Source organism: Hirundo rustica, chromosome 2 (assembly GCF_015227805.2).
Source record: "Hirundo rustica isolate bHirRus1 chromosome 2, bHirRus1.pri.v3, whole genome shotgun sequence".
NCBI lineage: Eukaryota > Metazoa > Chordata > Aves > Passeriformes > Hirundinidae > Hirundo > Hirundo rustica.
The window spans coordinates 100,807,378-101,095,735 of NC_053451.1; the positions used below are offsets into that span (position 1 = coordinate 100,807,378).

The 288,358-nt window shown below is 40.7% G+C and overlaps 7 protein-coding genes across 22 annotated transcripts; 4 read left to right on the forward strand and 3 right to left on the reverse strand.

The window, feature by feature from the left end:
- The first annotated feature begins 2,577 nt into the window (after positions 1-2,577).
- Positions 2,578-34,704, forward strand: EGFL6 (EGF like domain multiple 6). The gene is made up of 12 exons (XM_040056572.2): positions 2,578-2,645; positions 6,536-6,645; positions 8,859-8,951; positions 12,042-12,161; positions 12,973-13,092; positions 13,778-13,912; positions 15,695-15,817; positions 22,425-22,751; positions 30,468-30,548; positions 31,673-31,759; positions 33,082-33,347; positions 34,506-34,704. The coding sequence occupies exons 1-12, from the start codon at positions 2,578-2,580 to the stop codon at positions 34,599-34,601; spliced, it is 1,626 nt and encodes a 541-aa protein (XP_039912506.1). The 3' UTR covers positions 34,602-34,704.
- An 8,343-nt stretch (positions 34,705-43,047) lies between these two features.
- Positions 43,048-72,607, forward strand: RAB9A (RAB9A, member RAS oncogene family). 3 transcript variants are annotated; one of them, XM_058419541.1, is made up of 3 exons: positions 43,048-43,081; positions 45,134-45,235; positions 71,532-72,607. In XM_058419541.1, the coding sequence occupies exon 3, from the start codon at positions 71,566-71,568 to the stop codon at positions 72,169-72,171; it is 606 nt and encodes a 201-aa protein (XP_058275524.1). In that variant the 5' UTR covers positions 43,048-43,081; positions 45,134-45,235; positions 71,532-71,565; the 3' UTR covers positions 72,172-72,607. The 3 variants fall into 3 exon arrangements, with proteins under 3 accessions (XP_058275524.1, XP_039912520.1, XP_039912519.1); XM_040056586.2 differs by lacking the exons at positions 43,048-43,081; positions 45,134-45,235 and adding an exon at positions 63,370-63,528; XM_040056585.2 differs by lacking the exons at positions 43,048-43,081; positions 45,134-45,235 and adding an exon at positions 63,719-63,870.
- On the forward strand, positions 45,132-56,796 carry TCEANC (transcription elongation factor A N-terminal and central domain containing). 2 transcript variants are annotated; one of them, XM_040056573.2, is made up of 2 exons: positions 45,132-45,235; positions 55,471-56,796. In XM_040056573.2, the coding sequence occupies exons 1-2, from the start codon at positions 45,223-45,225 to the stop codon at positions 56,559-56,561; spliced, it is 1,104 nt and encodes a 367-aa protein (XP_039912507.1). In that variant the 5' UTR covers positions 45,132-45,222; the 3' UTR covers positions 56,562-56,796. The 2 variants fall into 2 exon arrangements, with proteins under 2 accessions (XP_039912507.1, XP_039912510.1); XM_040056576.2 differs by lacking the exon at positions 45,132-45,235 and adding an exon at positions 55,096-55,175.
- Positions 72,608-76,146: 3,539 nt separating the features above from the next.
- On the reverse strand, positions 76,147-82,096 carry TRAPPC2 (trafficking protein particle complex subunit 2). 2 transcript variants are annotated; one of them, XM_058419542.1, is made up of 5 exons: positions 82,049-82,096; positions 81,017-81,126; positions 79,215-79,363; positions 78,432-78,513; positions 76,147-77,572 (listed from the first exon to the last, which is right to left on the reverse strand). In XM_058419542.1, the coding sequence occupies exons 2-5, from the start codon at positions 81,107-81,109 to the stop codon at positions 77,474-77,476; spliced, it is 423 nt and encodes a 140-aa protein (XP_058275525.1). In that variant the 5' UTR covers positions 81,110-81,126; positions 82,049-82,096; the 3' UTR covers positions 76,147-77,473. The 2 variants fall into 2 exon arrangements, with proteins under 2 accessions (XP_058275525.1, XP_058275526.1); XM_058419543.1 differs by lacking the exon at positions 82,049-82,096 and adding an exon at positions 81,296-81,866.
- A 78-nt stretch (positions 82,097-82,174) lies between these two features.
- On the forward strand, positions 82,175-111,782 carry OFD1 (OFD1 centriole and centriolar satellite protein). Of its 3 annotated transcripts, none has more exons than XM_040056570.2 (23): positions 82,175-82,293; positions 82,429-82,530; positions 84,361-84,561; positions 85,322-85,390; positions 85,476-85,503; positions 86,293-86,400; positions 87,118-87,254; positions 89,297-89,470; positions 91,371-91,477; positions 92,357-92,476; positions 94,817-94,890; positions 95,515-95,606; positions 95,758-95,947; positions 96,600-96,730; positions 97,113-97,224; positions 98,595-99,206; positions 101,438-101,573; positions 104,393-104,493; positions 107,878-107,997; positions 109,020-109,171; positions 109,749-109,919; positions 110,526-110,593; positions 111,597-111,782. In XM_040056570.2, exons 2-23 carry the CDS (start codon positions 82,435-82,437, stop codon positions 111,640-111,642), a joined length of 3,045 nt encoding a protein of 1,014 aa, XP_039912504.1. In that variant the 5' UTR covers positions 82,175-82,293; positions 82,429-82,434; the 3' UTR covers positions 111,643-111,782. The 3 variants fall into 3 exon arrangements, 2 of the variants coding, with proteins under 2 accessions (XP_039912504.1, XP_039912505.1); XM_040056571.2 differs by having other exon boundaries at positions 101,441-101,573; XR_009207598.1 differs by lacking the exons at positions 109,749-109,919; positions 110,526-110,593; positions 111,597-111,782 and having other exon boundaries at positions 107,883-107,997; positions 109,020-109,160.
- Positions 111,783-112,216: 434 nt separating this feature from the next.
- Positions 112,217-219,158, reverse strand: GPM6B (glycoprotein M6B). 10 transcript variants are annotated; one of them, XM_040056578.1, is made up of 8 exons: positions 144,392-144,678; positions 137,006-137,125; positions 126,232-126,418; positions 122,694-122,850; positions 119,395-119,566; positions 117,467-117,540; positions 117,097-117,162; positions 112,217-114,740 (listed from the first exon to the last, which is right to left on the reverse strand). In XM_040056578.1, exons 1-8 carry the CDS (start codon positions 144,450-144,452, stop codon positions 114,591-114,593), a joined length of 987 nt encoding a protein of 328 aa, XP_039912512.1. In that variant the 5' UTR covers positions 144,453-144,678; the 3' UTR covers positions 112,217-114,590. The 10 variants fall into 10 exon arrangements, with proteins under 10 accessions (XP_039912512.1, XP_039912513.1, XP_058275519.1 ...); XM_040056579.2 differs by having other exon boundaries at positions 112,217-116,389; positions 144,392-144,671; XM_058419536.1 differs by lacking the exons at positions 137,006-137,125; positions 144,392-144,678 and adding an exon at positions 219,075-219,158.
- A 15,246-nt stretch (positions 219,159-234,404) lies between these two features.
- GEMIN8 (gem nuclear organelle associated protein 8) lies at positions 234,405-262,708 on the reverse strand. The gene is made up of 5 exons (XM_040057238.2): positions 262,596-262,708; positions 261,754-261,803; positions 258,163-258,200; positions 254,863-255,328; positions 234,405-236,467 (listed from the first exon to the last, which is right to left on the reverse strand). Exons 3-5 carry the CDS (start codon positions 258,163-258,165, stop codon positions 236,217-236,219), a joined length of 720 nt encoding a protein of 239 aa, XP_039913172.1. The 5' UTR covers positions 258,166-258,200; positions 261,754-261,803; positions 262,596-262,708; the 3' UTR covers positions 234,405-236,216.
- Between the last annotated feature and the right edge of the window lie 25,650 nt (positions 262,709-288,358).

Sequence of the window (288,358 nt, forward strand, 5' to 3'; positions counted from 1 at the left end):
AAAATCGCATCAAAAGCCAGGAAGCTATATTTATAAAATTTCTCCCTGAAAACCACACAGTGATCTCCTATTACATTCATTCATAAAGCTGCTGGAAATGGCAATCCCTGATGCACACATGGATTGCATAGGTATCAATTAAGATGGGCCAGGTGGGAAAAAAATGGCTCATACGGGGGGCATAATGCATTAGATATTTGTTGTTGGGTTCTTCACAGGGGACTTGCAGCACTTTTCAGAATTCAAGGCTTAATTTGAAAACGTAACCCCTTCCTTTCCATGGGAAGGGACACTCAAAGTGTGGAAAAGAAAGGGGCAAACCTAATTCTCTTCCATAGCCTCGTAGACTATCTTCCATTCCACTCTTCCATCCCTTTGAGTATTAGAGCTACTGCCTCAGATGAAAAAAGCATATTAAATCATGGTACGCTCAGAGCTGTGTCAGGGAATGTACTTCATGTACCTTCAGCATGCTCTGGAGACGGAATCTCCTCTTCTGCATGGAAGCTCCAAGGTCCATGAGTCTACGGAGCTGTTCCACAGTAACTTTCAGAGAGAAACTAGCAAGAGGAACAAGTAGGAAAGACCTAAGCAGAGTATTCCAGGTATGTCCTGACAAGTGATAAAGAGAGAGGGCCAATTATTTCTTCATCTTTGCTTGCTGCTGATGCTCTTGTTGATACCACCCGACATGTCAGGCAAAGGAGGAAATGAGGGGGGAAGAGCAGGACTCCCCCCACCACACACACAAATTCAGCGCTGTTATGTCCATTCACCCCAAATGGGAAGTGCCATCTTCAGTGGGCAAAGCAGTCTCATCGTGGGGCCTCCTGTTGGTCCAGAGATGACAAACTGGAATACAAAACATAGCTAAGACCCAAAAACTAGGGGCAGCATTTCATGAAACAATAACAAGGACTGTGTTCAGTCTAGAAATAGGATTACTAATTGTCATCCCATTGATTTTGCATTTTGAATTCTAGATATCCAGAAAATATATGAACAAGAGCAGCCATGAGGTGTGCTTTGGGATCAGGATTGTATGAAGTACAAAAGAGGTTTTCTTAAAAGCTGAGGGACATTCCTGTAGGACATGTTATATATGACCCTAGAAGCCACAGGCCCCTCGTTATCACCTTGGTATGAAAGAGCTCCTGTGAGAGCAAGACTGGGAGGATAGTCCAGAAACTGCCTGTTTGCTTTCACTTGGGAGACAGCCATGACTACAGCCTCAATAAACATGTTCCTAATAAATCAGAGGGAATGGGGGAGACCCAGGGCCAGTCCCATTCCAGCAGACAATGTGACATACTACCTAGGGACCACCAGTGCAGACAGACCTATCCACAAGTCACTCTGTAAAAAATAAAATCAAAAAATATATATTTTTGAGGAAATAATTATAGCTCATAACAGACTACATTCATCACAGTTCAGAAATTATTTGCTTCTGACCAAAAAAACTTGTCACGAACACCGATGAATATTTGAGTGGCAAACTCAGACTCAAATGATACATTCATATCCATTTGTTGAAATAAATGTGCATAATAAAAACCATGAGTCTTTGAACTCAGTTTTAAGTAACTAGTATGCTTTCTACATGGCGCTGATTTAACTACAATCAAGAGACTACTCCTCCCATACAGGAAGACAAGTCTAATGAAGGGAGTCAGAGAGTCTCAAGGTACTCCTGCATTTCAAAAAGACAGCAGCACAGCTGCAAACCAACAATGGCTTTTGTGTCCAGCATCCAGGACAAAAAAAAGTATTTACCATCCTGTGCAACACCTAGACAATACTGCCAAGTTTGTTTCTTTTAAACAGATTGAATTTTAATTAGATGCCATTTGAATCCTGGAGTTAAATTTGCCATCTTTTGGTACCTCTGGCTTTGCACTGCTCCTCTCTGCAAGGAGACTAAAATGTCCTTTGGAGGACACATCTGTACTTTCAGAAGTCTGAAGAAATCAGCAGTAGATGTCAAAAACTTGGCAGAAGTTTTTTCTAAAGAAGATTTTTCCTAACATCCAACTGATAAGCAGCTTGGAAAAAAAATCGTTCGGGGATGGTCCTGCAAGGCAAAGCCCGGAAAGCTTTCGGCGCAAATGCGGTTTCCCGGTGACGGAAACCCATGGCAGCGCTGCCACGGGGGGCAGCGGGTGCCTGCGGCGGCAGATCCGCGGGACACCCGGCTGTGGCACGGGGTCAAACACCAGCGGCCGCGCTCAGGCCGGGGCCGGGCTTGGTGCCGCCCGACGGAGCCACACGGCTTTCCCGGGAGAGCATCCCCGCCGCTCCGGGACGGCCTGCCCTGCTCCGGCCGGGACCACCCGCCCCTCTCCGCCCCGGTCTCTGCCCGCCCCGGCTCCGGGCGCGGCGGAGCGCTGCCGGAGGCGGCTCCGCCCCGCCCCGCCCGGTTATACGGCCCCGCCGCCCGCCCGCGCTCCGCTGCTGCCGCCGCGCCGCCGAGGGACGGCCCGAGGGACGGCCCGAGGGACGGGCAGAGGGACGGCCCGAGGGACGGGCAGACAGCGCCGGGGCCGGGGCCGGGGCCGGGCCGCCCGCGCCCGGGCGATGGTGGCGGCGCCCGGGAGCGCCCTGCTCGCCGCGCTGCTCGCCGCCGGGCTGGCTGCCGCGGGCAGGTGAGCGGGGAACCGGGCGGGGTCGGGCGGGAGGGGCCCGGGCACCGCAGCCCCGCTCCCGGGCGCCGCCGGCATCGCCCGGGCACGGCCGGCGGCGGGGCGAGCCCGCGGGCGCGGGAGGAACCGGCACACAGCCCGGTACGGAACGGCGTCCGCCCCGTCCGTGCGCTCCCGCCGGAGAGCGAGCCGCCCCCCCAGGTACTCACACCGGAGCTGGGGAGCCGTGCTCCGCGAAAAGCGGCGGCTCAAGTGGCGGTCCGAATGGGGGAACAGCCGCGGCATCTGTGGAAAGGTGTGAGCACCTCCAGTTCTTGGTATGCGGCATAAACGACCCTTCGCCGGCAGCCAGTCATCGCAGATGCTGGGTTCTGTGGAGACAGGTATGCTTTGGAAACAGGAGATTTTGAGAGAGGATCAATAAATCCACTTACTCCAGACCGAGCCATTCCAGTGTTCCCTCTCCCAGTTCTCCAGAAGCTGAAGTGCTGCAGCAAGTGAATAGCTCATAAAGGGAGAATTTGCAGCAACTGCATATGAAGCCTTCAAGATGTTTTGTGGTTTATTTCCTTAATATTCTATCTGTGAATGTGAACATTTATCACCAACAAGTGGCAGTGTGCTGTTCCAGCACATGTGAGGCTGTTGAGTGGTCAGGTCCTCTGGAAGTGGAAGCTCATGAACTCCAGACCTGCTCTTATGTCTTGGAGAAAGCACCTTTGTTATTCTATATCACCTCACACCATTGTCGAGGGCGGAGGGCGGGGAAAGGACTGTCCTCCAGGAAGAAGGGGTTCCTTCCAGTCAACAAAACGTGGTGGGAAGGAGCCTGTCTGGTCTATTATTGGGATATTTTTGTATGAAATAGTTCTTTTCTTCTACCTTCTGTGATTAACATCGTTGCTGTTACTGTTCATTTCCTTATCTCCTTGCTGTTTCCAGTAAATTGTTCTTACCTCAACCTGCGATCTTTGCCTGTTGTGCCTTCAATTCTCAGCTCTACCCTGCTGCCAGGGGAAGGGTGAGGGGAAACTGGGGGAGTAAGAGAGGGTGGCGTGTGGTTGTGGAGAGTGTTGGTGGCGGGACTGATTTGGGGAATACCATTCCTAAACCATAACAACAATTCAGGTTACAGCAGCAGTGAAACTTGGTCCCACTTAGTTTAAAACGGTGCTAATGGCTCACAGCAGTCTTGTGAAAACTGATGCAGCCAGCTCTTCATTTCAGTCACCTCAACTCAGGCGGCCCTGTGTTATTGTGGTTACTATTCATCCTCACTGTTCTTTGCTAAATGCCACATAGTGCTGTCAGCAATACCACAGCCACATAAAATCAATTACTTCGCTGAGCTGCTGAGTAGCCACTTGTTACGATTAGCACCAGTGCTGTCTCTCAGAGCACAGAGTTCTTCAGACAGCACTCTTCCACTGACCTGCTCTGTGATCTGACCTGCACAGTGTGCCTTCTCTCACCTTTCTTTTTCAGTCACATATTTTGGCTGCAGGTTCTTCAAGGCTGGGCATTTTTTGCACACTGAGCAGACTATGATAAGTCCAGCCATCTAACTCAAGTACTTTAGGTAGTCCCTCTGAAATCCTACTGGGATATCAGACAAGGAGGGATCAGAAGTGCCCTGTGCCTTCAGTCTACATTACTTCTTCCCCAATATCCAGGAGAGTTCATGTGACATTCTCCCAGAAAGGGTCTGTCTGCCTGAAAGAATCTCCTCTTTCTAAATTTCTTTTTCAAAAAATGCTGAACTCCTGATAAAAACAGCTAAGCTGATGGGTGTTGATTCTTCATGGGTGAGGGGGACTAGCCTGCCAAAACTGGTTTTCCTCCTAGAGTTTGGGATCTAGTTGATCTTTCCCTCTGCCAAAGGTAAGTCTTATCTTGATGCTTGTGGAAGTCAGAACAAGTCTTTGACCTTGTCCAGGGGAATATCTATAGAGTTCACCTATGTTGATTTAATTTGCAGCTTTATGGATCATTTCCCAGTTTTAAGAAAAGTTTGTTCTGAAATCTTGAGAGACACCGTGTACTTCATAATGACATTATTTTTGTTTTATTTTGAAGTAAATTATTAAATAGAACAGAATCAGTTTTTTCTGTGAAGATGAGCACCTTTTGGAAAAGAATGAGATCCTTCTTCCTCCAGGCTTTAGGCATTTTAACCTTCCAGGGGAGTCATAGCACTATCCAGATGCATTCAAAGGGATTTTCTGGATGCAAACGGAATGTATATTTACTATGCAGGTGAATTCAAGGCCACTTTCTAGTCTGCAAGCAGAACATATGTTCTTTAACTTGTATACTTGAAAGTGATGTAAGCCAGCAGCATGTGAATAACAAAATGGAAAAAGGTTATTTTATTGTCTATAGATGCAGAGGCATGGTGCTGTTTTCTCACAGACACACAGAGGAGTTACAGCTGTTGAACACACTTTTTCACCTGTCTGAAGATGTTCATATACAAGTATATGTACTCCTTAAACTGCATCACTGGGCTGAGGGCAAAGGTTGGGTGGCTTCAGAACAATTTACTCTAGCACTGAAGCTTTTTTACTCACCAGGTGACATGAAGACCATTTCTGTGTTTAGAATATTTCAGATACACGAGTTTATGCCTTTTCTCTGAACTCTCTTCTAGTTCCAATGGTTCAGCTACTAAAGAAAACTCTGGAGTAACATCTTGTGTCTTTGAAATGTATGCATATATTTGTTCTACTAGTTTGCTCCAGTGATGTTTGCAGGAACTGTTTTGATGTGAGTGCAACAGTTACAGATAAGCACAGGAGGATAGATGCAAAGCACTCCTGTAATGTGATCAAATATTACTCTCTTTTTTTGCCTCAGACTAAAAAACATGGAAGTTCATGCCTGATGACTTTTTCCCACCATTTTTTCCTCCCATGATATTTCTGTCGCAGTGTGTTGCCCCACTCAGTACCCCAAATCACTTACTATAAAGCTCTCACAAAAAAGGAATTTTCTGGGTCAAAACCAACACTTTGGGCTCCTTGAAGAAAATGCATTTTAAATTATGGCTTGATAAAGCAATGGGGACAGTGAATTTTGGATAAAGGAAAAGAATTTCGTAAAGGGAACAGGCAGGTGGTGGTGGACAACTTAAGTAACAGCAAGCAGAGGGAGAAGAGGACTTAAGCCAAAGCACTCAGAGAAGCACAGAGGAGATCTAGATGATTTACACATTGGATTTCCACTAGATTTATAATTTTGGCAACTATTATGGCAGATTTTCCAACTCTTGCAGCTGTTGATATGCACAATGACTTTGAACCCCCTGGGCTTATGGGCAGGTGAAATTAACATTCATTTGTATGGTCAGGGAGTCTCATGCACCCAGAATGCTTGGGACCGTCTGCACTTATGCAATCACTTTGCATGTGTGCAGGGACAATGAGCCTGCAAGTCACCAGCTTTTATGGCGCTGACTGATGTTCTCAGCGTGCTTCCCTGTAGAATCAGTCTTTCCTCATCCCAGGCAATAGTGCTGTCAGTCATATTCGATCCAGTCATGTATCGATCCAGTTGTTCATGTGACACAAACTGAGGCAGCCCTGCTGACTTCACTGATGTTAAGATGACTCATTCTAGCAAGGGAGCTGGCTGTATTTTTTGTCTTTGCCCTGCTTCTTATTAGAAAGGGTTTACCTTGCACAGTTAATTTATTGCAGGTGAAAGATTCCTATCATCGCAGTTTCTCTGATCAAATGCAAGTTTGCATTCCTGTCTAGGAACACTGCTCTAGGTTTGGTGAAATGAAAATGCATGACAGTGGATAAAACATAAGAGAATTGTGCAAAGGGTGTGCAGAGGAATGGACGAGAGCTTTTTTCTGCTGGAGCTAGTGTTTGTCCTTCCTTACGCAGCTCGAGGGCTCGTGGGCAGCTGGGGACTGTGAGCCAGCCTGGGGTGTGTCACTACGGATCCAGGCTGGATTGCTGTCCTGGCTGGAGAAAGAACAAGGGCCACTGTGAAGGTAACATTAACTTTTTGTTTGTTTCCTCTCTGCTGCTGCATATTTGGTACTAATAAGGAGGTTTCTAACATGTCTGCCAGAAGTTACAGAAGGAAATCTTCTGAGGAGTGAAATCTCCTAACTCTGTGAGAGAGAGTGAATAAAACGTGCTTGAGACACTATTGCCTCAAAAAAAAAGCAGAGCTTTGGGTAAAATAACACATGATTTGCATGTTCAGAAATTCTTAGATCCAGAAGGCACCATCTGTTCTAACCTCCTGCACAGCCCTGGTCAGTGGCTATGCTGTCACAGTTGTTGAGTATGTGCCATAAATGCAGTGTTTTCTAATGCTATACAAGGACCCCTAAAATTATTTTATATCAGTTGGTATCCTCCTTTATCTTCAGATTACACAGCCTCTGAGAACCAGAAGGCTTTATCTTACTAAAAATATAGACAAAACTCAAGCAGTAAGTGCCCCTGACTTGAGATTGGGTAGCCAGCCAGTGTTCTGGTCTGTGGATCGTTTGCTTAATGAAGAGACTATGACTCTTAACACACTTCTAATTTGTAAAAGGTCTACATATCCCATGAAGAATGCAGTGTGGAATCTCTCTCTCCAATTGTACTTGGGCAAAACACAATAAAATCATAAACCCATAAAATATACGTTTTAGAAACCTTTTTCAGATGTTGCACCTGTTGTCCCAGAGTTTGGCCTTTTATATCTAGTGAATTTGTATAAAGGCTTAATTTAATAACTCATTGCTGAAAATCCATATACTAAAAGGGAAAGGTGTTAAAATGTCTCTGCTCCATATATATTATATGCTATTTTAAAAAAGGAAAAAGGGATTATTTTAGTATTTCTTGCATTGCTTAATTCCCCTTTAGTTTTGATGCAAATTAATACCTGGAGGGATAACTGGCGAATGTAACTTTTGATCATCCAGTGGAGTAGGTTGTCTTGTTTTAAAGCAATAGGTTTTCATGAAATTTGAAGACTGTTCTTTGGCAAATCATTTTAAGCCACCTATGATGTAATTCTGCATTGTAAATCCAGATGTGGTGTTTTTCTCTGCTGCAGTGCTAACACTGCAAGCTGGTCTTTTGCAGTCTTGCATCTCCTCAGTCAGAGAAGAGAAATGTGTCCATCCATGGGAGAACATCCCAGGCAGGGATGCTTTGGATCCCAGGGGAATAAACTGGTCTTAGAGTGTGCCATGTTGCATGCAGGGCTGGAAGAAATGTTGAAAAATGCCTCGATCTGCAGAGTTAGTACCTTCAGTACATCTGACTGTATCTGTTAATGTAGGGGAGATACTTGAATTCAGAAAAAATAATTTTAATATTAATTTTACTCTACAGTAACTAAACTTCCCTACAGTTTGCAGATCAGCTTAACTACATAAGGAATAGAGATTTACATCTGGGTGCACACTCACGCTGTTCCCTCAGAAGTAGTCCTGATATAAATTCACGTTTCGTTTGCTCTTCCTGTACAACCCCCATGCTGACAATTAGAGTGATTTCAGGAGCCTTAAGGCTTATAAAAGTCAGCATTTAATTTCTGATTGATGATCCAGAGGACTTAGGGTTTATTTTAAATGCATCCAGGTTAAATGTAGCCCTCTCAAATTATTGTAAACCTGAAGCAATTATACTTGCTGGGATGTGTGGTAAGGACAGTTTCCTGAAGACAGATGTGCTCTGGATGTTCCACCATGGGATAGACACATTCCTCAGCTGTAACTGAGGAGATCCACCACTGTAAACTGCTATAGAATTATGTGTCTCCTTTGGCTCTAGGAGAGTGCTGTTGCCTCTGTCCTACTCCAGATGCCAAGCATAGCAATTCAAGCTGCTGGCCAGCTGCTCCTCACATAGGCTTCCTAAAAAAAGGAAAAGGCAAGAGTATAAAGCTAAATGTGAGTTGTAAGCATTGCAGTTAAAAAAAAAAAAAAAAAAAAAAAAAAAAAAGGGAGGGGGGTGGGGGGAAGAGAGACCTTTTGTCTTTACAAACCTGGAAATAACCTAATTCTTGTAATTCATGTTAATCCCACTATTCTCAAGCCCAAATGAAGTGCTAATCAATAGTTACTGTGCTCAGACTAGATGGAGGATGCTGAACTTGTACAAAGCCTTTTAGGCAATTAAGCAGGGCAAAAATTCTGAAATATAATATTTCTGACTTTTTATTTTTCTCTCTCCTTTCTCTGCCTGACTCCACCAGCTACCTGTGGACATGGATGCAAGTATGGCGAGTGCATGGGACCAAACAAATGCAAATGTTTCCCTGGATTTACAGGGAAAACCTGTAGTCAAGGTTGGTGCATATGCTCCAGAAAGGAGACTGTTGGTTTTCTGTTTCCTTATCTTGTGCTATGTTTTTTGTCATCTTCAAAGCAGTAAATCAGGATGTTTTCTTGTTTATGTAATAGAACTTAAGAATTTAAGGCTCTTGCCTCTCCAGCATCCCAGGCAAGCTCTAAGCCTCCTCCTTCAGCAGACAAAAGTTTGAACCTCTATTGTGTATCTCCTATGGGCTGATGACAAGGGCAAACGGCCATGTTTATAGTCAGAGGATTACAGCATGGAGAGATTATCACAGAATCACAGAATAATGAGGTTGGAAGAGACCTCTAAGATCATCAAGTCCAACCTATGCCTTAACCCCTCAACTAGACTATAGCACTAAGTGCCATGTCCAGTCTTTTTTTAAACACATCCAGAGATGGTGACTCCACCACCTCCCTGGGAAGACAATTCCAGTGCTTTATTATTCTTTCAGTGAAAAATTTTTTCCTAATATCTAACCTGTACCTTCCCTGACGTAGCTTGAGACTGTGTCCCCTTGTTCTGTCAGTTGCTGCCCGGTGGAAGAGGCATACAGGAAGGCATCAGAAAAGATGGAAGTCAATTCCAGGACCCATGTTATTTTCTTAAATAGCAGCCCATGTTTCTTTTTAAATTAATCCTCTAGTCAGAAAGACATGCAACTGTATGGTAGAGGTGTAATTTATCAATCTGCCTGGGCTGTTTGTATATGCTGATGGTATTTCTGAGAACCACAATTGGGAGTCCTTAGAACTGCATTTTCAGAAACTTTCAATGCACCGTTTTTCCCCCATAAACTTGGAATTCGACATGGAAATATTTCACTTGACACATTGGTAAGAAGTCAGCTTTTTTTTTTTCCTGTTCCAAAATACGAGAACCCTGTCTTGGATCAGATGAAAGCAGCAGGTCACTGTGCATGGAGAGGCAGATGAGTGAACTCTAGGTGCTATGATGGAAGCATGACATAAAGGCCACACAAATGACTAAGTCTGTCCTTGCTACCTTCCTAAGCTCCTGCAGGCTTTGCTTGAAAATATTGCATTGACATGCTAAACACACATTTTTATAGTCAAAGCAGCCCATTTATTACACAGTATCTTTCAAACAATATGCCCTAAAGGTGTGCTATTAGGTATTTTGGAAAAATCCATCTTTTGCTGTTTCTCACATGGAAAGAAGTTAAATCCTCAGTACCACTAGAGAGGAAAGGGAAACAGCAGCTGTGATTATATGTAACAGATACAGAAGTACCTCTTACAACTTCAGTCTCTAAATGCAGTTTTTTAACCTCAAAAATTATTTTTCAGCTTAAATGTTACTAAAAGGCAACAGAGAAGCCCTCAACTTTCAGGTGTTTTCTGTGCACACTCCATGTGCATTTGACATGCTCTCCATGGGCAATCTGATCAGTCCTGTGCACTTCAGTAGGTTCAGAGACTCGGGCTTGGAGGAGGCACTGCACAGACCTAAACATCCAAATTCTCTGTTAGCTCCTGGGCTTTTTCCCTGCTGAAGCATGGCCAGGATTTTTACAGTGAGGTGGTGGCTGGTACAGGCCAGAAGTGTCCAAGAACTGTTTGTTTCAACAGTATAGCTGTATAGGTGGTCATGTTCCATCAGCCAGGAGTGCTAATACCCACTTTTAATTTACTGGCAGATGTAGCCTTGGTCTGTCCTTACAGCAGAATGTCCTGCTGAGCAAGCTCAACATGAGCTAACTAAAATAACAGAGATAAGGGCACTGTATTAGTCTGCCACCCAGTCTGAGTTAAATTAGCCTTATCTCCATATGTTCTTTTCCAGAGCTGTGTATGCTGTCTGTGCATTGTGAGAGATAGGTGCAGATAAGCACTTTTGAAAATGTATGGTCTAAGAGGAATAACTTTTGTTCTCCCGTTTGCTCTCTAGTTTCTTTGTTAAGAGAGCCTTAGTTATTTAGTGGAGTCACAGTAGCACAAAAATCCAGTGTGATTTGCAAGCAGACAGGTTGTCCTTTTTCAAACAGACCCTGTGAGAATAATACAATGCAACCCTCTCTCTTCCCTGGACTGAGCTGTAATGAGCACTTGGGCACCTCCACAAAGTTTATGCTTTGAATGGCCTGGAGGTTTTGTTCCTGTGGTCTGCAGGGTGTGACACAAGAACAGATGCTTCTCCCATTAGAAGTGGAGTTGCACAAGCTCAGTGCTTGACTGGAGAGCTGCATCTTTACTGAAATGATATTATCAGTCATATGTGCTGTTAAACACAAACTGAATGGGCTGCATATGCCGGTGCATTCTAGAAATTACTTTTGTCTATTTACTAATCTCTACAAGAGGTAGAGGAGTCAGGTCATGGAAGTAAAAAACACAGATATTTTCCCCTTGTCATAGGCCAAATACCATTGTCAGCACTGCTCATGCTATACCACACAAATAAACATTTTAGAATTCTCATTTTCTCCCCTGTGAAGGACAGATGTTGGGGAATTTGAAATTGATTTAGTTTCTTGAAAATCCTTTAAATCCTGGATTTTGAGAAGGATTAAGGATGTTTTATTCTCAGGATTTTGAGATTTTTGAGATCTTTTTAAAGTCACATAATTATTATTATATATTGTATTTCATTTCTGCTACTGATAACCTTGGTGCCAGCGTGTAACTCAGAAAAATTAAAGTAAAATTCTTTGTTTCACCTAATCTCAAACTGTTTTGCTGTTCTTAGTCTCATGTTTTTGCCTTTCTCATACAGAGGTCAACTGAAGGGCTAGAATCAGAAAAAAATCCATTAAAAACACTGCCCAAAAAGGATTAGCTACAATTCTCTCCACCCTTCCACTTCTTTCTAACAAGCTGCCAGATGTGGCCAGAGTTTGCATTAGTTTTGCAAGTGTAGAGGTCTGTGTATGTTGGTTTTACTAGCAGTCTTTCAGCCAGATGGTCTGCTAAACTCTCATCTTGCAAGGGGCTGGCTTATTTTCCATCCAGACAACTTCACTCTGGGGAGCTCCACGCATTAGGCAACGTTATCCACCTATATGCATGAATATATGTATAAAAGCGCAGCACTCACTCCGTTCCAATGACTTCTGCAGATCTGAATGAATGTGGACTGAAGCCACGTCCCTGTGAGCACAGATGTATGAACACATATGGCAGCTACAAGTGCTATTGTCCCAACGGGTACATGCTCATGCCAGATGGCACGTGTGCAAGTAAGTTACAGAGCTGATGGAACAGGCACACCAAGATCATCTAATCCATTTAATCCCAGCAGTTTTTCCACTTGTGATGAACAGATTTAGCTTATTCAGGATAGGGTCTTTGCCCACGCTCTATGGTACTGTCACAGCTGAAAGACGCTTCCTATTTGGTAGTTCTTGGGTAAAGTAAACTAGGTCGTACTTATATTTTGGTCTTCAGAGGTGTTTTGGTCCTGAAAGAAGTAAAACTCTGATAGTGTTGCTTCAGGTGAAGAACAGCTAGTATAATCTCAGTGTATAGCCCTGTCAGTTCATCTGTTGAATAAGGATGATGGAATGTATTCAAGCAAAGCACTAATACAGATTACTTTTTACTGTGCTGAATTTCAGACGATTATCCCTTGCTTTATCTTTCTGTGCTCCACAACTGATTTATTTTATCTGTGTTAATTTTCGACAGTTGATGAAAACTGCTCTTGCAAACATCTGCTGTATGATCTAAGGCTTATGTAACCTTGAAATAGGTATTTCTATCTATATTTTTTGTCTTTAAGACAGCATGAAATGGAAAGCATTCTGCTTTTCTAGCCAATCTGATTTGTCTGACCTGGGGAAGCTTCTAGTTTTTTGGTGACAGAGTTTTGTTTGTAGAAGGTATCTCATGGAGTTCTGTATTTTTTATATGTTAATTTATAAACTGCTTTATTTATAATGAATGGATTTTTGTTGTTCTGATTAATTTCTCTGTTCACCCATATCTAACTTAAAATTGTGTGATTCCAGACTAGAATTTTGCTCTTGTTATTTTAAACACTGTTTTCAGGTTCTAGGACATGTGCCATGGTGAATTGCCAATACGGGTGTGAGGAAGTCAAAGGGCAGGTGCAGTGTCTCTGTCCATCAGGTGGCCTTCAGCTGGGACCGAACGGAAGGACATGCATTGGTATGGTTAGAGAGCTCACTCTCATCTTCTTTTCTGCAGGGTCCCCAAAGCCATAAGATTCTGGAGGAAGGTTAGGAAGTAGTTAACCCTCCTCACTGGCTTAAATAATGCTTCTTGTTACTCTCAGTCTGATGTAAAGTTTTCATACTATTTAAAATTTTTTTTTTTTCTTGAACTATTGGCCATATTCTTTGGATAACACTCATCCCCAGTAAATAATTCAATGCTTTGACATGATTTAGAGTCATTAACAGATTCAGTTTCTCCCTATTGGAATTAAGGCCATTAATTACGGTGCTTTGCCTGCAGGAAGCTGCCCTGCTGACATAATGTGTTATAGGATTTGGGCATTTTGTTTGGCTGGGGCTTTCTGTTATTGTGATGACCCACAATACAAACTTCTCAATTTTTCTCCAGAAGCCTCAACATTACCTGTGAGTTTCCCCTGATGAAGAAAGTGTGGCTTGTAATACTTGGTACTGTGTTCTTCCATAAAGTTAGTTCACATTTTACTGCTCCACTCATAAGAATGTGCAAAAGCCATCCCCAAATGCGAAATTATAAGACTTCTTTATTAAGCTTTTTTGTGATAACCAAGACCAAATCATTCCCGTGCAAATCCCAGTGAGTTTTTTCCCATTTTACCTTCTCATGGATCTGACCAGCATCCCTTCTCCTGCTGTAGACATTGATGAATGCTCCACTGGCAAAGCTGTCTGCTCGTACAACCGCAGATGCGTCAACACGTTTGGAAGCTTCTACTGCAAGTGCCAGCTGGGTTATGAACTAAAATACACCAGTGGCCGCTACAACTGTGTAGGTAAGAGCTAGGGCGCGGATGTTCCTTTTTCATTCCTTTTATTCCCACAGAGGTGGGAATCTTCCCTGTTGACTCCAGCACATCGGCCTGTCCCAGGGATGCTGCCTCAGAAGTAAGTAAAAGATGTCACAATAAGAATATTCTTGATGGGACTTTGAGTTTTTCTCTGTGTTTTTTTGTTTGGTTGTTGTTGTTGTTGTTGGTTTTGGGTTTTTTTTCCCTGTAGCCTTATGAAAAACTGCATCACTGGCACTTACAATTTAAATTGCCTTATTGTGCCAAGTCAAGATGTGCTCTAGTTTGTTGAAAGTTGGCAACTGTTGACTAAAAGAAAGGCTACTTCTGGTAAAGGTTTATTTAAAGAACCAATTTTTGATGTCTTGGTTTCAAACTGTGATGAATAAGCAGTCCCACTATATTTCTTTTCTTTTTTTTCATGTCATTATTGAGGAATGTGAAGTGACTTCATGACTCTAAAGATAGTTATTTGAATGGTTTGTACAGAGCTTGTGGGGAAAAAAAAGTCTGAAAATTATAGGTTTCAATTACCTTTCAGGTTTCTGTTGCATGACGAAGTTTCTCCCTAACAAAAATAAATACAGGCAAAAAGTTATCTTGACTGCTCAGGTGTTAAAACAATTGTCAAAACACATTAAACTCCTATTTCAATCCATTAGCTGAATGCTGGAAGGACAGCAAAGTATAAGTTAGTTACTACAGCAGGTGCTGCAGCAGTATTGTTCAAGCTGTTGACTACACAAGGGCCTGGAAGGGTTGGAACTACTATATGTGCATAAAAAAAGAGAATTAATGGGATCTGTTTATATTTAATTGATATTAGAAGTGAGGAGTGGGAGGAAGATAATAAGGCAGGTTTGGAGGCTTAAGTTTGCATTTCATGTCTGCAAACTCTGACAGACTTCAAGTGGAAAAAATATTTTCTTTCCTCATACTATATGTGTGCAGGGGGGGAAAATTGGAAAGGTCTTAGTAGTCAGGATTTTATTTGCAAACCTAAATCTCGCTTTCAGACACACCAGATTTTTGAGTCAGTCTTCCTGCTACTTGTTTGTTTGCTGACTTACATTATGAGAGGACCTGTCAGCTGCTAAAAATTATGCAATCTGGATAAAATGTGAGTGGTATAAACATTTGTGTGTCAACATGACTCCCTCATGTGGGATAAATCAGAAACATCTTTGTAACAGAGCAAAACCAAATATTCTTGGTGCCTGTGCATTTTGCTGTGAGGTAAATGTGGTGTTTTCTACTGAATTTTCCTTATTATACCTTTTTTTCATGCAGCATCATGCATATGCTGGAATGTGAGAGCTAGCTCAAAGATCTTGACACCTTGGCATGCTCAGGGTTACATTCCATTGCATTCTTTCTACAGTGGATGAAAGGATGAGAATGTTTGGGTCAGCTCCTTTTAATTGATGTCACCCATTCTCTTGGTGCCTTGCTCATTTTGTTAATAGAAGAGTGCATACAACCTTGTAGTTGGAATCCTGTTCTCAGTCAGAAAATCACTGCATTCACCTTGTCTTTACTGGGATGCTCCATGTTTTCCATGGATGCATCTGACAGCATCTGTACATTTGGAGCTGACACCAAGCATTCTCTCCTAGTGTGAATTCTTCTGCCTCTGATGGTCACTGCACTGTCTTGGTCTAACATTAGTCCTTACAGTACCTGGAAGGAGATGGGGGGCACAAACAGGCTCTCAAGAGCTTTGGGCTTCAACACAGTTTTCACTGAAGTGTTTGTATCTTCCCCCAGATGTAAACGAATGTGTGACAAATACACACAGGTGCAACCTCCATGCAGAGTGCCTCAACACCCAAGGATCCTTCCAGTGCAGATGTAAACAGGGCTACCGGGGAAGTGGATTGGATTGTGCTGGTGAGTAGCACTGCATGTCGGGAGTAGTGCTGAACTGTTTTTCTCCAATAACTGATCATTACAAGGCATGTTCTCAGAAAAGTCATGCTGAACAGTGCTGCAATACCAACCAAGCAAGACCTCTCCACAAAATAATATATTAACTGCATGGCTCGTAGCATAGTTAATACAAGTATCACTTGTCAAATTAATTTTACCTCTGAGTCTCCAAGTCTCGTAATATCTCTAGGAATTGCAAGTAGAACAGAGAAGCGAATTTGTCTTGAAGAAACAGAGAAAATAATTTTTAAAATCTAGCGTGATTTCTCCATGAATTCCCAAGGTTAGCCCCTTGGAGGGATGTGCAGTCCCTCCCAGAAGAGTTTCAGGCTAACTTAGCAAAAAAATGAGAAAAGGGAGGAAAGCCGCGACTTCTCTGTTAAACTGTTTTCACTTAAAATTTTGCCTTTGTTTGTCTATTGAATATGCAAGGCCTCCTATAAAGATGCCATTTCCCACTTTAACTGAATATGACCCTTCAGGAAGAAAGAAAAAAGGCTGGTTTTGTCTTTACATTTAAAATGAACCTTTTCATTTATACCTTCATTACTCCTGGCAGATGTTTCTACTGCAACATCATTAAAGATGTTTGCCTCAAGAGGACACTTGACTCCCGCTCAAACATTTTAAAAGTTTTTGTCTGTAGCAGATGAAATCTACAAAATATATAAATCTTTTCAAGTAATCCTTGATCAGATATGTCTTATGATTATACTTCATGGTCAGATGTTCTGAGTCCCTCTATTATTCATGTTCCTACTCCCATTATGGTAGCAATTGAAACTTACAATACACATTGATAAATGAATATTTTCAAAAAATATTTTGAGTTGCAAGAGATCCACTAGTCCAACTCTTGGCCCTGCACAGGAGAGCACCGTTTTGTTACGTTTCAACTTCCAGTAAAAAAAAAAAAAAGAAAAAAAGTTGACTTTTAACAAGCAAAAATAAACACACAAAAATCTGACTGTTACTGAAAGGTTTGATACGGACATAGATTACCACAGCAGAGATGTTTAGAACATTCTTCTACTCAAATTCAGTGTTATGAGCCGAGTTCCTTGCTAGACCACATCTCTTGTGATATGACACTGCAGCTCACCGAAATGGAAGGATGCATTTGACTGGATATCAAAGCAAACTGACATGACACATCTTGGTCTGGTTTTGTCAAAACAAAATGTACCACGGGTGAAATGTTAAACAAATACATCTCTGAGAAATATAGTCAGGGGGTGGGGGGTGGTGGAGTTGTTGAGGTTTCTGTTGGTGGGGGGTTTTTTTGTTTGTTTTAATTGTTTTTTTGTTTGGTTTTTTTTCCCATTTATTTGGCTTTTTTTTTTTTAATGAGAAGATTAAAATTTCCAGTGAAATTTTCTTTTTGACTAACTTTATGTATAAAATATTCTTTCATCAAGCAAAAACAATCCAACAAGAATGGTTGCTTAAGTATAAATAACAGAAATATTTTCACTTGTGGAGAGAAATTTTTTGATGTCTAGCCCTGTAAAAAATCAGTTCTGAAGTCAGATGATTCCTATCTTTTCACAGGTGTTTCTCTCACATAGTTTGCCCTCTGCCTACTTCTTCCTGTCATATTTCCAATTACTGAAGTCCATTTGTTGTTTAGCAGAGGAAGCATCCATGCCATCCATAAACTTAATAGAACACACTAAATGGAAAAGAGGTCTATTACCAGAGAGGACAGTAATGAGAGCAATCAGAGCCACAGGCCACAGGTCAAAAGGATGTAAACAACAGAGGAAGATTAAAATACAATCAGTGGTAGGTGCACCCTGAAATGTAGAGATGCTAAATAGAGGCTGGTTTCTCTGCTGGTAATTCCCCCACATATACATTTTCTTTTAAAGGAAAGTGGAGGAGATTCTTTTAGCTCTGAGTGTTTCAATAGTTGACTTTTACTGCAATCCTCAAGAACATCTGACCAGTGTAACTGAGGGGGGCAGGACGTTCTTGCTGTTGGGGAAAATGCTTTTTCCAACGGTGACACAAACAATTGGATGTACCAGACAGCAGTGAAACACTAAATGTTCTCCATGCCACGTGGTAATTGTGGAAAAGATTTGCCTTTACTGCAGCCAAAAGAAATTTTGTGATTGGGTTTAATGGGATGAGGACACCATCTTAGGAATTTAGGGGCTGAAGGCTGTGGCTTCACACATCTTCTGGTGACAATGGCTACAGTTCCTGTGGCCCATTCCAGTTCCCATCAAATAGACCTAGGCTGGTGCTGCAGCTGAACAAAAATCTTCTTAAATAAGTCTCCAGTACTCTACATAATTATTCCCACGGAGCTGGAATCCTGTTTTCACAGGGAAACATTAATTCTTAATTGCAATTGTCTCTAGTATAAAAAAAACCCCTGGCTACAGTGGAAGCAGTGTTTGCTTTTTTAAAAGATGAAAACTATTTTAATATATAACTTAATTTTTGAAATACGAAAGGAGAGCAATTAAGCTCATTGTTTGTAATGAAATTCCTGTGGCTACATCTCATGCCATCAAATAATCTAATAAGTGACAAAATATATAATTCACCTTTGCAAAGAAGGTGGTGGAAATTCTTTCATTCAATTTGTATATCAATACACTAATTTGGAGAAAGCTGCTGAAAGGTCAGGCTGCAAACATTGCTGCTGGTATGGACATGACCTGTGATTATTAATGCACCCTTTTGCATTTAACACTCCTGTGTGTGCGAAAATTGGAGACCGTTTCTGAACTGTTTGTAGCACACATGTTTTTTGAGAATCCGTAGAGATGGATCAATTTGAATGATCCCTAAAAGGGTCCTAGTCATTTCCACATCTGGCCTCTGCCTTGCTGCAATCTGTTGTTCTCAGGTTCATGTGTTTCCTGATTTCCTATTGTGCATTGAAAGCCCACATTTCCCCTGCCACATGCTTCTATGTGTATTTCAGCATTTATTTAAGAATAGTCTCAAAGGCAATTAAGTTTCCTGAGGAAAAAAAAACAAAACAAAACTTTTTTTTATTCACTTTTTTTGGTCCTACAAAATAATAAGAAAAAGGGTTACTATCTTTAGGTCTACAGGTATCATTTTAAGGAGCTCAACAATGACACTCTTGTTATTGCCCAGCTAGAGGCAGAGGTTACTCTGCTTCATTATGCTTTGCTGTGTATCAAAGTGTCAATAAAAATTCATGTTGGCTCTCTCTGCCTCTTGTGCTACTCATTCAATTTTGCTGATAGGGTAACTCTTAGATCCATATATGATTTTGCTTTCTTATTAACTTGCCAATCCTGAAAACAGTTTGATTTGACATAATAAAGTTTCAAAGCTTCAAAAGTTATTGTGGTCATATCACTGATGATATTCTTAAGATTAAATTCAGTATGGAGTCAAATACTTCTGTCATTCTTCAGTGAGTGACACTAAGGCTTCTGTCACCACACATTTCTCACTAGATGCCTTGCTGGCTGGTGTAATCATGTGTTAAGCACAGTCCAGGATGACAAACTTGCTCTGATTTTTCAAAGTATCCTTCCCTAAATAAGGCAGTAAAAATTTTAGAAATTAAATAGGGTAGCAACACGTATTGGTAGATGATGTTCCATGGTGCTTAGAAGGAAATAATAGCCCAGAATCTGTCTTTTAACCTATCTATGAAAGCTTTCAGACTCTCTTAAGAATATCTAGAAGAGGTTGATAACTTTTAGAATGGTTTCTGGAAGCATGTGATGCTGATCTAATCTCTACGCACATCTACAAGACTCCACCTACACGTGGTAAATGGTTGTCTGTCTCCCTCACCATTTCTTCCACTCTTACATAGAGAAGCTATAAAGGGAACTTTGAAAGGATTTGTAGGCCAGTCTCCTAGGCTTGTCTCTCACCAGGTTTTTAAACACTCTGAGGTGTGAAGGTGGAAGCAGTGGGGTGCCTGCTGGAGTACAGAGCAAGCTGTCTCCTTCTGCATCCCCTGGATGGTCAGGGCCAGCACCAGCTGCAGTCACAGGGTGTGTGGGAGGAAAACAGACCATTGTCCCTCTCCTGTACCATCCCCTGAGTACTTCCCTTTACACCATGCAGCACAGAGTCAATGGGTTGACATATGCTCTTTATGTATTTTTTTCAACTCAGCTTTCACAACTTGGTCATTAGACACCCTGCACCAATCCGTTTCTGTGGGTTTATAATTTTGTATAGCAACTGATGACAGAAAAGTTTTACTTTTTAGCCCACAGCTACCATTTTCCTTTGTTTTTCTACTTCTTGCCTTAATTCTCTGTAATTCAAACAAAGAAAATACCTTTGAAAACTGAGATATTTTCATATTAGGGCAATAAGCAGAAACTGCATGAGCAGGAGGCATTAATCTGCATGCTTCCTGATCAAAGGTACATAAGGAAGAGCTGGGGTGGAATGCTCTACATTTCTTTGCACTTTGCAAAATTCTCTGCAGTCACATGGACAGATAAGTGCACAAATGTTTGTGACCAACATGTCTGCATCCATCTACATAGCTTGAGGCAAAGGGTCCTGAAAAATCACTGCCTCAGGTGTAACACCCCAGAGTGCCAGAGAAGGTGAGCTGCTCATTCAGGCAAGTCCATAGGCCATGGACTCAAAAGAACTGACTGAGTTTAAGGTGGTTTATCTCTACATTGCATTAGTCCTGCAATTTATTGCTAGACCTTAAAAAGCCTTAAATCTACACGTCTGGCTACTCTAAAGATGAATGCAGGTTGGAAGGAGACTAGTGTTGTGTCCTAAAATATGCTTAGTGTCTAGAGTGCCTGTCTCCACAAGCATGGAGATTTTCATAGTGCAGCAGCAAATTGGAGTCTGCAATGGGAATTTATAACTTTTCATCTCCCTATTTTTGTCACTCCTGTCGGTTTGAATTTCCACACTGCTAAATTTTGCACATACAAGGAGATTGGTTTTCTGACACTGCAGAGGCTATTATGTTGAGCTGTAAGAATTTTCCATTTCATGAGGAAAACTTCAAAGCAGAAACTAAAAGCAGATGTTCAGGTTTGCTGAGCAGTCAGTCCTGTGGCCTTGAAAATCCCCACAGCCTCTCTATTAAAAGTGTTTCTTGTTACTGATAGTCAAGATGAAACTTGTTTGGAATTAAGCTTTCCTGTTAATTTTTATTGCTGAATTCTGGTTTAGACCCAGGGAACCTTACATCCTTCATTACATCATCCTCCAGGGGATACTTAGTGGAGTTTCAGTAAAGAGTTTATTTGCAAATATTTGACAAGCAAGCCTATAAGCTTTGTCCAAAAGAATGGAAGAACAAATCCTCAAGTTTGACTTTCATTTTATTGGCATCTGTTTACTCCAACAGCAATCTCAAAAACACCTAAATGCTACAGTGAGCACACCAAGAGTCTGACTCTGTTCCTGACGTACCCCAAGGTTCCAAGTCCAGTCCATCTGTTTCAAAGTACTACTATAAAATTTTCATAAATACAAAGTGAGGAGCAAAATAGGAACATATTCTTGCCCTGATAATATAATCATTAGACAGCAGAAGCAGAGGGAAAATAAAAATAGCTGTCTTCCAGCATAATTTTTTAATCCTAAAAGACTCTAGGTATTGCAGCACCAATACCGATGGAGAGTCAAAGGTGGGAAACAGTACATGGGGCTATTTTGATCCACTGATGAAAATAGTCTTTCTTTATGAAAGAGCTTTTTATAGCATACTAGCACTGCTCAGGTTTCATTGTTTCCTAGGTATTTCACATAAAGGACTCAAACTGTCAGTAGTTTATGACATGGTTGTGTGCAACATTTGATAGTAGTATCCAAAAGGATAATTCCAGAACAATTAAAATAACACCACTTTATCCAAAACTATAAGATACTTATAAGTATTTCACCAAGAGGAATCATAAAATGATAAAATCTCAGGAAATGTTACATTTATGTTCTAGTCCATCTTGGGATTGCGAGATGGTAACAATTTGGCATTCTTGGATGCTTCTCTGAATTTTGATGTTTACCCCTTACAATTAAGTAAGAGGTAAAAGAAATACGATGGAGGAGCTTGATATATGTCTTCTCAAAATATCCTCCATTTCAGTAGCTTTCAGCCTGCCATGGAAAGAAAATTAGACCAGAGAAGTTCACAAAAGATAGGCAAGAGAAATGTTCATTATTATTAGGCTGCAGTTGTGGAACAGATCCCAGCTCCATGGACAATTTTAGTCCAAAAATTGAAGAAGGATTTTTGGTGTGTTTTTTTCCCCAAGCTCCAGTGTAAATATGGTTTAAGTAAGGGCATCTAAGGCCTGTGTTACTCCTGAGTTACACAGGAGTCCAAAGAGATCATTACAGAGGATTGCTTTGGTACTTTCACTGTAACTCAAGACAAATCTGTCCATACATCAGAGCTGAACATGTGCGTGTGTGTTCGGTTCTGTGCAGAACTGAACTTATATCTCATAGCAGAGAATTTAATTCTGTGCATCTCTGGACCTTGTAAAGGACACCATGGTCCCATTTGAAAACACTGTCACGGCTGAATGATTCCTTAGATTAATATTTTCTATTTTCTTCTTGGTTCTAGTTATTCCTGAAAAGTCAGTGAAGGAAATTGCAAGAAGCCCTGGAACAGCTAAGGACACAATTAAGAAACTTCTTGCACATAAAAGCAGCGTGAAAAAGGATAAAACAATCAAGAATGCAATCCCAGAAGCAGCAGTGACACCACCTTCTAAGACCCACTTGCAGTTGCTGGACTATGAAGGTGGTATTGGTCTTGGTGGGAGCTACAGGGAGGAAGAGAAAGAAACTGCAGCTGCTGCAGAAGAGGAGGCAGAAGAGTCAGATGAAGAGGAAAAGGAAGATTTTGAAAATCAAATTGATGAGCGAAGCCTTAGAGGGGATGTCTTTTGTAAGTTTCTCTGGTTTTTAAAATGTCTGGCTTGAATGTAAATATGTATAAACTCTAAAAAATCATCACAAAACATTACAGACACTTCATCAGAATTTACTTATAGAAAATGAATCGTAGAATCATAGGATGGTTAGGTTCTCCTTAATGCTTTTGAAAATACATTTGAAGACTTTGAAAAACACAGCAAGAAATTGTACAGTGTATTGGAACTAGATGATCTTTAAGGTCCCTTCCAACACAAAAAATTCTATTATTATAATTGTTTTTTAGTACAATTGTCTCAGTCAAACATTCTTCAAGGAAGCAGCAAAAATAATTACCATGAAAAGCACGCACTGACAATAGTTCATTCATTATATTTTATCTTTCCAAAGTATAGAAAAATAATAAGTACTATCCCACAGATATTAAAATTATAATAATAAAAAATGAAAAAAAATAACATTCAGGTTATTGCTATTTAACCTGGAAAGGGAGATAAGGATATGTTTTTTAAAGGAAAGATAATTTTTAAGTCCTCTGGAAAAAATGGTCTGTAATATTGTAATTCTGTAAGACAGCCAAGAAAAAATGTAAGTATCCACGCAATACATTGGAGAATACAAGTTTCTTTGCCAAAGCATGCTTCAAAAGTTGCCCCCTTTTTTTTTGTTTTCAGTGGTAAATGGCTTGCTTCAGTTTAAGCTAAGGATATAGACTAATATTTCTTACTCAAATTATGCTAGGGAGCTGATAAACAGAACAAAGTCAGGACTCTGCTCACCAATCTCCTCCCTTCCTGCAAATATTAACAGTGAGCGCTAATGGCATGTTTCAAGTTCGCTGACTATACCCACATGGGGAGAATGACCCATTCACTGAAGGGCAGCACTGCTGTTACCGGGATCTGGCCAGGCTGTGGAGGTAGACTGACAGGAACAATAGGAAGTTCAACAAAAACAGATGGGAAGGGAGAGAAAGGCCTCGTGCAACATTTTGGATTTGGGATGACTGCTTAGGAAGATGCTTTGCAGTAAAAGGCAAGTTTTGCACTTCCCATTACAAGATGAATGAGGACACATGGGCATGAGTCTAGCAGTGCTCTGAGATAACTTTTTTTCAGCTCTGGGAGGGGAGGGCTAAGAAGAGATCTGATTGATGTCCTCAGCTATTTAATGGAATGTTTCAGCTAATTTAATGGAACAGGGAAGGAATGGACTACCTTTTATTGAAAATATACAGCAATAGGACAGGAAGTGATAAATATGAGTTGGAAAAAACCAAATTCTCATTAGCTAACCATGAAGGTGGACAAAATTTGGGACGGGTATGCAGAGAGGTTGTGAAATGCCCATCCTTGCAGATAGTCATAATATGACTGAACTGGGCATTGAGCAATATCCTGATCAGGAAGTCAGACCAGGTAACCTAAAAATGGCTCTTCCAGCCTACATGATTCTGTGATTAATTCTGTGTCTTCAATTAAGCATTTCAAAGTAGTTTAGAAAATGATGAGTGTAGAATCGGACTGGATTTCTCTCTGGTACCGTAAACACATAATGACACAATTCAGGAGTCAGTAATATTTCTAAAAAACCAAAACAGCTGCTACCTAGCAGCATACAAAAAGAGATATCTGCTTGTCAGCTTTTAACCAGACAAAATGGTGACAAATTTCTGACTAACGGTGCCCTGCCTCCCAAGTGGAGGATTCTGTACTCAGGATGTCACTCTGCCTCTGGCCAGACGCACCTAAGCCCCAGACTATGTCTTCACTCAGCCTTTCACTCCTGACTAGCATGTGCCACTTTGTCTGAAGAAGTGGCCCTTCCATCTTCTGAGGACCCCTTCATAAATTACTTACCTAAAAGTGGTAGCAGGTGCAGGAGCTGATGCCGAATTGGGGTTGAAGTTTTCACTTATGGCAAACTACCCTTGGGGTTCATCCTTGCCACGCTGGTGCTGCCAAATGCATTTGAGAGTCTCAGGGCAAAGGATTGAGGGAGGTTGCCTCTGTTTTCTCACAAGAAGCAATAAAACACGGGTCTTCTGATGGCCATACTTTTACATTTAGAGAACTGTGCTTCACACACATTTCTGCCAAAATACTATCCTGAAGAAGGACATAACTCTTTGCAGTCATGCTAATTGATCCAAAGCTGGCCATAATTTTACAAAAAAATGTGGAGAAATGAGCAGAGGACAGTTGAAATATTTATGTTGATTTTTGTTAAGATTGGGTTCTCAGACTTCCTCATGAGGGAGGGTAAGCTAATGGGGAGCCTGTGTGTGGTGGCATGGATTGACCAGATATGTTGGGCTGAATGTGATTAGGCTGAGAAGGACTCAAAGAGATTGACTAATTAACAGCAAAATGCTTGTGGAACCTGAAGGGAGGTTTACTCTTGGCAAGAGTGTGTTCCCCTGCAATTGTGATTTCTGTATGGTTAGAAGCTTTTCTTTCTCAACAGGATTGTGGGAATATTGCTGATCTTGTACTTTTAGGGACATAGTATTAATAGGTTCTGTTAATATTTACTGTAAATAATAAATTAAATCTTGTTAGTTATATATATATTTATTCAAAATTTTGTTCCATAAAGGACTATGGCCTTTTTTGCTTCCTCAGTTGTGAGGCAATGCAGCCTGTTAAAAAAAACCCCAACCCAATTCAGTCCTTCAAGGGATGGATGGATGGATGGATGGATGGATGGATGGATGGATGGATGGATGGATGGATGGATGGATGGAACTCAGACATCTCAACAGATGTCTTTTTCAGCCTGCTTTGACAGGTCAGGAAGGATTGTCAGGAATACTGCCCCTAGGGTAGGGCCACCCTGAGTTTTGTTTAAAGGGACAAAGGGGTCTGCTCTTTCTGCCTGGTGATGCAAGGGGAACTTGGTCTCTTGCACTGGGCTACGTGACCTGATGCAATTGCAAAGGGGGGGATTATGCAACCTTCCAGTTGAGTACTCAGTTCTACACTAATTGGAATGCACTGATTTTCAAGACATCAATTTGACTGAGGGCACACAGAGAAAATCCTTTGTCCACAGGAAAATCTAAATAATATATTGTTGTCGTGATAATCAGTGAGATTCTTTTTCAGAGGCATTCCCAACAAAAGCAGGACATTTGAACGCCATATACCTGGGCAAGGCAGAGAGGCAGAATCTACTTGTTTCTACAAAAATTGCCACTACAGCTGACAGCAGTAACAATGAATATTATTGCTTGAAAATATTTAAGCATTGTGGTTCATATGTATTTTTGCCTATACTGCCTTATGCAGTCACATTTGGCTGGAATTTTCCCTTATAGAGCTAAGAGATTTATATGCTGAATTTATTAGAGAGATTTTATTTTGCTAGGGGATTCTGGCAGAAAGTTGGTGTGCTGCTTCATGAAGACATAACAGCAAGATATAGTTTCATTAAGTTTGTGAACTCTGTATTATCCGTAGCTTTCTTGTTTGATACCAACCGTGATTCAAGGACTTAAAGCATTGTGCCATTTTCATTTCAGGATACATTGCTTAACTGCATTTTCTTTCCTTTTAAATTTCCATGTACTGTACTTAATCCTTGTTATCAGAAAAATTCAGTCATGATTCAGGCACTTAATTGCTTGAACATTTGGCTTTAAAAACACTTTCAATTTTAATGATATTGAGTGATCCTTCAGAGAACATCATTAGCTCAAATTTACAGCTCATAAACTTGTACATTTTTTCCTTTCTTTGCTGATGTCTATTCAGCAAATTCCTTTACTACAACATTAAATTCCTCTATATAATCCCCTCAAGTATTCACATAGCATCTGCCGTTTGTATTATTAATATCGGTATTGTTTTGTCTTCTGGGAAGAGTAGTTAATTAGGAAAAATAGAAAAGTCTCTTTAAATTGATGTATTATTTTATCATAGTAGTTTTACTACATAATAAATATATAGGGAGCCATAGAAAAATATTACAGGAAAATGGGGAAATATTATATAGAGACGGAAATTATTGAAATAGGCCCAACTACTAAAATACTAGACCTTCATGAGTATTGCTATTTACCAATTAAAAAAAAAACAAAAAAAAAACAAACAAAAAAAACACACAATAGTTAAAGACAGCAAAGTGGAGCCCGCATCATTTAAGAAATATCAACATTAAGGTCATCAATGAAAACTTGATTTTTTTCTCTTATGTTTTTGTATCTTGTGATACAGTCTGAAATTACTTCAAATTACTGTTTTCCATGGGATTCTTGCCTTCTCCAATGTGAAGGAAGGACCTGTCTTGTTGTGAAAGGGGCAGTTTAATAAATCGGAATATTTATTTATTATTAATCATTAATTATTTATTCATTATTATTAAAGAGTTTAATAAAAATGCGAGTAAACCATAGTATTGAAAAGCTCTTTATTACATGAGAAGTGCCCTTTCTACATGTGGGAGAAGACAGAGAGAGCTGGACCAAAGTACTTGCTTACATAAGCAATGATTGCAGAGATGCTGCACTTGAAATAATTAAGCACAACCTTAATTTTGACAGCTTCTAATATTTTAGTGCTTTTTGGCTACCATTGGTAATTCAGTCTGCTATTTCCAACTGCAATTAAATTCTATATTCTGTACTTCATTAGTTTATGAAATCCACTTTGTGCTTAAAACTCCTGTAGTTTCATGTAGCCAGCCATGTTATTACACAGGGACACTTCCTTTGGTAGCATCAAGAATGACAAAGAGGGATTAGTATCTGTTTAATACAATTTTTTTTAGTGGACTGTTTCCCTTATGGCTTCACAACTCTAGATGCTGAACAAGAGAAATCCCTCAGTTAATAATGATGTTTGCCTTCAATCTTTTTTTTTTCTGGTAATGATACCACTCAGTGAGCTGTTGATGCTCAGACCACAGCTCAGTTCATAGTTATACATGTCAGACATCTGGAAAATGTAATTTTTTCAGAGCAGGATGTGGTAGCAGAGAAATGGGATATTCCTGTGAGTCCAGGATAGTGGTATACCATATATATAGGAAGGTCACCTTAAATTTATTACATCTTACATTCTGCTTGATTTTTAACAGTTTTACAGAAAAACACCCTCTGTTTTTCTGGCTTCTGTTTATATATATATATATTTTTTTTTTTTAATGGGCTTGATGACATAAATGGTTAAGAACATGTGGCACCATGATATGAAGGAGTTTGTATGCAGAGATTACCTATTAGTTATTGCTGCAGATAAGTAGATGGGAGGGCATCTGCAGCAGAGAGGGAAGGAGGGACTGCTGTGCCTAGAGTGGGACATATGTGTGCTTTTGTTGGTGAGAGTTTCTTCTTAGGGAACATGAGATGAGACCTGCCCTTCCACAAGACTACTTGACAGCAGAAGAGCTAAAAAGAGTAATTCTGACTCTTGCCTGTTACGTACGAGGGAGTAAACGTTGGATCCTGGCTATGTGTGAGGATGGCCTGATGTAAAATGTAGGCACTTTTCAGCAGTAAGGTTTCTTTGAAACCTTTCTGTCAGCTGAAGTTTACAGTTTCTCATAATATGCAGCTGATATCTTTCAGTGAGTGCAAAACCTGATTGTAATGCCTGACTGAAAACAAAAATAGATTTGGAAACAAAACTGGACTCTTTTTATATCCATGACAGTTCTTCACATGGCTACACCTGCATGTATCTCTCTCAAATGAATTCCAGTGTAATTCAATAACTTAAAAAATAAATCATTCTGGCAGCTGATGTCTTCTGTTAAATCACTCCACTCTTTCCAGAACTGATCATATTTTAATAGCTATCTTCATTTTGGCAAGGTTTTTCACAGCCTGAGCCTCTTTCACCAAGTACAAGGCCAAGTTTATGGCTTGAGAGTAAACATAACACCTAATCTGGATGTGCCTATTCCTAAATGTGTATAAGGCAACAAAAATTACTTTGGAGAAAGGTGTATATTAATCCTTGTCTTAAGCATGAGTATTATCCAGGTGATCTAAGCAATAGTCTGGGTTAGGGGAAAGCTACAAGCACAACAAGAGAGGACACACTCCTGGAAACTCATCAGAAAGCTCATAAAATTGCATGAGTCTTCTTCCTCAGCTCAATTCAGCACTTCTGGAAGTGCCTCCGGGGCCTCTGTGTTAGTGTGTGTTTTCACTGGTGTACACAGAGCAGTTTTTGACAGTTTTGAAGGAGAAGAAAGGTTAAGTGGATGGCATAGCCTTTATGGTACTAGGAGGCTCTGGACTGCAGTTGCTTTTGAGTGCCTTGTTAAAATTGAGTATGCGTGAGAATGTTGGAGTATTTAAATAGAAAGCTCTGGCTCAGTCAAACTCATGGGAAAAAAAAACCTCCCCTCTGAGCAAATGCATATCTGTGTGAAAGTTATGTCTTTTAAAACATTTGGCATTCGTATACATGATACAATGCCAATTAGGAAAAAGTAATTTCCATAACTCCTATCATCTGGCATTTTTGAAGAAGTCTGAGCTTTTCTTAGCACAGCTGCCCATGGGGTGTGGCTGAAAAGTGAATTTCAGTTGTTTCAGGCTTTCCACCAATACATTCTCTAAGAAGTAATCCAAAGGCTTCTCCCTCACTCCTCTAAAATGGCACTTTTAAGCTCCTGTTTCCATAGGTGGGCATGACTATATCACAGGTAACATCTGCTTATGTGTTTGCAAAGGATAGAATGCCAGTGAAAGCAGATCTTTCCCTTATCTTGTGTAATTAGTTACTTACATAGGGTATGCATAAAGAAGTTGAGACTTATGATTATTTTTTTAGTGAGTGCACTTATCCATTAATCACTTAAAATAATACAAAAAAAAAGCTTAATCATATAAATTTAATTATACTAATTTAGAGATTACTTAGTGTAAACAAGAATATGTAAGCTTCTATCTCACCAAACAGGAGAGGATTTCCCTGGTCCCTGAGGCTGAGAAATAATGCTTCTTGAGTAACCACCTCTTTCAGGCCAGTATCTTAGAGAACGCCCCCAACCTTTCATTGGCTGTGTTGCTTTACCAACTCTTCCAGTTTGGCACAAGACACACCAACCAATTTTTACAAAATAACTTGCTCAGTGATCAAAACATCAGTGTGTGCTTACCAGCTGTAGCAGGGAGGGTGAGGAAGGGGAAGGGCAGTTGCTGGAGCCTTTCTTCCCAGCAGACAGCAGAGCTGATCAGGTATGCAGGAAAGGCGCACTCTAGCAGAGAGCGTGACTTCAGAAAAATAACTTTCTGGGGCTTCTGTTACAGCAGCACCAGCTATCAATGCCCTGAATGCAGACCTGTGGGCCTTTGATGCCCTAATTTTTATGGCTTTTACAAAACCTCTGACATTATCCAGTTTTTGAGACTGCTGTTGGCAAACTGCTGCCGAGTCACTGTCTCTGCTGTCTGGTAGAGCTCGGTTGAATTTGATCATTATAGCAAGAAAGCAGATCAGCCCACTGAAGAAAGATCAACATTTTATGACTCTGTGAATCTGTAATTCAATCGAGCTGTAGTTCCAGTGCTTATAGGTTAGAAGGCTCAGTGCTGTGGAAAACAGCAGTTTAAGCAGATTTTTAAAATTCAGAGTATCTAACTGCGGTTAGATGGGTATGGTGGTGAAGTGGAAAATACATATATTGACTTATTTAAATAAATGATGTCAACTGGTATAAAGTTCCATTTTCTGTTCCTGTGATGACTCAGTACTTGACAAGTTGTTTTCCCTAGTTCCCAAGGTAAAAGAAGCAGCTGCCTTTGGCCCTCACCTGGCACAGAGGAAAATTCCAGTGTCAAGACCAGAGCAAGAAGGTGGCTTATTTTTTATCATACAGTATTTATTTTCCTGTGTATTTTATCTTTTTTTGACAACCTGTGTTAGCCAAGTCAGAACCAGTTTAAAAGCCTTTAACATAAACCAAAGATTTTGTGAATATGTTAAAGACAGTATCTGGTCAAATTATGCTACCAGTTCCAGTGTGCCCTTTTCCAAGCATACTTTTAGTGTTTATAACCCATGCATAGAAAGTTCCCCTCACTTGAAAAATTTCATAGTCATGAAAAAATAAGGTAGCTTATATTGCCTATAAAATGAAAACATGTAGCATAGCACACAATAATCTTAAACAAACAAAATAGACAGATGTGCTGGTTGACATTTTTTCCAATTAAGAAAGCAGTAGTCACAGAAACAGTGGATTTATACAACAAAGCTCTCTAAATGCATGTCTCTGTCTCATGATAAAACACTAAAACATTAAAATAACAAGGAGGACGCTTCTTTCTGAGGAAATTCAGATGGCTGACGTATTACTCTCAATCTGATCTGTCATGCTTGCATTGCACAGTGTTCCTTTGTGTGTGTAATGCTTCCCATCTGCACAGTCATGGAGGCTGTGCTGTGCTCTGGCTGACACCCTTTTCAGTGTGCTCTAAAGGTCAACTGAGCTGGGCTATTCCCAGCTCCATGTAGCTGGAATATCAGGGGCTGAGGTAAGGGATTCTTCTCATGGGAGGCTAGTTTCTCTCAATGGATAGAACTGGAACTTGAGCTGATTGCAACTACAGCAGTGTAACAAATGGAGAATGGAGAACTCCAAAGCTGGCAGATCTCAAACTCTGCTAGAGCGATGCTAGAGTTCAACACTAACAGCTCCACCTATACTTGGGGATTTGCAGGCACTCAATATACAGAAGTTACAGCATATAAACTCATATGCAGATGTGAGATTGGCAGTAAAAAGACACTGAAGAATGAATTACTACATAAATTCTCATATTTTGCTTTTTTGCAGCATCTAGGTCAACACTCTCTGAATTCAGATTATAATTTTAGAATGATCTGTACATTATTAACTGTATGAATAAAGGGCAAAATGTTTTAACAGTACTTAGGATATAGTGCTCCTATTATCTCTGCCAATTTCTTTTTTCAGTTGATTGCAGCTTCAGCCGAGGGGTGTGTGACTGGAAACAAGATGCTGATGATGACTTTGACTGGAATCCTGCTGATCGAGAAAGAGGTATTTAGATATGGGCCATCTAGATAGGCTTTGATTTGGTGTACCCCCTCCAAAAAAAAGGGGTGGGGTGGAAACAGAAGCCAGGATTTTTCTTTCCTATCAGTGAGTTATCTTTATAAAAGAAGAAAGGAGGCAGAGGATGCTAGAAGTGGATATTGTTTCTTTGAAATGTCCAATAGCAAATAGTAATCAGCAACATATTTCAACACAAATCAAAATGTAATAAAAATTATTAGAGCATAACTGTTCAGAATTGCAAATTACGAGGCAATGGAAACCTTATTAGCTATGTGTTGTGTGTCTCCAAGATTGGTAGGATATTTAATCACACATCTGTCATTTGGATGGATGTGGCAATGTGGTCAACCCACATGGCTTAAATATCACTGAGATAACTGCTCAGAAATTTCAAACTCAGCAAGACAAACTCAGTGTAAGCCAAGGGCAAGGGGCCTATCCAAGAACAACCAATACATGAACAGGTACCAATGGGAGCCTGCTAAAACCTGAGAAAGAGCTCCATGAGAGCAATGTGGGGCTGCTGAGTGGGTGTACATAAAAAGGTGGGGCTGGACGAGTTTGTTTGAAAGGATCTCTCTTTCCCTGTGACAGAAATGTTGCAGAAGTTGCTGCAGTGAATCCTACAGATCCTGCAGGCTACTTACTCTGGCTCCCACATGCACATTCTCTCCCTCTTCTCTCAGTCTTTCTATGTTCATCTTTCTTCACTAATCCTTCCTCTCCTGCTCCATATAATTCCCTAAATCCCTTCTCTGTGCTGTAACTTCCAGGAAAACCTTACCCTGGCCTTATTCTGTCTCCCTGAACTTACATCTGCTGATTATGACTTCATTTATGGCTCCAAATGTTTTATTCCTTTAAGACTTTGTGTGTGTGTCTGTCACTTCATTGGTCATCCAAGACTTGGGAAATAAGCTGTCAGTTCCCTTGTGAATTTGTCATTGAGGCAGAGGACAGTGGAGAGAATACTGAGCTAGCTCAAGTACTGATATAATCTGACCACAGAGACATAGCAGCATGTTTCCGACTGTTGCATTTGAAAAACAGATGGTTTTGCCTTCAAAAGATAGTGCAAGGAAGAATGACTGTAATTGCCAATGAAATACGAACTCATCTTCTCTGTAAACTGATCTGACTTCCAACAGCACAAGTTTATTCCTTGCTAAGTACACTCCTTGCTGTTTTTCTCCAGTGAGATTTTAAATTATCCCCTTATTTTCTTAGCAAACGTATTCAAATTGCTGATGAATAACACAAGTGCATTAAAGATGATTTTTAAAAAATTATTTTCTTTTTACAAGGTGATGGCTACTATATGGCAGTTCCAGCTTTTGTGGGGCACAAGAATGATATGGGGCGTCTAAAACTTCTCCTCGCTGACCTCAAACCAAAGAGCAGCTACTGCTTGATTTTCAGTTATCGGCTTGCTGGTGAGAAAGTGGGAAAGCTTCGAGTGTTCCTGGCAAACAAAAAAACTGCTCCTGTCTGGGAAGAGAACAAAGGAAAAGATGAAAAGTGGAGAACTGGAAAAATAGAGATATTTCAGGGGGCTGAAACAACCAACAGTGTAAGTATAACAGTTTATAAGCCAACTACCATAACCAACATGCTGGTTTACTTTCCTAATTCTCAAGTGTTCCACCAACTGTTTTATAGGCATCAGCAATCAAAAGGCTTATTTGAAATGGAAAACAGGAGCCCACATTTTAGGGGGCATAAAAGTTATCACCTGATCGTAATTTCAGACCTGAATCACTCCAATTGGTTAGAATACTGATGCCAGTAATTCTGTCATTTTGTAAAAATACTGCATCACATCAGAAATTAACACAAATAATCAAAATCTGGCCTTAATAGCTCATGCAACAGAAGCATACATGCACGTCTGGAAAAATGAAAATTTTTCATTTCCTAGAAGGGGACGCTCTCAAAGCACACTAAACCAGACCACTGGGGAAAAAAGAGACGTCATGTACAATCAAAGGGAGGCCATCGCCTTAGGAGCAGGGCATACCATCAGGGAACAGTGTGCACAGATGTATGCCTGAAAACTGCCTCAATCAGGACTTCAGCCAGTTTCTCCTCCATATGCTGGGGCCTGATTTCCATTTGTGTGCTGGAATATTTTCAGTGCTCTGTAAAGGCTTCTACTGAATAATTGAATATGGTGAACATAAAGGAACTGCTAGCCCTTTTCAAGGTCCTTTGCACAGCTGGAATGATGTAGAAAAGCTCTTAAATAAATGAGAATCAGTCTAAAATAAAACCCCAGATATCCTATTTATAAAAATAATCCTCTTCTTTATATATAATATACATCCTATACTCAATGCATGTGAGAGTGTAAATATATATAGAATATACTCACAAAACCTGAGGATCCAAATAGATCAGAAATGAACAGTTGTAATGTCTTCTGTAAATGAAATGCATGAGCATTATATGCTGTCATAAAACTACATTATTATAAGAGGATTTCATCAATTTGCATTTTTTGTATAATAACAGTAAATAATCTTATTAAAGTAATCTATCTGGTATTGTAAATCTGCGCAGAGGATTTTAAATCTAGTTCAAATGCACAAAAAATAGCAAAGAATCAAGTCATTAAGTCCTGTCTTGTAATAAAATATTCTTCATTTATAGCATTATAACTACTTAAGTGTTACTAAATGGTTGGATAAACTACATTTTAATCCTTAATACATATCCTTTCTTATGACAGGTCACTTTTGAGTCAGAACGTGGGAAGGGTAAAACTGGAGAAATTGGAGTGGACAATGTTATACTAATTTCTGGTCCATGCCCAGAAGATACCTGATAATGAACATTTGACTATACCACATTTAATCCTATTTTTCACATTTGCCTTATTAGTGGTGTATTTTTGTATTCTTTTCTTTATAAAAAAACCAAAGCAAAACTATAAAATTGTGCCTTGAATCTAATGCAAAAATGCAAACAGAAAAACTGACGTGCAAGATGCAGATTACGCTTTTTAATGAGTTCTTCTAATTTTAATACATGTGTTGGTGTAATACTACTGTATTTTATAATTCAAGGTCAGGGTTTCTGAAGTATTATTTGTCTAGCTTTTTTACAAATTCTACATGCTTTTACTTCTTAAAAATCTTCTTGAGGCTATTCATTAATCTTCTATTTCATTTCTTCTACTCCATAAGAACATAAAGCAGTGTTTAAAAGAATGTTACTACTTCTGGTGACATAATTAACTTCTTAGCAGGTATATTGCTCCAAAAATTGGCATCCATCACCCTGTGTGCAGTAAGGTAATCACACACAGAACCACACAGTGTTTGTTTATTTAAATACTTGTGCAAAGATGAGTGCTAAGGAAATCCACAAAGCCAGTACACTAAGCAGAAATTATGACCACTATTTATATGTTGTTAATCTTGATATATTCCACTTATCTAGCATATATTCAGTGCTTAATACTCTATTATTGCTGAGTTGTGCTGAGCTGGCTTCTTATCTTGAGCAGCCTGGTGGACTTCAGTGCTCACTATTGTATTATTGCTGAGCTGTGCTGAGCTGGCTTTGTTAATTTCTTCTTATTTTGGACATCCTGCAGTAGCACACCCTTCCTCCCAAATTTTGTTACCCCTCTGGGTCTGTGATCTTTGAAGCAAGTCAAGCCCTAAACTTTAATAAAGTAATTCTACTGGCAAATAATTTATCTTAGACATGAGGTAAATATTCAGTCTATTGAACAAGCAGGAAGAAAGTGATCATTTCCTTTTTGATGGAGCTGAGCAAGTTGTAAGTGGATTCATGTCTTTGAGGAGTATTTTCATTACCAATAAAGTATGTAAAATACCTTGGTTGTCATCAGTGTCTTTGAGTCACACAAATCATTCAAGAAATGATCCCTGTACAGTTTTATAAGCATTTAAAGTTCACCATTAACAGATGTTACCAACTGGCAGGGAAAAACAAGAGCAAAAAGAATGACCCATTATTAATGTTTAAGAAGCTTCACATTATGTACTGACCTTCAGGAACAAAAGGCTCCTGCTGGATTGCAGGCCTACTTTCCCCCATTAGAGGTGAGAAAGAATGATTTTCATTGTCCAGGAGACATTATGACCTAGTGGCCACAAAATAAGGCTCCTCTTACACAATTGAAGAAAATAATCTTTGTTGTGAGTTCCTTCATGACCCTTCAAACATCAGCAAAAGGGATGGGGATTATGCACCATCCCCAGGAGCAGGAAGGTGAGCAGAACTCTCTCCCCCAGAGCAGGAGCTGCCATCCACTGCCATGCTTGCCCGTGCTCACAAGTGCACGTTAATGTACACAGATACATTTGAGAAGGGACCAGAATCCAGCTAACATCTTTTCTGAAAGGAAGTCAAATGACAATGCTGTGGAAGAGAAAAACATTGTTTTTGTCTAGTGATCTCTGTGGAATGTACATAATGGTCTGGATTCCAAGAGAACAGAGAAGCCCATGGAAAAGCCCCGGTTCAGGCAATGTTCAGTTAAACACGTGCACATGCCTTTTCCTCTTGGTTAGCTCTGTGTATCCCCTTCCAGGTTGCCTGCTCACTGTTTATCCTTAGTGACTCTCCTATTTCAGTTGTTGTATGAAGAAGGATACATCCAAAATGCCCGAATAGAATTTTGTACTCCAACACTGAAGAATTTTGAGGAATTCAGCCTATATGAACCTAAGTTTTTTAACAAAAACACTACACCAGTTCAAACACCTTGAAGCAAGTCAGGGATACTAGAGGGATTTCTTGTGGAAACACAGTATTTTTGTGCTGTACACACAGCTGAGGAAAGGGTAGGCAAAACTGAAATATCTGTGAAGTTTACAGTAGCTTTGTAACCAGGAAATGCAGCTTTTTTTAGAACTGGTTTGTGTTACAGAACAGATGCTCTGGGAAGTGTACATGGACTTCAGCTTTGACATGGAAATCTGTTTCCTGGTGTCTTTGGATTTGCTGAGGAAATTGCAGAAAAAGGACTTGGGAAAAGCAAACTCTGTTTTAAGGGCAAAGATTCTGGTAGCTTCAAAATGAGGGCAAAGTTCCTTCAGTATCAAATTGAATGCTGATTGTGATTGATCTCAGGATGCTTGAATAAACTGCTCATAATGAGGCAGAAAAGTGAAACTAGTATTTTTCTGGATTCACTCCTCCTTGTCTGTCTCTGAAGCTGAACTATTCTTACTGCACATCAAAAAAAATGAAAGTTCAATTTTACTGAAGCAATTCTGTGTCTAGCTTCAAACAGCAATAATTTATGAAGCACCTCTAAATACTAAGAAGCCAAAGAATTATTACATCTGGAGTGCTGCAGTGTTTGAAGTGCAAATGACGTATATATGTGGAGGAAACTGAGTCCACCTAAAGAAGTGCATTCCTTGAATAGGCAGTTACTGGGCATAGAAAGATAAATACTGCCCATGGAAGGCATAATATCTAAAGGGTATTTGCTCAATACACAAAAAAACAGAGAGTAAACACAATGAATATGGAGCTAATATTTATTTATTGTTGATTGAATCATAGCTCACCATGAATCATCACTGGGACCAATACTTTATTGGTAGAATTCCATCCAAAAATCAAGTCAAAAAGATTTTGTATTTCATGGAATGAGTAAGAAAATGATTCCCACAGATCAGTACCAACTAACTGCAATAGCTGCCATAGGCTTTCTGTAGTAGATGCAGAAGTGGTTTCCCATTTGTTTGCAACGGATTATCATCCACAAGATAGCTTGCATCATAGCAGATCGCAATTCTAGCACAATAAAATCTGAATAGAAAAACGGAAACTTTTTTTAGTTGTGAATAAATTCAAAGACAGCTTCTGCAGAAGCAACAAAATAAATCCATTCTGTATAGACAATCATATAAACCACATCAGTGCATCAGCAAATTAACTGTTATTGTTTGCAACATTCATTCTGAAGGTGGAACGGCTAAGGGCAAAACCTACATTTTTCTCCTTCAGATGAAAACAGTTAAAGGACATATTATGCCTATAGTCATTAATGCCTCAAAATGTTCCTGACAGTTTTCCATTACTGTGAAATCCATTATCTGCTTGATTATTTTAGACAGCAAGGAAAGTGCACTGGGGGTATTTGAGCAAGTTAAAGTTATGCTGTAATCAAGTGGCTTGAACTTTGATAACATAATTTGCAACTCTTAAGTCTGATAACTCACTTTAGAGACTACTCTGCCTGCAAGTTAATGGGGTAAAAAAAGCTTCTAGCTAATTGCCCAAATCTACACTGCATCCTTCAAATGCTACTCAACAGATGTGATCACTTAATCTTGAATGTTGTAACAAAAGGTTTGAATTACTTTTCTTCAGCTGCCAAAAAAACTAACAGAGGCATTTCGTTTTGGCCATAGTGAATACATGGAAATGCTGAGGCGTGTTCCCAAAAGATGGTTATCTTTTAACCTGCAGTTGAAAGGAACTTAAAACATTTTCCAGCTATTAGATGTTATTTTATAAATTAAAAAATTGATTCCCAAGTGCGATTTGCCAGGATCAAAAAGATCAAGATAATGAAGAGAGATTTTCAATGACTGTTGCTCATATTTACTTCATAATTGCTATATTGTTAATGACAGATTCATACAACTGCATGTACTAGAGGTATTGTAACTCATGACAATGTATTGATGAAAAGGTAAATAGCAATGAAGTGTGAGTAATTTACTTGGTCATATGTGCAACTGTTACATTAAAGCTCATCAAAGCGAAAGATATTTATTAGAAAAGAATTTCTAATTTTAATAGTTACTAACCTCTGAAATACCTGACTTTAAAGTTTGATTTCAACCAAATTAGGCATAGAGTCTCTTGGACCCTCCCCAGTTCTTCAGAAAGGGTACATTATAAAACTGTTAAAAGAACTGATTGTTAATTTTTTATTTGGGGAATAAACTGGGGAATATTTAGCTGTCTGTGATTCAATGATTTTGGTTTTTAATAGCCTGATACTCTTAAAACCTCTCAATTTCTTAGTATTTCTGTAATGCCTTATACCAAATTTTATTTCAGATATACTCTTGAGCAGAAACTTCACTTTCAACAGATTTGAGAAATAATTTTAGAAGTGATTTTTTAGGCCCTCAGATAAAAGCTAACTTAAATCACACATTTAGATGTGTAAAATGTGTAAAATGAAAGGGAAATATTTCAAAGCTAAACATTATGTAAAATAATACAATATATGATAAGCAATTAGTGTATTTAATTCTGATAGAAGTAAGGTCTGAGTAAAAGGAAACAGCATGGTGCGTGTTGTTTTTCCTTTAAAAGATGGTGCTTCTCCAACAAGTAGGATGGTTTGCAGGAGCACTAAATAGCTCCTCAGGTATGTTCTGACAGGGCCCAAACCCCAGCTCTCCCTCAAATGATTCTCGTGAAGAGCTTGGGAGTAACCGCCCTGCTCCATCGCTTTCTGCTGCTGTACAGTGCTTAACTTTGATGCCCAAAACCTGTTTGCTGAACTGGACACCTCTGGGGCTCAGTCAGGAAATATGACTTGGGCGAATAAAGAATCAACCAGAGTCTGGCTTTGATTTCAGGTCGATAGCAGTTTAATGTTAAATCCCTGGGGTTTCATTCACTGCAGGTTATTGTATTATTATTGTAATCTCTGTGCTTCGGCTCACTGCAGTATTATATTTTCTTGCTATATTTGATATCTTAATTCATGGTATTTTTGTGTACTGCACAAGGATTTGTCTTCCCACTTGAAAAACAACTCAATTTACAATTATACAATACCACAAAAAACCAGAAGTCACAAACATGATAAAATGGTACAAAATAATGATAAAAGCTTTTAGAAACACATGCCATAAAGTAATCAGAAACAATATATTTCAAAATCACCCACAAAAAAACTATCTCCCTGTCAAACCTTTATTTTATTCTAAACTAAGCAACATTAACAGCTGATTTTAAAAGTGCTAGAACAGATACTGTACTCAAGAAAGCCACATGTTCACTTACAGTGAGTTAAACATCAGCATCACCTTCCTGTCCAGGATGTAAATATATGGGAGACCTAATTTTCTTTGCCTTCTTTGAAATTGCTAGGATTTTAAAAAAAATTTTAAAACTCTTTATAGAGGCAGGGGGCACTTGTAGACTGGCCCAAGTATGTGCACTATCGAAAATGCATGTGAAAGTGTGAATAGCAAGATAATAATGTTTGTCTTTATGGTTCAAGAGAGTTAAACTGAAAGGTGGCTGCAAAGAATCTTGTGATACTGAGTGTTTGTGCAAGTAAACGGGATATGAAAATTAATTGTGGGTCACCACAAGTAATGGAATAAGAATAAATAATCAATCTTCTTTATATCTATATAGTCAGTGGCTCCAAATTAGCTAATACCTCTAAGGAAAATGATCTGAGAATGACTAGTGAGCTTCTTCTGGAAACTCACTAGCACTGAAAAATATCCAATATATTTTTCCCGTATTTCCTGTACTGACATTGCAGTCCACCAAGTTGTGTAGTGGTGGAACACAGGATCAATTTGTGGTTGATCTACTTGTTGTTTCCTTCAGGAGGAGAGTCGATAGACTAACATAATTGTCATTACAGTTTGAGAGGTTTCTTTAACATCCAGTAACTATTTCAAGAGCACTGTGTGTATATAAACAACCCCAGGGCTACTACAACAAATTGATATTTTGCTCACCAACACCAGACTAGTTCACTGCCTATGCATAGTGGAAAAGGAGACAGAGACAGCTACTTATCTCAATTTCCCTCAAGTGAAGTATTCTCAGTGCTTAACTAAGCAAGTTACTCACATGGCTTCATAAAACTCTCCTGACTCCAGCCGAATTTCTTCATAATCCTCCCAGCAATTCAATTTCAGATCTTCCAGGTGGTATGATACCCCCACCATGTACTGGAACTCCTGCCAGGAGGAAGAGCCAGGAAACACATGGGAAATATCTCTCATCAACACGACCCAGTTAACTATGTGCATCATCCTCATAATCCTAAGTTCAGCGCATTCCAGTGTTACAGAAAATGGAGAGGAATCTCAGGACGTGGAAATAAATATGGGCAGCCATATCAGGAGAGCTGAGCAGCATTACTGCCAAGCTCATCCACTGCTTGGTGCTGGAGGCTTTACCTCATCACACAGAGGCAGTGTCAGTTCAATGCCAGCCTAATAAAATCCAGGGCCTCATCCACCTCTCTCTCTGAACTGGATCAGAGCCTAAAAAGCGTGAAAGTGTCTCTTGAAATGAACAGCCACCCAAGAAGTCACTCTTTGTGTGAATCAACACACTTCAAATGCTGTGATTGAAAGTACTCTCATGAAATGAAATCTGAGTCCCAAAGTATAGCCCAATTCTTGGATTTTCAGAGTCTATGAATATGACATTTATATAGGATTCCCTCCCACGTATCATTAAGGATGGAGGGAGATGACTGTTCAAAATACTTTGGTTCCTATTTTATTTCATTTTATTTCAATATAATGCTTTGCTTCATATTTGCAACCCATATCATGGTTTTTTTCCCCTCACTTGCAAGTAGAAAGGTAAGGAGCCTTTTCAAGAACAGAATCACATTTCTAAATTTTGGCTTTTTTTCTGGGAACTCCAAAATTCAGGTAGGTAAAATCAGATTACTGACAGCAGAGGGCAACACAGACCTCATTAGTGAATAAAACCAAAAACATGTATTAAAAAATCATATCAGTGTTTTATTGTATCTGAGTATAAACCCCAGCAGCATCTATAGATTTGCTGTAGAGTCAAAATTCTGGAATTAGTAATCTCTTAAAAAATAATTTTGAATGCCTATGTGAAATACATGTGAAAGAAGAAAGCACTACAACAAAGGCAATGACAAATACCTTTACTTTGACTAAACTACCTTTAGATGTTTACTGCATAATCAGACATGTCCAGCAGACTTCATCATATCCACAAGCTATAACCCTGTGAAATGTTATATTTATTTTCTATAACTCTGTGTATACCAATAGCTCCACTTAGCATCCAAAAGACTCGCCGGTTATACCAAAAGTAATGCAGTACCATGTTGAAAACAAGAAGTTTTAAAATTTTGTTGTTGTTGTCTGCTAGCCTTAGGTCTGATAGTCATTTACCTTGTGTGTCACACTGCTTTTCCAAGCCGGGTTTACCCAAGAAGAACCATATCATTACTAAAGCTAAAGTTTAAAATCACATGAATGTAATTTATTTTTCATTCATCTTAAGGCTGAAAGGAGCATGGTGGGGCTCCCAGCCAAGCAGACAGATACCAAAGGAAGGCCATGTCCTGCACAGGGGCTACAGAACAGCATCATGGTGTCCCTTTCACCCCACAGCCGTGTCATATGCCAGATCCATGCCCAAAATAGCCGGCAGCCTCAGCGGAAACTGTGCGTGCCCTCACACCCGAGCCTGCACGGGAGAGAAGTTATTTCCACGGCTGCTGCCGAGTGCAGGGAGTGCTTTCACCCTGCGGCAGCCGCACAGCAGCCCACAGTGAATACACCTGCCCCGGTCATCCGACAGCACAATCACAGCATCAGCTGGCTTGGGAAAGAGCCCCGAGATCATCAAGTCCTGACCCAACACCACCCTGTCAACCAGACCATGGCACTGGGTGCAATGTCCAGACTGTCCTTAAACACCTCCAGGGACAGTGACTCTGCCACCTGCTTGGGCAGTCCATTCCAGCATCTAATCACTCTCTCTGAAGAAATTCTTCCTAGTGTCCAGTCTAAACCTTTCCTCGCACAACTTGAGTCTATATCCTCTCATCCTGTCACTTGCTGCGTGAGGAGAAGAAGCCGACACACAGCTGGCTACAATCTCCTGTCAGGTGGTTGTAGAGAGTGATAAGCTCACCCCTAAGCCTCCTTTTCTCCCGGCTAAACAACCTCCGCTCCCTCAGCCGCTTCTCGTAGGGCATATGCTCCCAACCCTTCGCCATCTCCGGCGCCCTTCTCTGGACACGCTCCAGCACCTCAGTGTCCTCCCCGGAGGCGCCCAGAAGTGGGCGCAGTAGTCGAGCTGGCCTCAGCGCTGCCGAGTACAGGGGAAGAATCGCTTCCCTGGTCCTGCTGCCCGCACTATTTCTGGTACAACGGGACGCGGTTTCTCCTTCCGGGGACACCCCGCTCCCGCAGCGGGGCTGCCGAGCCGGGTGTCCGGTAGCGGCGGGGCCAGGGCCCAGCGGCCCGGGCCGCAGCCGCGCGGAGATGGCGGCGGAGCCGGGAGCGGGCGGGCGGTGCCGTGTCGGGCCCCGCTGCTGAGGTGAGCGGCCGGCCCGGCTGCGGGGCGGGCGGGAGCAGCGCTGAGTGTTTCGCCGGGGGCAGCAGGAGTGCGGCTTCCCCGCCTCAGCAGTGCCCGGACAGCCGCCGCCTTTGCCTTGGCGCTGGCGGCGAGGTCGGGGGAGAAGTTGCAGGAGGCACGAACCGCCCAGCTGCTCCCCGGCCCTGCTTTGCCCTTCAGCGCGGCGCAGGCCCCGGCTGGCCCTCGGGACCGAGGGCAACGGGGAACAGCGGGAGCAGCGCCCTGAGAAGCGGGGGTTTTGTAGGTAGGGCCGTGTCTTCTTTTCCTCCTGCCCCAGGTGTGCGGCGCAACATTTCGCCCCTGAGCTGGACAGCGGCGGGTCAGAATTAAGCTAGAGAGGCCCAGGGATTTGTTACAGGAACGGTTATGAGGAGCCAGAGGAGGTTTAGGTTGGACATTAGGAAGAATTTCTTCACCGACAGGATTATTAGATGCTGGAATGGACTGCCCGGGGAGATGGTGGAGTCATCGTTCCTGGCGGTGTTTGAGGATGTGGCACTCAGTGCCATGGTCTGGCTGACAGGTGGCGTTCAGTCATAGGCTGGACTCAGCGATCTCAGGGATCTTTTCCAACCTAATTAATTCTGTGATTTTGTGAAGTTTTAATGAAGAATTTGGAGCAAAACACACAGAGTTAGCGTGCCCGTGGCATTCTGGATCGCAGTTAGAGTGTGCGCTGTCACCTGTGGCTGGCTTCGACGCCAAGCGAATGCCAGCTGCTTCCAAATACACACGGCTGGGCTGCTGCTCCCGGCTGCCCTAACTTCCCTTCCGATTTATATCGAAAGGGGCTGTAATTCCACTCACAGGAGAGGCTGACCTTGGAAGCTGCAGGATAGATATCTGTAATGGTGCTATTACGGGAATTCTTTATGTGTTTGTTATATTGGTCTCCATGCAGCATTAATGTCTTGATATAAGACATGTACTGGCATAAATATAGGAAGGTGTTAGAGTTTACGCTTTTAAATGTAGTATTATTTTAGTAGTTAAGTATATAAAAATCCATTTCATTTCAAGTGTATTTCACCCCTTGCTTGAACCAGTACATCGTGGTCTTTGATCAAGACTAAAGTGTTAAGAAATTATGTATTTACACGTTTAAGTGTTCATATTTTAGAATAAGGAATGTCAGCAGACACTAATAATATTTTACAAATACCATTTGTTTAAATCATCCTCTACCCATTCAGGATGGATGGCCTTTTCAGGAGCCTGCATGTATTCTCCTGCATACAAAGAATTTATTTTTAAAGGAAAAAAGTTCTATAATTTTTCAGTGGAAAAACCTTTAAAACATAAACAAAGTGATGTCTAATCCAAGTATGGCCCTGGCAATGGAATGACAAATAGAAATAGTATAGAGCCAAGACTTAACTAAAAAAATGAATGTTAAAGCAATGAAAAGACAGTGTTCATCTGACAAATGATGAAAAGCTTGCAGAAGTTCATAAAGCGTGTTTTTATTACTTATATGTTCCATTTTTATATGAATTCGCCAGCACAATTTTCCATAAAAAGACATTGCAAAGGAAACATTTACCTTTGTTTGTAGTGTGCTAGAATTGAGTTCCTTGCTAGCTGTATATGAATAAGAATATTCTTTAAAGTTATTTTGTCAAGGAAATGTGTTCAAGAGAAAGAATTGCTTATTCCTCTCCAAAACTATTCATATTTTCTTTCTAAAGTGTAAAGTAAAAAGATATGCTTTGGATGATGTGTCTTAAGTACATTTTTACTTTCTGATTAAGGCTTTTGTCTTCAAGACAGTCTATTTTGTTGGATTTCTATGCCAATGCAGAGCTCAGTGAAAGAAGGAAGTGTGATCCACCTCAGAAAATCTTTGTTTAGACTGAGGTTGTCCAGGTTTCAAATAGGTACATCTGCAAGAGGATATAAACAATATTTATAGAGACTGAAAAATAGATGGACACATAAGAAAGTTTGAAAAGATCTCTCACTTAAAAGCCAATGTTAAACCTGCAGCTCACAATATGTTCTTCTTTCCTGTAGGTTTAAAAACTGCTGATTCTCCTTGGGTAAATGAGCAAGAAATTTAAGATGAAATTACAAAATCGTGGAGGAAAGCTGTAAAGCCAAGAATGAACATGCAAGGTAACATCTTTTTGGCTAACCAGGGAAAGAATTTTCAGTCTTTTTTAGTTATAATAGAACACGTGAAAGTTTGAATTTTTTTTCATGTACTGGCTGCTAAAGCCAAGTTGTACATAATAATGTAACCTTTTATTTTCAAAAAGGTATAAACTTCTAATCATTTTGTCTGCAGTGGAGAGATGGGAAGACTAGAGGCTTACAACTTTAAAAGAAATGCAGAACAGTTTCCATTGTTTTTTTACTTCTAAGAGCATTATAGTGTATAAACCAGTCTCAGTGTACTGAGCATTTTGAATTATGATTTCCCAGTCTTTGGAGGGCAATGTTACAAATGCTTCTTGTGCAAAGACATTGAGTAGAGGAAGCAGAGCAGGTGAGTGATACAATCCCAGTGGTGTTGAAAGAGCACGGAAACATTTAATGAACTGAAACTGTCACCTATATAAGGCAATACAGTTAAAGTATGTTGGAGAAACTGACTTCTACTTGGAGATGTCACAGCCTTCCTGAATTTTTTTGGCTGGTTTGCTGTCTAAAGAGATTGGAAATATGAATATGAACGTTTGCATCCATCCACGTGAACAGTTAGGACACTAAACTATATTGCATAAAAGTATTTATTTAATAAACAATGACACAAATCTTCTTAAATCATATTTCTATTGCTAGGTATGTTTCTTGAGTGAGGAAGAATGTTTATAATATCCTCTTGCTGTGGGGAAAATAGTGAAACATTGTTCATGTTTTTGTTCATGTTGTGTGTCAGATTTAACAACAATTCTTTTTTGTTCTAAAATCTGTTATTGTTGGAAAACCATGAATGTTAGGAATTGAGGCAGTAATTTCACAAAGTGCAAATAACTTTTTCACACAGTGAAGTTTTGGTTAAGTACTAAGGCAGATGATATTAAAGTATTGAGATTAGTATTTTCTGCTTGGCTCAGCTTAAGTGTTGCTGTTCATGATAGAGACATATTGTGAAAATGCCAGATGTATTTCTAACAAGTTTGAATTTTTATGCAGATGATAAGCTGTACTCTTTAGCTTGCAGGAGACTCTGTGCAAAACTGTGCAGCTGCACCAAAAGCCTGAATCTCATGATAAACTTTACTGTAGCAGCTCAGCTTAATTAGTGCAAAATACATGTCACAATCTGCATTTCTACCATAGCTAGTCATGTCTGAGTCATATACTGAAGTTCTGTTCAGCACACTTCTTTTCCTTCATAGTCACTTGAGGCCAAAATGGGAGTCCATGTTTAGAAAATGTCCCCTATGTGTCAAAGGCCTGACTTTTGACCTGCTTGGGGCCCCAGCTAGTAACCTCATGCTGACAAGTAGTGGAAAGTGGCTGAGAGAAAAGGGATTCCTCTGCCAGCTTTGACAAGGCTTTGTCACAAAAATTTGCAAAAAGAGCTCCATAGAACATCTCTGTGACCTTATGCCCAAACTAGGAAATGGATTTTAGAATAAAGTTAGTTAATATTGAAAAATAATCTGGATGTACCCTTAGAGAAACCAGACAAGTGTTTCTTTTTGTGAAATGGTGCAGATTTTAAAGCAAATGGACACTCACTTTCTTTATACATAATTACCGCTAAAATGTTTGATGACAAATCTCTCAGAACTATTATATGCATTTTGGTATTGTCTCCTGAATCATAATGTATTAGAATATATTGTGAGTCTGTATATCTGTCCAATTGTGGAAGAAATTAGCTAATATTCCACTTGATACTTGTAATCTGTAACTTGTTAAAAGTAAAGTCTGTAAATTTTGTTAACAAGATCAACAATATCAATAAAAATAAATGTTTTATATCATATGAAATGGAAATGGAATGAAATGGAATATTGCATTACTTGCAATATTTTCAGTGTTTCAAGTAGTTAACTAATTCATTCAGTAGAAAAATTCACATGATTAAGGAAGAGAGGATATAGGAAAAACTAAAATATCTTCCCGTGTGAATCAGTTTTAATTAATTATTAAAAGGAGCCATTAGCAAGGTAATGTCTGCTGGGATGTGCATTCTCTCTAACATCAGCAGAGCATCCTAGAACTCAAAACAGCTTTAGCTGTTCGATTTGTAAAGTATTTTCTCATTTGGTTTTTGCCATGGAAAAAGTCAGGGTTTAATTCATCTGGTGTAGCTGTAATATATTGAACCTTTTCATAAGCTCTAGCTTACATACTGATGTCAAACGAAGCCAGTGGCTAAGCAGTCTGGTAAGGACAACAGCTTTTCCTATCTCATTAAATCCATGCATGTTTGATCTTATTAGAAAAATGTGCTGACAGCTCTGCATTGGGGTTGATCCCCGAGGCTTGAGAATTTCATTATGCGCTCTATTGATTGTTTTATCTTTTTTTTTTTTTTTTTTTTTTTTTTTTTTAAGAATATAAGAATTCAAATTTAATTAAAAATGGAGGGGGGGGCCTAGAAGAAGCAACTCCAAACAAGGAATAAAAATTGGCCTTGTAAAAGAGGATACTCTATGCACCTTCACATGAATGTGATATACTCTGACATCTCTCCTCTTCAAACTTGCTAATTTAGGAAGAAAGCTGTGAGAGAATATTTTCACAGAGAGAAGCACAGGGTTGAGACAGTATAGCTCCGGATGAGGTAAGAGTGCTGTAGTTCAAGCAGTCACTGATGTAAAAGATGCAGAACAAAGCTACTTCTCCATTTTCGTACTGTGTACTGCAGTGCTTCTGGATCTGTGAGTGAGAGGTGACTGTTGGTCAGTGAGGTGTCAGTGGTCATGGACAGCTGGAGACTATACTGTTGTATTGCCTCAGTTCTTATTGTATTCACTTAGCTTTATTCATGGGGCTATTCTTTGAAGATTAACTTCTGTCTACTTCTGAATTTTTTAAGTGTGGGAGACAGTCCTGTGGAGAGGCAGGAAGAGCTCTGATTTTTGCTGAGATGAAATAAAGGCTCCAATAAATGGTTTCTTGGCGACATTGTTGATACCTGTTCTCCCACTGTAGATAGGATGAAGAAATGTTTTTGGGGTTGGAGGCTGGCTGTGAGAATTCTCTGATTTCTGCTTAGGCTTTTGAATTTAAAATAGCATTTGGTAATTTTCATTGTTTATATGGGATTTAGGTTGCTCAAAGTTGATATTTCCAGGACTATGCTGTGCGCCATCTCTGCTATAGCATTAACTTTTTTTAACAGTGTTTGCAGAACATTTATTCCATCATTTATTCCATGGTTTAAACCCAGCCACCATCCAAGCCCCATGGAGCCTCTCATTCACAGCCCCATCAGTGAGACTGGGGAGAGAATTGGAAGGATAGAAAACTCATGGGTTGAGATAAACACAGTTTATTAGGAAAAGTAAAAGCTGCACACATAAGTAAAGCAAGACCAGGAATTCATTCGCTGCTTCCTATTGGCAGACGGGTGTTCAGTCATCTCCAGGAGAGCGGGGCCCTAGCACGTATAACAGTGACTTGGGAAGACAAACCACATCACTCCAAATGTGCCCCCCTTCCTTCTTCCCCCCACTTTATATACTGAGCATGATGTCAGAGGGTCTGGAACATCCCTTTGGTCAGCTGGGGTCACCTGTCCCATCTGTTTGTCCTCCCAGTCTCCCATGCCCCCCCCAGCTTCCTCACCAGCATGGCAGTAGCAAAGGCAGAAAAGGCCTTGGCTCTGTGTAAGCCCTGCTCAGCAAGAACAAAAATATCTCCATATTATCAGCCTGCATTCAGCACAAATCTAGAAAACAGCCCCATACCAGCTACTGTGAAGGAAATTAATTCTACCCCAACTGAAACCAGCACACACTATTAGGGGTTTTTGACTTCTGATCCTTGTCTGGGCTATGGTTGGGATTTTTTTTCAATTACATAGAATTTCTTGGAGAAAAGCTCATCTACAATGGAGGTTGGGATGAGGGAGATGAGGACAGGTGTTCAGCCTTCCAGCACATGCATACACACTTCCTTGGATGCATTCTGAGTTTGTCTTGGTTTTTCAGGGTTAGGACAAAATGAGCTATGGCTTTGTACAAGATAAGGTGTAAAGCAAAGACAAAGCATTTATCCCAAATGCTTTTGGAAAGGCCAGTATTTTTCCTGGGGACTGAATTTGTGTTTAACAGCCAGTGTCTCAGGCTGGTTTGCTGGTTGTTTTTTTCTTACTTAGACATTTTGCCGTTTAAAAATGTTATGATTCAACTTGGCATTATTACAGGATGGCCATATTTTAAACCTGAGGTAGCCTGATGTTTGTGTGTGTGGGGGGGGTTTATTATTTATTTTTGTTTGTTTTTGGTTTTTTGAGAAAACTGGCTTACAAGGTTTTTATTGATTGTCGTTGTTTATTTCTGTACACACAAGTGACTCATTATACTGTACAGTCAGAGTGAGAGCTCATAATGATTTGGCAAAAATGTGCCTCATCAGCACAGCGTTACAGAGTCTCATTGTAAATACGAGCCTTGTAACCTTCAGTGTACACTTGGAATTCAAACAGATGTTCTCATGCATATTTGGAAAATCATGGTGGTCAGGTGAAGTCCCTGGTGACTGGAAAAAGGGAAACATTCCTTCCATTTTTAAAAAGGGGAGAAAGAAAGATCCAGGGAACTATAGACTGGTGAGGCTCACCTCTATGCCTAGGAAGAGCCTCCTAGAAAATGTACTAAAGCACATAAAAGGAGGACAATTCAAGGTAGCCAACATAGCTTTACTAATGGCAAGCCATGCCTGACCAATTCGTGGTATTCTGTGATGGAGTAATAGCAAAGGTTGACAAGGGAAGACTGGCCGATGTCATCTATCTAGACTTCTGTAAGGCCTTTATTATAGTTCCACGTGATATCCTTATCTCCGGATTGGAGAGTCATGGATTTGATGGATGGAGCCATTCATATTCAGTGGATAAGGAGTTTGCTGGATGGATGCAGCCTGAGAGTTATGGTCAGTGGCTCTATGTCTAGGAAGAGGCTGGTGATGAATGGTGTCCCTCAGGACTCTCATGGGACTGGCACCCTTTAATATCTTCATCAGTGACATCAGCAGTGGGATTGGTACACCCTCAGCAAGTTCTCAGGTGACACAACAGCAGGACAGGATGCCACCCAGGTGACCCTGGACAAACCTGAGGAGTGGGCCCATGAGAACCTCATGAACTTCAACAAGTGCAAGTGCAAAGTGCTGCACCTGAGTCAGGGCAATCTCAGACATGAGCACAGACTGGGAGAAGTTGTCATTGAGAGCAGCCCTGCAGAGAAGGACTTGGGAGTTCCTGTGGATGAAAAGCTGGACATGACCCAACAGGGTGCACTTCCAGCCCAGAAAGCCCATGGCACCCTGCATCAGTAGCAGCATAGCCAGCAGGTCGAGGGAGGGGATTCTCCCACTCTTCTTTGCCCTCATGAGACCCCAGCAGGAGTGCTGCATCCAGCTCTGGGGTCCTCAGCACCAGAAAAACGTGGACTTGTTAGAGCAGGTCCAAAGGGGGACCACAAAGATGGTCAGAGAGCTGAGGCACCTCTCCCATGGAGGCACGCTGAGAGAGCTGGATTTGGTCAGCCTGGAGAAGAGGGGGCTCTGGGGAGGCCTTTCTGTGGCCTTCCAGTACCTTAAGGTGCTTATAAAAAAACAGGGAGAGGGACTTTTTATATGGGCAGATAGTACTGGACCAAATGTCAATGGGTTTAGATTGGAAGAGGGAAGATTTATATTAGATGTTAGGACGAAATTCTTTACACAGAGGGTAGTGAGTGACTGGTTGCCCAGAGAAGTTGTGGCTGCCCCATCCATGGGAATATTTAAGGCTGAATTGAATAGGGCTCTGAGCAACCTCGTCTAGTAAATGGCATCCCTGCCCATTGCAGGGGGGTTGGAACTAGGTGTTCTTTAAGGAACTCGGTATTCTTCCAGCCCGAACCATTCTGTGGCTTTGTCATCACTAAACTGAAATGCCCTGTGCAGTTGTGGGAGGGTTGAGGATGTTTGTTTTCTACAGCACAAAGTTACGACACTCTCAGTTTGTTTGTTCTTTTTCTTACGGGTCTACCTTAACAAAGATGCATGATTCATTTCGTAACTTAAGAACAAAACTAGCCTTTCTCAGATTTCTTGTCTCTTAGAATTAGGAGCACAGCAGAACAGTGCTGACTGAGTTCAATTCAGTTAATTTTATAAATACTTGCTCAGCAGCATTTGTCAAATTCCATTAAATCAGGTAGAAAAGCAGTCAAATTCCAAATTAAAAAAGTCAAAGCGCGGTGTACGGACAATAACTGGATAAGGTATATACTCTTCCCCTCCTGTCTGTAGCCCAGCATCTATGGACTGTGCACGATTTGTTTGCCAAAGTTAGGCAAATATGTACCTTAAAAATGTGAAGTCTCCTAAAGTTCATAGAGTAATTGTTTTACTTTTTTCTTCACAGGCTGGGGTTTCTCATGCACGTTTCAAAAGATTCCCTGGGTTTGCTGTGCCACAGCTCCCTCAAGTGGTAGAATAATTTTCCGTTTGGAATTGCAGCTTGATTTCTGTGACATGCATTTTCTTCAAAGGTTTTGGGGCTTCTTCCAGCTTACTGCTCTATCTTATTTATAGCAGAAACATCAGAGTTCAAAGAACAGGAGTCTGAGAAGGGAAGAACTCAGGCTTGCTATACTTGGGTTCCCAGTGAACTTTGGCTAGAAAATACACTGCAGTATTACCACTGCATCAGTAATTTCAAGTCTCTCCCTGTAGAACTGTGAAAAATGTGTTTTCTCCAGTTCTCTGACATAATCATGTTGTACCTTAATTAGGAAAGCAGAAAAGGTGATTGGCATTCAGACTTAATATGAAATGCAGTGCAGGTTCCCTAGTATTAATGAGCTTTGCTTCATCCTTTGAAAGAAGCCATGGTAGTAAAATGAACTGTTGGATTACTTTATATGTTCCTTATAAGTTTAGGAGCCTCTATTTAATTTTTGTTTGTGTAAAACAATGAGGTCTGTGTCAACCTTGGTGATAAATCTGGTCCTTACTTGATTTATAGGGCAACAAATGTACAAACAACTTTTTATTGTTTTCACCACACTTCCTTTGATTTGGAAACCGAGATGAAATTTATGCTTGAGTAGTTAGTGTAGTATTTTAGTAGTTGGTGTAATATTTCAGAAATATATATTGCTTTTTCACCTTGAAAAAATTTAAATTTTTTGTGAACTAAGTGCACACAACAAAGCCACGACCATTTCAGGAACATTTTCCTTGCAGAAACCTCTGATATGTCACTGATTATTACCTTTATTCAGTGGATTTTTTTGTACTGTCTATTTCTTACACTTCTCCTAATTACCAATGAATATCAGTCTCCATTAAAATACTTTTTCTGTTACTTTTACCTATGCTTTTTACATTTGAAGGGAGTCACTTCATTCTACCTCTTGGCTATAATTCGTACATTTTGAGAAAAGCATTTCCTCAGAAGTGATTGTTTTGACTTAAATATTAGTAGTGTATTAGGCAGTTTAATTTCCAAAATTATTTTTAAATAATTGTTTATAATTTGACGTCCATATTGTGATTTCAGTTTGTTTATTTAACTGCTGCCAAAACATTTACGAACTTGAATTTAATGTTGCATGAACTTGAAAAAGTCCATGCAGGACTAAGAAAATTTTAAATTTCTAATAAGTAATTTATTGGCTTAGTCTAAGAGCCTAAGGTAGAGCCTTGCCATGCTGGGGGGCTGTGGAGGGTGAGGTGGATAATGGTGAGCAAGCACCGTTACCATGAAGTAGGTGATAACCCACAGACTCTGCATATGGATCTTGCATATGGATCTGTTATGTACAGATCCTCAGCCTGCAGTATTGGAGAGGAAGTGTAGAAATATGCTTCCTCCTGCTGCTGAGGACTCCAGGACGGTGTAGATGAATGTAGACGAGAGATCTCTGAAGTTAGGTTTTAGAAGATGAGGTTTATTGTGAGGGATGTGGAGGCCTTGCTCTGAGCCGCTAGGCTGCAGCTTGTGGCAAGGCCTAGGAAGATGGGGGAAGGGAGAAGTAGGGAGAGGAAATTCCAAGAGAGGAAAGTCCTCAGGGAAGGGTGCAAGCAAAAAAAGAGCAAAGAGCAAAGAGACCGTCCAGCCCCCTTGGGACCCCTTATCAGGGGTCTTCAAGGTGGGCTGGAACAGGACTTGGGCCAATGGGGTTACAGATACCTGATACTTCAGGGGAGGGGTACATGTGTGGGATGGACCATACATTGGGGGTGAGACAGGACATTCCATTTGACCTCTGGGTCTGGCTGCAGGTAACCTTCAGATGGTCACATAACTGTTTTCCCAGAGATCCAGTATCTAATACATCTCAAACATCAAAACTTACTTTCAATTCTATCTCACCTACAGGTTTCTCATTCTCAGAATATAGGCAATCATATTTATAGGGTTTTTTGGCTTCCTCTTCCCCAACAAGGAAGCTTGCTATGATGCATAGTCCTTAATAAAAGATCCAGGTACCTCACCTTTGCCACAGGTTAGAAGTGACGAATTATCAGCAGAGGTTTGTGTGTGATAATTTCTTTGTGTGTCCATAGTCCTATATGCTAAATACTGAGAGTTCATGATTTCATCTTGCATTTAGATGAGTCTGTTTTATAGTGTGAGCATAATACAACACATAGATAGACACAAGATCTGAAGAAAATGTGGAGTATGCTGGAAGCAGAACTGATTCTAAGGCATAGGGCAGTCATACTGGCTTAACATCTGTCACCAACTCTGCCTTGGATTGCGTGGAAAACAGTACATCAACAAATAATAATTTTCCAATGTCAACTTCCTGGTATTCTGGAGACAGGGAACCGTTCTTGATTTTGTGAGGGCTCTCCTACATGAAAAAGCTCTTCTTTCTATTCATAGCCTCTGTGTAGCCTCTCCTGTAGCAGAACAAAGGAGTGAATGCACTCACATGTTCTTTTTAGTATGATGATGCAGAGAGCTCAACTTAAATATATGAAAACTGCATCCTGTTTCTCTGAGCTTCAAACTTCTTGATCTGTAATCACCATTATTAAAGTTTTGTAAGACAAGAGTGTTTAAATACAGCTTAAGGGAATGCTGAGAACATTTGCTGTGGAGGATGGGTTGGTTCTGTTTCTATAGAAAAAAGTGAAGTCTTACCCTCTCTGTCCTTTTCTTTTGTGGAGCTCTGCGGTCCTTCCTAAAGTTTGAACTTGTTTCTGTCATGCAAGATAAGTTAGCTGGTGGTGGTCATAGAAACAACAGAATGTGCAAATTACCCGGCTCTCCCTTCTCCACCCTTGTTCTCAGGAGTTTTCATCATGGAAACAGTGATGCTGCAAGAAACCAGTTTATGCGTTCCTTCCCATATGGATGTGTGTAGTTAGCTTTGTCTCTGTCAGGCAGATGATTTTTTCTGGAGTAGAATCAGGATGGATACAATTTCAGACAAAACACTGATTTTGTGCATGAGCTTAGAAGACTAACTGCAGAAAAGAACACAACCCTTAAAACACACCATTAATTTCTATATTTATTTCCCCTTTTCAGCAAGAAGAATAATAATGTTAGGAATATAAAAATTTTTTTTGCATGTGATTTTGCTATAACAATGCACTGAACGTTTTTTGGTCAAAGGCCTTGATGAAGAGGAATCAAAAGGAAATACTATTGAAACCATGAGATCCTGCATTCTGAAAGAACCCTTTGATTTTCCTGGATATGTGTCAGAATATATGGCAGCATGCTTTTATAATGCTACAGCTGCAAGAAAATATAGAGGGATCTGTCTTTAACCTTTAATAATTTTCAAAATTTGTAGATGTCAGTGTTTTGAAACTGTTTTGCAGGTGTCACTGTTTTTGAGCTGCCCCATCTTGTTAATCCATCTGTAATATGATGCCGGAGCTAGCGAGGGTAAGGGCAGCAGTGGGACCTCAGGTAAAAGTCACAACTCTGCCTTGCTTCTCTGATAGCTATAAGGAGAAACTTTTGAAAGAGATGTAGCCATGATCTCTTGTATAGCAAGTGAAAAGTTGAGGGTCATGTAGGAACCAGCATGGTGTTTTGGGCTTCTGTACACCATTTCGAGAAAATGGTGCGAAACCCAGTGATATATACAAATTAAATAGTGTAAAATAGCATAAAATGAAAAGAAGACCTTGTGTGAATATACAGAAGATGAATTACTGTCATAACTGCAGGAAAGGTGATGATCTTTTTTTTTTGTTTTCAGGTTTAAAAATGTCTGATCTGAAAAATATTGTACACAGAACCCATTGTATAGAAAAACTGCTGTCTGAGAACAATTTGCAAGATATTGAGGATCATCTTAAAGGACTTGAAGATGTTGATATGACTGTAGAATATCTTCAGGGGACAGAAGTTACCAAGGCTGTATATAGAGTACTCAAGAGCTGCCCTTCAGGAGAGTTGAAAAAGAAAGCAAAGCAGTTATTGTCAAGGTGGAAAGCACTTTACAAGAATAACTGTGCTCAGTCAGTGCAAGTTAAAAAGTCAGTTTCTGTGTATGTGAAAGAAGAAACTGAGTATCTCGGTGTAGTTCCTAAAGAGCAGTCACTGTCTGAAGGTCCATGTCAGCAGGAGGTATTAGATAGTACTAGTTCCAACATTTTGGTCCCATCACAAACTGTTAAAAATGCAGTATGTAACAATGCAGAAGGTGGTATGAATCAGCATCCTTCTTTTGAGGAACAGCACACTGTTCATGAAGATTCTAAATCTGTTGTTAGCGAAGCAAGTCTGCAGCAGGATCTGATGAGAGCTCTGAGGTGTAAATGTGTGGATCTTCTTTATAAAGCTTTGATTAGTTCTGCCAAAGATGAAGAAGAAACTGTTAAATGGCTAGAGTTAGCTAAAGAAATTGAAGAACATGTTTTTGCTCTTAATGCTAAAAACAATAAAAAGTACAAAAATTGCATCAGAAGTAAAATCTCTAACCTTAAGAACCCTAAAAGTTTTCACTTAAAACATAGCCTTTTTTCAGGAACTTTGAGCCCAAAGGCTTTTGCTGAGATGACGGTGATGGAAATGGCCAGCGATGAACTGAAACAACTCAGGGCTCTGTACACAAAATCATCTCTTCAGGAACATCAGCTTCCGCAGGTTATTAATGGCACACAGACAAACAAAATAAAGTGCAGACGCTGTGAAAAATTTGATTGCACTGTCACTATGATTGCCAGAGGAACTCTCTTTCTTCCAGCTTGGGTGCGAAACACAAATCCAGATGAACAAATGTTGACTTACGTTATTTGTAATGAATGTGGAGAACAGTGGTATCACAGCAGATGGATTTGTTTGTAATGCTATCCCTCCTTAATAAGGGACTTGGAAAAGCCTATGAGAACATACCTCTGTTGACACTGTAATTTTAAATTCTGTGCTGATAGTATGTGGGTGCTGCCACTAAAAACTGCTAAATTGGTTTTAAAAAACTGCTAATGTATTTTTAAAGATGGCTCGAATGAATCTTACATGTTTTTGAGTAGTGCGAATATGTGAAGAAATAAAAAGTTAAAGGGGAAAAAATGGTTACACTGTATCTGAGTGGAATATTTGCTAGTAAATCCATTAAAATTATTCCAAGTTCTGAGTTTTTTCCTGAAGGGACTGGATACTTGGAAATTGTTTTTAACTTTAGGAGGAGTTCTTTCACAGAACATAAGTTTCATTTACAGTAAACAAACTGTTTCCAGAACTGCAGTTCACATACTCGCATGTATTGCAGAATGTTCAGCATGGATTCACTCCTTAACTAAATCTAACTAAATCACATTTTGTGAGCAAGTGTTAGATTATTAAGTTGTTTGAGTGGTGATTTCTAATAGGGAAAAAAGAAACTAAAAGTAGAGCATTAAAGGGGGTAGAAAGCCGCTGGCAAATGAAAGCAAGAATGAAATTCTGCTTTAGTGTTTTTAGCTATTAGAAGGAAAGCAGTTGTGACAATCTATCAGTATGCAGGCCAGATTTACAATGTAAGATAGTGTGTCCTGCTTCTGGGAAGAAATTGGTGCAGGATCAGACGATGGATTGTTTCAGAAAATTATGTAAAAATGTATATTATTGGATTTATGTTTATTTAATAAATAAAATTAATAGTAGTTAATAACTTTTTTGAGTAGATGTTCTCTCTTGGACACCTGTCCTGAACTGAGAAAATGAATATTTTTATATAGTGCACATTACCCATAAACAACGAATAAAAGGAAATCCAATAGCCGAAGTTTTTATACATATTTTTGTTCAAAAGTCAATAGCATTCTCACTGATTGTTTACTAGAACTATTTATTAAAAAAAAAAAAAAAAAAAATTGTTCTCACTCAAGTACGAGACCTATATCTTACAAATGCATTTAGCACTTCGAAGTAAAATGTATCAGCAGAACAGGGAAAACTGCTGAGTATTTGCAGGAGGAATTGAGGACAGTTCTGCACCCATCTGACTGTGACACAGCTGAGGCTGGTCAGCTCCTCTGGGCTGAGTTTCATGACCCCTCAGAGAAAGGAGCTGGAGGCAAGAGAGGAGGAAATAGGTATTGGTGAGCTAAATGCCAGCCAAAACTGAAAGACAGGCCTTTATCTGTATGTGGGGAAAAGTATGCATAATGTGATATTGCAAAGAGACACTTAAACTGTTCTACTGAAAAAAAAAAAAAGAAAAATCTTTCCATTCTGTGAGGGGCTAATAATTACATTTCAGCAGCATTACTTAGATTTTTATCATGTAAAATGGGATTTGGGGGAATTGCACTGATGTAAAATACACATTAAAGCTTTAGGCCGGATCCCCAGTGTTCAACTGGGTAACCAAGGAGTTTCTATCTGGCATTCCTTCCCAGCCCTTACTTGTGTGCTGGAATTGATGCTTACCAGTAGTCCTGCTTAAGTGGCAGTACTTTTGTGTAAAGTATTACGGTTAGCTTTCAGTGAAACTACAGGAAAACAAACACTCCTGTTTTAGTGGATCACAGCAAGCACAGGATTGTGTGCAGTCATTTTGAAGGTCATGGTCCTGTTGAGGAGAGCTTTCTGCCAGCATTGTGCTGTGTCAGAACACCATGTAGCAGAAGACTTTATTTTAGCTGTGAACAATGTATAAATAATTTCTGCCTGCAGTTGGTTTTGAAGGCATTCCAGTAATGTAGAGCTCATCCAAGTTTTATCTTGGCAAAGGGAAATATTACAAGGCATGGAGGGTGTTTCTGACAGAATATAGTTCAAGGGTAAAATTTGCATCTTAACACTGACTACATTTGTGACATAATCTGTAAATCATTTTCTTTTGAACTAAATCAAAATCACTAACTGTGTAACTGTGAAGGCTTAAAATATTTGACTGGCTAAGATTATATACTTTGTCTCAAAATGTCTTTAAAAAGCCAGTTTACAACTACATAGTATGTACAGCAGCAGGAGGGTGTAGATCACTGGAGTAAAGGGAGTAGAGTCCAGAAACAAAAGAAAAGCTTTGAAAAGTGAGATTCTTTTATATTGTTGAAATCTTTGTTTGTTGGTTTGGTTTGGTTTGGTTTTGGTTCATTCCAGGTGAGGAAAAAAAAATAAATCTCCAAACTTTTTTAAGCTGAGACAATTAATTTGGGTATAATGTTTAGCATGTCTGTGCTGCTACTCCCACAAGAGTGTGCCATCAGAGGTGATCCCCACACACATAGTACAAATATGTGCTGAACAAGGCTAAAGTCTGTATTTGTCTCCATGGGGTTTTCCAGAGATGCAGTAAATTCAACTCCATCTTGAACCCTGTGATTTAACGGCAGCAATAAGGTGTTAAACATAAATTGCCTTCCAAGATCAAGCAGCCTGTAGCTGCAGAACTTGTGATACATATCTTAAAAAGATAAGAGCTGAACTAACAATTTCACACAATTTTCAATGTAAAAACAAAGAGACTATTCTATATCTGAAGTGCTCTATTAATTGTAGTCAATGTCAATCTCTTAACACCAGTAACAAAACTCCTTCTGGTTCCTGGAGATCCCCTGCCAGATCCAATTCCATCTGTTCTGACGAGTGCCTTTTCTATCATATCCCTCTTACTGTGCACTTTTTAGGGAGGTACTTAGCTGCCATTTGTTGTTTATAACTCTTTCTTATTTTCAAAACCAAAAGGAAATGTATGCTGTTAATTTTTCATTTAAAGTGTGTTCCTTTCCTTCTGCTGTGCTATCTACATTTACTACTATAGCAAAGAACTGCAACTCTTTAAACGAAAAAACAGCTCTTTTTTGTGCCAAGAAGGAATGTTAGCTGGTAACAGGCTGTGGTTAAAGAGCAAATATGTTGAATTACAGTGTTTCAGGGAGTCTTCAGGGTGTAATGGCCCAATTCACTGACTGCCTGGAAGATAAGGATAGAAACAAGAGCACTTTGATAATTTCTTGGATTGCTTGGGAGCTGGCTTGCTTGGGAGCTGGCTTGCTGCATTCTGGTATTAACAGAGCCATAAAGGCAGATGACTTCATATCCCCTTATTTTGTACTCCTGTAATTCAGCCAAGAGGTGACAAAGTCATGTTTTATTGAGGCCATGTCATCACTTGCCAAGATGGAACATAGTCTCCTTGCCAGCTACAGATGGTAAAAAGTATTATTCCTAAGCTCTTATTTATTGTAAGAGAACTTTGCTGATACAGGATTTCCCCCTACTCAACACAAAAAAAGTTGCCCTTTATTTGCCATTGGATGTTTTTTGTGCTGCTCTCTGACATGGCATAACAACCCTTCATGAATACACCTCTGTGAACAAAATCCTTAATGTGCAAAGTCAGCTGTCAGATGAAGGTGCATGTGAGGGAGCAGCAAGGGTGGGTTGCTTCACAGGGGGAGGTGAGCCAGGGATGGATGGTGGGTCACAAGGCATGCAGGGACAGTGGCTTCAGTTGGAAGGGTCACTGGCTGGCAGCACCCAAACAAGAGCAAGGCGGGTCCGGTGACAATAATGTGCCAAAACTCCAGTGAGAAACAGGCAAGTCTGGGGATGTGCTGTTGGATGGAGATTGGTGCACAAGGTGGGGTGCAGGAACAGGGCCACCAGGCTTGTACAGAGCCAAAATGGGGCTCTTGCTGGCAGTGGGAATCTGAAGCAGCTGTCCCCACCAGCACTGTCCCAGCCCTGCTGGCCTCACACTGGGATGGTCAAACAGCAGCCTCAGACAGGGACAGCCCCACAGCAGCCACCATTGGGACTCTGCCTGTCTGCAGAATTTAAACAGAAGTGATTTTGGTGTACTTGTTTCAAACTGTGTCCTAGCTGGGGATGTTCTGTCTGACCTCAGGACTGGCTGGTGTGCTTCATGTGACCAGCCCTATCAGAGGCATTATTTGTTCTACAATTTGTGTTGTTTCATAGCAGCTGATGGGTTTGTTACATATATCGTATGTAACAGAGAGGACACAGGGAAAGGGGCCTTCAGTTTGTGATCCTCAAGCAGTCATGCATGTGTATTAACCATGAGAGTAAAACCTATGATGCTCCATTATACCTATAAAATCATAAGCATAGTAGCCATGGTTACACCATGGTTCTTTTCTGGTTTTTTTATATGTTCCCGTGTGAAGGAAATAAAAATACATCTCATCTGAGAAGTTCAAGAATTTTGTTTCTAAATAGAACTTGAAAAAATGAGATATCTGGACAAGCTGAAGAACTGGGTTGAAGTGGATTCTCATGAGGATCATTGAGGCCAAGTACAAGATGCTGTACTTGGGTCAGGGCAATCCCTGGTGTCAGTACAGGCTGGGAGTTGAATGGATTGAGCCCTGAGGAGAAGGACTTGGGGATGTTGGTGGATGAGAGGCTGGACATGAGCTGGCAATATGAACTTGCAGCCCAGAAAGAATCAAAAGCAGCGCGGGCAGCAGGTTCGGGGAGGTGGCCCTGCTCCTCTAGTTTGTGCTCATGAGACTCCAGCTGCAGTCCTGCATCCAGCTCTGGGGTCTCCAGCACAGGAAGGACATGGACCAGGTCCAGAGGAGGCCACCAAGATGATCAGAGGGCAGGAGCCTCTGATCCTCTTCTATGGGGAAAGGATGAGACAGCTAGGGTGGTTCAGTCCGGAGAAGAGAAGACTGTGAAGACCTCATCGAAGCCTTCCAGGACCTAAAAAAGGGCTTATATGAAAGATGGGGACAGACTTTAACAGGGCCTGTTCCAGTAAGATGAGAAAGGAGCATAGATCCAGACTGGACAGACTGACTATATTCAGGCGAGGAATTTGGCTTTTTACAGCAGGGGTGATGAACCGTACAACAGGTTGCTCAGATTGATGGTGGCAGGGCTCTGAGCAATCTCTAGTTGAGGATGTCGCTGCTCATTGCAGGGTGATTGGACTAGATGACATTTAAAGGTCCCTTCCAAGCCAAACTATCCTGTAATTCTAAATTTCCTCACATGTATCCAATGTGTTTCAAAACAAAATCCAGTGTTGTTTCAAAACAAAAACATGGTAGCTTCTCCCCAAAACGTATTAAGTGCAAAATAGAGTAATTATTTCCTTCACATCTAAATACAGCTTTTTCTTCTTTATAAATCTTAAAATAATGCCATAACTGATCAGAACTTATATACCTTAGAATTACCATGATTTTAAGTGCACTTTCCTACCTCTCCAGCACTTATATTCTATTCTTAAATTGGATTAAAGCAGATTCCAGGAAAAAAAAACACTTAAAAATTTTTGAAGTCCATCTTTGTTAGATAAAAATGGGCCTGGTATCATCAGATTTGCCTCTAGCATGGCCTGCCTTTTAATAATTCTGTTCCTCTCAGTAGGAGACATCTCCTTTTGATGATACAGAGATCTTGTTTTCCATTCCTTGGGCCGTGTTGATGTCTGATCCAAAACAAGACAACTCTACAAGTGGCAATTCCAGTCTGATTGCATCTGCCTTATGATCAGAAGCATGTGATGACTGCTTGAGCAAATGGGTGTACTTAGGCCTGTCATCACCTATTCCTCCTGATTGTGTGGGAACCTCTTTAATTTCTTGGGTTTTTTTCATTTTAATTATACTTTGCCCTCGTGAGGAGGTTTGTAAGAGCACAGGAAAGACTCTTATCACTCTCCTTTGGCTTTTTTTCCCTTTGATCTTGTTTAAACAGTCAAGTTGGCGTTATTCTGAATTACTACAGGAAAAAGAAAAAAACAACAAAAAAACCCCAAGCGCCTGGCTACTTTTTAAAAATAGCGTGCTTTGTATTTTGATGAATTCCTTCATTGACAAAAGCACAGTTTTAAATGTTTCTACTTGCAAAGTGAAGCTGCCTTACAATTGCGAGTTTGCATTGCTTGCAGTGTGGAGCACATTGAGACTACTGCCTTTAATAACTGACCGGCAAATACTTTAAAAAGGCATTTCCGGGCTTAATAATGCAGGGCATTCTAGAGCAAGGAAAAGTCTTATCTTTTCCAGTGGGACGCTCTCAGACGGCGCACGATAGTAACCGATGAGAGATGGCCCTCGATGGCCCTTTCCGGCCCTCGTCTGCCTGTGGGCACAATCGTTCCCGTTGTCCGCTGTCCCCCCGTGTTCCCGTTGTTCCCACTGTTCCCGTTGTTCCCACTGTTCCCGTTGTTCCCATTCCCGCACCTCTCCGCATGTCCGTGCTCAGCAGCTCCCCCCGTTCCCGCTGTTCCCATTCCCGCACCTCTCCGCATGTCCGGGCTGAGCAGCTCCCCCCGTTCCCATTGCTCCCGCACCTCCCCGCAGGTCCGGGTTCAGCAGCTCCCCCCCCGTTCCCGTTATTCCCGCTGTTCCCGCCGGTCCGGGCTGAGCAGCTCCCCCCGTTCCCGTTGTTCCCCCCGTTCCCGTTGTTCCCGCTGTTCCCGCCGGTCCGGGCTGAGCAGCTCCCCCCGTTCCCGTTGTTCCCCCCGTTCCCGTTATTCCCGCTGTTCCCGCCGGTCCGGGCTGAGCAGCTCCCCCCGTTCCCGTTGTTCCCCCCGTTCCCGTTGTTCCCCCCGTTCCCGTTATTCCCGCTGTTCCCGCCGGTCCGGGCTGAGCAGCTCCCCCCGTTCCCGTGGGGCGTGGCCTCTGCCTGGTGGGCGGGGCCAGTGTCACGTGGTGCCCGGTCCCGCCCCCCCGGCCCGTCCGCCATGTTCGTTCCTTCCGCAGGGCCCGGTGGCGGTGGCGCAGCCCGGGACCGGGACTGGCGGCAGGAGCGGCCACAGCCCCTTTCTGCGGGCAGGGATCGGCCTCCCCAGCGCGCCCGGGAGCGGCGGCGGTTCCCTTCCCGCGGTCTGGAGCCGAATCAGGTTGCGTTATTTTCCTTTCCCTTGTTGCCGCGTTCCCCGCTCGCTCCCCCGGCGCTGTCTGGGATCTCCGGTGTTCCCTGGCGCAGCCTCCGGGGAGCGGGAGGGCAGCCCCGGCCGGGCCCGCGGTGGGAGAGGGCCTTGGGCGCTCCCCAGAGCCGGTGCGGGCGGCGGGAAGTGGCGCGATCCGGGATCCCGTGACTCCGGGCAGGCGGTGGCTCCTTTGGGAAGCGGTCGTCGACTCCGCAGCGCTTCCTCACGTCCGAGAGACATCGGCGGTCTGTCAGCGTGAAACTCGGCTTCGTACCTGTGTCCTCAACACGATTCGGATGAGGAGCACAAGAAGTATTAAAGCTGCTTTTTCTGTGTGCTTGAAACGGGCTGCCCAGGGAGGTGGTGGAGTCACCGTCCCTGGAGGTGTTAGGGAAGGACTGGACGTGGCACTCGGTGCCGTGGGCTTGTTCACAGGGTGGTGTTCGACCGTAGGTTGGTCTCGGTGACCTCAGAGGTCTTTTCCCACCTAATGGATTCTGTGCGGGATAGGGGCCGCCTGCTCAGCGGGCCCTTGGATTTCAGTTCTTCTTTTAGGAAGCAGTGACTCGGCTCAGCCGTTCTGCAGGGCCGGGGGAGTTCCCGGTGGCGGCAGGTGGCTCTGCGGACTCAGGTGTGGCCGTGGCTGGGGAGGGCAGGGACAGGGATGGGCCAGGATTGGGAATCGCTTACGTCTGGGTGGTTACCGGGCTGCTCTTGGTGTGAGTCCGTGTTACGTGTAACTTGTGCAAAACTATTGAGCAGATAACAGAATAGTGCAAGAAAAATAGTTTAAGAACCTCTATTAGTGGCCTTTATAGCAAGGTTACATATAACTAGATTATATAGAGAGCATTTAAGTTTAATTAACTTGGGTGGGACAGTCAAATAGGGAACTTCTTAGCAAAGTTTCGTTCAGGAATTGAAATGCTTGTCTGCAGATAACTGTCATGCAGCCTCCCATCCTACATGTTGTTTTCCTTTTTGTCCACAATAATTTACAGCTACACTAAATAAGCATGTGGGTTTTATTTGTCTTTACTTTTAAAGGGTTGTGCAATACTGAAGTTGTCGGAGCTTGCTTTTTTTAGAGCAAGGGTGGCTGTGTGTGCCTGGGGTTTTTTTTGTTTGTTTTTTTCAAAGTGTTTTTCCATGACTTTCAGTAGCTTCGAAGGTAGCCAGCTGTAATGGCAGACTGGAGGGAGAGCAAACATACCCAAAATAAATCCAAAATCTTTTTTTCACTTTTATTTTCAGAGAAACCTAACCAAAGGAGGGTACAGCTATATCTGAGTTTCATACCAACATCAAATTTATAATGAACTTCTACTTTTCTCTGTCTTCATTCAGGTTGTATGGAGCTGTCTTTGCTGTCTTAATTTTAGTAAAGCCTTTTCCATAAAGTTAAAAAGAGAAAGTGTATATTCAAACAAACAAACAACTTCTACTCTAGCAGTCCTTGTTTTGCTTTTGAGTGTTTAAACACTATCAGTTTCCTTAAATTGAAAATATGTGGAAAAAAAGAATTGCAGAGGGTCAAATAAGATATTTAGTTTTCATATTTTGTGTCAATTTGGTAATAAATTATGGGAAACAGATCTTCCAGCTCCTTAGGACTGGAATTTTACAGAAACATTTCACAATGAATAAAAACTTCCCAGCAAAAAGGTTTATTCCTTAGGTGTTGTTTTGGGTGTGGTTTTTTTGTTGTTGTTTTTTTTTAATAGTGTTTATTCTCCTCTGTGCTTTGTTTTTGTTTTCATTCTCAGCAGAGCAGAAAAGTGTGTTGGCCTGGTACAGTGTAACCCACTTAATGCCTTAGGGATGGGCTTTCGTCACAAGAGTTATACTGGGAAGAATATGAATGTACAACGTAGCCTTGTACCAATAGAGGCTGCTATTACTAAAATTCCCTGAAGGAAAAGGGAAACTATTGCAAGGGAGAAAGATGAGCACACTTGGGCAGAAATAATTTCTGAATAAGTTACTGAAAGAGTGGAAGCAGTAATAGAGAAGTAGGTTGCAAGGAGAATGTCAAATAGCTCAGGCATTGTTAGCGATGTTGGACCAGGAGCAGCAGCACCAAAGGGTGTTTTGAAAGTTGGCTGAAAGTAGTAGAATATTTAAGTTGGAAGATGTTTAACTATGAAATGCTGAGAAATGTCAACTCTGATAAAATCCAAATAAATAGTTAAATCTGGGGAATGAGGTTGGAGGTGAAGGTTAGGCTTATGCAAGAATTAACTGGCAGAGATACAAATGTAGGCATTTCTCCTGACAAATTTTGCTAATTGACTTTTTGTCTAGCTAGAAGTTAGAATAAATGAAGTGATTCTGGCAGTAGGTTACTGGAATGATTTAATGATCCAAGGGTTATGTGAACTTCAGGATTCCTCCCCTTGGCCACTAGTTCTTTCATAGTCTTGAGTCATGCCAGACAACTGTTCTTTTGAACTAGAATCTAGAATCCTGAGCTTCAAAGGAGTCAAAAACAACCTGACAAAGATACCCCAAAATACAACTTTTTTAGTATCCAAATGAATGGCAACAGCTGAATGACACTTCATTTTGGGTTGGGTTCATGTAAGAGATGACAAGTAAATTCTAGTGATATTCTGGTGTTAGATCAAGCATGTCTAGGCTGCTTACAACTAGAAGCAATTTCAGATAGTGTTTTCTTTTGGATAGATGTTTAATAATCTGCTGACAGGTTATCTTCATAGTGCAGTGGTGAAATCACAGATACAGGAAGGAAGACTTGCAAGGAGATTAGGACCTTGATAGGTCGAGCTGTATGACTGAAGGGCCTCCAGGCAGCTGACAAGTGACTGTCACTAAAGGGGTGTTCCTGATCCACAGCTCTTACATCAATGCCCCATGGAAGGAGTGGAGGGTCAGTTTGGAGGCTGACTAATGTCTCTTGTGCTTCTAACACATTCAAAAGTATAAAGCCTGTAGCATCTTGACTTCATATCTGGTTATTTTCCTTTGAATTGAGAAAAAAACTCTTTCAGGTCAAGCACACTTGTGGCCTCTTATGCACCAAGAAAGCATTCTTGTGCCAGTTAATTGACCAGGATATAAACCTGGCTAAGGGGAGAAAAGTGAGAGTGTGCTTCTGTCCTTTCTTTTCAGATTCTTGGAAACTTGCAGGTCTGCTATAGGCAACAAGTTTAACCACTGTAGTGATTGAGGGCTGAGAAATGTAAAGCTTTCACAAACAGTAAGTGTTGTAAACTATGTAGTTTTGGATTCTGCTCTTACTGCTGCAACTCTTTTAGTTCTTAGGACTTCTTTTCAGATATTTCACAGAGAAGCAATTAATGTCATTCTTTGATGGCCTACTGTAACTAACAAAGTGTGTTTTCTATGCTAGCCTGGCAATTATTGTCAAATGCTTTGTTTGTGTGAAAAAACCCAACTACTAATGAGGGAGAGAGTTTACATTGCTATTGAAAGGCAAGTGTTTTTTCCAGTCTAAATACTTGCAGTGGTGTGCCTTTTTAAACTTCTAATCTGATTCCAGTGACTTAACAAAATATGGTGACTTAGTAAATAAAATTGTGAATAAGCTTCAGAACTGAAACGGGTGTGCTTATATGTGTAAATTTGAGGATAGGAAGTTGTGACACGTAGTCAGTGTTATGCTTATTGTAGAACTGCTAATTCTGCTTTTCCGTAATTTTAGTATTTTTTCTTAAATCAAAGATGGCACTTTTTTTCAATAAATCTTGGCTGATAGCATATTAGGTTGTAAGTAAACACGATTACTTACTGATGGGAACAAACTTGAGCCTGTTTTGCATTTAACAGCTTCAGTTAAAGGACAGTGTGCTACATATCCTCATGAAAACCTTTAGGTTTCGTCTTGGTTTTGTCGAGCAGTTAATCAATAGTTTATCAATGCCCACTGGATGACAGTGATAACAGAAACAAATTTTCATGCCTATTTCCAAGTTACAAAATAAATACAAAGTAAATACAAGGTAAATACAAAGAGAAGCAATTGTCTGGAAATTAGAAGTGTGCCTTAAATCTGTTTCTTCAAAAATGCTGAGGCAGTTTAGTGGTGGTATTACAATAGATCCAGATTTTGGTGCCCTATTAAAAAAAAAGGGAGTGGAGGTGAGATTTCAGTTGCTATGTGTGGTTTTTTGTTTGGGTTTTTAATGGTGTGCTGCAGTGGCTGGTACAAGTGAGGGAAAAATGAAACTGTAAATGGGTCCAATTGCCATGGTTTGCTTAATAGTTTATGTGGGGTTTGTAGCTTGCTGACATTATAGATACAATGCAGTTACTGTGTTGGCTAGCACTGTTTTTCCATAGAACTTGAGTTCAGTATTTGTCTTCAGCCTTCAGTACACTGGTGTGAGCAGGTCTTCCTTAATATATAAAATTATTTTTACAGTAAAAAAGGACAAATTCCTAGACTTGAGTTTACATGTTGCTGCTGGTTTTCTAGACCAAGAATCTTTTTTTTTTCTTTGAGTGCTGTCTCAGTACCTAAGTAAGAGAGGTTATTTGCACTCAAAATAAAGACAGGTATTAAGCTGATGTATGTAAGTAAGACAATCTAGACAGATATATTGGACAAGGCAGTGGTATTTCAGTAAGCTTTGCAGGACTGGATTTTGTAATGCAAGCTGATTTTTCTGAGGTTGCTTAGCTTTTTGTCTTTTGTTGTGACAGCAAATACTTGGACTGACAGTGAAAATATTTGACTTGCAATTCATTTTGCAGTTTAAAAGGGACATCGTGAAAGGCCACAATTAATTTACTTTTTTGTGTTCTGGTATATGATCGTGTTATAAATTACATTTAAGTGGAAAATGTTCCCTGCTTTTAACAGGAATATTGAAATCAGTGATTTAAGCACTGTGATCCTTCTAAGTTAGGGGAAGCAATTCAGAAATGGTTATCAAATTGAATCAGCATGGGGCTGCTTTTTATTTATTTGCTCTGATTTTCTTTGACTATTGAAATTATTGAAGAACATGAGGGAAAATTATTCCTGTTACAGGCTCTTTGTCTACTAGGTTGAGATTACTTTTACATTAACTAATTGTGTAGCTCACTAAGAAATAACTGGAGCAAACAGTTACATGTAATTCTATACTGTCTTACAATTCCTGATGCTGGGTAAAACAATCAGATACACATTAGGAATTGAGCTTTTGTTTTGTTTTCAGATGATGAGTGATGATTTATACTGAAAAATTAAGGTGGTAAATTGTAAGAAACCTCATATTGTATGTTAACCAACCCTTCCAAAACTATTGTCAAAACGCACGTTATACAGATAAATTGTATAATAGAAATAAGATTAATTCTTGTAGTGTCTAAAGTATTTTATCATTGTATTATTTGTTGGAGTGTTAAGGCTTCATGACATTAGAAAAAGCAATTACAAATATTGAGCTCTTTAAAAAACTTATTTAAAGATGTGCAGGCAGTAAAATACTGCAGCAGTCTACTGTTCTGAAAAATACCACTCTGGTTCAGCAGATACATACTCTACATTATCAGTGTGGCTGCAGATGAGTCCCTTATATAGTAATAAAACTATATGTATCAAGTCTTTGCTGCTTTCAAACAAAAATACTTGTTAATACTTTAAAACATGCTTCTTTGGTGCTTCAGATACCGCTTGTAAGCATTGATTAAAATGACTGAATCCTTATTTTGGATTAAAACTTTTACAAAAATTTAATTCTAGCCTAGCATGACAGCTGTGGAAACTGAATGTCCTGAAATGCAATGTTGCCTGCAACATCACAGAAGACTCTTTCTGTAGCTTTTGTGTGAAAGGACCAGTTTGGTCCACTTGTAATAGTTTGTGGTTGGTCTGTAATTGTCTGCCCAGTAAAACTAATTTTATAGTCATCAGTCTCTTAGACCTCATTGGAATGGCCCACATAGTAGAAATTGTGCAAATTAACTTTGCAGGTTCTAAATGCACAAAGTAGTAGATACTGTTAACACTTTCCTTACATGTATTTTGTTTAAAATGTGGCCTTGTGGACCATTTCATGAAAATAACTGCCATTAATAAAAATACGGATGCTAAAGAAATGAGTGCATAGTACTAGTCAGAACTACTTAAGCCAGTTATTTATACACATTGTGTCCTTGAGGGAACTTCTGATTTCTGCAGGATTGGAAAACTAAATTGTAACTTGTTCCCTCTGCTGGTAGGGAAGAACAGGAGAACATTCAGTACCCTCTGTTCCCACGAAAGCATTATTTATTAAGAAGCAACTCGTATCTATTGATGTGGAAACTAGAGACATAAATAAATACACTGGACCATTTTCAAGAGTTAAGCATAAACCCGCCACTCTTACGCAAGTAGTCCAGTGACTCTAATAAGGCTTTTCACATGCACTAAAAGGTATGTGTTCATACCCTGAGTCACAGCCATTATCCCAGGCTCTCTGAAGGGTAAATGAACTATCTCCTTGTAGATTCTAAGCAGTTTGGTATCACATGAAGCTGTACAGAGTTAAGGTTTTATAAACGTTGTTAATTATGCAGTATGAATGAATTAAATTACTTGCTCTGAACAATTTTTTAATGGAAGCAGTCAGTTCCTTCTGTTTTGACTTTTTTTTTGTGTTGAGGCTTCAAACTACTCCTATCTTACTGCAGATTGCGTCTAGCAAATAAATATTCAAAGATAGAAAGGCACTGATAAAAAAAAAATTCCTGAAATTTCTTGCTCCTACTGTATGCCTTGATTGTAAAGCAGCACAGTCATATGACTCTCACGCCAGCTTGTATCAGGTACTAATTCTACAGCCACAGTGTGGGTGATGTATATGCCAGTAATGCTAATTACAACGGGCAAGACCACATTCCTTCCTTCAAAGAAAGAGAGGGACTAGGCAACTTATGACCCATTTCCATTTTAAATAGATGCTATTTTCAGAGAAGCCTGTTTGGGCTGAAGCCCAAACTATCAGACAGGTTTAGGAACACAGTTCTCATACAGAAACCTCAGTTTCGGCTTGTTAAAATGAAACTTTACCCCCAAGCAATTAAAACACCATTTTACAGTATTAGATGACACTACAGTAGTGAGGGCAAAGGTTGGGTACAATGCACTAATGAGCACACTACTTCAGTGCTAAAGGATTTTTTTTTTTATTTCTTTTTAAGTCTAACAGTTAAAAAAAGCCTTCTTTGGTATCGGTAATTTGCCGTCGCCCTGCTGGCAGCCAGACTATTCACTATCACTTCCAGAGTTTTTGAGTTTTACTGTGGGACGTTGACACCTTCTAACTGCACTATCATTGTAGGCTTGGGCTCGGTATGTGGCATTTTGAGTATCATTGAAGTAATAACAGTAAACTTTCTTCCTTTATTTATGTTGTAGTAGTAATAGGTTTAATAGTATTCCATTCATCAGTGCTGTTCTGCACGGAGTAAACTATAAACTCTTGAGTGCTCATCTAAATAAAATTACAGCATTTGCATTTGTTCCATAGATAACTGTGTTCCTAGTGCACTGGTTTAAAAAATAACTTTGGTAATAAAATACAGTACTGAAGTGACTAGTTCAAGGCGCATGCTCTATAATGTTCTCTCACCCCACTTTTTTCCATGAACCTTTTCCAGTGAGCATAAATAAATTGTAGCACTCTATGACTGTGATGTGATACCTCTTCAGCAGAAAAAAGGGGTGGTTTGAAGGGTTTGGGGATTTTCAAGAGTTTTAAGTGGACAGACCAGTAATTTATGCAGCATACTGCTTAGATGCAAACTGCAGTCTGTGGAAGAGACACCTCTTAAATTTGGTATTCTCAAGTGGGTATTCTTACTGGAGTATATCTACAGTCCACCTCTTCAGTGGAGTCCTGTTTTTGTACATGAAACTTGATGCTGGTGTGATTTAAAACACATTCTAGATATTCATGTGTGCAAAATTTGCTTGTCACAACTGTTTTCCTTTTTAATGGTTTCCTTAATCTTTACAGGTCTAGGAAACCAGGAGGATCTTTTCCCATAACAATGGCAGCAAAATCATCACTCCTTAAAGTAATACTGTTAGGAGATGGTGGAGTTGGGAAGAGTTCCCTTATGAACAGATACGTCACCAACAAGTTTGATGCACAGCTGTTTCATACAATAGGTGTGGAATTCTTGAATAAAGAGTTGGAAGTTGATGGACACTTTGTTACAATGCAGATATGGGACACAGCAGGTCAGGAACGGTTTAGGAGCTTGCGGACTCCTTTCTATAGAGGTTCTGACTGTTGCCTGCTAACCTTCAGTGTGGACGACTCTCAAAGCTTCCAAAACTTAAGCAACTGGAAGAAAGAATTCATTTATTATGCAGATGTCAAGGAGCCTGAAAGTTTTCCATTTGTGATACTGGGTAACAAAGTTGATATTGATGAACGGCAAGTATCTACAGAAGAAGCCCAAGACTGGTGCAGGAATAATGGCAACCATCCCTATTTTGAAACCAGTGCAAAAGATGCCACTAATGTTGCAGCAGCCTTTGAAGAAGCTGTTAGAAGAGTTCTGGCCTCTGAAGACAGATCAGATCACTTTATTCAAACAGATACAGTAAACCTTCATCGGAAACCGAAACCCAGTTCATCTTGTTGTTGACTTAAATTTCTTTTTGCCAAATTACTGTTGACTAGCTTGCTCTCTAAAAGAACGGGGAAGGTAGTAGATAAGAGTAACAAATGGGTTTCACTCTAATATTAAAATCGTAATATTCTGCTGCTTTCATGGGGGAGAAAAAGAAAAATCTCTTCATGAGTGACCCGTTATTGAATTAGTGATGCTTTCTGTTTAGGAAGACATCAAGTAAAAAAATAATATAAGAATGTAATTTGCCAACTTTATTCAAATGATAAATACTTTGAATATAATTAAAACTTGAAGGTTCTAGAAGCACTACTTTGGAGAAACTGTTCTGGAATTCAGGCACAAAGATACTTTTATATGTGTATATTTTTATGAAATCGGCATTCCATTTTTGTTTTGTTAGATGTCAGTTTCTTAACAATGCTAGATATTAAACTTCAGTCTCACTACATTCCTTTTGCTGTGAGTGGTACTTCATCTCTAATGTGGTTATTATAAGTTAATATAAATTATGTCCAGGTCTTCTAATTGCCTAATGTTGCTGTAATTTGTGTAGGTTTACAAGTAGGAAATAAATTTCCTACATATTCAATGTCCATTTCTTCCCATCTACTATTCTAATGCTGCACTAATTTTTCTAGTGGTTTAATGCAAAATACTGATCATTTTTAGGACTGTCTTTGCCTTAAGTGCACTCTAGCATGTTTCTGATCAATAAGCTAAAAAATCTGAGTAACTGGAGTATAACCGTTTTTTGAAAAAGAAATTCTTTATTCAGTCAGCTTTAATAGCACTTGAAGGGATCCACATTGTGACAGTGTTTTAGGAAAACTCGTGTACAGCCTTAGAAGTTCCAAACTTCTTGTTCATGTTAACCTGAGCTATGAATGTGTTTACCAGTAATATCTGCACTGTGATATTAAGGATTGGCAATACATAGAGAACTGAGGAAGGTCTTGACTTACAGTAGATTCTGACAGCTTTCAGCCCTAATATAGATATGTAACTATAGCTAGTCTTTGAGCTGAATTTGATCCTTATTAAAATTGCTGTTTTAGGATATGGACTTGTACATTTAAGAGATAATATCTTTTACATTACTGAATTCATTTCATAATGATAAACAAGAGCAAATTCTGTATTTATTAGGCAGTCTTTTTTGCAGTCAGGCAGACAAAACCACAGGTGGTTTTGAGGCTTTCAGGTGCAGCTTAAGTGGTAAAATACTCGTATGAGAAGTTGTTCAATATTGACTCTCAGAGTAACCACTGTCCTTGCAGTAGTAAAATTGCTATAGTGCACTATTGCTTCCATCTGTAATCTGACTGCCAATTGGCACATGTGCACATATGGCCTGAGAAAGGAAGTCTGAGGCTGCAGGACAGGCCATGTTATTCATTAAACAATGCCTTTCTGAACAGCAACTTTGTTTCAATGGAAAAGCCTTTCTTGAAGTAAATTACCAGCAAGCATTTTATCTTAAAAGTATCTGATCAATCTGTACCAGGTGTAATTATTTGGAAGTAAAGCTTGCAAAAACAAACCCTTCTTGTTGCTCTTAGTACACTTTTCTGAATTTTATTCTTGCTTGAACCTGTCCAGGATAACTTTACTCTGCTGATCTGCTACCCCTGCTTAAATGTGCCATCTTTTTATCTTCAGTGCATTCCTAAATCTGAATCATTCTTGCAGTCCTGCATCGACACCAGCTGAACTGTGTTTTAAATTTCAGTCCCTGAGCAGTTAAATATAGCTTGAACTGCTACTTATGTTTTGTTTCTAGTCAATGAAAAGATAATGTGAAAAAAAAATCTTAGCTAAATCCTTCTTAATCTTAGGATGAGAGAGCAAAATCTTGAGAAATGAAGATTGCTTGTGTTAGGGGCTGCTAAGCTAGTGACATGAAATTGTTGTAAAAGTACTACCTTACTACTTAAAGCTTCCTTTAACATTAATTTTATAAGAGACTAAGGTTGAAACAAAACAGGAGCTGAAGATACTGTGACTAGAGTCCTATACATACCATTCAAGTAAGACTGCTAAAAGGAAAAAATGAAGGATGAGAACCACTGTGGTCTTTCTTGTGCCCAGGCATCTGTGTTTTCCCATCTGTTCCCTTTCCATTTAACATCATGGTTGCCAAGCTTCCATCTGAGAAGCAGGTTCAATAAAGTTAAAACATAATCCCATAGAAGTGTATTACTCATGCCCTGGAAGCTGCTGTACCACAACTGTACACTAATCACAAAAGTGGCCAGTAAAGATGAACAGGCATGTACATGCTGTCGTAAATAAGACAGTATAGGAATTAGGTTTAGGTCAGGAATTGGTCTGAGAGAGAAACTACTGAGTGCCTACAGAATCAAAAATCTTCTGACAGGCAGTTAGAGGTGACAGGTACAAAAGCATAATGCTTAATAACAAACTAATTTCTGTACTTTGTGAAAGCTAGGTATCATTCCATCTGGATGTAAGGTAGGCATTTGTGGCTTATGTTTCAATTCACTGATTTGTTTCAAGGGTTTACACACCTCAAATATTACAGGGTCCTGTTAGCAGTATTTGGAGCTCTGTAGATTGACAGAGCACACTGTGTAACATGTATGCAAAGTTCCAGGTGTCCTTTAAAATGAGAAAAAGCTACTGTTATGGCAGGTTGGTGGGACTGCTGAAAGCTGTGCTTGTTAGAGAGCAGAATGGGAAGGGGCAGAAGCAGCTACCTAGGACAGCTGATAGCTCATGTCACAGCAAATTGTATCAATGCTTATATAAGCTTTAACAGCTGCTTCATACCTCAAATGGATCTTACTTCAAGTCACCTGACAGGTTACCTAAACAGTAACAGAACCTTGTAGAAAGTCTGAGTTGCATTTCCAGCCCAGATTTACCAAGGTTGATTCATATTAACTTGTGCTCATCTTATGATTTATTTTTGAAAGATGGGGTAATTCTAGTCCCTTAACTCATCAACTTTTTATTGCCTTTACTGCATAATGTACATTAAGTCTGTTTCTTGTACTGCAACAGACTTAATTTTGAATTCTTACTCTTAAGCCCCTGAGAGGGTAGGAACATAATCCTTGCAAAGGATTCTTTTCACTGAGAAACTGTTCACTGAAACACGCTGGAAGTGCAGCCTTCTAACCTAGAGCAGATTTGGGACTTTAGCTGACTGCAAGGTAACTTTCACACATCTCTTCAGCTAGTGGTCTTTCAGCTGATTGTGGCTCTTCACAAACTAAAGCATAAACAAGTGTTTGTCCATGTACAGAGAACTTGGAGCTACCTTGCCAAGGCCTTCAGAGTTCTTGCACAGGACAATGCTGAACCACAAACTATGACAAAGGTGGTGAGTTAGGACATAATTCTTCTGCTCTTGAAGCCAGTGACAGTCTGTTTTCATAAAGCCTAGGTGGACCTGAGTCTGCATTTCTCATCTACAAGTCCTATATTCAGAGGAAAGAGGGAAAGGTGTAGGGGAGGCTTAAGAACAGGCACTCACAAGAGAGAAAATGCTTTCATTTTACTTAATGTCCTAACTGCAGCAGCAAATGCAATTATAAAAATTGTAGCTTCTAAAAGTGGTAGAAACTGTTAGCACTAACCCTTCACATTTGCCAAGCCTTTTCTTTCTGTTAAGTATGTGATTATTTAACTATTTCCTCAGTGAATCTTAACTGTTAGTATTTTTCCAGCCATCATGCTACAGGGGAGGAGGCAGAAAATAACTGCAGCTCAGTGGCTCCTTGTCACATGATCAAGAATGCTTTACCTCAGGTGTGTTTCTGTTATTTCCATGTATACAGAAAAAAAAGAGGTTGATTTATATAAAATTACATGACATTATCAAAGTGCTGTACAATGCAGTTTGTATGCAATAACATTGCAAAGACAAATATTCCCATCTTCACTGGCAACCCCACCAGGTACCATTACTGTGGTTATCTGGTTCTCTTCTAAATCACTTCAAGTATACTCAACAGGCATCCATACTACATCATTCCATGTTTTATTCAAGGCAAATATTGCAACCTCTTTATCATGTTCTTTTCTCATGGAACATTTTACAGTGACAGCTTAGCAGTAAGTGCAGAAATAATGACTGACTATACATTTATAGCACATACACATGTGGTCCCCTTATAAAGACTATGCAAAATACTTCTTAGAATAGCAAGCCACTTCCTTTGGAAATTACTTTTCAGACATTAAAAAAAAAAAGGTACAAGAAGAGAGCTTATAAAGATTTGCTGCAAAAAGGAACAGAATACTTAAAACTTACTTAAGTAAACCCGAGCAAAGTATTAGGTACATATATGCTAAATGATCTATTTAAAAATTATTGGTTTGGAATGATGTTAAGTTCTGCAAAAGGGTTCCTAAAACATTTACAATGGAATAGGAGCCAGACAGGCCCAAATGATGCCTTTCTGAAACCTCAACAAATACGGTTTCATGCTTCAAAGATCCTCCTCTAAATTTATTCACAGAAGAGAAGTTTCAGCAGTTGCAGAAATAATAGGAAAAAACCATGGGTTTAAACATGTAAATTTAGTTTGGGGTTTTTTCATGTGTGAATTAGAATTAATGTCAGGGCAGATCTGGCTGTTCCGGTCTACTTCATTTACTGATACAACACTGCAGCTAAATGTGTATTGCACTAAATACATAGAAAATTTGCAGTTACACACTTTTAAACTTTAGGGGTTTTCCTCAAAATTTCTTGAAGTACTGGAGACAGCTTTTCTGATCTATCCATTTTTTATTGAGCACTTTATATACATACAATTACACATTAATAAATAGAGGCTTGATTTACTACCACAAAGTTTAATGTTAGTCTAGTTAGTCTGCAGAGTGAGTTCTCTACTGAAGGAATACAAGTAGGAAGGTTTATAATAAAATTAAGCACTTAGGCCAAACAGTCAAGAATTCCGTTTTGCTCATATTAAACCAGATGATTGGCGACAGCTTTTGCATTTAGGTCTGATTTCCTCCCAGCCTGTGTCAGAGGCTTACACTTTGCATACGCATTAACAAATAATGTCTCAGTTTCCTCTTTTGTACCTCTGCAGTCTCTGACACTTTAAAACTTTGTTTTCATACCATATGAAAGGAAACTTCTTGCGATACACATTTTTAACCAGATAAGCTTGGCTGTTCTTATCTATATCAGCAAAAGAAGAAGCTGCTTCAGCATCCAATTAGTCAGTCTTCAGAAGATGAATATAAAACATGCAGGGGACTAACCAGAGGAAGTACAGTTCAAACAATCAGGAAAGTAGGGAGAAAGCACTCACTCAGGAAATTTATTTATTCAGCTTAAAAGGTGTTTCTTCCCGAGGAACTGGACCTTCCTTTCAAAGGCAGTGGATCGAATAGGAGTATTGAGTTCATAAAATGGATTCATTGCAAACTGGGGAAAAAAGAAAACCCCATCAGTAAGCACACTTTTCCAGCCCTGGAAAGTGTCACTTCAGGTGACACCTGCTACTAGCTTTCAGCCTATTTAGTGCACACTAAGAGCACAGGCCTCCTAAACAGTCCTTGCTTTCCAGGCCCTTGTATTCTCCCCATACATGTGCAGAGCCATCCCCTAGAACCAGCTCCTCAGAACAAACCCATCACACTGGTGGAAATGAGGATCATTTGAGTGCCCACAGGAGGCTGAGATGGTGATGTTTCCCATGGCTGTTTCCCATGACCCATCTAGTGGAAGTACCACCAGGATTTGAGAACAAGGCCTATGTGTTCTGAGAGCAAAGCTACCAGGCTCTGTAGAACAGTCCTTTCATTATCATCATTAATGGTACCATACTATCACAAAATGCATCACAAGAAGTTGTCCCACAAGTTCTCTGCTGCCCAGAGGAAGCTGTTGATGCCTCACCCCTGGAGTTGTTCAAGGCCAAGTTGGATAGGGCTTTGACCAATCTGGTCTGTGGAAAGTGTCCCTGCCCAGGGCAGGGAGGTTGTAACTGGATGGTTTTTAAGGTCCCTTCCTACCCAAACCATTCTTATCTATTCTACAAAAAATCACTGGACTAAAGTGAAGAAGTCTAAAAGAGCACAGTTTATAACAATTTCAAAAAATCTATTCTGTTTAATGGGAAATGCAGCCTTTGTGTCACACATTACCAGCTCTGGCTGATGTGGACTGCACAGGTGCTTATACAGGCCCCCAAGACAAAACATGCTAATACAGCTGTGCCTGATCACAAAGAGCAGAAAACACTTAAAATAGTGCAGGAAGATCAGAAAAAATGAGTTCTTACCTTTATATACAACTCATATACATCAGTAAAGAAGTTCTTAATTCCATCTTCTTGCCTTACATCATGAAGCATTATAAATCTCATATGTACAGTGATTAAGGAGAATAAAACTTTTACAAAGAAAAGAGACATCCTGAGATGAGCATTTACACCTAATTCAACATATACCTAAAATGTTTAGCTGTACATGAAATAGCAATGAAATTTGGAAAAGCATTACCTTTATATTTTACCATCCCCCTTTTTGAAAATAATATCTCTCTATCCAAGGCTGTTCTTTTTAAAATGATGTCATTCTGAACGTGCATGACACTCTTGCACCTCTGCCAGGCGGCACATAAAGTTAAAATGCCATTCAATGTTCCTTGCTATGTGTAACAAATGTTTCAAACAGTTCTAGGACTACCTGTACATAGTATCAAGCCTTGGCACTGCATCCTCACCACTGGAGTGACGGACACCATACCTGTTCACTGCCACTTCTCCTCTCCAGCACAGTCAAAGGGGTGGGAACAGACAATCACACAAGCCTGCTCACAGCCTCTCATACCTCTTTACTCCATGTAAGCACATTTCATTATGCTATTTTTTACCTACAAAGGTAAAAATTCACCTTTCCAACTGTTCCCAGCTGCTGTGCTTCCCAACATAGTTCTTCCTGAAGATGATGACTCTAACAATAATAGCGAATAGCCAGAGAAATCTGTTCCAAACTCACTTTATCTAACTTACCTCTTTCTGGGAAAAGGCTTTTCTTATATAAATACAAGGAAATAGGGAAGGATATGTCCAGCCGTGACAAAAGCAGAAACAAACCATTCGTTGAACTTGTCCACAGTCTTCAAATACATGTTGTTAGAAAGCCACATGTTCTCATCTACGAGGTCAAGAGCAGCATGGGCAATGAACTGGTTGAGATGGCGATGATCATCCTAATGCATTTCCAGAAGACAGCACATTAGTAATTCAGTGAAAGGAATGAAATATAAGCAATAATTTTCTCAAGTTGCTACAGAACCAGTGTTCAAGTTACATAATTTTACAAATACCCTGCTCTTCTGTTACATGTGCCATCCTGTAATTAAATGAAGCTAGCATATGTTGTCGTCATTTTTGGTTTCAAAGGAGAAAAGAGTTCATAATACAAAGATCATCACAAAACCAGTCCTGAGAGCAACAAAATCAGTAAAGCCTGTATTATATCTCAGGAATGAACTCAAACATGAATTCTTTTGTTTACTGATGGGCAAACTCCCACCGTTAACTTATTCCACAATAGAGGCCCCCATATGTCATTTTCTTTCCAGACATCTGTTTTTGTGATATTTACATAGCATACATAAAATGTAGCATTTTCTGGACTATAACATTTCAGTCAAAGTTGGCAGAAATTGATGCATAGGTTACACTGTATAAAAGCTGGGGGACAGATAGGGAAAGCAGAGATACAGAGGGCAGGTATGCTGATAAAACCACATCAAGATTCTGTTTTTCTCATGTGGTTCACCTAGAAACAGGATTGTTTTATTGGTTTTGGGGGTTTTCTTTTTTCTAAAACCTAGTGCAGAAAAACATCCTACAACTAGCATTAAATATATGCCTGCAGATGTAAATTGCATCTCTTCCTATAATAAACACGAGTGTGATCACAGTGTTTGGCCTGTGTACTTTGTAGACAATCTAGAACACCAGAGGACACCTGTCAAGAGGAGATACAGGACAAAACCACACTGGAAGCTTTTATTAGACTGGAAAAATAAGTAGTTTTGTACTGTTTCTCATAGTAACAAGATGCTGTTACTGCTACTCTCACCTCTCAGTTTTCCCCTCAAATCAGCTTTTACACATCCTCACACGAAGTCTAGTCCGAGTAGCCTTATTTATGATCTTTTATGGGACATTACTTCAAAACGGAGATGATGCCATGCAGTTCCAATCAGTGACAGCATATACTTCCATTTTTGGATACACTCACAGATCCATGCACTCTTATTCTGAAGTTTTATTTTTATTTTGATGTAATGCCACTTATGGATAGATTTGGTCTTTTCCCACGGGAAACACTACTTATTGAGTAGTATTACATTTCTCATATTTTCAAATTCTTTATTTATCAATGTAAGTTTTTAGCTTTCCTTACTTAAAAGCAAGTATAACTAATGAAGATGATTTTAAAATTACGTATTTTATAGCATAAAGAATAGAGGGCTGATTGGAGCTCATGTTTCTAACTTTATTACTGTATATATTACAGTATTATATTACTGTCTTAAAAGTAAGTGGCATTAAACAATGAACAGCTATTATAAAACCTTTGCACACTAAGAGAAATTACCAAAGCAGAACTAAGATATATATTCTATAACATATAGTGGGAATTTTTAAGGAAGCTGTGTTTTATGAAGAACTAGTACAATCTGGCACAGATTTTTAAAGAAATTTTGGAAATTTAGAGTTCTATTCCCTATGACAAAATTTCTGTTAAAAAACCCCCAGAAAACAGTAGATAGTACTTTTAACATGCTGGTAATGCTTCTAATTATAAAAGAATCACAGAGTGTCACAGGGAGAGAAAAACCCCACACCTTCGACTCTACTTTTCCAGGAGGCAGAAATTCCATTTCAAATATGGGATTATCATGATGACCAACTATCACGAAGTAGAAACTTCCAGACATTCTTCAAAACAGCGCTCCTACCAGAAGACAAAAAATGCTGATGAGTCTATATACAAACTCTTAATCCATGTAGAAGAGCTCCTAAAAGTCAGCCAATGTGCTCCCATTCCTATTTACCAGAGGCTAAAGAGGAAAGCATTTAAGTATGTCCTAAAAGTCAGCCAATGTGCTCCCATTCCTATTTACCAGAGGCTAAAGAGGAAAGCATTTAAGTATGCACAGGCAGAGGATGGAGCCGAGCTCTTCTTGGAGCAGCCAGCCACCAGGATGAGAAACAACGGGCAGAAACTGATGCGCGGCAGTTCCACCAGGACACGAGGAAGAACTTGTTTGCTGTGCGAGTGATTGAGCACTGGAACAGACTGCCCAGGGAAGCTGGAGTTACTCCAGAACTGTCAGGACACAATCCTGTGCCCTGTGCTCCAGGGCAGGATTGAGCAGGCTGGGCCAGGTAGATGCCTGTGTTCCCTTCCAACCTGACAGATTCTAGGGGAGCCGGAGAATATCCTTGGGAAGCGGACCTGGAAGTGCATCGAGGTACCTAAAACCAATTCCTGCCCTGCTCACCGATGACTGACCCCCCGGGAGCCCCCGGTCACCCAGTCACCGCGATCCCAGGCCGTGCCGCGCTGCACCCGCCTCCGAGGAACCTCCTCGCCCGTCTCCCGGGCCCGGCTCACAGGCAGCAGCAGGGGAAGGGCGGCAGGCGCCTCTTCCTTGGCACACGGCGGCCGTGGGGCGATCCCACGGCTCCATCCCCGGGCTCTCCAGAGGTGCCCGGAAAGGCCGACCAGTCCCGCCGCCCCTCGGCCTCTCCGGGGGAAGGGCCGGACTCTGCGAGGCTGCCGTCCCCAGGGGGACCCGCGGCACAGGGGGAGAGGGAGGCGGGGAAAGAGAAGGGTCCCGGCCCGCAGGGTCCCGCCCGGGCCCGCCGCCTACCCTGCGCCGCGCCCCGTCCGCCCCAGCCCGCGGCCGCCGGAAGCGCCGCGCTGCGCCCGCCCCATCCGGCGCCACCGTGACGCCTCGGCGGCCGCCGCAGGGGCCCTGCCCTGCCTTGGCTGACCCTGCCCGGCCTTGGCTTAGCCTGCCCTGCCCTGCCCCGGCTGACCCTGCCCTGCCTTGGCTTAGCCTGCCCTGCCCTGCCCCGCCGCTCCCGGCCCCGCTCCCGGCCCCGGCGCTCTCCCGTGGGTAGCGGGGCGCTGCCCCGGGAGAGCCCGAGCGGGCTGAGGGGAGGCGGGGCCGGCGAGAGCGCTCGGCCTCTCGCTGCCTGTGGGTCGAGCTGCCAGTCAGTAACGCCCCTTTTTGTTTCGGTGTTGTAGGTCAGGATGGCTTCGGTTGAAAGGGAGACGTTGTCCCAGGAGGAACTCCGGAAAAGGCTGTATCAGACTTTTAAGAGCCGAGGCGTGCTGGACACACTTAAGGTGTGCTTTGTTTTCAGCAGGTGCTAGCTGTGTGATCCTCTGTGCTGCTTTGACACAGAGAGCCCTAAAAGCCATGCCGAGTACAAGTGGCTCACTCTCTCCACGAAGTATTATTTTTGCCACGCCACAATTAGTATTTGGAGCGGGTTGGGGTGGGGTGTGTTGTGTTTGGGGTCTTTCCCCCGATGTGTGAGGTTTTCCCTAAACAGAATGGCTTTCAGTATACCTTGGCCTCGGAGTGTTTTTCAGGAAGGTTAAAGGCCTGTATTAGGTCTTTGAAAATACTCATGCTTGGAAAAAAGAAGTCAAACAGGGAAGAGAACAATTAATTAGAATATAAAATAATAACGTATCTCTCAGGTTACAGGGTGTGTTTATTATTTATGATAAGTAAGCGTGTTATATGAATAATGCTTCTAAAATGCTACAATCCTGTTTTAAAACTATTTGAGCTGTTTTGTCCCTGTCTGCTCATTCAGGAGAATGTCTTAGGGAAAAAAAAAATCAAGATCAGTATTTCAAAAATATCATTGATAATTCTATAGCTAAGAATTTCCTGTTTAGGACAATTTGTTTCTGTGTTACTGATTTCCATACCAAGCTTGAAATGCTCAAACCACTTCTTGTTTGACTTAACTAGTACTCTATCAGATTACTTCCTGTTGAAGTCCATTTTTCTGCTTTGTTTTACTTGTTTAGAAAGTTATTTCTGCCTTCCTTTTCTGTACTAGGGATAGGAATTTAGCTGTGTGCTTTCCACCTTCAGTTTCCCACAAGATGTATAATAGGTCGCTGTACTTGGTTGGTTTTGGGACAACATCACCTCTGTTAAAGCTGGTTGAAACTGAACAAGTTGAGAAATTAATAAGGAAAATATTTTTTTTCAGTTGTTTAGGAGTTGGACTCAATCATCCTTTCCAACTCAGAATATTCTGTAGTTCTGTAATTTTGTTTTCAGCATAATTTCTCTTGCAAACCATGCTAAAATGTCAGGCTAGTCTGATGATCTGGCTTTGTTGAGTTTTGTTAACTATTTTGTCACATTTTTGGTTACACACTGCCTCTTTATTCAGTTGTGTTGCTGTTGCGTACCTGCTGCTGAAAGCTTAAAACGCTATTTGTGCCATGATCTTTTCCTATAAACCATTTATATAAACAATTTGTATAACTGTATAATGAAAACAATTATTTCTTCCTTTTACAGAAGGGAGATCTTCTGATTTTAGGTTACTTTTTGTCTGTATTGTAACTCAGAGAATGCGAATATATTTTAAAAATGCCATTTAATATTTATTACTCCCTGTAGGTCTCTTTGGTTAGTACTCTTTTGCTTCCCTACAAAATAATCGATATTAAAGACATGAAATATTTTGTTTATTTTGCCATCTAATTTTGTGGTGACATGAGTGGCTTCTTGATATGAGACTCAGAAGAGGACCAGTGAGGGTTCCAAGAGCACCCGAAACAGAGGCCACATCAGGAAGGCTTTCTTTAAGCCAAGGGAAGGAAAGCAGAAAAATGGTGATCTGAAAATGAAGCTGGGGGTACAAGACTGATGTTTATGTGTGCTCTTGAATGGGAACTTCTTTTTAGTTCCATGTTTGATACATTTTGAGGGTACATCAGAGTTCCCCTACTTCACCCATTAGAGGGTTTTGAAGAAAGGCAGGGTGTTGATAGCACATGTCTAGATTTTGCCAAAATTTGTCTGCCCTGTTCTGTTTGTAGGTTGTATAAGTAAAATGAGGCTCCCTATGGATTTTGAAAAATTAAAACTCTCATTGAATCACGTGTAAACTGTGATAGTACAATGTTTTTTTTCTGTATCAGACACAGCTCCGAAACCAGCTAGTCCATGAACTAATGCACCCAATTTTGAGTGGAGAACTTCAGCCACAGATGGTTCCAAGTCAAGACAGTTCCCTTTTGACCACTGCTTCCAACAGTTTGGTGGCAGATCATCTAGAGAGATGTGGCTACGAGTATTCACTTTCTGTTTTCTTTCCAGAAAGTGGATTAGAGAAGAAGAAGGTAAGTTCAGTATTTTGACTATTCTGTGATGTCTAGGAACTTTGTTCTCTAGGGTTTGTCATATTCTAACAACTGAAAAAATCTTTCTTTGTGATAGAAAATGCAAACATAAGTATAGCTTCTCATCATCTCCACAAAATTTCCCATCTTTCAGGGTCATTTTCACGAATACTTAAAACTGTCAATGAGCTAATGTTCTGGAAAGGTGCAGCCACAATCTGTCTGTGTGGCAGAGCACTTGGGAACTGAACCTGATAAAAGCTTATTTGGCTATTCAATTCCCTGAAAAAGTGGTTCCTGGTCCATTCAAGCTGTTCTAACTACAAAGTGTGGCTGAGAAGGGCAGTCCTTGCCTTCCCTTTTCTGTAAGTGTGTGATTGGCTCAAGCTGTTCCTAACCAAAAATTAATTTTTTGACCTGGTGAGTAGTTAATCATCATTTGGGTTAGTGAGCTTATCTTGGATGATAAATCAAGGAAAGTGACAAGGAAAGTAGCAAGCATATGTTGAGGGTGCGGAGAGAACAAAACTCTCTTTTCACAGCTTCAGCTGAGGATGAAGCTACATGCTGGCTGCTGTATGTCTGAAGTAGTGAAGATAAGTAAATGTAGAACAGCAGGCCTCTGAAAATGATTTCACAGGGAGTAAATAGATCTTTCACAAGTGGAAAACATTTACAACTGTAGAAAAATGCCATTTACATACTTGAAACTACTTTAAATTAGTTAACCTTTTACAACTAATCTTTCTTTTCCCCAAAGCTGTGGACTATGCCAGATCTTCTTCAATTTATGAGGATCAATCCAAAATCCACTCTTTACAAATCACTGGTAAAGTTATTTTGATTTTGAAAATAAGCTTAAATTACAGTGGTGATGAAAATAGACTAGCTAAAACTTCTTTTCTTTCTTACAGACTTCAGGAACTCGGAAGGAAAATAAAGGTACAAAATGTTTGCATGTGATGCAGACAAGGATAATTGTGTTAGCTTTATTTTTATTAAGATGTGAGCAATAAAAAATTAGATTTCTTGAGTGTGCGTTGGTATGGAGTAATATGGATTTAGTCAGATTTTGAAACTTGCAGTACAGGAGGATGATGAATCTTATATTTCAGGATTATCCAGCTTGTATTTGTGGTGTGGATTAACTGTTCACATTCACAAAATAAATGACTTGTATATTAGAAATTTGAGAAAAATCTGTAATCAGGTATTAAATATAATGCTCTTTGGAGGCTTTTCATACTAACTTTAAAAAACTCAGATTTTGGGTTGTCTTTATAACACTGTATAAGCTTGCAGAGTATACTTAAAAAACTAGTTACAGATTTAATTGACTTTACATTGTATTATATAAGAAATAATTCTTATATCTCCATGACAAAACCTAGCTATACTGTATAACCTAAAGGTGCTTGAGCTTCAAAACCCCTGTTGCCTGAAGGCCTCATAGTTAAGTACTAATAATCTTCACTCTCAACTCACCTTGGGAGTCGAGAGACATGGATGGGAGGAAAAGTTGCAAAAGGACAGCTTTTACTGGCTGAGAGGGACTGGATTGCGCTTATAATAAAACCATAATTGTTTACTAGTATTGATTTTTACTGAAATAGTTGTTCTTTCTGTACGTCAAATAAGTTTTCTTGTACACTGAAAATTGCTTTGTTAGTTATAGGCTCAAATTCTGTTTTGGTAGAAATCAGAACTAACTAATCTATTGGATCTCGCTAGGTTTCCTTATGCAAATTTTAATCGGACTCACAGAACATCATCTAAACAGGGAAACCCACAACACAGAAACTCAGACCACCTCAGTGCCTCCTTACAGAGAGTCTCTTGGTAAGTGCAACCCATGCAAGTCTCCCCAGATACTTTCATACTGGTATATGGTATGGCTTTATATATATTGTATGAATGGTGTTTGTCACTTACTCAAATGCAACCTAAAGCTGTAATGAGTAAAGGTCATATCTGAACATGGAATTTCCAAATTTTCTTAAAATAAGGCAAAATCAGGATGGATTTTTTTTTTTTTTTTTTTTTTTTTTTTTAATGACTTGTGTGTTTTCTCAGGCATTTAGCTAAGACCTATGACAAATGGACTGTAAATGTTATGTGTTGAAATATGTTCTGGAGAACAGAATTGTAAATGCATGCCTTCTTTCTGTGAGCAAGTTAGGCATAGATTGGGAGTTCTTGGACATATAGTATGCATGCTGTTATTAATATACGAATACAAAAAAGCTACAAGTTGCATACAAAAGGAAATTCTTGTCCACCTGTGGTAAAGAGGATGAATGACTATGGAATACCACAGATAGTGCCTAAACAGCCAAGCGCCTCCTCCTAGGTATATTATGATTCTGTGTATATATATAAAGCAGATAAAGGGCATTTCTGTACTGCCTCTGCTTTTGTGCCTCACAAATCTTTCTGGAATAGTGCTGCTTGGGTAAGCTGAGGAATTTCCTGCGGGGAGAGAGGTTCCTGCCGTCTTTGGTAAGGTAACTGCAGCGAGTGTTTTAAAATGATGATGGACATGTTGCTATTTTGTAGCCGAGAAGCTTCAGCTGATTGACGAGCAGTTTGCAGACTCCTATCCTCAGCATCAGAAATACAAATCTTTAGAAATAGAACTTAATGAATATAGAAAAGAAATAGAGAAGCAGCTTCAAGAAGAAATGCATCAAAAGGTATAACTCTGGTTTATGAATTTGGGGGAGACATTTGTTAATTTTGACTTTACACATTGCAAACCTTTAATACTTAAGGTAAATTGAAAGGAAAAGATCTAATACTTAGTTACAGCAAGCACAAAAGGCTAAATTAATCCAATATGTGTTGTTAATTTGATGATATAATATGTATATTTGTCACCCCCATTTTTTGTTAAATGTGCACAGAATGTTAAGCTTTTTATTCCGATGTTAGTTTGTAACACAACATTTACTTACTCTGGTTGTCTTAATTTGGTAAAATTTATCTGCTATTTGATTATTTTGTTTTATCGAGAAATGTTTACTCTATACCACAATTTTAATTTTCCTTCCCAGTTAAGAGTTTGATGCTTGAATTTCAGTATAGTGCATGGCAACTAAGAGGTGTGAATTGCTGTTGTGTAGTATGACAGATAATTAATTTTTAATACTGATCAGAGTTTGCATTCTATTTCAAAGCATTGCAGAGAAGCTCTAAAGTTATAACAGGCAGTATCATGAATCATTTCTGATTTTTTTCTTCCTATAATTGAAGACAGCTCTTCTAGAGAATTTTCCTTCATTTTGGAAGTAAGATTAAAATTTTGTCACATAATCCTTTGATAATCCTTCTGTCTGAAAATGGAGCCGAGGGAATATACTGCATTTCATTTAAATACATATTATTTTCTTTTCCATAAATTTATGTCAAGATCATCAGTTTATTTGGATAGAAAAAAATAAATAAACTATATTTCATTTCAATATATTTTTCATTAATTTCTGTCAAGATCAATTGTTCATTGGGATATAAAAATGATGATCTAATAATCAGAATTCTTCCACACACTTTTAAAGGCACTCAGTGTAGTCATGATTTATTTAGCCAGACAAGTAGAAAGATGGAGAGTTAAACCTCTCTTTTACCTTCATTCTTCATTTTGTCTTTATTCCCCAACTGGCTCTTTTCTTAGTATGTAAAACATGTTAATTTGTGTGCTGTTAAGTTTATATCAGTTTAGGGTTACCAGTTGTAACAAAGGACATGGGAATCTTGGCCAGATGTAAATCTCTTCTAAATTCAATTAGCTTTACATTAATTCCTTAGCAACATGATGTGAATTTACTGTAAGACATTTCTAATCAAATTTGTATATATACAAGTGAGGCCATATTATCTCACTATTTCTTTAATCTTTCACAAAAATTTTGCCCACAGACCTGAGCTGCTTGATCTACTATGCCTTTTCCACTCTTTAATCTTTTCTCACCATTTTACTGTCATTCTCTTTTGATTCTTTTGCTCAGTTTTTCCTCTCATTTTTGTCTTGTATACTTGCTTTCCATTTTCTTCAAAATTTTTGTTGTAATTCTTTATAATCCCATTTGCTCTCACATATATTGTCCTTCACACACTGTATGGACTCATGTTCCCAATGATTCTTCTGTGCAGTTGCAAGATTTTTGCTTTCCTGTGTGCAATTACCTTTTTTCAGTTGTGCTTAGAAGTCAGTGAATTGGGATTTCTCTTTCTGTAACTCTCTTTAGGTGAAGTTAGGTGTTCTGCAATTCTACATTTCTGGCACTTCTTTTTAAGCCTAGGTGAATTTCTGTGGTTTCTGAGCAATTCGGGGTGTGGGTCTGTTTTTGCCAATTCCTGGATCACTGGTCAAAAGTGATTCTTTGGGAAAGGGGCAAGTGTCAGAGGAGGAGTAAAAGACTCTGTCCATTCCTTAATTCCTAGCACAGTGTCACTTCTGCAGTGCATTTTTCATCATAGGCTTCTGCTCTGCTCTTGTCTAAAGCTGATAATTTTGTGTAAGATCTGCTTTGGGATGCCAAATAAACACATGAAAACTATGTGAGATGTGCAGGTAGTAGGTGCTGCTAAGATACTTCTATCACAGTCATTAATTATTATCAATTTTTCATTTCCTAACAAGAATTTCAAGGTGAAATTTTGAATTGTCTTAGGAGGAATTGTCTTATTTGTTTGGAGACGGACATATTTAATCCCCTCTTCCTCCTTTTTGTAAAAGCTTGAACATTTTAAAGAAGTTGAAATAGCAAAGATTAAAATGGAGGAGAAAGTGCAGACCCAGAAAGAAATCTCCGAGCTGCGCCATGAGTTAGAGAAAACACATCAAGCAAAGTCTGAAGCCTTGATTTCTCGTGAAAAGAATGCTATTGAGAGGCTTCAAAAGCAACAAGAGGTAAATTTCCAAATATTTTTTTTCCTAATCTCTTGCAAAATGATTCAGTGAGTTGGTTAGACTGTTCTTTTGTCTCTGGTTGATTTACCTTCAGATCTTACTTGGCTTATTAAGGGAAAACTTAGAATTCACATTTGGTCTTATAAATAGGGGAATACTTTTAGCAACTGCGAGAATGACTGTGGTTAAGCATATAAGTAGAGATGACTGGAAAAGGAAGAGTTCTGCAAGCTGGGATCTAAATGTAATAAATACTTTTAAACCTGTTTTAATGATTTTGCTGAATTCAGATCACTGATTTTTTTTTTCACAGAAAGTTGAACATAACTTTTAGTCACACTCTTAAGTTCTTTTAGCTGCTCAGAAGGCTCTAACCTAAATGGAATAAATAACTTGTATAGATATGCTGTTTGTGTTTGATTTTGTATATTGAATGTTATGAATAACCACCCTCTTTACTGTAAGCTGGCTTCTCATTTCATTTATTTCAACGCTTTTGTGTTGATGAATTACTCCTCTGGGCTGTTAACCCTTGGTGTTCTGCCAGGGTAGTAACTGTTACTACAGCACACAATAATTTGTGTGTAGTTCTCAACTGCTTATCCTGATCTCAAGCTGTTACTTCTCAGTTTGTGAAAGAATAATTTGTTTGCTCTTCTGTTGCCTGTTTGCATTGCCACCTCCCTGCTATCTGCAGTAGACCTTCATATCCAAATAACAGTCATCCACAAATGCTAACTGTATTTTTGCTTTGGTGTGGTGGTTTTATGGTTTTGTTTTGTCTTGTTTTCTTCCCTGAGAACATGTGATAGTGGTTAACAAGCAGTTGTGCAGGTCTCTATATAAGTTACTATAATACTAAACATTTTGTCACCATGCCGTGAATTCATTTCATGGTTATGTACTTTGAGGCTGATGAGAAGACATCAATGCTATCAGGCTTCTTCTGTGGGCATGAAATTAATTTAGAAATTAAAAAAAACCCCTACCAATGACTAGATCAACATATCTATCAAGTATTGTGTATAAATATTTCATTTCTCTTGTCAGCTTCTCCACTCCCTGAGAATACTGGGGATTCTTTTAACAGAGTTCAGGTATATTTACTTTAAAGATGTCAGATCATTTAACCCTTCACTGTGATGGTTTTATGTCTAGGAAATATGGCTTGAGAAACTGCTCTATTTTTTGTACCAGGAGCAGCAGCTGAATCTGTCAGCACTGTCAAATGCACATGGCATTCAAAGTTGATATAAGGGTCCATATGGCAAAACCATAATTTTCTTCTTAGATTTTTTTTTTTTGGGGGGGGGTGAAATAATGTATTTTGTGCTTAAGGGCAAAAAACCCCATCTTTATTAATAGGAAGATATGTGGGTTTTGGTGTTGTTCTCCTCACTTGGAGAATACCTTTTACAATTTTTTATGAGTTCTATAAATTAAACTGCAAAAACTGAAAGGCTGTTGGTTTGCTCAGTTTCAATTTTAGGTCATTTTTGATCAGTGGGTTTTGGTATTTGTTTCTTCAAGTACATTTTTGTGAAGAACATACAAAACTTTTTTATTAAAATATTCAAGTGTTTAAATGTGTTTATTCTGCAATTAAAAAAAATTCCTTTTTCTTGAGTTTTAATCAGTGGTATTTCTTAAAGGAAGGGTGTTTATGGGTAGGCAGAAGTGACTCCATCTAAAACATTTTACTCTGAGAAGTAGAAAGGGAATTAAAAAAAGACACTTAAAATTGATTCTGGATGTTATTTCACATAATGACTATATTAATAGTATTTATGGGAGTAAGATCAGTCATCCTCTGAAGAAGATCCTTTTAAGTCTGCATGTGTTAAACAGTAAATGAAGCTTTACGGTGAAGTAAAACTAAGGGTAATATTTTGTGATTCAGATAGAAGCAAAGGAAGTGTATGCTCAGAGACAAAGTCTGTTGAAAGATATTGAAGCCATAAGGACCAGGGAGGCAGAACTGAAGCAAAGGATGGAGGCATTTGAAATGTAAGTTGCTGAAGGGTATGTACAGTGCTAAAAAATGCTTCTGCAAAACTGCCTCACGATGTTTCTGCTTCTGTGATGTTGAAATAGATTATATATCCCAGAAGTTATGTTTTACATTTTGAGCAGTATTGTATACAGTCTTTATTGGCAGGGATACCCCATACAAAAAGATGTTTCTGTTTTTTTTCTATACCACCTCATCCAACCAAAACAGTTCAGCATTGCTTTGCAGGCAAGGACCCAGACGTTTACTTTCAAGTGCTTAAATTAAAAAAACCCAACCCGCAAACAACACAGTGTGTAACCCTAACACTCATGAGATATTCACATGAATATTTTGCCTCATTAGTCCTATGGTTTGGGTTGATTTTTTTTTTTAATTACTATTTTTCCTTAATAAGATCCATTTTTGTTATTTAAATTAAAAAAGTAACTAATTCATTTTTTGGCCAGACTTTCAATACTTCTTAATATTGTTACTTTGTTATCTTTTTTCATAGCAAAATTAATATCCTCCTAACAAAAACTTGGGGTTTTTTATCAACCCAGCAGAGGGTGCTGATAGAATAGCATGCTCATCACTCTTTCCTCTGAAGTGTTTCTGGTGTGGGAAACTGAGCCAGGGTTAATCCGGGATAGCTGCATAATTGATTGATACTGAATTTTAAATAGGGCAATTTAGTTTGTGTCACATCTCTGTGTTCTTAATGAACTACAGTGACAGAGTCTGATGATGATGGTTTCAAATTGCTACAGTATTCCAAGCAAGCACATTGCCCTTTGATGTCTATAAATCTTATTGTGAAAAAGAAACAAAACACCAGACTAAAACTTTGACTTTATAACTGGTTATTGTCTGTATATTTCTGGATATTTCAGCACCCAGAAAATTCAGGAGGAGAAAAATAAAGCTGTAGAAGATGCACTTCGGCGTCGTGAGGTTGCTGTGAAGAACATAGAGGAGACATATGACCAAAAGCTGAAAACAGAACTCTTAAAGTAAATGGGTTTTTTGTCTCTATTAGGACACATAATGTTTCCTATCAAAACAGAATCATAAATTCTATAGGATTTATTTTGAAAAGCATAGCAAAGCAAGAACTTTGAAAGTGTGCACTTATGTTTTTGTTTCAGTCATATTGAATCTTTTACATTACTGGTTAGCTATTTGCTAGTAAGTTTACTGTAGAAAATAATTCTCTTTTGGTTATAGGTTATATACTGTAGTTTAAATTCTTTGTCAATATCTGGAAAAGAGATCTGACATTAGCTTGTATATTTAGACAAGAGGATCTGAAGCAGTATTAGTTACTTCCTTTGACCACAGTTAAAAGAACTGACCATTTTATGAATGCAGAAGAGGCACGAAGGGGGAATCAGCATTAAAGAGATAACTTTCTTGGAAAAGGGGTGAGAGACATAGTAGAGACAGACCGACTCTTACCTTCACCCCTTCCCATTTTTGAAGAGGAATTCTGTGGTATAGATCTCCCTCTTCCTGGTTACCTTCTGCTTGAACCTGTTTTTAAGGAACTGGCAGTCATCTGTGACTTCTTTTGGGGTGTTGCAGTGGGTATTTCCTAACTTTGCTGTTGTACTTCCTTGTAGTAGCTTGGTCACTTGAAGGGTTCCTTGATCCTTCAGTGCAAACAAGTGCTCTTGGCATGTCATGTCATGAACCTGTCTCCATTAGGCACTTAAAGCAAGTGACTGATGTAGGATTACTTTTTATTGCAAGCCAGTGAGCAGTATTATCTGTGGTTTTAGGTCTTTAAATTAAAGATCAAAGATGTTGATAGTAGGTTTTGATAAAAATAATCCCTCAGCATTTGATTGTTTTGTTAGAGAACGGTGAAATGCAGTTAATTGACTCACCTTGGTATCTTGTCTATTACAGCGAGTTACAAATACGGATTGCAAAGTCCTTTCAGTACATGAGGAGAAGCAAAGCATTCTAAGGATAAACTGCTGCTTGGCTTATCTTATCAACACACAAAATATTTTAAGGCATGCTGCAGGCGCTCAGAAGGACAAGCTCTGTGTCCTTTTGTCCCAAATAATTGATGAAAAGTATTAAAGAACTGCTGTTTATTATACAGAAGTAGAGATGCTTGCTAGCAAATCAATCTTTTTCATTTTCTCAGTAAACATTAAATGCCGTGTTTGGGAGAAGGATCTGAGGGGTCCAGACAATTTGCAGAAATGCAGGAGGATGAATTCTGAAGGCATTTATAATTATGTCCCAGTCATGTAGAATGCTGAGCTTTCTTAGCTCCTGTAGATTCCAGTTCAGTGGAATGGCACTGTTTGGTAACTGCTGGGCTGTGAATAGTGGTGGTACCTGAGCAGTGCTCAGTGTCTGGCTGGTGACTGGTGGTGTGCAGAGAACCCCTGGGGCCAGTTTTGGGGCCCTTATTGTCCAACACCTTCATCTGGATATGGGCACAGGGCATCCTCAGCTTTGAGCGTGAGGCTTAATTAAGAGGAATAATTTCCACAACAAATGCCAGAGATTCAGTTCAGGCAGATTTTGACAAGGTTGGGAATCATGCCAGTGCAGATCTTAGGAATTTTAACAAGGAAAACTGCAAAGCTCAGTGCCCGGGCAGAATAGCCCTAGGAGTTTGTATAAATGGGGAGAAAGAGTTGACTGAGGAGCTGCATTTCTGAAGAGGAGGTGGATGAGTTACGCTGATGCCAGCTTGATTATGAGCCAGCAGCATGCTCTGACAAATAAGCCAAGACAGTATGATGGGTAAGATTAGAAGCAGCATGGCCAGCAGACTGAGGGAACTTATTGTCCCTTGAAAGGGACTGGGGAATATTTTGCTGGGAATACCATGCCCAGGTTTGGGCTCTCCGGTTCAAAAAAGTCATGAAGGAACTGGAAAGGGCTTTGTAAATTGTGTCCAGTTAGTCCATTTGAGTTGGACCCTTAAATGTGACCTCTGAGTTCATATGGTAGAGGATGGAAGTTGTGGTTTGTGGGATTTAGCTTGGACATAAGGAAAAAAATCTACTGGGAGAGTAGTGCAGCATTGGTACAAATCATCCAGGGAGATGGTGAATATATGTCCTTTGAGGTTTTCAAGGCTTGGCTATGAAGGGCCACGTCTGCCTTGCTGTACAGGTGGAAGCAGTCGGCTTTTTGATGAGGTGGTTGAATGAGATGATTGGCAGGGCCCTTTCCAACTATTTTGGTGGGTCTTTGATAGCTAATTTTGTCAATAAATAATTATGTGATTATAGTTTAGTTTGGGAAAGAATGGAATTAACACAAATGCCTGTGCATGTGTACAAACACATCCTTTGGGAATACATGATTCTTTTTGTTTCTAGATATCAGCTTGAATTAAAAGAAGAATACATAGCCAGAACCAATAAAGTTACTGAAGATGAGAAAAAAAATAAAGGTAACCATCTGTCTGAGATTGATAAGGTACCTGTTTATCTCTAGAGCTTTTACTGTCATATGCCAAACCACTACTGTTACTGAACAGTCCTGTTGTTCAGAGGTAGAAACACGTGACAGTTCAGCAACTCGTTGCTGTTCAAAATGCAGTGGGAATCTTGAACTGCTGCTTTGTGCAGGGGCTGCATAGCATTCCTGGTTTTTCAGTGCCCCATTTCCTTCAGAAGTCCTACTAGCTCATTCAGGCCTTAACTGAACTCTGGTACTGTAGCCTGGCACAGTTGCCAGTTTCTACATTTATTGTGTACATGATGTTTAATTGGAGCTTGCGGAAGAGAGCTGGAACAGATAACAGGGTGAGACTTTAAGTTAGGGATGTGTAGGAAATGATATATCACAGGCATATGAATTTGGTTTACTTAATTGTAAATGTGTATATGCATATATTTGTATATACAGCATGATTTACTTAATTTTGAAGGTGTGTGTATGACATGCAGTCATTTTTATGTCTTAAATTGAATTGAATTTTGGGCTTAGCAGCTTAAAACTGTTTGCTGCTAATACAGTTTTTTACTGTAATACTCTACTAATTTTAATTCAGCAATTTTAATCCTCCCTGCAGAGAAAGCTATGCTTTTGCAAGAAGAAGCCATTGCTGTTAATTCAAAAAAGGAGGAACTCAAGCAAGCTGTATCACGCACCAAAGAGCTTGAGGTAATTGTAAATATGAATTTAAAGATGCCTGTATTGCCTGTATTCTAATTGGTGCGATTGAGGTATGTTATAAATAAAAAAGGAAATGTGAAATAAAAATAATTAAGTAGTACAGCAGTTCATAAGCTTCTAAACTGTTCTTTATCTGCAGCTGGATTTGGAGTCAGTGAAGGCCCAGGTTCTGTTGGTAAATAAACAGAATCAGTTGTTGACAGAAAAACTGAAAGAGGTATCAGACTATCCTTTGCTAAAGGAGGAAAAATTGGAGCTCCAAGTGCAGAATAAACTACTTAGGCAACAGTTGGATGAGACTCGGAGTGAGAACCAGCATCTTCGAGACAGTCAGTGTGAATGATTTAGTTATTTTCTTCTTTATGTTTCTCTGCAAGTATTTGCTTAGAAGTAAATTTTCATTAAAATGCTTTCTGTGTATTATGCTTGCTAGTAGTTTGCATGAAGCCCAAGCTAGTGTTTTTGTATAATTGAGCAGTTCTTGGCATAAGTTCATTTTCTTTTATATGTCTGTATGGGAGAAATCCTGATTTAAGTGGTGGCTGTAATGTGGAAGGATATCGCTTTCACCCTCTGAAAAAAGCAGTGCAATATTTCTAACCATAGCATTAGTATGGTTAATAATGGTAAAAGAACATTGCATTATTATTTAAGTGCTTGCCTAGCTCCAGTAATAAATACAAAGTATTTTTAATGTGCATTTCAGATTACAGGAGGGTAGAGAAATTGTGCAGTTATGTAAGATAAAGATATGTATTTTTCTTCCAGGGTAGGACAATCTAATTCTTAAAGGACTACACCAACAAAGATTTTGGTCCTTTGTAAAAGGAAGAAGAGAAATGTCCCCAAGCACTTTATTCAGACAAAGCCTTGTTATGTTCCTAAAATCAAATCAGCTTTACATGTTCACGGGTTATCATGTAGAAAAGTGCAGACTTGTTATTCTTTGTCTGAGTATCCGGTGTTTTCCTTTTGGGGTAGAGCTGTCTCAGCCCTCGGCAGAGTACCTGGCCTGCCAAGTGGAGCTGAGGAGAGTGGAGCATTCTAAGAAGCTGGTGCTGGATGAATTTGAAAGTCATAAGCAGATGTTGGAAAAACAGCTACAAAGTGAGGTAAATTATTATTTATAAATGATTTTAATCTTTTCTTCTTCCTGTCACCTCTTTCACAATTACCCATCTGCCTGTGCGGCCCGTTTGGTGCGCAGTTAGAAAAATTGTTTGTACTGTGCTTATTTTTATGTAAACAACTCTAAAGAAAACAAAACATCACCACATCAAAAAATTACCAAAAAATAAAAGCAAGTGATCATAGCCAAGTAAGTCTTACTGAGCCAAATAAGTCAAATTGTCTGTGCTGACTGTCAGTAGGATAGTATGTGTATATGGTCTGACTGCACCTGAAAAACATTTATAAACCAGGTATTCAGCCAGTTGAAATGATTCTTGTTGTCTGAATTAGGCTGGTTTTTGTTTTTCTCTCAATTTCCTATAGGTTGAGCGTTGTGCGCAGTTAAAGGCCCAACTGTTAGACTCTGAAGCTACTGTCAGGAAGTTAAATGTGCAGGTTGAAGAACTGAAACTGCAAGTGAAACAAACACAGGCAGGTTTGTATCTTACACCAGAGCAGTTCATTATGAAGGAAAAGTATAAAGAGTTCCAGAAGCTTAAAAAAAAATGCAGTTGCATAGAACTAACGCATCACCACGGAGTAGATTTAAGTTCAAACTCAAAATGTATTTAAAGCCCAGTTTAAAAAGCAGACTCATTACAACCTCCTTTCAGAAAACAAACATACAGGCGGAAGGGAAAATACTCCTCCCTGAGCATTTGCATATTTTTGTTGTCTGTTTTTCTTCGGTATAAGGACAATAATGTTTTCTGATAACATAAATGGCATTTTCCAGCAGGCAACTTGTGTTTTCATGCATTTTGATTCTTGAATGTTCGTAATAAAAATAATCAATTTGAAATTGTATTTTGTTCCTCAAAAATTTAAGTCTGCCTCTTAAACAGATTTAGTCAAGTCTAATAACTTTTGCTCATCTCATTAGAAATGGGTACTTAAAGCAATTTAATCTGCTAAAGAAATGTACTTCTAAAGATGCCTGTCAAATATCAATTATTATAAATAAAGGGTTTGGTGTGTATATTTAATGTAAAAATCTGGAATTCAATTCTGCAATGATTATACATGATAGCTAGCATGTATATGCACCTGTATATGCATGTTTATGCAACTATGGTACACATATTTGTTAGTATCAAAAAACCAAATATTTTGATTAAATGACTGAAAGTACTGTAGGAACTTCTATTTTATATCAGAGTTAATGAAGTCATTGAAGAACCATTTACGTAGAATGAAAACAGGGCTGTAAATTTGCCAAGAAAGATACAGCCCTATAGATTGGTTTTTTGAGCTTGTTGAAGCATGCAAGTACAAGGAAGCAGCCAACCCCAAAACATTTAATTTAACTGACAATTTTAATATTCAAAAATCAAAAATATTTTAAAAAAAGTCAAAACATTTTCTGTGTGCTGTGTTGTTTTTCTCCAAAATTATTTTTTAAATTAAATAAAGGGAAACTGTTCAGACTTGTGGCACGCCCTGTGTTCCTTAAACTTCAACAACATGATTAGATATAATGTGTCCAAAATAGTAATGTTTTCATGTTTATTTATTTACTTAAACATTATTTTAAAAACAGCATTATAGAGTACATACTTAAAGGTAGTTTTATGTGGAAGAATTATGTATTTAAAAAAGAGCAGCGATAATTTGTAGCTTTGGAGCTGCATTAAAAATACATTTCAATCAATTTGAATTAAACCATTAAGTTCTCAAAATGTAAGCCAATTCCACGGTAGAATAATTTTGATCAAATTGGAATTTAAACGCCCTGATTTACTATTTTGGCTTTGCTGTAAGTCTCTCTCACTCTAGTGTCACTCACTTTCTCTTGCTACCGCTTAGCTCTGGAGAACGAGGTGTACCGGAACCCGAAGCCGTCGCTCGTCGACCGCTCCGTCCTCGACTTCCTCGGTGACAGGGTGGTTCCCCACGACGTTTACGTGGACGCCGCGTTCCCGAGGAGCCCGCTCCTGCCTGACGTGGGGACGGTCGGCGCCGGGCCGGGGCCGGGCTGTCGCCAGCGGCTGCAGCCCCGCAGCGCTTCCCCGGACTCTGACCTGGAGTGCGTCGCGCAGGCCCGGGCCAGGGTGAAGGAACTGGAGAAAGAGGCCGAGTACTTGGAAGAAGCCTACAGGAGTTACCAACACAGGGTCATGCAGAATGCAGCTGCAAGCAGAACACCAAGGAAAACGCAGCCTCCTTTAATCCTGCAGTGTCCTCTTAGTAGATACCCTTTGACTACCCAGCAGGAACTGCTAGAGGATAATCCCAGCTCCCCACATTCCCCTCTGAGCAGTCCCAGAGGTGAGGAACGCATCAAAAGAACTGGGCAGGTCGATATCTTCCAAACTCCCTTTACGCCACCGCGCAGAGGAGCGTCTTCTTCAAGGCGCCTTTCTTCTACTCCCATTTCCAAACCAAAGAGAGATCTCAGTAACAAGAAAATTCCAGATGGTAAGTGGCCATTGTTAATGGGGTGCAGTGGTGGCTTTACTTACTGTTCCTCCTGTGCTCTGGGAACAGAAAGATTTAGCAGTGTTAGTCATTTGCTCGTTATTTGCTAAGATGCAGGAGAAATCAGGAGATGTGGTTTTGCGAGAGACAAAATGTAGCAGCTGCTTGGGGTATTGCTTCTTACTGAAAACAAGTACTGGAGAAGTACCTTGAGGGAAATTAAACATGCTCTGGGGAGCTTTCAAGAGAAGACTACGCCACATAAATTGCTAGAGGTGTAACTTTATGATATACAGAGTTTACTTGAAAACTTGCTTTTAAGTATAACTACTTTGCAACATTAATTGTAGTTTCTTAACCCTCCTACATTTCTAACCTTTCATTTAACTGTTGTTGTTAAAGTATGTGGCAGAAGACATCTTTGGCTTATTTTAAAATGAGCTTTCTGGTCTGAAAGGTCCAGATTTCCTTTGGTTTGTTCTTTCTACTGTGACATCTTTATAAAATACTCCTGAGCAATTGTAAGGAGGAAGGATTTAGAGTTTGTTAATTTGCTATTAATATCACAGTTTCTAATAATTGCTTAGTCTTTTTTTTTTAAGGACAGTACTGAGAAAATCAAGCAAAATAGAAACAAAAATTTAAAAAAAATTCTGTTGTTCCAAATCTGCAGTATGTCTGCTTCTTGAGTGATGCGATTTTTTTCACCCTGGCTCAAAGTGGATTTAATAGGATGAAAAAAAGAGACAGTAACAAAAAAAAAGATAATGATCAGCTTCTCCATAAAGGAAGGTTAAAGCTCCTCCACAAGGGCAGCTTAGGTTGGAAGAAAGGTGGCTGAGATGTGCTGTGGTAAATCTGGAAAACAGTGAGGGATGTAAAAAGGGATCAATTGATTAGTGTTTCACAGAGCCCAGAATCCTGTGACATTGAAAGGAAATAAAATTAAATGCTTTTTCATGCAATGAGTAAGTTGTGTACTTCATTGCTTTTGTGGGAATAAGTATAGATGCAAAACTTCTCTGTCAGGAGGATCCAAAAAAGTATTGATTGGAGAAAGGTTGGGGTGGGTGTGGCCAGAAGTAAGATTCGAGTATTCTCCTTTTTCAGTTTCAGTTTAGTTTTGTTTGGTAATGGGCACTGTTAGAAACAGGTTACAAACACTGATTGATTGTGGCTGTCCCTGTGTTTCTGCACGTAGAGCATCATAGTCTGTTACTGAAACCATCTTTGAGACTTGAACTTCCAAAGCAATCTTTCATGTTCTAAGTTCTCTCTGTCAGTTTCTGTATAAAGTACCCACAGACTATTTGTTTAGCGCTGCACACCGACAAAATCTTTCATAATACTAGGGTTTTGTTGAAAAATTTGTAAGTGTTAAAACTATAGTTGTGTGTGTGACCTGAACAATCTTTCCTGTCTTTGTACTTTTCAGAAGCTAGTTACAGGATGGTAGATCTCTTTTTTTCCATTGGATCTGTTCTTCGCTTAATGCACAAAACTGACTGGTTCTGGAGAGGGGTAGGAATTGGATAACAAAGGAGGGCATTACCTGACTCAGGAGTTACAGAAATGGAGTGGTGTGGGGTGTAGGAAACCAGGCTGCAGCTGGGTGATAGGATATTAAGGCTGGCTTTGGTGCTAACTGTGCTGTTAGTGGGATTTGTCAGCTCCCACTTAGATTGCTTCCCCACAAAGATGTCTCTTCTCTCTCATGGATCTCCTGAGGAGTGCTTTTATACTGGTGTTACATATATTCTTTTCTGATAGAGATGGCTGTAGTACCAGGCGTGGTTTTGCTAGAAAACTCTTAAGTCATTCTGGAAGCTTCTGTGGAGCTTTTTGGTGCTGTTGGAAAGACCAACGTGAACAACTCGGGGTAGATTTAAAGAGGTGGAAGAGACCATGCATGTGTGTCTGAGAGTTATTTTTCCTTTAAGTGAGGTTAAGTGCAGTTCAGTTGTCAGCACCTGTCTCTGGAAAACAAAATGAAGAAGTATGTCCTCCTCTAAAATACTTACAGTTGCCAGATCCAACAGATGTTTATGGCACAATCTGCAAATGGAAGGATTATGCAGTTTTTTCTTTTCCTTTGAATTAGCTCATGCATTTGACTGTTTTCCTTCCTAAGTCCATGCACATTGAACCAATAATGCATGTGTTATACAAGCAGCCTCATCTGAGAAAGAGTAGGACAAATAACTAATACAAACTATGGGATTTTTATTCAGCAGACATCAAGAACTCATCCCTTACCTCTTCACAGCGGAGTGTTGACCAGGTTCTTTCTCCTATTTCAAAGCCATATTTACCTTCATCCTCTGAGTCTGTTCCTTCCTCACCATCCAGTCATGGCCAGAAAATCAGGTAACGTTGTTTACAAAGCAACATTTTTAACCTGCTTTTTAAAGAAACATTTATCTAATTGCTCAAGGTGATAGCTGCTTTTACAAATCCAGCAAGCCATTGATTTTAAAAGTGAAAACTTTTCTAATGGTGAATAAGGATTTCCATTTTAAATATCACGCCTCAAGTGGTACCTAGTTATAAAAGATCCCAAACACTTTGGTTTGTTCTGAGCAAAGCCATGTCTCTTTATTGTGTATGTATTTTTCACATCTGTGACCTGACTGATGAGCTTTTGCTAATTGAAGCATTTGAATTTCTGCCTCCTGTTTGAGAATTTAAATCAAGGCAATTGTACATTCTCACTTCATTCATTAACAAGCTGTAATGCTAAATTTATTACTTCTTTTCTCTCTCTGAAGAGAGTGAAAAGTTGTTCATGTGCCTGTTTTCAAAGTTGGATTTTCCAGTCTCCTTTGCATATGGGAATGGGATGGGTAGCACAACTCTTCTCTTGTTTCTTTTAAGATCTTTTTAAGGTAAATGAATAACTTGACAAAATTAGGCTGCATTAAAATGACTTCTCTTTCGTCTCTCTATCTCCTGTTTCCATGTCTGGAGTTCTTCTGTTCTTAATGGCCAGTGTTGCCTCCAGTCTCCAAAACTAAGAATCCTGAATATGTGTCTTCAGAAGCAGCTCTAGGATTTAACTTTTAATATTTTGTTCCTAAGAAGAAACAGCTGAATTGTCCTTAACCTGCTAGCCATCATTCCTGATTTGATGGCTGAAAAAAGACAGCTTGGACTGGGGCAGCTCTAGCAGGCATTTGTAGATCTTTCTTAATTTGTTGTTATGAAGGCCTCAACATACATTTAATGCAGAGAAGGTCTCTTATCTGGTTAGAATTTTGGGAGAGCCTTTATGTTTTTTTTGTCTTTAAAATGAGCTGTTGGGATATTTAGGGACTGTGAGGTCAGTTTCCTTTAAGTATTCCCTTGAGGCTGTGTCTCCCTGCCCTATCCGTTCACATTTTCTGTGGTATGTATCTCTTGTACTTCTCTGGCAGACCTTAAAAAGTGAAGCTTGAACATTAACCTGCATGTTAAGGTGATAGGGGAAAATGCTCTAAATCTGTGAGGAACTGTACTTCTTTGGAGTATTTTGTAGACTCCATCCTGCTTGAAGCGTGAACAGTATGAGCAAGTTGTGTTGCAGAGGACAGACCTGGTTCTGGGAATGCAGCTATAGTTTGTTGTTGCTTTCTTGGGTTTCCTATGACAAAGCAAGGGTATAAGGTCCCAATAATTGTCTTGAACTTGCTGCTTTCCCAAGACTTTCTTAAAAGAAAAACATTCTTTTGTTGCATATTTTCTGATTTCATGTGCCTTAGACTGTTTTCTGTTACATGAAATATTTCAGAAATGCATGTGTGGGCTTTTCCAGTTATTTACTCTATTAGGCAAATGCCACATCACTAATGTGTATTGTGGGATTAGTTTATGACCTGTAGATTTTAAGTGGCAATGGAAACTTCTGTAAAAAGAAAAGAAAAGCAAATATGTTGCTGTAACATCTGTGACAAGCCATTAGAAAGGAGACCTCAGTCAGTGGGGAAGAACAATTGCTTCTGCAAGTACAGGAGCTCCTTGTTTATTTATGTTCCAAGATATGAGTGGTATGAAGGAAGCCAGTAAACACAGATAGTAAGACTATAGCGATAAGGCAGATTATTACCTAATTGTTTGTTTGTTTGTTTGTTTAGGCCTGAAGAAACCAATTGAGGGTTGTTACTGAGGCAGTGGGTTCTCTCTGTCTTTCTAGCAGTCTTCTAGGACACAGTATTGAAGAAAGTGACGTGTGTCCTTGAACTTTACATCCTTAAGAATTATTTAGCACTTAATCGTTTCTGTGAAGGAAAGACTCGAAACATGAAATAGATTTGCAAAAACTTGAAATCTCATTGACTCTGTCCTATTTAATTTACAGGGTATTTTTCCCCACTGACGTCACTGAACTATCCTTCTGGCAATGCAGATTTATTTGTCTGTGCCCAGATTCACTTTTTGTTTATGAACAGATCTCATTGTTGGGGATATGTTTTGTATTGTTTGTCTTGTTTGTTCTCCATTTTTGCCCCATGGAAGACCTCTGCTCCTTAGCAATTGTAAGCACAAACAGGCTGTGATGAAGAGCACCAGCTGGTGTGAAGTAAGCTCCATTATGAAGTGCTGATGCTGAATTTCATTAGTGACCTGCACTCCTTTTGCTGTTCTGGTTCTGGTCAGAGTTTAGGAGCTGGGTCACGTGGGAGACATTGTTCTTTCACATTGTCTTTCTGATGAGATAAACAGGGATTTAGAATGAGGGCACTAACCCCATTTTGATAGAACCCAGATTTTCACCCCTGCATCTCTGTTTTGCCAGACATCTAATCCTAATACATTTCAAACACATCTGTTAAGATGACATCAAAATGGGAATTAAAGTGTAGCACAAAGCTTTAAAAGGCAAATTTCTTAATTTCAGTTGACTGTCACAATTAATTGTATTTCTCCTTTTCTTTGTGTTTTTTTTTTTTCTTACTCCTTTTATTTTGTTTTAATGTAATAATTTTATGTCACAAAGACCTTGGGGAAAGGCTGAAGGGGAAGGTTGTGGACTTTTGGTAAAAGTTAGAGAACTGGATTTAAATACCCTAAATTTGAGTCAGAAAGTTTCATGGATTTTGGGTTTGGTTTGTCTGTTGCTTAGCGTGCGAGTGAATTTCAGATGGCTATTTGCTCAAAAGTTCAATATTTATATTTATTAACTTATTTATAGTCTTCCTTATTTTTTTCAGACTTCAGAGTCAACAAACAGGTAAACAAGATTTCAGTGATATCCAGAAACCAGAGGAGCTAAGGTATGAGGATCTTGAAGAACACATTTCTACTCTTGAAGGTAAGTTTTTGTGCATTTCAGACAGTTTGTTTAACACCTTTGTGTTTAACAGTTACAGGAAAATTGTCCTTCTAGTTTTAAGACTAGTTGGAGAGAAATATTTCTGACTTAATTTGGAATTAGAGAAAACAAATGTCTCAAATGATGAGGGATTAATTTTCTTCATTTTTGTATCTTTAGAAAAGTGTATGTAGTTATAAACAGACATTAAATTGATTAAAAGCTGGTTCTGAAATTTGTAACAAATTTGTTCAGAAATCTTGCATAGCCTTTTTCTGATTAATGCTGTAGGTCTGATGGTTGCTTTGGAATGTTTTAAAATGGTGTAGAATTTTTCTTTAAACAAAATAGTGTACTAGTATGTGAACTAAATTGAGGTTTTATTATATTTTCTGCATAAATTAGAACCAAGTTATAAGTCCAAAGATAAGTTTCTGTAGCTATTGCTTGCACTTCTGGTTTTTTCTTCAGTAACGAAGCTTAAATAGTAGTATGAATTAGAAGTTGCTGTAAGGTATGTGTAAATGTGGGAAGAACTCTTGCAGTTGTACTGTCGTTAATCAGCATCTCTGAGTAGTTTTGGAATGTGTGGTTCATTTACTGAAACCTGAATTTTGTCCTAACTCGTTTTTTTCTGAGGTCAGAATTTTATTTATTTGCATTTCTGCTCCCTGTTGTTTGCATGCTATAAAATGTTTCCTTCTCTCTGTACGCTGCAGGGTCAGTTTTCAAAAATCTTTGATGTAACTAAGGTAGTGTAGAAAGAGGAGGGTAATCAAACTTGATGTCTTTTATAGGCACTTGTATATGGAGTGAGAAATGGAAGCACACTTACTGGCCTTACTTAGTTTTTCAGCATTTGAGTGATATCCTAATGTTGAACCTGAGCAACCTTATCTCCCATGAAGTGAGTTTAAAGTAAGTGAAGCTGTCAATGAGAAGGATGTGAGCAGCCAGCTAACCTTGCCTATTTTCAGATTTCATGAGGTCTGTAAAGTCCTTGGCAGACGTGTGGCATTGTGTGGTGTCATTAAACTCATAGTTGGTGAAGAGATTGTGCTTGTTGTCTGGGAGAGTTAGGGATATTTTCTTTGAACTTAGCGATTCTAACTGGTGCGAGTGTTTTCCTGGGTCCCAGACTGGATTATTCTTTTGGCTGTGGTTAGGTCATGTGGGAGATGGAGTGGAGCTCTTGCTCACTCTCCTGACCCTGTGAGAATATGGCTTTCAGTATTTTAAAAGCAAGCAACCCAAAAGATGTTTGTTTAAATAGCAGATGTGCTGATTGTGTTTAGTGATAACTGGCAGAAGATAATGCCTCATCTGTGCATTTCTCTGTGAAGCTTTACTCATTTCTCAGTTTTATTCATCTCATTTATTTGCTTTTTATAAGCTTTAAATGCATTATTTGAATGTGAACCAAGCCTGTAGCCACTAATGGTTGCTACTCATCTTACATTTTAATTAGACTTATATTTATTTGTTTAATTTTGTATGGGAGGCTTTTGGGAATACATTACATATTTCACTTTTATTTATTACATATGACAACAGACTGGTGTTTTCTTGGCAATTAGGGCTGAGAAGATGCTGTGCCCAAGTAAGGTACTAATGAATCATTTGGTGACGTGTGGTGGTCAAGAACTGTAAGAGTTCACATATGCTGATGATTTCTCAATCAACAGTATTTTAGTTGGGTGAGCCTGCATCAAAAGAATCTCAGTATGTAGGAGGAAATCAGATTGGCTGAAAAGGGGACGAGGTAGCTCAGGAGAAATTGCAGGGAAAGGTGAGTAAGAAAGTAAATTGTAAGAAGTAAATACAGAGAAAAATGTAGTGAAGGATGAAGTTGATAACAGTAAAAAAAAACAATGACATAAAGGAGATATCAGAAAATATGTAAGTCTTTTAGTCCTACTGTGAAGGAGTTCTAGAATGAAAAGATCAGCAGATTATCTTGGCAGCAACTGCTTTTAGGTGATGTGCTTAAGGGAATAATGCATCTCTTGCTGTCCACCCTTGAAAAGGGTGTGGAAGTGTACAGAGTTACCTTTTTTCTCCTTTGCAGAGTATTTAATTGAAGATGTTTTTCACTACTAATGATTTTGGTTTAGGTTTCTTTGTTTGTTAATTTTGTTAGCAGTCATTTTGAAGTTAGAAGTAATATTTAACCAGGACAAATTTATGAAAGGAATTTTTGAATGGTTTAAATATACCTGATGCTTATTGTTACCTCATATGGTAATAATGTTGTTGATAGCTTTATAATTTAGAGACAGAACAACAAAAATGAATAGATTTCCTTTGGAGTGTGATAGCCCATTATTTTGGTCTTACAAAGCACCCATATATAGAATTTATTTTCCTAGGTGAAGCTGGTAGGAATACTTCTTACTTTTGTAAGAAACTGAAAACATTCTCCTAACTTAGTAGAATGACAGCTTGACAGAAATTTTCTCTTATGCTTTCATCTATAGTTCCTTTAAAAGAGTTTTTATTTAAAGAAATTCCAACCATTCAGAGGGAGAGAGACAGATAAGTTTGGTTGACTTCTTTTTTTTAAATGCAAAGTACCTTTGTTTTATTATAATATGAAAAAGAAAAATGCTTGATACATTGATAGTATATGAAGGATGAAAAATCGATGTTTTCTAAAGCTAAAGTGTTATACAGGGTATCTGTGCTATGTTACACAAAGTGCTTGGGAGAATAGTTCTGTGTGTTTCATGCTGGCTGTCTAAAGGTAATGGCCACATCTCATTTTATCTCTTTTTTTCTACCTCCCATCAAATGAGATAATAGCAGTCTGCATAATTTGCAAATAAGTAATTTAAAAGCAGTTGAATATCATAGCAATGATAAAAGAGGAAGGACAGTAATTGTGTTTTTGTGAATTCAGAGGCAACCTTGCACAGGGAGAAGACAGTATAATGTAGAATATGAGTTAGCAGCATCCATCCTGTGCACTGAAGAAGGCAAGGACCCCATTAAAGAATGTGTGACCAAACAGCTAAAGATTATTTTCATATGCACAGAAACGATGAGCTGAACTTGGACATACAATTTTTCTGTGACTTGTATCATGATTGTGTAAAGAAATGAAAACATCTTGGATTTCTGTTGTATATTTCTTCAGTTTTGGCTTTATAAACAGATGTGTTCCAATAGCTAATTTCAAAACTAACAATTCCATAATTAAGTAAGCAAGTATAGGCCATGATCATTCTTAATTCTCAGGGAGATGATCAAGTTGAAGGGAAAATGCTCAATTAGTGCTGATATTTTTGTGTTCTAATTTAGCCATTCCCACACTCTGTGTCCATTGCTGTGCTCCACTTTTGCAATTACAAAATAATGAAGCCATTGTTCAAATTTTTTCTCCAGATCAGGGGGACATACCAGAGGAGTGTGAAAGTGATGTCTTGCATCCATCTGGGGACATCATCGATGGAAACTGTGTCACAGCCCCTGTGCCAGCAACAGCCACTTCACTGCAGGACTTAAGTGAGTTCTCAGCTCAGACACAAAAGAAAGAACCTTTTTAAATGTCAAATGTGTAACACAGAAAGCCAAATATATGAGTCTATAGGTATGTAGGCTGGTGTGGATGAAAAAACTTTCAGAACGTGTCATCTCTGTAATAAAGGAGTGTTTTCCTTTGCTTTTCTGTATGAGGATGACTTTTTTCATCCTGGTTTTAGTTACATTTGCTTTTAATTTTCATTTAAAGATTCTTGTTATCCATCCCACACCCCTGTCCAGCCTCTTATGAGATTATTATTTTTTCTTTAGGATAACTATTAAATATAATTTCTGCTCTTGATAGGAATGAGACATTAGATATCTTGAAGTATTTTATGTACTGCTTGTCTGGATTTTTTTAAATTTATTCTTGACTCTTGGTTAACTGTATTATCACAATGCAGTTTTAATTCTTTGGCTAGATGAGAATACCATCTCATTATATATAGTCAGAATATGCTGCTTTTCTAATTCTTCTAGATGGAAACATGATGGTTCTTTTTATTTAGAGAAGAGCTTTCTAGCTTCTCATGATTCCCAGTCCTTAGTTTGTATTTAAAAAGCTGTAGACAGCTTTTTAAATACATTATTGCAGTGTGTCCTGCAATAATTTTCCGAGGGGTTTTAAATACTTTGCTTTATAAATATAAAGAACTGTGTTCAACCACATCGCACAGAGGGAAAGAATATAGTAACATGGACTTTGGGATAATAAAGGTTTAATGAGAATGCCTATGAAAGGAATGAGAAGTGCACAGATCTGTCAAATCTCTGTACTGTGGCTCTACTCCTTAACTCTTGGTGTCATGTATCAGACTGAAAAATGTTTAGAGGTGGGAAACCCGATACCCAAGCATAAGTTTGGTGTGTGTACAAACAATATATCCAGTTGTTTTTCATTTACTGTTAACGTTATACAGGAACCTGGTACTTATTTGGATGCTCTTGTAGTGATTACTGAACTACATAAATCAAATTACAAATGTTGAAATAATTTTTTACAGCGGTGCTGGATCAAAGGCGGATTGAAGAACAGAACAAAGTGGAGAAAAACTTAGAAGAAGAAAGGGAAGCAAGAGAAGAAAGGAGAGAGAAAGAACAACAGGAAGCTTTGGAAAGCGAGCAAAAAGAAGTGGAAAAGCTTAACAAAGAGGAGGTAATTTAATTAATTTCTGAAAGTAATGCAGTTTTAGGATTGCTATATATGTTACTTGGTTAAAAGCAGATTTTTATTCCATGAAGTAGTAGAGGCTAAATTATTTTATGTAGTTTTGTGATTAACCAGAGTCTCACCAGAGTGTCTCCTTATGCCAAGTGACTTTTTCACTGGAAACAGATACCTTTCCTTCCCTGCTTCATGGAACTGGAAGTTACAGCTTTATGGCCACTGTCACCATGCTGTTAGAACAGGCTGAACATTTGCTGTCTCTGTGGCGTGGCCACTGCAGGAGGGACACCACCGGAAGATGTTAATGTCCATCTGTTTATTAGCCTCTGTCAGGGTGTCCAGGGTACTCTGGGAAGCAGAGGATATAAGGAGACCTTGACTTTGCTTAAATCCCTTTGAGCTGAAACACTTTGTGTTTAATGTTCTGGATTCTTAGGTCCTGTTTAATGCTGTTCAGACTGGTGTGGTTTACTGAGTTTAATGTGAAATTCTGCATGTATTGCAGTTAGTAAGGTATAAATGTATTTTTCTAATCAGCATTTATTTTTATTTTTGTGTCTTAAAGTATATGCAAGACTCGATGAAAACAGATGAAGAAATAGAAGATAAAGAGGGAGTGAAATCTGAGCATAGTAACACTGCTGCTGAAAATAATGTAAAGGATCCTCCTTCCAATCCATTAGAAAAATACATGAGAATAATTCAGCAGAGCAGAGAGCAGGAACTGGAAAACAAGGTGATTATTCTCAAAACACGGTCCCAAAAATATTATTGACCAAATTTGTGTCTTGCTAGGCATGCTTAGAATGAAAACAATATTCACATCTTTCTTCATTTATAAACTTTATGAAACAACATGCGGAGCAGTGTTTGGACTTGTATTGGAAAAGTGTGATGATCCAAAAGAAGAAACACTGAAAACTTTCTTCTCTAAGGGTTGCTGGTGTCCTCTGGGTGGGGGGTTTGTTAGTTTGTTTTTTAAGGTACTAGGACAGTATTTAAATGTCCTCAATTTTTAGCTTAAACTGTTTTTAAATCCAGTTTGAACCTACACACGTCAGGTTATGTTCCTCTAACACAACAGAATTTATTCTGGCAAAATGGAAAATCGGACTTTTAAAGAAGAGGTATGGGTGGACATTACTTCAGTGATGGAATGCAGGAGGCTTTTGTTCAGGCATAATCCCAGTCTAAATTTCCAAAGTGTTACTATTCTAGATCCAATGTAGCATTTGTAGAAATAGGGTTGGTCCTTCAGAAAATTTTTATTTTTGGTTACAAGCCTTAAAAATAGATACTATTATTAGATCACTTTATTTTGTATTTTCCTCTTGGTTACCAGGATTCAAAAAAAGAAGTAAGAGAAGTATCACCTTCAGAAGGACTTCTATCTACTGAAAATGATGACAGGTAAGGCTCATGTATTAATCACTTCTAGTACTCCATATTAACAAGAAAATAATAATTATAAATTAATATACAGTTTTAATCATTTTCATATTAATTATGTTAAGAGACATCTGCCTCCTTAGAAACCAAAATAAATTATCACTCAAAAAGCAATTGTGTTGGAAAAATTGAGGATCTTTCCAATTCTTGTACATGCACGTTAAGCACTCTATGGAACTCACATCTGAGAGCTGCACTCAATGACCTCTTTCAGTAGTTGTGGCACTCACAACTTTTTATCTGCAATTGAGCAGCATCCAACTTCCTTCCCAGAAAGCTGGAGTCTGATGGATTGCTCTTGGGTGATGACACCCTGGGTGAAGGTTTGTCTGTGCTGCACCTCGCCCACAGTCTGTTCCTAGCTTTGATTTTCCAATAGCACTGTGGGCTTTTAACACACTTCATTCAGAGGATTTTGTCTGCCTGCACTGAGTTAAAACAACCCAGGAATTTCCTCTGGTTCTCTCTAGGCATTGATAAAAACAGGTATGTGTTTTAGTTGCTTGCAAGAGAAAAACCAAACAATCCTCCTCCAAATCTTTCAGTTTATTCAAAGATTTAGAATTGAAAATAAGCAAAAAATGTGAGCAGTCAGGGAAAAAAAAAAACAAAAAAAAAACCTGATAAAAGTCCACCATAACCATAGTAATGATTGACTATTGTGCTGTTAAAGATAACAGACCCTACTCTGCTGCTCCTGAATTGGCACCAGTTGTGTTGTTTTCACTGGCTGAGCACTACAGAAGGTAGTTCTGCTTTTTGAGATATAGGTGATGGCTTGCAGTTAATGAAGGCTCAAATCCTCCTCCTTTAGGGCTGGTTGTATTGCCAGCAGTTCACTGAAGCAAGAGAATTGCAGCAAAGGCAGTCTCTTAACTCTTGTTTTAAAATGAATATTAAGATTTAATATAAACTACATTGGACTCATGCCACTTTCTTTTCCTCCCTCTTATAATCAATATAGTGTTGCAGACATTTCTCATGGAGACGTGGATGAAAGCTTCTGGTGAACAATAGCTACTGATTCTTAAATTTTTATTATTATTATGAGAAAGATATTTTTAAAGCAGCTTTGTGCCTGTAATAAATGTTTGGCACCAACACTGCAGGCTGTGTAATTATAAATTAATAAAGCTGATTTTGATCTGTTTCATCACTTCAGTCATTGACTTCAACCAGGGTGTCCTGGTGTGTTACTAATCCAGGAGGAAGCCCTTGGGTGGGATGAGAGAAAGAACAAAGCAGGGAAGAGAAACTGATCAGTATGTTTGGGTAGATTTGTGCTGGCACTGAATTCCTCTAAACTTTGTCAGCTTTGCCAACCCCCGCCCCCCACACCCCTTCTCCAAATGGTTCAAAGTGTGGGTAAAAGGAACAAAAAATTCCCTCACCATCTCCTGCTTTTAAAGGTGTCACGTGGAGGCACTTGGCTTACACAGGTTCAGAGTGTTGAGTGTGACAGACCCAAACTAAGGTGTCCCCTCTGCTGCGTGGCAGGGGCAGGAGCCACTTCCAAAAGCAGCCCTTCTCATGTGTCACCTCGTTGGTATTAACCAGCCCAGAATGGAGAGATTAAAATAAAAATGCTATTTAACTCATCTTTATTTAAGCTTTGTATTTTGTAGGTCGATGATAGGCAAGATCATTAAACTTTATTTACAGTATAAAATACAGTAGTTTTTATCAATGAAGTAATTTTGGGTGGCAGCATATATTACAACTTGCACTGCATTTGAGGCTGCTCATTTTGACCTAACTACGAGAACATGAAGCCAAGTTTGACAGAATTTAGGGGCAAAAAACAAAGTTCTGTCTTGAATTCACTGGATGTTTAAACACAACGTACCAAAACCATGACAGATGCAAACTTTGCTTTTTGAAATGAAGCTAAAATGTGATGTGGTGGTTACTCTAAATATGCATGCTGCTCTTAATTTGCTGTTGCAGCCACTCTGGCCAGTACAGAGTTTCTGAGTGACGGCTCCTGTTGGCTGTTGGGAAGGGGTAGTGCTTGTTGCATTATGCTGGCCTGGAACAACTACCACTACTGCATGCTGCACTCAGCTGCTGCTGCTGCTGCAGCTGCACCTGCAGGGCAGCCCTGCCCCGTGCAGGAGGGCAGGGAGCTCTGGAACAGGACGTGTTTTACCTCAGATAGAGACATAAAGCCTAGAGATGCACTGCCATGGAGTAGCTGTAGGTCTGGGTTCAAATAAGCATACACAAGTGTTGTCTATTATCTACAAATATTTATTTTAACACTTGGATGTAACTACAGGAAGCCCTTGGCACTGATAGAAAATATTGATTCACTGTTAGGTTACAAAAATTTATACATAGCAAAATTTAATGCTCTTTACATAAAAATATTAGACTACTTAAACAAAACTTCAAAAACTCCCAGTAATAGCTACACTGAATTAGAAAAGAATTAGGCTTTAAGACACTGCCTCCATTATTACCCTTATGCAAACACTGGGCTAGAACATCACCTGCATTGCTGTAGAAATGTCTCCTTCATGCAACAGGTAAGAACATACACTAGGCTATTTTGTCATATTTGCTCTACATCAATCAACTTTGCCCCTTTTTTGAAACTGTCAAATTAGACTTCAATACTCAACAAAAGAAATTATATTTGAAGTTAATACCCCCCAAAAATGCCTCTTCTCTTAATACTGATTTGAAGGAATTTGTGCTTCCTTTGATGTATATTCAGCAAACAATCAAAACTACCAAACCACACGTCAGCTTAGCAGGGGTATGACTTGAATATTTACTTTTTTCAAATGAATGATGTATTTTTACTTTCCCCCCCCCAACATTTATATATATATATATATATATATATCATATAGAACAAACACCAAATATACCATCACTAATACTCAAGATATCACTGAATGCTTCTGAAAAAAAAACATTAATTAGAAGGCAGACTTCTATGGGAAATGACTTTAAAATGGCACCAGTTTGTTTGTTGTTGTTTTTTTCTGAACACCACGTTTTCTTAGTGTGCTAATTAATTTGTAAAAAGGAAAACACATAAGCACTGACTATAAATTTGCTAAGCACCAAGATAGAGAAAGGTGGACATCCTGTATTATTTTTATGGCTGCAAATTTTATTGTTTGTGTAAAACTCTGCAAACTTTCTCATCCTCTCATTTGGAATAGTCAGATCGGTGTCATTTTAATAAGGTAACACTTTCACTTACTTAAAATGTAGGATAATGGTCTCCTGCCGTTATATAAATGCTAAGACATTTATAGAAAATAAATATTAAGGCAAAGCTGACATTTATTTTCAAAGAAGGGGATCATTATCCAGATCCAGGGATCTACATTCCATTAAATAGTTAATAAAAAGATTAGAACTTGGGAGATCTGCTCGACCCTCAGGTGAGCACAGGGACGTGATGGGTGTGGCACAGGAGTGGAGCTGCTCCCGTGGCCCAGGTGTGGGGCGTTCCCAAACAGCCCCCCTGCAGCCTGGGAGGGGCTGCAGCTGTGCCATCGCACACACAGAGCTCCTCTCAGAAATCCCGGCTGGGCACGGTTCCTGTGGGATGTGCTCCATCACGCACCCTGCACGTGCCTGAGGTCTGCACAGATCTACTGCCTGCTCGGCTGGGGCACCTGCCACCCTTTTGTGCAGGGCGTCATGCTCTAGAGCAAGCCAAATATTAAATACCAAGCCTCAAAGAAGAATAATTTGGTCACTTTTGTAAAGTGTTGCCTTTTAAAATGCCTGGAATAAACCCTCCATTCTCTGTTAGAAAGGATGGAAGATTACCCACGGGAAGATTTCCCTAAAAAAGTTTTCCAGGAGCTGGAATATGAAGCTTTTACACTTCTCTCTAATTTTGTTTGCTAGACACACATCTGTACTGCAGAGCAGCTATTTGCTGATTTGTCAGAGCTACAGAACTCTTCTGCTGAATTACTGTGGCAAACATTTATGTGTAAGAATTGAGTTGCTCTTTTGACCGAGACTGGATATCCTGAAGCTCCTGCTCTTCTTTTGCTTTGATATCTTGGTAGGCCTGCATTTTGCTTGCATCCTTTAAGTAGGCCCAGTTAGAAGACAGTATCATGAGGAAGTGGATCTGGAAGAGAAGGGTGAGCATGATGGCGAGTGAGCATGTCAAGAGGCAAAGCAAGCTGCTAGTCAGATTAATAGACGCTCTTTAAAATAACGACCAAAAAACAAATAGTTATTCTACGTTAATAAGCATTCTGTTATTAAAACAAGCACAGAGGCTATTTTTTCAAAGACCTCTAGAATTTGGCATGCTATAATAATTCAGTTGGTTATTCACAATTCAGAGAAAGTTAGTACAACAATATTAAAATGAGCTACAGAGTTGTACGGGCCAATTAAAATGCAGAATGGGGGGGAAGCAGGAAAACAGTTTTGTACGTGGCAATATACGGAATCTGTAAACTACGAGGTGCTCAGAAGAACTGCTCTCTAAGGTCGTGGTGTTTATGCATATCCAAGCCCAGAGCCCGGCAGGTCTTTTCCCCCAACAAGCAGATGAGAATTCCACCCTCCCCCTGGAAAAAAAACCTGAAACCGTGAACCGTTTTATTTACGCAAACAAGGCTACATTAACACATCCAAAAATTAAACATCAAAACATGAGTCCAAAACTAAGCAAAAGCATGCAATCTCTGGGTTAAGAAGTCTTAATCCTGTATTTTTATAGCTACATTTTAAACTTCCGTTGTCCAACCTCAGGTGAACAGTTTTATATTGTATTTAGCAAACGGTTCTCTTTTTAAAATTATTATGTGTTTGTTTTTCTAGTTTGTTCATTCGTCTCTTGCCAACTTCTTTTGCCCATACTTCATGCAAAAACATCTACATCTGAAAACATTGATTCACTTCTCCTTTGTTCCCCCCCAACCCTGTAAAAAGGTCCCTGTGATCTATGCATGGTTTTGCTTCCTGTGCAGTCATACTTACATTTTTGAGATCTGGCTACTGAGAAATCAGTTACTAAAGTGCAGCCATACAAAAGCAGAAGCTGTTTATATGCTGTTTCTTACTAGTTCAGGGTCCAAAAGAAAGAATGTGATTGTTTTACGCAGAGCTAAGACACGGATTTATTTTCTTAGAGAAAGAGTATCATTTGGCACTTAGTTAAGAGTAAGAGAAAATAATTGATTTCATCATCCATGGAATCACTTAGAAATACAAAGAAATTAATTCGTAATACCCAGGCTTCTGATCTCTGCCAACACAGACTGGCACTGCTTTACTATTTTTTTCTTTCACGCCATATATATTTTGCATGCTTGGGGGTATTTGTATTTGGTGTTCATGGCGAAGAATAAATTAATGCATCTGACCCTGAACCGTTCCAGTATTTGTTTGAGATGACTGTTAGAAATCAAGCAGAGAGCTGAAATTAAAACATCCCCTTTCCAGAAGGATGCTTTATAAACACTCCTACAGTAACTGAATCCTCTCAACATGAAAAAATAGCCAGATCTCATCCACATCATAGTTCATATACAAGAAGTCATTTCATTAATCTGATAAGCTGAACGATGCTTACTGAAGCTATTTACAATTACTGTAACAAAATTCAGAAAGCTAGACTTTTAGTCTAGGGTGTCAGTGGTATTTCAAGCTACGCAATGCAGCTTTTTACTGGGCTTATACAATTTAGAATTTAGTGCAGCAATCTTCCCGACTCTTAAACTTCAAAACAGCATAGTTATATGTAGTAGCCATCATGTAGATCAGCTGGTGGAAGAGAACAAAATACAGGAGAGTAAGATACAACAAGGTGACGGCTCAAGCCCACTTGGGCAACTCTCGATACTTTCATAACAGATGTTACTCTGAGCTCCTTCCAGGGTGAAGATGCAAATAAATAACCTGCCATTTCTCTGGGGAGGATAACCCAGTACAATCCCTAAGGCCACCTTGTCAGCCTGTCAGTTGTGAGTATTACACCAGGGCTTGGCTGGCACAGGGTTAGAAGCTGGCCACTAAAGGAAGCGTTAGACATAGGAGCAAATCATCTTGTTAACGTCCCTTTTCCCCGCCGCTACCTGGAATGGGCACTGCAGGGCTGGAGCAGTCAATCTGCCTGGCTCCAGGCAAAGGAAACCAAGAGGTTACAAGCAGCTGATCAAATAAACTACAAAAATGAAAATAAATAGTGGAAATAAAAGCAGAAATAGTGGATGGAAGTAGGATTTTGAAAGGACATGCAAATAATTTTTCCCTAAGTATGGGGGAGGCGGGTTAAAATGACTTCCTAAAGCAAAAGTTGGGGACCTGCTGACTTGTGATGACCAAACATAGCAGCAAATAATGGTGATTACAGCTCACCCTCCTTTGTGTCTAGTATCATTACTTTTAAAATATATAAAATTTTAATCTTAAAGCATCTTAAGCCTAAAATTAACATTTTTAATTATTAAACAACAAAAAATACTACCCACCAATGCTATGACAGTGGCACCAGCTCCAGCACAAGCCACAATGAACAGGTGATAAGACATGTAGAACTAGAGGAAAAAAAACATGTTCAAAACATTGAAGTAATTCATTAGGAACAGTATAAAATGCATTTCAAGTGTTCTAGAGAATAAGGGTAATAAAGCATGGTAGCAAAGCTTTAGAAAATAAAAATGTTGTGAAAATAATTTTCTTTCTTTCTTGGATGATGTAACAATTACTTCAGTGTTACAGTTAAAGCAATCTCTTTATCCTATTAGCATGAGTTCTCTCCAAAAACTTTCATCAAGTATTTATTACACGGTGCCCAAGTGACTTGTAAGCCAAAGCTGCACACAGATTACATTTCTGTACCTCATTCGTGTTGCAGATGTTCTCTAAAATGGGGCCACAGGCTTTGCCAGGTACAGCATTCCAAGGGATGATACCTGAAATACCACAGAAAAGAAACCACTAATTTTAGCAATCAACACACACTTTCTATTCCTCTCATCTTTATGACCCACTTGCCCGTTGAGTTCCCATTCTGGGCATCTGTGCATTGACCAGTACAGCTTGGAGTTGGCATCAGGAATTCAAACAACTCCCTCAGGTTATGCTTTCTCCTCACACTGAGGGCTGCTGCTAGGGCGTGTTCTCAGATGTGGTTTTCCCATCTGGCAGCCAAACAGTTGGGTTGGGTTTTTGCACTTTGGGTCCAGTTGCACACTGCCTACTTCCCCACTCAGCAGAGAAGAGAGCATCTGCATCTCAGAGGTACTTGGCACCTTTCAGGGTAGCACTTACTAGATGAGGTTCTACTTGAACAAGAAACTACTGTGGAAGGGTGTGAATATAGAGCTAGAGGGAAGAATTACAGGATTTTTTTTCTGGTTTAGTTCCAATAGGTAAAAAAAAATCAAGTGAACACTGCTACAATAAAGTTCAGTCTGCTGCACCTCATATACTCCCAATTACTTTTCTTACATGATTGAAAGGCTGAAAAGCCAACAGAATCTTGGGGACTTAAAATAAAAAACTTTTAGGCCTGTAATAGATGCAAAGCTTAAGCAAAACCTATTTGAATTAAGACAAACCCAGTTTGTTTCCCCATACAACTTTGCATTTCAACCCAGCTGGCTGGAATTAGCAAGTGGTAGGTCATTGAAATTATCTCAGGATGGGATGGCTTTCAAAGGGATTTTGTAGGATTCTCTTCCAAGTCAGCTTCTTCTCTGCAACTGCTACATAAAATTCCAGCCTTTTAGCTACTGCTTCCACCCAAAAAAAGTGAGGAAAGTTCATGAGAGGTTGTCTGTTAGGGAGCTGCTCTCTCCCATCACGCACTGAAAACGCAATTGGTTTTACTGATCATACAGCCCTATACAGCACTAATTGAGCTGCAAACAAGGAGAAGCAGGAAGGTGGAAGAGCACATCTCCCTGCACTCCTGGGCTTTGCTGCTGAAGAAGATGTCTTCCCAGCCTCTTGCTGTGAGCTGCTAAAATAGAATGTACATGTTTAACTGATTTGAAGACTTGCTTTTAAAATTAGTGTATCTTTTCTTCAACTGCACTTACCTGGACAGGAGGGCAAAGCCAATCTTTCTTACTTTTTCAACTTTGAATCCATTTTCTCAGCTTTGAATGACTTAGTCCAAAGAAAGAAACATTCCTAGAAAATGCTAGCTAGAATGAAGCCAGAAGTAATGGTGACGAAAGATCTTCTGCACAAGGGAAGCTGAAAAGATTAACTTCAGGAAAAACTCACCTTAAGAAATGAAAAGCCTGACCTTATTTTAAGTTATTGCCCCAGCTCCCTCATATTTCTGTGTGTCATCAGAAAGCAGTATTAATTCATTATTAGTTATGGCAGACTTTTAATTGTAGATTTTCAAGTTTATAACTGAAAGTAATTGTCAGAGCAACATTCAGGCATTTACTTCATCTTTAAATGTAAAACATTTTTCTGAAAGAATAGAATATATGCATATGGGTTCAAACCCCACAATCTGGTTATCTGTTTCTCAGCACTGTTTCCAAGCAGTTTACTTTGAGGCTGATCTATTTTCAAACCTAATATTACAGTATTGGAAACCACTACAAAATCATTTCAGATAAGTGACTTGTCAGTTCAGTTAAATTGATTGCATCTGGAAATAGATCAGTGTAATGTGAATTAATTAGAAAAGTAATAGCACATTCAGAGATAGGAGATGCTTTTGCATTTGGTTCATCTGCTAAGGCTGAGAGAAAACTACAGAAGAGAATGGATAAAGCATTTAATCAGGATTAAAACAGTACCGTATTGCCTGATGTCCACGCAGATCTGGTCCCCTGGAACTGTCACATTTGTCTGAAAAGATTTGATGACTTCACAAGTTGACCATATGTTATAGAACATAAAGACAGGCACAGCAGAGAAGCCGAAGACCCCGAGCCAGGCCACTCCGAGCACATAGGTGAGGAAAACAAACTGGGCAGAGAAAACACAAACACTTTGTGTTTATTCTTTGAAAAGACTGCCTAAGTTTTCCTTAAAAATGCTTCAAAATAATCTTAAGCATACTTTCAGAATTCAAGTAAGAAACCATTTGATTTTCAAGCACAAAATCATATTCTCATTGCTTAAAAATACTTTGGTAGTTTAAGTGCTACAGAGAAAGTAATTCAGACATTTCCTTTTTCATCAGCCTGCTTGAGTAAACAGATTGCCCTCATGAAAGAGCAGCCCATTGATTTCTCAAGATTCTCAACTAAGCAGGGATGCTGGTTGTTGGCTAAAACCAATAAATTCCAACAAAAATCAATTTAAGGGTTTTTTTAAAATTAACTGTAACATACTAGCATTTCTATACAACTGGCAAATCAAAACCACACAGTGAATCAATGCTCACAGAGCTCCCCCACGCTCCCTGATGTATTGAAATCAATTTGGACTGTAACATTTGAAAATACCTATTTTTGCAAACATACCATGACTGTTAACAGCAGATCAGAAGGATTCAATTGGTCTAATACACACTGCCAAGCAGAAAATAAATTACTTCACCCTAGAGAATCATGATTTACTAAAATTTGCTGGTTTGGGTTTGCTCTTTAAAAAAAAAAAAAAAAAAAAAAAAATTACATGCATTTTCTTTGGTTAGATTAAAAGATGTGGCACTGATTGCTTTGAAAATCTCCAGCTTCCTCCTTCCACTAAGCCCCTTCCCTTTTCCCTCCTCTTCTAAGTGTTATGGTGAAACAGCAGCTCTGCCATCAGTTCCTGGCTCCCTCCTGGTGAGAGCAGGATTTGGATCCCACTTGGAAGGTGGGGGAATGCTGTTACATCTCCTGAGCTCTCTTTTCACCGTTGGCTGTGGCTGTTCTCTCCTAGCTGTGGGTGGAGTGGAAAGGCTTTTCTTTCAGTGAAGCACTGGTGCCCTGCAATGAAAATCTGTGTGCCAGAGGACAACAGCAAGGGTGGGAAAGGCTCTCAGGGAGATTCTCAGGAAGGATTCTCAGCCTGACCCAGAACCAAGGGACTGAACTAACGCTGCAGTGGTGGAAGCTTGCATCCCCACAGGTTTTTTTCGGAGTAACCCTGAAAGTGTTAGAGCAAAAGCTGAACAATAGCTAGGTTTAAGTCAAGGGAGGTGGTGTGTGGGGAGGTGGAAGTTCTTGCAAAACTACGGCCCATAAAACCCCAGCTAGACTTTAATTTATGGACAACTCAACTGGAATGCTCTATTTCATATTAGATAGCAGCATATACCAGACCTGTAAGTTTTGTGTGAGAATTGAAAATCCTCTCTTTAGATTTTGGGAAGGACCAAGTGGACCAGGTTAAAGGATTTCTGTAGATACACTAGAAATAAAACATGAGTTTGCCTCATGTGTATGTGTATGTGGAAGTGTGCGTGAGAGGAAATGCACAAAGCCTTTAAATCCTAAAATAGCCAGGAAAAAATACACTCACTCTCACATTTAATGTGATAACTGTGGGAAATGGCTATTCTGCATTACCAGAGCCAACAAAAATAATTTAGGGAAGATGGAAGTCGGTCTTCTGTAACAACCTTATGCATGATGGGACTGCCTTTCAGGACTCAGTAATGTAATGAAAGAAGAAGTAGAGGAGCTCTTGATCAAAGTGGCAAAAGGTCACTGTATGTCCAAAAGCCAGTTGCCTGTACCCAGCTGCAGCCACTGGTCTGTTAAACATTTTAGCTCCTCACAAACCTTGTTCTAGCCCTAAGGTTTTACAAAGCAGCATACAGGCACTTTTCCTGTCACCACCAAACATTAATGCAGCTTACCAGAGCTCCAAGTCATTCCTCAGTTGGTAAATTCTCTCCTTCACTGTGTGGACAAATGCAGACAAACATGAAAACACGTTTTTCTGCCGTATTTCCATGTGTCACACTGGTATTTGTATAAGCAGCTGACAATCTCAACTGCACAAGCAATTGTCTGCACTGATGACATGCAGGATGTGTATGTTTCTACTTTATTTTGGATCTTTTGAAAGCACTGCTTTAGATCTAACTTTTCTCCTTGGTGAAGACCAGACTTGCTAGGAAAAAACTGATCAAATAGCTGCTTAACTGGAAAATTATCAGATGCCTTATTTTTATTAGCTCCTGAAAAATTCAGTAAGTACCCAACAGCACAGTGGAAAATTGCTAAGTCTCATGAAAATAAACATGCATCTCTTTTGTATTTAACCAGCTGAAAGTACATATTTTTTAAGTTCAGGATATAGACTGTATATTAAAATGCAACAATCACATCAAAAGCCTCTTCTCTTTTCACCCACACTTTCCCGTGGGCGATCTGTCATACTGCTTAGCTTCCTCCATAACTACGAGCTTTGAATTCAGATTTTCAGTAATAGCTTTGAAATCTTCTCTCAGAAACATAGTTATGGCTGTTCTTGCAGAGTGTGCCCTTGGGGACAACGTGGGTGAGAATCTGAAGTTTTATTTTTAGTTAAACTTTGCTTACGATTTTGTTCTAGTACAGATGTATACTGAAGAGAATATGGTTGGTAACTTTGGGGCTTTAAGTGCTTGGGCTTTGCAGAAAAGCCTCGCTATTCTATCTGTCTGCCTTTTGCCATCTGCAAATCAATACTTGATTCAAGTGCAAAGATGTTGAGAAGTTTCATTCATTCATTACTGTTTGTTGAAGGATCCAGACACTCAAGCACAATTGACTATGGAAGTCAGAGCCATTACAGTTTGATATTTAAATAGCTCTGCAAACCACAGCCATTTTACAGTCTGCCTTTAAGCATCACTCAAGTGTCCCATGTTTAAAAGCACAAATTTCATTTTGGCTCATATTAAGTGTTTTAAAAGTAGCACTCTCCTCAATTTAGTTTAGATGGGTTCAGACAGAGGAGGCCATGGCAGCCCCCACCCAGCCCATCTGCAGTATTTTGATTTAACCAAGCACCCTTGAAGTTCAAAGAAGAACCAAGATGTGGTTGGACCCTGATCACCCACAAGGAGTTGAACAAAGAAGGCAGCGATACTCTGTTATTCAAAACCCTGGATTCAAACTGAGCCAGGCTTTAGCCAGCAAAGACTGCTGTTCCCATTTCTGATGCCACTCACCATTCCACTGATGCAGCGGCCACAGGCTGTTGTTTTGAACTCTCCATGCAGCTCCTTCACAGCACTTGTTGTATAAAAACCTTCCGCCAAAAGGATTATTCCATATAAGAAGAAAAATGATGCAATGCCATAAATTACATACTGCATTAGCTGTATTCTAAAATGGAAAAGAAAGAAATTATATAATTAGATTTCAGTCCTATAAAAACAAAGTCAGTCCTCTCAAATTATAATAAATGAAAGACAACTCCTAGAAACAAAGTTCAAGGCTCCTTAGCATTTTAAGCAAGCAGCCTGCAGGGAAACAGTTACAATTGTGCCCCTTCCCAGGTAAGCAGTCCTGATGTGCATTAGTCCTGCACCCACTGGTGCTGCAGTCCTTGCGCTGACTGGTGTCAGTCACCGTGTGAAAGCTGCAATGTCTCACCTCTTGGAGGTTTTCTTTTTCCTCTTCCTGCTCCTGACACCTAACTTGGGAACGGCTGACAGGAACAATGCAGGGCTTTGAAGTGGCAAAGCCTGGAGCAGAACCCCTGACTGAACTACCAGGCTCCGTGGTCACTCCTTTGGCTTAGGGAAAGGAAGCAGTCCCTGAAATTCACCATTTCCATCTGTGAAAGCCAATTAACTTAAGTTTGCAAAAAATTCTGAATTCAGCGATATTTGTCTGATACGAAATTCAGCAAAGATGCGGTGACTTCTCCTGAGGCTGCTCTGCAGCCTGGAAGGGTAGTTCCAAGTGAGCTGGTAGTTTCAGTGCTTTAAGTTCACAGCAGTGTTGAGCGCATCAAAATGGGGGTTTTTTTTGTTTTTTTTTTAAATGGAAGAGTTATTTAGGAAATGCTTCCATTTTGGGTACTCTGGAACCACTCAGAGGAAGATCATCTCAGGGCACATATAAGCACTTCCCTCAGATGTTATTTGAGAAAGTTCTTGATTTCTTAAAAAGCTACTATCTGCAATGACACTCTTAACAGTATTTTTCCTTCAGCTAGAACAGGTAGATGAAAAGAATAATTTCTAAGTATTATCAATCAGATTCTGTATCCAAAGATAATTGTTCTGGAGGACCAGAATGCCAGATCTTCCATACAACACTTCTGGTCTTCAAAAGTCATATTTTGTTATTAGCACAATTTTCCTGGAACTTCTTAAAAGGAATTTGATTGTTGTGGTGGTTGTTTTGGATGGAGCTATTCACAGAACCAAGAGGTTAATTTTAAACACCCACACTACCAGTTTTCTGAGGATAAATATGCTTTGCTCAAGATATTTTTTTTCTGATTCTTGCCACTCTCCACTAAGTAGCTGCTGGCATAGCTCTACAAAGAGCATCTGAATGTTTTAGCTTAAAACAAATTGATAACTAGGATTCATATAGCTAAATGGTACCCTTGTATCAAAATAGGATATTGCTCATTTAAAATTTTATGTGGAAAGTGTTATCTTTGTTTTCCAAACTGATTAAAAATAACTGGATAAATCTGTTGTACCTGTGCTGTAAAGAACAAAAACGAACAGAAAAGCAAACTCAGGTTTTGAGAGAGTATAGAAGAAATAATTTCACTATCATTAATAGTCCAGGAGAGACTCAATGCATACTACCAGAATTTAGTAATAGGAAAACTGGTTAAAAAAAAGTCTGTTCCAAAGGGTGTCTTACTAGTGTATTTTTCTTTTTTTTTTTTTCTTTTTATGTTGCTGTAGTCTTAAATTTGCCCCTTTCTAACACCTCCTTTGCCACCCCCTTGGCTCCACAGAGCAGAGCCCTGAGCTGCTTTGCTAGGAATTATGCACTTCCCCAGCTGCTGGTGCTGACATGACAAGAAACATTGTCAACAACTCTCCTAAACATAAAACTTGCTGCCTGTGACTGCTGCTTTTGCAATTTCTTCTATTTTGCTGAAATGGAGACTGATGCAAGCACAGGGTGTTTTGTTACCCAGTTGCTGAAGAACAGCTGCTTACATTTTCTCACTAAATGTTGTGTCTAACTGCAGGACTCTGGTGGCTCATGCCCTGGAGCTGGGGACACGCTGCTGGCCACAGCCAGGGACTGAGTGTGGGCAGTGCTGGAAGGGGAGAGCAGCTCCAGAGCAGGTCAGGGTACAGAGGCTCCTGTGGACAGGGGAAGCCCTGAAATGGTGCTGTGGGACCAGCACCAGTGCTCAGAGAGCATGCAGCAAACCGGCAGCTCTATGCCTGTAAGCATATACAGGGAGTCAGTGACAACAGAAACTAAGAAAATAAGAATTAAGTGTGCTGCATAGGGCCCTGATACCAGAGTCTTCTAACATCACGTGTCTGGCTTGCTGCCCCTGCACTCCTGTGTGTGCCAATGCCCACGGTGCTCATCACAGGGGCCCCTCGTCACAGCCACGCACGGCCGGGCTGGCTGCCGGACACGGGACCCGAGGCAGCGCTCCAGGCCTTCCTCTGGCCTCCCAGAGAAGCCTTGGGAACATAAAGGACCCAAATATTTCACCAGTGGTCATGTCCAAAGGCTACATTTGCAGATCTTTCCAGTTTCTTCTCTCTTTTTTTGTCATATACCAGTCCAGCTTCTTCTGAAGAGGGATGGACAGAACCATGCTTCCCTGTTATTCCTGATGTCCCTTCCAACTTTGTGTCATCAACAAAAACTAAATCTACTCTTAAAATAAAATTGTTACCCCTTGTTCTGTTACAACAGGCCTGGTACAAGTCACTCTTCAGCTCTCTTGCAGGTCCCTTTAGGTGTTGGAAGGCTGCTGTGAAGTCTCCCCAGAGCCTTCTCTTCTCCAGGCTAAACAGCCCTGACTCTCTCAGCCTGTCTTCAAAGAAGAAGTCTCCAGCCCTCTGATTATCTTGGCAGCCTCCTTTGGAGTCACTCCAACAGGTCCATGTCCTTCCTGTGTTGAGCACACCCAGACCTGGATGCAGCACTCCAGGTGGGGTCTCACCAGACCAGAGGGGCAGAAACACCTCCCTCACCCTGCTGGTCACACTGCTTTGGATACAGCCCAGGATATAACTGACATCCTGGGCTGCGAGTGCACATTTCCAACTCATGTTCAGTTTTTCTTCCACCAGCACCCCCAAGTCCTTCTTGGCAGGGCTGTTCTCAATCCCTTCATCTGTCAGCATGTACTGATAGTGGGCATTGCCCTGACCCATGTGCAGCACCTTGCACTTGCCCCTGGTGAACATCAGGAGGCTCACACAGTCCCACTCTTTCAAGGTCTCTCTGGGTGGCATCCTTCCTTTCAGGTAAGCAAATTGCACCACTCAGCTTGGGTGTCATCTGCAAAGCTTGGGGTGCACTCAATTCCACTGTCTGTGATACTGATGAAGATATTAACTAGTACTGGTCCCACTATAAACAGGCATACCAAGGTACACACTTGGTTCTTTGCATGTGAACACCAGTAAAGGACCGAGAGCTGTTACAAAAACAAGCAACCTAACGCTCAGGGGTGGAGACTGAGGTCTGACTCCATCTCTGCTCGTTTAGCATGAAGGTGTTATAGTGGATAATGGGAATGGGAAGCATACTTACACTTCACTCAGCAAAGCATGGTCACTGGCAGTCGTGGAGAAGTGCTGCTCGAGGATAGACACGGTTCCCGTGAGCGCCACGTGGCCACAGCCACAGAACAACGCTACCCCCGAGAAGCAGAGAATGGTTGCCACGAGCGAAGCATATGGCACTCCTCCTAGGCACTTAATGCAACATTCAAAGCAACCTAAGCAGAAGAGAGAAAGCAAAAGAAACGTCATGAGCAAAAAGCAAATTATGAGGAAAAGAATATTTGTCCTCCACTTGGTAAAAGCCATAGGGAATAAAAGGCCCAGGCATTGACATGCTAAGCAAAAAATCTATAGGTGGTACAAGACAGCATCACCCTCTAAAGCAGTGACCTACAGATCTGTTGGTATGGACTCAAAGCCCAGAAAGTGGGCTGAGTGCTCCTGTCTTTACAGGATCAAGAGGAGATCGATGAGACAGCCTATGAAATGGAAAAAGCAAAAAAAATCACTGTCTAAAGTGATCCATTGCAATTCAGCCACTCATCCAGAGCTCACCATGTTTCAGCTTTACTAATGGCAGGAGCAGCAGCTATGCTGGCAACACTCTGGGAGCCAGAGAGGCAAATACTCAAGACAGTGAAGCCTTTTGGAAAAGTAGGAGATATTTCCCACTTTCATTGGAAGATGAATACATATAGGTCCACAAAACTTAACTACCCTACACTCTCCCAGTACTCCCAAGTTATTTTTTAAAATAAATCCACATGAAGTTATAGGGATACAGATACTTTTACAACAGAAAAACTGAATGGCGTCCAAAGAGTAACATTTTTTGTCGAGGATGGCTGTATGAAGCTGCATTATTTAGACAATACATTTCCAGCTTTTTACAGGATACACTGGATTTACAGTGATCCCTGAATACAGTTTGCAGTTAACTGAAATGCATTGTTTAACTGGTCTGAGGTAACAAAACACCCTCCCAGAGCTGCTATTTGTATGAACACTGTAATAAGGAGGTTGCAGCTGAATTGCCAGGTTCCTTTCCAACTGCGTGGCCTGAAAACCCATCTGCTTACAAAGCTGGGAAATGTAGATCGGAAACAAACACAGCTTTTAACTGCGCTGTAATGGTAATGGCGATCCATACCAATTCATTACTTCAGGGTGATGGCATTAAGCTGTCCCCATTAATGTGCATTTCATACAACTGCGCAAAACACAAGCCATTAAGACAACGCTTAATGGAGCGGCCAGCGTCGCAGGACGGCCGCTGCTGCTACGGCAAGGCGCTACGTGGACAGAGCATCAGAAGGCGAGGAGACAGCTGGCAAAGGAGGACATCACATCACATCTTCCCACCCAAAAAATTCCTCACAAAGATCAGCAAGTCTCCAGCCACCACATGAGGCAAGTTTATTTTAATCCCCCTCCCTTTCCCACTAATGAATGATTTGCAGAGCAGGCTATTCCGTCAGGCACTGGGGAATAATACGCATCCGACAATTGAAAGATTTCCCATTTCATAAGTGAGAAACTCTTCTTTTAGAGAGTCACTAGCTAATATCCTAGTCAGGCTTAAGCAGCTATCACCATCAAAATTACTTAAAAAATGCCTCTTCGCTAACTGCAGACAAGATTTAATTGTATAGAAACAAGTCTGGGAAGGTTTTATAGACTAGTCCACAGCTGGAGTCCACTCAGTAGGAACTATCTTCATGACAAAAATACTGCCAAATGAACAAACACTGCAGCTTAGCAGTGATGGGCCAAACAAAATCCAAATGCACACTATCAGAGGAAATCATCTCTGGGTTTCATTTTATCACAGAAGTCCAGAGCTGAGTTCAGACAACAAACCTTGCAGAGCAATCCTCCGCTTTGGGGAATCTGGCTGAGAGCAGCTCACACGCGAGAGCAGCCATACACGTGAGGCTGGCTCGCCTCCACAGCATCTGCTCCCGGGTCACGTCCAAACCTCCCAGAGTTAATCCAAGAAATGCATGCACCTGGTGCAGGATTAACCATGAAAGATTATCCAAAAGTAACCATGCTCTGACCCAGCAGACAACACACACGTGGTCACAGCCCAGCACAAACCAAACCACCTTTTGAGCCACACTCCTAAAGCAGGAGACCCAACACCTGATCATTGCTTAGTGTGGAGACGTTGATCACCTAAATTGTACTGATCCCACAGACTGCTTTACAGAAGGATCCTATCAAAGACAGGAAATAAAAACAGCTGGAAGCAAAACCAAGAGACTGACAAGATCCACAAGAAAAGCTGTTGATTTCAGAAAATGGCAGCAGCCTGACAAAACTAAAAACTGGTGTAGACCCAGGATTGTTGTTTAATACCCCATACTGCCAAGCCAGCTTTCCAGGCCACTGGCAGAATGTTTGCCCCGAGGAGTTTGTTGGATCCCTTACCCAAACACAAGACAGTATCTGCCACTAATCCACAGACCCTCAAACACAAGGCAACAGTGGCAGACCCCTCTCAACTCTCAGCAACTGGCAGCTGCACAGATTGTATTTGTGGCCACACTCTTTGTCTTCCTCTGCAGTCCAAGGAAAAAGGCATCAAAGAATTTGGGTGGCCTTAATTTTCTCAGTGCAGAACAAAGCCAAGGAACACCCTCAGAGGTGTCTAAAGCAACCACATTATTCTGAGCAGAGAAAACTGCCCAAATGTACAACTGCAGGAACTACTCACCTTGACTCCAAGGCTAGAGCAGGAGTCACGGAGACTTTGGTACACCTGGAAACAGCACACAGGCAGCTTGCAAGCACATGAAGCATCCCAAACCAGCATGTCTCCAAGAGACAGCATCCCTCCATACACAGTCATTCTGCACCCAAATTGACAGCAGAGCTACATGGCCTCCTGCCAGAGGGTAACTAACTGTGGGATACAACCTCAGCCCAGAGCTGGGGCTGCCAGACCTCCCCCCAGATCCCACTGTGAACACTTTATGAGCAGATTAAAGTCATAGCCTGAGCTAAATGGCTGATTTTATAATTTTAACACAAGCCTAAAACAATACTGCTAAGAGCAGCTTTCAAAACCAGCTACAGTTTGAAACTCATCAAGAACTAAGATCCACTTACCAAGCTTCCCAAAGAAGCACTGAAGCAAAGCAGATGATTTTTGAAAACAATTAGAAAGCTTTCCAGGAAACCTTTATGTTCTCTCTCTGCAACTCTAAGTCAGCAACTATCTTCACACAGTACAACTGAAACCCCAAGAAGATGCTTGCCTAGTTCATGTTCACAAAATAACTTGCTAACACTATGATGATAACTGCAGGCTGAAGGCCTGTGAACTCAAGCTGACAAAAATAAGTAGTATTAAAATAAGTTCAGCTCAAATTTTCTGCTAGTTTTTACTTTTACTTCTATATGGCCAAAACTCTGAACTGTTCAGCTGTATATCCACTTCCAGTGAAACAGTGTAAAATGATTTAAATATGAAACTGTACAGCACAAACACACATCACTGCATCTTCCTTTTCAATGGCCATTTTGTGCAAGGCATCACTAGAACCTTTTGTGCAACTCAGCAGAATAAAAACATTTTTTGTCCTCAGGCTGGCGAGCAGCAGTTGCCATGGAGGCAGGTTAATAACAGCCCAATGATTTGCCCAGAGCTGCCTGTGATCTTGGCTACAGATTTAACACACTCTCAGAAGGAGGCCAGCTAAAACAAAGACTGAGATTATTCTCTAGGGAATGAATGCTATTAAACACACACACACACACAAATATTCTTGCTAAAGGACAAAAATAAAGAGAAGAGAAAGAAACAGGAACCGGCTATTCTTTTAATCTCCTGGAAGCTATCAGTGGCAGGAAATTGGTAAAGGATGAACCTACATATGTACATAAATCGGCAATTGGTTGCTTAATGTTTGATGAACAATTATAGAATCTGCTCAGCAGTGTACAGCCTACTGTATACATGCAGGGGCTTAGCCATTCAATTTCCCGTGCCAAATGGTGATTGTGTGGCTAAACCTCCTCTGGTACTTTAACTACAGCTTTAAGATTTAAAACTCAGAATGGCTTGGTAATAGAGAATTAATGGAAAATTGTCTTAAAATAAAAAGAAAAAAAGAAAAAGAGGCAGTTCTCACACACTACCTCATCCTACTAAGGTCAAGTCTGTGTTTTGGAAATGACAAAAGACAATGCAATAGGATCAAGTAGCTTCCCTGAGTATTCCTAGGCCTTGCTCTAGGAAGATCATGCGTAAGTTCTTGAAGCTCAGACTTGAAAAGCTGAGACAGGCTGATGTTCACAAAGCCATCCCTCAAAGCAAAGTATGGGAGACATGATGCAAAGAAGGAATATCCACACCTCCTGGACAGAACCCCGGCCTGTTGTTTAATGTTCCAAACACCTCCCAGGTTGAACTAGTGCCTCAATGCATCTCAGGCACTAACCACTGGCCCATAGTGGTCACTATATGGAACAAGAGACTAAGGAACCAAGAAAACCTGAAAGGAGCTTTGAAAAGTTTTCCACTTTAGGGAGCTAAACCTCCAGGATCCCGTGGCTGTCTTTGAGTTAGTTCCCACTTTCTTTTCCTTAGAAGTTTGATTTCTTCCCCTCCCATGAAAGATAAAGCAATGGGCATAACTTTCTCCTTACTTTCTTCCAGTAATTGTGCAACACATTTTAAGAAATGGTGGCCTGTCACACACCAGTCCAGTTAATACATGGCAGAAATTTTACATCATGTTCCACCACAGAACCACAATCTCCGTTGGCTTCAGCACCACAGCTCAGGCAGCACCTGGGGAGGAACTGTTTAACAAAACGAAGGTTGCAAGAAATCCAAGGGGAAAAAAACCCACTAGATAACACCTTAAATGAAAGCACTAGATAACACCTTAAATGCAGCCATCACATGTAAGTCGGGCTCATTACTACACATCCACAGGAGCCCAGTGTTGGTAGCATTCCTCCCAATTCACAAACAAATGTAAAGGACAACTCAGTACTTGACATTCACCTCCTGCTTCCCCAGTGCTGAAAATTACCCAATACCAAGAGTGAATAATACCCTTGGAGGCCTAAACCACCATGGATTTTTGTCAGAAAATGAACTTTATGTCAATGAAAGCAAATGCCAATTTTACTGTCTGCCACCCACCGTATTTTTGAAAATTTCCATTCTGAACGGCTTATGCATGCTAGGATGTACATTTTCCTACCTGCTGCATGACTGGCAGCCACAGGAGAAGTAGTGAGGGATGTGAGAATAGGCTAATACCTCAGAAGCAAAATTAGAATTTACCTCTTTCTTCTCTGCATGAGACTAAGCCAGTTCCTGGTAATAAGGTAACTCATCACAGCTGTCACCCACACCTGCAGCCAAGGGTCAGTAGCAGCAAAATAAAATAAAATATTTAACCTTACAAGCATAAGTTTAAACCTGTGACAAATTTCTCTCCACGCTTTAGTAAGGGACTAAAATAAAAAGGCTCTGCATTAAATCACATGGAAGTCTTTGTTCAAGCTCTATCTTTACCCATTCCTGTTCATCTTAAATTTTGCTGATTTACAAGACTCAACACAAAGCTAAAACTGCTGTTACTACTTAGAATAAATGTTCTGGATTAACATTAAACAGACAAAATAAGTGATAAACTCAAATAGAGAAAATCCTTTCTTCTCCTTCCACAGGCCTCTTAAGGCTTTTCCACAGAAAACTTCCTTTCAAGTTCAATATTTCCTAATTTTGCCTTTTTGTCCTATGCAAATAAGAAGTTGTGAAATTTACTTATACTGAAAATTAACTCATGAGAGCCTGACAACTTAATGTAAATGCACTTTAGTCTAGCCAGATTGATAATCTGCCCACTGTATTTGCATTCCCCTCTTCCAGAGTTGTTAATCAATAGCTCCTTCCTGGCAGAGTCCCTGTGATTGAGAGGATGTGACCTTTGGAGAGCACTGCCATCAGGGCTGCCACAAAGCATCAGACCTGAAATGCAGCAAGACCAGCTCTCCTATCCTTCCAAGTGGCCAACACAAGATGCTTCTTGTAAGTAAGAACCAGTGAGATCTGGGAGAGTCTGATCCATCCAGCAAACCTCATCCCAACCTCTATTTAAGAGCTACCTGAAGAACAAGCAGCTCCTTTCAGAAGGTCATCAGCTTTAATTGTAACTTCTCCAATTACTCTTGATACAGATACAAGATATCTGGTTTCAGCACCATCATACACCTAGTTTCCCTCTTCTGAGAAGTTACTTATTCTCTGTAATCAGTTAGATGCTTCCACATTCTTGTGTAGAAGAGAACTAAAAGTCCTTGCTCACACCTCCTGTGCTGGAAACCAACACAGAGAAAGCAGGAGGAATTGGTGCACACTAAGAACAAGCATCTCACAGCCTGGAGGAACCATTAGCAGACCCTTCTTCAAATCCACAAAGCACCGATTATCTCTGTGGTACTGTATGAGTAATGATAATAAGTGCCTCTTGAATTTGTCTGCAAAAATACAGTGAGCACAGGTTTGAAATCAAGCACATATTTTTTTCTACCATGGTTAACAAAAAACCTCACGAACAAACAAAAAAGCCCAAACTAACCAAACAGCCTTTCAGAGGTTATCAATGTCCATCCACAGCAAAAGCTATTTTTTTTCCTCTTACTAAAGAAAAAACTATGTTCAAATTGGAGAAAAGGCTGTTTTACCAAAGCAAGATTTGTTTCTTCTGGATGGTGTTAAATGATGCAGAGAAGACTCTAAGAACAGATAGCAGTAATCATAACCCTTGGTGGATTTTTCTCCAAATCTCTTCTTCCCAAATCAGCAGTTATTATAGGAAAAAAAAATTGCACTCCTGTTGCAGGAACCAAACCTGTTTCATACAAAGACAGATGATCTGAGTGGGTTTTTTACATACCTTATCTAGTTTACCTCCTTCAAATTTAGTGAAATACACACACTGCCCATCTATATCATTCCAACCTCTGCAGGGCTCATTAAGCTCACAGGTGTTCTGAAGTCATCTTTTTCAGACAGTGGAATCCATGGAACAGGAATTACTACATCCATACTTACTGCAAGTGCCCATCTCCAGTGTTTGCTGTATGAGAGAGTCAGACCTGCAAAGGAAGAGCGCTGCTGCCCCATGAGATGGTGGGATGACAGAATTGCTCTTGTCCAGCTTTATTGCTTTTGGAAAAAGGTTAGGCAGAATTTCATTTTAATTCATGTCTTCTCTCTTTTACTTTTGGCCTATGAAACAGTGGAATCCATAGCAGAAGAAAAATACCTAATTTATACTTTGGAAAAGGCCTTACTTCAAACAGGTTTCAATGGGAATTCTTGAGGAGGGATATTTCTTAGCTCTAAGTTACTTCTGCAGGAAAAAAAATTCAGCTGGTGATTTAAAAAAGAGATTTCTCTCATAAGGGACAGATCAGGCATTATTGATATAAGCTTTGGTGTTATTTCTCCTGGAGACTTGTTCTAGTATCTACTATCCAAAATAACCCTTGGGATTCAGTGCAGCATGTGGAAGTGCTCATTGGCATGCAGAGCTCAAAGTTCAAACACATTGCACCAGCAAGGCCAGCTGCTGGTCCAGACTGGGGCTGTAAGTCTCAGCTGAAACATCAACAACTCACTGCTCCTTCCTTTCTGCCCTTGCCCTGGCCTTCCCTTCCCCTCGTTTCCCTTATTTTTTCCTTCTTGATGAAACTATCAGGAGGGTAAACATGCAGGAACTGCTGCTTCAATAGGTGCTAGCCCAGGTGATAATTTTGGACAAACTCAAGGTAGAAAGGTAAAAGAGATGAAGCAATGGGCAGACTGCCAAAGTTATCCAAAAGCCTGAAGGTCTAGACAAGCTCAGTGTGGAAATACAAAGGCGCCTAAGCATTTCAGTTCCATGGGCGACTTCCATAGCTTTGTGAAAATCTGCAAGGACATTTGAGTTTCCTTGATCCAACCATCGTCTAGACCCGCCTGTATCTTGGCTGACATGAATTTGAAAGCTGACTTTTATTTTAATCAAAGGTGAATATCTTACCTGGAAGACTGGAGTTGAAACTCTTATCTCCACCTTTCTGCCAGCTGTAACTCACCCTCCACCAGCCTTCAGCAATCAGCACGAGCGCAAGACTTTTGCCACACTGGATTTCAGCCACTGCTATCGACTGCTTCCCCAGCTGACTCCTCCCTAAGCTATAAAGAAGCAAACAAAAACCACAACCCCTCTCTCCCTAGAGCTGAAAATAGGGCCAAAACCTGTGTGTTTGTGTATGTGTGTGTGTGTGCATGTATTCCAGCCTGGCAGATCTCAGATTCGGAAGGTATATTCTCCAATTAAGAGATAACTGAAGATGCAAAGATCTTCCCAGATATTTGCTCAACTCTGGAACAAGAGGAGTAATAAGAAAACTGAACTGTAACTGTAGAAGTCCTTTGCCCTGCAACAGCTTTCATGCAATTGTTTCCCCAACTGAATCCTCACCACATCATTTCCAAAACCTGAGCTTGTTTCAGCAAAGGAGCAGTAAGGCTGTTTCAGTGAGATACTCCATTCACAGGCCCTTGTGCGCTCACAGAGCAGCTGAAACACCTCACAGCATCTGGAAGAAGAAAGTTTTTTTTAAAAAAATATATTCCCATAAAGCAAACAACACCCACCCAACCTGGAACAATGCCTACAGCTAACCTCATGTTAAACAACTATTGCAAAGTTTCTCTTTCTAGAAAAAAGATGGTACTTTGCTTTCTGGGAAAACAATTGTTTTAGCATTTTGAAAGGCTCATTAAGCTTGCAGGTGTTCCGGGGATGTCTTGGCTCCAGCACTGCAGTGAATCTCCCACACTGACTCTTCCCTTGTTGCTCAAGAGCTGGATTCAAGCTTAAATTAGGGAAGTGAGATCATGTTGTACATGGAGACCCTGGGAGAAGAGGTGGATGCCATGAGGACTGCCACAGAGGTGCCCTCATACTGATGTCCATTTGGACACTGACAGAGGAGACAAAGGCATCCAAAACTCCCGTGGTTTGTCCGAGGAGCAGAGAGGTTATCTCAGCACAGCAGCCAATGCCATCCAGCAGTGGGGAGCTGTAGGCCAGCATCTCACAGCAGGGATTTGTGTTGGGGCTGAAGTGACATCTTCCCTCCGAGCTAAGGGACAAAAACAAAGACCAACATTTTCACAGTGGCTAATCTATCATTGGCAGGTTGGTTTTACTCAAGACCTGTTCAGAGAGGTTTTACTGTCACCTAAAAGACTTTTAATTTCTTTAAGTGCTGCCACTTGAAACATCTTCCCTTGAACTGGCCTTTCTGGGCTCTGGTGGGGGGGTGTGGTTTATACCATCAACAAGAACCCTTTCATCCTCAACTCCTTCACCACAGGCATAGTTACCTACACGTTAGTTCGGAAAGATTCCCAAGGCTGACTGAAAAGGGTTCAGTTGCCTAAACAAGGGTTTCTAGCACCATTTTAGGTGCCAGACTCCCAGCTGCTGTAACAGAAGGCTGTGCATCTCCGTGTCCTGGCTCATCTGTGCTAGCACATATGGACATGTCTCATCACTGGGGACAGCTGAAGGGGCCCAAGACCCTGATAACCAGGGTCTAGCCTGCTCCTTCCATGTCCTTCACAGCCCAGGGAAGCAGCATTCATAATCTACCACTACTTCCTGAAGCATTTCTTTTGTGTGTAAAATAACCCATGTGCACTGAATGTAAAGTTTTGAAATGTCTTCTGGCAGCCCCAAACCTATCACACATAATTTGTCATAAAATATGGTCAAAATGAATATTGATACTGAAGACACAGATCATCATTTGTGACCTAAGTATTTGGGCAGGGTGGGGGCGGGGAAGCCATTTGAAATACATAAAGATTTGAATCCTAAAGCACAAGAGTAGGGAAATACAATGGAGAGGGGAAGGATGAGGCAGCAAGCTTTGGTGAATATTTCCCTGCATTGCTATTAAAGTCTCTGATGCGGAGGCAGGCGTCTCCAGCAAACAAGCTGTCAAGCAGGCTTCAGTCACTCAGCTCCATAAAGAGAAGAGGATTCTGGATAGAGCTAGCTGCAAAGGCAGCCTCTGAGCATATACATCCCTTGCTGAGCTATCCATCAGTCAGACTGGAATTTTCTAATGTCATCAATCACAGGCTTGATTGGCAGGTGCCTTTCTGAGATGCTTCAAAACTCAATTGCCCCACAGACCCTTAAAATAAAGCTTTGTGAAAATTAATAGAATCTTCTTGAGGTCTCAAGACAGACATCAAAAGGACAGGCATGTAGAATCACCAAACCTTTTTACAGCCTCACCTGAAATCCTCCTCTAGACTCACATATGCACTTAGTTCTTCTAGGAAGGGAAAAATGCAAACCAAACCACAGAATATTGTCTAGGAAGCATATTGTAGGATACCAGTGAGTCAGATGTGCTGTCACTGCTTTAGTGTCATTACTGCATTTGTGGCTGATGAGTCTGATAGATTCATCTGCATAAACCCCCATCCTATTTCATCTCACCCGTAAACAGTTTTGAAGCAATTGGGAGCACAGTTAAAAGGAAGCTGTCCCTCACACCACCCATTATTGTCTTTCAAGCATTAACAAGGAAATTCAGATTTATGTCAAGTATTCATACAAAAGAAGCAGACTCCTTACAGCCTTAACAAACAAAACAAGAAAATCAGAGGAAAGATCTTAAATTGTTAGGACTACTGCAAAGCATTAAGTTTATGCTACTACGATTTCTGAACTCATTTCCCTTTCACCCAGCCCTTTATTTACCTTGAATCCCCAAAGGACTAATATTGCCTCTCAATGCTGGCACATGATGGTACCGGTGTGGCCTTGAACTCCTGTACATCCAGTGGTACCTGCCAATTTCCATTTCTGGTCTGGTGATCACTGCCAATTTTAGGTGGTAAAAAGTCAGTGTCACCAGCAAGTTTTAGTTCAGTACTTTCAATCATTTAACTTTAAAAACAAGAGCGAAAAACCCCACACTTGTAGTTTCAGAACTGAAACATAACCTTATAGACTAAAGGAAGAGATTAGGAGGGATGATCAACAGGGAAATGCTCACACAGGTGTTAAGAAAGGTTGAATAGCTGAAACTCCACCTAGGAGTTGAGTTAAAACACATAAGGAAGGGCTCTCTATTCCTTACCCCCATCCACTCTCATGTCTCCCTCTCTTTGTCCATGACAAAAAGCTCTGCTCCAGAAGTAAAGGAAGGTAAAGTCATGGAAAATCACATTACCTGTTTTTTTAAAAATACTCTAGTGCTGTCAAAGAAAAAAGTTATTGCTTTATGTCAAGGTAGGGCAAACACAAAGGTTTGCTCTGATACTTTCTTACGTTAAAAAGTAAAAGTTTGTGGGCTTTATTTCACCGAGGCTTTGCTCACATCCAAAAATCTGGACCAAGTGTGTTAAAAACGATTTGTTCCCGGTTCATGCCAAGAAGAGCAGTCCTGCTTCTCCTTGTCTTTTCAGAGGAAGCCCAGCAACAAGACCCCCCATGCATTAACTCACCTCACCCACTCACACACTCATTGCACACGCATTGGCACAGGGTTTCTGTGCCCCTGGAAGAGGCAGGAAATGCAAAAATGCACCAGAGTCCCCCTCTGCAGTGGCTAAATGAGAAAGCAACCATCATTTCTGGCTGAAGCAAATCCAATTCAGCAGTGTTTGGACACATGGAGGCACTGAAGGTTGTGAAGGTGAAAAGCCCTTCTACTGTAGGCTAGAGACAAATTTCAGGGGGCAGGAGAAGTAGAAATGCCATAAACTTCTAGCCTGTGAGGAGAAGTCCTGGACCTAGTCCCTCTCATGGGGTTTTGCTGCTTGTGTAATGAGGAGTTTGGCACTGCCATCCTGGCATATGTCAAGAAGAGAAAAACATCTTGGCCTTGAATCCAAATGCTGGATCTAGAGATTTAAACCAAGAATTTGCCTTCTTTCTCAGCAAACGAACTCCAATACTAAGAGCCTTTTGGGTTCTGTACATAAATTTAGTCTCAATGGCTCTCTAAAGGATACTTTGTGGCTTAGTACTTTTCCCCTCTCTGCATCTCACATACAAACCAGCAAGCAGGTATCAGTAAATCTTCCATAGAAGACATTATTCTGTATTGTATGGCTCACTCTTCCTCTCAGAAAAGACAAGTTCCACATCTTAAGAGCATAACAAAATTCAAAATGTGTTCAAAGTACTGTGCCAAAATGATTGCACACTCTCAGGATGATATCCTCTCCTTCTCCTCAGAGAGGAACAATCCTGCTTGGGAGGATCACAAGGAATGCCATAATAATTGAGCTGGATACAAAATGAAAAAAAAAAAAATCTTCACTAGTACCGCATATCTCCTCTGCCTCCTCAGTGTCTGCTCCCTGCCTTTTTGAGGTTACTTACTGGACATTGGTGCTGGATTCAGATTTTTTTAAAAAAATTAAAATTAAAAATACCCAGCTGCAAAGACTTCCGAAAAGAAAAGAATTATTCATTTGCACTGCAGCAGCATCTAAACGAAACCCTCAACATCAAGAAGATTTTATCCCACTAGCTTGAACCCACAGTTTGAGATTTCTCCTGCAGTAGCCACAAAAAGCATTTGTTCAGAGCAGCAGAGCAGGCAGCTCCTTTTCTCCCTTAGCCTGGGGGAATGCTGGTGAAGTCACCTGTCTGCTGCGGTACAAACATCAAACCCTGAAACACACAGACATCATGTAAACTTCGTAGCATCATTTCTCTAAGTGAAAATATTCTATGGAGTTGGTTTCTTTAATTAGCAATTTCTGGTTTTGCAATAACAAGGCTTCTTTCATTAGGAGGCAGCTGAAACTCCATAAAGAATCTCAGTTTTTCCACTGCTCTACAAAGAGCCACTTAGCAATGGCTGTTTGGTAGCCCTTAGTGCATGCCTGGCACAACCCTTGAAGCTGAAGAGTACGTCTGGGTGACTTTGCTGGTACCAACCCAGGCCCACTCACGTAAAATCAACACCAGGTCAGAAGCTCCCCAGGCTTCAGTGGCATAACAACTACTCACACAGTCCATATCCATTGGAATTTAACTCTGTACCCTGAGTAGTTGGGAAAGGGTTTCTTTACCTTTTGCTTTTTGAGTAACTGACTGCACTAACTGCATTCCCTGGTCTAGGTTACAATACCCTCCACCCACAGCCAACCTCTCAGGGCTCGAGGCCTCCTGTCAGAACCAGGTTGTCCTCAACCCTGCACAGACACAGCAGCTACACAACTGACAATGTTTTCATGTCACACCACGCAGGCACACGGACGGAGACTGAGGTGTTCAATATTCATTGGGATGAATCATCTTGCACGCCTGTAATCAAATTCACGGTGCTCAGCATCCTCACGCTTGCTGCCTTTATCATACGGTTTTAGAGGAAATGCAGTTTTGATATTCATCTGTCTCAGCTGAAGCAGTCCATGGGAGCAAAGAGAGGGTGTTGTTTGGTCATTGATGGTCTGGTGATGAACGCTGGACAAGGAGCAAGGCTGGACAGAAAATGGGGAAGGGTCGGAGTAACTGAAGGAGACCTTGCCCCCCTCTTTGCCCCCTTTGCTCCCGCTGCACAATCCATTGTGTGTGTACAGTGCCATCTGGGTTTTCCCCACCCCCCGTTACCATATCCCATGGCACATATGTCTAGGTTTTCTGCTTTCACGAGGTTGTTCAGACCAGTATGAGTACATTTTCTGAGTATTTTTCAACCCCCTCCTATTTAGAATCCAAATCCTATTCATTAAAACCTAAATCACTAAGCCTGCCAAATTATTATCCCCAGAATATTGCGTGTCCCAGATTCTCCCAGGGCTGGACCTCTCTTCCTACAGTTGTATTCTTCAGGGACCTATACTTAGAGCAGTTATTGTTGTCAGTGGATCTGAAACACCAATCAACAGCTTAAAATGTGAAAAAATATACAGTGTACTAAATATCTTTGAATGGCTTGACAGCTCTGATACCACTGTGTGAGCCGAACATTAGGTGGGTACTTTTGAAATTCTGGTTGATAATCGTAACACATATTTTAAAAAATACTTTTTTTTTTTTTTTTTTTCATTTTGTTGTAATGAAAAATACATCTGTGATGCATCAAAATGTCATAAGCTCACTCTGTAAAAATAACTTTACTAAAAGTGAAATAAACTGCATGACAATCCATTCCTTTCTAACATTGCACTTTACAGCTTCATTTAAACACAACTGTACAATTGTGTGCAATAGCGTAAGAGAAGCAAAATATTTTCTATTTTTGACTAGTATATGCTTGTCTATTTAGAGCTGAAAAGCTGAAATGTGTCTTCATATACCATAAAAATTATAGAGCTCACAGCTATTACTGAGCACAAGATCTTCTTTTATCAAGAGAACATAAGCAGGGAAGAGCCAATTAAAAGGGACCTTTGGTACAGCTGCTCAAACTGGTCTTCATTATTCCTCAGCACAGCATAGGCAATTTGAACATCATATGTATTCATATAAGGAACCTAAACCCTAGTATCGTGGCTTTCTTCCATCCCCTGTGTAATTGGTGAATTCACCCCGGTCATTCACAGCTGGGGTTTATTTTCTCTTTCTTTTTTTTTTAATTTTGCAACTTGGTAGTATTTTTCATAGTAAAATGAAAAAGGAAACTTCTTGTCTCTGTTAATGTGCATCAGGATCTATATCCTTCACTGCTGATGCAAAAAGGCATTTCGTTTTTCTTATTTATTCCACCTCAGTAAATCTGCCTGCCCAGTCCTCACGTTTTGATTTAATTTAATGCCTGCAAGATAAACCCTGTCATTTGTAATAATTTGTAAACCTTCATCTTTAAAATGCATCCAATCTGTCCTGCAGCCCTGCGAAGTATCTGTTAAACATTTTGCTTCAGCTTTCATGGTGTTCTCCTCTGATAAGGGCTGCTGATACACAGCATAAAGCTGACTTATTTCTTATCTCCATCAACATGAGGGTTGTTCCAATTCCAATTAAAAAAACTGGGGCAGCAGCCACTCATCTGGGTACAGAGAAACAAATGTCAGATAAACACTGAATCCATCAGCTGGATGATACTATTCAGTATCGCTGCCTGAATCAGGCAGGGGATTCATGGAAATTATTAAAAGATAGAATGGGAATTCTATGCAGTTTAGCAAACTTTAAAAAATCTTAATAATCTTCAGTCATTTTCATTTATCAATCTGTAATTATTCATAAAGCAGATTAGCTTGTGCAAATTGTCTCAGCTACACTGCAGTCCACAGCTGTCCACATTTGCCACAGAGATGGGAAACACAAACCAATACCTGTGTGGCACCACCACTCATGTACAACTGCTTTAGGTGCTCAAACTGAAAATAGATCTTGCTGTTCATGCCAAGTGCTCTGGCAGCATTGCTCTCCAGGATTCTCCCAAGTGTTGGGAGCCCTGTACACACAGCATGTAATCCTAGCCCAACTTTCTCCAAGTATTTATTCCACAAAACTGCAGCATATCACCAAGAAGGTCCTTACAATGAAAACACACCCCAGAAATATGGAGTTAAAAACTTTGGTAAAGGGAAAATACCTCTTAGCTTAAAAGCACAATTTGCTATTAGTTAAATGCAGATACTTTCCCCAGACCTTGGCAGTGAAAAGCGTACTGGGAGTGAACTTGAATACCCAAAGCAGAATGCTCATGATCTTCCCTTGCTCAGTCTTAGCAACAGCAGCATCTCCCAAACTCCTTCAGGTGATGGTTTATCTCCTTAGGCTTTGCAATTAATTCCTAGAAGGAAGAGTTAAAAGACCCTGTGATAGGACTTCAGCTGCTTCAAGCTGTGGCAGTTGCCTTGAAATCACTGGATCTAGGGCATCTCATAAAGGATGGCCACTACCAAGTCCAGGTGGGATGCTAGAGATAGAAGAAAATGTTGCAAGGCTGGCAAGCATGTGAGGCATAACAAGTACGAGATGTGGTCCAGAGAGTAAATGAAGGAGTCCTCTTCTGTTCTATACCCCAAGATAAAGCAGCAGCATTTTCCTCCAAGTTTCTTTACACAGAGAAAAAGACCATTTTCCTCCACAGGACCTGCTGGTGAAAGAGCCCTATTGAAAAATTCTGACATTTGAGAGGTACCTGATGCCTGCTGAGCCCATCTGAAAACCCAACTGGTCTTGACAGATTTAGCACTTTGGAAAATCTGCCCCTCAAAACCAAATACGTCTCCTCTATGACCACTTCACAGCAGTAACTTTGCAGGGGATCTGTTCTATTTGTTTTGCTGCAGAAATTAGGAGTAGGACTGTTTCAGCTTTCTGCATTTTAATTTGCTGTGAAGCATATTGAGAATTTAAGTGAAGAGAAATACAGAGCATAATGTGAGAGACCATGTGTTACTTTCAGGAATCGGAGAACCAGCAAGAACAAAGCCTACAAGTGTTATATACAAATACTTACGTAACAGATCCAAAGTATAAAATTATCACAGAAAAAAACCTAAGAAATTGTGTTAACATTGGGATAGAAGGCTTCCTGCTTGCACTTGATGAAAGCAACAGATCAACCACCTTGACTTGGAAGCAGATTTACTGTTCTACATGTTGTGCTTTCATCCTTGCCAAAACAAAGGGGAAGCCATAAACTCATCATAAACACACTCAGCAACACATTTTGTTTTGCGCAGCTGCTAATGCATACGGATAACTTTCTTTAGCGCTCATTGTAACATGAATTACATTGGTTTAAAAGAAGCTCGTCAAGCAGAAGAAAGAATTGCTGTAATTTTTGAAGAATGATCTATCAATTCAAGGTGGTTTTATAGTCAATCTATTCAGGACATTTTGTACATTAATTACTCAAAATCTGCAGTGAGGTGGGTTGTTGTCCACATACACTAATGGCTTTCAGAGTTTAATCTCTCATCAGCGGACCTCCTTTTGTGAAATCCCTAAGGGATTATGTAGTACTATGTCTAATCACTTGACAAATTTCATTTACTTGAAACTGAAGCTCATTTTATATGAAGTGTGTAGCAGGAGTCACATTCGAAGTAGGAAAACAAAATCTGTTACTGGACACTACCGGGGTTTATCATGTTTATATCTGAACTACTTAACAATCAATGAAAGAATTCTGCTTGGGGAAATGCATTAGTTGTTTATCAGCTGCTGAAGCCTATGAGATATTCAGATTGCTTATAAACGATACACAACAGGTTAAAAAAAAAATGTACAATGACTCAAGTGAAAAGATAGTGGAAATTTAAATAATTTTGTTGCTGCTGTATCATACAGTAAAAAAGGAAACCCAACAAACTGCTATGATCCGTAGAGTAGTCTGCTACACTGAAGAGGAACGGTTATTTGACACAAATCATTCGACACAGAAAGAAAATACCCCTTGTGAGTTGAATTTACTCTCTGAAGTTCAGCACCCCAGACCAAACAGAATCAACCTGTAAAGCTGGGATGGATGAATTCATGCGTCTCTTTCAGCGCTGCCATCTCCCTACCACGGAACCATTACCATGGAATTGTTCTCTCCTTTAAGCAGCAACTCTCAGTGATTAACACATCCCGAAATCTAATGTTGCAAAACTCACTGCATTGTTCCCCCTTATCACAGTGCAGGCAGACAGCTACAAAAGTAAAATTTGCCAGATGACACCAAAGAAAAGGAATTTTAAAAATAAGAGCAGCATTTGGCATCGAGCTCACTACACACGAAGGTTGTGTGACATTATAATCTATTATATGTTGTTATAACCTAGGTCTCCCACACTGCATTGCAAAGCCTTGCTACATGGCTAGTCTCGATGAAAACACCGGATTACGGCTCCGAAAACAACATGCAAACACACAGGCACACGCTACCTCTGTAAACCAAATTAACAAAAATCAGTCAAAGACGCAGCAATAACAAGACCTCTTTTGCAAGCATCATTTCGGGTAGGGTTAGGACAGATTGAGAGCAAATACGGACGCAGACAGAAAGGTTGATGCTCTATTAATTTGTTGTCAAGCCATGCAGGGAAAGACGGCTGAAAGCCCGAAGATGCAGTAATGATTGTTTAAGAGCTATTTGAAAAAGTGACAAAACTGGCCTAAACCTCTTTAAGCCCCCTGAATGAAAAGATTTAAACAGGCTATTGTTAGACCCCTGGGTACCTTTTTTCTCTTGGCTTTGTTCTGCATTTTCCTCCGCTGCAGTTTCCATGGCTGGCTTCATACCATCCACCAAAAATGCCGCCCCCCCTCCCCCCCCAGCAAGCACTTTTTCTCTTCGCCTCCTTTCTCACTCCCTTCCGTCTCCTATTTACAGCGGCGGTGATTGAGCGGCTCTGTTCTCCCCTACAGTAGATTACAGTCCTTTCCAAAATGCCAGAAAAGTCTTGTCAGCTTCAATTTCGCTCCGCTGACTGGTCCACGAGGAGCGGTGCCAGCTCGCTCAGCTATACGTCAGCACGGTCCCCAGCTATAAAATAGCCATCCTGCGCCTCGGCTTGGCTCTGGCGGGGACCAGCATCACCCGCCCGCGCCCCCTGCCTCCTGCCCTCCGCGCTTCCCCTCCTGCCCCGTCTCCCAACAAATGCTAATCAATTCTCCGGGCGCTGAATGCGTCGGTGACATCGGGAGGGGAGACGCGAGTGAGAAAGAAAGGAGCCCCCGGCCGCTGCGAGGTGAGCCCCCCGGCCGCCGTCTCTAAGGGGAGTGCACGCCGGCACACAATCGCAAGGCTCCCTTTCCCATGGGACCTTGTTATTATGCTTCGCATTTTGATTTATTCCACATGCCCTCTGCTCTTTCAAGGGGTGGGGGGTTGATGGGTCTGTTCTCTCTGTTTGCTTTCTTTGCCGAGAGTTCCGCTCACCCACGGTAAAAGACTGTGTGAGAGAAGCATAAAAGCAGAAGTGGGCATATATATGTACGTACATGGAAAATTTAAATTCTTTCTTCGACTCACAAGCACAATGGAAAAAAAAAAATGGAAAAAAAAAGAAAAAAGAAAAATATATCCAAGCAAGGAGAGAGGAAGTAAGTTCAAGAGACCTAAAAATGCACGTGCAACACTCTAAAGGATAAAATGTTTAAGAAAACACAACTTGGGCTTTAAAAGGAGGTCTGCCGCTAGAGACCTAAAGCCATGCTTGGGAGTGAGCACAGAGCTGCTGTTCAGCACGTTTGATCACTCCCCTAAATCCAGACAGACTGCAACGTGATCAAACAAGCTGCACTTGGGAGCAACAAACTCAAGACCTGCCAGCGTTGCATTGCACAAGGTGACTTTAGGTGTCTCCAGCCCACTCTCGTGCTGGGGAGCCACAGAGCAGGGCAGCACCACAAAGGGTATTGTTCCCCTCCCAAAACCCAGGACAACTGACACATTTAAGGCCGCACTGAGGCTAATTAACCTTGCCTGTCACTTTGCTTGTCTCACTGCCTTACAGTGCAGCACACTGCACAGGGCACAAGCGCCCAAAGGCACCCCTTTGTGCGTGTAGGATGATGGAGCAAGAGTAGAGTAATGGCCTTTGTGGTCCAGCCACTGCAGCCAGTTCTGCAGCCTGCAAAGACACCCAGCAGACTCAGTAAATGCTGGGGATGTGAAAACCTACACTCTGCATGTTCCCTATAACAAATTCAAACAGGAGAGTGGGAAGAGGGAAGCAGTCCAAAGATTTGTAGCTACAATTTAGTCTCTTCTGGTTGAAGTTACTACACCCACAATTTTGCTGTGCATTTTTATTTCTAGATGCCTAGTGAAAAGCACAAAAGCCCTCAGACCCAACCATTAGAGAAAGTTCCTATATTTCAAGACATAAATGCTCAAACCCTCTTCTTGCACCACAGCCAATACATCTGTTACTTTGCTTTGGGCATTACTGCTCAAACTTCAGGCTTCAGCACAGCGGCCAGGAGGTCTTAGTTGTACCTTAAAGTTTCTTACCACAGCATCAAAACTTGATGTCAAGCATTTACCTAAAATGCTTTCTTGGAGTCCAGGAAAAGTCTGCAGTTGAAGCTCCCACTTCAGCAGACCTCTAGTAAGCAGGATGAGGCTGATTTGTAGAAGGCATGAAGTATCCTCAGTGGCCAGTGTAGGGCAAGGGGTTGGGTTCCTGAAGGTGATGAAATCAGTAGCCACAGCAGAGACCCCAACCCATGTGGCAAGGCAAATTTCCCCCCATCTTCCTCTCCAGTGCTCAGACAGCAATCCACACACAGATTAAAATCCCTCTCCAGCAAGACCATGCACTGCAAACACACTCCCTGAAACAATCAGCCGAAAGGTAAAAGCACGGGTGACGTGTTTGCTATATTCTCTTAACCATTAGTAAAAGTTGTTGGTATAATAATTATACAAAGAAAAGGTCCTACAAAGAGTGGGGGTTTTTTTTCCCCATTTAATATCAGTAAGACTGAAAATCCATACCAAGTACAAACTCCTTGCTGAAAGTCACACAAATTTTAGTCATTGGTCAAGGCAGCGGATTGCTTCTGACATAAAATTCTCATCTTGGAATGCCTCATTGTGCAGTTGGTACTTCTGTCACAGTCTAGATCTCTCTTTCTTAATAACCTTTGCTTTTAGACTGGAAGGTCTAAAACTTTAAGAGGCTGAAACCTCCCTCCAGACTATCTTAAGCTACAAAAAGCCTGTTTATAACCTAATTCAAGTGGTGCAATATCAATGCACTTATCAGTATAAATACACAGAAAATACCAACATAATCTGGAATTTCCTTTATTTAAACAGAAAATACATTAGACATAACCTCTGGTTACAGACTGTCCCTGGAGGAAACCCATGACTGTAGCCCTCCCCTCTTTACCAGTGAGACCTACTCTTTCAAACAGCTGCACACTTTCCTACTGGTGAGTAGAATTTATTAGGTAGGCTCAGGACCTCCGAGTTTCTGATGTTTCAGAAACCCAAAACTGACAGGCTGGGAGACAATTCCCTCCCCAAACAGGCAATGGAAAATCAGTGCACAATACCAGAATCAACTTCACAAGAACTTGAACTGAACACTTCAAAAATCATCAAGCCCAACTATTCAAAACCATTAATCCTACCTACTAAATCATCCTCTCAAAGCTGCAAGTGATACATGAGTGTAAAATTCTCTCCCCTCCCTTCATATTATTTTCTGGATTACTGCAATGCATGATGGGTTTTAAGTACTTATCATCCTAAGTAATTTCTTGATTTTCAAACTTCTACACCATCATTGGTAAATACAGCAACTATAACAAACTATATCATTTCCTCCAGTGCTAACAGGGGTGCTGATCCTGTGCTTCAAGCATTAATCTCAGCCAGCAAGTTGTCTCATTCGATGTTCCCTCCCTTCAACAGATACATCCTTGTCATAATATGTGATGAGACTGGGAAACATCAAATTTATGCCTATGACAACACAGCAAAAGATTAAGCCACAAAGGCAAAAATGAAAAAAAGAAAGAAATCTTTTAAGACTGATATTCAGCAAAAACCTGTTTGTACAGACCAAGCTGATTTAGGTAACTAGCAACCAGGGCAGGCAGCTAGTTACATTTGAGAAGTACAGCCCAGAATTTTATTCGTAGAACAAGATAAAAGTGAAAAGGAGGAGAGGGGCTGAGCAGCAAGGGTTTCTGCTGCTAAAGCACAGCTCTGAGCTTACTGCCAAACCTCAGGATGAACAGCAGCGGAGGAAAGTATGTGAAGGCACTGCAGACCAAGTGACATTTACTGCAAAAGTTTTTTAAAAAAAGGCTTAAATCTATTTTATCTAAGTATTAAAAAAATCCAAACCACACACTTAATCATTTTGCTCAATCAATTAAAATAGCACAATTGCAGTGAAGTAAAAAAATATATTAGAATCCCTATTCTGTCCATGTGCCAGTTCCTTTTGAACATCTATCTTTAATGTCACTGAATCTAGTTTACATTCCTGAAGGCTGAGAAGCTCTACCATAAGCTACAGCAAATTCTTCACAAGCTTTCAAGAGATGAATACACACTTGCCTTGTCTACAAAGGCTTCACAGAGCTGTAATAAAGACTGTTCCTACATAGCTGAAGAACAATTTGAGATCATCTATGAGATCCAAGACCCAGAAGTTAAAATACAGCCTGTCCCTTAAACAAGACTAACACATAGTCCAAACAACTAATTTTAAAGACAACTTCTATAATTTTTTTTTTTTTTAAATTTATGAGAAAGAACAAAGACACGTGAAGCCGCTTGGTGCAATGTAATTTTTTGTGTTCAGCTTTAAACCACTTACTGAAGACTTGCTTATAAAACCTAATCCAAATACTTATGCAAAAGCAGGCAAACTTTCCATGTGGATAAAATCAAAGCGTGACAAGTTTTCAGTTGTGCAGCAGTCATGTATCTTGCAAGTACCTTACGAAAAATTAAAAATTGGGGTTCATTCTTTCAATTATACTAGGTTGCTGGGAAAATGGAATCCAAATTAACAAATAACAGTGGAAAATCCCTGCACTTATACTACAGCATAAAACACAGACAGAGTCTGCACTGCACTTAGGGGTCTCAGCCTCAAATTTCTGTAAGAAAGAGCAAAAATAAAGGCTTAAGCACAGATAGTGGTTATCTCTGCAACCAAAAAAAATCACTGAGTTAACCAATGGAGCTAAGCCCAGGAGGGTAAGCAAACCTTAACAGTGTGAAGATGCCAGTGCTCTGACTCCCTTAACAAAGCCTCGTGAAGATGTCAGTGACTGCTGCCAAGCTGGTGACATGCAGCAGGCAAAGGAGATGTCACTCACTTGTTGGGTAACACACAGCTTTCTGTCCAGCCTGCCTGTTTCCACTGGACCACTGCAGTTACAGCCACGGCTGAGAACCACAGGTAATGAACAGCCCAGATCCACAACATACACCAATGGCTAACATTTAGCTGGAACACAAAAGGAAACAAACAAACAAACTTTGAAAGTGAATAGATGTTTCTGTATGGCTTTTCCAGTAGCTAGGTCTCATCAAGTTCTAATCTCAAAGGCGGCTTAGATTGCAAGAGATGTGAAGTTTACCAACGACAAAAGCCTGAAGAACTATAACGGAAGTCTAAATGAAGAACTGAAATGAAAGAAATGGAAGAAAAGGTTTATGTGTTCTTAAGCAGCTGGGAGTGCCATTTCTGCTTATGAAAGGCAGTCAACAGCACAGAAAGAAAAGAAATAATTTAGAAAGCATTGGATTTGATTTATCTAATCTAAGGGCCTTAGTAACAAATTCCTAGGTTTTAGAAACTTGTATTTAAAAAGAGAAAAATTCTGGGGAAAATAATAGAGACTCTTGACAGACAAAATACAGGAATCTGAACCATGCCAGACTTCTGAGGAAAGGCAATAAAAATAAAACCAAAATAGGATATATTTGAAACTATGCTGGAAGGAACATCACCTCTTGCATCCCTCTCCTGTGAGGCTGCCTGGAATAGCACCACACTTCTGGCAAGCTAGAAGGAAATATGCTGACAAACTAGAGCCCATTTGGACTACAGTAGAAAGCATGGAATTACAGAAAATGAAAACAAAGACTTCTTAGCATCTGCCCCAGAAGGAGCTTTCATTAGGGAAGTGTTCAGAGCACCAGCTCCAGTAGCTGGTGCCTCTGACCCCAGCTTCTGCTCCAGCTCCACAATTTTATGGCATATTTTTCTACAAGTGTACTGCAGGCAGATTTCAAATCCTTTAACTTTACAATGAGGCAGCAAACAAGGCTTTGAGTTACCCAATCTCCATAAATTTTTCTCTTCATCAGTGGCAAGATCCTCATGTACATGACTAATACATGAAGCACTCGACAATACTTCAAATGCTTCTCCATAATTGTAAGGGCTGCATTTTTGACTTTGGCACACATAACCACCTTTTTTTGGTCCCTCTGTCCATCACAACTGAGGGGAGAGTCTCAGTTATCATGCCTCCGCCTTGTAGTGCAGCCGGAAAATAATATGCTCAAGTCTTTTGTCTTGTTGCCTTAATTCTGCACTTTGAAGACAATCCAACATACTTAGCTTTTGCTATGAACCCTCTTCTCCAATACTGTTGTCAAAACTTACTGTCATCTCAGAGAGCTAACTGGAGCTTCTGAATACTTGGACATACTGAAATAGCATCCTAGATATTTATGTTGCACTTGCCAGCACTCAAGTAGAAGTGCCTCTTGTACTTGTAGAAGAGCTATTTCTGCCAGCAATTTAGAAAGCAGCAAAGGTATCATTATAATACACTCCTGTTAATACAGCTGCTCCAGCTCAAAACACAAGAGCTTGAGACAGGACTGGTATTGGGAGGCTACCTGTTGATTTTTTTTCTCTATCTATAAATAAACATTACTGAGTTCAGCCTTGACAGAAATTTAGCCTTTTGCTCCAGAAAGTCAGATTTATTCAGACAATCCTCTGTTAACTTTACATCCAGTTCTGATTTTCAAAACTGCCCTCCCACTCTTTGCATAGACTTCAGCATCCCACCTACAATCTCTAATCTATTCAGTGCTCGTTTTGTTCTTCAGTCTTGGCTTCAGTCCAGTCTTTTCACCAAGCGTGGAAAAAAGCAGGGAAATAAAAAGAAGTGCAAAACCCTCCAGCTCCCCAAAAAGAAACCAGAGGCACTCACTGTAGAAGGGTACCTCACATTGCATACTGGGGGTACATGGGGAGAGACAAGGATGAAGAATCTTTCTGGAAGGTCACAAAGGATTCCATGTCTAAACCACAGATGTAGATATGTGTGTGTATGTACATATGCAGAAAGAACATATGTGTGCATACTCATATGTATATGAAGAAAATGCATCCAATTATATATGTATTTTTATCTAACAGTAAAACTTATGAGCATCACTGGAACAGCTATGAGGAATGCATACTAATTTTCAGAGTCATGCAATAGGTATTCAGTTTGATAGTGAATGCACAGCCATCCCAGTGTACAGACTACTACAGACTCCTCCAGCTCAAGGTTTCAAGGCCAGGAACCAAATTACCCATGATCAGACTGGAGTCTGCAGCACAGCTAAACCACACCTTGGGAGCACCTTGGGTTCACCTCAGTATCCCGTGTAGGAAAACCAGCACCACACCCCAGGCTCCACCACACATTGCTCCTAGACCTGCTCATGGATCACTGGGGAGTTGTGTGTCAACTTTTTGAAAAGCCCACCGAACTCAGAAGTCAAAATGCTGATGTAAAAGAAAGCATCAAAATAATGATTGATACGAGGTGCTGAAATTCACTGTTTGAAGTTTCAGCACCTTGTAAGTCACGACGACTGTAGCTGTTTCCCCAAGACAGAAAATTCCCATTCCAGTGTAATTAAACTATACTTTGGGAAAGATCCTGGACCAGTTGTGTCATGCAGTTGAATTGCAAATATAGTCTGTGTTCGCACATAAGACACTAGTTATGAAATCCTCAGTTAAGACACTAACAAAAGGGTCCTCAATTAATCACTGTATTCTTTGCTACAGCAGATATCCTCATTAGGAAAGCAGCAAGACATTAACAAGTCCCACATTGAGAGTGTCCAATTAACTCATCGACTAAATATGTGCCAAGCAACTTCTCCGGTCTAGCTTTTCCAGTCCCCTCTTTCCAGCTGCAACGATTGGGATCCCAGTCATGACTAAAGTAGTGGCTCTTTTGCACTTTGCAAAGCCTTTGAGAGCGCCGCTGTGAACAACAAACAACGGCCGCTCAAGTGTTCTACAGGTCTTTCACTTGCGCCCACAAAAAGCCAAGTGTGCACTCAGCGAGTTCAGCACAATTAAGAAAAAACCCCATCCCTCTACCTTTATAAACAGGGAATGACTTAACCTGCTAACAAGTGTGGTTGGAGCTCTGACTGGATCATGTCATGCCCCGATTTTTGCCGAACCTCAGCAGTGCGTGATCCTGCATACAAAGTGAGCTCCGAGACAAAAGTGCTATAGGGTGAGTTAAGGACAAAGTAGCAGCTTTCAGCCCGGATTCCCAGATAGGCTGTCAAGTAAAATCCCTTGCCAGGGCAGGGTAATTCCCTAGAGTATACATTTCCAACACTTTGTCTCGCCTAATTTTCTAAGTGTCTCAAGCTTGGAGCCTTTCAGTGTTTCTCGAGAAGAGCCATTCTGTGGCCCGGCAGGTTTTGAGGCTTGGTACAAAGCAGAGCTTGCACAATGGCCAGGGCCCCACTGCAGTCAGTGCAGGAGGAGCGGCTTCTCCAGAAGGAGCAGGCCCAGCCTCCGAAACAGCCTCCAATCTTGCTGCCTGAAAACCACCCAGACTCTCTTTTGAGCAATCCCTAGTTACATCCCCATTTCTGTTTCTTTCCAAACGTGACATTCACTTGTTTTAAACAGTTGAAAGGCATAATTTCTGCATTTTGTCATGACTCAGAGTGAAATTCATTTAGCATCTACTTTTCTTCATCTGTTCCTTGTATCATTCCCATCTCATTTTATTTCTACACTCTGGTTTTCAGCCCATTTGTAACCATTTCTCTTGCACTCGGAGCTTCCCAGGTGTAAACACTAAGCATTCTCATTATGTGCTTACTCTGTGGATTCTCGTATTAGTTACTGAAAATGCTCCAGGCAGTTTTTATTTCAGTAGTACTACAGACACATCTTCAATATATCTCACTGCTACTGATTCCTGAAGTACAATTATCTGCTCCACCTTTCTCCATCATTTGGAGAGGAAAAGAAAGGAGCTAAGGAACCAGGAAAAGGGAGAAGGGATGTATATATGGGAGAAAAAACCTCTAAAATTAAAACAAGCGCACAAGGCAGAAACAACACTCAAGTCTCTGGCTAAGGTTCTTTCTTTGGTCTGTAAGAAGAACTCTGTGTGGAAAATAACTACTATGTCAAGTGTGCACTCACTGTCCTGGAGATGACCAAAGGTATGTTGCTTAATGTGGGACAGAGCTCCTCTCATTGCATCTCACAGACGTGTCCACAGCTTGCAGAAAAAGACCACAGTTTCTCATGCCCAGCCAAAATCACCCAGCCCAAACTGCTTGTTCACAAGATTATTAGTACAGGGAAGAAACTAAAGACCAATCACAACTTTTAAAAGTATTTATAAGCACTTAATTCCAGCCATGGTCCTCAGAAACTAATTGTGTGTTCAAGTGTAGAACATAATTTTACTGCAGACAGAACATCACCAGATTGCAAACACAATCAAAAGCCCATTTGCTTAGTTTAATTTGCCATTAGTACACTGCAGTTTTATAGAGCCAAACAGACTATAACTAAATTTTCATTGTCATTTCAAACTGTTTCCAAGCAAATATCATAGCAACGTTATCAGATTGTCAAGTTCACTAAATCCCAAATTCTCTACAACAAAACAACGCACACATATTTAAAGGAAGACAGAAGCTGTATTCCTGAGTAAACTGAGAATCTCTCTAGTTCTGGACCAACAGGGTCCTGAGACAAACCCCATCATTTAAGGACCTTTTCACAACTTTAAGAGAGAAGGAAAACCCCAAACTCTAGGCTTTTACACATATCAGTCAGTATGTAAAGACTAGTGTTTAGAGTTTTTTTAATGCATACCAAACACTGGTGAACACATTTATTTCAACCTCAAATATAACCATATAGATATGGTAACAGACTAAGTAGCATTTCACAGGCTCCCTACTGTTGCATAACTGAGAAGAAAAAAGTCTTGCCAGTGGCAGCCTCCCCCATTTCTCGGGCTGAAGGCGACTCTTTACAGAGGGAGCTCAGCGCCACTGCCCTGTGCGCATCAGCAACTTGGAAAAGAAGCGATGGAGGCCTTGTCACGAAAACTCTGTTATTTCAGCCTAAACTGCACTTAAACTGAAGGGAAGGCAGCTGTCCGCGTTACCCAGAGGGAAACGGCGGGTCACAGGGCTGCGGGCCGGGCGATGGTGGCCGGTGCTGGCACACCTTGGCGGCAGCCCCTCCTGCTCCCGGCCCCAGCACCGCCGGGCCCTGGGAACCCGCCCGGGCCGGGCCGGGCCCTCACGGGTGAGCGGCTCCTCGGCCCGGCCTCCCCGCTTTTATCAGCCTTCATATCTCAGCGATGACAGGCCTGAAAGGGCTTCTGATGGGAAATGTGCTTTGAATTAGCATATCTCCCCCTGCATACAATGGAGGCATTAAGCGGCTGCGTTTTGCAAGTCCAAACAAAAGCAGCCCAGGCTGTTTTTAGCAGCACAGTTCGAAGTTTTATTCCTCCTCTCCTTCCCGAGTTGCAAGCGTATTCAACAAATTTTCACTCTATAAAGACGGAACCACGACCGCTAAAATCTTATTATTTGATCTGTTTCAGACTTTAAACGAAAAAGAGAATCTTTCGATCCTGCAAAGAGCAAGCCGGTGTCTGTGCACTGTTCCACTGAACTGCAGCGCAGGGTCCATCCCCCGGAGAGCTCGCCTGGCTGCCCTCAACACTCGCACCGGCCCTGTCATCGAGGATTTCAGAACTGGAACACATTCATGGGAACCCAGTAGAAAAGGTCCTGAATTCAAAGCTCAATTTTACCCCCATATCCCGGGCACATCCCGGGCATACTATTGAAAATGAGAAACTGAAGCACTGTGCTGTGAGAAGGAGCAAAAAAAAGCCTTCCACCCATCCTGGAATTATCCTTTGATTTAACAGAAGAGCTGAACCTCAGAAGTACCACCTTAATGAAATGGCTTCAGCCTAGAAAGTGAATTTCTACCTACCCAGGAAAAGAGGGCAAGAGGAAGGAGATGGAAATGAGTTCAACACAGAAGAGGAAAAAGCACTCCTGCATCAAACCATCTTTGGGCAACAGCTTCCAGGGGAATAAATCTACCTTAGCTCAGTGTGTTTGTCTATAATTGCTCATTAACACAGTTGGACCATTAGGAAGCCAGTTTGTGGTTTTCTTGGTAAAGAGGCATGTCTGCTTTCCTCCTACATTAAAAAGAATTTTGTCTGTGGGGAAGACATAAAATTACAAATTCAAAATGCTTCTTAGAGGAAAGGTTTGGTGGCTTGGTTTTTCTTCTTCTTCGTTTTCCGACTCCCAAAATTTCCACAGTATTTATGTAATCTTCTATATGCAGCACAGCTAAGAAGAAAAATCACACTCCTTAACAACATGAGATTACAGCAGAAAAGCAGAATGCCAATGAGATTCTAGGCAGGCAGCTTGCAAGTGAGGTGGATATAAAAGCTCTTTAGAAAAAAGCCTGGGTTGCAGCCTGCAGGAGTCTTGTAGGAGAAATGTCTGCTTTGTTCGGACTCTTCTGTTCTGTTTCAGGAAACTTTCCTGAGGATGAGGATCCATCTCTCCTCGATTTCTTTTGCAGCAATGCTCAAGATACTCAACAGTGTCTGCTGGGCATGAGCATTTTGCTCTCAGCCATCCACTGCCACCCTGCCACGTGGCAAGCGGCCCACGCAGCACTGTGCTCCGTCCCGCGGAGTGCCAGCCCGTGCAGATCTGCTCAACCTGGCAGGAGAGGCATTCCACTCACTGATTTCCACCACAAGACAGAGCTCCTGGCACTGGCACAGTACGGTGTCCATATGGCCGCGCAGCAGCCACAGAGGTCTGACCATAGACATGCTCCTCCCTTCAGACCAGCTCCTCCCTTCTCACCACAAGGTCCTCTGCAACACTGAGCCTCTGCAGCCTGACCCCCAGTGACTCACACTCTTCTCTGATGCACCAGCTCTGCCAACTTGAGTTCCAGGAAAGCTTCTTCATAGTCTCCAGCAGCCAGAGGTTCACTTTTAACGTGTTTGTTCAGGGGTACTTACAAATCCAGCTGCAGAGGGCTACACATTATTTGGCAGTACTTCTCTACCACCACATGAAACTTGCCTTTAAAAGCTGGACATGCGTTTTCCCATGCTCTGAGGCATTTCACAACTTAGCACCAAAATAGTAGACAAGGCCGCCACATGTTACCACAGGAAGGTCTAACGTCAAAGCAAAAGGAGAAAAGGGACTTAAGAAGCCCTTCAGAGGTCTTCACTGGGTTATTAACAGATGGGTGAAAGTAACAAAGCAGTCTAGGCAGGAGAAAAAAGGAATTAAAGACCAAAATGGAGACTGGTTTTCTCACTCACACTGGCTTGAGAACTTCACTTTGTAAGCATTCCTTCTGAGGTAAGTCCTTTAGAATCAAATGCCACAACAGCTTGACACAGAAAACGAAATAAAACAGATTTCAGAACTCAGAACTATATTCACATATAGTTCTCCTTATCTGAACCCATGAGACTTGTGCTACATTTTCTCTACATTACCCAGTTGTGGAGGGCAGTGGTTTCGGTGGGCACCTAATGTCCAGCCAGGGTCAACCCATCACAGGTAGTAAGAAATATGCCCACTAAAAAGGTCCAGGAAACTCAGCAATGAGATTTTAGGCTTCTTAGGAGTGAAGGTCTGTCAAAAGAAACTTCAGGTAAAACTTTGAATTTAAACCAAGGAAAGAGAAAGCTGAGAAAAAAAGCCCTCCATTTATTTAGAAATACTATGTCTCACCTGCAGAATTTCTCTTCAGCGTCTTGGGATGTGAAGAAGAAGGGAAGTGAAAGAACTCAGACCAGGGTAAAGCAGTACCTTTCACGTTGCTGACATCCAATGGGACCTGATCACAGCATTTACCAATCGAGGAAATATTCTCAAATTTAATTTATTCTTCAGATTCACTGGATTCAGACCAGTGATGAATACAGAGCACATGCCGCCATCCGCTGTGGTGTTCTGGCACAGGGCAGCACCCTGCCAACAAAAGCACCACTCTTCCTTTCAGAGAGCCCCAGAAGGAGAGCTCTGTGTTCTCATGTGATGAGGCAAGCTTTTACAGCTTGGATCACTACAGGGTATTGAACTCTGACAGTATGCTTACTGAGGGTTCGCTTGCTTTATCTCAGACCTCAACAGGTATGTGTGATATCTAAGCTAAAATAAACCACCCTCATCACATTCATTGTGGCATCATGAGTCACTATCTTGCTGAAACAAAACTACCTTCTCACCTCCGCATCGAGTAAGTGCTATTAACTTTTCCAATATCCCTCCTACTGCTGTTTTCTGCTGTGCAAGTGCACAGCATAGAAACATCTCAGAATATACTTCATGCTTCAGCAGTCAGTTAGAGGAGGGAAACAGAGAATGCAGGATATACTATGCCTGCTCCTGTAGGCAGAAATAGTTTCTGGCCTTCTATATTAGTCTCATGAAAAAAAAAAAAAACAACCCCCAAAACTATTGGCACTCACACAAGAGATTGATGTGCTATGAAGCAGGACAAGCTCCACACATTTCCTTTCCTGCCCTTTTAGCTCAGTCTAACAAAACCAATTTCAAAGATCATTACTATTTTTGCTGTTTTCTAAACACTGCCCTGACTTGGGGAATCTTGCTGCAGATATCAAGGCAGAGGTGATTTTCAGTCCATTCAGGAAATGGTAGAAATTTGCTAGTCTAAATTTTCTGCTCCAAATGCAAGAGTCCCAGAACTTATTCAGACACTCAGACGTTAAAGAAAAAAGTACCATGGCTTTCAAGTCTACCCTTGGGGAGAGGATCAGGATTCATAAAACAGAAAATTCCTTTCAGATCAAGGCTGGAAAGCAGAGAATGCCAAATACTGAAGAGCTGAGCTATCAGCTACATCACGATCAAAATCAGGAGAGTAATGCAAGTAGGCATGGAGCAGAGTGAGAGAAGTAAGTGCTTCCCCATGTCATCCTATGCATCCTAGTTGGAGAGCACTGGCTGGACAGAGCCCATGATTCTACAGCACTGAAGTTTCCACAGGGATGCTGCATGGTCCCAGACATGCTGCACAAGCTGATCCCAAACCAGAGAGAAATAGCCCATGTTCTGCTACAGAGAGGCTTCCTCACAGAGTTGTACCACTGATGCCAAGAAGTCCAGAAACACTCAAGGGCCTGGATGCTTATAAACCCTTTCTAAACCCTTTTTCCCCTGAAAGACACGTTCCTCCTTTCTTTCTGCCTATGCTCTAGCTGCAGCATCACCACAGATGTTGACAGAATTTTATGTCTCTTCTAAATAGATCAAAGAGAAATAAAATTATTTATTTATTTATTTATACATTAAAAAAATCCCAACTAAGCCAAGAAGAAGCAACTAAGTATGTGGGATGCCGTACAGGAGTGAAATATAATTTTTCCATGGTTTGAGTCATGTGATACTGTTATGCTGATCCGTTCCCATAAACACTGTTTAAGATTTTTTCTTCAGGACAGAAAATATATACTACCAATACATAGTGGGCTCTATTTTTTACCCCTGCAAGCTGAAGCACTGTTATGGATATGCTCTGTAAATAAGCCCTGTGCAGTCCCACAGAAAAAGAGACTGAACCCCTAGGGCTGAGCAGAACCTCAGAACTGCAATGGAGAAGGAAGATAAAAAAGCCCCCATTTGCATCTTAAAATATTTGTAATTTCTATTTCATAAATCACCATTTTCTTTTTAAAAATACTGCTTCTCTGTGCTGGTGTAAGCCCTAAATTTAGAACATGGGGAAAGAATTTCTATTCCTCTACAGTAAGAATTACAGAAAGAGTTTCTGCCTCCATTTCTCCTTTGGACCACATTTCAGCCTGAATTAAACCACTTTGCTATACAGAATAGTTGATGTATATGTAAGTGAATGAGAATACAGAGAAAGCATGTTTTTGCTTGGAAACATGCCATTACAACACAGTGTTGAAAAAGTAATTACATAAACTGAATAGACTATCCTTTTGTGTTTGCTGAGGTACTTCACAAACACAGGATAGGTGTATTATCCTTTTTGATGCATAAGCTAGGCCACAAAAACTGCCTTCACAACCACTAAAATCACTTTATTGATCTTTCTCAGTATGTGCCTAGATTTCCAGATGGACTCTTAGCTACATGGGTCAATTAGATACTACAGATATCTTTAAACTTAACAAATTATCTGATCAGAAATTGTTAACAAATAAAATAGGTTACCATTCATGTGAGCTACATCTTTAAGGAGGAGGAAAGCTACTTTCAAGTTATGCTCAGAGGAATATTTCAGTAATTCTTCTCTGAATTTTTAGCTACACTATTTCTTTCTTTCACTATGCTATTTCTTTCTTTCACATTATTTTTCAATCTTTATAAAAATTTTCTAAACTTTGCATGCTAATTAGATTCTAATCCAATTCACCAGATGTGGGCAGTTATCAGTACTCTTCACAAAACTTGTGATTAAAAAAAAAAAAAAAAAAAAAAAAAAAAAATCAAAGTTCCTTTAGTTCCTCCTTGCATGGGAGCACTCTTCACCATTTTACTCTTAACAATATATCAACCAGGGCCAGAAGTGAGCAGCACAGGTTACATTTCTACCTCACAATGAGTTTCTCCTTTCAATAGTTTTTGTATGATTTCCTGTTTATTTGTTTGTGTCTAAATGCAACATCAAAAGCATGAACTGTTTTCAGCTACAACAGCAGTATTTTAATTCTTACCATTTATTTGACAATGCTCATTTTTAGAGAGCATTTCACAGAGTCAGAGGCAAATGGAAATGAAACAGAGTTTTAAACGTGATCTGGTTAAGACTCACACTGCAATTAGGAAATATCCATACAGCAGGGACAATAACTAGCAACTATGACATTACGTTTAAGCACTGGCACCCAATACTTACTCGTTAGCATCCTTCTGGAATTCTGCTCCTTTTAAGAAGTTTCATTCTTTTGCTTTTAAAATAGCTATGATTTCCTAATATATGATATGCCTGAAACCCCCTCTGACAACCTCTACCAACACAGTCAGATTTTTCCCACTTGCACTTTCACATCGTTTGAATGCATGCATTGTCAGCCTCCTCTGCCTCCACCTCTCCTTTCCAACATTATGTGCAGCACTCATTTGTTTCAGATTATAAAAAGCACTAGTGGATTCTGAAGCCACTAAAAAGAAGTTGCCGGCATATGGGATCTGTGGGAAATTTGATCCAGTAGGTGAAATAAGACTTAACTTTAGAACTGATAAATAGAAGTTTCAGATATTCCTATAGAATAGGTTGCGTTTTTACTGTTAAAGTTATGCAGAAGAACTGTGGCCATTGCCCTTGCAGAAAACTGCAAGAAACCTGGTTTGTTTTTTGTTTTTTTTTTAGCATTGAGACAGATGGCCCTGGCTTCAAATATAGAAGACCTTCCTACACAAAACAGAGGTGCTGGCACATGATACGTGGGTGAAGGATATTCTGGATACTTGCCTGGGAATGTGTGTTCCCAAGAGGTGAAATAGCAGGATAAGAGAGAAAAAAAAGAGATAAAAAAGAAAAACCTAAGAAGGAAGAGAGAAGAAGGAAGCACCAAAGCAGCAGGCTCAGAAGGCACGGTGAAACATGTCAGTGACAGAAGGAAATGCAAAAAGCATCACTTTCTGAGCAGATGGGGAGTGCATATATACCTTTACACGGGGCTTCAGAGTACTGCATTGATCACTATTTCTGAATACTAAATGGGGCTTGAGATGAAGAGCAAAGAAATTACTTCAGGTCAGATGCAGGAGGTGGCAGAGTCCTTCAGTCTCCTTCCACCTCCCACATGAGTGGGAAAGGACACTTTGAGTCCTGCCAGCAGCAAAGTCATGCCAAACCCTCAGTGGGTTTCACCCCACAACTGGACCACTTCAGGATCCCTAACTGGAGGCTCTCCCATCCAAGCAGCAACTCCCAGCAGTCCTGTTCTTGCTCCCAGCCTTCCGCCCCTGTCGCCTGTCACAGCCGTGGGCTCACGGTCTTTGTCTCCCTCCTGAATAACTCCTCCTGCTTTCAGACTGTGCTTAATCCTCCAGGAAACCTCATTCTCCAGAGAAGAAGAGTGCTTCTGTACATAATCTCCAGACAGCAGCTGTGACCCCAGCACCCAGAAAGGCGATCTTTGTGCTGAACTGTGGCAGCAGGGGTGAACTTCCCCTCTGCCCCCCACCACTCCTTTAAGGGCTGCTGGAAGCGCGCTGTCACTTTATGCGCACACACTGCCAGCAGTGATTTTCTCTGGCAGCTGTGGGGTACTTGTCCCTTCACCCTCATTGCAAGCTACTCTCAGAATCTGCACAACCTTCTATTTTATTATTTTTTATTCTGCCTTTTAAGGGATTGAACTTCCCACCTGCCAACAGAAGGAGCACTTGTTTTTTGCATTCGGTCCTCGAGGCTATGGCAGTATTACTGAAAAGTGACTTTGTCCATTTTTAATATCCAAAAATACAGAACAGCTGTCCTTTCTCGAAGTCCTTTTGTGTAAGAGTGGTTCTGAAACAATACTAAATTCAAGGCTGCCAAAGCTCAGACCTGAACGGCCTGAAAAATTGCCTTTTCTCTTTTTTCTTACTAGCTCTCAAGACACGCTATACTACCAGCATGTCAGTAACGCAACAGGTGTTATTTTAAGGCAGAAAAATTTGAGCAATGTAATTCTTCATGGCAGGCATATCAGCCTCTTAGTACACTCAGCTTTTATTATTCTGACACAAGGCAAACTTACGTAACAGCACAGTGCGTGCTAATTTACGGGATAACAACATGGATGTTGAGTTTGGAACACTGCACTTTTGTTTCAGACTGTGGATATTTCCCATACTCCTAAGAAAGGCATATGCTGCGCAAACACTTTTAAAAGCATCCAAGTGGAATTCAATATATTGAAAGAAGCTAAAGTACTCTGGAGTGATTAAAGAACACGCTTCAGCAGAATAGCACAAAAGGATAATTAAGAACTAAACCCACAGAGATACTGAGACAACTAAAATCTCTCCAATTTCTTCTGCAATTGATCAGAAAAGCCCACTTGCCCACTAATGGTGTACAGAAAAGTGTAAAAGTGGTTCCAGATGACTGCCAAGTAACTACAAACCTTCCCATCTTCTAATGCAAATCCTCACTTTCAGAGGATTTAAGGGCTCCTGTACAGAGACAGTGAGGATATATGTGGCCACAAAGCTGAGCAATATCCCTTCTCTGACTCTTGCCTAATGTTTCTTCTTCATAGGCAGAAGAGTAGATGGCAGAAGCCATCTACCCAGAATGCTGGTCTCTGGCAAAATAAGAGTCAGAAGAAAAATGGTATTAGAAAGAGCTGTCTGAAACAGCAAAAATACCAGGGGAAAAATAATGCGACTTCTTAGTTTTCCAAAATTAGCCTCTTTGACTTACCCTTCATCCCAGAGGACAAATACAAAACTGCTCAAGGACAAAGAAATGCCTTTCTCCTCTAGCTCAATAGAATTTTTCCAGGCTCTGCCTATGCAATCCAAGCCATCATCTCCCCACTGAGACAACACAACTCTGGTGAAAGGTAAATGGTCACCATTCATCTTAGCAAAATGGACCACAGCAAAATTATTTTTTTCCTCTGGCCCTTTCCAAAGTCTCCTATTCATTCCTTGAAACATTATTGATATCAACATCCTCCACCAGAAAAGAAAAACGACTGAAAATTACTCTCAGTGTCTTCTCAAAGGCTGAGAGAGATCTCCAGGAAGGATTTTACACTGAACTGCTATTTTAACACCTTTAAAACACACTTTCCTTCCCCTCCCTTAAGTATATTCCTAGCCTTCTATATTGGCTAGAAATATACTTAGTAGAGGTACATGCACACACACACATTCCTGCTAGCTAGGCATACATCTTTAGGACTAGTGGACCTGAGGATGAAAGACACTTTGCTCCCCCAGGCTGGAGAAAAGCTCTCCGCTCATCCACATAGATGAGCCATTCCCACTCATGCCTGCTTCCCTCCTCTCTTCAAAAACAAACACTTGTACACTATCTGCCACGTTAGTGCCCACACACGGGTTTCCCAGAACATCCGAACATTTATACCACAATCCAGCTCTTCTACAGGTGAGGTACCCCCAACCAATCAACATGCTGAGGACCCCATCCTGAGTGACAAAACAGCCACTAGTGCAGGCAGCAGCATGCCATGAAAATTCACATATTATCACATACAATCAGTGAGTATCAGTGCTACTTCACGCAGCTGGCATCAGCGGTGCCTTCCTCATCAAGTGCCTTGCAGTGAGTAAGCAGCGCTGGGGCAGATCCGTAATCTTTGCAGATCCTGTTTACCTGTCTTCACCATGTCTACACAAATGAACACATGGCCTTCTAGCACAAGGCCAGCTTACACAGTCATCAATTAGATATAATTTCAGCCTGTTCACTGTATCTCATACAAAAATCTGTCCTCTAGCAGGAATGCCCTTTTGGTATAGAAACTTTGTCTCTTTGTGAATTGACTCATCTGATGACGAAAAGTAAAAATTTTCCAGTGACCATGGAAATATCTGTTTATTACAAGTGCAGGTACAGCAGTGTAAACACACCTCAACCTTCCAGTGGGTTTCTTCTTGCTCTCCCTAGTTCTCACTACAATTAGAAGATGGGCACTCCTCTCTCTCCCTCCAGTATGTGATACTCAAGACATTCTCCAAAAGCACCATCACAGCTCAGCAAGGCATTACAATGCCTCAGAGAGCTAGTCACAAAACTCCTTGGAAAATACATGGACGCAATCATCCTCTATGTAGATACACCTCATGGCTCTATGTGCGTAAGTAAACTTTGTGAATTGTTGCACCTTACTGATTTTTAAGTGAATAATCAAGAAAGAGGATTAATTAAGGCTGAAGACTCAGAAAAGTTGGTATGAAAAAATACATTTTTGGTAAAAGGTGGTAAATTTTTGTTCACATCTTGCTGCATTGCTTCATTTTCTCACACAGCAGCACAAAACAACACCAGGCACATATACAGCCCCAGACAGGGGAGCTGCTACTCAGAAATAACCAGAGCACATGATGGCCCAAAGAACTCTGAGCTGCTCTCTCTTCCTTCATCATGCACAGCACCATTGCAGGAGTTTACAGTGTAGCACTGTTTGCAGAAAAGCATAACAAATTCAAGAGGTTTGTAAGAATTTCCCAATAACATTTGAGGAGAGAGACCTGACCTACTGACCCAGCCTGGAGTTAATGGGGGAGAAAAACTTCTGTGTGAAATGTGCAGAATCTTCAGCAAAGCAAAGCACGTACCTCACAGAACGAAGTGAGGATTTAACAACAACAGAAAAAGCATTTGAGGGATGACATCCAGTTGAATGATTCATCTTTGATGGTACTGAACTACTCCTGAATTACTATTAAAAAAAATTCTAAATTTTTCTTCGTAGTTCTTGATTATACACCAGTTACAGAACAAAGTAGCCAGTAATAGTGGTCCTTCAAAATATAGTAATGGCCAGAGGTGCTTTTCTGTGGAAATAGATAGTCAGTAAAATCTTTCCTTTGGAAGCTAGCTGGTTCACTGCTTTCCCCTTGAACTCTAAAATGTTTGCACATGCTTATTTTTGGCTGAGTAAATAAATCTACTTGAAAGTCCATTGATTCCCACTTTCATGTGAACCGTGATGGCTTTCCTGAATTTTTTTCCTACAGATACAAGTCTCTCACAGAACACTACAGTCAAAAATTATATATAAATATGATTATTATGACAGAAAAATAATCATAACTTCTCTGCTGTATTTCATTGCAATGGATTATGCTTTAAGACTGACTTCCAGCAGATTCTCGGTACTAGCAGGAAAGTTATATTTTAAATATCTATGCTATATGGGCAATGCTGTGCTTATGTAGTACATCCATCCTTCTTCAGTTCCTGATTTCCAATTGATTAGAATTAACTTAGCAGTCACTATTTTAATGTAATTCTTCACTATCAGCTTGTGAAGTCGGGAATGGCTGACAGGTATCTCTGCTGACAAGCACTGCTATCTTCTCATGCCTCTCTCCAGATGAGGCACCTTCAAGCAGGAGCAAGACAGCTCTCAATGGTGTCCATACAATACAGGGTTCCTTATCGTTACCCATTTTATGCCCATAGACTGCATCACTATTTCTACAAACTGAGGAATTCCGGGTTTGTCCAATGTCTTTTCCATCTCTATCCCTTTCTCATAAGAAAGTTGAGAAGCGTAATGACAAGAAGCTGGTAGAGAAGAATTACTGAACATAGCTGATATTCACATGGAAGGCTCTAGAGAAAGATCTGGCACCTTGAGACCTCAGTCTGTCCTAATAGGCAGGAGACAAAACACTGCATCAGCCCAACACCTGGTGATACAGTGCTGTATCAGGCCAGGGTGTCAAAAGGCACACAGGGGAACAAGGCCAACTGCAGCACCAGAAGGTGACTTTCTTATTGGAATTACCTGGAGGTGGAATGTCCACATAAAGACTCACAAGCTAGACTGAGTCTGGTACTACTTCCAAAATCCACAGGATGCATGCTTAAATGGTACTGCAGAGTCACACAGAAAATGAGTACAATAGATTTCAGTTTCCCTCTCAACATTTCCATGGTTTACGTTTTGCAGCTCAAACGATGTGAACCTGCCATGAGGGGAGGAGAGTCCCCAGGAGGTTGGGTTTGAGAAAAGTGGACACCTAAATCAGCAAACGTTAGCATCCATTTGAGTGTAAAGTTCAACATTCACACGTGACACTTGTGAAAGGGCAGTAGCTCCAAACTGGCACAGTCCAAGCAAAAAGAAACACTTGCTAGACAAAAGGAAGGTAAAAGCAGACAAATTTCCCATCTCTAACTGTGGTGAGTCCAGTAGAAGCTACTCTCAAGTAATGATGTATATAACAGCTTCAAACAAGTCAGAACTGTCAGCACAATGATTTAGTGATCTGCTTCTGAAAGTTATCTGAAGAGTGAAACTTAACTGCACGTAAAAGCCTCTAAGACGTGGTCTTACCCTCTCCACAGGGCACTGATCTGGATTTTTGTCCTGTATTTCCTTTTGTTTCCTCTGATGCCCAAACAAATGCTCTGCTAGAACAGATCTAGCAGAGTGTGCATCATCCCTTCCTGTGGTGAAAAGACTATGAAACAAGCCCACACTTCCCTCCACTGCCAAAATCACTTAGACATTCTGGCAACGCAGGACACATTCTTTATGTTATCTGGCAGCTAGTGTCTGACAGCTGTTCAGCAGCCTATCTGAAAAAAACCTGATGGCCTCACTCCAGTTCCTGACAGACTTATTCCAGATCACAAAGCTTCCAGATTATTACAGCCCACAAGACTTCATCCAGTGAGTCCCCCATCATCTCACAGTCTTCTGCCTTTCCTACAAGGCTATGATATTTCTTCTGGAGAAAGCTAATCTGGTATCTTGAAAGAATTGGCCAGATGAGGAACGTACTAAATTTATGGCTTAGTTCTTTCATAGCTGAATCATCAGCATAATAAAGACTATTACTTATTAGTAGCATGCATTTTGTGTTCCAGCTTCCAGAGATTGGAACTTGTTATGTCACTGCCTTATGAATCCAAACTCTATCTGCTGGTAGCAATATTCCCCCACACAGAGACTGACCTGCTCTTGGATCATAGCAAAACCTCACTCCCTCACAGCTTTTCTACAATTACTGTTCTTGCAACTGGTGTGAATCAAATCCTTTCACACAGTACTGAATCTTCATCACTCCTGTAACTGGGGATCAGCTGTGTCCCTTCCTCGAGTGCTCTACACCAAGAGCTCATGTTCCATTATCTATCGCAAACTGTACGGGCCTCAAACTGCAATTTATTCCTCTCTTGGATTGTGACCTGTATTTGGGTTCTAGATGCAATCCTTTTTTCAACTATATCAATACTCTATCTTCATCATCTACAGTTGGTTGAATTAATTAAAAGATTATCTTTCTCCTCCATGCACCATTTCCTCCACTTCAATATCTACATGAAGCCCATTGGATTTTTATGAAGACATTTTATGTCATGTATATTTATTCACAATAGCATTGCTTTACTGCTTAAATGGTGTGACCAAAACTTTCTTACATATTTTTTTCCCTTTTTGGTTAATACAATGTAACCCTTAATTGGACTGGTTGGACCATGCAGCTTGGGTACTTCATGAACAGCTAATATTAAAGGAACAACTTTACCACTTTTAAGGGTGGTGGGAGAGACAAACAAACAAACAAACAAAAAATCCAGGAATTTCTTTTGGAGTCACAGCTAACAGCCACAAAGACTTTCATCTCAGCTCTGCAGTGTGACAATTTTAAATAGCTTCTGCAGCTTTATACAGTGTAGGAGATACCTCTCAAAACTATTTGAGTTTTCAGGAAAAATAATATTCTTCAGATCTATCTGAAAATGAAACATTTTGTCTTTCATGAACACTATGTAGTGCTTCCTGGGGTCTGTACTTCTCCTTGTCACCAACCACCTCTGAAAATAAGCATTAAGGACGCCAATATGAAGAATGTGACCAGAAATTAAATTTTCTTACCTATCTCCTTCCAGCCTAGACCACAAACCTCATTGATATAGAATTTCTTTGATATTTATAGCTCAGAATTTCTGTGGACCTGCAACAGGATAGCACTGACACATCCATGTTAAAAACTAAGATAACCTGAATTAATCAATTACTTCTAAACAGCAAGAAAAGAAACGTAAAACAGAGAATACAACTTTTTCTGAAAACCATGACTTTCTGCTGAAATATTTAAACACAGTTAATGCCAAGGAATTTTCTCTTTTTGATCTACTGGGTTAGGAAGTAATAAATAATACCTGCCTTTTTGATCATCCTGAATCTCTCCAGCAACAGGCAATCAATAGCCTTTCCAACAACTACAGAGTAATCAAAAAGATTACAGAGGATTACAACTGAATATCCTTGATACTTGAACTGTTTCCTTTAAGTAATGTGAAAATTTAACATTTAAACATGTTTTGAAGCACATACTTACTTGGAAAAAGTCCTGGAGTTTTGCTGGGAGAAGACATGTTAGAAAGCACTGTTATTTGTTTTTTCCCAGCATACAGGGACTACTGGTATGAGAGAGGATTCTTGTACGTTAGTCCTGGCAAAGGGTCTTCATTAGGGAAAGTAAAGCTATACAGTACTTTAAACTCACCATTTCTGTTCACCAACACATTTTTATTTGCACAATGAAAATCGAGGCTGGGCACGCTTGTTCAGAGATAGTTACAACGTGACAGTCCTCACAAAGTGGCCAAGGAGTACCGTACACACCCACCTTGGCTGCAGGATAATATCCTGAACAAGCAGCAGCTGGCTGCACTGGACTCCTGACTCAAGCTGCTCACAAGCCATCTGCTGCTGGAGACTTCTCACTTCCAGCAAGACCAGCCCCTCTCCATTTCTCTGCAGTTGTCAGCAACCGTGCAGAAAATACAACTGTATAATAGAACAGCAAATTCATCCAATACCACAGACATTGCACATACAAAGAAGATTAATATCACAGAATTATTTGGGTTGTAGAGATTTCTGGTAGTTTCCAGTTCAATGCCCAGGCCAAAGCAGGCTCAGTTACAGCAGATTGCTCATGGCTTTGTCCAGTTCTCCACTGAGTATCTCTAAGGATGTTCTCAGCCTCCCTGGATAATGTCTTCTGATGCTTAACCACTCTCACAGGGAAAAGAAAATATTTCCTTGGATCTCACTTGGCAATTCTTGTGTTCTGGCTTGTGGACATGTTTTTTTATTCTAATATTATGTATCTCCAAGATGAACCTGGCATCTTCTTCAAACTCTTCCAATTAAGGCATGAAAGATTATCCACAACAAAAAAACACCAAACAAAAAAAACCAATAACAAACTTGTTTTCTTTCCCCTATTTAAACCATTTCAGCCAAATCTGAAACCAATACACTCTTTAAAGCACTTTGCAATCACGCATTTTTTATGGAGAAGTGGAAAACACTTTGGGAAAAAAAACCACTTTAAGAAGATGTACAGAAAGAGGCTGTTGAAGATCTTATTCTGCATATTCACCAATTTCAAAAGATAACTGACTACTCTGTATTGAAAAGAAAAGAAAGGAAAAATTTCCTTTGTTAGTGCCAAAATCTTCAAGTCTTTAAAAAAAAAAAAAAAAATCAAGGAAATCACATCCTGTAGTTCTAAAAGATGCTGCAAGAACCAACACAGTATTTTTTCTCCCAGGAAGAAGAAAGTTAGTTTCCCATCAGGCAACCACAACTGAAACAATTCATCCACACTGTGATTAAATGAAACTTTTAAAATGTACTCAAAAGCTACATTCACTACTGTAAGTAAGAATGACCTCCCTCATAATGAACCCTGAGACTAGCAGCCAGCTTACAGAGGTTTTATAATGACCAGTTTTGGCTTCAGAGTAACTGGTAGCTTCATTTTGCATGTTGCATAGCAGATTTGGAGGCCTGCTGAGGCATTGAAGAACCGGACTGAAAAGTCTGCACTGAGGCTGGAATATGTTATTTTTATATTAAATATACTATATACCTGAAATTTAGATTCTATTTTAATTTTGTATTTTGATAAGCACTAGAACTGGATTACTTAAGGCAATTTCAAATGCTATGTTTTAAATAACTGAGAAGTTTTAAATGAATGAGAAGAAAGCTCTTGATGTGCAAAAGAACATGAATTTGATCACAGGATGGGCAACATTCCTGAACGAAGTTTGCCTACTAAGATCCTAATCCATGTAAGAGCCAAAAGACATCCTACCTGCACCAGAAAAACATAACTTATGAAGGAAAGCTCAGGAAAATGCAGGGTGATAAACTGCCAGACCAGAAGGTTAGACAGATGAGCTGCAGAACGGACCGGCCAAGAGAGGTGCACTCCAGCACTGCACATCACACAATTAAATGTTAAGAATGGCCTTTCCTATAGATGGATGCACAGTTGGCAAAGTTGAGATAGTAGACTCTGAACCACACCTTCTGGGGTCAACACCAAACTGATGATCTTATTCCAGAAACCTCATTTTATCTTAATCATCAAGAAGGCATCACTTTAGTCAAAAGACCATTAAAAAATGGCCTGTTCTAACACCCAATTTTTAATTTTCCAAGACTCCTGACCAGGACAATCTAATTAACCAAAGAATGGGTCAAGTGGGAGTGGGGATGGCTGTAAGTATTCACAGTGGCCTCTAGAGTTTCCATACGTTTTTCTCCAGCACACACACATTATTGTCAGAGGTGCAGTGGTAGCACAGGAGGACATGAGCAAATCAGATTCTCTTTAGCTTGTTGTTATTAATCACAAGCCAAGTCAGAAGGAAAGAGATGTAAAAAAAGTTATACGAATTCGTTTCATCTAAAATGAAGGGTGAAACACCACAATTTCACTGCAGTCCCCATGAAGCCAAATCTGCTTTGATGAGTCTGACTTGATGCCCCTCTTTCTTGTCTGCACTTTCTCTACAGGCACATCCAGCAACAGGGATTGCCACAGCCCATCAGGCACGGCAGTCTCCCCTCCACTGGCCTGTATCTGCATCTGTAGCACAGTAATGGAGAGAAGCAAAACATCTGCCGTTTTCTTTCCTCTGTAATTTAAATCTACTTTCTGGCTGCAGAAGCAAGTGCATGTTAAACACATAAGCACCATAAAAGTCCTAAGACTTAGGCATGATGAACTTGAGGGAAGAATGTGATTCTGCACTAGCGTAAAGTACAGTACGCAATTACAACGACTACAAATATTTTATGTAGAAGATTTATTGGCAAACCTCCACAGGGCCTGTAATCCCTAGCACAATTTCCTGTGCTCTTATTAGAGGAAGATAACCTTTTGGCAATTGTTTGTATAAGATGACAGTAATTGCTCATGATAAAGAGCTTAATTAGTGGAAGATAAAGTATTACATTAAAGGAAGTGACAGCAAAATAGATTCTGTATCATTCCCTGGGTTTTTTTAATACTTGATAAAACTAAAAAAGTCTTATAATTGAAAAGAGTACAAGAAAATATTTAACAAAACAGATGATGGGGGTTGCAAAAACAGTTTCCAGACAGCTGCAGATAGCTGGAGAGCACATTTGACTTTCCCTTGGCTTGTTTGTGGGTTTCTTATTGGAAATGGAATCAACTGTGATATACACAGACTTCTAATGAAATGTTGCAATGGAGTCCTTTGTTACCGTGTGACTGGGACACTGCATGACCACGTGCTTCGCTTTACTCAGAAAAGAAGCCGAGGGAATTTTAATCAAACACAATCACAACACAAAATACAGCATGACCAAAAGTAATCTATGATATCTTGTCTTAGAAAACATCCTCCTAAAAATCTGGCAGTTTCTAGCCTTGGTCAAAAGAAACCCCAGGTCCTAAAACATGGGATAAACTGAGAGGCACAGAAATATGAGGATTATGAAGCATGAAGGCAAGGATAGGCAACAACAGCTCCATGCCTGTAGGTGCTCCGAGTTGCCACAGCAACAGAGATAGGCTGGAGGAGGCAGGAAGCAGCAAGGAGATAACTAGGACCGCATTGCACCCCCTCCCCCCATCCTGCAGCTCATACAGACCACTAAGTGTGGGCAGCTCCAAGACATCTAAAGTGCAGAGGGAAGCCCACCAGGAAATAAGCAGACCGACCCCAAAAGTATCCAGCCAATATTAAGTGGACTTTGCACTGGCTTGAGTTCTGCAAGTACCAGCTCCTGGATTGATTTCTAGACACTTCTACCCACCAAAAGAAAAATGCAGGCTTAAGAAACAGGGCAGTAAACAGCACACCTCAGCCAGCAGTGAAGTGCTGATCCCAGAGCTACCTCAGGTCGAGCTTTTCCTACCAAACCGTACCAGTCTGCACACAGGTACTGTCAGGAGCACACTCACACTGGAGGAGAAGCTGCACCAGAGCCACGTCCCAAGCTCTCCCTCAACAACAAAGACCAAGCGGGCTGCTTTAAACATAAACATCTTCCAGGCAGCCAGAGACAGATCACTAAGTCACAGTCTTCTGGCCTGACCCTTAATTACATGTCAACAGCACACACTAATGAAACACTTAGAGCTCAATTACTTTTCTGCTACTTGTAACTGCTGTTCCAACGTAGAAAAACAGAGTCAAGCCAATCCGTGTTTGGAAGCAGAAGACCTAGCTTTAAACAAAAACATGCAACCACGTTGTTCATTCGGCTGTGGGGAAAAACTCAAGAAGAATATCTCTCTTCGAAGCAAGAAGGAAAGTGAGGAACAACGAAAGGCTAACGCATCCCAGAACAGATGACATGTGTAAGGGCTCCTCACAGTTGATGACTACCTGCACAGCTGGCAAAGAAAGTGCAACTGGGAAGCATGGGAAAGCAACAAACTTCATGGAAGTGAAGTCATAACGATGCAGCTGAGCTCTGTTTTTCATGATTTAGATCTTGAATTGGCAAGGTGCAAAAGTGCAAGAACAGAACTCGGACACTTAGGTCAGGCACGTGCATACACTTCAGCAGTGCAGTTTATGCAACACTTAATCACAAATAGAAATACCACCACTTTCATTACAACACTTGTCCGGTTGACCAGAAGAATCCAGCTGGGCACGCCTAGGGCTAGAAGATGCAGACAAAGGTCCCTTCCTGGGTCCCAGTAAGAAGAGGCTCACCTGAAGCGCTCACCTGTCTGCCCTGAAGCACCATCACCCCGGGTGCAAGCAGGGGGGTGCTGCTCCCCCAGCCCTGCCACCGCAACCCCCGCGGGCGCCAGGAGCTCAGAGCAGCGGCTGAGCGGAGCGTGACAAACATCCGGGTGCAGGGACGTGGCCTGTGTGCAGGGCCCACATCTGCCTCTGCCCAAAGGGAATAAGCATTTCATGGAAGCATTGTCTCCAGATGTAAAACTAGTTTCTAAAGCCAAAGAGAACCCGGAAATGTATCTCTCAGCTTGGCCTGGCCTCAGAGCCTAATGCGAGACACTCACGGCAAACCTGGGCTCGTGCCAGCAGCAGTTTGAATGTGGAGCCTTTTTCCTCCTTTACATAGCAACAGGCTTGAGGTTTATATTCATGATCCTAAGCACGCACAGACACAAAAAAAGGAACGAGGAAACCAGCCTAGTTAAGGAGGGTGGTAGAAAGAACTGGAATCCCATCCCTCCTCCTATATGGAGTCACCAGGTCTCTGAGAAAACAAACTGGTAATCTAAGGGAACACACAAGCCTTGAGACAACACTTGTATTGAGCACATACCCAGAAGTGATGTTGTCAAAGGGTCAAACCCAAGCCCTGAGGAAGCCCAGGTGAGTCCTGTAAGGCTACTAAAAGCTCACTTTGAAAACCTGTGAAAAACTTCAATCTCTAGCAAGATTTTGATCTACAACAAACAAAAACCCTGCTCATGTCTGTGTGTCAGTAAGGGCTGCCAGTTATATAAAGCATAATATTGTGTATATGGACAGCTAATTTTCATGCAGGTGCTTTCGCCCATCTAAATACATCTTTTGTTCATTGGAAACCATCCAGAAAACAAGTCATAGATAAGCACTGTTACTAGAAATCACATGAACAAGTTACTTCTCAAATACAGGATAAGCATTTCAAGGCTGGTTATAGCACACATTGCGTGTGTACACATATAGTGTATATGCACGCTATATAGAGAAATCATTTTTTCAGGGACTGACCAGAAGTGGTAAATAATATCTATGCACCACTGAGCTGTACCGAGCACTTTCCAATCCCCCAGTTTTCCTGTCCTCCAGCCAAGAATCTGTTCAGAGCAATTCACTGACAGGGATCCCAGTTGAAAAAGCTCTCTCCTCTTTGTAGTGTATCCTTAAGCACTACCCTTGAATCACACTCTCTGAAAGGCTTTGCCAGCTCAGAGGCAAACCAAGCAGCACAGGACAGCGACATCCTTGGTCTGCATATGACATCAGCTGGGTAACATATGGCCCCCATGTGGAAAGCCAGTAGTGCAGGAATTATTTGCACCATCTCCTGTGCACCTGAGGAATTTGCAAGCTGGGCTCCTGTGAATGCATCTCCACTGGCAGGAACTTTGAAACAAAGCTACAGGAGGTTGCAGAGATGGTTTCACAAGTCCCGCTTGCCCAACTGGAAACGCAAGGATATTTTTCTTAGCAACTGATATCTCAAGAGACTCACTGCTTTCTGAAATACAAAGCATATGTGCAGGGAAATCTGAAGTGTCTCATGACCTTCATGTCTTTCATAATCATTCCAGGGGACAAAAAATGCATCAGCCCATGGCACATCAGGTGTTCTTTTTCTGATTAAGATGGGATTTCTGTTTTGGTTTCTTTTAACAAATGAAAATCATCATCAATATTAAATCCATTGCTATTCCCCACCCAAAACAGTTGACTGAGCTCAGCTCTGCTCCTCAGAAACTTTAAACCAGCATTCTAAATTAACAGGAAAAATCATAATTTATACTGTGCTATTTGTCACAAGTGCTACCACATTTCTTTTTGAAACATTGCCCTGTAAACTGCAAGTGGTTGAATGAAGCATTTTACATGCACAACTCCCAGTCTTAGATTAACACTTAATGGCCATACTCCTCCACTGTTCATTTACTGTGTGTGAGGGAATGCCTGTCATAACATGGTCCAAACTTCAGGCAAAGCATAAATAAAATAGCTGTAAATTTAAATGATGTTCTAACTGTGCCATTTAAGATGGGTTGTTTATGTGCCTTCACTGAAGAAATAGGCCACGGTTTTAAATACTGAAAAAAAACCAGAGAGATCCGCTTAAGGAACATATTTGCCTTATTTTAAGGTCAGCATTTAAATATCTGCATCTGGTAAACATTTTATTTCCATGGTACAGCATACAAAACACTCAAGACAGATCTAGTTGCTATATTTAATTCACTTTAAAATATGGCCTTATTTTGACACAATAATATGTAGTCACGTTTGTTAAAAAAATCATTAGCAATGCTAAAGGAGTATTTCTACGGCTGTAAAGCAATAGTTGAGCTCTTCAAAGCAGGTAAAACATGTAATACACTGACCTGTTTATCTTTACATAATATTATTATGGTAATCTATAATATTACATACAATTATCATATTAATCTATAATATTATTCTGTAGCTACCGTATCACTTAACCACCATTCACCCTTAATTTAAACCTGTAAAGGACAGAACTCTTGAATTCCTCGATATCCGAGCCAAACCTTTTACTTATGCCACCATGATCTATTGCCTTCATCACTACAATATTCCACTCTTCTGGGATGACAGCGAGTACAGCTGCAGCCTTGCAAACCCTTTGACTTCCACTTACTCTGTGGGACTCCCACGGACAGTGGGTGTGTGACACCTCCACCTCAGATCCTCTCAGAATCACTTCAGAAGACCAAGCCACCCAGGAAGCAGATGAGTGGCAGGAACGCGCAGTAGCAGGGACTGAAGTTAGGCTGCTGGGAGAACGCTGAGTGTTATTCACACTTGCTCTTGTCCCTGGTGCTCCTTGCCAGGCCCCCCAAGCCAGCTGATGCTGCACTAACCACACAGCCCCAGCTGGCCCCAGCACGGGGTGCTGGGTTGAGGTGCACCTGCTCAGAGGCAAACAGGGGTGTGAGATGCCTTTGCACACGAGCGAGGGCTGCATGCACACACCTGCGGGACTGAAACACCTTGGCATCCCTGTGCTGGACATCTGCCTGTTAAAACCATAAGGAAGACATGTCATATTCAGCCATTTGTTCCTCAAGTTAGGAGAGGAGGAGGTGAGCTATCTTCACTTTCCTTACATTAACTTAGCACTTTTATAATGCAGCAAGTCAATACAGGACACAGAACATTACCATGTGCAAACGTGGCTCACACTGTTGAGTAATACCGCTATTTTAAACCCTGTGCTGCTAAGCAACACTGACAGTATGGTTAGAACATTTTAGAAATACCGAATGCTTCAATTCTTCCCCCCCACACACGTGTAAAAAAGCTGCTCCCGCACTGCACATATATTGAGAAGCTATTCAAAGATGGGGGCTTCAGTTTTTATCAAGTTAATTCTCCTCAGCATTGCAAGGACCCTGGTCATATTTGTCCAGAAGCAGCCCCTTAAGAGATAAACAATTGTGGCCCCTTGTTTTGTATTTAAGCACCCCAGAGGCACCATACCTAGAAAGCTCAGCCATCAGCTTCTTGTACTGGATACTCGCAGCTAACAAGGAAACGGAAAAATAATTACCAGTTCCTTTAATTAAGAACAATGCCCAATGCTGGGATCCTCTCCAAATATCATACTTACCAGAACTCTCTGAAACAGGGCAGTTTAAGCCCTGTTTCCCCACCTCTAAGAGCTAAAAGGGTATTCGTGACAAGCACTACAGAGTGCTTGTCAAAGAGTAATTGCTAACAGGTAACATGAAAAATTTCCAAAGCTTGTAGAGCAACAAGGATGCAAGAGAGCATGGGGAAAGAACAACATTTAATGTCTTAGGAGGAAAACTTTGTGAAAGACTTTGGTGAAAATGCATTTACTACGCTGAGGAACACTTATTTTAAACCTTTCTGTTTACTTACATGTCAGTAGGAGAAGGGGTGAGACTGAGCTTGGAAGACTCTCACCCAGGGGCTACCAGCATTTAGTCTCTTTAAACTGATCTCACTTTGTGGAGGAATTTTGCATTTTTCTGTACCAAGCAAGCACTGCAAAATATCCCATTAATTGGGTTTCCTCTTGGATGGATTGTTTCATAAGGTTTGACCATGTTTTCTCAGGCAGAAGTGTACCTTTGAGATACAGGTCAGGGTTGAGTGGTTGAGAAATGTTGCCCAGTTCTGATAGAATATACTTCAAACTTTTTATAAGCTTACTCCTCTCATTGTTATTCTAATTTATGCCAGAGTACTTCATTTTGCCACAGATATTAGCAAGGTTACAAATACTCATGCCTCTTCAGCTATTAATTCAATGGCATCTTTCACTTCATTGTATATTTACCCATCTATTAACCTACGTGGATGATTTCATAGCTAATCATTTCTACTAACACCCTTTTAGACGCTTGTGACTTCAACCCTGAAAATGTAGGTGGTTGGAAAGACTTGCTTGTCTTCCTCCTCCCTCCTGTGATCTAAAATTAAAATGATGTGACCAGGACAACATATCTCATATCCTATACTTCTTTGACAGACAGCACAGGTCTAGACCCAATTTCCACACAAAAAAGTGAATCACTGAAGAACAGCAAGACAAAGCATCTCTTAACTAAGCACATTACAGCCTCCTGGGGAGAGAGCAAGCAAAGACAGATGTAGAATGCACATTTGGATATCAAATAGATACTGTTAAGTAAGATGCTTTGAAGAAAAAGAAATTGTTTATCTTCCAGTTGACTTTTTTTACTGGAACAGACCCTAATTCTGTCAGATGAGAACTGCAGTACTGTGCAATTATGCCAAAGTTGAGAGAGGTGGTCTTACAGAAAAAGCAGTTAGAATAGAGTCTCTTTGGACCATTCTTTGCTTATTCCCAAATAAGATCCAGCACTTTCTGCAATCAGCAGGAGCTGGTAATGCTAATCCCATCATGTATGTCTCTCTGATCTGCAAGACAACTGTCGCATGATCAAACGCTGGAGAAAAAAACATTGTTCAAGCACAGTGGCCTTCAACCTGCAGTATTTAAAATCCCTCTGCAGCTATCGAAAGCCAACTCTTTTTTCTCATTTCATCACGACAAACTGCAAAACAAGAGACTACAGCATGACTAATGAATGCCTCAATTCTCATCTGCCAACACAAGTCAGTCAGTGTTTCACCTGCTCGCCTCCAACCCTTTGAATTCCGGAGCAATCTCTTGGGCCCTGCACCTGATCTGCCTCAAAACAGGATGGCAGCACATGCCACACAGCCAAATCTTCCTGGCAGGGCACTGGTCACTCTCCCTTGCTTACACTGGTGGACAAAAGGGATTTCTGATAGCTTTCCCTTCTCTTGTTCCTTTGTCGAGTTTCATTGGCTGTAAATCACAAAGACTGCAAAGAGTTCATCTTCATTTCCATGTCCAATATCAAGGTTTACTTTCAGGATGGTTAGGTATGAGAAAGGCACAGATCATTAGCTAGCATGTAATGACTTGCTTGCAATTTTTCTGCATTCAATAGAAATCTTTTTTACATTAAAATCCTCAATGTCAAAAAAAAAAAAAAAAAAAAAAAAGAGGCAGCTTCTCCCTGAAGCATTTTCTGCCAAATTTAAGGATGAAAAATTGAGCAAATAATTTAGATATGCTTAAAACAATGTACCCTCAAGGTCCAAACTGCTGAAATGGGAAGACAGAGTGGGAGTGATGCAGCTCATTCTCCTCCGCCTGTATCAGTCGTCACTCAAGGACCTGACTTGTGAGCCCAGTAAGTCAAAATGTCAAAATTATGCTCAATTCCTCTGTTCTCTCTCCGTTTTCCTCAGTTTGTTAGCAGTGAGTCCCATCAAATCTGAAATCAAAAACTGCCACAGTTTCACTGACTGGTAGAACCCAGGGCACAGATACTCAGTAACAGCAGGATGAAAATCCTCAGAAGGTACCCAGAAGAGGAATCCACAACCATTTTGGTGCAAGCTTGCTCCACCTGGTGAAATGAAAAAATGCAACCAATCTGCCCACCCTGCCACTCTGCTGTGTGAGGGCATTCTTGTTCTGCTGAGAAGCAGCCATATGCTGTCAGCTGTCAGGATCAGCAAAGGTATTACTGCATTAGCACCTACAGTGCTCAATTATGGAGAAGGCTCCTGCTGCGCCAGGCAAGGAAAGCAGACTGCTGTCATCCTAGACTGAATCCTCTGCCATACAGAGAACTGGAGCTGAACAAAAGAAAAAAAAAATAAAAACAAACCAAACAGATGGGAGGGAATATCCCTTGACTGAAAGTACAAAGCAATAGTGAAACCAGGACACATTCTATCAAAACCTGAGGCTTCAGATGTTTGAGATCATGGCCTAATAGGGAAAGGGGTATTTAGCTAAAGATCGCCTTTCCAGACAGGGAGCTCTTTCCGTGTACACATGGCACCGTTATGTAGAACCAGAAAGTTGGTGCGAAAAAAAAAATGCACAATGAAAGTCAAGAGAATTGTCTGAGTAGCAATCCAGCTCATGTCAGAATAGCTTGTTCCCTAGAATATTCTAAGTTAGAAGGGGCCCACATGGATCATCACAGTCCAGCTCTTAGCCCTGCACAAGACAGCCCCAAGAATCAGACCATGAGATTGTGATGCCTGAGAGCATTGTCCAAATGATTCATGCTCTGTCAGGCTTGGTGCTGTGACCACTTCCAGGGGGAGCCCATTCCTGAGTGGCCCACTCAGCCACTCTGAATGAAAAATATTTTTCTAATATCCAGCCTAAAGCTCCCCTGACACAGCTTCATGTCATTCCCTTGGGTCCTGTCACTGGTCACCAGAGAGAAGAGATTAGTGCCTGCCCCTCTGCTTCCCCTTGTGAGGAAGACGTAGACTTCCCTGAATCTCCTCTTCTCCAGGCTAATCAGACCAAATGACCTTAACCATCACTCATACAGCTTTTCCTTCAGACCCTTCGCTGTGCATAAAAAAGGTTTGCATGCATAAAAACCATGCATTGTTCACATACACAAAGGGGAAACAATTTAATAGACTTTAGTGGTTTTGGGAACATACTTAGTAACAATCCAGCAGCAAGTCAGCTGAGAGCAGGCAAAAGTTGGCATTTTACCACTAGTGCATGCACAGGATACCACAGTTAGGAAAGGGATTGTATTTCCATTCATCACTTCTTGTTCACAATGATGCAAAGAGCCCGTTGGTGAGAAAGTGGTGCTAATAATGAGCACCACTCAAGGTTGTGGATTTGATCCTGTTGGGCTATTCACTTAAGAGCTGGACTTGATGATCCTTGTGGGTCTCTTCCAACTCAGAATATTCTGTGATTCTGTGAAATAAATAGTGGCTGCCCAATGCTGGCATAGAAAAAGTCAATGGGAACACACTAGTCATACTGTCATGAAGGTACAAAGGACAAGCAAAAGACAATGGCAGTCATTCATTTTCTAAAATGACGTGTTGCTGCAAGACTTTTGGGCAATGCTTCCCTTAACAGAATGCAGCAAATATGATTGAATACCCATCCCCCGCCTCTTTCACTTGATTTTCTAAACAGAACAAACAACAAATGTTAGGCAGCATCACCCATCCTCCAAAAAACTCTTCTGAAAGCACCTGGTTCTAGAAAACAATGCCTGGACTCTCAATTTCTGATGCATCGTAACCAAATCACAGAAAAAGAAAATATTCCTCCGATGAAACTGGGAACAATTTGTTTCTATAGCAGCAAAGACGGTGATGAGCAACTCGGGCAAACAGCTTGAGAATTATTAGGAGTACAACGTGGATCAGGTGATTTACATACAACATAAATAGTGCAGAAGGTGACAAGAACAAGCAGTAGCCTTTGAAGTATGAGAATTATAGAGCCAATCATCAGATCTAGACTCGTCTGTTTCCCTTTCATCCCTGCAGAGAGTCAGGAGAAAACTGTCAGCGCAGATGGATAAACAGCACTGGAGGAGATAGGATGGCACCTCTGAGTCATAATGCTGTAATCCCAAAGCACCCTCGCAACAGCCAACATCTGCACGAGAACAGCAGCAATTTTAACAATTTTCAAGGTCAGGTGTAACCCTTGTTTAATCTACGCTCTGCGACACTGTCAACTGTCACCTGAAACAGTCTGACAGACATTGTACTGATCTGCTTGTGGAAGCTGCACCTCAAAAACAACATCCATTTAAAACTCCTTTTCACCAGTGAAACAAGTGTTACACATCCTCAGCTTGGAGGGGACTGACACTTAAGTTCAACATGACACAAACCCATGAGGTGAACCCAAGTCAGGCTCCCAGTCATTCGTCCTTAGCACAGAATTTCACACCCTCCCTCCCCCAGTTTGCTCATAAATGCCTGAAGTTATTAGGGGATTCCACTTTAATATTGTTGTGTCTTGGCCCTTTAAAACCTTGAACTAGAATTTCTGTTCCAAGTGAACTGAACTGAACACGTTGACTGTCAACCAGCTGCAACAATTTCTGAAACAGGGCATTTGCTAAAAAAAACCCAGAATTCCACAACACTTGAAGCACAAAAAGTTACATTATTGACTAAACCCTTCTACACTGTGATAGATTAAACTCCCTGTAAAGTTTTTCTACATGAATTCACTTCATTTTGTTTATCATTAATGCTGAAAATTGCTAACAGGCGCATTTTGAGAGCAATATTGCTTAAAGCCATTATGACACTGCAACCTTGAAGGCACCTTGAAGCATTGCGGCTATGCCAGGGCTAATCCACTTAAGAAAATCAAGATGAAATTCCTCACTTGACATTTCTGAGAACAAGGTGACAAAGTTTGAACAAACCCGTCCTTGAAGGTACTCTGAAGACAACTCAAAGTTTTCATGAGATTATATCCAGCCCACAGCACAGGTTGTATCCACACAGTCTGATGCAATCACCTAACTGAAAAAGATTAGGTGGAGCAACTGGAAGGACAAAATTATTTTCTTCTATGTGGAGCAACAAAACATTCTGCTGTACCCTTCAGGTTTCTCAACCCCACAGTACACAGCAAGAAACCACCTCTTTAACTTATGAGCATTGGGCCTGAGACAAGCTTTCAAAGAAGTTAGACCTGGTATCTTCCTCGTTGGGGAATTATCTTTTGCAACTATCAACTAGTCTTGAAATAATGGCATGGGAAAATAAGCACTGTGAGAGTCCATCCCTCCCCTAGGAAATAAACATGTCCATATGTATACACAGGAAAAATATCTATAGCATGATGTTTGTGGGAACACAGGAAGAGGAATTTCATGTTGCTTAAAAACATAAGTAATGATGCCCAGCTGTGTCAGAGCAATAACCTGGTATTCTGACTCAGTGACAGAAACAGATGTTAAAAAGTGAATCTGGACATTTTTTGCATCTCTTTCCCCTTAAACTCCCTGAGGGTTTGGAATTGGCATATTAAAGCTGGGTACTTGGAACACATGCTGCTGAAGTTTTCCCTGAAATCCTGAATCCTTTCCTGCCTGTAAATTACAGCCTTTCAAAATTAACCCTCACCATGACAGCTCTAACAGGGCTTGAAGAGCCGCACACAAGTTTCAGTGACACAAAAAAAGCCCCAAAACAAGACACAGGCAGGGATCTGCAATTCATTCATATCTATAATGATTTTTTCTTTTGTTATCGCTGTCTTTCAAAGGGAAAAGAGTCCTTTAAGTTAATTCAACTCCTGTTTGCTCATTTGGAAGTGCTTGAGGTTGAATTCTATTAAAAATTACTGAAGCCAAGCCAATGTGCACTGGGGATCTTGGCAGAAGAACGCAGGCGCATCTCTTTTCGTTTCTAAATGGCATGAAGGCCCTTTCCAGGAAGGAATATTTTTACATTTCATTGCTCTATTTCAACCCTCCATTTTTGTACTTGCTCTTCCTGAGTTCACACTGTTAGGCCACATTTCACTGCTTCCACAGTCTCACGGCACTGCAAGGGGCCAAGAGGCTGCCACCAGGGTATCACGCAGCCAAGCCTGGCCACCTGAGTTTGCCATAGCTCTGAAGCAGCTGCCACCACCATGGTCAGCACAGACAATTCTTCTTCTCTAGGACATATTTATGTAAAGTAAGGCTCCTGATTTCCATGCAAAGATTCCATATATTGAGGTTCCCATCCTTGCATTCCTCGGAGAAGGCTGCCCACACAGCATGCAAGCTGTTTAAAAGCTTATCCCTGTGCCAGTTTGGTTTGCTGTCCAGCCAGGAAATGCTTCTGCCTCCCCCTGCTCAAAGGACATCAGTGTTATTCAAGTGCAGCAAGAGCAGCCATTATTCCAGCTGAAAGAAAAAAAAAAAGTCACCCTTTGAAGAAACAAACTGCAGGAAAGCTTTGGGGGAGAAGAAAAGACCCGGGAAAAAAATCCCAAGTGCCTAAAGGGTATAGTTACTCTTTGATCCACAGAGAAAGATCTTGCTAAGGACTGGGTCCTGTTTAAAGGGCTGCATAAGTAAGCTGAGGCCTTTTTCAAACTCAATATGGAAGTACTGCAGTGTTATTACAGTGCCAGAAGACCACGGTAAGCAAGCAGCATGTGACACTGGTTTCACAGAAACCTCTTCTGGTGGCAAATGTTAGCTGAGTCTTAATGCACCTGGCAAGCCCAGGGTGGCAGGGTCTTACACATTTAAATCTCAAACACTTAAACACAAACTGATAAAGCACTGCCTGCTGACGTAGTGACACCAGATAAGGGTACCCCCACACCCACTGGCAATGCTCTCCTTCAAAGCATGTCTAAATAGACTCAGGCTAAAAGCTAAGGACAGAAGCGGCCAGAAGGAGTTTAAGGATCACTTGAACTTATATGGGAAAGCTCCCTGGTCGTTCTTAGGCCAACAATGCCCTTGTGGTCGAAATGGGTTGGGTTAAATTGAAGCACATCAGTCAAGAGGCCATCCCATCAGGGGCTCTTGACAGCCAGCAGGGCCAGAGCAGGCAGTGTGGCAGAGCTCCCTCCTGCCACCCCACACGGTTAGATGGAGAGAGACTCCTCAGCTACAAGGCTAAAGTTAGCTGGTAACATGGAAACCTGTTCTCACTACCCACATCCCCAGATGTCAGATTAATTTAAATACATTTAACCATATTCAAAATCTATGTGCTGCCAGGAAAACAAGTGCACTAATTTGTGCCTGCGAGAAATTCAACTGACAAATCCAGAAGCAACACAAAAGTGATAAACAGGTTAGATAGTGGAAATAATCATGCATTTAGCCTTGGCTGTAATTTGTCAATACACGTCTTTTAGCAAGCAAGAAGAATTTGCACAGAGACCTAGAAAATGAAGCACTGCCAAAGAGATCAGCTGCTAGAAGCAACACTGCCATCTCATGATTTTATTTCAAGTCTCATGATATTCACTGTTTTTAACAAGGCTTCTGCTTTTCTACTGTTAAACATGAGCTATAAGTTGCTTAAAACAAAATACAAACCCAAATTTTCTAGCCTGGATTTTTTCTGATAAAAAGCCTAAATATGTAACCTTTAACTATTGACCAAGAAGCAAAATTGATAAAGCACAACATTCAAAACCAAACCATATGCTTTTGGCTTATGACTTTCCAACAGCCTGACTTTCTGCACCAGACTGCCATCCTCATGAGCTAGATAAGCATAGCAGCTCAGTTCACAGACAAATTTGAGAAGCTCTGACCCCCTGCTCTAACAGCTCTAAAGTCAACTTTTGGGCATCCAAGGGGAAAAAAACCCAAACAAACAAAGATAGAAGCCTACACCTTCCTTGGACTATAACTGCCAGGAGGGACCAGAACATCCCAGAGCTTGGGAACTTTTCTAGTTCCTAGAAAAAACTAAAACACCTGATGAGCGAATGTCCCTCTCTCCCGCACTGACAATGGGTTTACAAAACAGGTCTTAGTGTGATGTTCACCAGCATGTGAACTCATTTAAACCTGAAGCAAGAAGGCCTCTTGCTGCTCACAGCAATGCCTTGCTCTTCAGCTGAGAAGGACGGATACACAACCTAGACACCGACTCCTCTCAGTGCTGTTTCTTGCCCCGGCTCCAAGTTCTCCCACCATGCTTCCCTTGGTGTGCAAACCCACTGACATGCTTTCTGCGGCCTAGCTGGAGCAGGGAAGAGCCCGGTACTCACATCAATTCAAAGTATCCTCTCACTGATACATGCTCAAGGCCTCTCTTGATTTAATTAATTTTATTTCATCCACGATAGCTGGAAGGCTTCTAAGTAGCTTTAATGAACTGTGGGATCGAATTATTCTGAAATGGCAGGAACAGGTTAAGCCTGAGTGCAGATACTCCTGATCCCAAGCAAGTAAAGCTCACCAAGGAGCACACAGGGCAGGGCAACCTGACTCCCCCAGCTGCCTGACCCCAGCTGCAACCCAGCACCAAAGCTGGCAGGAGCTGCTTCGAGGCTCAAGACGAGTTTCTCCCAGGCCACATCTGCTCTTGGAGGCAACGAACCCATAATGGTCAGCAGAAGAACACTGAGCTTTGAGAGCTGCATTCTTGGTGGTAGGTCTTGATTCAAAGGGGCACAACAGCAGATGCATTAGAAGAGCTTTTCTTATCTTCCCACTCTGTAACTTCACTTAAAGAGAGATTTTTCTGTACTGTTATGTCAGCCCAGAACATCTGAGCTTGTGACTTTTTGCCTTGCAGAGGAACACCAGTAGAGGCCACCACAAACCCAACTGAGCAGGCTTTCGGTCACATAGACAGGTGTGTGGGTTCACCCACACCAAGGGGAAAAGGGACTGGAGACAGGATCAGGATTTCTTCACCAGTGTTTGAACAAGGCATCAAAGCAAGCTTCATCACTGGCAGCCTTCAGAATCTCTTCATGTATTATTCGGTTTTGTTTTAACTCCTCTCTTCAGTCTAAAGTTCATTATTATACTCAGAAGAGCACAAGTGAAAAAACAGTAAATAATATGTCAGTATTTCCTGGGCATCATGTAAAGTGCTGTGGCATTCAGCAGACAGAAATCCCACTGAATCTTCACTAAGAAGCTGGGGTTAAGCTGTCATCCCTACATCCTCTTGCAGTTCACAATAAAGCCTCATCTACTGATGTCAACCATTTCTGATAGGAGAAACTAATAGAGGCCAGCTGGTTTTCCTCTGTTTTTTCCCCAGTTAAATCATCACCTCAAACTCCTGTATATACAAAGACCCCATCCTTATACCCATTGTCTCCTTAGAACAACTACTGGCTGATGAAAGTATACAGAAAACATGCAAAAGGCCACATCTTGTACCCCCAAACAAGATTCTTTCAATATAAAAGCTATAATTTGTCATTGGACCAACAATGTTGCTCAAACCAAGACTTATTTCAGAGCTTATACACACCAACATAAACTCCACTCTGAACTGGATTAAGCCTTTGCTTAATCCAAAAGAAGCTTTCATTAAAAAGCAGTTTTTTATTTCCTGAGCAGGAAGATTTTCAGGCAACAACATCTAAAACTTCTGTAGGCAGTCTGCACTGTCCCCCTCATTAATATACTTTTTAAAGAAACCATAAAACCACAAATCCTCAAGCCAGGCCCTCTGGCACTGTTTCTGGATCTTGGATGGGGATGCTTAACAGAACCAGCAGGCCCCTTCGAGCCCAAGCAGCAGAAAAACCTCTCTTTGCCCTTTGCACTCCATTAAAATGACAACAGCAGCTTCAAGCAAGGCCAGATTAAAATCCCGCACACCGGTTCAAGCAGAAGCATTTTACTGCAGGTGTTGTGGAGACTAACCCAGGCATGAAGAGCTGCTCAGGTCTGGGCTGGGTGCACAGTCACAAAGCCCAGCTATTGCAAAGTAAGCCCATCTTCCCAATTCACCTACAGGCAGTGCTTGGGCCCTACAGGCAAGAATAAACAAGCAACTGTAAGAAACTACTGCTCCCAGCTGTTTTCTAAGTCATTCTTCTCTGTCGAGTTATATGTTATTAAGCATTATGGGTCGCTAATTGATCATCACAGATTAAGGCCATGTAAATCAAGGTAAGAGTGATCAACAGGAAGGAAGGGTACACATGCCTCTTCCCAACTGCTCATGCTACATATTGGTTACTGAACACACCTGTGAGCTCACAGATACCTTCACTTTTTAGACTCTGACAGACTCTGTTACTATATTGATAGTCTATAAAGGAAAGAATGAAGCATGACAGAAGATTTTGATGTCTGAAAGGTTTCTGCAAAGAGGATCAGAGCGTAACATCCTCCCTATTCGCCTGGGACAGAGTGCAGTTGGCTTAAAATGATTGTAAGAAATTTAGACTGGTTATTACGAAATTGTGAGGAGATGGTGATTGAGGGGAGAGGAATAATGGAAAAACAAAGACTAATGCCCACCCCAGGTGTAAGGACCAGAACGGGTCACCTAGAGCTGCCTACACTATTTTTCCAGAAGAAGCGACACAAACGTGTGCTGGAATTTCACAGAGACTGCAGGCAGCTGGAGAGGAACCAAGGGAATGATAGATATCAGTGTGTTTTCTCATGGTGACATGATTACCACATTTAATTCACGTTTTTTTGTTTTACAAGTGCTTTCACCAACAGCCATGTATCTATTAAAGAGCTGACAAGAGATTAGCACTTAAAGGAAATGCATTCACCAGAGGTGAATGGCAATCCAATACATTTTAAAGGTTTGAAGGGAGGAGAAGCTCTTAGCCACAACAGTCCACCCCTGCCGCCTCTCAGGTCTTGAACTACCACCTTGACAACACCTCCCACCTTTCAAAGCAAAGCAAAGACCCATTCCAAGGCATTTGACAGGGTTTTATGAAGAGCAACACTGCAATTTTCTTTTTGATCCAAAGGGTCAGAGGGAAGCTTTTTCCACCAATTTCAGCTACCCAGATATCTTTTACTGGATGGTACATGACAGGAAAGGGTAATTCCTTTGGTATTTTGTTGTTCAGCCATAAAGAACAGTATTTTGAAAGCATAGCAATTATTTCTCATCAGGTCAGTAGAATAAGGTCAATCATGCTGAGAGTTCTAATGACTCAAGAATAGTACAACTAAGCTCTTTTCTTCCTGTTTTATGCTCATATATGTTAACCCTTTAAAATGAAATTTTGTAGAAGTTGCTTTTCTTTGTTTAACTATAAAGTTAAAGAAATGGCACTGTAATGCTCTGGATAACGCATAACAGCTTTTATCCACAGATTTTTGGCATCTCTGTCCTTAAAGTTGTCACAGAAAGCAATATAAAATATGAAAATAAGACCAGTAATTTCTGAAAATCTTTTATAGTTCATTAGTGACCAGATCTTTCCAGTATCTCCTAAGACTTATGCAGTTCTTTCCATGCATTGGTATTGGCTGCATTCCACAAATGTAACTATTCAACATACATATTTTCTCTGTTTGGTCATCAGTTTCTTAAAAGCAATTCTTCCATTCAGGAAAAGTCCAGTCATGAACCTATAATACAATAACCTTAACCACATAAGTGACAAATTCCAATTTCAGTTGCCTAAAACCCAACAGATATATTTTAGACACACCTTCACAAGAAGTTTAAACCCAGTCTGATGGTTCAAAACACTCAGTAACACTCTTCTGTATCTAAGAAAACAGTTCAATGAGTGTCTGCGGAAAGACTTCAAAAATACGCACATCTTTTACTCCAGTAACAAGGGATAATAATTTCCAATATTTTGTGTCTATGAAATCAGTTACATCACACAATTAATACACAGAAGTAGCTGAAGAGCTGGGCAGTTCTGTGGTGACACGGAGCATTGAGGTGCACCACAGCTCCTCCCTGGTTTCTCACCCTATTAGGCAGCTATTGTGCCTAATGAGAGAGGGGTGGCACCGACAACTTTGATGTAGATCCCTTATGTGATTGAGCAGAGAGAACAAGCTCCCAGCTCCCAATCAGCACTGTAGCAGGCATCCTGTTTATTTTTGGTTTCTTTTTCCATTTAATTGAAACACAAGAGTCACCGATTATTCCAAGTGGCAGAAATTTTTTTAAAAACTTAGCTTAAACACAACAGTTTTTTGAAACTGGGGAAAATGCCTAACACTGGCCGTACTACTTATTCTGGCTTCTTAAAATAGTGATCTGATCATTGAGCAGAGGTGGTCACAGGTAAAGCAATTACTTTGACTAGCTAATGTATAGAGAAATTATTAAAATTTAATCAGCCTTTTAAAAATAAATGTTTGCTATTTCAAAGTGAAAATGGAAATTATCTTGTGTTGACTGATGCCATTTCCATCATCCATCTATGGTTGCCTAGTTTCAGCACTATGCAGTGATCATGCGAATGAATACTCATAAAATGGCTTGACTCGTTACATAATGCTTAAACAACAAGCACTCGGACTAAATCTTCCATTAATGAAGTATTTGAAGGTGTTGGCCATCAAAAAAAAAAAAAAAAAAAAAGTAGCAGGATCTGTATAACAAGGGGGGAGGAGACACCAATTGTGTATTAAATGAGAACTGAAACGTAACCTCATTGCAGAGTCTTCACCTCACAGCAGGACATTGCAAAAAGTAATGTATGATAAGTTATATATTACTACAAGGTCGCACAAAGGTATTAAGAGTTATAGGAAGATATTCCCACTGGTATTTAGTAATATCTATTTAGTATCAATTTAAAATTTGAGTCGCATCTTTTTCACCTAGAGGGTGCTAACAAATCACAGAATTAAGTTTTCCTGTGAAGTTTGGCAGCAGTTTGAAAGACTGGTTGTCTGACAGGACCTTCTCAAGTAACTGATAATAAACCTAAAAAGTCTTTTTCATGCCAGGGATTTCTCTCCCACAGTTGTGTGTCCATATTTCCCTGGAGGGAATGCAGGAGAAATGGGGGAAGAAACAGGACCATACACACCCCACAAAGATGTGTTATGAACTGTGCAAATTAAGTCAGAGTCATTTGGAAGAAGCCTTGGGAGGTAAGTCCGATCTCTTGTTTACAAAAGGGACAGTTTTGAAGTTAGACTAGGTTGTCAGGCCTGGACCATTTGAGTTTTGAAAATACCAGTTTTCATAACCTGAGTGTCTTCCAGCACTTAATCACTCTCACTACAGTTTTTTCTCCGTATGTCTAATTTTTTTTATTTTTTTTTTTAATTATTGCAACAAGTGATGACTGTCCCCTGTCCTTGTGATGTGCACATATAAGAAGTATTTACCTCCACTTTCTCACACACATCCATTATGATCTGGGGATTAGACCAGCTCCTCAGCCCCAGCCTTCCTCCTTCCTTCTGACTCCTTTCTCATATGCTCCAGTTCCCTAAATATTTCACTGGATTTCTGCTGGATTGCCCTCTCTGATCTCTCAATAAAGCAGTTACAAAGAAGTGACAGATCAAGGAGCAGAAGTCATTATTAATCTGCTTTGAACATTTTTTAGTGGTTTCCACACTGACACAGAACAGAGAAGCACCAGCAAATCCTTCTCTGAACAAGCAGTGACCATAACAAAGTACCCCAAAAGGTATGCTCTTCTTTCCCTGCAACAGGGAGGTTTGTCAGTGACTTCAGTCTCACTGACCTCTTGCTAAGAGCCACCACACTTGTCAAAAGTCTTCTACCATAATAGAGGAAAAAAAAAAAGTAATTGCACTGTAAAAACAACCAAGAGCCTTCAAGACAGCATTTGGATAAAAAACAAACTTGCTGGACATGAAGAATTGATTTCTCTCTATTAAGAGCTGTAACAGACACCTATCAAGTTCAACAGGAATTCACATAAAATATTCCAGCAAATCTAACGTATGTTTTTCATGGTAAGACAGGAGGATTACAATACTAGATAAATACTCTGACCATGAAGAAAACATTTTTTATTTATATGCATGTGTATATGTGCCAGTGGACATACGTGCACTAAGCATTTTTCAAAGGCTTAGGAGAGGGAAAACCCAAAGACTGCATTCTGACTGATTTTACAGGAGTAGCAATCCCTTGCAAATAAATACAATTTAACTGTTCAAGCCCCAGCTCAGCTCCATAAAATGACATGAGAAACAGCATCCTGACTCCCTTCCAATAAATGAAACATGACCTTCCACATTGGTGTAGAATACTTTGGAAAAAAGGAAGGAAAAGGAAGGAAAAGGAAGGAAAAGGAAGGAAAAGGAAGGAAAAGGAAGGAAAAGGAAGGAAAAAGGAAGGAAAAGGAAGGAAAAGGGAAAAAGGAAAAGGAAAAAGAAAAGAAAAATTTCTCAAGAAGTGTTTCTCTTCACAAGAACCACCTTCCTATAAGGAGTCTGCAAAATCATTGACCTACACCAAATGAAAATCATGTAGTAGTCATTTATAGTTTAAGAGGAAAATTTACTTAATAAGTGCATTTTAATGATTTTAAGTTAGCAGTGTGCTAACTTAGCTAAATTAAGTTGGCAAAGAGAACACACAAGAGTGTGTAATGCTGAAGATATCATAGTCAATGCACTTACGCTGTTTTGAGGCAGAGGGAGAATGCCTGTACAACAGAAATAACTTTCACACGACTAGAAATGTTGTCAAGAGATTACAGAGCATGTAATACGTGTCCAGAGAGGAATTCAAATATGCAGCTTTCACCATCTACTGCTTGATCAGCTTGGCTCATGAGGGTATGAAACAAACACCTCTGTTTCCACTTCATGGGTTTCCACTTCAATTATCCATCTTCCCAATGGCGCAACCAATAAACCAGGTTGGCTTCCTCTTTGCTGGAACTGGATGAGGTATTTTTCAAAGTCATTTTACAAAGCAGATTAAAACGGAGAGAGTTTTAAGATAAGACTACAGGTAATTGCAGCAAGTTCTTCTCTGCATCCTAAGCAAAAAGGAGCAATAATGTACAATAATTCTGGTCAGGTGACAAACAGCGAGTTATCATCACTCACACTTCCCATGGTCTCCCCATCTAGCACTTAGTACCTGCTTTGACTGGTCCTGGAAACATCATTTTCTTGAGCATACTATCCCCAGAACTGCTGAAGTGGCAAAGTGGTAACAGCTTGCACCAGCTGGTTCTAGCAACAATGCAGATAGAAATTGCTGTGGGGAGGTGGGACAAAAGGCATTCTCAACCAGTCAACTGAGAACTGAAGAAGGAAGCAAAGTCCAACAACTCACTGTAAAAGACGCTGTACCTTAAAAAACCACGGAAGGTTTACACCTCCATAGCACAGGTAACGGTGCTCAAGTTCTTTGCTCAAATTTAATGAATAAATTATACTTCTCTCATAATGATTCATAGTCAAATTATTATGGATTTATCATTATTACTGAAAAACAAATTAGACTGGTCCTCTTAGAAACTGCAAAAGATAAAACAGGTACAGCCTTAACATCTTCACTCAGAGAAGATGCAAGAGGCAAAGGCACTACCAGTGACAAGGTCAAAAGCTGAGCAGAGATAAAGATGCAATTGTGTCCAAAAGGCACCCTCCATTTCTCCTCCTGTCATTTATTACTTAGAACTAAATACCAAGATCTAAGCCTGCAAGGGAGAATAAAATAAACTGCCAGTTTATTATTGTAAGTCTTGAAAATGTTACTCTGCTGAACCTGAGCATCACTGAAATCTACGCCAGATCAGTAATTATCTTTGCACACACTCCCCTCTGAAAAATGGCCTTACTAATCAAAACACATCCAAGTAAAATTCTATGAGAAAAAAAAAAATCCAATTTTGATCGTCCCGAATCAATTTCTGGCTCTCACAGACAGCAAAAGTCCCTTTTTCCTAGCTTTATTTTAAACGTATTGAAACAGATTACAAAAACATTCCTCAAGTGCAGGACAGAGAAGTTGCTGGGACTCATGGGCAGAAGTTCAATTTTTAAATTTTTATAAATTTCTGCAACTGCCAAAAGGTATGCAATTTAAATTTCTACTTCAGTTTATTGCTTTAATTACACAATCTGTATCTTCAGCTTATGTAATAATTATATACTTGGTAAGCAGATGCAAAGACTAACACACAAGTTGTAGGATGTCAGAAGGGGAAGAAACATATCAGGATACAGAGTATTGCCACAAATCATTTTCACAAAGCAGTCACAAAGAAAGCATTTATCTGAAACTGAGTAATTTAGTGCTGTGTCTGTCCGCTTTACAGCTGCAGATTAAACTCTAGCACAGAAAAGAATGTACTAAACCTGTTCCAAAATGACCAGATGTGCACACTCAAACACCATTCACACCACTCTGGTGAACAGCTGGAGCCAAGTTTTGACAAGGGCAACGATGCAGTTTAGTAGTGACAGACAATAGCATGTGAATTATAACTAAGTGATATGCTTCAGCCAAAAACAAACAAAAAGCCAGGGACACTGCAGCGCTCCTTTCAATAGCCAGGGAACACTAATGCTAAATTCAACAGGCAAAATCAGCACTGACCTCTTACAATAACACACGGAGACTGAACAGCTGGGGAGCAAAAACCCCTAACAATTACTATTTAGATAAAGAGATAAGTGCACTTCTGACATACCTCCCAGCCATCCCCCCTTGCCACTCCTCCTGTCCCACATTGTGGTATATCCTTGAAGCACACAAACTGACTTTCTTTTTAGTGCAACGAAACCCAGATGTGCTCCACGAGCACACAAAGCCCTCCAATCAGAGCTAATTTGACATGACGCTCCACTAAAATGCTCAGCAAGGACACTGGGACTTTATGAGCAGTGGTTTCACTCTACAGAACCAACCCTAATGGGCCACAGTACTGAAGACACAGCTACCCTGGCTGCAGCTACTGGTGTGCACAGCTCTGTCCCATGCAGACCTGGACCTCCTGCAGAAGAGCCACAGCTTCCACCAGGCTCAGCAAGAAATGAGGGTTTCCACTGCTGGGCTGCAACAGCTGTGGTATGTCTCCATTTTGACTAAAATATCATAGAATGGTTTGGGTTGGAAGGGACCTGAAAGATAAATTAGTTCCAACCCCACTGCTGTGGACAGGGACACCTTCCACTAGACCAGGTTGCTCAGAGCTCCAGTCTGGCCTTAAACACTTCCAGGGATGGGGCATCCATAACTTCTCTGGGCAAGCTGTTCCAGCACTTCACCACCCCGATGGTAAAGAATTTTTGCTAATATCTAGTCTAAACCTACTCTCGGTTTGAAGCCATTCCCCCTTTGTCCTGTCACTACATGCTCTTGTAAAAAGTCTCTCCATCTTTCTTGTAGGCTCACTTCAGGGACTGGAAGACCACAATCAAGTCACCCCAAAGCCTACTTGTTACCAGGCTGAACAAATACAATTCTGTCAGCCTTTCTTCACAGCAGAGGTACTCCATCCCTCTGGTCAGCCTGAATACAGCCTATTCAACACCACCATTTCAGCATCACTTGATTGTTTTACTTGTTCATCCAGTCTGCTCTGCCAAACCAAAACACAGTTTAAAGGGAGAACTACAGAAATCAATTCCACAAAAAAAAAAAAAAAAAAAAAAAACCAAAAAAAAAAACCAAAAAAAAAAAAAACCCAAAAAAACATCGGATCTAAAGGCCAGAGTGAAATGAGTCATGATAACTTGACTCCCTTGTGATATAACTTTTACCTCCTGATTTTTTCACATGCACCATTCTCTTGGCACAGATACTACTCTTAACCCTGATCAGATATTCAAGCACAGCTGGGGAGCTATGGTGGGTGGAGAGGGATGTGCCATAAAAGCAAATCAAAAACTAAATAAAATACTTTCTTTAGCTTTCCTCATAAGCGAAACTATCTCTCAAACTTTGAAAACCTATGCTGAGGTTTACACAGATTTATCACCTACATGATTATTGTGTGCAGCATATACTCAAGGAGCTTATGCTTTTGGTTAGGTTTCAAAGAAAGACAAATCAGATTAGCACCCAGAATTAGAGACTACTGAAATGACTTTTTGTTTTTAAAATCTCATTTTCCTGCTCATTTTATTTATTTGCTAATCCAGTTGCTTAGAGAGAGTAATTCAGATTTGGACAAAAAACCCCCAACCATAGTCACCACCTTGACCCACAGGGTCAGGAAGTGCTTCCCAGAGCTGGCCCTGCATACCCCCTGCCAGAAGCAGTACTCTGCCAGGCTGCACCAGACAGCCCCAGTACAAGTGCTCTAACCTCACCAACCCTGCAGGATTCCTCAGGATGCTGCTGATGGCAGCCAGGTGAGCCTGTGCCTGCACTGGTACCTACAGCCCACCCTCACTGCAGAGACAGGGACAAGGATGAGCTCCCCAGACCTCCCACTTCCCCAAAAGGGCTCCCCACCTCTCCAGCTTCCCTCAGATGTGTACCTTCTCACAAAGACTTGTGCCAAAACAAGTGTGGATCGCTGGCAGCATGTGGGAGATCACATGCAGATTTAAAATACAGCATACACACGGTCAAAAGCGATCAGATGCAACTATTTCTGCTTACAAGCTGCACACGTGCTGGCAGATTTGATATACAGTTGTTTCAGTTAACTGATAAATACTGAAGGTGTTCGAGTGCATTAAAATGATGGGCTCTTCATTCAAACCAAGCACCACTTTAAACTGATTTATTATCTATCTTCCATCTTTTAATAAATTAAAAAACTTAGATTATGCAGCTTCTGAAAGTAGACCTGCACATTGTATGCATGACAAAACCACGTGCAAAGTTACCATAAAAGCCATCTATAGCTTAGTCAACATGTTTTAAGCGGTCACTGGAGACTCAACTGAAAAATAAACTTGCAAAGCTATAGCAGCAGAGTTGCAGGGAGAGCAGTCACTGCTGAGGTCTCAGTACCCATGCACTTTCAGAAGAGAGGAGGTGACTTCAAACCAACTCTAACCTGATCCCATGAACTAAGCAACCCTCAATGGTGGGAATTTCCCAAGTGCCCTCCTGGAGGGCAAATTTCAGCCATTTTCATCCAAAAGGAAACCAGGTCATGGACTGCAGGACTGCTCTGAGATTTGAACCAAAGCACAGTGCACAAGGATAAACGAGATTTGCTCCAGAGCTCGTTCCTAGTCAAAAATAAAATGCAAATGCAGAAAACATCTGCCATCTGTTATGGCCATTTACTTGACCATGGATTTCCCTTTGCTCTCTACACTGAAAATATTTGAGCTTTCCTCTGGTACAATTTTTACTGTGAAATAATTTTGCCTGCAGTTCAAAAGAATTACAAGAATTCCATTCAGCTTCACAGCTCTCAGTTTTCAGCTTTGTCTGGTGACTCCAGCTGCCATGAGTTTAGTCCAGCTGGGGAGCACAGAGGGCCACCTCCTCGTTATCCCTCTCTCATTAAAGGGTTGGCTTATTTGCACATTTGTTCACGATTCCTTCCTCTTTGGAGTGCAATACTGGATGTGGCTACTGCAAGGCAGTTGATTTTAGGAATATATCCTCATTTAAAACTGAATTTTTCTCTGTAGGTAGGCTGAAATGACGCATTGCATTAAATGTACCAGACAAACATTTTTTCAACTGAGTAAAAATAGTACCTTAACGGTGATTTGCAATCAGTCACACTGCTCGACCAAAGTAAAATGGTACCAGGGAGTCAGAAGGGGCTCTTCACCTACCATTCTGTCAATAAGCTTACCAACAGTAGGATAGGATTTTTCTTCATGGGTAACTGTCTTTCAGGTCATCAGATAAATATATTCACAGATCTCTTTCAAGAAAAATAATCCTTTGAGCTCGACACTTCCATTTATTCTTCAGGAAATTAGGAAAAACAAAAGCGGCACAAACAATAATATTTAATAAAATACTGTTTTGACACGTACCTCAAAGTCTGTCAAACCCTGACTTAGCTGCTATGCTCAATAATAACCTATATTCCTCAACCAAAGCACATGTTTGATTGCATGCTCAAAACAAGAATCCCAGAATCACAGGATCGATTAGGTTGAAAAAGATTTCTGAGATCACAGAGTTTGGCCTATGAACACCACCTTGACAACCAGACCATGGCACTGAGTGCCACGTCCAGTCTTTCCTTAAACACCTCCAGGGATGGTGACGCCACCACTCCCTGGGCAATCCATTCCAACACCTAACAAATCTTTCCCTGCAGAAACTTATCCTGATGTCCAGCTTGAACCTCCACTGACACAGCCTGAGGCTATGACCTCTCATCCTGCCACTGGTTACCTGGGAGAAGCAGCCAACCTGACCTGGTTACAGTCTCCTTTCAGATGGTTGTAGAGAGCAGGAAGGTCTTCTTTTCCCCAGGCTGAGCACCCCCAGCCTCCTCAATCACTTCTCATATGACTCACTCTCTAGTGCCTTCATCAACTTCACTGCCCTTCCCTGAAAGAACATGTGAGTGTCAAATTTTCACATGTTCATGCCTGGGTACAAAGTCCTGGTAAAGGAGCATTCAAACATTCTCATGTAAACTGAGCTGCATTCTGTACAAAAAAGTTGTGTTGCATCTACGCTGTTCCTAATATTAAAAAAAAAAATAATTCAAAATTATACATAGGTAATCAGATACTCAGGAGTGTGACTAAGTTAAAAAGTATGTCCAGCTCTCCAACTCTTTTGACAAATTTGACAGCTGTTCTGGTATACATCTTTTCTGCCCTTTTCATCCCTTCCTTCTTCCCAATTTTCACTTTAACAGATGCTTTTATTCTGTTTGGGGTTTTTTTTTGTTTCTCCTCCTCTCCTCAGTGGCAGCACTGGGGGGAGGGAGGAAGGAGGGAGGGAGGGAGGAAGCGTAGGGTGCTAATGCACAAAGCAGTGCTTGTTAAGAACTGGACATATCCAGGCAACTCGCCAAATTTAATTCCAAAGACCCTGCTTGTGATTCGATGCTAAAGCGGAATATAGCATTGTTCTATCTGTCTGTAGGACACCGCGTCTTCTGTGGAAGAGGAGTTCAAAACAAAAGGACAAAAAACGGCTTGACACTCCCCCCAGCCTCCAAACACACACTTCATTCCAGAAAATACCATATTCATTGGCCTTCAGAATTGTTAGAAATAAATCAAGCAGAAAGAAAAAAGGGATTATCTCACAAACATGATGAAAAAACATTATTCAAGTTCACAGCAGACATGGTAAAAGCCAAAAAGAGTAAAATTCTGCTGCTTTTATTAGATCTGCTACATTCCACCTTTGGATTTGGACCTTTTTGCAGTGAACTGTTGACAAAGAAGAGATATCAGAATCTGGTCTGAAAATACCATGATGACCTGTGTCCTTGAGAAATGTAAAGCATTGATGCAGCTTCCCAAATTCTTTTAAACCAGACTGTGAATCCATATTTAATTCATGAGGAATCCTTACATAAAGCTAGAGAAGAGGCTGCTCAGGTGAGAAACTGCTCATACATGTAAATCAGTGGCTCTAAAGCCAAGACTGAGATTAGCTTATGAAATGAGGGAAGGAGAAAGACAAAGAGAAATTAGCTACACTTAAAATTGTAACGAGTAATAGTCACATACACTTTCCCTCTTACAATTTGCCATGTAGCCCAATTTGTCCCAACAGATGTTAAACAATAACTCAATTTAACAGTGGAAAGAAGTACTAAATTGTGAAATGGGCACAACATGAGTTTAAATTCCAGATGATTTATGCCACATTGCATTACTAGCATTACGTATCCAAAATAAAATGCATATACTGACATCTATGGCAGTAATAATATATTGAACTACATACAGAAGTTGTGTGAAGAGATAAATCAAGATTTAACTGACAGGGTCCCAAGCACAAATTTTAACTCACTTCCCGTTTAGACATTTTTTTTTTCTTTATTAACCTCATGTGCAAGAAGTGCTTCTTTTCCCACGACTTTCCACTTTTCCATGTGCAGCCTTTCCCATCCCTAAGTGTAATCCCCCTGCTCACCACCTGCTCCCTCTCCTCTTTAACCCAGGTCACTCAGCCACCAGCGGAGCAGGGACTAGGGCCTCACAGCAGATGTACCTTTTCCCTGCTCCAGCTGTGGGCTCTCTCCCTTCCTTTGAAAGACCACTGACAGAGTACACTAACTTCACTTGCAGAGCACAAGGAAAAACTCATCTTTAAAGATGGGTAAACAAAGGGGAAGGGACTGCATGTCTCAAGACCAGGAAGGAGTACAAGAGCTTCTCCATTCAAGAGCAGCCAAGTATACAAACTCCAGGAAACGCAGCTACTCTTTTCAAAACCCTAAACCCCGTCTGGCACCTCTTCTCAGTCACGTAGCAGAGGCTGAGGTCGCTCTGTTGTCAGGATGACCATGGAACTCAGCCTCCCCATGTAAACACAGAAAGCAGAAACAGGCTGGTTGGTAGCTGGGACATGCTTCATATTTATGAAGCTCCAGAGGCGGCAGAACCCCAAAAGAGCTTCAAGTGGCAGTGGACTTCTTCTCCAGGTTTTCTTGCTTAGTTTTTGGGGGTTGTTTTGTAATTTTGTTTGTCTGTCTCCTCTAAAATGATAAAAAACTCTAAGTCTTTCAAATTTAGACAAGCACACATAAAAAGGGAGGAAAGTGCTATGAGAATGTTGGAAGGAAACTAAACTGCAGGAAAAATCTGACATTGGTTTCTTAAAGCCAAGGCAATGCCTCTTCCTCAGCTACAACTCATTTTGCCTTTATGGTTGCAACAGAAGAAACCGAAGGGATGTGATTTATGAGCCTTTTCAGACATCACTCTTTTGGAGAGTGCAAACACATGCACGAGCTGATAACGCTAAGAACAAGCATGAATCAAATCTGCAACTCTAAGTCACGTGTTTTCCACAGAGAAACTTCTTCAGCATCACCCTCCTTTTAGGCACTGAAGCATTCCTAAGACAATAACTGCCCATGAAGCACCTTGAATATGTAAACAAATGAATGAGAAGTGGGCTAAAAGAATTCAACCCACTTGCTCAAAGCCATAAACCAAAGAAACAGGTACAGCTATGACTTCAAATTCATGTAAATCACATGAGGCTGGTGGCTACAGCATATTGCCTTAATGAACAGCTTAGCATTTTGCTAAGTCAGTATGCTTGTTCCTATTAAAAAAAAAAAAAAAAAAAAAAAAAGCTCTTGGGAAGATTCTCAGGAACATATTAATCAGACAGCTCTTTCTGCAGTCAAAACCATAATGCTCTCTCAATAATGGTAATGTGCAAAACTGACATTAAAAAGCAAGGATGATTGAAAGGGCTTTATAGTAACCCTACAATTTATTCAACTGCCATGTAAGACTTGTGTTCCTCAATGTTCAATACATGTAAGATACAGTAATCCCTCTCACTGCCCTTAAGGACACCCTGCTCTTGACAATTTCAGCTATGAGAAAATTTGCACATTCTCTTCTGAATCTAGTAACAATGAAGGTTAAACATCATTACAAATGAACCACTTTGCAGCTCATGTGTTCCAAATTCTAACCAACCTGGCTGTTAAGAAATCAAGCTTTTTGGAAAGCTAAGAGTTAAGAGAGCTGTTGCACACAAAGTGTTCGTTTAGAGAGATCATAAGCTCTGCATCCTCAAGCACTTTCTTAAATACCCTCTTTTGTAACAAGGCACTTATTTCCCAACCTGTCACAGAAAAAACTTAGTCGTTCTTCAGTACTAAGTTCTTCAGTCTACTGGACTCTTCAAACAAACTAACTTGTGTAACTTCAATAAGATTATTTGCTGTTGCCACAGCACAGGTAGCTCACAGATTAGACACCCCCTTCACACATCGCTGGGCCAACGTTTTATGCAGAGGAAAAACCCGGCGGACTGGGCCATCATTACTAAAGAAACCCATGAAACAGTCCCTGCTTCCAAATAGTTAACACCCTAGGCTTCTGTCTGACAGGGGCACACTCACATACCAAGTCTTCCCTCACATGTTTAATTGTTGCATGTACATAGGTGTACAAGGTATGACAGGTAAATGACTCGACAGCAGGCACTGAGAATGCCACAGCTATAAAAGCACAAGGTGACATCTCTCAACTAGTTTTCTTTTATAACCACATAGATGGCAGGTATGCAACAGAAGAATCTGACCATTCAGACACTTAGAGAAAAGATATCATTAATAAAACTGAAGGAACTTGCTTACTGTTGTCTTCTCAAAGGATGCATTTCTGGCAACACAAAGGTATCATGAAATTTTTTCTTTAAAAGAAACCGAACAGTCATTACAAAGCAACACTGCTGCATTTATAGCACCACTTTATTTTAAAAAGGCACAGTTTCTGCCACCTAGCTGCTACATGTAGGTTTAAGTATGCTTATATCTAAAGGAGTTTCAGCATTTCACACATGAAAGTTTATTCACAATATAACGCAGTTTTGAAATAGAATATGTATTACAGCATTAATTGATAGCATTAGATGCACATACAAGGGGATCTATCTAGAGAAGAATTATTACCCAGGAAGGCTGCAGTAAAAGCAATTGCTAGCACTTCATTACTGAAAAATTAACTCTAGTTTGGGGGTGTTTCCGTGTTTTTACAAAAGACTGAAAAATGCAACTCAGAAAATCCTGCTCTCCTGCAGTCCCTGCGATCAATATAGCACTTACCAACACATACGTGACTGTTAGAAGCCCTGGTTTTTATTAATACATTTTGCAACTATGAAACTGCATGAAATTTGAAGTTATACTACAATCTCCACCACAGACCAAGTTTTTTCTTATTCCAGTTGTTGCTAGATAGAAAACAGCGGTAGCAACAGAATTGCAAAACCAAAGTGTTGTGTGGTTCTGAGGAAAAGAAAAAAAAAAAAGGAGTTCCAAGTCAAAGTTTGTATGCACACTGCCCCATTACTAGCCTGAAACATCTGTTAGGGGTCAGTAACCATGTTTTTCCAAATGATTTCTCTACGTAAACTTAATAATTTGTATCTAAATTGCACTGTACTTCATTTCCATGGTGGTGATCTTCAATCACATTTCCAAGATTGTGCTCATAGCATAAATCATGCTTGGTAGATTTCACTGTAATCAGAAGTTGTTTCCTGGATTATCACATACCAATGCATATTTCTGTAATTACTTACCTGAAAAATGAAGCTAAGGAAGTCTTTCATTTGGTCTTTAATGCAATGTTTCAGCCAAATAAAAATTATTCCAAGTCATGCTTTACACACCATTCCAAACCATTTTTTTCCCCCTGCTTCTAACACAAAATATGACTTTTCCTGTCCATTAAAGCAAGCAAGCATTTGCAATAGTAATAAATCACTACTGCAAAGTCTCAAATCAGCTAAATTCTGCCTGCTGTGCACAGGTGTTTTCTGACATGTCTTTTAGCACCGGCACGCACACAGAGACCCCAAGCGAGCAGACACCGTGTATGTTCGGCTGCCAATACACCAAGCATTGCCTCTCCAGCTCATGAGGCTGCTTGGTGGTGCATCTGAGGAGACACATCTATCTGTGCATTTCTGAACGGGGACAAATTTTCATACTAATCAGGATGTGACGCTAACAGATTGCACACGGAAACACAGTTGTCCTCTGAGAATCAGTTATTTAAATAAATGCGCATTTGGTTTCGTGTTCTAGCATGTGCAGAGTTTTTGGTTTTTTGGGTTTTATCAGTATGCGTTTTATACTTCTGCTTGCACCCACCACCTCTCTGCAGCTTGCCATATAATGGGAAAGGCGAGGCCAACACTGAGCATTATGAGAAGACTGCTGGTCCAGGCTTTTCCAGAGAGGAGTTGTCCACTTCAAAGCAATCCTCATTACATTTAAAACTATTTGGCTTTGGAAGTTTCAGAGGAAAGTCAACCACTGCCATAATATTCTGTAGAAACTAAAAATAATTACTGCTTTTATTTTTAAGCTCTTCACCCAAAACAAGGCAAAAGCAAATTAACTTTCCTGTTCTTTGCAACAGTAAAGCAACAGCAGTCTACAGCTTCCTCATGAAGGAAAGCATCGGGACTGTGACCTCTTCTCCCTGGTGACTGGTGATAGAACCTGAGGGAAGAGCACTAAGTTGTGTCAGGCAAAGTTTAGAGAGGACATTAGGAAAAGGTTTCTCACCCAAAGGGTGGTTGGGCACTGGAACAGGCTCCCCAGGGAAGTGGTCACAGCACCAAGCCTTGAGAGAGTTTAAGTGATTGGAAGACACTCTCACATACATGGTGTGACTCCGGGGGCTGTCATGTGCAGGGCCAGGAGCTGGACTTCAGTCATCCTCGTGAGTCCCTTCAAAGCACAGCCATCATATTTCTTTTCATGGAAAAGTGAATTACTTCAGAACTTAAAAAAAAAAAAATTGCCAGTTTTTTCTTATACATTCCTTTGCAGCAGCCACCAGTAAGTATCCAGTAAATCTTGATTCTTAAAATAGAGCACAGACTCAGCCTGCTTTGGGTGATGAATTTAATAAACTCCCATTAATTGAGAGAAGTTCAGCTGAACTTCAAATCAAAGATGCCTGCACAGTATGTTCTCCGAGGCTTTTTTATTGCAATGGACTTTGTAAAATTTAAATTTGCCTCCATGGGGCCTTTTGTCAAAAAAGACTTGTACCAAAGCAAAGTGAAACTTATCAGGATAGCCCAATTAACACATAGTCTGTCATGGTGAATATATAAATCATCTAGACTAGAGAGGCCAAAACCTCTGTCATTCCTGCCATCACATTAATTACATTACAGACTGAACAGGTGGCAACAGAGATATTTGACAAAACAATTCCTTAGTGTGAAGCAGCCTAACACCTAAGGAAGCTGAACAGGGTGAAAAGAAGTCTATGCAATTATTTCACAGCACTGTAAATTAATTGCACTTCCAATTTTCATGACACAGTTTTATTGGAATTTTGCAATTGTTGTAAAAATGCAGCACAAAATCTAAAAAGTAATTCTCCTTTTCCTCAAGCTGGGGTTTGAGGACTGCACACAGATTTTCATTGACAGCTGCTTGTCCCAGACTGCCAAAGCCACAGTGGTGAAGAGAGGCTGTAACAGTAGCTATAGGCAGCTTCTCTTCCCTCACTGGGGTACCTCCCTAACTGGTTTAGTAAAGGACAGATGTTGTGCATGACCCAATTGAACACCCTTTTTTTTGTTATGGCTTTGGGGAAGGAAGAGAATGCTGAACGCAAAATTCAGTGTTGATTAAAAAGCACTAACATTTGGCTGAGCAGACCCCAGTTCAGCCCCCTGGGCCTGTCTGACCCACTAACCACTGCTTCCTAACTGCTCTGTTATGGCAAAGTTTGCCTGGAAAATGCAGAGTGTGCAGAGCAAAAAATATGACTCTTACATCAGTTTCGCAACACTTCCTTAATGACAGACTATGAAAATCACCATTCCCACACCCTCAAATTTATTGGTTTTAAGCTACACATTTGTAACAAAGATGTAACAACTGATGGAGCTTCTTTAGTGACTGAAGAGGGAATGCACTGAAGTATCAAACATATGACATCATGCAAATATAGACAATAAATAGCAGGATCTTGTTTGACTAGGTAGAAGAGTTGGGAGAAGAAACCCAGGGCATTTTCAGGATTTAAAATGTACTGCCCTGCAGTATGCTACAGTACTTCTCCTCCAGACAGCAAACAGATACCACGTGCCAAAAGAATGGATCCCTGTTCTGTTTCCAAAATCTCCTTTCAGATATGCTTCCTTGAAGCATGGGTCTTTCATAGGCTCTGGAGGCTCAGGTTTTGCCTAGGCTTTGTGTTTTCCAATAGATCTGCAACAGTAATCCCTGTACAAAAGAGAAGAACATAAAAAGCAGGGGCAGATAGATTGGAACACATTGAGCCCTTTTTTCCCAAAGCAACAGCAAAGGTACTAGAGTTAAGTAAGAAGAACCACTACACTTGAACTGCCTCTTGCAATAGCATCACCAAGTTTATCACGATCTGGTGCTCAGCTCAAGTCCCAGTTTTAAAGCAAACACAGAAATCTTCATCTTTTATTATGAAATGGGGGGAAAAAAGTAGACTTCCATTCATCACCATGGAAGAAAGAAAATTTGAAGTAAGTACCAGCCACTAAATGCTCAGAAAACAAACAGCAAACAAAAGCCTCCAAAATAATAGCAGGTCTTGTGATTTTTTTTTTTTTTTTCCCAGCATTCAAGGACTACAACAGACAATGGCTGGATAGAAGCAGGAACCAAGAGCAAAGATTTTGCAGTGTTAAAGAACACTGCAACTGCAGCTCTCTGAAGGACACTGATCCTTGCACAGAAAACAAGGAGACAGCAAACTGATGCTTTCTAGAGAACATGAGACACCTTAGAGCTAGTGGGGGTTAATGGTATCTTGCAAAAATGTGATTCTTCAAAAAAGGGAGAAGGGACTGCCATGTTTAGATATTATCAATGCTTAATCATTTTATAGGAGTGCAGAAAATTAAGTTTAGTGACCTATAATTTCTCAATTTTATAAAGATGAATTAGAACTTCAAAGGAAGAATCCAGGAAAATCAGAGCCAAAACTACAGCCTCTCTGTACAACTCATACATATGCTTTCCTTTCCAATTGTTCCCAAGCAGAGGAGATGTCCAGTATGAGTTTTCAAACTAAAGATTGATTTCATTTCACTGCAGAGACAATTCTTTCAGAGGAAAAAAAAAAAAGTTTTCAGTTATTTTTGAGAGAAAGACCTTTCTAATACAAGTATCCCGCTTGTTTGGATCAAAAAGATAATCCTACTGGTTTTTGTTTTGCTCCCACATCAATGTTTTAAACACTGTAAAAACAAACAAATGGTGAAAAAAGAAGAATATTCACTCCATCACCAGAGATACAGTCATGGGGGACCTTACCACACCACCATAAGGCACAGCAGAACAAGGCAGGAGCATCCAGGCACTATTCCAGAGAAGAATCTGGGAAAACACTTGAGCAGCTCCCGAAGGCTCCTGTCTGAAAAATGTCTTGGAAAACAAGTAGCACAGCTACCATATGAGAGACCTTGAAACTGGCACTCTGTATTTGTGACGTGACGGAAAGACACCCCGATGCAAAACGCTCCTTTTCAAAAAGGTGTTACTGCATTTTTTTATGAAAACTCCTGCTCACCTATTACCCAGCCAACAAAGGGGGCTTGAAGACAAATTAAAATGGTGTCATCTACACGTAAAGAAAAAATAGGCACATCATCTAGCTCATGGGAACAAATACTGCAAGCAAGGGACTTGGAGCCTTCAAACCAATGAAGCTTCCATGGTTTGAGATTAAAACTCTGTTGCACTCTTGCTTTTCTTAAATTTCCCACACACACATAAAAGGCAATGCCCTTAAAGCTCACAGGACTTGGATTTAATGCAGTAAACTCCAAGCAGCCCAATTATGTTAACTATTTTAGACACCCATGAGCAGAACAGCATTCAGGTCAGCTATGCACACAAAGTCACCTTTTCACTCCCCATTTGCTACTCCCATAGTGCTGGCTTTCTGAAGATGGGACAGCAGGATACGCTGTCAGCCACCGAGCTCTGCCCCCTGAGAGTCCCACCAAGGCGTGTGCTTTGGGTTAGCCAAGCCTTGGTCTCCTCCATAGAAATGAGGGGTCTCATATAAACAGACACCACCCCAGTTACTGAGCTGATGGAATGGCAGGAAATGAACAATGTGGGAGCAAAGGGAAAACTTTAGCAAAGCCAAATACTGCTAGAGTTAATAATCACGCCCTAATTCAAACCAGGCTCCTCTAAAGCAGGTCAGGTTAATTTTAATTACTACGCAGTTGTTTTTTTTTTTTTCTTGGCATAAGCCAAAGAGGTTCACATCAGAACCACAGGAACCACTTGGGAGGCAGGAAGCTGCTGCACTTATCCTGTGAGTACCGTGACCCAAATCAATTAGTATGCAGTGGTGCACATTTCCTTAAATCATCTCCAGTGCATACATTCCTGGTCTCTCATCCAGGGTCACCATAGCTATGAGGAAAACAAAAGACGGTGGTGACGCTTGCTGGCAACTGCTGCCCTGCCTCCTCCATGTGTCTGCAGGGGAACACAGCTGCTGGGGCTAACATTTGGGAAGGTATTTCCTTGAGCAAACTCCTACCATGCAAATGCAGGTAAGCCCACACACAGCTTCATGAAAAGAGACCAAAGCGTGGTGTTCTCAAGCAAAACTGGAGATGAAAAAGTCTGCATGCCAGCGTGTGACTGAGTTAACGGCCAATTTACGATTATGTGAACAGAGGTTAAATTTAGGTTACTACATGAACCCTGAGAGGGGAGAAGCGACACAGCCCGGGCAAAACACTCACAGATTTCCATACTCTGAACTTGTGCCATAGCACATACAGGGGTGGCATTGTCATTACCCTCTGGTTTGAAGCCACCTACTCCACAGGGCTTGATGTAAGCAAAGAGTGTCAGCAGCCTCCATAAACACAAAGAGGACCCTTTCATGCAATGCTGCTCTTACATCTGAAGAGAGTATTTTCCTTTGTACTTCATTAATAAAACAAACAAACAAATAAAAGAACAAACATCAAAAAGATATCAGCAGAAAAAAGAAAGCTTGTCTTCTTTCACACTAAGCCCAGAAAGGCCATAAAAGCACCCTCCTCAAAAGCACTTGCAGAAAGGATCACAGATGTCCAAGCCATGGCCTACACTTTGTCCTGCAGCCACAAAATCTGATCATTCTATTCTCCCACAGAAGGCACACTGACAGTGAGTACACAGCTAAGAAGTGCTGGAATCCTGATCTCCTCCTCTCAAGCTTCATGTTTTGTATCATTAACTTCAGTGCTTAAGAGAAACACAGCTGCCTTGGCAGGTCATGCTCAAGGAAGAAAGGCAGTTTCTGAGACAGTAAGTGCAAAAGCTTCCTAAAGTCATGATGACCTAGGGGAAGGATTTTAAATTAATTGCCAGTATCTCCTAGCAGGAAGCACTGGCACAGTACATCCCCAGTGCTGTGGAAGGCCTGAGATGCAGGCTGACACCAGGGTGCTCTTCCCAGCTGTCCCCTTCAGGACAAAGCAAAGCACACAACAGCTGCCAAGTCTGATGGCTTTAAGTGTCACAGTTCCATCCGTGTCTGCCACAGAAGAGCACAGGTTACTGCTGCAAGTCCACTCGTGATGTGGAAGTCCCCTGAGTGAACTAAATGCCTCTGGCTATCCTGAATGTCTGTGGGAACACATGCAACAGTTCAGGATGCATTAAATTTTGAGATACTGCTGTGATGTCAGTGATTTAGCCTGACACAAGAAAATTGTGTTAAAATGGCAAACAAAGGCAAACTTAACAAGGCCAAGAGTAAGGTTCTGCACCTGAGTCAGGGCAATCTCAACCACACATATAGGCCAGGCGATGAGTGGATTGATAGCAGCTCTGCCAAGAATGACCTGAGGTGCTGGTGGATGAAAAACTGACTTTGAACCAGTAGCGTGCACTTGCAGCCCAGAAATTTAACTGTACTCTGGGCTGAATCAAAAGCAGCATGGCCAGCAGGTTCAGGGAGGTGATTCTGCCCCTCTACTCTGCCAGTGTGATACCTCACCTGGAACACTGCACCCTGCTCTGGGGTCTTGCATCCTCAACACAGGAGGGACATCAACCTTTTGGAGCAGGTCCAGAGGAGGTTACAAAGATGAGCAGAGGGCTGGAGCACCTCTCCTGTGAAGACAGGCTGAGAGAGCTGGGGTTGTTCAGCTTGGAGAAAAGAATATCTGGGGAGACCTTGTAGCGCCTTCTAGTACCTGAAGGGAGCCTACAGAAAAGACGCAGAGGGACCCTTTACCAAGGAGTGTGGTGATAGGACAAGGGGTAATGCTTTAAACTGAAAAGAGGGCAGATTTAGATTAGATACTAGGATGAAATTCTTTGCTGTGTGGGTGGTGAGACTCTAACCGGGTTTCCCAAGGAAGATGTGGGTGCTCCCACCCTGGAAGTGCTCAATGCCAGGTTGGATGGAGCTCTAATCTAGTGGAAGGTGTCCCTGCCCATGGCAGGGGAGTTGGAACAGGACAATCGTTAAGGCACCTTCCAATCCAAACCATCCGACAATGCCATAATTTTTCTCCTATGCTTAAACTTGGATAGGGAGAATGAATCTCTCTCCAAAGAGATCTAAGAACCACATGCAAATGCAAAGCGCAAGTGTCAGAGCAATGAAGCATATGTAACAAAAAGCTTGACATATTTTCTGAGTAAGGCAATAGAAAACACTTTATTTACAAGATACAGGAGCCAACATAAGGGATGTTTCACACATGCAGAAGAAGACAGACTACTGACCATGTGGGAAGTGGGCATAGCAGTCACGCTCACAAACACATATGGAAGGAAAGAGGCATGCTCCCCTCCTACTAATCTTACCAGTCTCTTCCCTAAAAAACAAGGGTTTTAAGGATCAAGTATTTTTAAAAGGATTACAGTAGACAAGAACTTAAACAAGCATGATGGCACTTTCTGAATCAGTAAACCTGATTCATATGATGGCAAAGAGGAATGAGTGCTTTGGGAACTCACATTTTGGCTGGAGAAGTGCTTTTCCCCTTCTGTGTCTTCTTATGAAGTCCACTGTTCTGGTTTAAGAAGGGCGCTCCCCAATACAGTATTCCCACTAAAAAGAAAATGACAAGCCACTCCCCTCCTCCCTCACTCTGGTGGGAGACAAAAGGCAGAGATTATGGGTTGAGATAAGAACAAGTTACTGGAAACAGCAATGAGATAAGAAAACGAACAGTACCAGTAACAACACTAACAAAAAAAGAGTATAAAGAGAGGGTGATTTACAAGCAAAAATGCTTACCAGGACAGTGAAAAACAATAGCAGACACCCTCCACATGCCATGCTTCCCCCCCACCTCAAAAGCCATGCCCATTTTCCTCCCAGAAGCAGGAGTCCCTTACTTCCATCCCTGTCAATGATGTGGGTGGTACAGAATAGCAACCCAGCGCACCCACATGGCTCCAGGCTCTGCCCCCTCACAGCTACTGCAAAGAAAATACCTCTGTCCTGGCCAAAACCAGGACATCCTCTCTTCTCAGGAGTCCTGCACAGGAAGCCCAGTTAGCAGGCCAGGTGAACAATTTACAAACAAAGATGCTACACTTCCAAGTAACTTGTAGGGTTTCTTTGGGTTTTTTTCAACAGAAGCTCAGGTATTGTTTCCATTCTCATCCCTCAGTTAAACCCTAACAACTCTGAGGCAAATAAGGAACATTTCTAATTTTCTAACCATTTTGAACATCATTCTTTCTAAGAGAGTAGGTAATCTTCAGAAAGTAGATAACCATCCTACAATTTTACAGGTATCTCTACAGCCAAAAAAATACCATCTAAGATCAACTAATCAAACATGAAATATGGTATTTTTATCAACTAAATGTGTTTTTGTAAGGGTGAGAAGTAACTATTGCTGACTGTGACTACCCTAGCATTTCCCTGAACCTTTTTCTTTGCACTTTCTTATAGGAATGGAAGACCCGGTGTGCAGTAATTAACAGAGTTATATGTCAGGTTTTAACAGCAGCTGGGACAGTTCCATTAGCCTTGGCAACAACAATTAATATTCCACATGTGCCATGCCTTTTTGTTACTGTGGAAATAGAAATCTAAGATTCCAACCTCCCTCCAGTAAAGCACTTAATTTTGCTCTGAGAAAGTGTCTCCAGACTTTCTGTTTATTTTAATGCTGTTTCTTTTAAAATCTCTCTGGTTTTCTGTCTCTAGGATTAGAGGTACATCACTTACTTGGAAGTACAAGCCACAGTCACAGCTGTGCTCATCTACCATGTGTGATTTGCACATGTGCAAAACCAGCAAGCGCTCCTGGACGTCACTTCACTGAGAAAGTCTTCGGTGCAGGATCAAATGCCAACAGGAATAAGCAGGGGCAAGGAACTATCTACCCACACACATCCCCTGCCCACAAAACCTAGTGGAAAACAGCCTAGAGGGAGGGAAGGACAAGGTTTGACCATGATATCCAGCTTGTCCTCTCTGCGAGGATAATAGAAAGAGCCTAGACCATCCTGGACAAGCTGGAAAGCTGATGGTAATGGGAAAATGTTCAGCAGATTTTATGATGACAGCCATAGGAAACAAAAATACCCAGAAATAAAAGTTTTACAGGAAAATAAAATAACTTTAATGAAATCTGCAGACTGTTTAAGGATGAAGCCAATTGAGTTTTGACTCGCGCTGCTACCTCATTTGTGTTTTGTTTCAGTTCCACCCACTCCTTGAATACCTACCTTCAGTCTGCCACTGTTACTTTATATCAGCATTTTCAAGAGTTCTTTTACTCCTTCCTTGTGGTGTTTGTTGTTTTTTGTTTGTTTGTTTGTTTTTGACTTTCCTGAGGTTTCTACTGAGGAATAAGAGGAATTTAGTATGTGGTAGATTACAACAATTTCTCAAGCATGGTGTTGCAAGCATATTGGTGGCAGATAACATGAAAAACATCAAAGAAATTCAGGAGAAGGTTAAAGATTAAGTACCTATTTTATGCTTCTCATAGATAAAGTTTGAGGAGAAAAACAGGTATTTTCAAACTGTTTCAAAATAATTTAAAGGGAGAAACAAAAAAATGCAGGCTAAACCCAGCAAAAATTACTTAACTGGCTATTTTTCATTCCACATCATTATTTCTTTAAGTCTCCAGACATAATCTGAATTGGGGGATTTTCATCATACAATTACCAAGCACGAGAAATCACCATTTCAATTTCAGCATAGTATGGGGGAAATGTCTGTGGGGGAAGTGAAGGTATACATTGCATGAGGGAAATAATTACTAACACAGGCTACATCAGTCATACATAACAAAGCCCCCTCTGCATTGCATTCCTCGCATTCGCTTATGCAAAACTTTGGCTCAATGTAACTGTTATCAGCTTTAGTACCTAATAACTTCACTGGCTGGAGAGCAGGCAGTAACACACAATGTACTGGATTCTGTTACATTCCCTTGACATGGCATGACAAATAACTCAGAGATTTCAAGGTTTTTGTACCTGTGCCCATCACAGAGCGTGAGCAGATGTTACATAAAGTGTTCTTGTTTTCACACCTTGCAAGTCGTGGGTTCTTGACAGATGTGCTGGAGCAGATCCCTGTGCTTGCACCAAAAGAACTCCAAATACTCCCACTAGACATCTCTACTTCCTCATAACTTTTTTTTTTTTTTTTTAATGCACGCCTAAACAGCTCAAGAAAAGCATTTAATTTCCCACAAGGGAAGTTCCATGTGGCAAACTTATTTTCAGCCATGTGCTTAACAAATAGAAAAACTCATTTTATGCTTTTGTTTGGGAAAGTGCATGACATTTATGTCAACACAGTTTTGGTAACAAAAGCCTAAGTTTAGACACAAGTAGCAATCACTTAAAAGCTTCCAAAAGTCATTCCTTCAGAAAAAATAAAACAAAGAAAACTACAAATATAAGATGCAGAAAACAGAGAGCACAAGAAAATTAGAACTACTTTAGTAAAGAATTTACAAAAAAGTACTGAAGACCCAGCCAGTGCTCTGCACTAGTTCAGAGCTGCCTGGTGTTTGTTGGCAAGGTGTGTACCAAGGATTCCATTCCAGAAAATCCTTACAGAAATTTGCAGAATCTTGAACTTAAGAAATTTTAAAAAGAAGTCTTAAGTTGATTAAAGCACAGTCTTACGCCATGAAACATTTGTGTCCAATCAGAAAACACAAATAAACCCACAGAATTAAAAAAAAAAAAAAAAAAAAAAAAGGTGTGAAATCTCTCTTGAAGAGATAGCTAAGACCCAAGAGCAGCCACATGCCCAAGTGGGCTCCCAAAGGGCATCAGCAGGTGACTGCAGGCAAACAGTGCTCACCTGCACACAGCAGCTTCACTGATACACACTCGGCATCAGGGCTGAGAAGCCTCAATGAATTTGTTAGCGCGCAAGCTGACAAACACAGAGACTAAAGGGTAAGCCCAGACACTGGAGAGTCCCCATTAGATGTGCCTTGCTGGCAGCATGAGGGAGTCAGATTCCTCCCCAGTTAGCCATCAGTGGCAGGCTCCACTGCTCCAGCTCAGCAAAACAACCAATAAGCCCAAGTATATGTTTCCAATATAGAGAAAACCAGCGCACCACTCAAAACATAATCCTCCTCTGGCTGAACTCCCATCATTTACTCTGGGTTTGGATCTCCTGACCAGCTGCATTCTTAACATAAGGTGTCCTTTCTGTCTGTTTATCCACAAACCAGCACCTGGAAGGCAAGCCAGCTGCTTCCTTACTCCTTCCTGCACAAGTTTTTGCCTTCAGTGCAATCCAACTCTGATTTATGTATGGTTTACACCAGGGCAATTCTTGTATTTCCATTCCCATTGAAGGAGTGTATTCTAAGGCAAGAGCTTTAGGCTTCACTATGCAATGATTGCTCTACGCACTTCACAGACATTAAAAACAAACAAACAAACAAACAAAATTATGAAGGCTGTATCTTACATTGGATACTTCAAATCAGTTCAAGGAGTCCAGTCTTGCTCATGATCCAGGTCCCAGCTATCTCTGAACCACAGTCCTTTTCAACATCTCCCCCCAGGCAAAAAGACAACAACAACAATAAACCCCCAAACATTAAAGTACAAACACATTTCTGAAAGCCCTTTTCTGTACATATAACTTTAGGCTAAAATTTCCAAGTGTGACATGCACACAGCTGTCAAAGCATAAAACAAACACGCCCAAAAGCGATGCAGAGAAGGGCACTGAGGTTTGTACCTATCGATAGCTCTGTGGCTGGCACATCCTTCTGTTAATGGAACAATGAGACATAAGCTCCATTCACATTTTGAAATTTGTTGCTAGTCACAGAGCTCCAAAACCAGGGAGAACAAAAGATGTTGAATTCTCACAGTTGTTCACGTTGCTTATAAATATTTCCCAAGCCACAACTCCCCATGCAAGCTTTTGAGCCTAAACCCCAAGAGATAAATAATTATGGAGAGGAAGACTGCCAACACACCAAGCCAGAGCAGCAAGAGAAAGCAATAAACAGCTAAGAACTAAGTGGTGCATAGGATGCTACCTATTTGTCACACTAGATGGTGACATCTCCACTGACACCCCTGTGTTTACAGGGGAGGGGTGGCAGGATTTTGACTGGCATAGCCTTCCCTGCACCAAAGCTGTCTCGGGTTCATGCCTGCCTGCAGAACAAAGGCTGGGAAGGGATCAGGGGACATGGACTCCTCTCGGGGTACTGTCAAGCCAAGTTTGCTCCCTTTGGGCCACAGGCTACTTTGCACAAGACCTGGAAGAAGCCAACTTATGAGATGGATGTGATGGGCTCTGTTTTGCCCTTTGGCCACTTTGGGTATTGACCCAGTAACGCTCCCCACACAGGATTCTGCACTGGTACAGAGAGAGGCTTGCAGGCTCAGACAGAACCCATGCCTTCAATACAACCATCTCTGATGTCCCACATGGAAACTAAACTATCTTTCCTTACATTTTCCCACACCAATGCAAATGCAAACCCAGAGGCATTTGTACATTAATGGACTTTAAGGAACCAGGCAGAAGAACAGAAAGAATCTTGATTTCTCTCAAACCAATGCAGCCAGCAGTGTGCTTAAGCAAACCCTGGAAAATGACCTCCCGAATGTCTCACCACACACCTCACCAGACTGGAACCCCAGCGAGATACCACGTGCTTCATCATCTTCCAGAACATTAACACTGTGGGGCCATGAAGAGATGGAATTTTTTACAGGTGGGCTCGAGGAGGGCAGGTGACCTCAGCGGGAATGGTGTGAGGAGCTGCACAGAGGAGCAGGGTGCTGTGCTGCCTGGGCAGGTGCAGGGCAGGCACTCATGGGGACAGGTGTGTGCATGTCTGAGGAAAGGCAAAGGGCACACACAGCTGGGGTGCCCATGGGAGAGGTCAAACAGAAGAGAAATCCATCAATGGGAAGAGCAGCCACTGTGGGGAGTGAGGCAACACAAGGACACACAGCAGTTCCCTCAGGGAATGCTCTCCTTCAGTGAAATTTCACTGGATACAATGCTCTCCCACTTCTGAAAAGACAACACAACTCTATCCAAAAACTATCAGTGGAAATACAATAAGAGGAGTTATTTTGCATCTGGCTTCAACAGCTGTGTATCTCAGAATACGGAAAATCCTTGCTAATGAAAATGTGCGCCACTCTGACATGATACCGCTGTATGAGGGGAAAAAGAGACACCAGGAAGTGTGCTTCACTGGGTTTGGTTTCAAATTTTTTTCACCTTACCCTGAAATGGATACTGGACTTATTTTTTTTTAGAATAAGGACCTTAGATATTACTAAATATTGTTCAGAGAATTTGTGGATGCCCAATCCCTGGATGTTCCTTCCCTGGAAGTGTCCAAGGTCAGGCTAGGCAGGGCTTTGAGCAAGTGAAAAGATGTCCCTGCACATAGCAGAGGGGTTGGATTAACTAATCTTTAAAGGTCAAACCAAAATATTCTATGATTAGAAAACACCTTGAGACTTCAACTGGTTTTAAAAATTCTATAAACACTCTGAAAAAGACAGGCAATCAGACACTGACAGTTCAGACCTCCCAGGAATGCAGTCCATCATCCAGTATTTTCTTCTGAAATCAACAATTCAAGATCTATCAGACAAAGAATTAACGCACAGGATGGAAGATACCCTGTATTACACAACCACACACGTAAAAAGAGAGAATGAGGAAGAACCTGTAAATATAGTGAAAACACAAATTCTTTAAGATACTAGGAATATCTGAAATGCACATTTTCTCCTCCACCTCATTCTCAGACAAGAAGAATTACAGTGAGAAGGCCAATTAAGTACCTTTTACCAGCACAAACAGATGCTGAGGATATAGAAGAAGGCCAGCAGTATAAAATTTTGTATTTCACAGGTTTTATGATAAGATAAATTTAATATCATTTTCTTTTTTCAAAAAAAAAAAAAGTTTAATATGTTTAAGAGGTGTATGATTTAAGAAAATATGGACTACACCACTTGGCAACTGAAATCCAGCCACCCTTAATGACCAAAGCTAATCAGATTTTATTATTAATGTTAGACACAAAAGATTTCAGCTCCTACCTGAATGAAGTGTATAGCTGAATAAAAAGAAAGAAGACTGATTCTCTTTCAGGATGTGACCCCAGCTGTTTATAAGAAGGAAGCCTGGTTTAGTGAATATTTGAACCTACTTCAGACACATTTCATGTAAAAGCAAGGATCACTCTTCTGGGTGGCAACAGTCCCTAAGCTGGAACTCCTGAAGATAATGCCTACAAGAAAGGGATGGTCCACTCTGGGATGCAGGGAGGAACTACAGGGACACAGAAGACAGCTGATGGAAGTTTACAGAGCTGGATGTGCTGGAGAACATGTGAAGTACAGGAGATGGCCCCAGTATGATACCTTTGGGAGTTCCTGGGCCTTTAGGCTCCACAAGGCAGCAGTTCCTGCACTGGGGCTTCAGAGAAATGGGACAAGAACCCACATAAAGACAGGCATCACTTCATCTTCTGTTTGCAGATAGTGTTCTCCTCCATATCTCTTTTCAAAAAAGCCAACCAACCCAAATATAATATATGTAGCCATACTGCTCCAACCACTTTTTTTTTTTTTTTTTTTTTTTTTTAAGTAAAAAGCAACAGTTTGGAGAGTACAAAGAAGAAAAAGCATAAAATTATGAAAACATGCAGTTCCCAAGAAATTATGTTGTACCATGCTTTTCAAACTTCTAGGAACCAAAACTTTTTTGGTTATTTTGATCATTTTGTAAAATAACGGCCCCCGGCCCCACCTTCTAAGTGAAACACTATGTTTTACAGAGTGTGTACCACGATGTAAGATGCTCATGGGTGAGACTTCTCCCAGGAGATGCACAAAGCAATGCACTGGTCATTACTGAAGACCCTCCAGCCAGCCAGCGCAAACCCTATCTGGTGTTGAAAACAGGATGCCCAAGTTTCAGAAGTGCTGGTAGAGCCAAAAGCCCAAAGAACAACAATGGCTGCAGAGGGCTCTCAGCCTCCAAAAAGGAAAACAAAAACCAGCCTGGATAAGCCAGTCCTACACAAAAGTTTTGTGTGAGCAAGGACAGCTCAAGCTGTCTTAATGAGAAGCAGTCCAACGCATCCCTGCCATCAGATCAGGAAGCTCAATAACAGCCCTAGGGCTCCACACAAGGCCGGGTGAGACAATCACATCAGCCTCAGTCTACCTAATGCCAAGGCAACAGTTATGCAATGACAGAAACAAAACGTTGTATTCATGGGGGACTGGATCGCCAGCTGACAAAGGCTTCTTTTTGTGACTTCTTTTTGAAGTACTTCATATGAAATTTCTGCTCCAAGACCCCTCTCCTGACTGACCAAACTGCCATTAACTCAGGCACAGCCTGGTCATCCAACAATGCTTCTAAGCAAAGAACTCGGTAGACCTTGGAAATTTGTGTTGTTATCATCATTATGAGCAAAATGTTCAAGAAAAGTTTTCTTGTCTTCACTCCCCTTTTCCCAGCTGCTACATTCAGGACAACACATGCTACATGGGCATGAACCGTACATTTGACACACTGTCGCAGACCCACAATGTGCAAAACTAACTTTAGTGCTTTTCTAAGATTTTAGGACTGAAATAAAGATGGGCTTCTCCTTAAGGTGAATCCCCCATGAAGATTTAAAACAGCGTTTTGATTTCAAACAGCTAGCAGCTTAACTCACTGAAGGAAAACCGATTTCATACACTTAGCAGCAAAGACATTTAAGAACAATTTTACATGGAAATCAATACTCTTCTCTTAATAAGACAATAAAAACATTCTTTTGTTTCTATCCCTCTTTCCTCCCCATTCCAAGACTTATTGGACATCAACCCATGCCAGTAAAAGTGTAAGTTAAGAGGAAGATAGTAAGATATAGACAAGAGGAGAGGCTGCACACTTTGCAATTTAATATCAAAAGTTCACACAGGAAAAGAATAGTCTAAAAAATGAGTATCAGATTATGGACACAAAAATTAAGCTTTTTGATGTTCCTAATACAGCTGGTTGGTTTGTTTCAACCATCAGAGCTGCTGAGGCTACAGGAATCAGTACTTTACTGTGCACTAAAAGGGGTATAGAAAACTTATAAAAAGCTTAGTAAAAAGACATTAAAACTAGAAGAGTCTGATCTTCACTAAGCTAGGGAACAAACCAGTTAATAAGCATTTAGAAATTAGGGAATTAGGTGATGCGAATTAATTTAACAAAGTAGCAACCATAGGAATTCTGTCAGCTTCCTTTAGCTTTGGCTGAGTAATTAATTTTTTTTTTTCTTAATTAAAACCAGAGACAGTGCCAGCATCAGTATGCGCATATTAACACTCGGGCACGCACTGATAGCTCTGATTTAGCAGTTGCAACCTCTAAGCAATAAAACGCCAGTGGCAAACCAGACCAAAGATACAGCTGTATTTTTCTATCTTTTCTTTTTCCAAACCTCCTAACTTTCATTACTGCTTAATTAATTTGGATGTGCTGTTGGTTGAAAGAGAGGTCGCGGGAAGCAGCCCACGTACTACAAGTCCCACGCTGAAAGGATGGGAATGCTGAAGGTGAGTGCTGACTGCCGACGGAGCCGTGTGCGCTACGAACCTTTCCCTCCCTAGGGCCCCATTTCTGGTCCTGTTAATACACTCACGCAAGCGCTACCCTCCCCGTAAGTTTGGGAACAGAAGTCGCCACTTTCCACCCACACCCAGCTCCCTCCATCGCTGCAGAGGAACAGCGCATCACGTTATCCCAATGGCCCGCAGGATTCCCTAATGCTCACACCTAAATGCACCACGCCTGGCACACGGGAGTACTCAGCACTGCCCATCCCCGGAGGCACCTCCACTCTCCTCCCTGTGTCCCGAGGCTAACCCCCCTATCCCGACCAAACTTCCCACCCCGGCAAAACCTGTCCCGCACCTCTGGGGACGCGGGTGTGCCGAAGAGGGGCTGCGCGGTCCCCCCGCTCCGCCGCACCGAGGGGAAGCCGGGCGAGACCGAGCCAGTCAGTCCCCAGCGCCGGGCGGCGGCACCGAGACCCGCGGAGAGACCCGGGGCCGCCCCTGCCCCCCGAGCGCGCCTCCTCTTCTGAGGGATGGACCGCGGGATGAAGAGGCTCCGGGCCGGCTGCGTACAACCGCCTCCGAAACTACAGATCCCGCATTCTGCATGATTATTATTATCATCACGGTCCGCATCAATGATTTACTTTCAGAGGAGGGGAGCGCTCTGCGGCCGGCGAGCAAGGTCCCGTTGTCCCACCGGACCGGCTGTCCCTGTCCCTGCGCCCGCTCCCGCTGCCCGCGCGGAGTTCCTGAGGCAGCGGCGCCGAGCGAGGAGGGCGGAGGGGCGGCCGCTCCCCCTCCTGCGCCGCCGGGGCGCTCAACAGGCGCCCGCCGGGGCTGCCCCGCACCTGCCCCCGCTCCCACCCTCCCCGCAGCCGCGGCTCCCCGGCGGCCCCGGGGCGCGGGCTCTGCCGCAGCCGCGCTCGCTTACCCATGGCTGGCTCGCGGGGGGCGGGGGGCGCGGGGCGGGGGCTCGCCGCGCCGTGCCGGGCTGTGCTGTGCCGGGTGAGCGGGCGGGCGGAGGACAGCGGCCGCAGCTCTCGCACTGGCGGGCTCGGCTCGGCTCGGGTCGGCTAGCCTGCGGCGGGAGCGGCGGGAGCGGCGGGAGCGGCGGGAGCGAGGGGCGGGAGCGGCGGGAGCGAGGGGCGGGAGGGGCGGGAGGGGCGGGGCGGCCCCGCCAGCGCCGCCCCAGGGGCCCGGCCCGGCCCGGCCCGGCCCGAGGGGCAGGGGGCACAGCGCCCCCCCCGCGGCCGCTGCCGCCCGGGCAGCCGCGCTGGGCTCCGCCCGCCGGGCCCGTCCTCCTCCGGAGGGACACGCGTCGCTCGGCCTCAGGGCTGCCGCGGACCCTCTCGCCTGGGAAACCTTGGGAACCTGAGCCGCGGGCACCCTTGACCTTCAGAGGCACCTGCCCCTTAATGTTCCTCTGTGACAACGGCAAGGGCGCTGTGTGCTCGAACGGAACGTCGTTTCGTTGCTGTCCGTACCCGCGCTCGGCAGTGTGGTTGTTGTCCTCACAGCCCCTTCTGAAGCGTCTCATGCCGCTTCCCAGCGTCACACGGCGCTGCGGGAGCTGCCGCTTGAGCGGCGTTCCGGCCGCACAGCCGTGCACGGCGATGCTCGCAGCGACCTTGTATTCTTAGAGCACTGCGAGGAACGTGTCCCGGCTTTGGGAAAATTCGCTGGACGGGACCCTGGAAGTAACAGACTGGGCAGTTCGGGGCCATATGGGTGGCTTCTCCTTTTGGAGATTACCAGTAGACCCTTCCCCATACCTAGACGTGGTGGAGGGTAAAAACGACAGTGTCACACAGGGGTGATCCTTCTCAGACACTGAAGATAGGTATGGAAGAGGGTGGCAAAGTCAGCTTTTTTCAGTTTAGCTGCTTTCCTGAATTGGACTTTTACCATTAGAGCAATTTGATTGCTCCAGTAGCAAAGGCCAGTGCTTTAGACAGAATAAGTACATCTACAGTGACTAATATCAATCAGATTGTGCCGATTTACATTAACTGGGTACTTGGCATGCATTTCCTTTGTCTTTGCCACAATAATAATACACTAATTTTCTGTTATTTATGTGCAATGCAAGCATATATTTCATTTCCTCCTATGATCATTAGCACATTAATCTATTCAATTATGTAACTATATTTTTCACCTGAAATTGAGATCGATTGCTTAAGAACGTATTAATAATGTTCAAAGGCAAAAGAGTGACAGAAGTGTGAACACTAATTTTTAGGGAAATTACTTCATACTTCAGAAATTCAGGCCCCTGCTCCCAAAATAGAGTGCACACTCATTATTAAAGTTGCAACATCAGTGTGCGGTTTCTTTCCTATTAATGTAAAAATCACAGTCTCCAGGGCCAAAATGATCTTTTGCATTGATTAATGAACATATATGTTTTTCCAGTAAGGTCTGTGGGCTCGACACCATGCAAGCACAGCGGGATCAGGGAATAAATGCCTCTCCTCTAGCAGGCAATAAGTGGATTGATGGAGTAAGCCATTTTATAAAGATAGGAAAAAAAAAAAAGAAAATCACAGCTAAGCTGATCACTAGCATGCTGCTTCCAGACCCCACTGGGAATTAAAGTAGATGAGCTATGCACCTTTGAAAAATTACATTAATTATGGCAGTAGCACATGACCCTTAACTAGAGTGGCACTAAATAGCACTGAAATATGGCAAGAACAAGAGGAAAATGGTAAGATCATCCCACCATGTGCAGCACTACGTGCTGGTGAAGGTATAAGTTAATTTTCTTTTTTTTAAATAAAAATTAGTGGAAATCTATATTCTTTGAAGTTCCTACAGCATACTGCTTGATTTATAACAGAATCAGCTGAAGAATGCCCCTTAATTCTGACTGTACTTGCACTTATGGGTAACTTTGCATCACTGAAATCCATCGGATGAGTTCCTCAAGGGAAGCTGGTCACTGCTGTCCAGACTGGCTTCACACACTTACACTGAAGTATGAGGGAGATATTCCCAAAGGAGTGCAGAAGAAGTTGTCCATATCAACACATATTTGCAGTGAGAGGAAAAGCTCACTTTCTACCATTCTCAGAAATGTTGGTCATTTTTCTCTCCAAAGGGTAAAGCAAAGAACATCTGTCCAAATACTGGTTATGGCTCAGCAGTCAGTGGGGATTCCCACTCACAGAGGTACCAAGTCTCTGATAAGTGGAGAGAGAAGTTGACAGAAGTTTGGGTTCCTTAAGCAAGAATACATTGTATTATTCAACTGAGGTCAAGGAGACAGGGATACTTGAAATTTCTGCTAGGAATAGAAACTAATGGATTTCATTTCAGAACCAAGATGTCTGGAGAATTACTCTGTTTGGGAAATGCTTATGACTGGATTCTGGTCCATGCTCTTCCTCTTGTATCTAGCATACAACATAGAGGAGAAAGGCACACTTCAGCCTTTCAGCAAGCCTCCAGATTTGAATGGCTCCTTGGGTGCTCTAGGTGGTAGCTGTAAGGAAGGGCTAAAGGCCTGCTGTAAAGGATGCTGGAAGCCAGGCTGATCCAAATAATCTCTTCATCAAGGGATTATAAAATCACTGTTGCAGATTTGATCTACAAAAGAGAAAGCAAAGGTTAGAATTCTGCATTGATTAATGTCATTGTCTACACTGGGTGCTTAAAATCTTTTCCATAGTTTAGGTGACAACTTGCAAATATTTTGCCATATGCAGTTACCCTAATACTAATATCATGACACCAGATGTTTCAAGAGGCACCTTCACGCCCTTAAACAATATGCTTGGATTACCTCCTAACCTATTCTAGAGCAGTATGTTCCTCTCTGGAGATGTTTTAAGGAGGCAATTTGATGTTCAGAATAAAATTTAATTTCAGTCTCAAGATTAGTCAAGAAGAGGCAAGATGGAATGTGGAGTCTCACTAGTTGCAACAGAGGGCATGGCATCAGTATGAAATATCATATTTTACTGCATGTGACCATTTCCAGCAATTAGTGGTGAAATTGACTTCTATATTAAGGGAAGGCTCATTGCATATAATTCTTTTTTCTTTGTTGTTTTAGTTTACCAGACTCCATCTGTTTCTCAACTTCCTAGCTCTAAAACAAATCCCATTTTTTGTGGATGGAATGGCGTGTTAGCTGCTGCTACCTGTTCGTCTCTGTTTTCCACTCCCACTCTTTCCTCAGGCTGTCTAACTAGACAGATTGCCCTAGGTAGGAAACCTTTCCAATTAAAAACAGAATCAAAGCCAGTGTGTTTCCACTTAATGTTTTAGCTTTTACTATACATTCTGGTGCATTAAAGACAGTGGTTTAATAAAAATATGTGCTAATGGGTTATGTGTTTCGGTGGGTTCTCATCTCCCACATCAGCTATATGTGATATTCCACGGCTCCCTCTGCTAATAGTGAAGCTAGTGGTTAATCATGATATTCCTTCATCCGACTACTGCATAGGCAGTGTCAGTGGGTAGCAGTCATGGCCACTTTCCAGAGGATTAGAGTGAGTGCATGGGGTGCTACTGTGCTTTTGCAAAAATCCTGCAAATTTCCAAAGCCCTATAAAATCAGGGACCCATAAAGCAGTCTCCTTTTGAAAGTTAACATTAATGTATTTTAGCTTTAAGGAAATCAGAAGTGATAAAAACTGGTTTTAGTTGCAGTGTGCGTTCTCTGAGGCCTTTCTCAAGGGGAGTTCAGCCATCCTCTCTGTACTGAGCTTCTGTGATTCCATGTGCAGTTGAGGAATAATGTGGTTTTTCTCTCCCAAGTGATCTGTTCACAGAGGCTGTGGATGTTAAAGAGAAGTAAGGTGACAATTGGTTCCCTTTGTACACTTTGTGCACTTTATATCTGTATGTAAAGAAGAGGTGACCTGTGTGGTCACCTCTCTGCATCTCGAGGTAGATGGATCAAGGGGAATGACTCATGCTCTCCTATGTCTTTTGTACCTGTTATGTGAAGCTGATCCACTTTAGACTCCAACTGCTACTACCAAAACCACTTTTTAGTGCTCACTGCAGAGAGCTGTTTGCAAAGCTCATCCGGCAAAATGCTGAACAAAATGGTTCAGATCTTTGGCACTGTTTAGTCTGTGGGAAAAGAGAGAAAGGGAAAGATAAAAAATGAGAAGTAATTTGATACAGTTTAGCCAACATTTAGATACTCCTCCAGGAATTTAACATTCAGGTATGATAGTGTAAGAAATAAATAGTCTTCAAAATGAAAACTGCTTCTTATTACCAAGTAGGTCACATTTCCAACAACTGTTTCCCAATATGTAAATATAAGCAGTGATGGCTTTGAAAAATATATAATTATATATTCAACAAAATGCATATTTTTTCCCAATGCAGCACAGTAAATTTTATCTGAAAATTAGTGATTACCATTTTGGTGTTAATTATGGAGTACTAAATAACATCTTCAGTGTTAAAAGATAGACTCATCTCTATTTCATTTACCCCTTGTGGAATTCACTTGTGGAATTAACAATGTTGCTTTGTGATTTTAGAGGCACAGAAAAAAAAATAAATAGTAGATATCATTGGAAATGAAGGATTAATATATTGATTAGGACCTCTGCTTTTACTTAGGTCCACATGAGGGACCTTACCCTAAGCAAAGAATTTTTCACTTACATGCATGGATATTCCGTGAGTGTCCCTGAGAGATCCAGGTCTGGGGGGAACCAGAGGGAAGGTCACAGTATAAGCTATTTTTATTCTGCATACACACACTTGCTTCTGTTCCTTTCTCTGTCTGTATGCCACAGATACAACCCACACCTGGTAGGGAACCGTGTAGGAAACAATAGTGATCTGAGAGAATACGAGTGGTTTCAGTAAAACATTACATAGAGCAGAAAGCTTGCAAGTGAAAGAGTACACCAACAATCTGAAAACGGAGGAGTGTTATACAGAAAAAAACCACAAGTGGATACAACCTTTCCTTTCATGCGCAGCCCATCTCATTTCATCCTCCTGAATGGATCTGTGAAATGCAGAAATGCTGACAACCCTTTCTCCAAGTGAGAGAGGCAAGTCTTACCTCCTGCTATGTGAATCATGATACAATAATCCTATGAAGGCATTCTTCCACATACCTCACTCTAAAACATTTGGGCTCAAAAATTCCCTTGAGATTGATCAGAGATGATGAGTTCAGCCTTGAAGGCTTGGATATAAACACTTACTGAAGTGCTTTGCTAAGTTCCTATTGTGAGGTATGATCATGTGGGCTGGAGAGGCCAGCCTAGGGTCTTTAGGAGGAGCTGACTCAAATGTATGGATTATCCAACATTTTCATTAGTACCACTGGGGAGATTTGAATGTGGGATAATCTGTGAATGAAGAAAGCAGAGAGGGACAAAATGCATACCCAAGGAACATAAGTATTCAACTTCAGAGCAACCTCTGTGTGAGCATATATGCACTCTTTGCAATATTCTGAAAATTGCATACATATGTATGTAAGCCCCACCCTCCAGTGGCATCAATAGGTTTAACCTCAGTTTTCTGTTGCACAGTAAATTAAAGGAAAAGGCTTTATTTTGAGAGTGTTGAACACATGGCTGCCATCCAACAACTTCAGCATGGCAACCTCCCAAGAAAGCGCTCCAAGGCAGCCTAATCAGGACAGAATTCCTGGCAAAGTACATTTTGAGACAAGGCTCTCTCTTTTTTTCCAAAGTAGAAAACTCCTTTGATGGCAGGCACAGAGAGCATTTAAGAACATTCTCAGGTACCTTTTTTGCAAACTGAAAAATCAAACTCAAAAAACTGGGGAGGAAAACTGCAGGAATCATTTTAACACTTTTCCTGCTCTAGCTGGGCAGTGGAGACTGAGAAACAGCCAGCTGATTTCACTTTAGTTCTCATTTTTTCACTTCTGTCAATAGGTACAAGCTCGTAACTGATTACAGAAGGTTTTAAGGCTGCCCTTGTAAACATGAATGGTGCCTCAAACTGTATCACAAAGCTGAGTAAATTCTCTCCTAAAGGACCACTCAGCTTTAGTTGTCTACTAACACATTCCAAAATGCTGGTTTGGGTTTTGTGTTGGGATTTTCCCTCCCCACACACAGTATGCTTTACTGCTTCTGTACTGCTCTTCCTGCTTTGCACACTCCAGTTCTGGCAAGTGGCTATACCCAGAGCTGTGGTTTGTAGCAAAAAATGTGATGTGTTGGAGGAAAGATGGGAAAGACTCCATTAGCCAGCAATAATGTAACATCCTTGGTGTGCCCACAGTGCCAACAAGCTGCAGAGGATGGGTGTCCTGGGCTGTGGGAGCTACAGGAGCTGGCACAGCCCTACAGGTTTTTCACTGGGAGGTAACAGGAACGGCTCTAAGACACAACATCCTCCATCAGCTCTGGGAGATGTGGTTTTGGGAGGAAGGTGTGGCTTCAGATCTGCTGACATCATGGAAATGCTTCACCTCCTCCTGACTCAACAGAAAGCCAAACACATTAGACTGGCTAGAAATGTGACACTCAGGAGTAAAAAAGCTCAAGCCACTCTGGTCAGATGAGTGAAAGCCCTCCCAGAAAGCCCAACCTGATAAATACAACTGAGGAACTTGAAAAATAACAAGATGACATTTGGATATTAAATGCTGAGTTTGGAAGATTAATGTAATTTCTCATTCCCTTTACTATTAAACCTGGTGATTTTTTCCTAAAAAAGTCCAAATACCTATTCTAAACAAGAGCATTTTCCTCCTACTTTCAGTACAGACAGCTAATTTTCTGCAAATGCACGAGCACGTGATTAAAACATAACAGCTGAGCACACCAGTCACGCATACGTATCAATTCTTCAGTTAGGAGATACAAAAAGGTAAATGGATGTGTCAAATATCTTACACTGGTAATAATTTTATCCTTTATTTATAGCATACATAAGATAGATAGGGGTGCCCGTATTTTTAAAATAAAAAAACACTTTTTAAAGACTCTTGTTATTTCATTCTTGTTCTCCTGTATATCATGTTCAGCAAATAGAAAAACAATATTCCAAGTGAGGAATAATTTTTTTAATTAAAACTATATTAAACATTAAGGCATTATACTGTCATAGGTCAATCTGGATTTTTTTTTTTTTTTTTTTAAATAAAGTTCAGGCTGAACATGAGTGTTTTGTAACTGCCAGATAGCCTAGAACATTAATTCTGTCATCCAATATTCCAAGGAATATTCCAAGCTTCTTTGTGTTTAAAAGATGAAAGGGCCACAGGCAAACCAAACAAACATCACAAGAGCCTGGCAGACAAAATGACCCAAGGACGTTAAAGAAGAAGCTACAGAAACGGCAGCTTATAAAATTATTCCCAAAAGACAACATTACTTCAAACACCCATTGGGCTGTTAGAAGTGACACTGTTTGAAGTCCACCTTGAAAAGGAAGCAGAAGTGTATGCCCAGGCATTGAAAAAGTGTGTAAAGGCTCATGCATATTAAGTATCAACAAGGTGATGCTTTGATGAGCTCAGAGCTGCCTGCCCAGAGCCCTGGTGGTAGATGATGTGCAGGAGGAACCAGAGACAACACCTGCCAGGGGTTATCAGAGCACTTCCTGCAGTTCTGGAGGAGAACAGAGGTTGAGGCAGAGGTAAATGAGCCTGGCAAGCTGGCAATTAAGGGAACAAACCAAGCAGGAGCCAGGGAAGGGTACAGAGGGGAGGCAAAGCTCTGCAGGCAAGTTCGGGATAATAGGGAGAGGAAGTGATGAGCAAAACAGGAGACAATGTATTTCAGAAAGGGGAAAAAAAGGTCCTACTACAGCAACTTTCTAAAGCACCAGGTGCTGCTCTATCTGCAGTTACATCTAGATGCACCTCTGAGGCAACTGGGTAGTTTGGCTCATGTCCTTTCTTTCCTATGACTCCCACAGGTTTTGAACTGTTATAGACTTTCAGGTTTAAAATTTCCAGTGGTTAAGTTAGAAATCTGTAGTCATTAGAATAATGGGAGATCCCTAGAGAGAGCCAACACTGCTATGCAGAAAATTTATTAACAGCGGGAACAGAGGCCTGTATCAGCACTTTACTGGTGGATAAATCAGTGGGTTTGCTAATGATGTTTCGGTTCTCTTGATTGAATTGGATTTGTAAGAGAAATGCAGCTGCAGACTGAATTGCTTTATATGACAAGAGAATAATGAATAGCCAATCCTGAACACCCAGGGTTTCTGTATATATGGGATAATTTAGCTTCCGTTCTTGTTATTATTTTATATGCAAATGAAATTATCAATGCCTTTATATAATAACTTCCTGGATCACATTTATTCTAGAGCTTTTGCCTGTTTGTGTGTAAGAGAAATTTCTTTCCCTCATTTTAGCCAGGGTTTAATACTAAATCCAGTTCCTGCTGGAGCCTGTGGGAGTTTTATTGTGTTATAGATATGACCCATCCAGAGGACATTGAAAGTGAACAGAAAATATTGAAACTGCCTGTGGTTATGAGTGTGCTATTATTTATTTGGAGATAGGGCTCATTACCTTATGCTATTATCTGCATGTTACATATACTGGGTTTTGCATATTTGACATTTACTTAACATGCATATCAGGTTCTTTTAACAATAGTGTTTCAGAGATGGTCTGGCTAAGTGCCCTCATCAGCCTCTTGCTAAGTTGTTCTCTGGGGTTCCAGCCAGTCAGTCTTTATGTGTTTTAAGCTCTAAATGGGCTACTGCTCCCACTCTGAAGGATCACGCCAAACTGAACCAATGCCTGCTGGAAAAGTAAAAAACGGGATGCCAGCTGGCCAAGAGGGCTGAAAAGAGAAAAAAGAGATAAAATCATTCTTACATCGAGAAACTGCCTTAGCAACTCCTCATCTGCTGGTTGGGAATAAATCACAGTTGCCTGGTTGATCTTCCAAATGGCTGAGCTCCCAAGTTACAGTTACTCCTTGCCCTTGGAGGTGCCGTTGACTGAGATGTACTGTTGAGACACATAAATTTAACAGATGGATTGTAAAGGCCAGGCACTGCATCCAGCAATTGTTTCTCCCACTAGGTGAAAGTCTTACAAAAGCTTTCCCTGGTGTTCAATGGGATCATGGTTGTTCATTGCTCTGCAGCTTTAGAAAGGTTTTGGGTGATTGGCTGCAGTGGGGAGAAACAAACTGGCAGTGACACAATTCCCACCACTTGCACAGCAGAGAGGAAATTTTCTTTTAGGTAGGAAAAGGGGAGAGAATAATCTTCTGTTACGCAGTGATAGGTCAGGGGCAATGCTGTGGGAAGGGTCTTGGTACTTTCTGCTTTCAGCATTTATGGTGCCAGAGGCACTGACCAGAAAATGTGATCATCTCCATTAGTCTGGCAACTGAGTGTCCAGGCAACAGTTTTTGCCCTCCTTGTGCGAGGCAAACAAGAGCGTAGGAGCTGAGAGAGCATCATCAGGCTGCAGAACAGCGTGTGCTGGGGTGGAGAGACACAGTCAGGAAGGAGTCTTTGTGAAAATGAACACGAGGGAGCAAGAAGAGAGCTGTGCTGAAAAGAACTGAAGCAACGAGAAGCCCAGGAAACTGCTCAGCTGGATTTCTTGGAGATGTAAAGTGTTATAGATGTGGCCAGAAAAATGCATCACAGTGCACGTTCATTTAATTCCAGACAGCTTCACAGGGATGGCAGTGGTGGGAGAGGCAGAGGTGTTTTTCCTACATTTAGTATACATTCAGATGGTATTTCAGGATTTGAAAGTGCAGCTGCTAAGCCACTCAGTATTTTAAAGGTTGCTCACTAAGAAATATATATTAAACAAAGCCTCAAATTTTAATCCCGGAAACCAGGAAATTGAAATAACGTTGGAAAATCAAGAAACACAACACAAGTTTTGGACACATTTACTTTACAATTATTATAATAATTTTGGGCACCCTACTAGAATGAAAAAATCTGCATTGTACTTGAGAATCGGCTGAACTTTTTAGCATTTTAACAGTTTTACATAAATTCAGACTTCAAAAGCCTGTCATAAAGGAAGTTGAACTAGCAAAACAAAATTGTTTAATCACTGGGTTTTAGTAAGACATTAAAAAAATTTCCAACAATATAAACAGTTGGTATGTTTTATTCCAGTAGGATGTCCTATCCTCTTGGATTGAGGTGAACAATTCCATCATGCTGATGGGGACTATCACATTGCGGGCTGTGCCTGGAATGACAGTTTTCGAAAGTAACAGAAATCACTAGTGCTGCTAATTACTATCAGTGTATTTACCACAAAAAAGCTTTAGCTCTAACCATGCCAGAGAAACAGATTTTATTTTGTTAGACTTGAAAATGCAAGTAGCACAGCTAGACTAAAAGAGTATTGAAGGGAAGAGACAGTAGGGCAGCTCTTTTTCTGCTTTTAAACAAGATTTAACTGCTGTTGACAGAGAAAGTACAGGACATCTTTCTAAAGCAGGTCTGCATAGTAAAACACACTCAGGAAGGGCAAAACACTAATCTTGTTAAAAGTTCTCTATAAAGCCCTTTTGCACTCTGGAGATACGTGTTTATGCTCGCACACTGGAGCTGTAGGTGACCTGGAGAGGGATCTGCTCAACAGAAAAAGCAAAGGAGGGAAAATTTTGTCTGTCATTTTCTCTATTTTCTGTGGTGATAGAGAAGAGCAGTTCTGGTAAGGATTTTCTATAGCACAGCACAGCTGTTCTTTCTGATGTGTCCCTGAAAGAATTCACCATCTGGCATTGATGATATCACAGCCTGTTGCCATGGGACCATCATGTCATCACACGTATCCCACACTCAGCATCCTTTCAGAGCAAGGACAGTTGGCATGTCCGACTCCAGCAGCCAGCAGAAAAAGGTGACAAGGACCACAGAGCCAGGATATACTGACAAAAACAGCTGCCATGAGCATGCTCAGCTACAGGGCTTCTCTGAGGAGGTGCCAAGGAGGGATTTCCTATGTGCTGCCAACACCCAGGGCAGCGACACCAAAACAGGACCACAAAGCAGCTGTGGCGCTGCTGACACAACTCCATTGCAGAGCAGTATCAATGAAAATGTCATGTTTTTCTCAACAAAAACTTTCTTGTCACTAGTGCAGTGTGGTCTGGCATTACTGGAAATCCTAAATTTATCAACACATGCAGAGAAAATTGATAAAAAAGTAGTGAATACTACCACCTTCCCATTCTGCAGTGTATTATTCATTTGACTGCTCTTGGTTTACAGTCTATTTCAGATTTATATTCTGCAGTCATGTAAGAATTATTCTGTTTGGAGAAACAGACAAAACTTGTGTGTTTCAAGTGCACTGTAGCATAACTGTCTGAAGTTTTAGCTCAACCTCGCCACTTTTCATGGAAGGACGGCAGAAGGGGAGCCTTCAGCTATTACTCAGCCACTTCATGGAATATGCTACAGAGCAGAAATGTGGCCTTTGATGTGTTATTACTTAAGTAAAAACATATTTGAAGCATTTATTTCTGTTACAACAGTAAGTCCCAGCCTTCTGTCCACAGGGAAGATACTACAGGATCTTAATTTTAAAAAAAGCCCAAGATACATAATCTTTAATCACAATTACATTTACATTTTTTGCAACTCTCTGACAAGGGGCAACTTAAATTTGTGACATCCCTGGTATTACACTTTGCAAGTGAGAAGCAGGCCCTGCAGTCTTAACAAGCAGACATGGAGGTGATAGGAAATGGAATTTCCTAATTAATTTCTGAAATGTATGAGATGGTGTTGTTGCTGGAGGTAGCAGAAACCAGACATGATGACCAAGATCTTTTCCGGTCCAATGCAAAGGATGGGAGTAACACAGCTATGTGAGAATCAAAATTGCTGAAATACAGTGCAGAGACTTCTTCATGCTGGCTGCTTGTACAAGCCTAGACCAAAAGGGTTTACTGAATCTCAGGCCAAATAACAAGTAAAAAGGATTACATTAAACAGCTTAGCATTAGGTGTCTTCCAACTTGACTCCTTTTGACCTCAATGACAGTAAACTTTGGTGGAGCTGAGTCACCAATCAGGAGAGGTCGCTGTAACTAGAAAAGAAAAATACATGAGATAGCTGAAAGCCAAACCTCGGGACTGGTATTTCAATCTTCATCTTCAGTAGAAGTGTGTGGAAAGACTCTAAACATCCCTATAAACAGATCAGAAATGTGCTTATCTTCCTATGCCAACCCCTGATGGCAGCTGTCTAGGGGACGTGAATGAAACAGTATTTTTACCCCTTCCCAGCTATCACTAAGGTCCAGATTACAGAGGTCCGAAGACAGTGGTGTAATTTGTTTTTAATAGCTCCTCATAGACTTTTGCCTCACTTCTTATTGAGTCAAGAAACTGTTGTTTTTATTTAAAACAAACTCTAAAAGTTAAAGAGGACCACTTGTAACTATTTAGAAACAAATCCCCACCAATCCTTTCCACTTTTCTCATTCTTTCCTCCCCACAAATTTTTGTCTTTGGGATGGCTGAAAACAACAATCATGGGGATAGCAGTTAGGTGTATTTTGGTTTTTCAAAAGGCTCTGCAGGCAAAAAATCTCAATGTAGTTTAGGGAACCAGCAGTGGTATTGGTATCATTATGCTGAAAATTGTTTTCTTTTCAAAAACTGTGTATGTTTGCATTTACTCTGCTTGCTTGCCTTCTTGGAAGGATTCATGATTAAAGGCAAAAAAATTTATTCTGTGACTGTGTAATGAAATCCATGCACAGAGAATCTCAATTATTCCCTGCAAGCTCAAGAGAAGCAAGTCTTTCTCTGCTTTTGGCCAAGCAAGACTGCACCATTCCTGGCCTGTCTATATTAATAGTTGAGGCTGATGCCAGTATGACCAATTCCAAAGAAAGGTCTGAGTCCAAGCAATTCCTCTGCTATGATAGCCAGGTCTCCAAGACAAAACCCAAATGGCAACATCATGGTCTGTCACCTACCCACCCTGAGCTCCTCTGCATGTGTCACTGGGCGCCAGCTCAGCAATTCCCACAGCTATGTGAGAATATAGGAAGATGTGTGAAGCCTTGAATACGCTCTGGCTGTAACTGCCCCTCAAGAGGCAGCTGAGACTCCCTTACAGGCTGCTATTCTACCTAGAAAAGAGCCCACTATGACCTTTGGACTATCCATGCAGGAACACAGGAGATAACAGGTTAGACAGACTAGACAGCTGATTGATTAGCACAAACATGAAAAAAGATTTTTGTCACAGCATGAATGTATTATTTATCAAATAATACATTTTCCAGGAGCTTAGACTTTTAAGAAACCAGAAGGAAAACAGAGTTGGGGTGTTATCTTTTGACAGACTGTATTTCAAATTTTGGGCAATAATCTTGGCTCCTCTCTAATTCTTTCAGCCAAAATGTTCAGCCCAGCATGCCAAAAATCACACTTAAAATTCAAGGAGCTGAATCTGTGTCTTGCTTTTCTCAATTTCTACACCAAGAGCTAGACTGCTATTAGTGCAACAAGAGATGAAGACACCATATTTACAGCATATCTCAGTTAATGAATGAGAAGCTTTTACTAAGAGAAAGATACAAGTGACCAAATCTGTATGTACAATTTATATGATGTTTATCCTTCATAAAGGCTGTTACAGAAATTTAGGTTGCTTTTTATGAACACTTTTTCCAAGTGTGAGATGTTTGCAGCCAGCCATTAATGAGACCCCTGTCAAAAAGGATGAATACTTACCCGTAATGTTGATTGAGAAAATGATCCTCATCAAAAGGGTTGAATCTCTTCTCAGGTCACCTGCACACACAGGCACACTGAGCTGTCAGCTGTTGTTTGGGGAAATAATTCTAAAAGAACAAGGACCCTTGACAACGTCACCAGTGCATAAAAGTAAGCAATTTTTCTTTTGATAGGAAAGAGATCATTGCTTCATTTCTGTTACATTTGTATCACACCAATTCTAAAAGGGTTTTTTTTTTCCTCATTTCTTTTAAGAATGCTTTTTGTAGAAAAGACCTATTACACTTTTCTCCTATCTTCAAAGCATCTTCAACCAATCACAAACTCTTCTGAAAATAAGGCTGATTTGCATGTAACAAATGAGGAAACCAGTTTTTTAAATCGACTGATGGGATGACAACTTTTGACTTCAGGGTATAATTCCTTCTACTGGAGCTGGGAAAAGCTCATGAGAAACAATACCACCAGCAAGTGAAGAATTTCCTTTGGGCAGGACTATACCAACAGCTGGCATAACTGAAAAAAAAAGGTGGAACCTTCTGGAAAAGGAAGATCAAGTCTGCAGCACCACAGCTGCATTCTTGTCAAGGAACATCTGTAGGGGAAAACAGTGTACATGCTCCCATGATGGAGGACTGCAGTCCTCAGCCACAGTAACACACGTGTGCAAGAAAGGTGAATGTTACAGAAGACTGAAGCGGCATTTTTGAGTTGCTGCTGCATTTCCTCCATGATCACATGCTTTTATATGAGATATTTACCAGAAATTAGATATTTATCAGAGATAGAGTAAAAGAACTGCAACACAGAATTTTCAAGTTCTGCTGAAATTCCTGCAAAATGGGACATCTGGGGGTTGGCCAGATGTCCCGTTTTGCTAGCCCATCCCCCGAAATGAGATTATTTGGCAGCAGTAGGGTTTTCCCCCCTTTCAGGAGCTAGTACGTAGTTCCTAGGGAATAATTCATTTAGTTTTCTCTCCTTCTAACCTCATAGAATATTAAGGTTATTAAAAAATAAAAAATACTTAAAAGAACCAAAGGCAAGGTAATTTCCTTTATGTATTTCTTTTTATAAATTTATTTTTCATATTATGTGAAGTAGGAAAGGAATTCAGTGTTTGTCTTATATGAGGTCTCTACAAATACTTTTTGAGACCAGAATTTCTACTTCTGCTAGCAGAACCAGTTGGATGAAGAATCAACCACAGCAAGAACTGGAACTTGTGTTGAAAAGTAAGAACAGCCCAGTCCTACCCTACCCATTCTTCCTTTTTTTTTCTGAACTGAACTGCACAGGGAAAACACCATCACCACACTGGAAACATTTCAAATAGGAACAAGATGCAAATAATTATGCATCTTAATCTGCGACAGGGTTTTCCCCTAGTGGATACAGCAACCCTCCCATTCACTTTGCACCACACCACACATATGTGGTATTGCCTGACATTGCTGTGAAAGTCCTGTCAACACTCCTCGTGCTTCTCCATATGTTAAAACCACTCCTGCTCTAAGTTCAATCTTCCTTAAACAATACAGAGCTAAAAGAAAGCTTTACCATCTAAGAACTGAGGTATTCTAAGTATAGAAGTTTATTTATATAAAAAAAATAAAAGTAAATTACAAGGTGTTAAGAAGAAAGTTTATTTGGTCAATGAAAGGAAACCCAAACAGAACACAATTTTTGACAAAACCCATCAAAAACAAGAGTGAAAACAAATGCAGGACTGTTTATAATCCATTTCTCTCTCCTGTCTCACTGAAGTTTTTCAGATTAATCACACCAGAAATAAGTCTTGGAAACTGGAGGCTTTTTAATTTCAGTGTTCAATTTAACTTCATCTCGTCACATCTAAAGTGAAAGAGGTGGAACTGGCATGGAAATGCTGCTTTGGAAAAACAGTAACTACTCCTGAAAGCAAAGATATTCCGAAACGCACTGCAGACTTGTTTAGTTGCAGCTGGCTGCTGCAGAGGGCACAGCAACTGCTGGGTGCATTACAAACTACACATGCTACAGAGAAACTCTGGACACTCAGTCGATGCGAACGAAGTTAAAATTTTCATTGTAACCTTCCTCTGTTGCCAGGAAGGCAGATGAGTATGTCACCATTAAACCAGCAGATGGTTCCTTTGCTCTGGCATGAAAATGCTGCAACACAAACTACTGCCCTTCGGTATACAATGATATTTATCAGCAGAGCTTCACAGAGTGTCCTTTTAAGTGTTCAGGGTACCATTTTCTAAGGAGCCACTGGTTTTGACGGGCCAGTTTGGCCTCTCTTACACAAACCACCAGTGTGCCTCACTCCACCTGGTGTTGGGCAAGCACAACTGGCCCAAAGTAAAGAGTGAGAGAAGCAGAACCAAACAGCTAGTGCAGATGGATGAGCACACACAGAGGCACATCTCTATGCAGATGGATGGAAACACATCTGCTTGCTAATGTTTTAAATTCTGTGCACGTCCTATGCACTTAACCATTGGAAAGCTGCACCTAAAATAAGATGTAGCCCACAGGGCTACTTGGTTTCCACAGCTCTGAATACATTGGTCAGATACAGTCTACCATTCTAATAAACCTTCTTTAAAACTTCCAGCCTTCAAGCTCTTTCCTGCTTTTTATTAGAATGGCAAAAATCTCTGTAGACACTGGCTGCAATAGTGCTCTGTCCTCTTAAGTTTCTCCTCTGCTAAACAGATCTCTAACAGACAGGACCACATCAGGCCTCAGCCCGATCCTCCCACCCCTTCATTAAAACATTTTTCTATATAATGTTGCCTTAGAGTCAAACTCCTGCCAGACAAGTATCAGTCTGGAAGAAAAACTTCCTGCTTTATTAAAAACCTTTGAAAAAGAATTCCAGTGTCTGGGCCATGGTAATTTGATAAGTTGTATCTTGGCCAGTGGGCTCCTGGTTCTCAAAAAAATCCAAGATTAGCAGACATAACACTTCAAGCTATGCTGTGTGAAACAAGATCCTAATACTACTACATTAAATAAGACTAGAAAATAGGATCACTCAAATTCCCAAACAGGAAGAGCGACAATTCCTGAAGTCTTTTTCCTCTCTGCATTGCTTTAAGTTTTCCCAGTTCCCTGGGTATGGACTTTGTTATGTTTCTTGCAAGCACGGTCAATGAATTTTAGACGGGTTTGATATTCTTGTCCCTCCTATTACTACCTGACAACTGTATGTGGGTTGAATGGACTGTGACAGTGAGACCCTGTAAAAGAAAAAAATGCCAAAGAAATACATATTGTCCGTGCCAGACTCTCCCCCAAAGCCCCAAACCAAAATTTGCGGTTCATTCCTTCAGCAGCCCAGCCTGAGGCACCTGACCCCATAGAACTGTGCCACGTCAGAGCACAGTCCAGGTCCTCACAGCTTAAGGGGAATGATGGGCCAGTATTTGGGCTGCTTTTTGTCACAGTTCCTATAAAAGACAAGCTGCATGGCAGCCTCCATTGCCTGGATTTTGGCAGCTTCAGCACCATACAGTTTCTTCATTTCGGCCATGCGCCTCTCCCCAGGTCTTTCTGTAGGCGGCTCCACAGATCGCTCCACCCTCCTGTGCAGGTCTTGATCAGCCTCCACGTATGGGTCCTCAGCTTCCAGCTGCTGCTGCCTCCCTAGACAAATAAACCATAAGAGATGTAAATCACTGGGCTATCAACCAATCATGTTTTATTTTAACTTTTAAAAATATTCCGTATTCATATTTTTGCTGGGTCTAAAAGGAAAAAATCCACATGTTCTAGGGTGCAGCTGCACTCATTCTGCATAAAGAGAAATTCCTATTAAATATCATGATAAAGCCAGGCTGGAATAAATGGGGAGAAATTAAGAAGATCCTGGAACTGAATCCTAAAACTGTAGGAAAACTCTGTATTACTACTACTAAGCAAAAAACAACATTGCTCCATTTCTCCCCAAGATACCTATGTCCTGAAAAAAACCTCAAACAACAAAACCCCAAAACACAACCCCCCTCCCTCTCCCAAGGAAACAGAAGCAACCCAACCAAAAAATCCCAACCCACTCCCCATACCAAAAAAAATCCAAACAAAAAGGGGAGTTGTTTCCAAAATAATAACTTAGCAGCTGAGAAAGGAAACAATGTACAGGACAATGCAACTTTAACTGAATGATAGCCAAGAGAAAATGCCATCAGTTCCTACTCTGTGAAAATGAACAAATGGGTTATGTCTGTCATTAAGTGCATTCAATGAAACACAGCTGTAAGCATCGTGTTTAGATAAACTGTCCAAACTCAGCCATTTCTCACGACTTGCAAAGTTCAAAGCTGGCAGCCTTACTCTATTGCTTTGAAAACAAACAAAGCAGCACCAACATAAATGCACACATCAGGTCTTTTAAAGAGGATTTAAAACAATTCAAGAGGCGAAACATTTGGACCGATCTGTCAACAAAAATGCTCTGTGGTAAGCCTGATTGGAAGCAAGAACTTGATTGTGCATGTCCAAATTTACCTCCGCTTCCTGGGTACTGCTCTGATGAAACAAACAATGCTGTGCGCAGTTTACACATCAAAGTGCCACACAGAACTCCCCTCTTATAGGGACATTTCTACAAGAGGGAGAAAACCAGCCGGCAGCTGAACTCAACAATAACAACCAACCATCCTCAAAATAGGCACAACTACTGTAACAGGCACAGTTCACGACTAATGGCAGCAGTTGGGTTTTTTTAAACATCAAAAAGAACAGTGTCCACAGGTCAGGATGCACTGGTCACACGCCAGACATGCCTGGTGCCATGTACCTCTTCCCTCTATCACCCAAAGGCAGAGATTTAGCTTCCACAACACACATGACATCTGCAAACCCTAACCCAAAATTAAATATCCTGACATTTCTGTGTCAAACATCTGCAGTTTATTTTTTTACTGGAAAGTACTGTACTGAGCAGCTAACTGACTGTCAACCTTCCTAAAGGAATTATCCCCTGTACACCATTCACAGAAAACATATATTTTAAACTATATGATCAGAAGCTTCAGTTTTGGTATCTGTTTGCCTGACAGATACAGAAAGTTTTTGTCCTGTCATTTGAAACAGCATTCACAGTTTTGTGTTCGTCATTGAAGGGCTTGAGGAGTTATTAGTGATCTATTCCAGAAAGCCATTTCTGTGATTCTGCTTTAAGGGCACACCCCTGAATTAGGCTGAACTGCCAGAATTCACAAGGAAATATACATTAGAGTCCATATGTGTTTTTGGAAGAGTCAGATTTATTTGGTGTCGGGCCATTTTAGCCAGAAGGTCTGAATTAAAGAAACTAGCATTGCCTGCAGAGAGCTCAGCACTTTGAGGACAAGGTATAGTACCCAGGCTATACCTTGCACTCCACTGAAACCAATTTCCTGGGACACCATGCTGCCCATGAGTACCTTTAAGGACAAACTTGATGCAAATTACACTGAACAGTTTTAGAGAGACAAAACCAAACAAGACTATTCTGGCAAACCAATGTCTCCGATTACACAGCAAAACTGGCAAGGCAATGAATTGGACCCATATTTGTTAACTCTCTTGGGACACTAGATAATTCCTTGTACTTCTGTATTGCCCATGGAAATTTTTTATTCTTTAGTTCCATAGCTGCATGCTAGAGACAGCTGCTTTCTTGCTTATTTGCTGTAGAATGCTGTCTGATAGCTCACTGCACACACTGATCCTTAAGGAAAAAAAAAATTCTCTGGAGATAGATAATGAATTCTTCTGTTTGGAAATTAAATGGATCTCTAGCAGAAGCTTAATGATGGATAAGTGGATTGCAGTTTGATGTGCATCAATCTCCATTTCTCAACACAGAGTAGCTCCTAAGTCTGTAGATCCTAATTGTAACAATCAAAATAATAATACCAATTTAAATTCCTTTCTCAGAATTACCCAATGTATGTCTGGAGTATTTTACTTTACACTAATCAGATATATTGTTCTCAACTTTCTAACGTGACTTCTGCCATTCCATAGCTACTGGTTAAAAAAAAAATCCCAGAGTGATTGTATTACAGAGTTTTAGACACATAAATCAGGTCTAGAATCCAGGCAGAGGCTCAGGACAGAAATGTGCTATAGGGACCCACAGCTTTTTGCACCAAAGGCTGAATTTGAGCACAGAACATGACAGCTGTTGCTGGTAATACCACTGCAGCTGTGTGGAATATGTTGCAGTTTTAAATCAGTTATCTGTAACAAACTCCACAGTCATAGACAGAATCAAAGAATGGCTTGGGCTAGAAGGGGCCTTAAAGATCATTTTATTCCAACTTCCCTGCCCCATTGAAGGGGGGTTGGAATAAAGGGACAGTGTACACTAGACCAAGTTGCTCAGAGCCCCATGCAGCCTGCCCTTGAACACTGCCAGGGATAGGACATCCCCAGCTTCTCTGGGCAACTTGTTCCAGCGTTTCACCACCCTCACAGTAGGCAGCATTATTTCTTTTACAGACGATCAAGGAAAGAAGTCATGAAACTAAATGGGCATGCAAACTACTGCTTTTTTCAAAACCAGTATTTCCAGACAAAAATAGACATAGGGAATAGATAACAGAGAAAGAATTGTCCTGTTGAGATGCACACTAAACTTTCTTTGGTGGGGCAAGGGCTGGGAAGTAGAAGTGCTGTAACTTCCAGCAGTCTGGGTTCTATCCATTATCACAGCTTACTTAAAAAACAATACAAAGCTACAACTTGGGCTAAATGTGCAACTACCTCTTCATCAAAAAGAATCTGACAATGGAAATACAAACAAAATTATAAACAGTCTATAACCCCAAGCCTATGGAGACAACCAGAATTTCTCTGAAGCAAGCAACACATACTCATCCATGAAGCAGATAGCATGGTTTATCAAATCAATAATTCTCAGCCTGTAGCAATGAAGGCCCCAGCTCACTCAGATCAGTTTCACATTCCAAATTCACAAGTCATTGGGGCTGCCAAGTTATAAATGTAAAACAAGTCACTTTTACACAATTCTAAGTAGTTCCTTCTTCCACTTCACACAGACTAAAAGAAACATGCTTTCTTTTACAGCATCCAGCTTCAACTACTGGCAAGCTTCCCCCAATCAAGGAACAGTATTTTGCAAATGTTCACAAGGCAGGCAGGCAGCTGCAGTGGTGGCTGGTTCCTGCAAAAAGAAAAGCATTGCTTACATTTTCCCAGTTGGTCAGTTCCATTTCTTTTCAAAGATGTTTTTTCTCTCTCAAAGCTCTTTTCAAAATTAACTTATTCCTACCAAGTTCAGCTCTGATGGGAAGTTATCATTACCTGGCCAAAACCAGTTGGGGGATCTTTTTCCAAACACAGTAAATAAATTCTTTAACCACGAAGAAAAAAAGTCCAGATGTGTCCTGCACCCAGCATCCTGGGTAACTCAAAAGGTTATTGTATTCTGCATCTATCTGGGCCCAAAATGGGAAGTGTCTCTTTAAGCTGCTGGATCTGGAAATGGAACTGCAGGGCCGGCAGGTGCCAGTCTTTTTAAAGTCGGGGTTGCACAGGCAGAGCTCTCTCTTGCTCATTGCCTTTCATTCTTGCAGGCAGAGAGCTGAGGCAGCACTGGTGGAGGCTCCCCTCTGGTTTTATTTGTGGGTTCCTTTTATGAGGTAGGTAGGTGCTCAGCCATGTCCAGGAGAGCAGGGCTCCATCACACCTAACAGCGACTTGGGAAGACAAACTCCAGCTCTCCAAATGTCGCTGCCTTCCTTCCTCTTTCCCCTACTTTATATACTGAGCATGATGTCAGATGGTCTGGGACATCCCTTTGGTCAGCTGGGGTCACTCATCCTGGCTGTTTGTCCTTCCAATCTCCCATGCATCACCAAGGTCCTCACCAGCATGGCAGTAGCAAGGGCAGAAAAGGCCTTGGCTCTTTGTAAGCCCTGCTCAGCAATAACAAAAATATTTCCATATTATCAGTCCTATGTTGAGTGCAGATTTGCAACACTGCCCATACCAGTCACTGTGAAGGAAATAAACTCTACACCAGCCAAAACCAGCATATCGGCCTAACTCATGCCACATTCCTGGTCCATCATTAGTAATTCCAGGCCTTATGAAAGAAAGTTTTGGATTACTGTTTCTCCCTTCACCACTTTTTCCACTTGTTACGGATGACTTTTAATCTGGTGTGCACTAGATGAAAAGAAAAGTGAACAAATACAGACAACTACCTCCATGCTCAGAGACTGCCAAAAGCAGGAGAGAGTAACTGTATTAGCCATTCACTGCACTGGGCCTTCATATGCACACAAATGACCTCTCACTTACTTTCTAAGACTAAGACCTAAGACACAGGGTATTTTTCCCCATAGGTCCTTAGAAACTCAGATGCCTTGCCTCTCTTATTTCATAAAAGGGAACATGTCACACACTTTTTGTAAGTTTGATCCACTTTACATTTTCTTTCTTTTGTAATATACTTTGAGAACCTTAAGTAGTAGTAGTAATAATAATAATAATAATAATAATAATAATAATAATAATAAAAATAAAATATCCTGTCTGGAATTTATCATTTTCTTACAATAAAAGAAAAAAAAATACAACAAAACAAACCAAGGAAAAGAAACAACTTCAAAAATAAAACCCAAATAAATTCCCTTGTTTAGGAAGAAGCCTCCATGGAAAGACTTTGCAACATTAAAAGGAGATAGAAATAGGGAGGGTAATTTTCTATGTCAGATTTTTAATGAAAGATTCATACCCAGCATTGTGTGGTTTCTTATACCATTTTTAGCTCTCAGTATTTATACATCCAACCCCCAGCTCACTGCAGCCAGTGATCATATGCCATCTGACAACATTTCTTATACAGACATTCTTTCCCACAGGTCTGTAGGTGCCCACACTCAGCAGCTTGCCATGTGCTGCCCCACACAATGGTAGGTATGGGAACAGACCAAGGCCTTGCTCCTCCCAAGTGTTAAATGCCACTACTGACTTTCAGTTGCTTGCTTAGTTAGCACATTATTTTTCAAGGAAATATTGCACTTTCTCCAGTCTTGGTGTGTTTTTAATTTTCCATGATTTCAGACTGACCTACGTATTCACGTATTTGTCTGCTTATTTCAAATGATGAATTATTTTCTGTTACTGTTGTGTGTGCACTTTGTGAGCTTTTTCATCTTAAATGCTACCTGAGCTGATCTTGAGCAGCCCACACTAACAGCTAAAACAACTACCCATTCCTACTGATTAAAAACTCCTAGTTCTTTCTTTGAATGCCACTTCCCACGAGCTTATCTGCTGTGTTAAGTGTTCTGCCCACACAGGTTTCTCCATGCAAAATGCCAGTTTCTTCATCTCCCTCCTTCCTTCCTTCACCATAAACCTACACAAGAGGTTGTTTTTGAGATGATAGAATCAGACCATTTTATTGTGCCCATACTTGCATGAATAGCGCGTAACATGGGGAAAATCAAAATCTTTGCCTCAAGGAATTCCACCAAAACAAGGATTTAAATCAGGATTTGTACACAGGATATTCAAGGAGTTTAATTTCTACAGAGCTCTGCAGAGCTCTGCATTTACACAGGGCTGGAATCTCAAGTACTGCTCTTTATCAAGTGCAAAGCTTTGCAGAACAAATTTCCATACAAGATACAAACAATTGTGACTTACCCCCACATCTGTAAAGATAAAATATTCTTGGTTGCTAAAAACAGGGTGGTCTTGCTTGCTGGAAGGTTACTATGGAACATTAAGTAACTTACTGAAATTGTGGAAACATACTGAAAGAGAATAATGATATTATAGCAGAATGAAAAGCCTCATTCTAGGTGTAAGCTGGCTTGGGGAAAATAGACTTCTTTTAAAACTTACTCGTAAATTTAAAACTTTGTGCTTCAAAAGATGTGACAAAGGGACTTCCCATAACACCATGGAACTTTCCCCTTCATATTTTTAACAGAAGTCTTATCTCCAAGGACAGCTAGGCCCTATCTTACCATGTAAGCAGTCTCATCTATACAGAAAAATCAAATGCTGTAGCTGACTGGAAAACACTAATTTGGAATAAAAATTACTTTTGGTGGGAATAATTACCTGCAATGTTAAGCTTTCAGTCACTAGTCATGACGATCATGAAAGAGAAGTACCAAAAATCCTGAGGATATTAAACCCCCAAATATCTACACTGACAAAGTTTCCATCTGCTAGTTGAGGGGAGAATGAGTTAAAAGAAATGGACTATTTCACCACATAGATCTACAAGCAATGCAACATTCTCAAGAAAAAGGAAAACGTTCCCTTACAGGCTTTGAAGTAAGAGCAGATGTGATTCCTTGGCAAGCTTGTGGCAGTCTGAAACCATGGTTCCATGGACATTTTTCTTTTCTCAGCTACAAAACGAGCTTATGCAATTTCTGCTCTCCTTCTCCCTTAGCTGCGTGCTCCAGCTCCCAGGCCCCTCATGGATGAGAGTACAGTTGTCTAAGGGGAAACACCAAGAATCCCACAAACAAACAAACAAACACCCCCCCTCCCAACAAAACCTTAACACGTTGTATTTAGTTCTAGTACAGTTCAGTGCCCTGCAAACACCAGAGCAGGAGCGAATATCTAGGAAGAATTGCTTAGCCTGGTTTGGCACCAAGGTGTGTTTACTAAAGCACAGCCCAACTGCAACCTATTGCTAAGGGTGGGAAATAATCTCAGGTAAGAGAGCGCACTCCCTCAGACACAGTTGCAACAGGCTGTCTAATCAGATAGCAAACAGATTCTGCACATCTGACATACTCCAATACCTTCTCTTTCACTGTAATCCAATTTTTCTACACAGTATGAAGAGGACAGCTCTGTAGAAACAGGACAAAACTACTTACCAAAACAGCAAGTGGAGAAAAACTATCTTTGAAATAAAAATGAATAGAAACCATGGAAGTAGGATTAGAACTAAGGTGTTCCACTTTCAGGTTTGGTACTTAATGACATGCGTCACTCTCAAGTTAATTAACCACATGCCTCACTGTAAATAATCTGTAAAATGAATCTCACTTTAGAGAATTAATTATCTCACATTATTTTGTTATTTGGGTTAAGCAACTGGCAGAGAGTTATACAGCTAACTGGAGAATAAAGAAGCTGATTTTCTGTTTTAGAAATAGGATTAAAAACCAAGGATCGTGTGGTCTCCAAAACAAACTGCCAAGGATCCCACACAGAAACAATATAAGCCTTCATGTCCATGTTTACATTAGCACTAGGCTACACTGGTTACTGCCCAGCTAAACATCAAATCACCTTTCTTTTATCTTCTTCTTTTACCTTCCACAATGAAACCCCTAAAAAAGGAGTATTTTTAGCCCAACCAGAAAAATGCACTGAAAAAATTAAACCCCTCAAACATGAAACAATCAGCTAGTCAGTGGAACTTCAAGTGAAAGCCTGCTCTAGAAATCTGATTGCTCTAAATGTAATTCATAATCAGGGATTTGTTGACGAAGGCTAGAAAACACAGAGGTGAGCCCTGTGCAATCAGGAGTCTGTAGCACACCAGAGGCACCAAGGTGTCTGAATGTTGGTGCCATCTGACAGAACTGAACAGATAGGAAGTTGCTGACCGACCACCGCTAAGAAATTGGAACAGGATCAGGCACTGGCAGCTGCCTCTAGTAAGGATCAAGTCTACTTCAAGAAGATTAAATACAGACCAGCTGACTCTGCACTCCCAACCCCCAAAACAACTCCAATCTGTCACTGATGGCAACAATGCTGACACCAGACAAAGACAACACTGCTAGAGTAAACAGAAGGATTACTTAAATCTATATATAACTATGTCTTCACATACATTTAAGGCATAGCCTGAGAAGACTGAACAAGGAAATGTTAAAATTTAAAAGTGCTACTTTAATAGCAAACCAGAACACTAAAGAAACGTGTTTCACAATTATTTTTTAAATGTGCCCTGAATAGAAATTAAACACACTTGGAAGAAAATGTTTCCACGATGCACTGAGCTGCTAGACAGCTAAATAATACCGAGTTTGGTGCTTTCAGGAAAAAAAGAAAGGAAGTACTCTGTCAGTCTTCTAGATCAAACTCACACATTTGAACTTCACACTGAAATTTCTTTCTTGACTCCAGACACACCACAGTGCTGAATTCAAGTTTGGTTTATTGTTTGATGTGAGAAAGCTACTAAATGAAAAACACTTGAAAAACATTTTTTTTTGAGAGCAACCTGCAGCCACGTTACTGATTTACTGGAAGGAAGTACACTCAGGCTATGAACTGACCTTTCGTTTAAGTGGCAGGTCTAAAATTCAGTATTACCACAGACATGCGGAATTAAATAACAAGGTCTAATCCAGAGAAAATTAATTTCAGCAAGTAAACACACATTTTCTCCATGCGGCTAGTAAACTACACAGGCAGCCTGACCAAGCATTTGGAAAGAGACATCTGGAAAAAAGGGTCAAAATTAAGAAATCAATGAACCATATCACAATTTTTGGAAGCAAGGGCTGAGGGGTAAGTTTGGAAATATAAGTTTACCTCTGACCTTCTGAATTTCTCATTGCTTATTTCAGCACTCTAGTAAATTAAATCAAATATACTTAAACACATAAGGGTAACTGCTATGACCAGTATTAAAAACACAACACAAAACATTGGAGAAATATGCCAGAAGAAACCTGCAGATGTGCGCCGATTGCACCCGCCACAATATCTTCCCTTCCAAGGGAAGGTTTGACTTCAGAAGTAGTACCAGGATTTGGTGCTCGAGCACAAGTCTGAACACTCACTTTTGAGAGAGACAGCTGGCATCCCACTTGTCAGAAAGTTGTACTTCTTAGCACTTGGGAGCTCCCTGTCTCCTCTCTGTCACTTTGACGGGATAATTCATACATTAAGTATTTCAGCGACTTGATGAAGACTTTGCCTGAGGAGAGCCACCAGACTAAAAGCCCATCTAGTCTGACAACCTGCTCATGATAAAGGTCAGTACCTAATGCCACGGGAAGGACACAAAAACAGGGAATACAAATCTGTACATGTCACCAGCATCATCTAGTGAGAAACGGAGAGATCAGAAAAATGCAGATGCTTCTTCCTCCTTTCCTCCAAAGCCAGTCAGCTGCTCTGCGATCTACCACCTCAACACCTCCTCCATCAGCATGTTGCACATGATGTAATCTTCACAATGCGGACACTTCTACATTTACCAGTAGCCAAAAATCCCAAGGCAGACAACTGATGAATTTTATAGTGATTCTGCCAACGCTCTGTTCAGCACCACATCAGAATGCAGACCTAGAAATCAAGGTATTCTGCAAGGCTTGTACAAAGTGAGAACAGCAGCATTAGTTTTAGCATTTGAACAAGCACAGAAAAGTTGAGGCCCAGTACGCTCTTTGGAGACCTACATTCCTTGGCAAAGTTTATACAATTTCTGTGAATACAGAGCAAACTTTCAGAGTAACAATCACTTCAGCAACTACAAATGAAATTAAACCCAGGAGATTCTTATCCAGCTAAATGTGAACAATAACACTCAATGGTGTAACACCCATGTTATTTATTTCAGTAAAAATATCCATTTAATATTCAGCCTTCATTTCTTTACTTTACTCCCATGATTTCAGTACCAGAGCAGTGATCTGACAAATTCAGATGAGTCCTTGAAAATATTGTGGGAAATTCTGATAGTCACATGAATGGCTTTGGGTACTTTGGAGACCAGCAACCATTGTAATAATTGTAACAGCTGGATTGCTCTGTACTGGGTACTTCATAGGGCTACAGCATAAGTGTTTCTCCCTATGTTGCCATATCAACCTTCTCTATTTCTCAGAGTGACAGGGAAGTGCTATCACCCCTGTACTAAAGGTCTAAATAAACAGAAAATGGGACACAAATTCCTAGAGCAGGAGGTGTTCTAGATTCCTTGGAATGAGCTTCACAGCAGATGACCTCACACAGTGGCACAGGTGCTCAACCCTGTCACTGGAAAAGACAAGAAGGACAATGTTCCCCTGTATCCTTAGGGTATCATCCTTTGGGTATAAATGACTAGCTTTTTTCTTCTTGGAAGGCATATGTGGAAGACAAAGACTATTATTTGGAATATTTGTTTCTGAATTCCACCTACATTGAAAGCTTTTGTGGATCTAGTCCCAAGTGGCACGCCCAAGGCTGTGACTGAAGCCTGTACAGGCCACCCAAGTTTGAGATGGGTGGCCTAACAACCTCTGCCTGCTTCCCTCACTTGATTTTTAGCATCAAGGAAATGAGCTTTGAAAAGACCCAGGCAGATGAAAGTCTCTGAACTGTCAGTTTCTGCCACACCAGCACTCACATTTCCCTAATGACAAAGGATATGAATTCTATCTGGATGCTTGCTTCTGATAAAACTGAGGCACAGTGAGAGACGCTGAAAAGCAAATGATGCCTCTGGAAGTCTTGGCATTAACAACACCCTTTCAATATTACCTAGGGTAAATTAAATGCCTCCAAGCAAATCTGTCTGTATAGGGGATTTGCTTTATAACAGAGTGACCTAAAATGTGTAACACTTGAGGTATTTTGCTGCCATGCTGCTGCAGCTTCTGAGCAGATTTTGTATGTCATGATTGTAGAAAGAAGACATCATCATTACATCCATTTCTACCTTGGTCTCTGGCATTTGCTTTTCACTATTACTCTAGTGATGAATGCTCTGGAACTTCAAATATTCTTTCTCCAACAGAAGCCCCTCCCAGCAGATACCAAAATAGGTGTGTTAGAAAACACTTACTTCATAGCCCACAATGTCACTGTCAACTTTCAAGGTTGAAAGTACCACATTAAAGGCAGATGAATTTAGATTTATCAGCAGAGAACTGAGACACAGCTCTCTTAAAATAAGATCATCTAGAGATCCAGAAATGCTGCATGTGGCACCCATATCGAACCAGTAATTGAGGAATTTTAGGGAAAAGTGCATAAACTGTGAAGACAGACTGCCCAAGCTGAGTGATTAGCACAGGGATGCTTTTATGCCACTTTTCCCGAGAGCTGTGTCCGTCAGCATGGTCTCACCTGCTCCTTTCCACAGCAGCTGCAGCTGCTTTCACAGCCTTCCCTGCAAGGACAAAGAATTAAGAGGAGACTAGAGGAGCCACTCAGAGCAGCTGCAGATGCTAATGGAATAAGCAAGCAGGCAAACCTGCCTCCAAAGAATTACCAGCACCAGTTCTGAGTGTAAGTAGTATCTGCACCTTCCCACACCAAACTGTTCTCATATGAAGCAATCTTCCATAACAGCACTCTGAAAGGAATTTTTGCTCTTACAACAAGACTGCGGAAGGATTCCTTGCTCCTCATGTGGCCTCAGCCCTGGAGCACGCCTGTTGGTTCTTTGCCAAAACTTTGCAGAGCCCAAGTATGTCACAGCAATACCTTCAATCCTTGGAAACCTCATGGACACAAAACAGCCGCCAACACTCTGTGTGATCTAAAACTGAATTACCACATGTATTGTCTTTGTAAAGAGAAGGTTCCAGTGGCTGATCCATCCGAGCAAGCTACTGACCGGATTCCACGGGATCTTTCTGCAATCTGCAACTACCAAGAAACAGCTATCAAATGGATCTGAGATGGTGAGGGACAGAGCAGCTGAGAGAAGCAATGACCTGTTTCTCCTGGAGACAAGTTTAGTCAGAAGGAATTTTACCACAGCACTGATTTACCAGGGCAGCAACAATACAAGATTACCAGACTTCTCTTACTGTGTAATGAATAGCCCAGGGATAATAGCTTCCTGGGAGAAAGAGTAGCTCAAATTCTGTATTTGTTCAGCAAAGATGTCAAAAAGATGCATTTTGTCACAGGGATGACATCTAAATTAACCATTAAGCAAAAGGTTTATAAAGAACACTTAGATCATATTGTGCATTATTCTAGCACTTGAGGCTTTTGCTTCTTACTGAGGTCCTCAAAATCCCTTATGAAGATAAACAAACTGAACCTCTCAACAAGCCCCCTAGTGTATGTACTGTCTCACTACAACAAGAGGAACACAGGCAGACAAATAAAGGATGACAACTTCAAACACAGGTTTCTGAAGTTTAATACTTATATTCATATTAAGACAGCATTCTTCATTTTCATCAAGTGTAAGAGGAAGTCGAGGTGATCAATATCTTGGCATTCCTCGTAATGGAATCATGGATTTCAATTATTCAATCATGGACTAACGGAAACATCTACACTACAGTCACAATGAACCACATGAGCTTTTTTTCCCACACTCCCAGCTATAAACCTGCTGTAACTCAAATACCAGTACTCCACAGCATGCTTAGAAAAAACTAAGACCAGTACAGCCACTGGCAAGGAACTGGCATTCCAGGTCCCAGCTCCACCCAACGGTCCAGGCTGGAGCCTGGAATGCTCCATGGGAGCCTGGTCCACAGGATCCCGAGATGCCACCTAGAAGCTGAAGCCTGTGGCATCCCTTGGCAGAAAACAAGAATCCTGGCCTTGGTCTTGTGTACTTTCAGAAGCTGCCAACACGATCAAACAGGCTCAGCCTGAGGCACACACAAATAAGAAAGACTTTATATATAATTTCCAGGTACATGTATTAACTCCTCCGCAACTCTCCCGAGCACACAGCTCAGTTTCCTCGGCAGTACCTCAAGCTTTCCAATGTCCCTCTTCTATTACTTCTTGCAGCAGCAAGCCACAGGTTCACAGAGCAAAGATACACATTCTCCTAAGCTCAGATTCTGTCTCTAGAATAGGATCCAAGGACATTTCTTGACAATATTTTAGAAATTGATACGCTATGTATAAAGATAATCTTGTCTGTCATGAAACAGGTGTAAAACTGTGCCCAAGTCTTGCTCTCCTGACTCTCTAATTTTGCAAGTAGAGATTGATTGTGGCACTTTTCCTTGGTGTAAGGGGGCATTTTCTCAATTGTTGGCTTCCAGTGCTGAATAACACAGCCTCCATGCAAGATATGGTGTGTGCACTTGAGAAGATTTTGCTGCTACACAACAAAAGATTCAACCATCAGGATCAGAGATGCGGCAGAAAAGGAGTAACTTTCACATTTCTTCTTCCGTTCACAAAAGAACATGTTTCAAAAGCATCTCTCCAGCACCCACACATATTGCAGAGAGCGCTCTTATTTCACAGGCATTTCTCAGAAGCTTCAGCAACTCAGCTTCTACAGACTGTGGCTGACGTTCGTGCCAAACAAGGCTTTTTGGTTTGCCAAAAAGTTTGTCAATCAAGGCTGTTAAAGGCAGGGAAGTTGAGCATATATTTGTAAGTTCACCATCCACACTGCTTGAACAGTCTAGAGTAGGGAAGAAGAAAGAAAAAGAAGCAGTGGGGACCAGGAGTCCGTAGTTCCAAAAATTTGAGCTACAGTCTTAAGAAGAAAAAGGCAGATAAAAACCAAGGGAAAGCATTTACCAAAAATAAAGGAAAGAAGGAAAACAAAAACCCCAAATCAAAGTCTATTTCCCAAGAGGCATGCAGGTCTTAAATAAAACCAAAAGCTTTATGGATCTGGTATGATTCAAAGAAGTTACAGAACATGGAAAATTCCACTACTTCCTTCTTCACAGAAGAGGCAGTGGCAACTATCATCTTTCAGAGAAAAAGAAACCTGAGGGGAAAAGCCTAGAGATTGCAGCTTTGAAACAAACATGTTCATTCACCATTTCCGCTCATTTCTAAAAAAATATTTTCCATCTAGCATAAAAAAATTTAAGTTGGGACATTATTTTTGGGAAAAGCTGGAGGCTATGTGTGGGCAATATAAACAGAGGCTTTGATGGGAAAAACTAGTCAGAGCATTAACAAATGACAGACTATTATCCTTTGGTAATGAACTGACATGATGGTACTTTCCCTTGCTTTTCTTTGTTTTTAAATAAAGGATTCTGTCTGTGTCCTGTTAACTACTACAGAGGAGTTCTCAATGTACTTGCAGTTCTGTACTCAATTATAGCAGTGGTTTTTCTCTTATATGCAAAAGGAAACAAAGAAAAATTGTACACGGACAAACTACATATTTCAAAGGCTAAATTTAAAAGTGTAATAAATTTGTGCAATTAGACAATTTACAGAACTGTTAGGGTTGTGAATCTTCCTTTCTTGGTTTTTGCCCTTTCAATTCTTGCAAATGTAAAAACGTAACTTACTGCATTCTGTCCTTCACATCTAGGATGCCTGGAGAATCTGCTACCATACCTAGGTATGGTAACCAACAAAGGTAGGAAAACAACTTGATGCTTTTCAACTGCCAGAGGGAAAACTTAAATGCAACCATAAACATTCCCAAGGTACATAGTACCTTGGATCACCAGCTACATGAAGAACCAGAACAACAGACTAGCCCGACAAGAAAACCCCATAAAAAAAATGAATCGCTATATAATTATGATTGCATATGAGGAAACAAATGAAGAGGAATTAATACTGTCTGTAAGAGTTTTAACCAAATGCACCATTTATCTAAAATACGAGATAAGTTTGAAGTGTATTAGTATGTCTGAGTTCATACAGCCTCAGCAAAACTTTGCTCATAACTGCTTCTGGGCATTCCAGGGACATGTAATTGACTACAACACATGATACAAATATAAAAACTAGTAAGAAATCGCAGTGACTCCAAATACAAAAGAAAGATTGTCTTAAAAGAAGTTGTTTGTGAACTGTATCATTGCAGAAGTGTTAAATCATGCAGCAAGTTTGCCAGTTTCAAAGCCCTTACTTTGCAAGTCAGCCAATCACTGCAAATGCCCACTGAGAAAACAAAACAAAAAATCCTACAGAAGTTAGAAATCTGCTTGTTCTTCAAGTTTGTGGCAGCTACCAAGAAATGAAATAACTCTTATATTTTCTTTTTTGGCTAGTCTGACACAACACCTTTCTCATCTGTGGAGGTTTTCTCTTTGCAAGTAGCATTAAGTCTTGTATGTCTCCATCTAGGCTTAAATGCCTTTCACAGAGCCACAGAACTATAGAATCATTAAGGTTGGAAAAGACCTCCAAGATTGAATCATCTCATTCCCACCTACATCTCAGGCCTACTTAAGTCTTTCACAGTTAAAGTTTGCAAGATCTTGTCCTCTGATGTCTGTGATCATTTACATCCAGCAAGCTCTAGATCAGGCATTATAAGTGAAGAGTCTGACATCAGCTAGGATTCCTTTTAATCCATTTGATTATCCTTCTACATGCCGATGAGGTATCTGTGGGTCAGGTGTGGGAACCAGCTATCTCTCACATGAAAAATCAAGGCTCACTACACACGTCCAAAATAAATGTATTGACACTCTGCAGTATTTCCTAACTTTGGACCGATAGAAAACACCAAACCAATGCAGGTCATACTTCGCAAAGATTGGTAATCCCCTTCCTTCCGTGTCAAATTCCCATTCCTATTTGCCCCATTGATGCTCTGTTTCCTGGTGACTCAACACTTCATTAAGTTGCCCATTAGCGTGTATCTAACTCTTGCAAACTCTGCTTTCAAAAGAAGAGCAAGCTGTGTGTCTTCTCCCAGGTGAGTATCAAGGTGCAGAGGTCGGAGCCTGAATTCCACCCGGACCCCCGTACTGATGTCAGAGGAAGAAAACGTGAGACACAGTCTTCCTCTTAATGTTCCTTAAGGACTGGTTTTTACTTTAACCAATCGTCAAGGTCCCTATCGGTATTCTACTGCGGCACACCCAAACAATCTCATTCACTTTAAAGGCTATGTAAAACTTGCCTTACCCTTACAAAAGTCTCTTTCAGGAGTGGAGGTGGAAATTTCAGGCATTACTGAAGTTTATGCTACCCAAGTTTCTCTGTAAATCTGCTCGTAAGGTAGGCACGCTCAAGACATGAAGTTTGGGATTAAAAGGAAACGGCATTAAAGAGAAAATACTCAAGTAATTTCTTTTGCAGGGTTTCTTTTGCAGATTCATTATCTCAATCTTCTCAAGCATCAATACAGAATGCCAACTGTTGAACACAGTATGAAAGCTATAACATGATATAGCATCATTATGCATCACAGCTTAATGAACCTCTAAACTGAATTTTGTTCATAAACAGCAATCATGAAAATTATTAAAACTACCTCTTAAAGTAGAATAGTACTGCCTTCAACACGGTCTCCATACCAGCTCATTTCCACACCATCAAGGAAACTGATTTTCCCCTCCTCCTGCTGCTTATGTTTCCTCTTTTCAGAAACTTTAACAGAATAAAAAAAAAAAATTCTATTTTTCTTTTCCCTCACCAAGCAAGAAAAAATTATTTCCAAACAAGATCACACTGTGTTTTTAATTACTCACAGAATTAGCATTTAGAAAGCACAATTCACCCTAGATTACTATGTCACTTTCAAATTCCATTAAAGTCAAGTACTTGTTTAATTCTTCATGCTTTGAGGAATTATAGATGCTCACTTAGTACTATCCTCACTTTATCACGGAAGCTACTGAAGAAATTGAGGCATGCAGTAGTGGAAAACCAGAGCCTGCTTGAATTTGCATGAAGATCGGCAACAGTGCCACTGGACCTACACTCATCCAGAACTAGGTTACTACACAGCACATAGCAGATAATTCCAAAAGGCTCCAAGTACTGCTGTGGTAGAAGGAACAAAAGTAAAATCTGTATTCTGAGTCACAAACCTCTTCCCAAGTCACCTGCCCATCATAAAGAATCAAATAATATTTTTAGTAAGAGCGCCCAGTGAGGGGTCAGGAAAAGACTAAATAGCTATACCAAGGTCATACAGGATATTTGCAACAGAGAATGTCTCTAAGCCCTGATTTCCCAATTTCCAAGATACCACCTTTAATGACTCTCACACCTTTAAACACCACTAATCAGAACAGCCAAAATAAATCCAAAGAAAATGTCCTGCATTCCAAGAAACAGCCCAGTGTCTTAAAGCACCATGTATCTCATCAAAGAAACATTTCAACAGAGAACACCAAACTGATTCTGTAAAAGCACGATGAGAAAGGGATTCATGTCAGGCACTACCACAGAGCTCCTTAACTCACCTTCCTCTGCTAACTAGATCAACTGTGCATCACACTGGTGAGAAGTGTGAAGTTAAGCTGAGTTGTTTCAGCTCACCCTCTGATACCTGCTGATCAAAGAACTTAAACCACTTTTTCTTTCCTTTCCAATCATTGCCTTTATTATATGTTTCTAGAATATTTTCTATTACAGTGTAGAGACAGCTCTATTAAACATTCATTATGGGTATTTTCTACTGGATTCTTGTGAGAAAAGTTATTTTTATCACACTACTTTCCTAAAACAGATAAAGTTATCTGCAACATCTGTATATCAATAAAGTGTCAATAAAGTACAGCATAACCCTTTACTTCTTTTAAGAATTTCACAGAAACAAAGATGACCAATACCTCTGAGGATCAAGACCTGAGAAAAACCTTAAGACTCTGGCTTACATTCCCTACCAAATGACTTGGGTCTAGATCAAGATGTACAACAAAGAGCAACTTGTGGTATAGTACAGAATGAAGAGGATGCAGGGGGAGAAAAGGGTCACGAAATTTTACTGTCAGGTTAGCCAAAGAATAACAAACAAAATGGCTGCTCCATGTTACAAAATACACTGAGGCTTACTCTAGGGTTCAGTGATGTATTCAAGCATTTCCTGTGAGCTCCCCACTCAGACATATAGCACATTAACTAGATTTAACCATAAAAATTCTGGAGCTTTCTTCCTCAGCACTGAAGACGGATATCGTCTTCTGGACAAAAGTGTTACTCTCCTATTTGCTGTCATAATTTTCTCTCTCTCTCAGCAAAAACTTTCAAACATTTTCTGAAACTTATTTCTAATGAGTGGTACATCAGTGCACGCATCAGTTCTGCCTATTTCAGTCAGTTGGCTGCTCACTTGCAGTGCCTATTCCTGTGAATTCTTACAAAATCTGTAAATGTTGAAGCCATCCAGCACTCAGTGTTACGGCCACCAAATACCAAAAAACACGGAACAAGCATGGACTTACGCAGCTCTTCTCGGTGCCTCTCCGTCTCTGCAAAAAACTGGCGAAGCTCCTCTGTGATCTCCATGTTACTCAAGTCATATTCTATCTCCCCTTCAGACTCGGAGTCTTTCTCCATTTCGGAGTCCCTTTCAGCATCCTCTTCCACTTCGGAGTCCTCATCAGCATCCTCCCTCTCCTGGTAGGCACCTGTGTACTGCTGAGCCACCCCAGGATATGGAACTCTGACATCTGGTCTATAGCTGGAAGAATAGTTTTGGGTACGTGGGAGATCACTCCCATCCCAGTCTGAGTAGCGGCTGCTCGGAGAGGCTGCAGCAGGATGCCAGGGATGCCATGGCAAGTGATAAAAGGACTCCATGGCTTTCCTGTAGGCTTTCTGGTGCCTGCGCATCCAGCGCATGGCTAAGTCATAGTGCCTCCAGTACCTCGCATACACCTTCTGAGAGTACCATGGCTCGGTGTCTTCCTGCGGCCAAAATACATGGGGAGAGGGAAAGAACACAAAAAAATCAACCACATACCACAGCACTGATGCTCCCCCACCCGAAAAAGAAGGGTATAAAGAGAGAGAAACAAAGAGTAATTGAGGGGAGCAACTAAACGCAAGTACAATGCTGCCTTTTAATCTTTAGTCATCCTTTAGCTATGATAGAACACAGAGATTTGAAAAATGGGTGTGAGCACAATGCATTTGCACCACAACTCATTGCTCCTACAAGAGACTGTTCTGGCATCAACACAACTACCACTGAAGAACTAGAAATAGAGAAGCTGTAGTGTCCAGAAGGTATTTTCCAAGTGTTCATGATACAACAGTGGGAATCAGTTCTTTTTAGGAAATATGCCGTGTGGATATAACCCACAATTCCTCAGACACTCACGTGAGTTGTAAGGACTGAATCATTCCAAGGTGTAGATATTACAACCTATACCTGATTTCCAAATCCACAGACAGAAAACACAAGAGATTAAAATTCCTCTGCATTAATCAAATGCATTCATTTTATCCAGTAACGTATTTCCTCCAGTAATGTATTTCCTCCATCTGCCTGCCAAAGTTTCTCAGAAAAGGTCAAACCGCAAATTCAGACAAGTTCATATATCCACCACGGCCACAATCAAAAATAAGACTGTATTTAGCCAAATGTAAGCTGCCAGTAAATCTCCCTTTTGTATCCATCACCAATCAAAATATGAAAAGAGGCAGTTAAGTGCCACTGATAAAGTACAAAGAAAAACAGTTTTATAGAAAGAAATATACTGTAACACACCTTCTCCTGTCTTCCAGCTAATCTTGGTTTTCATTAAAGAAGTTTCATGCTGTTCAGATTTCACCAGCAACTACAAAGCCCCACAGTCTCTCTAGCCTTAAGCTCCCTTCATAAAAGCCATTTCATCTCCCGCCTCATCCTACTCTCAAAAAGCAGGACAAGAGAGGATCTTAAAAAAAGCCATAAAGTAGACTAGAGCCTAGAACAAATAAACTAAATAGCAAGTATTTTCTCCCTTTCCCTCATGTCTTAATTTCCATAAAAAATATTTTATCTGGAGTAAAACAGAATGCCTCTACTTTAAATATAAAAATTTTAATTAAGCTGTGCTCTGGCAAACACTCAAAACTATGAACTATGGCAAAACTAGCTGATGTTTTCAGAGATGAATGTGTCATTTACAAGCCCTTTATTAAGGCTTTTTTTTTTTTTTTTTTTTTTTTAAGGACATACAGGACAAAAATCTTTAAATTTGTTTTCTTCATCTGCACTGGCACCATTTGGTACCCTTAAAACAATGATTCTCTGGGGAAAAGAAATCCCAAGGCAAAACAGAAAGCTCAAACCTAAAAAATACTTTCTGCTTACCACTATCCTGAGAGGTTCATTTAGTTACATTTGTTTTCATTTTCTGGCTCTCAGACAATAAAGAAAATTCTACTGAGTTTGGAGTAATAATTGAAACTCTCATGCTGCCTTTCTTTCTGGAAAATTGAGCCCACTATTCCATAAGAGATTAATGCTGTATCTTTTCAAGGTCATTGCTAAGTGCTCTCAGGAACAAAATACTTTCAGCTAATAGAGTACATTAAGAAAACCCTCCACATCAAACTTGCATTTTGTAAGGTATTCCTGATCAAAAACTGCAGCTGATTTGTGAAGGACTGCAAAGCTCAGCTATGTGATTTAAAAGTGCAGAAAACTTATCTTTCCTGAAAAGAAAGAATTCATGGAGATGAAACTTCACTGCTATTCTCCTCTTGGCCTAACACAGCACTGCTACAAGACCATGCACTGGGAGTTCCCAAAATGCATCATTCCCAAGACAAGTGGGTAGAAGGAAAGCATCTGCCTGCCATATGGAATTTCTTCATCCTTAATCATCCAACCACATAACAGCTAGGACGAACAATGTTTTATTTACTGTTTCCCTTTGCTTTAGAATGTCACACTGACTCCTCATCCTTCGGCTGACAGATGAGAATGTCCTATTATCAAATCTGATACATTAACAAGTTACTTTTAAAACATTTTACCTATTTTTTCCCTTAAATATTAAAATACTTTAAAATCCAGTTTTGAAAGACCATGAAGCTTGACAAAAGCAGGCATCTCCTACATCCTATATATCTGCAAAAAAGACAATATATTCTTTTAAAACCCAACTATTATCTCCAGTTCCTATGAAATGTTTCTAAAAAGGAACTTGATGACTTTACTGAAAGCTCTGGAATCAAGTTGGTTGATTTGTCTGGCTGACTAACTCCAGTTGTTAATTTAGGGGAAAGGAAGACAAAAAGCCAGTTCATGCAGAGAGAACTGTGATGCTGGTGCTTGTCCAACTACTTTTTGTGAGTTTTTTTTTTTTTTTTTTGTTGAAAGCGACCCTTGAAAACCACTCTTACATTTGAATTTTAAAAATACATCTGTTAAAAAAAGAAATTACAGAAATGTTTTACATTTGGGTGGAAAAGGGAAAGGAACACTTTTAGTCTCACTTAATTCTGTGTCTGTGCTTTTTCAGCTGTGGAATAAATGGAAATAAGAGATTTCCTCAAGGAAACAAAAGCTATAAACCTAAGGCAAATGATCAGAGTCCTCTGTTATTCTCCTGTTATTTCTCTGGAGTCTTCCCAGGAGCAGACAAATCACTCATTGTCATAATCTCAATTCTAGTTTCAAAGCAATTTAGCAACTTTTGCATCTAATTTTTACATGTCTGCACTCACAGTTCAATAAAAGCGTTTATATGCATTTATATATAAAATGTGACTAAGCTATTGCATAGAAACCTGTGAAGACCTCTTACCATCTCTTGTGGTTTGTTCTGGTGATGATCAAGGTAAACTAGAAAAGAAAAGAAAAGCTTTTTAATTCATAAAAATATATGTATTAAGGTGGTCACAGGCACTGAATATATTTTTTGTTATATTTGAGTACTATGACCTACAGCTGTTAAGCATCCCTTCTCTGTTGGGGCAAGTTAAAGTCTCTTACTGATAGATTTTGATTAGCAGCAAAGATTCCACTCCTTAAAATTTCTCACTACAGTAAGAAAGTTAAAATGTAGCCTTCTATAAAATGCAGCCTGAAACGCTGGACCTGAACATTTCTCCCATTGCTCTTCTCTTTCTTCATGCTTCCACAACCATTATTTTCCAAATTAATGCCAAACAAACCCCATAAACTTAAAGGAAAGAAACTGTTCTCACTTTTTAGCTGTGTCTGCACAGGAACTTGTATAAAATAAGCAATTGCCATAAAATGATTAAACCCATACTGATTCCACTCATGTGGTGAGGCTTCTGTTTAACCTGTGGTGCACTTTTGACCACATACTGTCCCTTCTCTTTTTTGTTTTTCCCCCTCCAGCATCTGATCCTGCCTCCCATGAAGAAAACACAGGTCAGTTCAAGTTGCAACCACAGTTTTTAAATGTGAGGAAAAGGCATATGGAAGAGGGGCAGCTGGATAGAAAAAAAATGAAAAAAGTAAAAACTGGTTGTGGGAGTAGAAAGGGACAACAAGAGCTCTATAACCACCACGCAGGATTTATAATTACCAACATTTCCAGGGCAGTTTACCAGTACATATCACTGAGAAATATCCTTAATCTCCTCTTATCTGACAATGATTTTATTACACTAAGAGGTTAGTTGCTTCATTCACGTATTTCTCCTGACATTCTCCCCTTCAGCCTGAACTTCATTTTAGGTATCTGTGAAAGGTAACAGAAATACAGTACACTAAACTACCTATTCCTACTCTTAAGACGTGGTCCAATGCTGTTCCCAGAAACACTGGAATATACCCAAGACAGCACTTAAAACTGTTGTAGATTTATACCAGGACAAAGCCAGGGTTTTTCAAAATGCATATGAATACAGTACATACACAAGTTGTGTTCTGCCTCATATTTAACAATACTGATTCAAAAGCAATTTTTTGTCACTTGAGACAAGCCATACTGCATGAAAGGAGAATGGAATGGTCAAACAAAATGCAAATCATGCAGCAACCACAAAAGTAAATGACTGTCCTTTCCAAAGCCCACACTAAGCTCAATGCCATAAACCCCTGGTAACACCATTCTGCAAGAAGCTCTACATCCAGGAGCAGTCCCGTTGCAGCTGATGGAACAATTCATGCCAGCAAAGGCTGCAGATTCAGGCATTAGGCAGCTAAAGCATGTCAGTCACAGTGGATTCTCTCCTGCCTGCTTGGAGAAAGAAGGAATCCCAGCACTGAGATCACTGCAAAACACTGCAGTGGCTTGTAACACTCAACACACACACATACATAAAAGATTACTGTGCCATCCCTCTTTGTGCATTTCAAACATCTCATTTCCAACCACTGCCTTCTTCAAAACTTTCATCTCCACTCCCATCATGTACGCATATAACTTTTGTCTCTTTCTCGGATACATCTGGATACTGTCAAGGTTGCTGTAACATCTTTTTCTCATACTTAAAAAACCTGAGCCCACGATAGCCAATTCTTTCATTTTCCACTTCAGAAAAGTAGGAGTGTGTAATTGTCATGTTCACTCTAATTCCTACCATGACAAAAATTTCTTTGAAACAGCTATAGAATAAACAGAAATCAGGACTGAACTCAATGTAATTAATTTTTTAAAGCAGTAATTGGTGAAGTCTGATACTTTATTATTAACACGCCACATGTACATATGCTTTCTGAAAGGGAGGGAGGGGAAAAACCCTGGCAGAACCATCCAACTGTATTAGTTTACCAAATATGAAAAACCTGTTTTGCTAAACACAGAAACTTTAATTATTTTCATAAATTATTTATGAAACATTAGACTACAGCCATAAAACAGAGCATAAAAATGCTGCAAGCGAGGACACTGAATTAAAAAATGAGTTTGTTTTATTTTCAGTTGAATTACTGTTCCAAAACAAACTACATAAAATATGAAACATGACAAGCAGGAGAAAAATAAATATAATAGTCCTACTCCTATAATTTATACTTAAAAAATGAAATATGGAACCAACTGAACATATGAAACTCACCAGCAAATGTACAATTTAAAATGGGAAAGAGATTTGTTTGCTTACACTGGTCATTATTGATGGAAATTTTTTCTACCTCCTTTTCTCAGTTTTAATATATCTCTTCACTGATAGTGAATTAGGGATGTACTCCCTCTCATCAAAACATGCCTGTCCTCCTTACCAGCTTGAGGCAGGTGAGCATTAGTGAAAATAAATAAACCTGATCAAAGCAATGACAGCATTTAATTCCCTTGGAGTCAACAGAAATTGAGACAATGTCTGTCACACCACAGACACAACCTCAATGCACTGGGGTTTATAACTTGGTAAGTAAATCCCACACTGGGATCACTCTGGGATTTAGTGGTATGTTGGATACAGCACGGCCACACGGAGGGAAAAGGGACAACTCCAAGCCCAGTGCAGGATCAGTGAGGGTTCCACTATTCACAATATCTATCAATAACTAACCTGTTGTATGATATTATGGTAAAAACATCATATGTTATTAAAGAAAGGTGGAATTTCAATAAACTCAGCAGGTTTCAGTGAAACACATTTATACAAAGCTTTCATGAAAAAGCCAACTCCATTTGAATTGGAAATGTCCCTAACAACAGACAGCTGACCGGCCCCTCTGCCCACTGCTGCTTTTGTCCCTGCTGTGACAAGTGTCTTCAGTCAGGCCAGTGCTGCCCTAACTCAGCATCCAGTTTCTGGCAATGATTAGTAGGAGATACTCAGTAAAGTGTGACACGAACATATTCATAAAGGAATTACTTTTCCAGGTACATGTCTCCTGATTTCAGCAAGTTCAGACAATTTTTTTTTCCCATTCCCAAACTGCTTTTGGCATTTAAAGCTAAACTCCACGAGTAACAGGTGTTTCCAATAAATCCTCTGGCAGTAAACTACACAGTTTATGGGATTAAACATAATTCTGTGCTGTATATTTTGAACTCACTTTAGTACATACCAGCAAAAAAAAAATGAACATAACAACATCAGTAATGTGCATCCTCCCATGAACACTATTTCATTTTATACTCCTGATGCTTACTCTGATGCAGAATTACCACCAGAAGAGGGAAATATCTGAAAAGTGGTCTGACATTCTGTGCTTCAGATTAACACTGTGCATTGCTGTGACGTTTAACTTTAATACCGAAGTGCCCTAGTTATAATCACACAGAAAACACAAGTCTGTGATTACTGGGACAGTTGGCAGCAAAAGTTATTTATCTTCAAAAGAAGGGGTAAAAATTCTCAACACTCTACGCTGCATTCTGGTTTCCGAATGGCTGTAAATACAAGACTTGTCCAGCACTTAGGATACATTTACAGCTGCTCATCCCAACAGGAGTGCTATGAAGACCCACCTATCACTGTGATGTTCACATCAAGGTCCTTAAAACAATACCAGCAACTCCTGTGAATGGAAGAGAAACAAATTAGCATAACACAAAGTAATGTTCTCAAACTTTAGCACACGTATTACAGATCTTTTGGCCCTATCAGAAGCCGAAGCTGTGTTATCTACCGTGTCTCCCCAAAAGAGGGTCTTTATTCTCTGAGCTCCAGGACATAAACCCAAAAGCTGTTTCAGTCAAAAATCAGAGGAAAGCAATAAAGCGCTAAAACCTGTACAACTATACAATTACATATAATACAATTATATAAGCCCAGTTAACTTCTGTTTCATAGATATCTGGTCAATTTAGTCACAACCAAGGAAGAGGATGGAACTTCTCTAGCACAGCTTTTGAAGGCATAAGTAATTTCCTCACAGATGTCGTGGCACAGATGCCGCACAGATGCCCAGACTCCAGCAAGTGACTGTAAAGGCCGCAGGAGCGATGAACAGCTCCCGCCTCTGCGAACAGGGCACACAGTGACAACACCCAAGGGCCGGCAGGAGCACAGGCCTCGTGCCGCGGCTGCCCCAGCGCACAGAGCGCCGCTCTCGCCCGAGCTCGCTCATCGCGGCCTCAGGCCCCGGGCCGACAAAGTGCACGGAAACGGCAAAGCCCCGCGCCCGTAGCGGTACCACAACCACCGCCGGCTGCCACAATCACCGCCCTCGGCCCCGCCGGGCGCCCGGGCTCCCATATCCCCCTCCTGAACCCTTCGCTTTCCCGCTCCCGCCGCGGTTTCGCCCCGTTGCCGACGCCCTCAGCCCGGGCCGCAGCCTGCGCGGGGGCACCGCGGTCCCCGCACCCACCCGGGCAGCGTGGGGCTCGGGCGGGCAAGGAGAGCCGCGCACAGCTTCCTCCAGCGCTCCCTCGCTCCGTTCCGGCGGGCCCGAGCGCGCCTTCCCCCGCCGCTTCCGCCCGGCGCTCCGCGGGCCCGCGGCGCCATCTCGCGGTGGTGTGGGGAGGCGCCGCCGGGGCCCCGCTCCCCGCGGCCGCCCCAGGGAGCTGCCGGCCCCTCACGGGGCGGCGCTGCGAGCTCACAAAGTCGCAGGATCGCTTAGCTTGGGAAAGACCTGCGGCATCATCGAGTTCAACCTATGCCCGAACACCACCTTGTCAACTAAACCGTGGCACTGAGTGCCACGTCCAGTCTTTCCTTAACCACCTCCCTGGGCAGCTTATTCCAGTGTCTGATCACCCTTTCTTATGAAAAACTTCTTCCTAATGTTCAACCTAAACCTCCCCTGGCACAGCTTGACATGATCTCCTCTCGTCCTGTCACTTGTTACTCGGGAAAAGAGACGAAGAAGAGCCCCCAGTACAGCCTCCTTTCGGGGGAGGAGCCTCCTTTTCTCCAGGCTGACCACGCCCGGCTCCCTCAGCCGCCCCTCCCCGGCCTGGTGCTCCAGACCCTTCCCCAGCTCCATTGCCCTTCTCTGGCAAGTGCTGAGCTCCTGCTGTCCCACCTCACCCGTGGTCGCTGTCTCCAGTCCCAGGGCACACGCGGGGCTCACCAAGCTGGAGTGTTATTCAAAACGCGTGTGCTGGAGTGGTGGTGGTGGTGAGGCACTGCCATACTTTACCCTCCGGTTATTATTTTTTCCACAGTTAATGTCTTAATTTTCTGTTCAGGTTCTGTACTGAGCCAGTATTTTCACGGGACTGTGAATGAGCAGCCCCTTGGGGACCTGTCTCAGCTGGCAGAGCCGGGATTGTATTTTCCCCTGTGTAGCATTTTACACTCTCTATATTAAATTTGCCAGCTATTACCTGGTGCCATAATGTTGTTGTGTGTTTATTCGTGGTCAATAAACCCCTCAGCTGTACCATATGAATAGCCCAGTATCCTCAAGAGACCGTGCCACCCCACTGTCTGTGCCTTTCTCCAGACAACTCACGGCTGGGCTGTAACACACAAGTATGTCTCGTTCTAATGATCCGGGCAAGAAGGGTTCCCATAGGACTTCTGTCCACTAAGGCTATTTCTCTTTACTTTCTGTGCATTTAATTATTACTTCCAGTACAAGAAATCCACCCATTATTCCTGTTTTTCAGCTCTCCTGGTGTGCTTAAAGTTCTAGTTTCTTGCCTGCCAAAAATTTCAGCAGATCATATTGAGACAACTTCCCTGTGTTATCTGCTTTAATTAAAAAGCCCATTGTGAAACAAAATTTCATATTGAGTCTCATCCATGTAGCAGATTTCTACATTTATTTCCTATACATCTAGTAAAGTTTTTTTTAAAAAAATAATTTCTACTAATTTGCCTGGTATGGGCATCACATTTAATAGTTCACAAGATCTTCTTTAAAAGTGGTAAAAAAGTAGGTTATAAATATATTTTCAGCATATTAAGAGCACTAAGTCACCACTTCGAAAATGCTGGTGGCTTCTCCATCATCTATGTATCCTTTTCTTCCAGCTACTATGTCACTGTATAGTTTCCTACAGGAGTCAGGTATCTGTGCAGAGTTGAGGAGCCTAGATACTGCAGTGGATTTTAATTGTGGTCCCGTTCAGCCCCTGCATCCCAAGTGTTTTGTGATTTCCCTATGTATGGCCAAAAAACCTCAGAGAGAGCCTCTGTCTCCAAGAAAGAAGTGTTTTACACAGTTACCAGCCTGCTTTGTCTGATGGGCATGCGGAGTACTCAGAGGCTCTTCCAGCTTTTCTTGCTCTGATCTGTGTATTCCTAGAGGCAGATTTGGGGTGCTTTATGCTCATACATCGGTATCTGCTTTTACACATGGCACACTACTGATGGCTGAAGGCTGTGGACAGCAGCGCATCGAGGTTATCTTGGAGAGTCTGTAGGTTAAAAAATGAATCAGGCAAATCATAAATGGTGTATCTATTAGACATCAAGACACAGTTCTGGCTTAAGAAGTCTTGGTGCACTAAGAAAGAGCTGCTTGATGCTTACCCTTGTTCATTCCTGACATGGGCCACTCTCAGAAAAAGGGGTGATGGCATGTGCAGATCTTTAGCTGAAGTAAATTATGTTGATAGGTGATTATGATAAATATAAATTAAAGTCAAGGCATGCTTTATTGCTGAACTGCTGCACTTTGTATGGGAGGAAGGCATCAGGGCAACCTGCACGAAGGTATGGCACATGTGTTGGCTTTGTTAAACTTACCACTCTCAGGCAAAGACTTCAAGTAATGTCTTACTGTTGGTGATATGTAGATTTTGAAAATGCTACCAGTATTGTAATGTTTTGTGGTTTTGTGATATTTCAGTTTGAAATACTACTTTTTGGTGTAAGACTTGGTTAGTCTTACATATAAAATGCACATTCTCCTGGTTTACTGCTTTTTGCTTATTCCCTTCTATCTACCTTACTTATGCATATTTGCACTTGCACAGTTATCATCTGGAAGCACAGAAGAAGTTACATTATGGGACTACAGAAATATAACTTTAAATAAATAAATTAAATAAACCTCTGATTATATACTTTTTTAAACAGTGGAATCAGTACTTCTTGTCTGCTGAAAACCAATTTCTTCCCCTGTGTTTCACCTGATCACTTTCCCTAGATCACTTCTGAATCTTGCACTTTACAAGATATCTTCTGCTGTATGAGCTGTGTTTTTCTTGGAAGACCACATAGATATTTAATAAGTTTAAAATCTATCTCATCAGAGGAGAAGAAGCACCCTGGCAAGGTTTGCTTTTAAAGGAAAGCCCCTTATGTGGTCCCTCCCACAAACCAACAGTAGAGAAGGTCTCACATTAATTTTTGATTGGTAAATACATTTTTTTCTACACCCATGAATCATAAAAGGTATAAACTGAGTCTAAAATGAAGTGAATACCCCTACAATTTCTTTCTCAAAACGAATGATTTGGTGATGAAAGCATAGTTCCTATTAATTCCAGCATGAGATCTCTCACAGGCTGAGGGCCAGAAGCATCACAGGGTTTTATTGATCAGTTTTGTCAATGGTGTCCCATAATGCAGCATGTCCTTCTTGAACTACTTTCTTCCATGACTGTGTTCCTTGAAGTTTTCAGTGTTGCTCCAATAGGCTAAAAATAAGGACACTGGGAAATGTTTCCTGGCAAGAAAACAAAATGTTGGACAGGACTACCTATTAGAGCATGGAAATTTCTTCATCAGAAACAGCATTTGCTGTTGTCAAGTCTTAGAGAACATTTGTCGGCTACTCAGAATCATTAATTAGGCAGTTAGTTTCATTAACTTATTCTTTAAGAAGCTATGAATTTAATGACTGGAGGTTTGTAAAAATAAAGGTGCAGGAAGTTTAAATCTGCAGCACACTTACATAAGCTGAAAAAGCATTCTGGGCACCAGATCTGAAGGGGAGGTCGTTTCCAGCACACAGTGGTGATGACTGGAAGTTGGAAAGTAGGCAGTAACCTATTTTGCTTATTCTGCTGGTCAAAAACCACACATCTGTCACACCCAAGTGTGTGGTTCTGCACAGCTTGTGCAGATTTGTATGTAGACCATTATTTTGCAAAGATTATGTTATTGAAGTGAGTTAAATATAATTCAAAATAAGTCACATTTAGAACTGCTGATTGTCCAAGGTATTGCAATTATTGACTCCACTTGTTCTTTACTAAGACAAAATAATATTTTACATTATTTTTAGGAGATTTTCAATCATTACATAAACTCTTTGGATTAAAAACAAATCCTTCTTAGGTCTAGCTCCTGTATAATGTGAATCCACAATTCATAAATTTACAGGAAAAGATACCCCTTTTGGGGGGATAGGGGAGAGTGAAGGTGTGTGGCTGTGTAACCACATGTGAGACTTCTCTTACGTCTGGATTTCTGAGGGACAGGCTACCAGATGCAGAGTTGGGGAGAGGTAAAATATCTTTAAGAAATTTTTACTGCCAAAGAATATATGAAGTGTAGCTAGAAGAGTGGTATCTCTCTTCTGTAGCTCCTGTGGCCTCATTGTACATGGATATATGTTAATGAATTAAATATCAGGAGCACCTCTAAAAACATCCCCCACTGGGACGGAGGGTAATATTCCTTTGCTGTCTTTCTGTGCTCACTTACAGTCTGACAGTGATCTCTACACCCAATCTGCTTACCCGTGCCATGCACTTCAGATACCATTATAGCCATGGGCAAAGCACAGTAATGCATTTTGGGTGCTGTTTATCTGGTATATGTTGGTTATCTACTTTGGGTAGAAGTGAATCACAGCCCAGAAGTGCTTTAGTCTTCCAGTGGTTTTCAAGAAAGCCTGAGGCAATTTTCACATGGTGCTGTTATTGCAGGTGTGTATGTTTAGCTAGATAAATCCCATCGAGAAAAATACAAGTGCGAGTACAAGTGCAAAAAGTTGCTAAAGGAAAATACTATCACGGATCCTGAGATAAAATCCCACGGACGTCAATAGATGGCAGCATTGTAAATGGTAAAGCAGAGCCGTGTCTGAAACAGCGGCACAAGGGAGGCTGACTATCTAGTTACCCTGGAGGAGTCAAAGGTCTGCCAAATAGCCCTGTCTCGTGTACCTCTGGCTTGCTAAAATATGCTATTTCCTCTCACCTTGCAGATGGCATAAAGTCTACCTTTCTCTTGAAAGCTAACAAAAGAATCTTGAACCATGCAGTCTGAAAAGCAAAAGAAAACTGAATATTCAGCTCTTAAATTTCTGTTCCTGGACATTTAACACTGGAACATGTGGCATCACAGCTTACAATGATTTAGATGAGAATTTTATGTGGTAATTGTATTCAGTATGTACACACAATAAAATGTTATAATCTTACATTTTCATCTTTCTTTGGATTTTATTCTTTTGGTCTTTAGTAATTGGATTTATTTAATGTGTCATTGTTATTTTGGCATTATTATACAACAAGAGCATTTAGAAATTTTTATTAGGAAACACGGTTTCTTTTTTATGAAAAAAATGTAACTGTTTCTCTCTCTTTTTTTTTTTTTTTTTTTTTTTTTTTTTTTTTTTTTTTTTTTTTTTTAAACTGAGAAAATATTAATAATGCTTTAAATTTAGGCAGTCAGCAGGTAACATGTAAAAAGGTCATGGTAAGACTGAAGACTGTAAAGACATCAGATGTGGCCAGGTTTTGATTCCTCTGCCTTGGATGAGGTTAAGAGTTGTGTAGCCAAATGGCAGTGACCACGGCAGTGAGGGAAGGGACTGGGTCTCCTGGTAAATCCTGTTCTGTCTAGCTTCCTCCCCTTCAGCGATTCTCCTGGCTTAAGTGCTACTGCATACAAGGTGTCTGATATCAGCTTCTCCTGCCTAAATGTAGACCCAAGAGAGAGTGCTGAATCAAACTGCACTGTACCTATCTTCATTATTCTCCTTCTCCTTCAGTTTTTGTAACATTGCAAACCAAAAAAGCTCCCAAATGCATATAGGAAGCACATATACTGAAATTCCACCTCCTCTAATTACTAGAATCTAGTCCACAAAACTTATACAGGTTAATTCCCTGGACTAATGTTTAGTCCACTCAGTTGTCTGTTATTGTTGTAAGAATTTTCAAGTTACTTATAACCAATAATGACTACATAATACCATTTTAATACAGCATTGGTCAGGAGTGTTTTTTTTGGTTCGGTTTTTTGTTTGTTTGTTTGTTTTCCCTTCTGCTTTGATAAACATGGCATATAAACATGGCTTCTTAAAATTATTTATATGTTTTTATTGGTTTTATTTGTGCACTGCATGTCTTTATTGGTTTTTGAAATATCATGAACTGCCTGAGAGGTATGGGTAAGCAGATTCCAATGAAATGAATAGGCATCTATGTATGGAAAGGGCTTGTATAAGTCCTGTGTCTTGGGATCAGTTTTCTCAATTATTGTGTAAGTGTTAACTTCTGCATAACCTTAAAAATCAGCTTTTGATTGACCAGAGATTAGTCACAGAAGAGCTTTAATGGAATCCAATTAAAATCACTCAGTTACGTACTTTGTCAGGTCTTGTAGCTGCTTGATTTCTTAGCATAGCTCTCTATCTTTCCTCTTTTCTTCCTTTCTTGTGTTATTTCTTGTACCTACCTGTTGTGTAGACAGCTGTTAACAATGGCTGCCCGTCTGTAAGCTGTAGCTCGCTCTCACCATGAGTTATTATTGCAGACTGCCTCGCTGATGGTGTTTCCGTGATCCTTTAAATTTCCACAGCTGTAAATGGCTGTGCTCAGTACAGTGGGTGATAGTAATTCTACACAAAGCTTCACCAAGATCTTGAGGTAGACCACAGCATACTGGCCAATCCCCCTGCTACAGGAGTGCTTTCACAAGGTGTTATCTATATCTTTGGCCATCGATGGCTTTAGGCACAGAGGCTTTGAACTGACACTATGAGTGCCCTGGGAAGGAGTGCAGAGTATAGATGTTCTGCCCCAAATAAGGGGAGATTGTCTGACCCTGCAAATGCATTGCTCTCAGACTGAGGATGAAAAGGTGTTTTTTACGCTGCTCTAAAAGCTACAGTGTTCTGGACACAAGGACAGGAGATGGCAATGGCTCTTGAGCTGGGTGCAAAGGTGGATTATAACCCAGCAAAGTCAGTCTCAGCAGCTTCTTCTAGCAGCCAAGGATTTAGATAACCCATTGGTTGTGAGGCCAGCACAGCCCTGGGAGGCACAGCTTTGATATGAGTGACTTTTGAACTGCTCATAAGTATCCTGTAGCCGAGGAGCTACAGGACCAGGGATCTTGAGGTTTTCCAGGCTAGTTCTCTAGGGATTGACATTAGATCTGTGAAACTTGAAGCTGACTGAGGAGCTGACTAACAGGGAGGAGAGGAGAAAAAAAGACAGATGTAGTAGAAGACAGGTGCATGACTTTTAAGTCCTTCATTCACAAGGTGGGATGCAAAGCTGAAAGCCATGTCTGTGGTTTTCTGTTCAAACCAGGCAGACAGTTGGGTGTCTCACAGAGTTACCTGAAAAAACCTTTGTACTGCTACCTGTGTTTATTCTCTCAACCTTAACCTTCCAGCTGTAGTGCCTGTACTTCCTTTACAGTCACTTAAGTCCAGCATGTCCAGGAGACAGAGGTCATATTGAGCCTCTGAGCTAAGCTCTCTGGCTGCCTCCAATGACCTTCAACCAAACATAGATATAAGCTTAGGTACTTCTGCTGTGTATTTAAAAGTAGGCGAGAGGAAAGCAAAGAAATTGGTGCATGGAAGTATCTTTATCTGCAGCTTTATCTGTTGTCTCAAAAAACAACACATCTCTCTTTCTTTTGAGTGGCAATGAAATGAATGTGCCCCCTCTGATTATGGAATAGCTCGCTGAGTACATCACTTCCTTAGAAAATGAAACACCTGGGCTTAATTCCCTTCTAAGCCTCAGAGGCTTAATACTTACCCCCATGAGAGCAAACAAACTACTTACCTCTCACTGACCTTAAAAGCCTGACTTCTGTTTATAGGCCACCATCAACATTTTGTTTTTCATTCCAGCTTTTGTATGTGTGTCCACAGACATTATTTGGCAAGCCATTCTGCTGGCTTAGCCAGGGATACTGCAGTGTTCCAGACACAAGTATTTTGGCCAACACAGAGGGAAAAAAAAAAAAAAAGGGAACAAATAGCATGTTTATTATAGTAAGAATGACGAATGAAAAAAAAAAAGTGAAGTATTTTGAGCATCATCAGTTTGTTTTACTTCATTTTTCTAGTAATGAACTGGACCCAGTTCCTCTGTATAATTAGCTCCATTTGTTATTTCAGTGAGAGTGGTCTCCTGGGTTGTTGTTTACATGTGAACATTGGGTATTGCTCTTTCACTGTAGCTTGTCCTTGTGCAGAAGTACCTGAAGACCCACCACAGTGAAGGTCTCCCTATGAATGAGGGCATAAGAAGGGAAACAACTTTTCTCAAAAACTTACGTGAGGGCTGAGGGAGGTGAGTCACATCGACCTTGCCTCCAGTATATTCTTAGCTCTTAGCCATGGGATCTAACTATTGGTGATCTATGGGAAGCTGGCTTCTGCTTCTGGGCAGGAGAGGTGAAATCTGAATCTTGGAAATGTCAGAAATACTTGTTTATGCATCACATGGGAAGTGTTCAGGAAGATATCTGCTCTTGAGGTCTACTCAGGTTGTATCTACTGTTTATGGCGAGACTGCTGATTTATTTGTGTATAGGAGCACCAAGGCAGCTTGGACATACAGGATTTGCTCTATAGCAGATCTCCAGGAGCCTATCTAGTTCTAGAGTTGGCTAAGCCAGTGCTCTGGAGTTGGATTATGCATAAACAACAAAACCTCAGGAACCTTTGCACTTACAGCAGTACAGAAACTCCAGACAAATGGATCTATCCCTCAGATTTCCTCCACCAAAAATTCCAAAATCAGAAAAAAGATCTTTTCCAAGATATCCTAGCTGCATGTAAGCCCAAAGGAATGGCCTACATGTAACATGTAGATCCTGCTGATTTGTGAGGCATAAATCCCACAAATCCTGAAGTAAATCCTTCACCTAATCCTTCTCTTTTCAATCTGAATAAAAATTGCACGAGAACCTCAGGTGTGGCAAATACTGGTATAGAATAGTGTTGGAAACTCTCAAAATATTTTGGCATATCTAAATTAAATGTCTTTGTACAGAAGCTGGTTTTATAACAGTAGAAGCAAATGTATTTTCCTTTGAGAAATCATTAATTACTGCTTCTGGGTCTCATTATCTGGGTTGCATTTGACTGAGACATTCTGAGGATCCTTGAAGGGTGGAAAAATGTGAACTTTCAAAGAAGCTGGGTATATGCCACACTGCTGGGACAGCTCCTGTTGATCCTCTGTCCTTTTAAGTTTTCTGCCACTTGAGCAATTTCCATATTGTTTCCTTGGTCTCTGATAAGTGTTGTCTATGAAACCTTGGCATCTTTCTCAGAAACCAGTCTTAAATGTTTAGAAGCCTGAACTAGGCAGGAACAATGATGATCCCTTGGTGCCTCTCACACACTGTTGCTCACTCTCTCAAAGCTCTGGCTGTGTGGAGATGCAAGTGACTAGTGGTCTATAAAATGGTAATGTTTTGTTACCTTGCACTAGAAATCAGAACCAGAATGTCTCCACATATTCACATACTCCAGTTTTCTCCTTGGGAACTGTCCTTGGGCTAGGAGTGCCCAGAATCCCCTGTCTGCAGCAATGATCTCTTTTCCTTCAGAGTCATTGTTCTGACATCTAATCCTTCTGCCTTTCCTCCCAGACTCATCTCGGTCTCTTATTTGGACCAAAATCTTCTGTGTCAATTAAAACTTCTATTGGCTTTCTCAGATTACCCAGATCACCATTCCGTATTTCCCTGCTTGGCTACTTCTCTCTTTAAGTTCAGGTTTAGGAAAGCAGCTGAACAGTGTGTTAATGAACATTTTGATCCATGAAATGTTCATGTGAACAGAGTATGAAAAAATTGTAATGACTGGAAGAGTTCCGCCATTCTGTGGTTTTCATGCTGACTCCTTCTTTTATGCAGTTAGCCTGGAGTTGGGAGAGCCTGAGCTGGACTGGATGAATTGCTCTGGAAACAGGCTCATAGGCTTTTCCCTAACATTTTTCCTTCTGAAGATTCAGTGGGCTCTTCCACTTTCAGACTGTGTATGAAATGTATTTATTTCAGCTGACATGCTCAGGATCTCCTTTGCTGCGGTCTGAGATGTGTGTGAGAAGATGCTTAGGTGACCTGATGCTCGTGCACAGTTTCACCACATGGCCAGAAGTGATGTCTGCGATGGTGCACATAGTGACCCTGGTAGAGGAAGGACCTCGGTAATGCTCCTAAGATGCTGCATGTGTGGCTTTATGAGTGACAAAATTAGCAGTGAACAGCTACCCAATGTTTCCATAGCAGGTTATGTGACACATGCTGGCAGAAAGATGGCATCCCTGCTCAGCTATTAGCCCTAAATCACCATTCTTGAGAAATTCAGAACAAAATAAAAATGAAGAGATAAAACAACCAATGGCGAGGGAAGGAAAACTCTGTATGTGAGGTGAAATTGCAGTCTTCATGAATTAAACACAGGCTATTCATAATATCAAACTATTTTCAAATTGTACCTTCAGAGATTTCACAAAGCATTGCAAAACAATTTACAGCCAGTCACATTGAAATAATAAACAGGCACAAAGTTTTAATTTCCTGGTCCTTTTATCCACAAAGAACTGAGCATTTAAATTATTACTGACATCCTTCATACAATTTCTGCAGAGCAATCAACAAAGAACTGATGACCTGACTACATTTGTCATACTGTATTGGATTGGGCCAGCATTCAGTAGTGACCCTAAAGACTGTAAAAGTGCATGTATTGCTTTTGCAAATGTTTGATGATAAATTGAGGTGGCATGAATTCCCAAATAATTAATTATGAATTGTTCATCCATTCTCTTAATTAAAAAGTTCTTCACAAGTTTTATCTTCCCTGTTTGGTATCCTATGATTTACTGCTGAAGCATCTCCCTCTTTAAAGAGAGCTTGCTATTTCCAGAGAGAGTTGTATAGAATGAATAATGAAGTACTTTTTATTAAATGACTGTGAAAATCAAAATCTCACTACTAGTATTTCATGGAGGGTTTATCTTAGAAGAAAGGAGATGCACATGGGATTGAACCAGTGTGACAAGAAATCTTCAGCAGTAGAGATGATAATCTGCCTCTACAAAATGAGAGACATGCTGGTGTGATAAATAATACTTGCTTTGAAAAGCAAATGCAATACTTGCCCATGCAATTTCCTAGGCTTGAATGTACACATAGTCTTACCAAACAAACCACTTGCTTTATTTCTGATATTTCTTATTATACTTGTTGTAGGTTGTACCCAGAAACAGCATTAAGCTGCTGTACACACTGTACAGACACCAGATACACAAAGTGATCATGAATATGAGCACTGCCCTATTGTGGAAAAGGAGACAGAGATTATTATTTTTACTGTAAGTAGTTGGAAGGTGTTCAAATGGATGCAATATGACATAAGTAGATAGATCCAGAGGTAGTTCCAGAGATTTATTCCTGAGAACAGAATTCCAGTCTACACATTAACATTCTGTGATACACTTTAAAAAAAGAAAAAAAAGACCTTCTGCACTTGCATTGTTATTTTACAGGTTTATGGGGACATTATAAAACTCCTTGTTCAAGACTTTTTTTCCCCCTAGGAATTTTAAAATACTATTCCTAGGAAGTAACAATTTATGAGAGTACAAACAGCAAAAATCCTCTCAGAATCTTTCTGACTGGCTTAGCTTGTACAGAATTACCAAGGCTTATTTTATTACTATTGATTTAAGGGTGTTAGGTTTTCAGAAGATATTTTCATGAATGAATGCAACCATATCGCTAGGTTTTACCCTTTTTCAGAACAGCTGGGGTCTGTTCTTACTTTGAACAATATGGAGGCCATGCTGTCACCGCCTAAAATTATGACAATTTCCATAGAATCTTCGCAGTACTGCATTAATCCTCAGGTAAGCTAACACCTTTCCTTCCAGCTGCAGTTACTCTGAGTTGATGCCATTTACTCTCCCTGTTTCAGAAGCTGTATGGGTGAGCCAGCCCTGAGGATTGGTCAGGAGAAAGCAAAGAGGAGCAGCATGTCTACTTGCGAGTGTGAGTGTGAGAGGAGGAAAAATGTGGCAGCATATTTATTAGGCAGCAGTAGGATGTGGCTGCGCCTCTCCACGCTGGGCGGGCACGGGCCCCTGGCTGGCTCAGATCTGCACAGCGGCCAAAGCGTTCTGGTCCGGGTTTGCAAGCAGGCTGTCTTTACCTGCTGGACTCAGCTTCTCACCAGCAGCTGGCCCAAATTGTGTTGTGACTGCAGCAGTAGATAAAAGGATCAGCTCTCAGCTAAGCAGGTTTAAAGATGGTTTATTCAGGCTGAGCTGCGGGAGCTCCGTAGCTCGTCCAAACTGCCAGCCAGAGAGACCCTTTGAATTTCCCTCCCGGGTCTTATAAGCAGGGGAGAATTCAGGGGAGGTCACAACAGGATAGCAAATCAGGGAATTCGGGGGGATAACGGGGGGTGTCCACTTCTAAGCCTCTGACCACTGACAAAAAGGGAAAAGGGGATTTCCCCAGCACCAGCCTATCACTCGAAGCCCCTCTGGGAATTTCCCTAGCAGGGGACGGGTCCCGAAGTGACAGACAGGATGCCCCAGAGCCGGGGGGAGAGGGGATTGACAATGATAGGTGGGGAGTGGGATGATTGACATGAAACAACTCAAAGGGGATGGACTGTTACAGAATTGGGGCACAGTGAAATGAACCATAACATAAAACTTCGTATAAAACTTGATAAAATAATTCTTGCACTGCCACAGTAGGAGATGGCAACTGTTGATGCTGAGTGCCAAGGTTTGAGTATGACATGATCTTCAGAACAGTTTGTCCTACAATACAGGGCTGCTTTCTTGGAAATAAATAATTTTTATGCATCAGTCTAGTTCCAGCCCTGTGGGTTGTTAACAGGATACAGCCTGCACTACATTCTTTTGTTATCTTTGTTTCCAGGAGTGTCAGGGGCTGTGTGGCCTAAGGGTACCTCTGATCACTTTGTTGACCAGAAGAAAGGCTGCCACTTTGACATCCTTTTGTGCCCTTACAAAGGATGGGTGCAGCTGCAGTGAAGATGAGGTAGTGATGATCACTACGGTGATCACACTCACTATGCTGAGCAGTGATAGTGCACAGGGCTGCTACCTCTCCCTGGCCATCAATCCAGCCTGGAGATGGGCAGTCCTACTGCTTCCAAAGGACTTTTTACTGCTCTCAAAGGGACACTGACCATTGCTTCTGGAAACAGTGGGATGTGAAAATGGCCAAGGGAAACTTACATCTTGTGTGAGGTTGTTCCAAGTGAGGCAGTGCTTCTGCTAGAGCATCTCCTATGGTCACAATGGAGGCCCTAAAGTTGAGTTTCCAAGGCAGAATTCTAGGGTGCTACTCCGACTCCCCTGTAGGCATGTTCTTCCTAAAGCCTGTATTGCAGCAAGCCTTGCTAGGTGAAAAAAGTGCTGTACTGGTTTTGTAACATCTTCACAGAATTCCTTAAACTTTTCCAACAAAAGTGCTGGTAAAACCAGAAAAACTACATGCAAATCATTGTATCATAAAGTATTAAGAGATTAATTTCTTCCCCTTTCACCCCTTTCCTCTCATTTATCTCATTATTATTCTCATTGCTCTAGAATTTACAGAAATCTGTAATCTGATATTTTTCATTTTGAAATTGAATGTTCTATCTTTTCTTGGCATCTAAATACAATTCAAAATTCATTGTGTTACATTGTCTGGGCATTGCTTGCAAGACATTACATTTTTCAAACTCTCAAGACACATAGCTTTCAAATTTTTTAGTTTAGATGAATTTTGGCTCGTTTTATCTTCCTAAAATAGATTTAACTGAGATCACAATGTCTTCATTACCTTGTAGTGATTATAGAAGTCTTTCCTTAGCACATTAATACAAGTAACAGTCTTTGACACATTTATAAGAGTTATCAACTAATGAGATACAGTTTTCACATGTATAAAACCGGGCCACATTTCATCAACCTTCATTAAACAAGAAAAATAGAAGGAGCACAAATCTAGTTGGGTTGTGCTGATGCACAGCCAGAATTTCTTCTTTTAATATTTCCTCCTTCTGCTACTTCAGGAATTTTGATGACCAAACTTAGAAGATAATAATATGAAGTATATTAAATGATAAACCTTTAAAAAATAATTGTGAATACCAGTTCTATTTAAAGTGTCCAAGGTGTGAGTGGGGCTGTGAGGGGCAGCACTGGTGTAGGGTGGTGGTGGCAAGGGCACATTTCTGCTGGGGGCTGTTGGTGCAGCTGGTTGGGCACACCAGGAATGAAAGCAGGAAGGGATAAGCCCCAATGATACGTGGAAAAGAGTGGGATTTTTGAGTGATCTGAATAAATGTAGAGGGAGCTGGCTAAAAGGTAAGAAGATGTTAAGACCTGGGTGAGACAAAGTGCCAGGAACTCCTCCAGGAAGCTGCAGCCCTGATAGGGATGCAGAGAGTTGGGATGCGTAGGGTTGGCACAGCTTGAACTGTAAGAATTTGTTTGGAAAAAAAGAGGTAACAGTTGCCACATTTGAGAGGGCAGGGAGAAAACAGCAGTTTGGAGGGGCAGAAGCATAAGCCTGAATAAAGGTAACTGTATTTATAAAGGAGGTGGAAGCAGGAAGGTAGAGAAGCTAACACAGGGAAAGAGGAAGGGGGTCCTGATGTAAATACTGCATAACTTTGGAAATGCAGTTGACACCTCTTTAAAGTAGTTGCTATAGCTGCAAAAATAATAGCATACCAGCTTTCATTGCATCTTTTTTGAGATACAATTTGACAACAACTGGATTTCAGAGGTTTAATTTCTTTAAACTGGGAAACTCACTACTACCTTTTTTGTACTTTTCTAAAATGTCCAGTCCTTATGTAGGCCGCTGCAGGTCGAATCTTTCAACTTACATTGACAAGAGAAAATTTTCACCTCTGATGGTCATTCAAACAAATAATTGTATGATCCTTCAAACAAGAATGGGCATAAAATATTCCATCTGTTCACAGCTGTTTCCTTGACCATGAACAACAGAGCTTTTGTGATCATGCTCCAAAACATAACAAATAAGCTACACAGGAAACTACAAAAAAAAATTACATCAAAGAAGGAAAGCTGTTAAAAAAAAAAAAAATCTTTATTTTTCAAATCTTTATTTAACCTGCTGCTCAAGTGCTTGAAAACTGTGTGATTTTATAGCTAATGTTTAAATACCCTCAAACTAAACCATCTCTGAGAAGTTCATCAATGTGTGTTCCTACATCAAATTCAAGTACTCTCACAAATAGACAAAAAACCCAAGACAATTCTGTACCTAACTAGCTGAGGGAGGGAAGCTTTACAAAATATCCTTGGGAACAGTTTCCAGTCTGGATAAAGAGAAAGAAGACATCGATGCAATTATTGTTTGATTTTCTCTGTGTTCTACCTTCTGGTTTCTAAAGAGTTTCTTTGCAACTGAGTTATTACTGCTGCAGAATTGATAAAGTCCAACTGTTTCAAAGCAAACAAATGTGGGGAATTTCTGTCACAAAAATTTTTGTGGGTGTTTCTTTCTTTTTTTTTTTTTTTTCCCCTAGTAAAACCATTTCAGACTAAAATGGCATGATTACTTTTGTGGATAAAAAAACCCATAGCAATTTGATTAAATGATTACAGTTCCTGGCAAGAACATGCTGATGGGTTTTTGTGTTTCAATCAGGCATTGCAGCAAACTTGCAAACTTGCAAGATAATCTGCTGCAGAGCAGTAAAACAAAGCAGAAACCATACCCATCAAAATACTGTGCAACATAGCCTGTTTTATTTGCATTACCAAAGCAATGGTTGCAGCTTATTTAGAGGTACAAATGGGAAACTGAGCTATGTTACATATCAAATGTTGGAATACCTGGGTATTAGATATCAAGTGTTGGAATACCAAATGTTGCAGTGCAGAGGAATTGCTCTCAGTATGCTCTGTCAAGGTCTGGGTTTTACTTTTGTTTATAGTTTGGGATTATTTAAAAAGAATAAATCTCCATTTGCTCCAGGTAAACATGTCGTTGGTTCTGAAGAGCTCCAATTTTCCACCCAAGCAGGCGATTTCCTTAATAAATATTTGATTTACTTTGGCAAACATCAACATTTAAATGGCAATCCCTCTACATCTATAAAAAGCTCAGCAACCCAGGGCTTGTGTTTCTCCTATGTCCCCTCCTGGACCTATCCTACTTTTTCCTCTGTTCTTGCCTTGTTTCTCTTAGCAATAACTTCTATAACTTCTAGCTCCTCAGAAAATCAGGCTTATTCCACAGATGTTTCTCTCTGCTGTATAAAGAGGGAGTAGAGGCCATGGTCAGCACAATATACAGCATACTCCTGAGCAAACTGCCTCGGCTGCAAACTGTCCCCTGGAGCATGGAGGCATTTGAGAACAGAGATGCTGATGAAAAGAGCACAGCTGAGAGCTTTCTTGGAAGTCAGAACTTTGAAAAGTGGCTGGATCAGTCTGGTAGGAAATAAGGTTAACATCCCCAAGGGCATCAGTCCCCACTCTTTTGTGGTGTCATTTACACAGGGGGTAGAAGAGTGTAGAATACTGAAGAACTGACTTTCTCCTTACTAATACTGATGAATATCAGAAAATCAGAATCAGAGCTTTATTACTTTATCACGTTAGAAAAACCATTGTGCTCTGAACCATTTTTTGCTATGCTTTCTGGTGATAATTACAGTAAGAAGAAGGTGATGGAAAACTTTGCCTCAAGCATTTTTCTCCCTTTCCTTTTTCTTCCTTCTCTTTATTTAACACCTTTCTACAAACACTGACTACTGCATGATGAATTTTAAACAACCAAAGAAAGGCTTATTTAGCTAGGAAATGTCAATAGAACAGTATGTGGCAGCATATATCTGTTCAATAAACACAACCAAGGGTCTTGTCTGCATGTGGAAGAGCAGTAGGTAGGAGACACTCAGAGTTCAAAAATCAAAAAAGATCTTCTGAAGGCTGCAGAACACTTCTTGAAAGCCAAGGAGTGTTTTCTCCAGCTCTGTGCAACAACTGTAAGAGTGGTGGTAACCCTAATAAAATATATCTAAAAGGCAATTTGAGAGACAATGTGAGGAGCTGTGTTTACCCACAGTGCATTTTTTTAATAGCATTTCACTTCTCCCATGGGTACAGAAGTATGTAATTCTCTTTCTTTCTTGGTGTTGCATTTCATTCTGTGTACTCCCTAAAGAGGGAGTTCAATTTCATCTTAATAACATTTTGACTTGAGGACTCCATATGGAGTCCAAAGTGCTTAGTGTTCTCAAGAGTAGATCTAAAGTAAACAAATTGAAATAAAGATGACCACGCAAATAGTCTCATGACATGTTCAGCTGACATTTTTTTCTGGTTTTGATTTAATTTCTTGTAAAAACTTTGACAATACACCCAGAACACAGCGCTGCAATAAATGCCAGTATCCTACAGTCTCAAACAGTGTCTTGGGGCAGAAATTCATCACCTCTTGCTGTCTTTCTTCAGGAAGAGAAATGAGACCAGGTACCACTCTTAGGACTGGAGCAATAGAGATGGAGCTTCCAGCTCTATCTACATCAGTTAATGGGAACTGGCTGTGAGTGCTGCCTGGTGTTGTTGTTGCATGATGTGGGGTACTGCATCCCCTCCTCTCTAATTCAAGCTGCTGTGTGCCAGCTGATTATCCCTGCTAACCTTTGGACCCTAACTAGAAACTTTTGGATAGCGTTAGCTGAAGTGCTCCTAGAGATCACTAACAATTTAATGGGACAAAGAATGGAGCCTAGCAGTGTTAAACCTGAAATGTGCCTTGGTGCTGTTTGATTTACAAGAATAGGCATGGCCTTTCTGATTTCCTCCTGTCCACCATTAAATGCCTCATCAGATAAATGTTGGATTTATTTGGTCATGCTTTATTTCTAAACTTAGGAACTTCCTGCTTTGTTTCTTTTCCCATGGACATGGCTCTTTTCCTTGTACACCTTAACCCCAGTTCACCTGTTCTCTTTCTACTTTGACAACTTATTTAGCAATTGTTGAAGTAAGAAAATAGTTTTCCCCACATCCCTTAAAGCATTGCCATGACCCACGGATAGAGGTGAACTCTGCTGTTCATTCATCAACAGTTGCCTGGTTCTCAGTATATGAGAATACTGAAAAACTCAGATTTTTCCTTTCTTCTCTGGTGCTAGTGAAGTGGAGGCTGAAAAAGGCAGAGATGTATCTTTTATTTAGGCTAACATTTTTTAATGCCAATTAGACTCATCCAGACTGAAAGATAAGCTCCCTTTTAGGACATTAAATAAATAACGGCATGCAGTGGCCCAGCCCATCATCATTAGACACACTTTCATAGAGGGTCATGAACTCCATACTGGCCTCATTAAAGCTGTGAAAACTCCATCAGTGCTTATGTTTCTGTGTAATGATTTAATTGAATTTTCTTATTGCTGGAGCTTGTCATAATGCCAGTGATTTTCATGCTGACTTCCTAAACTCACAGAGTTTTTGCTCAAGTCTAAATAGTCCAAAATTGGTTTTATCAGTGTGTAGTCTGCTGGCAACATACGAGGCTTGAATAAGCAAGCGATTATTTTGATGGCTGGGGGAATTTGCTTAGTTTTGTCTTTTTACTTAAGGATTTAATTTTCCACTCTGTTTCTTTTATTCTTTCTTTTGAAAAGAATACACAGTAGACTTTCCAACCTGTAACAGTAGCGTTAGGAAGTTCCTGACATGTAAAGAGGAGGAGCATGGACCCATTAGAATGTGCTAGATAAAGCTGGACTTAATTTTGCAGAAAAAAGTGCATTTGACAAGAAGCTGACCGACACTGAAGTCTTAAGCTCTAATCTAATATTGTTCTGGGAAGGCACAAACCTATTCAAGACACAATAACTTCTACATTAACATGGGATAGTGGCTGAGAATTTAAATACTGCAAAGCCAGAGGAATTTCCACAACAATCAAATTTTGGACCTCTGTGGCACTGAAGATTAGTCTGGGCAATGTTTTTCTGTGATGAACCCATTCAAAAGCTTGAATGAGGGAAGACAGCTGTGAGGTGGAATAATTGAAAGACTTGGTGGTTACTTGTGAGCAAGCAGAGATCACAGACACAGGATGCTGACACTGAGGTATACACATCTTGGAACAAAATATGCAACAATGAGGGTGTGATCCCCAGCAAAAAGGTGATTCATGCCTCAGCTGGGCATGGCTGAAGAGGCAAATCAGTGAGTCTACAGGCAGAATAGAATTCACAATATTTTGTATCTTGGAGTATGAACTGCACATTTCAATTTCATTACGTGACTCTCTAATGACAAGATCTTCCCCTAACCTCAGCTCAGCTGCTGCCTACATCTTTGAACACCGGTGATGCCTTATGGATGATGGAGGAATATACAGCAATTGCCAATCATCTTACAGTTATGACTTTATGTTCAAGTGCGATTTTCTCTATTTACCACCTCTCTAATTTGAATGGCATGATTTTAGAAGTTATAGCCTTCTCTCTGCAGTAGATGTGCTATTTTTTTTGAGGGCAAAGCAACTTGTGCCACTAACCTGGTGCACAGCTAAATTTTGTATAATCTTGATTTTTCTGCCTGACTTCTTGTCCTTGATACAGTGAATTTTATTTATGGTGCCTATATGACATTGAGTCCACAAAAGATTATGGCCAGATCTGTGGGATGTCTGTACTTGACAAGCAGACATTTATGACATCTGGGCATTTGGGAATTTTTGTATTTGCGGATGAGGCTGGAGCCAAGCAAGTAGCTTCCTAGGAGAGAACATAACCTGTGGCCGAAAGCCATAAAATCCTACGAAACAACTTTGATACTGACACAGATGTTCTGATTTTTTTTTTTTTTTTTTTTTTTTTTTCCTGAAAAAAAACCCTCCCAACTTTGCAAGGGAGGGAAATGATATTTCATGGGAAATATGAAGAAATATGAAATTCTAGAAAAGATGCAGTGAGTGACTATAAGGGGACTATCACAGGGCAGAGAATATAAGTTCATATTTTGCATACTTTACTCGAAGAAAAGAACAGTAAATTCCAGTCTTCTCTCTTTGTCATGCTGACAGCAACCTGAAAAATGTTTGTGACTTCATCAAACAAGAAGAATACTGCTAAAGCTTAATAACATTAGGTCTTGATCCACATTCTGTACTGGCCACTGATGATATAAGCTTGGAGTATCCACTGATTCCAGTATAATTTTTCTATATTTGCCTGTACTATCAGAGTGCAATTCACTTTGATATTTACAGGCTATTATTTGGTAGAGCAGCTTAGCTTTAGCGTGACTTGTTGTAACTATGAATGAAATTTATTTGTACATTTTACAAATTTTTAATTTACAATGCCAGAACATTGCACCAAACAAGATTAGCAGTACTGGGAAAACCAAATGAAAGTCGCAAAATGAAACAAATTAAATCAAAAAGTAGAAAGATGGGATTGCAGATGCTACAAGATTTATGGTTGCTCTACATTTATGTTACATTTATTCATGCTTAAAAATGTAAGCAGAGGAAGTAGAAGTTCAGTTTAACAGATTGTTTTATGTAGTTCCAACTCTTGATGAAATTTTCACTGCAATGTTGTATTTTATTGAAGCCTGTTATTAAATTTATTGATCCCATTCTGGGGGGTGGAATCAAGGTTTTCTTGAAGTGTCAGGTGCTTTAAAGAATGTGGTCCAGAAAGTCTGAAAACAACTTCAAATTATTATTTTTTAGAATGAGTAAGATTTCAGTTTACATATATTACCAATATAGAACACATAAATAGTTATAATGAATGCTATAGTTTGTCACATATATGACATAATTTAATCTACATTTTATATATAGTATAAACATATAGCACATATATTTGTACTTTATGGTGTGTATATATAGCTGTAGACACATCTATGTTGCAGGACGTACCAAAACAAGGTTTCATTGTGCTGCCAGCAGTGCATCAGCTCCTGGTTTGCAGCAGGGGCATGAATATTGTCTACTTCACTTACCTAATTGCGTAAGGAAATCTATCTGCTCTGCTGCTGTGGTATGTGGGATGGTGTGAAAACAGGCCCTGCTAGATGACCTCTAAGGAGGTAACAAATAGCACACCCCTGGGAAAAGAGAGCAATGGGCTCAGGTCCTCAGTCACTCTGTGTTTGGGACTGCAGGGCATCAGGTCTGGCTCACCCGAGCTCCGCTCTGACAGGGCACACAGGAAGCAGAGATATCTGTGATGTGGCACCCACAGGAGGGGGCTCCTCTTTCTGAGCACATGCAGACAACAAACAGTGCAAAACTTCCAGAGAAACACCTGCTGGGAGCACACCTTCTGTTCTCAATTGTCTGTTCAGCTACACAGTAACTGTCCCAAGGAAACTTTCAGGATTGTTTCTTCATTGCTTAGGGCCTTCGTGACCCCAGGAGGAGGTTGGCATCCTCTTAGTGCTTTGAATCATTCTTCACCTTCTTTCAGGCCTGGCTCTTTTCCACTGGCTAAATAGCCCTAAACTGGGTACTCTAAGTTATCTTTTTAATGATGCCTGCTGTGGACAGGCATCCAGTTTTGAGATGTTCTGCACTCGTGTTAGGCAAGTAAAGCAGACAGTCTGAACAGATGCCATTGTGCCAGAGGACTGCAGGGACAGCAAATGCCAAGTTTAAGATTATATTCTACAAACAGGAAGCTTATTTCTGCTCTCTAACTCAGCAATCCAATCGAAAGCCAATCCCTTGAGCCAAAAGTGAACCAGTTCTACTTATTTCTAATTCTGAGTCCAAGCACAGAAGAGAAGCAATTTGTTTTGGACTTGGATTTGGAGACGGGAGAACTGACATGCTGCATCTGGATGTTTACTTTGCATATTTGTCATTTTATTTATGAAAAGTCATGGAATTTGAACAACCAGTTAGTGAATTTCTTGAAAAACTTGCTTTCAAATTTGTATGTATTTTATCTAAGTACTAAAGTATGGGTTTCAGCATGCTCCTTTTCCCATTTTCATTGCTTTGATTTATTCTGTAAATACTTCTCTGCCTGCCCTGTAAAATCATACACTTGGAAATAGTTTATATGCATACTTTCAGTGTTAACCTTTTGTTTTCTGTTTTGTATGCTTATGACTGTCAATGCACATAGTGAAAATAAAGGTCTTCAAAAGGGTCTCTCCTATTTCCATCCACAGTGTATGCTTGACACTTCTTGGAAAGAGGAGAGGACAAGGAGGGAAAGCAAACTGAACTACACAATAATAAAGCCACTTTGACTCCTTTTCTCTCCTTCAGCAGGCTGTATCAATTTTAGCTGAACACTGGAGAGTCATTAGGAGGGCTCACATGCTTTTGAATAAAACTGGTGTTAGCTGACATTCCTCAGCTCTTCCTCTCAGTGCTGCAAGGCATCTGCTATGTGTTGCAATCTGAGCTCAGCATTGAATCCAGTTCTGCACAGTAGCATCTGATATGGAGGTGACAGCTCCAGACTTTCTTATCCCTTTTTTTCCCTTGCCTTTGAGTACAAAAACTGCACTCCTTTCTCTCCTATTCAGAACTGTCCCAAAAGCTTTGTTTTGCTTTCCATGGACAACCACATCTTTATTCTTGTGCGAATGATGTAGCTGGGATTATCTGCCCTCTCTCTCTCTGCAGGTGACACACACTTGCAAAGGTGGGTTGGCGGGAAAGTTGTCCAAAACCCCCTGACAGGTTAAAGAAGAAGGTGAGAAGACATTCACTGTGGCTTCTGGACAGCTATGTTTTTATTAAAAAGAATAAAAAAATTGAAAGAACAGTGGTACTGGTGGAAGCCGTTTTTCTGTCAGTGCAGATTCCCCATTTACAGGTTCATGTTATCACTGTAACTGTGATATCTTACTGTAACTGTGCAACCCTGCTATGAAAAGTGAGGGCTATCCAGGAATAACTTCACCACCTTGAGCTGAGGGGCTGATGAATGGGAGTCACAAATGAATTTGTATGACTGAAGGGAGAGCTGGTGGAAGCAGAAAAAATCTAAAGGGCAAATCAGGCCTCTGACATAATCAAGAAATTATTCCCAAATGGAAAAACAGTCTAATTTTTTTTGATGGTTCTCTGTAAAATTAAACATTAATAACTTTCTTGCTTAGCTTTCTAGACCATAGAAATCCTTGCAAAAGCAATGTAGACATGAGTTGTTGCAAGAGATTTTGAGGTGAAATAAGCTCCACTGTGGAATCAATAGTTGGACATCATATTGTTTTCTTTCTATGCAACAATTAAAAGGTTTGTCCTGTGGTTACTCTACTGTTCTGCTACCTTTCTAATTTGCTGTTGTGGGAACACAAAATTACTTGTCCAGTTTGTCACTCAGTGTATAGCAAAAAGCTTGAAATTACTTCTATTGAAAAAGCAATTATGTCTCCAGCAGGAAAAAAAAATAATAAAAAAAAACAACCCAGAAACCCCCCATATGTATATGTCATGTCCTTTTTTCAGAAAAAGCTGCTTAATGACACAGGACATGTACACAGAAAAAAAGTAATAAGTCTATTTTACAGCCTTGTTGTACACTGGACTTCTCGCATTTCAGAATTCTTACTCCCGAGGAGCTTTTGTGTACGTGTGGGCATGGGTGTGTGGGTGTGTGTGAGAATCAAAGGAACACGGTGTCCTTTGCTTTAATAGTTAATTTTATGTTATTGCTTTGTGTTTTGCAGTCCCTCTAGCCAATCTGCATTTATGAACTGAAGAGAATAGGAGCCGGGGGCCTAATATTACGGTAAATTAGGTCCTGAATTTCTACTCAAGTGATTTAGTTCTGAATTTAGCCTTTATTATAACTGCTTAATGTACAAAGATATCACATTGGGAGTTAGCATGCTAGCCTCTTTCCTCAGCAACAAGAAAATGGTAGTCATGGAGTGAAGAAGAATGCTTCCCTTTTAAACTGTTTGATCTGGGCTTTTGGGACTCCCTCAAATCTCTATATGGTCTGCCTAAGATTTTCAGTAGTCAAATTACTAGGGCTACTGGGATCTTTAATTCTGCATAGAGTGGAACAGAATTATTTCTGTCTGTAGAGAGAAAAAAACAGTGGCTGTGCTTTTCAGATTCATGTGGAGCAAGAGACTGTTGCTGTTACCAATATAAAAAAAATTGTTATTCTTTCATAATTTTATTTTCTACAGTTGCTAAAAGCAAACTGGGTTAGCAGAGAGGAAATTAATGGAGTTTACCTTTTCCTGTTTCACAGTTTATGAGACACTTACTCTGTGTTGGTGATATGATCAGATTAGGCTGTTCCTTCTGTTCCTTTTTCAGCAAATGCAGTAACATGTTTATAGGCCTGTGTTTATTCAGATTCCTAGGAATACAGCATATTTTAGGCAAAACTGTTCTCTGTGTGACGGAGAGGGATTGGACCAATCTAAATAATTGTCTCCTCTTTTTATACTATAAATATTGTAAAATTATCAAAAATTCACTACTTTTGATTTTTCAGTGGCATTGTGCATCCAGATTCAAATTTTCACAATGAATTGTCGTGGTTTTTTCTTATAAAAATGTCACCCTCTCATTCTTACTGCTAGAGGTCGTGTCAGCAGGATTTTTAATTGTAAGAGATTTTCAGGAATTGCAGTAACATGTTTCTGCTGGGGTGATCCATGATCTTGGTTAAAAAGATAGTATGGTCCCATGTAATGACAGAAACTTTCAGGTACACTCTCAGGAACACAGTCCCAGACTCAAAACAAATTGCTTAGGTGAGAGCAGCACTTTTGCCTGAAGTGAATGCAGGTATCCCTGCTAACAAATCCCCAGTATCTGGCCCAGGAAATCATCCTGGAACTCCAGAGAATGGTTTGAGTGCTTGGAAGTTTGGACTTTTGCTTTTTTTTTCAATTGGCTTACCCTGGTGTTGGTCTGTTCTGTTGGTCAGGACATCAGGGAGGTGAAACCCCACAGGTTTTGCTGAGGAGGCTCCACGCAGAGTTCTCAGGACACAGACACCTACATCCACAATGTCTTTATTACTTCCACTGGTTTAAATGCAGCCTAGATCCAACACACTTGGGGCAATAGTTGCTCTTTCACTAAGTATCACTGGATTGTTCCATTTTCTAATTATTTCAGCCAAGAATAGCCAATCTGTCCACAGATGTCAGCAGCCTGAGACCAGCCCCATGTTTTGCAGACAGCTTATCTGAGATCATGGCTATATTACTGATTTCAGAAACACTTCCTATATCCTGGATCCAGGTGAATCTTCAGGCTCCATCCCACATGCCATGGGAGCAAATGTGCATCAATCCCTCCACGCTCCAACCTTTTAATCCTTCTGTGGAGGTATGGCAAACTCTGAAGGGTAAGCTGTAACCTAAACAGCCGTAACTTGTGAATGCAAATGAATGAGAATGAGGAAAAGGCCCCCACAAAGATCCTTCCCACCATTCATTGGAGCAAAGTAAAGACTGTCTCTAAGACAAGCTGCTGAAGACATGTACTTAGCATGGCATCCAGGCTGCCTGTCTCAGATGATGGTTGGCAGTGGAGACTGATGAAGACTTTTCTAGCAGAAGGTTTGAGTCAAACTGTCCAGGGTGTGATGGATGTGAGGCTGGGGTCAGTGATGAGTGATGAGGGTCAGCCCTCAGGGGGACCAGGAGCTTGGAATCCCATTCTGAAGTGGATGGTTGACAAAGAGTTGAGGCCCACGGCATGTGTGTCATCTGTGGAGGCTTAACAGTGAGAATGTTGTGAGGCAAATGAGGAATTGCTGGTGAATTCCTTGGGACTGCCTATTTCCTTCCAGACAAAAACAGAGGGACAGACACAAAAGAGTTGCATTTGAATCTCACATTGGGAACTTGTCTATGCATGGCTGCTTTGCATATTTTTAAATTTTTTTTAATGTAATTTAAATGTTTGTGGTTTAGTTCATTATAATTCTTAAAAGAAGACTCTTGAAGAAAAAGTTGGGTTTTATTCAGTGAC

Coding starts and splice junctions, on each gene's coding strand:
- EGFL6 (XM_040056572.2), top strand. CDS start 2,578: ATGGTGGCGGCGCCCGGGAGCGCCCTGCTCGCCGCGCTGCTCGCCGCC. Junction 13,093..13,777: donor GAACGGAAGGACATGCATTG/GTATGGTTAGAG, acceptor CTCCTGCTGTAG/ACATTGATGAATGCTCCACT. Junction 15,818..22,424: donor AAGTGGATTGGATTGTGCTG/GTGAGTAGCACT, acceptor TCTTGGTTCTAG/TTATTCCTGAAAAGTCAGTG.
- RAB9A (XM_058419541.1), top strand. CDS start 71,566: ATGGCAGCAAAATCATCACTCCTTAAAGTAATACTGTTAGGAGATGGT.
- TRAPPC2 (XM_058419542.1), bottom strand. CDS start 81,109: ATGTCTGGAAGTTTCTACTTCGTGATAGTTGGTCATCATGATAATCCC. Junction 79,364..81,016: donor CTGGAAAAGTAGAGTCGAAG/GTGTGGGGTTTT, acceptor GAAATGCATTAG/GATGATCATCGCCATCTCAA. Junction 77,573..78,431: donor TATATGAGTTGTATATAAAG/GTAAGAACTCAT, acceptor TTTTTTCCCCAG/TTTGCAATGAATCCATTTTA.
- OFD1 (XM_040056570.2), top strand. CDS start 82,435: ATGGCTTCGGTTGAAAGGGAGACGTTGTCCCAGGAGGAACTCCGGAAA. Junction 82,531..84,360: donor GCGTGCTGGACACACTTAAG/GTGTGCTTTGTT, acceptor TTTCTGTATCAG/ACACAGCTCCGAAACCAGCT. Junction 95,948..96,599: donor GAACCAGCATCTTCGAGACA/GTCAGTGTGAAT, acceptor CTTTTGGGGTAG/AGCTGTCTCAGCCCTCGGCA.
- GPM6B (XM_040056578.1), bottom strand. CDS start 144,452: ATGAAGCCAGCCATGGAAACTGCAGCGGAGGAAAATGCAGAACAAAGC. Junction 137,126..144,391: donor ACAAAGCCAAGAGAAAAAAG/GTACCCAGGGGT, acceptor TAAAATTGGCAG/TGATCACCAGACCAGAAATG. Junction 119,567..122,693: donor GCCGCTGCATCAGTGGAATG/GTGAGTGGCATC, acceptor TTCTCTGCCCAG/TTTGTTTTCCTCACCTATGT.
- GEMIN8 (XM_040057238.2), bottom strand. Junction 236,468..254,862: donor GAGGCACCGAGAAGAGCTGC/GTAAGTCCATGC, acceptor TTATTTGTCTAG/GGAGGCAGCAGCAGCTGGAA.